This window comes from Geotrypetes seraphini, chromosome 12 (genome assembly GCF_902459505.1).
Source record: "Geotrypetes seraphini chromosome 12, aGeoSer1.1, whole genome shotgun sequence".
NCBI lineage: Eukaryota > Metazoa > Chordata > Amphibia > Gymnophiona > Dermophiidae > Geotrypetes > Geotrypetes seraphini.
Window position 1 is genome coordinate 28729289 of NC_047095.1, and position 275285 is coordinate 29004573.

Genomic DNA, 275285 nt, shown 5'->3' on the forward strand with positions numbered 1-275285 from the left:
TTATCTAATCCTTCTTTAAAACCCTGTAGTGTACTCTGTCCTATCACAACCTCCAGCAGTGCATGCCATGTGTCCACCACCCTCTGAGTGAAAAAGAACTTCCTAGCATTGGTTCTAAACCTGTCCCCTTTCAGCTTCTCCGAGTGCCCCCTTGTACTTGTGGTCCCCATTAGTCTGAAGAATCTATCTCTGTCTACCTTCTCAATACCTCTCATGATCTTGAAAGTCACTATCATGTCTCCTCTGAGTCTCCGCTTTTCCAGGGAGAATAACCCCAGCCTTTCTAACCTGTCTGCATATGAAAGGTTTTCCATGCCTTTTATCATTTTCGTCGCTCTTCTCTGGATCCTCTCAAGCATCGCCATGTCCTTCTTGAGGTACAGCAACCAATACTGGACACAGTACTCCAGGTGTGGGCGCACCATCGCTCGATACAGCGGCATGATGACTTCCTTCGTCCTGGTTGTGATACCCTTCTTAATAATACCCAACATTCTATTTGCTTTCTTTGAGGCTGCTGCACATTGTGCCGTTGATTTCATTGTTGTATCCACTAGCACACCCAAGTCCTTTTCAAGGTTGCTTTCCCCTAGCACCGATCCCCCCATTTTGTAGCTGAACATCGGGTTCTTTTTCCCTATATGCATGACCTTGCATTTCTCTAAATCGCATTTGCCATTTGTTTGCCCACTCTTCCAGTTTGTTTAGGTCCCTTTGTAGGTCTTTGCATTCCTCCGCGGTCCTAACCCTGCTGCAGAGTTTGGTGTCATCTGCAAATTTTATAACTTCACACTTCGTCCCCGTTTCCAAGTCGTTTATAAACACATTGAACAGCAGCGGTCCGAGCACTGACCCCTGTGGAACACCGCTCGTGACCCTCCGCCAGTCCAAGTATTGTCCCTTCACCCCAACCCTTTGTTTTCTGCCTGCCAACCAGTGTTTAATCCATCTGTATATATCCCCTTCCACCCCGTGGTTTTGCAGTTTCCTATGTAGTCGCTCATGGGGTACCTTGTCAAAGGCTTTTTGGAAGTCGAGGTAAATGATGTCTATGGGTTCCCCTTTGTCCATCTTGCTGTTTATTCCTTCAAAGAAGTGCAGTAAGTTTGTTTGGCACGACCTTCCCCTGCAGAAGCCATGTTGGCTCTCTTTCAGTTGTCCGTTTGTTTCTATGTGCTCACAGATGCTGTCCTTTATCAGTGCTTCCATCATCTTGCCCGGAACTGAAGTCAAGCTTACCGGCCTATAGTTCCCGGGGTCACCCCTTGATCCCTTTTTAAAAATAGGTGTGACGTTAGCTATTTTCCAGTCCTCCGGGATCTCCCCAGTTTTCAAGGATAGGTTACAAATTTGTCGGAGTGTTTCCGCTATTTCGTTTCTTAGCTCTTTTAGGACCCTTGGGTGGATTCCATCCGGGCCTGGCGATTTGTCGCTTTTCAGTCTATCTATCTGCTGGAGGACATCCTCATGGCTTATCTCTATATGCGCCAGTTTTTCTTCTCGATCTCCACTTATGATCTCTTCGGGTTCTGGTATATAGGATGTGTCCTCGCTTGTGAAGACCGACGAGAAGAATTTGTTCAACCTGTCAGCTACCTCTTTTTTCTCCTTTACCACTCCCTTTCTGTCTCCATCATCCAACGGTCCTACTTCCTCCCTCGCCGGTTGCCTCCCTTTAACGTATCTGAAGAACGTTTTGAAGTTTTTTTGCTTCCCCAGCCAGCTTCATATTCTCTTTTTGCTTTCCTAACCACTTGGTGACAGTTTTTCTGGTATGTTTTATGTTCCTTCCGGTTTTCCTCGGTTTGGTCCTTTTTCCATTTTCGGAAAGATTTCTTCTTGTCACCTATTGCCTTCTTCACTTCATTTGTTATCCATACCGGGTCCTTTGTTCGATTTTTTTTTTGCATCTTTTCCTAAACCTGGGGATGTACAGGTTTTGTGCTTCTTGCACCGTGTCTTTGAATAGGGACCAAGCTTTCTCTACGGTCTCCATCCGTATTGAGCCGTTTTATAGTTTCTTTCTCACCATTGCTCTCATAGCATCGTAGTTCCCTTTCTTGAAATTGAACGCCGTTGCTGTGGTTCTCTTCACTTTGGATGTTCCTACCTCTAATTTGTACCGGATCATGTCGTGGTCGCTGTTTCCTAGTGGTCCTCCTACCACCACTTCCTTTGCAGGTCCCCCTAGCCCATTGAGGATTAGGTCGAGAGTTGCATCCCCTCGCGTTGATTCCTTGACAAGCTGTTCCATGAAGCAGTCTCTCACAGCCTCCAGGAATTCTGTTTCCCTCGCGCAGTTTGAGTTTCCAAGGCTCCAGTCTATCCCGGGGTAGTTGAAATCCCCCATCACTATCACCCTTCCGCTTTTGCATTCCCGCCTCAATTCTGCTTCCAGCTCTTTGTCGTTCGCTTCCGTTTGTCCAGGAGGGCGATAGTACAGTCCCAATTATATGTCAGCTCCATTTCCTCTTGGTAACTTAACCCATAGTGATTCCAGTCCTTCCGCCCTTGCTGCCGTATCCATTCTGGTCGACTGAATGGTGTCCTTTATGTACAGTGCTATTCCTCCACCCTTCTTGTAAGTCCTGTCTCTCCTGTAGAGTTTGTACCCTGGCAGTACTATGGCCTATGGACTTCTCTTTTAGGAAATTATCCAAACCTTTTTTAAACCCTGCTGAGCTAACTGATTTCACCACATTCTCCAGCAACGAATTTCAGAATTTAATTACACATTGTGTGAAGAAATATTTTCTTCAGTTTGTTTGAAATCTACTACTTAGTAGTTTCATTACATGCCCCTCTAGTCTTAGTATTTTTGAAAAGAGGAAACAAGTGATTCACACATCTAACCTTTCCACTCAACTCAGTATTTTATAGACCTCTATCATATCCCCCTTGAGTCATCTCTTTTCCAAGCTGAAAAAACCTAGCCACTCTAGCATTTCCTCATAGGGAAGTCGTTCCATCCGTTTTAATCATTTTAATTGCCCTTCTCTGTACCTTTTCTAATTCCGCTATATCTTTTTTGTAATACGGCGACCCGAACTGCAACAGAGCAGTGGTTTTCATTCTTTGCCAGGATACCCACAATGTTTATGCATGAGACAGATTTGCATGCAACAGTGCATGAAGATGTACGGTACTTTATCCATATTCATTGCAGATATCCTGGAAGCCTGTCTGGTGTATCCTGAGGACTGGATCAAAAACCGGGAGGTTAGAGCAGCAAGCCGAGAATCAGGGAAGTCGGGACTCAAATTTCACAACAGCTCCTTGTGACCTTGGGCAAGTTGTTGTCTTGGGTGCAAATTTAGTTTCTCCAGGTCAGTGGTTCTCAACCCAGTCCTCGGGACACACTTGACCAATTGGGTTTCAGGATATCCACAATGACTATGCATGAGATAGATTTGCATACCAAGGAGGTACTGAATGCAAACTAACTCAAGTTTATTCATTGAGGATACCTGGAGAATCTAACTCACTGGACGGGGAGTGGGGGGGGGGCTGGGTGGAGAAGCACTGATCTTTTAAAATGTCTGACACTACACTGTTATAAACCATGCCAAGTGTACTATCTAATACAATCAATAATGCTTAAAACAAGAAGTCTGAATCCCTTTTGTGTGCTGGTTTTTTATGACTATTATAGATTTAAACTAGTATTTTAGCCCGTTACATTAATGGGTGCTAGAAGTCTGTCCAACTCCCTTAGTCCCTTGCTCCCCCCCCCCCCCACCTCCTTCCCTTCCTGCGGTCCCGACAAACCTGCCGACTCTAGCAGCGGCTGCAGCACTCTACACATGCTGCTTCGTGGCCTTCTACTGTCCTGATATACTCTGACAGTCCCTGATGACATGATCAGAGACAAGGCAGAGCAAATCAGGGCAATAGAAGGCCCCGAAGCAGCATGTGTAGAGTGCTGCAGATAGGTTTGGAGTCTGGACCGTGGGAAGGGAAGGGGTGGTCGGTCAGATGTCGGGAAGGGATGGGAGACCGTAAAAAACTTACTGTTTTTTGCCGCGAGAGAACAGGGAGTCCAGCGCTGGCGGCCAGTCCTGCCACGAGTGTAGTTAGGTGCTGTAAGGCCAGGGACTTGCGCATGCGCACTCCTGCCGCCTCAGACCTACACCTCACGGATCAGGGAAAACGGAACACGCAGGTAGGAGTGCGCATGTGCGGCTAGGGTTTTATTATATAGGATAGTCTGTGTTTATTTTTAACCAAGGCAAATTGCTTTGGTTGTATGCAGTGCCTTTTTTGTAGAAGAAAAGGTGCCAGTATTCAATAACCACGCCATTCTTCAGGAGTGGGGGTGATCACTGAGGGACCTGCCCCACAGTAGCCAGGCCCAGCATCTAGCCACAGAATCCATGAAAAGGCAACAGAACCCGAGCTCTTATATTAATACTCCCCCCCCCCTTTCACTAAACCGGGCCATTGCAGACCGGGCCATTTTTCCCTGTTCCAGCACAGTGAAGGGGAAGGGAGATCGAGTCGTCCCCCTTCACTGCACCGGAGGAGCAACGCGTTCGGCGGTTTGCCCCGCACCCAGCAGCCACTTCGGCACCTGGCCTGCTTTTCCAGCCCTCTTAAGGGCTTTGCAGACCGGGCCATTTTTCCCTGTTCCAGCACAGTGAAGGGGAAGGGAGATCGAGTCGTCCCCCTTCACTGCACCGGAGGAGCAACGCGTTCGGCGGTTTGCCCCGCCCCCAGCAGCCACTTCGGCACCTGGCCTGCTTTTCCAGCCCTCTTAAGGGCTTTGCAGACCGGGCCATTTTTCCCTGTTCCAGCACAGTGAAGGGGAAGGGAGATCGAGTCGTCCCCCTTCACTGCACCGGAGGAGCAACGCGTTCGGCGGTTTGCCCCGCCCCCAGCAGCCACTTCGGCACCTGGCCTGCTTTTCCAGCCCTCTTAACCCTTTCCGCCCCCCCTCGGCGAATACCTTTTCTTCCAGCGAGACACCACTACCACAGCCCAAACCAGAGACATACCAGAACCAAAGAATCTCCCTCTCCACAAACAAAATGGAACATTACATATTCAAAACCACACTTGCCATCCTAATACTTTCACTACTCATTTCCAACTGGCAAACCACAGGATATCACCTATCACCCATCCCAATTCTGACAACAACCTACAGGCAACCACAACCACCCAGAAAAATCCACAACACAAGAACCCTAACATCCTGCCCACTGACCAGCCAAGACCACATTCCCACCACCTGGGGAAAAAGACCTCCACTAAAGCACAAGACCACTACTCAAAAACAACTCACACCACCAAAAAATATCCTCTACCTTAATTGCAATCCTAATTCCAACACAAAATATACCTCGTTAACCTGTGCCTACATGAATATAAGATCAATTAGCCCAAAAGCAAACCTAATCAAAGACTGGCTTACTGAAGAACAACTAAGCTGTCTCTTCCTAGCCGAAACCTGGCTAACATCAAATTCGGACCCATGCATAACCGAATTCTGCCCCAAAGGGTACAAATTAGAGCTGGTTTGTCGAGAAAACAAACGAGGGGGAGGACTAGCTATTCTAGTACAAAACAACCTCAACCTAAAAGTTCTACACAAACACTCAACCCCTCACTTAGACCTTCTTGCATGCCAACTCTCCGACAACACACTCACAGACACCCTGAACTGTCTATTATGCTACATCACTCCAGGAAAATGGAACACCTCAAAACTTGAACTCGAAGAATTCATATTCCAGAACTCTCTAACCTCCACATACAATTTGCTCCTAGGAGACATCAATCTCCACCTCGAGGACCACACATCCAAACAAGTAGACGATATACTCTCGTACCTCGACGCCCTATCCTACCAGATCCTCAATCCTGAACCCACGCACGAAAAAGGCCACCAACTTGATATAGCAGCATTCACGTCTCATAACCTCCACACCCCAAAAATTCATATCACCAATGGTACCTGGCATCCCTCTCTTTGGTCAGACCACCACAAATACACTTTCACCATCAACTGGCCTCAAAATAACACAAAACCCAAGCCACAAAAAACAACCTTCAAATCTAGACAGAAAATTGAGCCTGCCACATTCTGGGATAAAGTTGACCCTATAATCGCCCCCATCGACCCAACTGACTTCGTAAATCACTGGCGCATCCTAAGTGAAACAACCTTGAACGAGCTAGCCCCTGAAAAAACCAAACATAGAACCTGCAGATCCTCAGACAAGTGGTTTGACTCCGAACTCCTCCTACAAAAAAGGCACTGCAGACAACTTGAAAGATCTTGGAAAAAAAAGAAAAATGATCAAACCAAATCCGCTTGGAGAACCCAAATCAAACTATACAACATCAAACTAAAAGAAAAGCGCAAAACATACTACTCTAAACTAATTGGCACAAACACCTCTGACACAAAAACACTCTTCAACTTAGTAAAACAACTTACGGACACAAACCCATTCCTTGCCACTCAAGGCAATAAACCACCAACAACTTCTCAACTAGCAGAACACTTCAAACACAAGATCACTACAATCAGAAATACCCTCAACAACTCAACCACCAAACTCTACGAGATAATAACCCCCACAACGGAAGAAGCCATATCTGCAGACAGAACATGGACCACATTCCCAACTCTACAATGGTCTGATTTGAACCGACTATACAAAAAATACAGCCACGCCTCATGCGACTTGAACTACTGCCCATCGTATCTGCTAACAAATGCCTCCCTTAAATTCAAAACCAACCTCATGCAATGGATTCAAAGCACTCTCATAGAAGGTCAATTCCCACAAGATCTTGGAGAGATCATAATCACACCCCTACTGAAAGATCAAAAAGGCCCTATAGACGCTCCTACCAACTACAGACCTATCGCTTCGATCCCATTATATGTCAAACTGATTGAAGGACTTGTGGCTCAATACCTCACCAACTACCTATTTGACCATAATATACTTCACTCCTCTCAATCAGGATTTAGATCTCACCACAGCACGGAAACACTACTAGCAACACTACTAGACATAGCCCGACAACACCTCAGTAAAGGACACAGGATTCTAATTATTCAACTGGATCTTTCCGCCGCCTTCGATCTAGTCGATCACACCATATTACTCCAGATACTTGATGCAATCGGGATCTCAGGGGTGGTTTACAATTGGTTCCAAGGATTCCTTAAAACAAGAACGTACAGAGTTAAGACAAACAACACGAAATCTAACTCATGGTCAAATCCATGCGGAGTCCCGCAGGGGTCACCACTATCGCCCATTCTATTCAATCTCTTCATCTCCTCCCTCGGCACCACTCTAGACAACCTAAATGTAACATCATTCAGCTACGCAGATGACATAACTATTCTCCTCCCCTTTGAAATCCAAGATCACACCTCAACAGGACACCTGGAAATAATTCTGGATGAAGTAGAAAAATGGATGACAAACCACAAACTGAAACTAAACTCGGACAAAACCAAATTCCTAATGCTTGAAACGGACAAAAACCCATCCATAACAGACCTAGAAATTAAAGCAACCAAATACCCAATCCAGACCTCACTCAGAATCTTGGGAGTGCTGATAGACAGAAGCTGCACTATGCAGACCCAGATCAACAAAACTACCCAAAAAGCATTCTTCACAATGCGCAACTTAAGAAAAATAAGGAAATTCTTTGACAAAGAACACTACAGGATAATTGTACAATCCCTGGTACTAGGTCTCGTGGACTACTGCAATATCCTTTATCTACCATGCCCCACAAACATGATCAAAAAACTTCAAACCGTTCAGAACACAGCCCTTAGACTAATTTACTCACTCGGAAAATTTGACCACATCACCAATGCCTACCTAGACTCACACTGGCTACCGATTCGAGCCAGAATTCAATTCAAACTATACTGTCTACTCTTCAAAGTAATTAACGGTACTGCACCCACCTACCTAAATGACCGCCTAAACCGTAACCTTCCAACCAGAACAAGAAGAACACTGACATCATTCACATACCCACCACTCAAGGGTACTCACCGCAAAAAGCTTTATGATAGCCTCCTGGCAACACATGCTGCAAAACTCGAACCTTCCATCACCAGATTGTTAACCACAACATCAGACCTCAAGACATTCCATAAAGAAATCAAAACACTGCTGTTCAAAAAATATATACAATCTACCTAACCTCCCTCACCCCATCCCCCAAGAAACCAAAACACTGCCGTCCAAAACATCTTCCGATGTTATTAAGTCTTTACTATCATTCTGTTATTGTCTCTATCCTCAAACTGTATTCTCTATTGTCATGTACCATCCTGGAAATGTCCAGTTCTCTTCTTATGTAATCCGCTTTGAACCGCAAGGTACAAGCGGAATAAAAATCACTAATGTAATGTAATGTAATGTAAACCGCGATAGCAGTTATTAGCACATCGAGCCGCGCTGAATGCTCCACACTGCTCCTGACACTCAGAGCTCCGATGAGCATCGGGAGCAGCTTGGCTCCCTATGCTAATAACTGAAAGGTCGTTTGTGCAGACAAAAAACCAGAGATGTGAATAAAGTACAAAAGTATTTTTATTCAACATATGCAGGATTCCTGTGCAATAAAGGTTCTGCCTCAGAAGTGTCCAAATGAGGAAAAGCAAGTTCCTTTATCCAGGGATCTCTAAGTCCCTCCTTGAGGGCCACAATCCAGTCGGGTTTTCAGGATTTCCCCAATGAATATGCATTGAAAGCAGTGAATGCACATAGATCTCATGCATATTCATTGGGGAAATCCTGAAAACCCAACTGGATTGCGGCCCTCGAGGAGGGACTTTGAGACCCCTGCTTTATACCATTCTCATATACATATTGGATGCTAAAAGGGGGTTTCTATAGGTTAACGATTGACAGTTTTACAACTCATGATTTGTCCTAATACAAAGCATATCATTGGTCATCTGGGTGTCCTTATGAGCCTATAGTAAATACACAACTTATCTATGCATTGTGGTTTCGATTGTACATGTCCAGGAGGGCGAGGTACATTATCACTTTCTTACAGCAGAAACAGCAATGCAACACGTGATTTTCCAGAAAAGTCACCCTACTAAGGAGATGAAACTTATGCACAGCCAGTTTTCTAAAATAATGATCAAATTAAGGAAATGAAACTTATCCTATAATAATGAGCAAGGCCCACATTCCTTCAGGCAAAGTAATTCAGTTATAATCATAATGAGGGTCGCTGACCCCTTCATTCCAATCATAATAGAGGTCGCTGACCCCTTCATAACTATCACAGTTAAGTAAAAGAGGGGTACTTTTGGAACATGGTTTTGTTTTATTATCAAGCAAAGGAAAAGGTTCCAATATTCAGTACCCACAAGTACCCCTTTAAAAAAAAAAAGCCTTGGTTATATGTTAAATTATATTATTATTTAGTGATTATTGAAAATGATCAGGAAAATCACAATCTACAATGATATTTGAGATAATGGTAGTGAGAATCCCTTATACTTACCAAGTAAAACAAGTAATATGAATTATCAGATTACTAGCAATAATAAATGTGCACAACCAAAAGAATAAATTATTTTTCTAGCACCCAAATCAATCCTTATCGGGACAGGAAGAGGATGCTGGGGGAGGAAGAGGCCTTTTCTTTCTCACATGGCCTTTAAATTCATCATGTTAGGCAGACAGTCTTGTCTCAGTATATTAAGACAGGCCTTACAGGTTTTTGAAGCGTGGTGTAACTAAAATTCGGAGAAGGCCTGTGTTGAAAATAACACCCATTAGGATCTGTGCCAAGATTACTTAAACGTATAACAAGCTGTTTCTCTCTCCTTATCATTCTTCTGTCAAAGGCCAGTTAGGCTTGAGGGTTATGTGACCGCTTGGAATTTACAGCAATATGGGAAAGTTAATTTGAAGGTAAAAGCAATAATCCTTGCACTCTGCAAAAGTAAAAAAAAAAAAAAAAAAAAAGCCCAGCCAATTAACTTGAACAGCTAAAGTCATTGCCAAGTTATTAAGTTGTTGGCTTTTATTTTTTGACTGGTTCGAAAATATCCTGGTAGGTGAAAGGTTTGTAATTATTCCTTTTCTGCCATCTAGTGCCTAGAATACAAAACTGCCCACATTCTTAGTCCAGACCCCTTAACAGATGCTCACTCAAATATTTTAGACCGCACACATGTAAGAGCAAAAGGATGAAATGTCATTAGGTCGCCTCTGCCAAAAGCTTCATAAAAGGCTGAATTCAGGCAGCTGGCTAACCATATACCTGGTTAAAAAGCCATTAAAAAAAAAAAATGCTGTTTCAAAGCAGGCAGCAAGCCTAATGCAGAAAAGCAAACCACAAGTCTGAGTCACCCCCTTGCGCCTGATCTCGCAGCCTGTACAAACACCGCACAAGATCAACAGCGTTTCTTCCTAAGTCTAAAATACAATTCTATTTAATTAGATGTGGTTCATGAGGCATAAGAGTACTGGGGGGGGGGGGAGGGGGTGAAACCAGCCTCCTCCTAAATCTTTGCACCTGGTGGTTTTAATTGCACAGTGTAACTCCGCTGCCGTTGCTTTAATAATTTGCAGATCGTCTGAAGTGCACATGCTGCAAAAATGTTATAAAGCATTTTTTGAATAGAGCATAATGAGTCCCAGCCGCCATCGCAAAGCTCTGGCTCTCCTACAGAGGCTCGGGGACCGGGAGCAGCACACGCCCCGCATTTGCCAATGGGTCATGAGGTGAGGAGCTCGCAGAGACCCTCTGCTCAAGGAATGTTAATTTTGTATTGATTTCTTCTCTTGTTTCGGGGTACCTTAATTTTGCCTTAATGATAGCAGAGCCCCAGGACTTATTCAGTCAATTAACATCCTCCATCGGCGTAGGTCGCCATCTCTGATCTTTCTCATCATGTATCGCTGCGCTCAGATGAATTCTTCTACAGTACTTTGCTATTTAAAATAAGTTCATATAAAACATTCTGGGGTTGGCATTTCCTGTGACCCACCCCTTTACCCTCAGACATGGTCGGTCCTGCTCTCTCTTGCAGCAGCCGGCTGGGGGTAATTAGAAAAGAGCGGCAAACTAAGGGGTCCTTTTACTAAGCTATAGTTACAAGTGGCCTTAACACATCCTTGCGTGTGTCATTACTGCAAACTTAAGATCATTTTTACTGTAGCCAAAAATCTCCAATTTTCTGTTTATTTCATTAATGGCCATTAGCATGCTGCCGCCATTTTTCAAGTTTATTCAAATTTGATTAATTGCTTATCATGAACTCTAGGCGATGCACATTAAAAAAAAAATTCATGCCATCTTTAAAAACAGACATAATATATGGGTTGACAAAGACAATAACAGACATACTGAAAACACTGTGGGAGAAGGGTGAAATACAATATATCAAGAAAAGAAGACAAAAAAAGGTTAAAACAAGAAGGGGGAGGTACTTAAGAGATCAAGTCATAAACCTGGAATGAAGTAAAGCTTGCGAGCAAGAGGGGCTGGATAGGATCATAGCTCAAAGGCTTTTGCTAGCAGTAAGGGCTCCTATGTTATGTGCATGCTAACCATATATCACTAGCTGATTAGCCCAGGAATGCCCACTCTTGGCCCCTGCCACCCCTATAAAATAGAGAATGACACGGTGACAAAATTCATCACCGTTCCCATCCCCGCGGATAACCGCGGGAAATAATCCCATGTCATTTTCTAGTGTCTATTTCAACCACAGTCCTTCTACACCAGCATTCTTCAAAGCAAAGTTTGCTGGTCAGTGGTTGAGGCCATTCATACTCTGATTCTTATGTGAGCCAAGGATAATGAAGCCATTGTGACATCACTGATGTGATTGGCTTTTAGGCACTGGTGGAATGAGGCATTATGACATCACAATATCTGCTCTGGATCCCAGAGACTGTCATTCTGTAGTGTCTGTTTCAACCTCAGTCCTTCTACACCAGCATTCTTCAAAGCAAAGCTTGCAGGTCAGTGGTTGTGACCATTCATACTCTGATTCTTCCCTCTCTCCTTAAAGAATGACATGAAGATGGTTTCCCGTGGTTATCTGTGGGGACGGGGACGGGAACGGTGATGAATTTTGTCACCATGTCATTCTCTACTATAAAATTAAAAACAAAACAAGACAAAAACTGTGCAACCAGCACATGCAAATGAGCTCCTCAGACCATTTTTGCTGCATTAGGGGCTCACTAGCATCTAACCTAGCTTAGTAAAAGGACCCCTGCAGTACCAGTAAATCTTCTTTTATGCTGGGAACAGCTCAAGGCCCTACTTGGTGATTATTTGGGGATTCTAGTGTGAGATAATTAGGGTTACCATACAATCGAGTTTCCCTGGACATGGCCGCTTTTTGGGTGATTGTCCGGGTGGTCTTCCTATATCGGGAGGGTTTGGCTCAGTGGTTAAAGCTACAGCCTCAGCACCCTGAGGTTGCGGGTTCAAACCCATGCTGCTCCTTCTGACCCTGGGCATGTCACTTAATCCCCCCATTGCCTCAGGTACATTAGGCAGATTGTGAGCCCACCGGGACAAGGAAAAATGCTTGAATAAATTAATGTAAACCGTTCTGAGCTCCCTTGGGAGAATGGTATAGAAAATTGAATGAATAAATAAATAAATAAATAAATTTGTCCAGGTTTGAAAACCTGCGGTTCCCAACAGTGGTATAGCTAGAGGCCCACCCACGTTTTGGGCTCAGCTTGATCCACCCATCTTTCCCTGAAGTCGGGCATGTCTCCCTTCACCTCCTCTCTAATGCCTTGCACCCTCCCCCTCCCCCAGCAGTCCTCCAATCCTCAGATAGATTGGCAGCAGAGACAATACTTGAGACATCCACTGCTGCCCTTCTCCTCTTCTCTCTGCTACTAAACTTACCGATCCTGTAATGATCGTCGTTACACCGGTTTGACCAGTTTAGCGAAGGATCGGATGCCCGAGGCACAAATCTGTCCACTGCGTGTTTTCCGATCTGATCCATGCAAATTAGTAAAACCCCATGCAAAATAGCCAAGCAATTAATGCACAAACATCACTTAGCTATTTAGTCCTAAAACCTGATTGCTTTAGACCTGTTGGTAACTGTGTTACCGAAAGGTCAGCCTGGTTGGTTTTTTTTTTTCCAATAACAAATATTTTGCATATATTACACACACACAACATATCTGTCCCACTGAAAAAAAGAAAAAAAAAGTCCCAGCAAATGCGGCCCATCCCTGTGGCAAAATGGTAGGATGGATGCCCACTCCCTCCTGTCATCCCAACTCACCTCCCGACTCAACTCCCCGCACAAAGTGGCAGGAGGGATGCCTACTCCCTCCTGCCACTGGAGGCCTCTCGTCCATACCTTTACTTGGGAGTAGGAGGGTTTCTCAGTACCTCCTGCTCCATGGCTGCATCGGCAATTCTGGGCCTTAGACCATTCCCCAGTGCATCATGTGATACACAGGAAGGGGCCTCAGGCTTGAGGCATCTGAGCCAATCAGGGAATTCTATAGGCTGCCTTTGCATCCTGGATACAAGGGGGAGGGGCCTTGATACAGAGGGAGCCTAAGGGAGTCCCTGATTGGCTCAGATGCCTAAGACCCCTCCCAAGGGGAGAGACCTGAGGCATCTGAGCCAATCAGAGCCTTAGGTCCCTCCCAATGCATCAGATGATGCACCATGGAGGGCCTAAGGCCCGCATTGGCTGGCGGAGGAGCAGGAGGGACCAACTGAGCATCCCTATTGCTCATGACTTAAAGGTATTGAAGATGAAGGGGGGCCAATGGAAACAGAAGGGAGTGGGCATCCCTCCTGCCATATTTCAGTTGGGTGGCAGTGGGGGGGAGCATCCGGTGGCAGGAGGGAATGGGCATTCCTCCTGCCATTTTTTCTTGGTTCAGGGGGTGGGGGAGCGGGAACGTGTGGTAGCAGGAGGGAGTGGGCATCCTTCCTGCCAATTTTTTTTTCTTTTTTTGATTCAGGGAGTGGGTGGTGGCTCGGGGGTGCTGGCACAGGAGGCGCATGGCATGGCACGGGGGGTTGCACATCTGTGCCTTTAAAAAACCCCAAAAAACCAGAAGCCTTAACAGCAGTGGCAGGAGGCTGCTGTCCCTGTCACTGCTGTTAAGGCTGTGCGCATGTCTCCATAGGCAACAGAACGGGGAGGGCCACAGGGGCCATGGCATTCCCCTAAATTGCCCCTCCTGTAGGTGATCCAGTGGGAGGGAACCCCCCCACTTCTTGTGAGGCTGGGAGCTTGCTACTGGCCAGCATGCCTCTCTAACGTACCCCTATCAGCATCTACTCCTCCCCCTCCTCCCTCCCGCCTGCTCTCCCGCCCGCCAAATTTAACTTCTTTGTAAAACACTGTGCCACTGACCATGGCATCTTCTCTCCATTGTGGCCAGCCCTAGCGGAAACAGGAAGTTGTCAGAGGGGCGGGTCGCAGTGGAGAGAAGATGCCGAGGCCAACAGCATAGCAGTGCAGCGCTTTTCAAAGAAGTTAAACGTGGCGGATGAGTGAGGAGGGGGAGGAGTAGATGCCAGCAGGGGCATGTTAGAGTGCCGACCAGCAGGTATGGTGGATGATAGATGCCGGTAGGTGTAAAAGGGAGGAGCATATGGGACTGGGGGAAGGGAGAGATATGGACAGAGGAAGTAAGAGATGGAGAGATGGACATGAGGGAAGGCAGAGGGGGGAAGGGAGAAATGAATGTGGAGGGGCAAGATGGGAAGAGGGAGAGAGATTTGGGAAGGGGACAGAAGGGGGAGGGAGAGATGGACAACTCGGGGAAAGCAGAGAAGGAAGAGAAGACATGGAAAGGAAAAGGCAGAGGCAATATGGACTGGGGACTGCGAGACGTGAGAGATGTCATACTTGGGAGCACACCAGGACCTCTGGCCATACTCCGCTGCTGCTGCTGCTGCTGCCGCCTGTGGCTTTATGGAAAAAGAAATGCAGCTGGAAAGAATGAGACTTACTTGGATGTTTTAGAGCCAGCCAGAACACAAGTAAACACTCTTGGGAGGGGGCATGAACTTGGGATATAGGATGGAAGGATGGAGGAAAGAGATGCTGAGTTGGGGGAGGGAATAGAAAGGGAGAATTGTTAAGCATGGGTGTGAGTGAGAGCGAAAGAGATGGTGTACATTGGGAAAGGAAGAAAGAGGAGAATTATTGAACATGGTGATGGGAGAGGAGTGAGGTAGAGAGAGTTAAGAGGGAGAAATGTTGGATGTGGTGGTGGAGGAGAGAAAACAATGGGACAAATGGAAATGGATGCAAGAGAGAGGAATGTTGGACATGTTGATGGAGGGAATGGAGGAAGAGATGTGGCATGGAGCTAGAGAGGGGTGATAGAAGCAGAAATGTTGGGCATGTGGCTGGTGGGCAGGGGTGAAAGATGCTGCACACAGTCTGGGGGATAAGAGAGAGAAATATTGGATGTGTCAGTAGAGGGGGTGGGGGAGAGGCAACCTGGATCCCTCTCTCTCTCTTTCCCCACTCCCTTTGCAGCAAGGGAGGAAATGAGAGAGAGAGAAAGGTAGATGTTGCACATGGGGGAGATAGGAAAAAATGCTGTGCAGTGGTGGGGAGGAGGAAAAGAGTGCACTTTGTGTAGTTTGATTTTATGGTTACCATTGTGTATTATTAATAAGATTATATTGTGTGTACAGTATATGAAAAATGAATGGAAGAAATGGTGTTTATAATTAGTTCTATTATTATGGGGGTGAGGTCTGGGGAGGAGCTTGGGCAGGTCTGGGGCGGGGTCTAGGGCGGAGCTTTTGCCCCCCCCCCCCCAAGAAAAAAAGCATTCCGCTGCCTATGCATGTCTCAATTGCTCACTGAGCGATTGAATCGGTCAGGTTTCCATGCAAATGATTTGCACCTCCGTGCAAATCATTTGCATGCAAACTTGATAGTGCATTGATCACTGTTAGGAGGATCAGCCAGAGAATCGACCAACAGTGATCCAGTCGCTATCTTTGTGAATCTAACCCTAAGACCTCCCATTATGGCCTTAATGTTTTAAACTAAAATTTGTGTTTTGGTTGTTATTCCTTGACCTCCCTAAGAGATGGAACAAAGAACTGAAGGGGATAGAAAATCTGTCCATTTAGTTATTGAGAGCAAACAGGATGAGGATGAGGAAGAGAGGGAGAGAGACACTAAGGGACAATGAGCGATGCTGGACTGTAGGGAGGGGGCAGGGAGAGATGCTGATTCTGGTGAAGAAGAGAGGAGGTTATGAGGAGTGACAGGGACACACAGGGGTGATGGGGACAAACAGTGTAGATTTATTTGTTTGTTTCTCACCTGCCCTTATCCAGGGTGAGTTACATATTAACATACAAAATAGAACATTTACATTTAACGTACAAATCACTTCAAGGACGCACTATAACAAATAACATACTTACATATCAAATTACATATAACATACACGTTGCATCAATGACAAATATCATTTTAGGTCAAAACTGGCCAAACCCAAACATACATCAAAACATAAAATTCCATAAGTCAAACAAGATGCCTCAATGACAGACATTAAACCATATAAAACAAACCAGACCATTGAACACCTCCGTAACCAGCACTCAAGAGTCATCACTCCCTCAGATGGGACATGGGCAGAGAAGAAACATAAAAAATGAAGCAGAAACTTGGAAAAGGCAGAAGATGTATAAGGCTCAGAGATGGGGAAACAGAGCAGAAGATGGATGGGACTCGAGGGTGAGGTTAGAGGAGCAGAGTAGAAAATGACTGGGATTGTATGATTGAGTGGAAGAATGTTGGGGTGGGGGTAGAGCACGGAATTATGGATGGGAGACATGAAGAGGGAATTTTGAAGGAATAGTGAGGACTTGGCAATTGGTAGGTATGAATGGGTTGTGTGGCTGGGTTAGGCGAATGAGTGAGGGTGTGCCATGGGAGGGAGTAAGAGAAAAGCTGAAATGTAATGTGAATGATCTGGAAGACTGGAGAAAGGATGAAAGGCATTGAAAGAGATAGAGGTACTGGGGGAGGGTGTGAGAAAAAGGAATTGAGTCAGAGTAGAAATGGGATTTAAAATGGTAAGAGGCAACTGGAGATAGGATAAAAGATAACAGAATGGACTAGAATCAAGGGAAGTAAGGAGAGACAGGGATAGAGCTGGAGCAGGACAGAGTGAGTACAGAGGATGGAAATAAACTAGAGAGTGAAAGATGAGGGGGAATAAGAGACTGGGGGAGCAATATAAGTACTGGAGAGGGTAATGAGAGGGAGATGGGAAAAATTGGTAGTTAGATGAGGAGACTAAGAAGGCAAGAAAAAGGAGACAGGGTAACATCAAATGGGCAGATATAAGCGCAGTGTGCAGAGAAAAGAACAACGGAGAAAAAAGCTAACAAGAAAGATTGTAAATAGATGTAGAGAAGGAAAGGATGGCAAGTAGAGGAGAGAAAAAATGGAATGGCAAATCTGGAAAAAATATAGGAGAAGACTGACAGGAGGAAACTGGAAAGAGATGGACCAACACAATTCTTCAGATATCAATGGGTAGGCTATGGGTCCGGTACGAGTAGTACGTGTTGGTCCCAGCTGACAAGCATTTGCGGTTTATAAAGTACATTTTTGTGTCCTCTTTTTCTTTTGTCTTTGCAAATATAGTAATCCTAGGGGTAATTGGTTAGTTTCACGGTGTCTCTTTTCTGGCTCAGGTCATGTATAAAGTGAGAGTATTTGGGTGTGTGGGTTACTTGGTATGTGTGCCCAGTTGTGTTTAAGCTATTGTAAATCACCTTGAATACATTTTAAATTGTCTGGCTGTATATAAGCTTTCAATAAGTAAACAGAGGTCGATTCATTTCTTTGGCTCAGTTAATAAGGTAACTATTGCTCAGCTTCGCAGATTTGTGTTCACGAAGGGCTCCTTTTACAAAGATGTGCTAGGGCCTTAACACGTGCAATAGCGCGTGTTAAATTCCCAAGCGCGCTAGCCATGACCGCCTTCTTTTTAGGAGGTGGTAGATTTTCAGCTATCACGCGCTATTGTGCACGGTAACTTTGTGCGTGCACTAAAAACCCTAGCGCACCTTCGTAAAAGGAGCCCAAAATAAAGACTAGAATAGATTCTACAGCATAATTTACGAGAGGCGGGGCCTTGTCAGACAAATCTGATTGGTTTCTTTGACTGGGTGACCAAACAGCTGGATATGGAAGGGCCTTCAACATGGTGCAGCATAGATGGTTGATAAATAAACCGATTGCCTTCGGTATGAGCCCTAAAGTAATGGACTGGATTAAAAGTTGGTTATGTGGAAGGAGACAAAGGATAGTAGTAAATGGAGTTTGCTCCTAGGAAAAGGATGTTAGTGGCATGCTGCAGGAATTTGTCCTTTTTTCCAACTCTTTTTAACATCTTTGTGAGTGATATTGCGGAAGGACTGTCTGGCAATGTTTGTCTTTTTTGCGGATGATACCAAGCTCTGTAATAGGGTAGACACTCCGGAAAGTGTGGATAACATGAGGAGGGAAGAATGGGCCGGTAACTGGCAACTAAGATTTAATACTAAAAAATACAGGGTCATACACTTGGGATGCAAAAACCTAGGAGAACGGTATAGTATAGGAGGCAAAATACTTCAGTGTACAAAAGAAGAGTGGGACTTAGGGGTAATTGTATCTGATGATTTTGAGGTGGCTAAACAGGTAGAAAAGGTGATGGTCATAGCCAGGAGGATGCCTGGGTACATAGGGAGGAGAATGGCCAGTACGAAAAGGGAGGCAATAGTGCCGTTCTATAAGTCTCGGGTGAGGCCCCATTTGAGCACTGTGTGCAATTCTGGAGACCACACCTTTAAAAAGATCTAAATAGGATGGAGCCAGGCCAGAGGGCTGATACAAAATTGGTTAGTGGTCTTTGTCATAAAGCATATTGGACAGACTTAGAAACCTTAATATGTATACTCTGGAAGAAAGACGGGAGAGAGGAGGTAAGAGAGACTTTAAATATTTCCATGGCATTAATGTACAGGAGGTGAGTCTTTTTCCAATGAAGGAGAATCCTGGAAGGAGAGGACATAGGATGAAGTTAAGAGGTGATAGGCTCAGGAGTAATGTAAAAAATAAATAAATAAATATTACTTATAGAAAAGGTGGTAAATGCATGAAACAGTCTTCAGGTGGAGGTGGTGGAGATGAAGACACTTTCTGAATTTAAGATAGAGTGGAAGAGACATGTGGGATCTTTTAGGGAGAGGAGGAGATATTGGATGCTGCAGATGGGAAGACTGGATGGTCCATTTGGTCTTTATCTGTCATCATGTTTTTCTGTTTCTAAAATTTACATATAGAGGAAGAACTGGGCCAAGTGAACTCTTTCAATTACCTTACATTTTTTTCCTAATAACCAGAGCTATTTTAACCACATACTTGGCCCCAGACAAAACTGTAGAAAACCCCTTTTTTCAGGTTAGCCCTACTCTCCTTTCAAGAACAGAAAAACTTGATACTATTATACAGTTTATTTTAAAGTGACGAGTTATGAGCCTGAATGAGTTCATACAAATGTAACTTGCCTTGCACTCTGCTGTGGAAAAGGTGAGTCATTAAATCTAAAACCCAAATCCAAACACAAAGACAGACCCTGCCTACAATAAACGTGCAGCCAAAAACCAAACCAGAGAACCTGAGACACCAAACTCTGCAAGCAAAGCAACACTAGGGGAACAGAAACATCTGTGTTCTTAGACCGTGGGTGGCAATCTCATTTAATGCTGGGCCACAGTGAGATAAAGGGAGGGGGGGGTGGAGCCAGTATGGGGTCCATTTACTAAGATGTGGCAAAAAAATGAGCTTGGTGCACCCTTACACAAGTTTTTGTATTTTCATTATGTGTTAATGGCCATGTGCTAGTGTTGTCATTAGTGTATAGCCAATAACATTTTAACTTATGTGAGCACTTACCACCACTCATTTTGTAGGTGGTAAGGGCTCATGCAGTATTTCTGTAGTGGTCTTCAGTGCCAGATCTATGAGCTAATGGCAGCCTGCAGAGGCCTGGGCAGCCCACACAGCTGTCTGGGGCTCCATTCCACCCCCACCCCCCCCCTAGGATCCAACACTTCTTCACCTTATGGTCTGGCATCTCTGTCCTTCCCTTCCCTCTCCCCTACCTTAGTCTGAAATATCTCTCTCCTCCTTCCCTCCCCCCTCTAGTAGTCCAACATATTTCTCCTTCCTGTAGTCTGGTATCTCTCTCCTCTTCTTCCATCCCTGGTCTGCCATCCCTGTCTTCTCCTCCCCTTCCCTCCGCCAGAGGTCTGATACCTTGTTCTTTTCTCCACAACCCGCAGTCCAGCATCTCTTCAGTTACCCTCCCCCTGTGATCTTCCCCTGCAATTTCCCCCCGCCCACACACACACACACACACACTAATTTGGTGCTTTTTCACCCTTCACCTTCCCAGCAGCTATTTCACTCTTTGGGCCACCAACAGCGTGAATGAAATAAACATGTTGTTTTCGGTGGCCCAGAAGCTCTCTCTGCTACTGCTTCCTGTCCTCGCTTAGGTGGGAATCAGTTGCAGAGGGAAAGCTTCCAGGTCACCGAAGGCAACATGTTTACTTCATTCATGTTGCTGGTGGCCCAAAGAGTGAAAGAGCATCTGCCCGGAAGGAGAATGCTGAATAAGCACCAGATTATTGGGGGTGGGGGGGGTGGAAATCACAGGGGAAGATCACAGCTTCTTTAGCCCTACTGTCCGGTGCCCTTCGAGTGTGTGGTATAGTGGTTAGAGATACAGCCTTGGCACCCTGAGGTTGTGTGTTCAAATCCTGCACTGCTCCTTGTGACCCTGGGCAAGTCACTTAATCCCCATTGCTCCAGGTACATTAGATAAGAGTGGGAGCCCGCTGGGACAGTTAGGGAATTATGCTTGAGTACCTGAATAATTTGTAATCCTTATAGAAGTGTAGCATATGCGGAATATAAATTATTTTTTTTAAAAGAAAAAAATGTGTGGACTCTCCCTAGTGAGTTTACATTACCAGTTTACTTTCCTTTTCATCTTATAAGACTAACCACCACTATTTCACAAACCTCACTAATCTGTCTTGCACCATCATATCCAGCACCATCATATTCAGGACAATTCTCGCTGCCAAATTAGGAGGCACCTACTACTCACTCCTCCCCTCCCTGATGATCCCTGTACATAAATTCCTCTTCCTTCTACTGACCTTCCCCATCCCATCCTAAACCACATAATTCCCCAACACACCACTCACTGTTCAAATTTACCACCTTACCCTCCCCTCTTGTCAACCCTACAGCTATTAACACTTTCTCCCTCTTATTCTCCTCTCTACCTGTATACATCTTGACCACACCGCAGCCCCCAAGACTCTCCCACACTCACTTGTGTTCTCCTACTTCTCTTGCTTTCTGCAGGGGATATCAATTTTAATTCTGGTCCTTCTAATCAGCCCTCAGCCTACTGATGGGGATCACACCGAAATGTAACCAATCTTATTTCTGTTCCTCTCCTCACCCTTCCTCCCTGCCCTTCTCATGCACTCTATTTCTAAAAATCTTACCTTCATCCATGACCTCTTTAGAACACTCCACCTGTTAGCATCAAGACCTAGATCTGCCCCAAAGACTCTGCTTCAGCTGCTGCCCTATGTCATGGAGGGTACCTTTTCTCACACACCCCTCACCCAGTTGGTCATGGAGGTGGTGTTGGACTCTTACTCTCACCATCTTGTAAATATCAACCCCTTCTTCTACCTCAATCTCGCTCTTCTCTTTCCTTTAAAGGCCACTCCATCTGCCTATTTGCTCCTCTACCTCTCAGAGTGCAGTCATTTATTGGGGGTAATGGTGGACAAGACAATGAAATTGTCGGCACAGTGTGCAGTGGCCTCAAAGAAGGCGAATAGAATGCTAGGTATTATCAAGAAAGGTATTACAGCCAGAACGAAAGAGGTTATCCTGCCGTTGTATCGGGTGATGGTGCGCCCGCATCTGGAGTACTGTGTCCAATATTGGTCGCCGTACCTTAGGAAGGATATGGCGTTACTAGGGAGGGTTCAGAAAAGAGTGACGCGATTGATAACAGATATGGAAAACCTTTCATATGCTGAAAGACTAGAGAAACTGGGGCTCTTTTCACTGGAAAAGCAGAGACTTAGAGGGGATATGAAAAAGACTTACAAGATCATGAAGGGCATAGAGAAAGTGAAGAGGGATAGATTCTTCAAATTTTCAAAAACTACAAGAACGAGAGGGCACTCAGAAAAATTAAAAGTGGACAGATTCAGAGCCAATGCTAGGAAGTTCTTCTTCACCCAAAGGGTGGTGGACACCTGGAATGAGCTTCCAAAGGGTGTGATACGACAGAGCACGATATCAGGGTTCAAGAAGGGATTAGATAATTTCCTGAAGGAAAAAGGGATAGAAGGGTATAGATAGAAGAATACTATATAGGTCCTGGACCTGATGGGCCGCTGCATGAGCGGACTGCTGGGCGTGATGGACCTCTGGTCTGACCCAGCAGAGGCAATGCTTATGTTCTTATGACCCTCTAATAGATCCTTTTCCTCTTTCCTCACTCCTGGCTCTCCTTCCTTCTTGAACCCTAATCCTCGACAACTTCAACATCCATGCCAATGATCCCTCTGACTCCTATATATCCAGGTTTCTCATTCTAACATCCTCATACAATTTCCAGCTGTGGTCCACCACCCCTATGCATCAGAAAGGCTATTGCCTTAGCCTCATCTTCTCCTTCAACTGCTCTACCACCAAATTCTGCACTTCGACTCTTCCCCTCTTTGACCATCTGCTATCTTATAACCTTCACAACTCATCAACCTCCCCCCAACCCAGCCAATCACTAACCATACATTTAAAAACCTTCAGGCTATTGACTCTAACATGCTTTCCACCACTGCCCTCCTTTCAACTATGTCACACAAGTCTGTCAATGAAGCTGTCCTCCTCTATCTCCATTCTCTCTTCTGCTATTGATATCCTCACCCCTCCCATTTCATATCCTGTAAGATGTACCAAAACCCAGCACTGGCTGACCCCCATAATCCATTATCTGTGCTCCTGTGCCCAAGCTGCTGAATGTCATTGGCTTAAATCCTGCACACATGTTGATGTCTCAAAAAAGATATAGCGGAATTAGAAAAGGTAAAGGGAAGGGGAACGGAAATTATAAAAGGGGTGGGATGACTTCCCTATGAGGAAAGACTAAAGTGGCTTGGGCTATTCAGCTTGGAGAAGATATGATAGAGGTCTATAAAATACTGAGTGGAGTGGAAAGTATAGATGTGAATCGCTTGTTTACTCTTTCCAAAAAATACTAGGACTAGGGGGCATGTGATGAGGCTCTTATAGATTTCAAACAAACTGGAGAAAATATTTCTTCACTTAATGTGTAATTAAATGCTGGAATTCGTTGTCAGAGAATATGGTGAAATCAGTTAGCTTAGTGGGGTTTAATAAAGGTTTTGATAATTTCCTAAAAAGAAGTCCATAGGTCATTATTGATCGTGATGCATAATAAAGGATTATCAAGTTTATGTATAAAAGGCTTATCTACATAACATCTAATTGATCTGATGAGGGGTAAAGCCTCATAAAATTGTGAATCATTGAAGCAATATGAGGCTTATATCAATTGTAGTCCAATAGTGGGTATCGACAAATAATCCGTAATCCAGATGGCTTTAGAATTGACTGGGTTTAATTTTAAACTATGTTCCTCCATACATAAGGCAATCTTATAAAGACTATCATTAAAAACAGCAAGATGCAGCTGTTTACAGCCTACAGTACATATGTAATCAACGGAATATCATCTTCAAAAAAAGTGAGCTCATGTTAGTAGAGGAGATAAAGCAACGTGAAACTCTACAGGATGAATCTCATGTTTTATAAGTGCTAGAATGTAATACATACAAAGAATTTCAGAGAAAAAAGTAACAAAACCATTGGTAGACTATGAAAGGGATTATAAATAAGACAAGACAGAGAATATTATAATGCCTCTATCGCAACTTCATCTTAAATATTGTGTTTATTTCTTGTTGTCACATCTCAAAAAAAAAACAAACAAAAAAAAACGATATAGCGAAATTGGAAAAGGTTCAAAGAAGAAAAGCAAGACAATGCAATACAGCGTCTTATATACAGCAATTTTCTGCAAGGAATCGATGTAGTTTACAAAATATTTAGAACATGTCCATCTGTTACATTATTCACAGCAGTATTAGTTTTGGAAGAAGGGTAAGGGTAAGAAAGTGTCTGTCTATAGTGAAAATAGGTCTGTCTTTTGTTTATTCCAGAATTCGAGGTAGTTAGGTTTTCTTAGGCTTATTGGCAGTTTGTTCCAAATGAGAGGTCTTTGGTATTTGCTTTCACTGTACTTGTTGAGGAGAAAGGGGATGGAATGCCTCTCCTAAGAGGATAGGATAAAGAGGTGAGGTGTGGCCTAGTGGTAAAGCTGCCTCAGCACCCTGAGTTTGTAAGATTGAATCCCAACACTGCTCTTTGTGACCCTGGGCAAGTCACTTAATCTTCCATTGCCCTGGGTCCAAAATATGTACTTCTAAATACGTAAGCACTTAGACAAAAAAAGAAGACAAACTATTCCACTTGTCAAAAGACAAACACCAAATAGTGGAGCGGGCATATAAATCTTCAAAATAATCAAAACAAAGTTTCTTCAAAATACTTTCACAAATATTTATGATACTGGCTGCAAAATATCATAATAATAATAATGTTAGAAAGTGGAAAGACCTCAGACTCCCCTTCCCAGCTCACAATAGAACAGTTTATGCTGGTCCATTCAATGTGATATTTTGTCAATCAATGATCCACCACCTCCTCCAACCATAAATTAAAGCTGTCTCAAATTCAATTAATGAAAAATCAAAACAGGAACTTGGCTTTCAGTAATAAACTTCTGGTCACTGATCACAATGGGGCCCATTTTGCCCTAAAGTTTCATCAGAAAATAAATCATCTCCATACGGCATTGTTCCAGATAATAGAGCTGTGATATCCACAACAAATACTTGGCAATGCCGGGTAAAGCGTATTTTGTACTGAAAGGCAGCGCAGGCACTCTAAACCTCAAAACTTAAATGCTGCTGTCCTGCTGCACATATCCCGTCCTCAATAATGGGATGGCTTGTGTGGTTAATGCTGAGCTTACAGGAATGCGAGAGAACTCATGGGGATGGGATGGGGATATTGAGATTCCGTGGGGATAAATTTTTAAGAAGCTTAGCAAAACCATTAGGAGGAAGAAACTGAACAAGAATCTGGAAACAATCTACATTCACCATGACAATGCATGACCATACACATCTTTGGCAACAAATCATGCAATCAGCAAATCGGGTTGGTCAGTGGTGCCCTATCCATGATCATACAGCCCAGATCTAGTGCCCTCAGACTTCTACCCGTTCAGTCCAATGAAGGGCAGTCTTCAGGGAAAACAATTGACATAGATTAGGTGAAAGCGACTGTGAAGAAGTGGGTAAAACAGTGCACACCTGATTTTTTTCAGAGGATTTGAGAGTTGGATTCAATGAGGGGGTCAAATGCATCACTTGTGATGGAAACTTTGGGCTAGATTCACTAAGCCCACCGATCGTGCACTGACCCAATTTTCCTCCGACCTGATTCACTAACCTCTGTGCCAATCATCCTCCGATCCGATCCGCGCACGCAAATGAGGGGGGAATGACATACAAAGTAGGATGGACGCGATTCACAAGTCAATTTCAAGAACACTGACTGGGCTGCCCAATCAAAAAACAAGCAATTGCTGAGGTCCAGTTGCATGTGCAAAAACCCTGCTCTCTGCCCCGATTCTGCTTCTCCTACTCTCTGCCCCGACTCCATGGTTAAAACCACGGACTCATGAAAGTTTTCAGCTCTAAAAAAAAAAAAAAAGTTTCCTGCACTTCCTTCGCGGTGAGCATGCGCAGACCATCTACAGGCAAAGAAGATGGTCTACGCATGTTCAAGGATCGCTCTCCAGCAATCCATGCGGTCGGTGGGGGGCGTGCCTCTGATCACCCTCATTTGCATCGCCCCCATTTGTGAATCAGTCGGCCTGCCTCGGATCGGACACGGATCGGGCAGATTAGTGAATCTAGGCCTAGGTCAAGTAGTACCTTTTGTATTGAAGAAGAATTACTCTACCAACATGTACAATTTGAACAACCTACGTCAGATAATAAAAACGTTATGCCCATTTGCATTGCTCAGCACTTGCAAAATAAATATAACTAAACACGTGAATGTCATTACTAGATTGAATAATTAATCTAAGCTGGACATCTTGCTTCTCGCAAAGCTTTGCAAACCTGGTTGTTTCAAGAGAATTATGCTTTTTCTGTGTTTTAAGATATTTATACTTTCTGTATGTTTTGAGTCTTTCAAATTGATCAATTTACAATATTTTACTTATGTGGAATTTAATTATAAGATCACCTAAAAATCATAACTGATGTGGAGTATTTAATTTTTTTTATTTTTTATTTATTTATAAATTTCAAATTAACAAATCAAGATAAATCTGTATTTAATTTTTTTTATGTATATTAATATATTTTGTAATTCGACTCTTTTTATGATCTTGTGCTGTTTAAGGTACCTTAATTTTTTATTGCACACCACTTAAACACATTTCTTGTAATTAGCAGTATGTCAAATAAATTAAAACAAATCCTAGGGAACGGGGAGGGGGGGGGGTCGGAGGACCTTTGGAGTCAATTGAGCAGTTACTTTTTGTTGGCTAGGAGACCCTTCTCAGAGAGCCTGTTTGCACAAGCAGATACTGTCCCCCTCTTTCTGTAACCTCATACACAAAATTTACATGCCTTGTGTACAATTTTGTGCATGTAGGTTACAGAAATCTCATCCGTAAATCAAACTTTAAATCGCTGTTCCTTAAGGGGACTATTCATAAAATCAACATACAATCATATGTCCCAATTCAATAATTTCATATATCCTCAGCTGGCTCTCCAGGTACGATGTTCATACATTGTTTGTATGATCCACTTTCGTCATTGGATCGATATTTTCGCTTTTTTATCATTATTATTATACTTTCTTATTTATTATACTAGCAGTTGTGTGTGATGCCATAATCATTGGCATTGAATAACTGATGTCAACTCGTGCTCTAGTCCTAGTGGCTTGATGAATTGCAGATCTAAAAAGAAATCAGTTTTGTGCTGGTCCCATGTGCCCAGCCATCTGATTGCAGGTCGCCCTCTTTGCCTGGTTCCTTCAATCCTCCCAAACATAATTAATTACTTTGTCCCTATTCTGCAACTTTATTTATTTATTCAATTTCCTATACTGTCGCCCCAGGGGAGCTGAGATACTCAAGCATTTTTCCCTGTCTGTCCCAGCGGGCTCACAATCTATCTAATGTACCTGGAGCAATGGGGGGGGGGGATTAAGTGACTTGCCCAGGGTCACAGGGAACAGTGTGTGTGTGTGGGGGGGGGGAGGGGTTGAACCCTCAACTTCAGGGTGCTGAAGCTCTAGCTTTACCCACTGCACCACACTATTCCTTATCATACACAAAGGCAGGGCAGGAACATGCCTACTATTTATAGACTAGCTTTACAGAATGTTTACACATGCAACTGTTGCATTTAAGAGCGAGCATTTATGCCTGCTATTGACATGACAAAATGTTCCAACTTAAACGTTAGCATGTAAATGCTGACATTTACTAGTATTCTAAAATGGCAACTATGGGGCTCATAATCGAAAGAGAAATACGTCCAAAAAACGGCTTAAGTTGGCACTTGGACGAACATTTCTCAAATATGTCCAAGTGCCGATACTAAAAACGGGTTTTGGACGTATTTCTAAACGACCTAGGCCTTCATAGTGCCGCTGAACGACCAAAGCTAAATGGGGCGTTTCGGGAAGAGTGTCGAGGGCGGGAGTTGGGCAGGACATGGGCCGGCTTAGACTTAGTTGTACAGCACGTATAACCGAAAGTTATACAGCCCACGATTGACGGAACTTGGACGTTGTGACTTAGACCATGTAAAACATGGTCTAAGTCACAAAAACCCACCTAAGTCACCAGATAAGCACTGCAAACACATAATACAGACCCCCCCATACACTACTCCAGTGATCACCGACCCCCCCCCCATAAAAAATATTAATCACAGCTTTAAAATTCAGCCTCCAGACCATCACCACCTGGCCGCCTGGCATAGGAAAGCCTAGTCGTCCAGCACAGAGGCAGCTTAAGTCATCTTGGGGGTGGGTTAGGGACACATAGAGAGGAGGACCCATGCCCATAAGCCCCTGTAATCACTTCATTGATATTGATACATGTGCACTCCCCTATACACCGCAAAACCCTATTTTACTGGCATATAAGTGGCTCCTGCAGCCATAAGGGCTATTGGGGTGGTAGATAAGTGGGTCTAGGGGATTCTGGAGGTGATTTGGGGGGTTCACCGTAACCTATAAGGGAGCTGTAGGGAGGAGAAGACATGGCACTCTTTTTGTGAAGTTCACAGCAGTGCCCTGTAAGGTACCCCACTATTTAGGTGGCATGTCTGGGTGTGCAACCCATCACTTTGCAGACCCCTCCCATGTCCAACAGGGCTTGTTCTAGGCGTTTTGACTTGGATGGAAAGTTGGCCGAAAATGTGGTATAAAGATGGACGATTTAGCGGCTTGGACAATCAGATCGGCAGGACGTATAATTAGATGATTTTCGAAACAAAAAAAAGTTGGACGTATTTTTCGAAAATGTGTCTTAAGCTGTTTTTTACTTTGGACGACTTGCGAGATGGACGTAAATGGACTTAGACGTCCCTTTCAATTATGCCCCTCTATATGCCTAGTTGTCATTATAAAATTTGCATTTAGTGGAGATAAGTCACCTAACGTTAGGCACCAACCTTTGAACTGACACCTGTACTTCTAACTTAGTCAAAAGTGGAAACCAAATTCTGGTACAAGCACACAAACTGAGTTTGCAACACTTCACTACTTTTTCTTATTTTGAAACTATCAAACAAGCTGATGGCCTTGGTAGGCAAGCAAGGTATATGCACACAATGACCTTTATATTTAGAAAAAAAGTGCCTGGTACACCTTAATCCTGTCATTATTACACTAGATGGAGCCATAGCAGTTGCACATAGTAAATGGCTACACTTTTGACATATTGGCATGCATCAATGATTATATTAAGTGATACTTCACTGCTTTATATATTTTATTATATAAATATAGGGGCCAAGATCCGCAATATAGCATGCTGGAAAGTATTACCTCTTAATATTTCAATTTACCTTTATGCAATTTAACTTTGCACCCCACAGTCTACAAAAATTGAGTGCCGACATTCAGAAAGTCAACATCTTGCATTGTTCCCTGTAGTTAATTTAATCTCTTCAGGAATAACTTTTATTATATGATGATTATCTTACTGAAGTAAGCAATCTATGTATTAAATCTTTTTAGTGTTGCAAAATATATAAGAACTTAAGCATAGCCTTACTGGTCCAGTGGCCCATTCTCACGGTGGCCAATCCAGGTCACTAGTATCTGGCCGAAACCCAAGGAGTGGCAATATTCCATGCTCCCGATAAAGGGCAAGCAGTGGGTTCCCCCATGACTCTCTCAATAATAGACTATGGACTTTTCCTCCAGGAACTTGTCCAAACATTTCTTAAAACCAGCTATACTATCTAAAATTGTTCATTTATCAGAAAAGTACAATTTTACCATTTTGCATATTAATCCTGCATTTGAAATACATCATTAAAATGGTTTTCACTTAAATTACTCCCATGTATGATGTCTTTTCTGACTTTATATTTCTGTTTAACCTTATATATGCTATCAGAGCATTTATGTTATGCTTGGTTTAAAAAAAAAAAAAAGACTAAATTATGACAGTTGAACTTATCACCCTTTGCAAAATTCAAATGAAAGATTGAGAGAGGTTTTTAAAAAACCACAACACACCTGGCAGTTGATTAAGGAGCATTTGGACATAGGCTTGGAACCACAAATTTCATTCATAAATATGTGGGAGGCTTCCCTATTTTACATCTCCAAAATTACTGGTTAGTGCGGGGAAAAGACCCTAGCCAGATGCTATACACCAGGGTTCCTGAAGCTTTGAACCATGGTCCCTAAAACAGCCACTAGGTGTCATCACTGCATAATATAATGACTTCATCCTCCTAAGGCACAGGTGTCAAAGTCCCTCCTTGAGGGCCGCAATCCAGTCAAGTTTTCAGGATTTCCCCAATGAATATGCATGAGATCTATTTGCATGTGCTTTCATTGTATACTAATAGACTGGAGAGGATGGGCTGGAGAGGGCTTCAATGGCTGGGAGGTTTAGATGGGATGGAGTGGGTTTTGGCGGAGATTTCAGCGGTTGGAGCCCGGGCACAGTACCGGGTAGAGCTTTGGATTCTTGCCCAGAAATAGCTAAGAAGAAAAAAGATTTAAATTGAATCAGGTTGGGCAGACTGGATGGACCATTCGGGTCTTTATCTGCCGTCATCTACTATGTTACTATGCATATTCATTGGGGAAATCCTGAAAATCCAACTGGATTGCAGCCCTCGAGGAGGGACTTTGACACCCCTGTACTAAGGGCTGTGGGCACTGCTTCTGCAGCACCCACTAATTCGTCAAGGTTAAACAGAAAATCTGATCTAGGCACTAAACTAGACTTCACAATGGCATTGTACAGCTCTGCTAGAACTATCAGACTAGCTCCCATAATGAATCAGGTTTGGTAGTCAGATGAAAAGGTTTCTTATGCATTTATCTAAATGTCATCTTCCACAGGCAGCACCTAATTAAATGTGAACCTACTGCTCCAGTCCTAGAAATGTACCCAGTCACATTGCTTAATTTCTTTCACAAATCCTTTTTTATTTTTATGGTGGCTCCTTTCCATTGAGATACCTGATACAACTGCTCTGGGTATCTTCCAGCTGACAATCAATCAAATGCCTTTCACAAAGCACAGAAGATAAATTTCAACAGAAGGCTGGCAATCAGAATAAAATGCCTCTTCAAATGTGACATAAAATTTTATCAGAGTGCTATAACAATCCCAACTATAGCTTCAACACAACTATGCTGCAAAAATTGGGAAATACAACCAAAGCAACAGAAATCAATATTAAGACAGGACACATAGCATCTTTCCTCCCACTGGGTATTTATTTCATAGTATTTACATCATAAAATCAAGTCAAACACTTTCACAACAGAAAAATTGACAGCATGTGAAGGAAAACAGAGCGAAGAGCTCTCAAACATGGCAAAATGGTTTCGAGATGGGATTATACTGCACAAATGAATCAGATTTATAGCGATGAGGGCAGTGAGCATCTGCAACATGGTCATAAGGAAAAAAGGCACTATATAGCAGATCATAGATTCGATAAAAGAAAAGCAGTTAAGCACAATCTCTGTTTTCCCGTAACTATGCTCACCTTCACAGACTGAGTATTTCCAAGAAATTAGAGCAATTGTGAAAATAAGACTTGTAATGACATGCTAAAATGCATTTTAGACTGAGCTCATGGTCTTGCAAGTTTGACACAGTGCCAAACAGAATATCCTCTAATAATCTCCCACTTGATCTTCAGCAAACATGAATAACCTCCATTCTAAAAGAAAGAAACTGGGAGGTGGATGAATTTTCAGTAGTATGATCATTACCGATACATATGTGAATATGATATGCCTACCCCCCCCCCACCCCCCATGATATAAAAATTACTTGCAAAATTGAAAACATGAGCAAGTCTTCATTTGAAAATGAAAGCTGAACTTTAAAGAAAGACTATCAAAAAACAGGCTTCTGATTTCAAATGGTCATTTTTTTTTCCTTCGTTAAGTTTCAGAATTTTTACAAATTCTTGTTTAGAATTTGTGTGAAAGCATACTTAAATCTCAGTATTATTTCCCTCCTTGATGATTTTATAATTGTCTTTCTCTGAAGGTGTTGCTGGTTGTGCATATGTTTGTAGTTGTGTTCACATGTTACTTAAAGTTTTGTGTGTTCAGTGTAATAAATTAATATAATTTGGGGGCTGGTGTAATAAACTGCTTTCTCTTAGCACTGCAATTTACTTCTGATTTTCTTGTGCTAATCTTAGTCCTGACGTTGATGTAGTAAGAATATTTTGCAAGGGAAAATTAAAATTGAAACCACTGTGGTAAAGGATAGTTTGTAAATCGTATGCAAAAGGCCAAATCTGTAAGTACTCTTAATGTGAAAAGCTATGCCAAATTTTGGCATGCTTTCCTTTGTAGGGCTCAAATCTTTATTCCAGCTCAGGGCAGGAGTAAAGATGGAGCGCAGGAGCAAAGGGTCATCCAAGATGAATTGCAGCACTTAACCACAGATATGGGGAGGTATGGCTTGCATACCTACCCTTGGTGGCCTATAAGGAATAACCCCCCCCCCAAAAAAAAAAAAAAACCCCCAAACAACAAAAACATGGATGAAAATCAAAGACACTAAGAGACATATGTCTAGTGAAACTGAAAGTGGAAGGCAAATGGCTAGAAGTATGAAAAAGGGAGACAAATTTTTTTTTTCAGGTACTGGTATATTAGTGGTACCTTGGTGGCCATGTTAGTCCACTCTTCAAGATAATATGTAGAAATAAAACAAAGGACAAAAAAAAAAAAATAATACTTTTTTTATTGGACTAACAATGTAGTTTATTATTAGCTTTCGAAGATCAGATCACGTATATTAGTGAAAGAAGGAAGACAAAAAATGGAATTGCGAGACTGAAAGAAGCTATGAATCGCTATGCAGAGAGTGAAGAGGAAAAGCAAACATGCTAAACAAATACATCCGTGCTGTGTTCGTGGAAGAAAATCCTGGTGGACTGTGATTGGCTAGCAAAGTAACAAGTGAGAACAGAGTGGATACTGCCAGTGGTGTAGAAAGGGAGGTTGGCGCCCAGCATTACCACGCTGTGTGCCCCCCAAATCTTCCCCGCTGTTTGAGCACCACCCTCAACTCTTCCCCACTGCTTATGCACACCCCCCCCCTCCCCATCCCCACATACTTCTTGAAATGCTCACTAGCGCGATCATCTTCCACCTTCTGTCATGTCCTGGTCTCGGACCAGAAGTATTGTCAGAAGGGAACCAACATTAGCGTGAGCAGCAACTAGATGTTACTGAAGACAGCAACATTTAAAGAGGTATGCGGTGGGGGGGGGGGGAGGGGGCAGAGAGAAGATGTGCCAGCATCCCCAGCGAAGATGGTGCCCAGAGCAGTATGCCTCTCCATTCCACTGGATTCCACACTATTCATGGAGGAAAGTATTTATGAACAACTTGAAAAATTGAACGTGGACAAGGTCTTGGGACTGGATGGGGATCCATCCCAGAATATTGAGAGAGCTCATGAGAGGTTCTGATGGAACCTCTTTGGTTTGAAAAAGCTTTTACACATTATGGAAACTGCAGACTATTAGAGCGTATTTCGATGCCTCTTCATTGTATTGTTCAGAACTCAGCGGTTCGACTTATTTTCAATCTGAAAAAGTATGATTTGTAAACCCTTTTTTCGTGAACTCCACTGGTTGCTGATGGAAGCACGGGTCTGCTATAAGATCTTGACTGGTTTGGCACCTATCTTTTAGATTCATTCATATTTACTAACAATAAATATTCTAGACGTTCACATGCATTATTTATCTTTCCATCGGTTAAAGGGTGTAAATTTAAAAGATACCATCATCACCTCTTGTTATACCAGGCAGCAGCTTGGGATATAGATTAAGTTTCTCTAATCACAACATCTTGCTCTTACCAATTATTTAGGAGACATCTGAAAACATACTTGTTTTCTAGATACTTAGGTGATTAAAACTTTTCATTCTTCTGTATTTTTCTTTTATAAACCACTTAGAACTTAATGGTGACTGCAGTATAGAAGTACTTTTTTATGTTATGTTAAAGATTTGTCCCTGGAGATGGGACAGGTTCTGTGGGATTCGAGAAGAGCTGATGTGGTTCCTTTTCAGAAAAGGGGTCACAGAGATGAAGCAGGAAGCTACAGGCCAGTAAGCCTCACTTTGGTTATTGGAAATATAATTGAAGTGTTACTGAAGGAAAGGATAATGAAATTCCTAGAATCTAATGGCTTACAAGATCCAAGATAACATGACTTTACTAAAGGTAAAATCATGCCAAACAAATCTGATTGAATTCTTTGACTGGGTAACCAGAGAATTATATTTAAGAAATGCGCTAGATATAATTTACTTAAATTTCAGGAAAGCCTTTGATATGGTTCCTCATAGGAGGTTCTTGAACAAACCTGACCGGCTGAAGTTAGGATCAAGTGTCGTGAACTTGATTAGAAACTGATTGATGGACAGACATTAGAGGGTGGTGGTGAATGGAATTTTCTCAGAGGAAGGAAAGGTGAGGAGTGGACTGCCTCAAGGATTGTTGCTGGGGCCAATTTTGTTCAATATGTTTATGAGCAATATTTCCGAAGGGTTAGAAGGTAAAATTTGCCTTTTTGCAGATAATACCAAGATTTGTAAAAAAAAAAAAGTGGACACCCCAGAGGGAGTGGAAAACATGAAAGAGGATCTGCAAAAGTTGGAAAAATGGTCTAATGTCTGGCAACTAAAATTCAATGCACAGTGATGCATTTGGGGAGTAGAAGTCCAAGGGAGATGTATGTGATGAGGTGAGAGGCTTATATGCATGGATGGGGAAAGGGACCTTTGGGTGTTAGTTTCTGAGAAACTGAAGGTGACAAAACAGTGTGACAATGTGGTGGCTGTAGCCCAAAGGATGTTAGGCTGTATAGCGAGAGGCATAACTAGCAAAAGAAAGATGGTGAGGCCCCACTTGGAGTATTGTGTTCAGTTTGAGGAGGCCATATCTGGCTAAGAATATAAAGAGACTTGAAGGAGTCCAAAGGAAGGCAATGAAAACGGTAGGGGGTTTGTGTCAAAAGAAATATGAGAAGAGACTGGAAGGCATGAACATGTCTACTCTGGAGGTGGGATAGGGGTGATATGATACAGACATTTAAATATTTGAAAGGTATTAATATAGAACCAAATCTTTTCCAGAAAAGAGAAATTGGTAAAACCGGAGGTCATAAATTGAAGTTGAGGTGATAAGACTTAAGAGGGAGGGTGGTGGATGCCTGGAATGCCCTCTCGAGGGAGATACTCGAGAGGAAAACTGTGCTGAAGTTCAAAAAAGCGGGGGATGAACATAAAGGATCTCTAATTAGAATACAAATGGGCACTTTCACGGTCTAAATCCCACAAAAAAAAAAAAAAAAAAAAGAGCGTTTGATTAGGCTCGAGTGAGCTTCAACGGCAACTCCAGTTGTTGGAACCTAAGGACAATACCGGGTGGACTTCTAAGATCTATGGCTCAGAAATAACAAAGAAAAAGACATTTTAATGTAATAATGAAATTGTAAAGCAGACTACATGGACTGTTGAGATTTTTGTCCGCTGTCATTCATTATGTTACTATGCCTCTCCTGTGGCTAGATGAGGTTAGGGAACCCCAGACTGGGGTTCTTGGCAATGGGAGGTCCTTAACCAGACAGTGTCTTGTGATGCAGCACTAAGCCCTGTGTACCAATACCACCTGATCTGGGGAGGCGTCCAGCATCATCCTGGAATATGGCAGCACCTAACCTCTAGCAGTACATTGAGATATACTGCTAGATGTCAGTCTGCTAACTAAAAGGAAGCACTTCTTCATCTATAGTCTCTGCCAAATCTTATTTGGCAGACTAACCCCTAGTGGTACTTTGCAACTTCCTGCTAGGGATCAGATCCTGCCATTTTCTGAGACAGCAGAAAAAAACAGGATGCAGTTGGTCTGGGGGAAGAGGATGGATGCTTTCTGACTGAGGCCCTCCCTGCACTCAGTACCTAGGCCCCAGATAGCCTGGGGAAAGAGTGGGGAATTTTTTTTTTTTTTAACTTTTCCCTCCACTTCCTATTCACTGAACAGGTAATAAATGGTTCATGCACTGACAAGAACAGAGAAAGAAATATTTCCACCCCAAACAGTAAAAGTATGCATTGATTTTTCTTTCACTGCATATTCTTTTAATACCAAAGTAACTTGCATATCATAAATTTCTGCATCAGGAACAACAATGTTTTGCAAGCAAGTGAATTACAACACTATGTAGCAGTTCAGTACATGGTACATGACTTATTAGATTACCCCTTTTTGTGCTCTTTGTTGTTGGATAACACTGTGTCTGATCACGTTTCAGATGTGGCATCAGTAGATAATGCCTTCCTGGTGTGTGATATCACTTCCTGTTATAACTAAAAGAATCATCAAAAATTCTGCATTTCTCTGCAATTACATTTTATTCACTGTAGACCAGTTTTGTAGATAAGTGTTTGAAAACGAGAAAATTTATTGCATTAAAAAAAAGTCTACAGTGCTACTAATCAGAATAGACTGATTTCATACCTTTAGGAAAAGACAGCCAACTGTTAAAGCTTCAGAAACTTATAAAATGCTTGTAGTTAAATGTCTGCATAACTAAAATATGCAAAATAGAGAAGCATATGGTCTCAGTCAATAACACCAATTTGCATCACAGGATCAGGCTATTTCCCAAGGCCAAATCAATAAGCAAAACTAAAGTAAGCAAAAAAAAAAAAAAAAAGAATCTATTGTAAACATAGTCTCTTGCATTGTCATTGCCTATCACAGTAATAACAAGAAGGGAAAGATAGAACTGATAAATGAAATGATTGTATGTTTATTTTTGAAAGCAATCAAATTAAATTTTCCTTTATTTCCTACCAGCCAAAATACTGGCAGAACATGAGATTAAAAAGTTAAACACATTTTTCTCTCTTGTAAATATCCAGCAAGTAAGTGATCAGATGTAAACACAAACGTTATGGCACCCCTAGGTACAATGAACTTTAAATTAGTTGTTATGTAGCACTTTTCTTTTTGAAGACTTCTTTGAGCACGGTGCACGAGATGTTATTTGATGGACTTATTACTGTAAATCCAAGGGAAGTGGTTCCACTGTTGCAATTCTTTATCATGGCAGAAAATGCTCCATGCCTCTTAATTTTCGTGCTAGAGAAGACAATGTTCAATCCTAATTGAAAGAATCTGTACTTAGGTTAGTTGTTCAAATGATTACCATGCAGATATTAAAAGTTGATTTCCTAAAGATGTATTTTTTTGGGGGAAAAAAGATACTAAGTAGAAAATTCTGTTGGCACATAGGAAGTGTTAAGCCTTAGAAACCTTTTGAAACACTATAAAGAATAACTTAGAAATGTTTTTTTTCTTTCAGAATCTGGGATCTAAAAATGTATGTTTTAAATTTTTTTTTTTTTTAAATGAAGTACATGTTCTTTAGGAAGGTCTCCTGAGAATTTCATTTGCTTCTTATCTAGCAATTAAGCCACCACATAAAAAATGCTTTATGAAAATTCTGGGATGAAATGCGTAGGTTCTCTGAATAGTCTTGTACATATAATTGGAAAGTCTGATCTCTTCTACTCAAACATGTGTTTGCTATTTTTTATTTTTTTTTAATATAATTAGGATTCATACATTCTAGAGGTATTGCACATTACTGATGATGGCAACTCATGATACTGCAGGACTGGCAGAAGATGACAGTTGGATAAACTGATAACAGCTTCATCACAGCTCTTTCAATAAATTAACAGAGAGGGAAAAAAGTATGTCTCATATTGTACACAGGGAATCAAACTTGAACAAGGACGTGCACTTCAATGAAACTTAACAGTTAAATCAAAAACAGTAACTGTGGCAGTAGATGGGATGTTTTCACTTCATATTTAACAAAAATGGTACAAAACACTTTGAACTGTATAACCTTTTGGTCCAAAAACGTAAAACCTGCAGTATATACAAGCACTGAAACTTTTTGTAAATGCAATCCTTTAACACACATTAAAAAGCACCTTATTAAAAATATTCTACAGACAAAATATAGTAAAACCCTAACTATACTACAGCTCAATAATGCAGTCATAGTATGAAATCATCATCACAATAAACAATTGTAAGTAATAATCAATGGAACAACTCAGATGGAATTTATTGTATTTTTATATGTGCCTAAAAACACTGACAGGCATTGCAATAATATTTTCTAGAATTTTCCCAACCTAGGGAAGGGGAATACTGCCATGATTCTCTAGCTTTTTATAGTATCGGTTGCTTTCAGATTTTTAAAAAAATATGTCCTATTAAACCAGTATAAATATACACCTGCTTAAATGTAGAAGCAACAACAGAGTTTCTCTGCAAAATAAGGCTCAAAAAAGTTGCTTACCTTTAACAGGTGTTCTCTGAATGCAGTAGTTCGTTCACATGTATAGGTAATGTCATCCCATGGGGCTGACGCACCAAAAAATAGATATATATAAGTTTTCCAGCAAAGCTTTTTAGACCCCTCTGGGCATATGTATAAGTTCTTGTGGCATGACTCTGTTCTGTAATTAAGCTAATGAGTTCAACTCAAGAAAGGGAAGACAGAGGATCTGTGATCATGAACTACTGCCCTCCGAGAACATCTGCAACAACTTTCTCTGAAAGCAAGCAGCTCAATAACGTGACAAATATGAGCCTCCCTAGATAATGACTATGGGGTCCTTTTACAAAGCCACGCTAGCGGTTTTATCGCATGCACCAGATTAGCGTGCGCTAGCCAGAAATCTTCCGCCTGCTCAAAAGGAGGCGGTAGCAGCTAGCATGTGCAGCAATCTAGCGCATGCTATTCCACGCGTAAAAGGAGCCCTTTATCTCAACAAAAAAGGGGAAAACCCCCAGCCATGAGGGTCTGGTGGGTTTAAATTTTTCTTTTAAGAGAAAAACAACTTTAAATAATAAAAATGGCTGCTAGGAATTCTGAAGTTCAGCTCTAATCGCCTAAGACAGGGGTAGGGAACTGCGGTCCTCGAGAGCCGTATTCGTTGGGTTTTCAGGATTTCCCCAATGAATATGCATGAGATCTATTTGCATGCACTGCTTTCAATGCATATTCATTGGGGAAATCCTGAAAATCTGATTGGAATACAGCTCTCGGGGCAGTTCCCTACCCCTTGCCTAAGAGAACTGAAGAACAGAGTGCTCAAATCTGCTATTGCCTCAGGACTTTGTCGAAGTAATGTGATCCAACATGGAAGCACATTTCATATCACAGCTTTGCAATGGGCTAACCTAATACCACATGAAGGTATCATAGCATTGAATGTGGCTCCGTGCTTACACCAACAAGCTACAAAAAAAGAAAATCAAGGTTCAAAATCCTGATACTCCTCCATAGTTTGGGAAAACCATTATCACCTTTTATACTGTAAGCTCTTTGGAGAAGATACCTATTGTATTTAATAAAAATGCTGCAAATCATCTTGAGAATTATTTGGAAAGGTGACAAAAACCCCAAAATATAATGGAAGGCCTGACATAAAGTGCAGCCCCCACCAAAATCTTACCACTAAAGGTCAAATAGAAATTGGTCTCTCTTCTATATAATGGTGGTATGTACCTATCACACTGGGGCATACACAGTTTATGTCAAGTCAAGGGTTCAACATAAAAGTATTTAAGTAGCTGGATGGAACAGAAGGCTCTAGGTACTGGCCATCATACCAGAGAGCAAACCTTTACCTTTTACCATCATAAAATCTTCTAGTGGATTCCACTATAAAAGTCAGAAGTACTGAAGAGATTGAATCAAAAAGACTAAAATAATGTACTACTTCATTCTCAATGTTCAAGTCAAGAGGGTAAACTACTAGAGGGTGGTATGAAGTAAAGTTCCTTCCTTCTAATCTTAATATTGCAGAAGATGCTCAAATGGGTTGGTTTCCTTATGGAGAAATCCTATCACACTAGAAACTAAATCTGCCTCAGCCAAGAGCATTCTATGTGAATTAATCCATTAACTTCTTTAATTGCATTACAGTTTTGCCACTAGCCTGCTCAGTAATCTACTTCTAGAGTAGAAAACTAGACACCTGCAGTCATAATGGTCTACAGTTGTTTTTAGCCATTGCAGATACCTGTTCTTACAATCTCAAAATTATTTACCCAACGGATAAGACGCTTTTTGCGTTACTTAAGAGTGAATAAAATATTTGAAATTTGCCACTACCACAAATTTATCCAAATTTTTAAATCACAAGTGGCTTGTGAGACGGGGCATCAAATCCAAACTTTAGTAGAAGTTCTTTAAGGAACGTGCTGATCAAAGTAGCAATTTTATCACCATCAAGAAGATGAAATTGGCCAGCACTATCGATGTAATAACACACAACTCCGTCTGCATCATCATCAAAAGAACAGCAGTAAAGAAGTTTAAAAGTGATACTTATAGGGAAAAATAATGCAAACTGTAATTACATAATACTAGGTTTCATATTAATTGTTACCACCCAGGAAAAGGATCTTGGCATCTTTGTGGCGAGTGTGGCACAGTGGTTAAAGCTACAGCCTCAGAACCCTGAGGTTCTGGGTTCAAACTTATACTGCTCCTTGTGATCCTGGGCAAGTCACATAATCCCCCCATTGCCCCAGGTACATTAGGCAGATTGTGAGCCTGCCAGGACAGACAGGGGAAAATGCTTGAGTACATGAATAAATTCATGTAAACCATTCTGAGCTTTCCTGGCAGAATGTAGAAAAATAAATAAATAAAAATTTGTGGGCCATATTTTGAAATCCTCATTGTATGGTAGCAGTAAACCAAACAAACAGGATGTTAGGTATCATTTTATTCTTCATTCATTTCCCAATACCTTTGTACTGTTCCAAAGTGTGACTCTAATCACATCTCAAAAAAAAGATAGTGAACTAGTTAAGGTCCAGAAAAGAGCAACTAAAAGGATAAAAAGGGGATGAAATGCTTAACAGGACAGAGCTCTTAGGCTACGATTGACTGAAGATACAATAGATGCCTATAAAATCATGGGTAAATGTTAATGGGTTGTTTACGTTTTCAAAAAATATAAAGATTAGGGGAAAGTACAAAAAATTATTAGAGAGCACATTTAAAACAAATCTGAAAAAAATATTATTTCATTCAACATATAAATCAGCTCTGGATTTTGCTGCTGGAAGATGTGGTAAAAGGAGTTAAGTTAACGGGTTTTTTAAATGGTTTGGACAAATTCCTGTAGAAAACCCATTATTAACTAGGTAGACTTGGAGGAAAAAAAGCCACCACTTTTGCCTGGGCATAAGCAACATGACATTTACTATTTGAAATCCTGCCAGGTACTTGAGACCTGGTTTGGCCACAGCTGCGAACAGAATATCGGGCTTAATGGACCTTGACTCTCAACTGACTGTAGCTTGGGTTCTTCTTGAACTGCAGTTTATTTTCCTGCTATCAAAAAAAGAATATAAGAATCACCATACTGGGACAGACCAAAGGTTCATCAAGCCCAATATCCTGTTTCCAACAGTGGCCAAACCAGGTGTCAAGAACTTAGCTAGATTGCAACTAGTAAAACAGATTTTTTGCTCCTTATCCTAGGAATAAGTAGATTTCCCCAAGCCATCGCAATAAAGGCCTATGAACTTCTCTTTTAGGAAATTATTCAAACCTTTCCAAAACCTGCTAAGTTGATTTCACCGCATTCTCCAGGAACAAATTCCAGAGTTGCATTACATGTTGTGTGAATAAATATTTTCTTCAGTTTGTTTTAAATCTACTACTTAGTAGCTTCATCGAATGCCCCCTAGTCCTAGTATTTTTGGAAAGATTAAACAAGTGATTCACATCTACCCTTTCTACTCCACTCAATATAGACCTCTATATCATATCACCCCTGAGCCATCTCTTCTCCAAACTGAAGAGCCCTAGCTGCTTTAGTCTTTCCTCATAGGAAATGCATCCCATCCCTTTTATCATTTCCATTGCCCTTCTCGCTACCTTTTCTAATTCCACTATATCTTGTTTGAGATACAGTGACCAGAATTGCACACAGTATTCAAGGTGTGGCCATCTCATAGAACAATACAAGGGCATTATATCATTTTTATATTTATTTTCCATTCCTTTCCTGATAATTCCTAACATTTTATTTGCTTTCTCACCGTTGCACATTGAGCTGAGGGTTTTAACGTGTCTTCAACGATGACACCTAGATCTTTTTCCTGAGCAGTAACTCCTAACGTGGAACCTTGCATCACCTAGCCATAGTTTGGGTTTCTCTTTCCCACATGCATCACTTTGCACTTGCTCACATTAAACAACATCTACCATTTTGGTGCCCAAGGTCTCCCAAGGTCCAAAACCAAAAGAAGAACCAAATTTTAAAAGCAGACAGATGACCCTTAAAAAAAAGATAGATAAACTAGTAGGTTTGTAGACACTGCTGCAAGAAGGGCCTGCAAAAACAAAACAAAGCAAGAGAGTAAAGAATAAGAATGCAAAATAAAAAAAAATGCGAAGAAGAGAAACTCTGTACAAATAGCAAAACAAAATAATTAAATAAAAAGTGGATGTCATGATCATTAGTAACAAAGGAAAAAGATGAGAAATCCCACAAATCACAGAATTCTAATTCATGACCATTAGGTTCAAGTTTTTACTTGAAAGCTCTGGAAAGTATTCCACGTCAGAGTCTAGAGTCATCAGATGATGTTATCTGAATTTAGTGAATTGCTTTGCCTTCAAAATAACATACAAGCCTGGGAACCAACGGCTATTAATATTCATAAAAGCATACAAACCGTATTTAGGTATAATTGGAAATAAATTATTTCCTCACATTAGTTGAAAGGGAAGGAACTCAATGTTCCTCTAAACACAGCACCCAGTACAGAAATGCCAAGGAGTTTAAAATGTCTATTTGTTATTACTCTATAAACAAGTTACACAGGAAGTACAGATAATACCTTGGTGGTATCATCTCTGGAAATAAACCACAGTGCCCTGGGATCCCCATGTCACAACACTGATAGATCAAAGCAGCAAGAATCCGCTGGTTAGTACCAGTGTATTTCAGATCATGTCTCAAAGCAATAAACAAATGTTTAGGATGGGGTAATTTCCATTGGGTTTAGCATCCCCAATCGTTTGAAAGTTGGCTCCTATGGCTGCTGGGAAATGTTAAATGGAAGCACTCAGGACTGAAAGAAATATTTTTTTCTAGTTGCTGTTTAGTAAGTCCTAGTAGCTGTTTCATTGTGGCAGGAATAATATTAACTGCACTGTGGAACTGGGGAGATTTTATGATGGTGCTTTACTTGGGATCTATTTCTGCGTTTATAAAGTAACTCAAATTAGATGTCTTAAGACCTATTAGTAGAGTGGTGTTTATATTCTGAATTTTGCCATATGCTCTACCATGGATCTCTCCCGTTACATGAAAGCAGTTATTCAGAAAATAAAAAATAAAATGGTTTTATCTATCTATTTAACATTTAAATTAGAACTGCTGTGGGCTTGAACGTTTTTGCAAGTGGAGGTTTCTTCAGAGAAGCAGCATTTACCGTACTCCTCTTGTAAAGATTAGTTAGTGCTGGGGCCTCTGTAGTGTTGATAATCCTGCACTGCACCACAGCCCACTATCTCAGCTGAACAGTGAAATGTCTCAAAGGTACATCAGCACACAGATCTCCAGGGCTGCATGAAACAGCATGACCAAAGACTTTGTCCATTAATCTGTGTACTTTGCTCTTAGTTTGGCTTAGGGTAAATCTTTTCATAGAAAAAGTTTTGTGCAAGAATGTACAGTTCACCATCCTTTTCCCGTACTGCATGTGCTCTGATGAACTGGAACTGCTCCAGTGCAAATTCATAGAACTCGTTCTCCATCTTCCATATCTCAGACTGCTGCAGCCTTGCGGTGGTTTCTTTTGTAGGTGCTTTCTTCTCGGCTGTTTTTCTGAGATGGGATTTCTTTCCTAAAATTAAAAAAAAAGAAAACAATGAGCGACAGATAGCTCCAGGCCGTGCTCTGAGAACACACCAACCGCAAGGACATCCCGGGTCCCCCATGCGACCCCAGAAATTTTTTAAGGTGTAGTACCTATCCCGAGGAGCCTGAGGTGTTCCATAGCCCCACACTCTCATTGGCTAGTGTATTTGTTCTTTTTGATACACTCTAGGTGGGGGGCTGTGGGCTCCTCATTCTTTTTGTTATTATTACTGTCCACGCATACTGTGGTTTTTATATCATTACTATTGCGTTCTCTGCTGGTGATGATGATTGTATTGTTTTGCACTGCTCACAGCCGCTTTTGTTTGCCTTTGTATTCTTTGTATGCCCTGTGTTACTCTGGTTGACCTCAATAAACATGATTTAAAATAAAAAAAAGAAAACACAAACCTTTTTTTATTATCATTACACTGCTATATAAATTTCATTTCTATTTATTCACTCAAGCAGCTCATATGTATAATGAAATAATTTTGTTTTCTTCTCTTTTTCACATGGTTAAATGCATCATTATAGAAAGAGAAGCGGCAGATTAGATTTAGAGGGTCTTTTACTAAACATTTAGCACATTTTTATTCCTATGGGCCCTACTGCAGATAACAGGTATTACATTTTTGGTAAAACACCCCCCTTAATGTGAATATGCATAGCTTAAAGCATACGGGTTAAAAATAAAAGGGGGGGTGGAGAGGTAGGTAAAATATACTATAAACTTGGCAATACTATTGAATATTGGGGGGGAACCCTTTGATTTAATGTTGTTTATTGTAAGCTTCTATACTGCTACTAATGACTGGGGAATCAATTCAGATTGCTTTATGTTAATCCTGTATGTATGTTGGCATGCATAAGGCGTAGAAGAGGGGGAAATCAAGCAGAAATAATAATTTTTTTCCTTTAAACAACATCATTATCATTCCCTACCAGCAGTGGAGGTAGAGAAAACTAAATTCTACAAGTGACATCACTGGCATAAGCTGGGGTGCTTGCTCCCTTGGAATAATCCACTATGCATTAGCCCCAAAAACAGAAGGTCCTTTTTGTAACACACCCATACCCCATAAAACATTGAAGCTGCAATGATAATCAAGCACACAAAACACCACAGTGGCACTCGCTACCCTGCATATATCAGGATATAGCAGTATCACATGAACCCTGTATTGCTGCCAATCAGAATAAGAATCAGGGGTTGGTTTTTTGTTGTTGTTGAAAAGAACTGACAAGGATTCACAGAGCACAACCAGAGCCCCGAGCCAATATCTTCCAAGTGCAGGATTGCAGAACAGTGTCTCTGACTAAAGGAAAGAAAATTATCATAACAGAATTTCTCTTTCATTAGCGTCGGCACAGTTCTGCACAACAGGGATGTAGTGAAGTAAATCTACTGGGCCCCCAGAAATATAGCTCTGCTAAACTCTGAGTGGACTCTGGCCAACCCATCCAATGTGTAGAACTTAGCAAACAAATGGAACGACAACCAAGTCACCACCCTGCAAATTGCCTGAGAGGCCACCGGCCAAGAGGTTGCCTTTCAGCATTGGATGGTTTTTGCATATATAGGCAGACTCAATACCTGCTTTAATCCATCTCATAATCAAGGCCTTAGAGCTGTCTGGCCCTTGTGAGGACCATGGAAAAGCACAAATAGGATCAGAAAGAAGAAACTCATACGGCACCTTAATATACCGGAGGAGTGTCCTCCAGACATCCAGCTTGTGCAGCCCTCTGGTTACCAGGAGACAAACCCTTTGCCACAGAGAAGGGCAAGCAGATGACCTGATTCACATGGAATGGAAACACCACTTTCAGCAGAAAGGAGGGGACAGTATGCAAGGACAGAGAGTCCTCAACAAAGGAAAGATATGGGTCTCAAGACAGTGCCTGCAACTCAGGCACCCTATGAACAGAGGTGACAGCCACTAGAAACACCATCTTGAGAGTAAGGTTTTTGATGAAGGTCAAGCGCAAAGGCCTAGAGAATCAGACTGAGGTCCTATGAAAGGAAGGAAGAAGAAAGACAAACAGATGCGCCATCTCATTCAGGATTCAAGCCACCTCTCTATGCAATGCCAGAAAGGTGCCCTTCACTTTCTCCTCACAACTGAACAAAGCAGCAACCTGAACGCTCAAGGAGCTCAAAACTAGCTCCTGCTCCAGAAATCCCAAAGATCCGAGTCCTCCATTCCCTGCACCAGGTTTCAAAAACAAGCCAAATCCTGACATAAGCAAAGGATGTAGAGGATATTTTGGAATGTAGGAATGCTCTAGTGGTTAGAACCCCTGCCTCAGCACCCTGAAGTTGTGGGTTCAATCCCTATGCTGCTCCTTTTGACCCTAGACAAGTCACTTAACACTCCGTTGCCCCAGGTACTGTAGTTACATTGTAAGCCCACTAGGACAGAGAGGAAGAAATACTTAAGAGTACCTGAATGTAAACTGCCAGCGCATCCACCTTAGGAATACCCAGTACTTCTCGACTTTCTCTGGGTTGAAAGTGTAAAGGTGATCAAGTGTTCATAGCGACATTGCTTTTTTTAAATCTTTGATCCTTTGAACCCTAGCCTCCTGAAGGCGGCCTCCTACTCTGCCATCATCATATAAATGAGAACCTTGTGAAAGTAAAAATGTTTTGGGGCCCTGCAAACCCTTTCAGCAGCAGATCCTTCTGTACAGGGTCTGCAGCTGGAGGCTTAAGCACAGAAAGGTCCCTTGTCACCTCATCGATAAGGTTCCCGTTTCCAAAAGAGAGATGGATCACATATGACCAATTTTTACTTAGTTTTCCTAGTGAGGGGACCTGGGAGTCCAAGAGGGCCTCTAAGGGTGCCAGACACTCCTGAATCTTCAATTCAACTCTGTGCCTCTTAGAGTGTACAATGGGGGCCCCAGAGGCTCCACCATCCAACTGTAGGATGTGTCTGACCAACTGGGCCAAACGCTGGGGCCAAAACATCCAGGGGCTCCATTGGGGTCCCCCCAAAGTCAGAACCAAGGGGAGAAGGAAAGAAGGTCCCCCACTTCCCCAAGTCCTGATGGGGACTAAAACACTTCCTGCCGCAGAGAAGCAGCAGCATGTGAAAATAAAACTGCAGCATTCAAAATAGCTGCTGTGCCTGCCGATGACATCAGGTACTGCGATTCTGATGCCACCAAGACAGTCCCCTCTTTGAATTGTTTCCAAAGTTGGAAACAGCACATGACACTGGGGAAACAGAGCAAGAAGTGAAGAGGATGGGGATCTTCCATTCTTTGGACATGGCCATAGCTATGACACGGACTAAAGCCTTAGTAGGACTAAAAAGTGTGACTTGGGGCAGCGGAGCCAAGCTCTGTGCTCAATCAGGTATGGTCCGAGACTGTGAAAATGGGAGCAGCCATTATGCTTGACCAGGACCAGGAGAGCAGGGAGTTAGGCCAGGGACAGAAGCACAGACAGCACAACCTACCACTAGCTGACGGTAGAGAAAACAATATAGCTTATGAGCTGACACTAAGGAAAGAATAAATATCAGCTTTCCATTTTAATAAGTCTTTATTAGACTTTACTCACCGTATGTATTACATTCTGGGCAATCTTTTTCATAACATATAGGCAAACGTGTTATAAAATATGACCATGAGCTTACTAAAATAAATGTAAGGCTCAAATATGTTCAAATATTAATATTAAAATCATGGAGGATTTAATTGTAGTGTACAAAGATTTAATAAATGGGATTGTGTAGGTAGGGTGGGATTATAGGTATTAAGATAAACTGCCCAGACATCATGGATAGAAAACAAATAAAATAAATTCATTTGTAAGAATTGGAATGTGTAAGCTTTAAAGAAGATGTATCTCTTATTTTTGTATTTTACACAGTACAGGAGAAAATGCAAGTCTGTTTCTTTTATTTTCTTAACATTGCACTATTCACAAAGTTAGGCTTTTGGTGGTGGTGGTGGTGGGTATCCATTTCAGTGTTTCGCTACATGTTTTGTTTTTAATTTGTGGTTCCTTATGTATTAACTGAGGATCTGTCCATGTTCTGCATGTTTGATTGAGGTGAAGGTTTATTTTAGCACTGCAGTCCTACTTGTTCTCTTTAACCAACAAAAGTGTGTTGGTACTGTAGGGTTTGAATCAATATGACTGAAGTTGTCTTTTCAAAGATAGGTTTGTTATGCTATATAGGTTCTGCATGTCTTTTTGGAAAGTATCTGAGGTGACTCCACAGTTTGAAATTTTTTTTCCCCACGGTGAGTTGTAAGGAAAAATACCCAGATTCCACTGTTAAGGAATGTGAAGTAAATTATAAAACTGGAGGTGTAGGTTTAATATTGAGATTCAATCTAATCCTGTAAAGGACCCAGACCACTTCCATACTGAAGAATTAGCTGAACAATGCTACCAAAAATGATGGCTGATATGGACAGGGTTATTTTAAAAAAAAAAAATTTAAATAGCTAATTTATATGTTGGCAAGATTGCAATATGGTGGTGCACATGATGTGCAAAAAAAGTCACAGACTTGTCCCTTCCCCCTCCTTTGTCACCACAAATACTTCTAGCAGCATTGCCATAACTTACCTTGACTGAGTGTATCTGGCCCTGGCCCAGGTTCTGAGACTACCACCCCACCTTGACAACTAAAGTAGAAAACACCTATCACAATACCTGTACGATACAGATCTGTAGCACCCCTAAAAAAACGGGGTAAAGCTGCTTCTAACAACATAATAAAGTCTTCAAGTTCTTCGGTAACTCCCACAAGGAAGTATTCATTAACCAGGTTGTATTTGGCTTGCTCTAAAGCCCATCTGCTTCCTCCATTCCTAAAATAAGATAGAAAAATGACAGCAGGCTTAGAAAATCTAAAGCCAGAAATAGCACCTTTCTAGATAGTTTTACACTTTGCAAAACACTAAAATTTACCAATTTAATGTTTAAGATAAAAGCAACATGCCTTTGAACCACCACCATTTTATAGTAAAACTAGCTAGCAAGGAAATAGAGTTTTTCCATTTGACAAAGTCCTATTAATTACCAATATAGAGCTCTGGTATGATGCAGGGCAAGGATATCAAACTGCAATTTCAGAGGGCTGTAAACCCATCAGGTTTTCAAGAATACCCTAATCATGAACTATGTTTGCATTGCCTCCACTATATGCCAGTATGTCTCACACAGTCGTTTGGAAATCTGTTTGGTTTGTAGCTCTCTAGGTCTGTAAAGAATGACACAGGGACAAAGTCAATGCAGGAAGTATTTCTTTTGGATTGTCAGTGGCATCTGGCATCACTCAGAGAAGTATTCTAAGAGCCATCAGGAAGATTCTTGATGCAGCCGAGAGGAAGGCGAAATGGGGAAACCTTGTCTGATCTGTTCACCATTGAGAGTAATGGTTGGTGGATGTGTTACAGTGAGCTGGCGGCGTCTACTTGATTCTCGGCTAGTCCTGTAACAGCTTTACAAGTTTTCCTCTTCATAGCTCCTGACGAAGGGTATTGAACCTGAAATTGGGCCAGTTGAGCTGAGAACCTGGCTGTATATTATGCCTCGTTTGGAAATTAAGGGGACATTTTGAACAACGCTAGTTAAAATCCTTCAGGCATTTACCGAAGATAAGTTCCAAGTACTTCGCTGGTTTTTTGAGCATTAATCTTGATAAGTCGGTAGCACTGTAATTTCACTTGCACTTTATGAAAATTTAATTTTTTCTTTAATCGCTTTATAATTATGATTTGTGCACTTTTGTAGGCTTGTGATGGTGCACAGCGAGGCTTGAAAAATAGCCCGGCTACAATAGGTTAAGCCTGGAGCACTGGTTCGCCAAAGCACTGTTAGCTTTATCTATTGCACTGAGGCTACATATACATAAAATATTATTATTAAAATTTTTATGATTTAGTAATTGTTGGCAACTTTGCAGTGCTACCCACCTCGCTTGATTTTTATCTGGGGATTTTGGATTGTTACTGCCTGAAGGGGGCAGCAGACTCTTAAAAGAAGGAGGAGGTTTCGAAAGCTGTGATTGACATCTTTCTGCAGTATGCTTGCGAGAATGGATGAATACCCTAAGGTTCAGCATACCATTACTGTTGCACTGGAAATATCTGTTAAATGGCAGAAATGCTCCTTGATAGCAGCAACACCGCTGAAGTATCAGAAAGATGCCTGAGCAACCAGGCATGTAATAGAAGGATTTTGCAGATGGTGGGAGTCTGATCAGTATACAAGACTCTTGTTGCAACATCAAAGGCAGACAAGACACAAATGATGTCATTTAATGGTGCTTTATTTAAATCCAAAAGCAGCTTCTGCAGGTTTTTTTTTAAATTACTGAATTTTGTTGCTAGTTGTCTAAGGTGTTCAGTTTTCAGAAGATAATAATGTTTCATAGATGCAGTTCCATCTAGTTGGAACAGCCTGTTTAAGGCTAGTCGCTAGAGAATGACACAGGGGAAAATTCTGTCCCCGTCCCCACAGGCTCTGTCCTTACCCACCCCACCCCATGGACTCTATCCCCATCCCCAACCTGCAGTTAACTACAGGTCCCCCCTCCCAATCTTTAATCTTCAATTCAACACCCCTTCATGACCCAAAGCTAATTTTTTTAGGCCATCTCTCTAACTTTAATGCTTTTCTTCTGATAGAGAGGTTATATACTTGCAGCAGGAGTCAAAACTTTCTCAAAGCCTTTACTATTCTAATTTCACTAGTTAAAAAAAAAGTCTGCAGAGATGAGATTTTAAGTAAGACTATTTAAGTAAAGGTTGTTGAAACTAGAAGCCCTTGATACCTCATCACCACAATAAAGCAAGTAATCAGACGTCACTATCACCAAAACAGAATGTTTTGGGGGTTTTCAATGCAAAATGAATCAGGGTGGGCTGGTGGATATTCTGCATGTCTTTTTGGAAAGTATCTGAGGTGACTCCACAGTTTGAAATTTTTTTTCCCCACGGTGAGTTGTAAGGAAAAATACCCAGATTCCACTGTTAAGGAATGTGAAGTAAATTACAAAACTGAAGGTGTAGGTTTAATATTGAGATTCAATCTAATCCTGTAAAGGACCCAGACCACTTCCATACAGAAGAATTAGCTGTACAATGATACCAAAAATGATGGCTGATATGGACAGGGTTATTTTTTTAAAAAAAAATTTAAATAGCTAATTTATATGTGGGCAAGATTGCAATATGGTGGTGCACATGATGTGCAAAAAAAAGTCACAGACTTGTCCCTTCCCCCTCCTTTGTCACCACAAATACTTCTAGCAGCATTGCCATACCTTACCTTGACTGAGTGTATCTGGCCCTGGCCCAGGTTCTGAGACTACCACCCCACCTTGACAACTAAAGTAGAAAACACCTATCACAATACCTGTATGATACAGATCTGTAGCACCCCTACAAAATACATTTTCTAGTAATTACTTTTAAAAACAAAAAGGTTGAACAGGGGAATCCTGATAAAAAAGGGGGTGTTTTATCCTTTACAATTTTCCAAGTACAAAAAAGTTTTCTTGATAATTCACTTAAATTAAAACCCTAAGTTCTAGAAAGTGATTATATTGGTTGAAAAGAAATCGCACTTATCTATTTTCCTTTTTAAGATATTCCAATTCTTTTGATGTTCACAAAATGAAAAAAAGATCTGACATTTGATTTTTTTTAATAGCAAAAGGTTTCTAATAATTTTTCAAAATAACAATGTACATTTACTCAAAAAAATACTTACAGTTTGAACATGACAGCTTGGACCAGGTGAGGCACTGGTGCAGAGTGCCAATGATAAAGGGAGCCAAAATTCCCTGCTTCTAAAATTATCGCTAGTGCATTATCTGGTCCAATAGTTAAATCTTCCCTTCCCTCCCCCATCCCCCTTTAGGCATAGCTCCCTCTTCTCCTTTTCCCTTGGTCCAACATCTCTTCTACTCTCTCCCCATTCTCTACTGCAGTCGTTCTCTAACCCCTTCCCTGCCGCTATAAATGGTGCCAAATGGCTAAGCTTTCCTTTCCCCAAGGCTCTGGCATTACATCCTCTCCTCTCTATCCCCTGCCTACGACCTGCAAATTTGCCATGAATTGTTAGTAGAATCAATGAGAGACTGTCTCTGGCCTGCCCCTGAATCTTCCCTCTACCACACCCTGCCACAGAAAATTGTATTAGTGGAGGGGGACATGGCAGAAGGAAGACTCAGGTACACACCAGACAGCCTATTTCTACCACTAACTCAAGGCAAGTTTCAAGGACCACAGGCAAAGGAGGAGAGGTAGAGAGGAGACACAATAGATTGGGGGAGGGAAGGAGAAGATGGAGAAACATCAGACCCATGTGGGGAGAGGGAGGGAAGAGAGAAACAGATACCAAACTAATGGAATGGGGTGCTGCCGATGCTTTGGGAAAGAGGCGGCAAATCAAGTTGGCTTAGGCACCATCTTTTGAGCCAGAACTGAATTTGATCAATATAAATTCAGAGTGGAAAAGGTACAACATCATATTGTTTCTTGTACAGATGATAGAGGATTTCTATAATTATTTTGCCAAGCAATAATTCAAAGTCAGCACTAGAAATATTATATAGAATTCTAAGTTAAATTTCTTGGGAAGGTAATCAAAGTATAAGAACCATGGATCTGTATGCTGCTACACTCATTCCCAGCATTCACTTTCAAAATCTAGCCTACAACTCATTGAGAGTCTTGTTAAACAAAGATTACAGTGACAATATGCAGTTGATTAGGAAAGCAAACCAATGATCTTCCTACCAGCATTCTGAGCTGTGGCCACAGAAGAATGGAATCTGAAGCCAAAGCTTCTCTGGCGCACAATCTGAGCCTCCAGCTGCTACACATTCATCAAAGGTCTGGAACCAAGACAAAGACACACTGTAAGATATCAATTCCTCTCTTGCATTTCAAGCATCTTAATCTAATCAGCTATTAAAAACAAGAGAGAAGAAGGGGAGCAGGTAAACACAATAAGCATATGGAAAAAACAAACCTTTTAATCAACATTTTCAATCGCTAGGGTTAGAAGGTCCTCTGGAGGATGCAGAATTTGCCTGTCCCTTGCTATTGAAAAATGTAATATTTAGCCAGCTCCCGCTGGCAGAATATAGGTAGATGTACTTTGAATAGATTAGAGGGAACATTGCCTTTAGAACATGTTCATTTTAGCAATCATATGAAACTGTAAGAGCAATGTAACATATCTGGCTACCAAAGAATATTGGTACCTCATTTTATTTTACTTATTTGGATCACACCATTTTCGCTGAAGGTGAATTACATTCAGGCAAAGTAGATATTACCCTGGAGGGTTCACAAGTTGTTTTGTACCTGAGGCAATGAAGGATTAAGTGACTTATGCAAGGTTTCAAAGAGCCGCAGTAGGATTTAGAAACATAAAAACAGAGAAAAATGAAGGCAGATAAAGACCATATGGCCTATCTAGTCTGCCTAACCATGCCATCTACCATCTCTTCTTCTCTAACTATGTATACTTTGAAATATTACAGGCATTTAAATACTTCTATGGTATAAATACATAAGAAATGGACCTCTTTAAATTGAAAGGAAGCTCTGAAACAAGGGCTCTCAGAATGAAGGGGAAAGGGGCAAAGACTCAGAAGTAACCTAAGGAAAATAGCGATAGAGACAAGGACTGTAGCTGAATTCAGGAAAGTATGGGACAAGCACAAAGGTTATCTGAGGGAAAGGAAGAAATTGTACAGCTTAATATTTGGTTTGCATGAGCAAGTTCCAACAGGCCATATTATCCTTATCTACCATCATTTACTAAGTTAGGATTACATTCTGCATCTCACCGGTGTGGTAGTCTTTTCCTAGGGGAGCTAAGTAGTACAACCAATACATTTTGAGTCTTTTTGCCATTTGTTTTACTGGAACAAAATATTGTTTTAGCAGGATATTAGTGATTTATAGTAAGTTCTAACTGTGCAAAAGATAAATAGAGCACTTCATGATATAGATTTACCTTTTTATCTCCCTGTTTTCGTCTTCGTAGGCCAGGCCTGTAATCATCTCCAAACCGCAAAAAGTAATAGTAAGAAACAAGCCTTTCAATAGGATCCCTTATGACATTTATATAAATTGGCTTCTTTCTAACGCCAAACCTAAATCAGAGATAGAACAGACATATTCAAAAATGACTCTTAACTACTTGGTGGCAGTTAAGAATTTATTCATATTAAGAATTTTATGGTATTAGCATTACACTTGTTGGTATGTGTAACAGAAAATATATAATGTGCACTAAAGTTGCATTATTAAGAGCATTATGCTTGCCACATACTGTATATACTCAAATATAAACCGATCCAAATAAAAACCAAGGTAACCTTTCCCCTCAAAAAAAAAAAGGGGTGGAGGGGTAGGGGGGTAGGTTGAGTAAAATATTAACCAAGATAAGACATTTGGGTTATCGTGGTGAGCCATCTACAAAACTAGAAGTCCCTGTCATAAGTTTTAACACATTTATTAACCGTTGTCCTTTCCTCTTCTCTCCCAATGACTGATTCGGTTGTCTTTTCCTTCCCCCAAGACTTGTGCTTCTGTCCTTCACAACCCTGACCCCCAATGAACAGCACACTAGTGTTCTCCCCTCCCATCCTTCCCGATGACCATCTGTGCTACTTTTCTCCATCACTATGCCATCGCTGTGTTGCTGTCCTCCCTGCTCCCCTCCCAATGACCGGCGCTTCTGTTCTCCACCACACCCCCATGACTGGTGCTAGTGTCCTCACCCCGGATGACTATTGGAATGCTGTTGTCCATCTCTATGCCCTCCACCACCATATCTGATGACCAGATATGGTCCTAGTGTCCTACTCCCTCTCTTCCCCCCACCCATGACCATGGTTCTAGTGTCCCTTCTCCTCCCTAATGACCATTGGCACGCTGCTGTCCCTCCCTTCCACAACCCAACCTCCAAGTTAACTGACACTGCTATGATACACCAGGGGACCCCCCCCCCCCCCCGACACCACACTTACCTGCGCTGAACAAGTTGCCAGTGATTCTCTATGTTGGGCAGGTATAGGGCCTTAAGTTTCTGTGAATGCTCAAGGTCTACCGGCTTCCGCTGGCTTTGAGATTTTCAAAGAATGCGGGAGCCAGCAGGCATTGAGTATGCACAGAAGCTCAAGGCCCTACACGGAGGATCGCTGGCAGCTTGTTCAGCATGGTAAGTGCAATGTCAGTCAGGGGGGTCGCAGTGAATGACAGCAACAACAGTAATCTTGGAGGAGAGGGTGTGGAAGGAGGGACATCAACATGCAGATGTGAAGCCATTTGCGAGGGGTGGGGGGCAACAGCAAACAAACTGTCAGAAGAGGGGAGAGGGGATGGCAGCGTGCAAATCGGAGGGTAGGGGGAATCAAATTTAAACTGAGATCTCCATTTTGGATCCTTTTTTTTGGCCCAAAAATCTCAGTTTATATTTGAGTATATATGGTACTCCTAATCAGTTTATAAGCATTATGAATCATACACAGACATTGGATAAGCTGGTTTATTTCATTTAATTCTGCATAGTTTGTAGCTCTCCAGTTCATGGATGCCACAAAAGGATAGATGCGAGCAGTATCTCAGTGTATTATGCTGTTCAACTTTCAGAACACTGCAAAAACTTACGGGTGTGCAGCCAAAACGTTGTGTTGCTTTCTATGTTTTTGGGGGGGAATTTTTCTTTCTCCCCCCTCCTTTTTTTCAATTCTTTCATTAAGGGAGTAATTTTTTTAAAATGCTGCACACTACATAGAAACATAGAAGTTGACGGCAGAAAAGGGCCATAGCCCATCGAGTCTGCCCATACCAATGACCCACTCCCTGATTCTTACTCCCCTATAGATCCCACATGAATATCCCATTTTCTCTTAAAATCTGACACGCTGTTGGCCTCATCACCTGCTGAGGCAGCTCATTCCAATGATCGACCACCCTTTCGGTGAAGAAGTACTTTCTAGCATCACCTTGAAATTTCCCTCCCCTGATTTTCAGCGAGTGTCCTCTGGTTACCGTGGGCCCTGTAAGACTGAAGATATCATCTTTCACCTCTATACGCCCCGTGATATATTTAGAGGTCTCAATCATGTCCCCCCTCTCTCTTCGCTCCTCCAGTGAGTACATCCGCAGTTTTTTTAACCTTTCTTCATACGTGAGATTCCTGAGCCCCAAGACCATCCTGGTAGCCATTCGCTGAACCGACTCAACTCTCAACACATCTTTCCGGTAGTGTGGTCTCCAGAATTGAACACAATACTCGAGATGAGGTCTCACCATGGATCTGTACAGTGGCATTATGACTTCAGGTTTTCTGCTGACAAAACCCCTACGGATGCAGCCCATCATTTGTCTTGCCTTGGACGAAGCCTTTTCCACATGATTGGCAGCCTTCATATCATTGCTAATGATCACTCCTAAATCACGTTCCACCGTGGTCCTGGACAAGGTTTCACCATTTAGTGTGTAAGTTCTGTGTGGATTTTTTTTGCCTAGGTGCATTACTTTACATTTTTTAGCATTGAAGCCTAACTGCCAAGTTGATGACCCCTGTTCCAGCTGCCGTAGGTCCTGTGTCATAAAGTCAGGCACACTGCTTTTGCCTACTATGTTGCATAGTTTGGCGGCGTCGGCAAACAGTGATACTTTTCCTCTAAGCCCTTGGGTCAAATCCCCTTTGAATAAATTGAATAGAATCGGCCCTAAGACGGAGCCCTGAGGTACTCCACTCATCACTGCTGATGTTTTGGAGGGGATACCGTTTACCATCACCCTTTGAAGCCTACCATCTAGCCAATCCCTTACCCATTCAGTGAATGTATCCCCTAATCCCATCGATTTTAGTTTGTTCAACAGCCTGCGGTATGGGACGCTATCAAAAGCTTTGCTGAAGTCCAAATATATCACGTCCAGGGACTCCCCGGCATCCAGATGACTTGTCACCCAGTCAAAGAAGTCAATCAGATTAGATTGGCAGGACCTTCCCCTGGTAAATCCGTGTTGGTGTGGATCACGTAAATTTTCTTCGTCTAGAATTTTGTCAAGTTTCTGTTTGATCAGTGTTTCCATGAGTTTGCATACTATGGATGTAAGACTCACCGGTCTGTAATTTTCTGCCTCTGTTCTGCAGCCCTTTTTGTGGAGTGGAATTACGTTAGCTGTTTTCCAGTCTAGGGGTACTTTTCCCTTGCGCATGGAAAGATTGAAGAGCATGGATAGTGGTTCAGCCAGAACTTCACTCAGCTGAGTACCCTGGGGTGTAGATTGTCTGGTCCCATGGCTTTGTCTACTTTGAGTCTTGAAAGTTCGTAACATAGTAACATAGTAGATGACGGCAGATAAAGACCCGAATGGTCCATCCAGTCTGCCCAACCTGATTCAATTTAAATTTTATTTTTTTTTTCTTCTTAGCTACCGGTATTTCTGGGCGAGAATCCAAAGCTTTACCCGGTACTGTGCTTGGGTTCCAACTGCCGAAATCTCTGTTAAGACTTACTCCAGCCCATCTACACCCTCCCAGCCATTGAAGCCCTCCCCTGCCCATCCTCCTCCAAACGGCCATACATAGACGCAGACCGTACAAGTCTGCCCAGTAACTGGCCTAGTTCAATCTTTAATATTATTTTCTGATTCTAAATCTTCTGTGTTCATCCCACGCTTCTTTGAACTCAGTCACAGTTTTACTCTCCACCACCTCTCTCGGGAGCGCATTCCAGGCATCCACCACCCTCTCCGTAAAGTAGAATTTCCTAACATTGCCCCTGAATCTACCACCCCTCAACCTCAAATTATGTCCTCTGGTTTTACCATTTTCCTTTCTCTGGAAAAGATTTTGTTCTACGTTAATACCCTTTAAGTATTTGAACGTCTGAATCATATCTCCCCTGTCTCTCCTTTCCTCTAGGGTATACATATTCAGGGCTTCCAGTCTCTCCTCATACGTCTTCTGGCGCAAGCCTCCTATCATTTTCGTCGCTCGTTTGTGGTAGACGCTACTGGGTGTAAATTCGTAATCATGAAACAGGTCATTTTGGCTGTCTCTTATCTGTAGTTGTGGACCAGCTCCCGGTGCTTCACAGGTGAATACTGAGCAGAAGTATTCATTTAGCAGTTCTGCCTTGGTAGTATCAGAATCTGCGTAGTTTCCATCTGATTGCCTAAGGCGTTCTATCCCATTTTTGTTTCTCTTCCTGTCGCTAATGTACCTGAAAAAGGATTTGTCCCCTTTTTTAATGTTCCGTGCTAGATCTTCCTCTGTTCGAAGTTTGGCTTCCCTGACTGCCTTTTTGACAGCCTTAGATCTGGCCAGATAGTCTTCTTTTGCCTCCCTTTTCCCAAGATGTTTGTAGGTGATAAATGCTTCTTTTTTCTTTTTAATGAGGTCCGAAATTTCCTTGTTGAACCATTGTGGTTTTTTGTTTCTCCGGCGTTTGATCACATATGAACCCCCCCCCCCAAAGGTTTGTGTATTTTGCTCATTTTCATTTGCCAATAATATGAAATGACATGGGACATGATGTTGATATTTCCTATGTCATTTCAAACAAATGTATATCCCTACCAAAAAACTTAAGTTATTTACAGTAAATACTCGTATCTGCTCAGTGGGAAAAGTTTTAAAGGCACATCTGATGAAGGGGACATAGCAATAAAGTCAAATATGGTCAACCTGAAAGGTGCTATTAGATTTAAGGAGGCTTTGTCCCATTTCATTTTTTTTGCAAAGTCTTGGATATTAGCAAGATGAGGCTAGCAGGGAGACATATTTAAACAAATGTCCTTTTCCCTCACTGTATGCTAAAATACTCAATGCAGCTTCTTGTTTTCCAAGCAATTGTATCTAATTAAAGTGATACTGAGATAAAAATTCATCCCCGTCCCTTCCCCATTCCTGCATATTTTCATCCCTGCCCCATGTCTCCCTGCTCAAAGGTGAAACATAATTTTATGCAATTTTATGAGCCTTGAGCATTATAAATAAACATGTTAAGCCCTGGTAAAAACAGAAAGCTGTAACAGCGGCAGAGGAGAGGCTTCTGGGTTACTGGCAGGCAGCCTGTAGCAATTGCTGCTGCTGACTCTGACCCGTTGAAGCCGGCTGGCAGAGAGTGAAAAGAGGGGGATGCAGGGACCCAGCATGCTTTCCCAATGCAGGTGTGTAAAAGTTCTCTGCTGTTGGGTGGGCATGCAGGATGGGCAGCCAGGCCTGCCCATTGCTACACCTTTGCCTCCTTCCTCTGGTTCTGCCTGCCATCCATCCATTTCTCCTCTCCCCTGCCATCTATCTCTCCTGAGTATTTCTCCCTTCTGTGGTGTAACCCCAACTCCCCCACCCTTACCCTACTTATCATCCTTGGTGGTCTAGTGGCTTCTTTGGGGGCAGGAAAGAACCCAATTTTCCTGCCCCTGCTAGAGCCACTGCAGGTCTGAAGATTTTCAAAATGGATTCCAAGATTCATGGGGCAGCCATTTTGAAAATGTTTGTACTGGCAACAGCGGTGGCGCTAGCAGTGGCAGAAAAAAAGTTAGCTTCTTTGGGGGCAGGAAAGGGCCTACTAGACCACTAAGAACATTTTAAAAACTAGGCTTGGGGAAGGTGCCTGGATCCCCATTGTCGTGGTATTACCATGGTAGCAGTTCCTGTTCTCGTGGCACTACCATGGTAACGGTCAGCCACTACCATGGTAATACCAGGCAAAACCAGCAACAGTTTCCTGTTACCATAGGAATTCCCATGGTAATGGTCACTGTGTCACTCTAGTATCTATTATTAGGATGACCCATTGTCAGATGATATCTATTGTCTCTTGGCTCCAGGCAAGAACTGAATTAATTTGCAATCATATTCTGAATTCCTGCAATATATGTTGTTGAAAGAAGAACCTGCAAGGATTGAGCCTAACTACAGATCTTCAATGCTTTTTACAGAGAATGTAAGATCCTGTTCCTCCTTGTTTATTTTTTTTTTTAATGTACCTTCATCGTCCATCTGGAATAGGATTCTCTTTCTCAACATATTTGTGAAAAGTTCCAAGAGCATCAAAGATTGCTCTTAGCTCTATGTTTTGTGCCTTCTTGTCCAAACTCCTTGGACAAGGGCTAGAGCTCCCCTTTCAATATTTGATATATTTGTGGTTACTATTGCTTGGCACCAAGGATGATGGAACATAAGTCTGCAAATTCAGCTGATGCACATGTTCCATTACTGCAGGGAGCAAAGATTCCATTTACTCATTCTTATTTGTTAAGAGTACAGATGGGTCAACATGTTTACAGAAATTGATGCATATGAAGTCACTTGAACAGTAGCTGCCAGATAGCCAAGCAACACCGAAAGGGAACATTATTCTATTTATGAGATTCCTATCAAAGTTTCTGCTCTGATCCAAAAGGAAAACTTTTCCCATCTGGGTATCTATTAGATCTCCAATATACTGGCACTGAAGCAAAATTTGTATTTTTAATTTTGGATAGTTTATTATGAAAGTCAATGAAAAAAAAAGAAAGAAGTTACTCCCAGGACAGCAGGTCAAGTATTCTCGTATCTGGGTAACATCATTCAACAGCGCCCAGTGCACACGCTGCCCAGTGTAAACAGCATCTTCCCACCTGATGCATTAGCGCAGGTTCCTCAGTAGAATAATATAATTGAAGGAATACAACTCTTAAGGGGAGGTGGGAGGGTATGTAAGAATACTTGGCCTGTTGTCCTGAGAGAACACCTGCTATAGGGAGTAACTTTGCTTTCTCCAACGACAAGCAGGATAATAGTATTCTCCCATCTGAGAATCCCTAGCTACCAGGCTCACCAAAGACAACAATGCTAGGACAACAGAGACTCAAAATATCAAGGCCTTGAATTCAATCAACCTGAAACCACATTCAAACTAGTTGTGAAGGTGCATTCTGGAACAGAATATGATTGGACCTAGGAGGGTTGAGTTAGATTCTAGAAATGAAACAAATTCTGCAGTACTATCTGACCAAACCAGTTATGTCAGGTATCTCGCTTTAGGCAGTAGAGAGGTGTGAATGTGTGGACTGAAGACCATGGTCACAGCCTTGCAAATTTCCTCATTAGATGACCTCAAGTGGGCCACTGACGTAGCCATGGTGCTAACAACATGAGCCTTGACATGACCCTCAAAGTTGGTGGAGGAGATGCAATCTGCAGCCAACTGGAAATAGTGTGTCTGCAGATAGCTATCTCCATCTTTTTTGGGTCAAAAGAAACAAAAAGCTGGGAGGACTGTCTATGGGCTTTAGTCCACTCCAGATAGAAGGCTAAGGCTCGTTTGCAGTTTAAGGTCAAATTCAGTATTACAGAAAGGACTATCTTTTGTTCCTACTATGAAATATGATACCTTCCAGACTAGAGTGGATCTTTTTAAGTTTAACAAGAAACTCCAAATTAGCCAGTATTTTTTTGAAATATTGAAACAAATGCTTCCATCACTGATCAGTCAGTTTTGAAGAAAAAATCTAAATGGGCCCCCCACCCCCCAGTCATATTGATCCCCTCATTGTACTTTCAATGAATGTATACTTCGAGACATTGAGCTTCTCAAAAAGAAAAAGCAAAAAAAAAAATGGTTTAATAAAAATTTGACATTAGATGAGATTAAGGATATTATTATTTTATTTAGTTCAATAATTTTTTTTATTATATATGAGAGATATAATCAAATCATAACAGATTACATTATACATAGGAACCAACAATCATCAAAAAAATTAACACAATTAAAACAAAGCACAAATAAAGGTAGCGCACTAACAACTACCAATGGATAATAGCAATAATCAACATATAACTAACAAAATGGATGTACATTAATAAATTTCAGCAAAATAAATCTGCTATGTCACTATATTTTATGAGAGGTTTCCATATCTTATGATATGTGTGCAAACTATCTCTTTTTTCAGCAAAAGCCTTTTCAAATTTAGCTACGAGACATACAGAATTCCACCAAGTAATATATTCAGTGCTCGTAAAATCTTTCCAATGGCTAAGATTAAGGATATTATTATTAAGCCAGCAGACAAAGGGAGAGGGAATAGAGGTTTTAGACAAGAGTATAATACACCAGGGAGGTTCTCTGACCAATCACTGATGTACATTTTTATGCACCTCTTGAGACAGATCCTACTGAGAGATTATTGAATGAGATTAAAGAACAAACAAAGACAACACACGCAGCAAGAATTATTACGTCAAAAGAGAAATAATTTTTGATTACTGAATATCCTTTCATTACATTACATTACAGATTTCTATTCCGCCATTACCTTTCGGTTCAAAGCGGATTACAAAAAGAGTTATGGAAGAAGGGTTACAACGTTAGATCAGAGAAGGTTTCCAAGAGAGGGAAAAGTAGGATCTGGGGTTAGGGAGGGGATGGTAAGAGGGGGGTTAAGCTTTATCATGGTATTAAGCTTTATTAAGGGATTTCTTGAAGAGTATAGTTTTTATTTCCTTTCTGAACATCTTGTAGTCTGGGGTTGTTGTCAATAGGTTGGAGACTTGGTTGTCTATCTTCGCTGCCTGAGTGGCAACTATATATATTCTTCCAAAAGTACATAAATCTGTAACAAATCTGCCTGGTAGATTATTTTGGTAAACGGTTCTGTTTTAGAACCATTATCAGAGTTTGTAGATTTTTTCTTATGCCCCTTTGTCCCAAAGATTACATATTATGTATGCGATTCATCACATATGATTTCTATTTTAGAAGATTTTGATGGAGAACTTGAGGGATTATATCTGGCAACTCTAGATATAAAGTCTTAGTATACCAACATACCACAGATTGATGCAATCAAAATTATAGAAAAAAACCTTACAAAATAGGGACACCAACATGCATTAGCTTCCTTAGCACTTACTCAGAATTACTTCTGTTTTGAAGGGAAGTTCTATTTACAAATTAAAGGTACTGCGAAGGAGCCTCTATGGCTCCTGATTTAACCAATCTGTATGTTGCTAACATTGAAAATAAATTTCTGACCGAGAACGATTTAATTGAGGAGGTACATTGATGATGTATTCATTTTATAGAATGAGGCATTGAGGCCAGGTTGAATCTTTTTCTTACATGGCTTAATTCATATGACTACAACCTAAAATTTAAGATGGAATATAATCTCAATCAAATTACTTTTTTTTTTTTTTTATATTCTCATTTAAAAAGACCATTACAGTTTCCATATGTCAATTTACAGAAAACCTACCGATAAGAACAGTTGCCTACATTATTCGAGTTTCCAACAAGTACAGCTCATAGGAACCCGCTTTATAGCTAATTTTTGAGGCTTAAAAGGTTATGTACTTTGCCATACGAATCTGAAAATCAGGCAATAGCTATGTCATTTAAAACTTACCCAATTGAACACAAAAAGAGATGGATATCAGAAGTCAAAATTCCATCATCAAGAAGATCGTTTAAAGACAGGACTAAGAGCCAAAAAGATACATATTTATCACAGGATATTTGCAATATTATTCAAAAAATTGGCATATTTTGGAGCTACATACGTGTTTTAAAGATAGTAGGCCCATTGTAGCATTTTCCTGTGGAAAGAATTTACGTGATAAACTTGTACCATCAGCACTTCCAATTACCAATACAACTCGCTCCAGTCATACTGGACACTGCCCCTGTGGGTCATGTTTGGTCTGTGATTATTCCTTGCAGATGTCTTCTTTCACCCATCCTAGGACAGGTAGGAATTGCCAACTTAACTTTTCAAACACTTGCAACACAGACTTTTTAAAATCTATCATTGTTTGTCCTTGCAAATTGCTTTACATTAGCAAAACTAAAAGGAAAATAAGGACCCATATTATTGAACACCTTAGATAGTTAGTCACTGGATTGACTTAGAACATACCATCCGGTCCAGGTCATTTATTACTTAACTTGTCAATTTGTCTTAGTACATCTTCCAGATTCACTGAGATTTATTTCAGTTCCTCCACATCATCACCCTTGAACACCATTTCTGGTTCAGGTAGATCTCTTACATCTTCTTCCGTAAAGACCGAAGCAAAGAATTCATTTAGTCTCTCCACTATGGCCTTAGCCTCCCTGAGCGCCCCTTTAGCTCTTTGATCATCCAACAGTCCCACGGATTCCCTCACTGGTTTTCTGCTTCTGATGTATTGTACCTAAAAAAATTGTTATGAATTTTTGCCTCTTTTGCAAGTTTCTCTTCGAATTTTTAGCTTTCTTTATCAATGATTTGCATCCAATTTGGCAGTGCTTGTGTCTCTTCTTATTTTCTTCATTCAGATCCTTTTTCCATTCTTTAAAGGATGGTTGTTCTTGGTTTTTTTTTTGCTCTAATAGCCTCTTTCATTTCACCTTTTAACCATGCCGGCCCTTGTTTCCTCTTCTTTCCACCTTTGCCGATACATGGAATACATCTGGTCTGGGCTTCCACGATGGTATTTTTAAATAACATCCATGCCTGGTTTACAGTCCTAACCTTTGCAACTTATCCTTTTAGCTTCTTTATAACCATTTTCCTCATTTTATCATAGTCGCCCTTTCAAAAAATTAAATGCTTCTGCAGTAGACTTCTTTTACGATGTCACTCCTAGTATCAGCTTGTTACTCGGCAGGGGGAGGAGTACTCAGCACGCTAATCTATAGCACTACAGTCAAGTTTTTTTTTATTGTTAGGCAGCTTATTGTCAGTCCTCCTGATGTTTGGTTCCTGAGGAAAGGGCTTTTGCATCCTGAAACCAAGCCTGGTTGAACCCTGGAGGAGAGCTTTACAACGAGCTTTTCTCTCCCGACTTTATCAGTTCCTGAAGAATTGGATATCTGACTAATTAAACGAAGCACTGCTGTTTTTGACTTTTTCAGGTTGTTTACTTTATTTTTCTCGGCTGGAGATGTGGGGCAGGATTTTCACTATTATTTTTTTAATTATACTGAGTAATTTGCACTATATAAGTTTACTCACTACATTTATTCACACATAGTATGTTCCTGTGAAGGTGTGGGGCTAAGTTGTGATAGTATTTCACTCTGGAAAAAGCCCAGGAAGGTTAAGCGTGGTGATGCATGTCGGTAACAAAAATCTTACACACGAATACAGGATGTCTGGTGCGGTACTCGGAGAGACCCCCCAAGAAAGAGACTTGGGAGTACTGGTCGACAAGTCAATGAAGCTGTGCGGCGGCTGCGAAAAGGGCGAAAAGAATGTTAGGAATGATTAAGAAGGGGATCACAAACAGATCGGAGAAGGTTATCATGCCGCTGTACCGGGCCATAGTACGCCCCCACATGGAATACTGCGTCCAGCGCTGACTGCCATACATGAAGAACACGGTACTACTCGAAAGGGTCCAGAGAAGAGCAACTAAAATGGTTAAGGGGCTGGAGGAATTGCCGTACAGTGAAAGATTAGAGAAACTGGGCCTCTTCTCCCTTGAAAAGAGGAGGCTGAGAAGGGATATGATCGAAACATACAAGATAATGAAGGGAATAGACTTAGTAGATAAGAGACAGGTTGTTCACCTTCTCCAAGGTAGAGAGAATGAGAGGGCACTCTCTAAAGTTAAAAGGGGATAGATTCCGTACAAACATAAGGAAGTTCTTCTTCACCCAGAGAGTAGTAAAAATCTGGAACGCTCTTCCAGAGGCTGTTATAGGGAAAAGCACCCTCCAGGGATTCAAGACAAGGTTAGACAAGTTCCTGCTGAACCAGAACATACGCAGGTAAAGCTAGTCTCAGTTAGGGCATTGGTCTTTGACCTAAGGGCAACCGCGTGAGCGGACTGCTGGGCACGATGGACCACTGGTCTGACCTAGCAATGGCAATTCTTATGTTCTTAACCTCACACTAAGGACATACTTCACTATTATTATATTATTTTGGTGTTAGTGGTACAGTGGAATTCCTTCCCCACACTTTATTGGCAGGTCCTGCTCAGTCAGATTCTCTATCAGGCAATTTTTGATGTTCTTTCTCAGTAGTCTCTTCCATTGGTGTTGTCTGCTCCATGCCAATTCTGTCACTTCCATAGTGCCTTTCAAATTCCCACTTTCCTCTTTGGTGTAAGCCATCAAAGCTTTGCATTAATCTATCACCTCTTCCTCTACCTCGTATGCCTCCTATTCCCCCTCCACAGCCATGTATTGGTCTGTCCTTATCAAACCAGTCAACTAGTTTCTCTATTGAAAATTCCACTGGTCTTTCCAAATCATTGGAAATGAACTCCCTGAATGCAATCCTCCTTTCAGCTCTATCAAGTTTAACTTCTGCACTCCAGTTTTCATTCTCTCCTCCACGGTCCACTCTTTTAAGGGTAATTTTTGATCCGGCAGCGGTGCCTGTGTAGGCGGTTGCTGAGTCTCTGGGACTGGCATCTTCCTCTTTCTGTGAATCCCTCTTGCCAGGCTTATGCTCAGCTCAGTCTCGCTTGGTAGTAGCTGCAACTTTCTGTCGCCAGCAGCGCTGCTTCTCTTCCTCTGCCTCCCGACTTGTCATCCAGCAACTGCTGGAAACAGTTAGCCATGGCACAACCAAGGCCTGCCTGCATAGCAACAGACACAGGGCTGCTCAGCACACCCTTCATGCCACTAGCAGCTAGTCTAGATCAGACTTGTTTAAGCACTGGAAAAGGTTTGCCTCCACCTATGCTCTAAAAAGCCTTTGAAACCATGTTTCCAGCCAAGTGATTCCCTTGGAAAGTTCTGGGTATCAATATTAGTAACATAATTAGTGTTTTGAAAACTGATTACCTAATATTTCAAAACTGTCAAATAGGAACCTATATATTTTGAATTTATAAAAAGTTTTAACTGCATATGGAAAACATAAATCTTAAAACTGGACACTGTGGTAGTGTGGATCCAGGGATAATTTGGTTACACAGGCTTAAAATATCAGAAAAAATACTTTTAACAACTTAATGAAAAGTAAAATCAATATCTATATGGAGTTTTGTGGTGATAAACCAAGGGTTGTGTCAAATCAGCAAAGAAACTGCACATGAAAATCTGCTTAGATCATGAAGGAAAATGTTTCTGAAAAGTCTCAAAGAAAGAGACGCTACAGCAGTTATCCATCTGTGGTCACTAGAGGGCGGTACCACAAACTGAATCAGTATTACATTGTAAACACTAAATGCCTTCCACTGCTGGTTGTTGAACAATCAGTACCGTGAACATTTCACTCATGTGCTGTACAATTTTTAGCTTTGTATACTGGTTTAGGCAGTGAAGTAAGGTAGTTTAGAAATCTTTTAAATATATTCTGTGAACTTTTCTCCAATAATGAAAGGAAGAAAACCTGAACTTTCTTTTGAAAGCATGAAAAATATAATGAACTGTATATAATGTAATCTAATGAAACATACTTTGTAAAATCCAAATAAGAAACATGACCATGGTAAAATCCCGGCTTCATTTCCTTCCAAGAAGTGACATTCTTCACAAATCGCACCTAGAAAATATGAAACGGTTAGTATATCAAAAATGTACTGATATATTTATCTTTTGCTAAAATACTTTATACTGACACTACGGATGAAGCCTACAAGGAAGGGTACTCAGCTAGGAGCAGCAGTAGACTTCTTCAAATTATACCACCAAGAAAGTAACTTTCTCTCCCTCTGCCTTAGTTCTCCCTACTGTAGCAGAACATAAGGTTATCCTTTTCATTTCTACCCCTTCAGAAGCATTCACACAGATGATGGTTTACTATCACACCTCTGGCACCCTAACCACATTGGTTCTGCATTACCGTATATACTCAAATATAAAGGTTGACACGAATATAAACCGAGGGGGTGATTTTATTCAAGTGCCCTGCCTTGCACCCAGCCCTCCTTACCTCCTTCCTTCCTATCCAGCCCCCAGTGCCCAAAACAGGCCTGCCTGAAGTCCTAGTGGTTCAGCAATCCTCTCTGCGTCCTATCTCAGCTGACTCTAAACCACCGCCTCCCTCCAGCTTCTCTGACCCTTGCAGACACCTTACCTTTAAAGCCCTGTGGTCTAGTGGTGAAGCGAGGCAGGAGCAATCTTCTTAAACTCCTGCCCTGTGAGAGCCACAATTAAAAATGCCTGCCTCAAGTTCCCATTGCAGTCTTGTGAGTTCCCGCAAGACTGCAACAGGAACTTGTGGCAGGCATTTTTGATTGCGGCTCTCATGAGGTAGCAGTGTAGGAAGATCGCTCCTGCCTCACTTCACCGCTAAACCACCAGGGCTTTAAAGGTACGGTCTGCAGGAGTCAGGGATGTGGGGTGGTTTAGAGTCAGCCGGGACAGAACACGGGAAGGACTGCTCACTGCTGGACCATCAGGGCTCCAGACAGACCCATAGGAGGCCTGCAACAGGTCTGGGCAGAGGCGGAGGGCGAGCACATACCCAAGGACCTGAATATAAACCTAGACCTCCATCTTAGGCCAATTTTTGGTCCCCTTATTTCAGTTTATATTTGAGTATATAAAGTACCTGTGGAGGAATTTTGAGCAATTGCACAACAGAGAATTTGCACAAAGCGTCCTCCACCTTAACAGAATACCCAGAATTCTACATTTGCTGTGTAGACTTCTGCCCAGGAACCAGTATTAAGAGTTCCCCTGAATCTTCCCCTACAGAAATCGCAGAGCAAGAGGAGCAGTTAAACACTGAACAGACTGCTTCCTCCTCCTCTCTCAGCCTAGACCCAACAGTTCATTAAATCATGGGACTGTATAGAAGCCTGTCCACATAATCAGTTGGGTCTAGTCTGGCAGAGATGGAGAAAACAGCCAGATGTCAGCAATTCATTTTCTCCTCCTCTTGCTGGGGGAAAGAGGAGGGAGAGGCTAAGGAGTCTCTGTGCTGACATGGAGACAAAGACTTTGTCTGAATTCAAGAAAGCGTGGGATAGGCACGTTGAGAGAGGAAGAGATAATGGTTACTGCAGATAAGTAGACTGGATGGGCCATTTGGCCTTTATCTGCCATCATGTTTCTATGGTACAGTCTGATACCAGACACTTTCAATGCAGAGTCAGTGAATGCAATATTAATGCTGATGCTGAGCACCCCTGTTATGCTTGATGTAGATCTAAAAAGTTTTGTCACACTGGATTCTGCAGGCTTTATGTAATCTCTTTGGTATGCAGAGACAGAAGTCACAGCCAATTCCATGGTGCTCAGGACCCAAACATGGATCATCAATTATGGGGGTCAGCGCCTGTAATGGTCCTATTGCATCGAGAACATTTATTAAAACCACTCAGCACCCTGTTTGCCCTGGAGGGGAAAATGGCCAATTCTAAGTCAAAAGGTTCAGTGAACCAAGAAGTTTGAGTAGTGGGGTGTACCAAAAATGGTTGATATTCCTTGGGGAGAAAAGGGGCGTCCAAGACCTCATAGGCTTGAAAACACAAAACTTGAGTAGACATCGAATTTAGGTAAAAAATGAAAAATAATGAAGAAAACAAGCTACAAAGAAAAACAGGAAGGCACCAAAAAAACAAAAGAAAGAAAAAATTATGAAGTGCTAAGGAGAGATTGAAAAGACAACCTCTCTGTTCCACGGAAAATGGTAAACTGCTGTTCCCATGCTAGTGTGGGAGCACTTCCTCAAAGATTTAGAACGAAAGCGCACTATGGCAGTGTCCACACTAGGCTCTGTGGAGAACACTACCCACATGTGAGATTATTATGTCTATCTGTCCTCAAAAAAAGCTGACAGTATAAAAAGTCCTTTGGGAACCCCTACGTTCTGCCAAACGTAATTCATACTTGTAGCACATTAATACCATATTCCACCATTGGTTTATGGGCACTGGGGACTTGCATTTCCAGTGATGAAGCACAGTCTTTATGGCCAACCCCAAGAGAATGTCATGAAGAATAGAATGTGATCGAGAGAGTGGAGGTTCCAGTATGGCAGAACGGAGGATTACCTGGCAGTATGATATAGACATTGGAAATGATAGAATCTGTCCTACTAAATTCCCCACCTCAGTCCAAAAGGCGTGAACCAGGGGACAGTCTCCGTTGCAAACTTACTGTGATTGTACCGCATGACATGTTGATCTTTTACATGATGCTATATATGATTACATTTACATGTACTGCACTGCTAATCTATCACTCATCGGATGCTTTGTTCTGTAGTTCGCTTTTGTTATTATTTTGATGTACTGATTTATACTTTTTCAATAAAAAGATTTGACTTTAAAAAAAAGCTGACAGTGTGCCATGGGGGGGGAGGGGAGGAATCAAGCCTGAAGATGTGCTGTGGGAAAGAGATACAATAGGGGAGGAGAAGAGAAAGAATGAGGTAGGAGTGTGCGCCTGGGCAAAGGAAGAATAAGGAGGAGGGTGTGCCTGGGGTGGGAAAGGAAAAATGAGAGATGGGGCTACCGTATGCAGGAGACAACAGAGGGCAGAAACAATTAAAGGTCTTGCTGGGAGTTAGAGGGAGAGAAAGAACTGGAGACTGAGGAGGGAAAAGGCAGGAGGGTTCAGACCTTATGATGGTTGAATTCTGTGCATTAGCACTACAAATACTGATAGTTTTCTTTCCTTTAGTCCTATGAGATCAACTCAGAACTTGTGGGTTGTGACTGCTGACCAGTGGGATAGAGATAGATAAGGAATGTAACTATCCACCCCTTAACGGTATGGTGCATCCCTGGAACTCTCAGTATATCAGACGACAAAGCAACATATAAACAGTTCAGAAAATGCTGCAGAATCATGAATCACTCAAACTTAGAAAGCATGGTTGATATTATTGTATTTTCACGCATATAACGTGCGCGTTATACATGATTTTTACAAACCATGCATAACCTTGCGCGTTATACGCGTGAGCGCTTTTTACAACTTTTATTTTACATAGTTCCCCCCCGACGTCCGATTCACCCCCCCGCAGGACCGCTCGCACCCCCACCCCGAAGGACCGCACGCACCCCCACAGCCTCCCAACCCCCCCCAACATGTAGAAGCTCCTACCGTTGTCCTGCTGCTTCCTCTTCCGGCGGTCCCGGCCCTTCTGTGAGCCCTGCGTCTGCGCTGCTTCCTCTTCCGGCGGTCCCGCCCTTTCTCTGACGTCAGAGAAAGGGCGGGACCGCTGGAAGAGGAAGCAGCGCAGACGCAGGGCTCACAGAAAGGCCAGGACCGCCGGAAGAGGAAGCAGCAGGACAACGGTAGGAGCTTCTACATGTTGGGGGGGGGGTCGGGAGGCTGTGGGGGTGCGAGCAGTCCTTCGGGGTGGGGGTGCGGGTGCGAGTGCGTGCGAGCAGTCCTTCGGGGTGGGGGTGCGGGTGCGTGCGAGCAGTCCTTCGGGGTGGGGATGCGAGCGGTCCTGCGGGGGAGGGGGGTGAATTGGACATCGGGGGGAGGGCATCAGGCTTTCAGGGTGGGGATAGGACTTCAAGGGGGAGAGGAGAATCGGGGAGGGTGAAAGGAGAGTCAGGGAGGCCAGAGGAGAGTCGGGGCGGGCGAAAGGAGAGTCGGGCGGCGACGGGAGAGTCGGGGCGGCATGCGCAGTATACGGGTGTGCGCAGTATATAAAAATTTATTTACATAAATTACAGTTTCCCGCGCGCTATACCCGTGTGCGCGTTTTACATGGGTACGCGGTATATGAGTGAAAATACGGTAACTCATTCACTAATCTCCAGCAAGTGTAGCCTAATGGCTAATGCAAGGAACTATGATCCTGGGGAACTGGATTCAATTCCCACTGCAGCTCCCTGTGACCCCCTTGTCACTTAATCCTCCATTGCCCCAGGTACAAAAACTTGGATTGTGAACCCACTAGGGACAGAGAAAGCACCTGCATATGATATATACAGCACTATTGAAGGAGGAGCTCATCACAATGTACCTAAAGTGAGAGGCATTGATGCTAAGTGATACACCAGATATTAACTGAAGCAATAGCTATTGCATCCAATGACTAACAAAAACAGGAGACAATGTTATGTTATGTTATGTTATTTATTTCTTATATACCGCTAAATCCGTTAAGTTCTAAGCGGTTTACATAGAAATATACATTAAAGGATACAATAAAATAAGATAAATAAATAAAGAATGGGTACTTTGAAATTCCCTTACTGTCCCGAAGGCTCACAATCTAACTAAAGTACCAAAGACAAACAAATTAGCAAATAGTAGATAGGAAAATAAAGATAGCGGAAATGAGATATAAAGCATCCTAACAAGAATACATTGAACTCTCAATAACATACTGTTAAAAATAAAACGTACATTCGAAAATAATAAAGTATTATAAAGAAACTAATTAATTAGAAAATATTTTTAAGAATTAATCAATTATAAAAATATATAGAGAAAATAAACATTAGAAGTGAGGAAAAAGAAAGGTAAAGGCGGCATATGAATAGAATGGAATGAGAAACAGTTAAACAATAGAATTCTAAGAAAATTTTAAATGAAAACTAAACAAAATTAAATAAAAAGGAATAGATAAAATATGCATAATAGAACAAAAGTCAGGAAGGACTTGATTTCATTTCCATCAGTCATCAATGTCATCATCCCTAGAGCTTTAGCTGTTTCAGCCGGGTAACCGCCATCATCGACCTCTGCACATCAGCCATGGGTTCATTTTTTCAAAGCAGATAGTAGCATTTCTCGATTTTCTGGAATACTGTTCATTATTTTCAACAGCTTACAGATCTTCCAGCTTCTATTCTCTGCTCCTTGGTCTGGATAGTGCAGTTCACTCAACCAGACCTCACCCTTGTTGGTACCGTCACTCACAAACAGTAAATCAAGTTGGCTGTAGGACATCTGACGCTGTAAGACTCCAAGCATGATGAAAAGTCATTCTCCAGACCTCCTGTCCTGCTGGTGTCGCATTGCCAGTAGGAGATCCAATTTGCATAGCTGCAGGGAGATTAGAGTCCACGTCTTTCACCTTATTTATGTCTATATTGAAGGCAGAATAGATAAAGAAACAGCAGATAAATTGCAAAGTAGAAGCATAAAGAACTGTGGAACAGAAAGAATAGGATAGCAATTCTTAAATGAAGCAAGTAATTTAGGGATCTGCAAGTGTGGGCTTCTAGACTGATCTGTTGGGACTACAGGAAAGAAAATAATCAGGTAAGACAATTTTTCCTTCCTTAGCATCCCACAAATCAGTTCAGGACTTATAGGATGTAGCAAAGCAGTTCACAAATAGTGTGAAGAGTTCATGGCTGTAGTTCAACAAGCCTAACCTAAGAAATAGGGGTACTTAATGTAGTGCAGAAAGGACATTAAAGTGTAAAAAAAATAGCACTGAGAGCAAGAGATTCCAGCACCAAGATACTGCAAAGCAGAAGCACACAGAATCAAAGAAGCCAAAGAAAGGCATATTAGGGGTCACAACTTTTCAGCTACTGAATGATATTGCTGCAGGGCTGTCGGGTAAGATTTGCCTCTTTGCAGATGATACCAAAATCTGCAATAGAGTAGACATGCCTGGTGGTGTAAATAACATGAAGAAAGAGCTGGCGAAACTTGAAGAATGGTCTGAAATTTGGCAGCTAAAATTTAATGCTAAGAAATGCAAGGTCATGTATTTGGGCTGCAAAAACTCGAGGGAACTAAATCCTTTAGAATTACTCCACCTTCACTAGATAGAGAAGAACATTTGGCAACTTGTGCTATCAACAAATCCCCTTTAGTTGGGACAAACAGCTCTTGAAAATCAGGAGCCAGCGGATATAACTTTGTTATAATCCTGGCAACATGCAAGGGACCCTCCGGTGTCTCCCAATGCTCTGTTAGCATCACTGTAATGTCTGGATGCAACAGAAAAAAAGGTTGTCTGAGGCTTAGAACTGTTCATGACAGAACGCTGAGTAGAGGAAGTCTGCAGGGTTCAAGCTTCAATACCAGCAAGGACTCTGTGATGACCTTCAGCAAAGTGCCGGCTTAAAAAGACGACACACCATTGGGTTCTCACCCTGGTCCAGGTCCTCACAGACTCCTGATTGGTGGCCCCTGCCTGAGATCCTGAATACTCCAAAACTGAAGAATCTTTTAGAGGGAGTAAAGGTATTGATTTTGACCCTTAGTCACCCAGCCCTTCTCCTACTGGATATCCAGTTCCTGAAGATGAATTGTTAGAGGGGGAAACCATGCTCTGCAAGGGAAAACCCCATGTGCAACAATCGGCATGACCCTAGAAGGCACAGAGAGGCCCCAATAACCCATATTGGTTTCAAACATAAGCCTGACAAAATCAAGGGAAAATCCCTGAACAGAATGCCCTGGGGATACCTTCAGGGACTCCCCTTGTTTTATCATGGGCTCAAAAGTGTCTGCACTTTGAAGAAAATGAGTTGCTGTCCGAGGGCTCTGGGGGGATTTTTTTTCCCCTCAAAATAAGACACCTGGTAACTCCATCGCCCTAGAAGAATCAGAAGGGGCTAAGCTCAAAGCTCCCACCCCACCCCCAAGTGCCCAGTGGCATGTGAAACAAGGACGCTCCTCAACCAGCCAGAGCATATCTGGCATGAATCGGGGGTAAAACAGCCTGAGGAGTCCATCTCTAATGATTTTAATCAAAATCAAGATTTTTTTGAGGCTTTTAAAATCAGATTGAAAAATCTAAGCTGGGTGCAGCAGCAACGTTTTGGTGCAAAAAAAAAAAAAAAAAGCCCTGAAGAGTGAAATATAATTGCAAAAATTGTTGTAAGGAGAACCTAAGCCTCAGAAACAACTAAAAAGGAAATTAAGGACTCCCCTGAATGTCTCCCATAGACTATAATAGGCAGTACTCAGTTCTACTGGTGGTGCGCCTGCTTCAGCTGAAGCAGCAGCTGGAAGATGGGGAAGACTACTGCTTCAGACAAGCATTTAATAATATTCCACATGCCTTGCTTCTTTGGGCTGCTAGCTCCTCACATGCTTCGGGGTGGGGAGAACGGACGATGACACGCAGCCAGCAACCGATAAAGTCCCCAGGACCAACACGGATAACATACAGCCTGCGCTCAAGCTCCTGTAATGAGCAAGCTTCGCTATCAGGGGAACGGTCCCTGAGCCACTAAAAGTGTTAGTGGAGTCTGGCTAAATAGGTGCCCTGAAAAAGGGTTGCCCTCCCAGCTACAGAGCTCTTTTAGTGAGAGTATGTCTCTTCACCCAGGCAGAGTTGCCCCAGGGCACCTGGAAACCTCTTTAGCACTGATAAACCTCTACAAATGAGACCAAAAAGCAAAGCAGATCAGAAAGACACCTTCAACTTTGTGTAAAAGGAGAAAACTAAGGAGCAAGAACACAGTGCAGAGAGATAGGGGAGAAAAGGGCAAAAAAATTCAGAATACGCCTTCTATATAAACTTGCAAGTAGAGATCAAATAACCCACTGGTTCAAGACTCGTAAGCCTTTTGTATTTGAATATGTATCAACTAGTGCAGTATCATGCTAACTTTTTTTTTTTCTCCGGCACACTAACGGAGCAAATGTTTTTCTGTGGCACACCCACAACCCTGCCCCACCCCACACAAACCTCGCATTGTTTTCCCTGAGCTCAGGGCCATGTCTGGAGGGCCTCCGGGCAAAGGCAGACGTCGATGCGATGATGTTGCACACATGCGCACGACATCATCCATGTTGATGCATGCACATGCTCAGAGGCCCTCTAGACATGGTTTCGAGCTCAGGGAAAATGAGATGAGGTTCATGTGGGGACAGAGAGGAGGAGGTGTGCCGATGCCGGAAGTGACACAAAACTAAAAACATTCTTGTTCCCAGGACGCCTTTGGATAACAACTGTCTTTTTAAGGACATCATTTAGATTAAATTGATAATTTTTCCATAACCTATTGTATTTTCCTTTTATGTTGCACTTTTCTTTCACGATTGTAGTTCTTCCCCACTCTCCTATTGTTTGAATTAAGTCCATATGTCTATCAGTGTTTTGTTACGACACTTGGTTTTTACCTAGTATCCCTTGTTTTAACATGTATTTAAATAATTTTAGAGTGTACACCGCTTAGAATACAGATTAAGCGGTTTAAAAAGATTTTTAATAAACTTGAAAACTTGAAACTATACGTCATGTGTTCTTCAATCCCTGGTGGCACACCTGGAATCTGATTAACTGAACTAGTGCCTTATTTATCTATTACCATCATTAGCCAAAATACTACCATGCCTAGCTAAACAAAAAAAAAAAACAACAGGAAAAAAAACCTATGCAGCTCCAACTATAATGCTTGGAGACTAAAAAAAAACCAATTACCTGAACCTGCCTTTTTGAAAATTGATATGGTCGTGTTAAATTTTTAAACCATTGAAAATAGGGCTAATCGGTGCTTTGGATCTAATCATAAGGTAAAGTACAATAATAACTGCAGGACACTCGACTCAGTAAGGTCCCTCCATTTACATCTACATTTTCCATTTACATTTCTATCTGCAAGAGACATTTTCATGGACCTGTGAGATATAGAAAAACTGCACAAGGGTACTGCATATTCTACTATAGTCAAAACCATGCGTCTTCCACTTTGTGTTCAACTACATGTGTTTGAGCATGCATTTAAAAAAAAATTCAACTTGCCTGATCCTGCAATGACATAACAGGATTATTTTTGGTTGTATTGATATGAAGAACATGATACTTATTCTTTGCACACAAATCATAGGCGATGTTTGTAAAAGATGTGCTTGCTGTTTTAGGTACTCTGTTATAAATAATCACCACATCTTCAGCCTCATCTAATGTGCCATCCTGTCGAGGGCCATCCATTGTGTGCCGCTGCTCTATTTCTCGGACCTCGTGTCTTGCAATTGCCCTTTCTGCAAAGGAAATGTACAAACTTACTAGAAATAAAGATAAATATGCTTTATTTCACAGTTCAGAAAGCAACTCTAAATGCCATCATTACTAACATCTCTACAGTGCTATTAAGCATACACAATATTCAGATAAATAAAATAGAGAATACCCATTATCATGTATAGTTGAGACAAGAAAAATATTTTTACTGTTCATTTAAGCATTGAACATGCTTAACATGAGACAGTCAAGATCAGAAAATGTGATTGGATTTTAAGTAGGATGTGAACATGACCAGAAATGGAGCAATATGTACTAACTCAGGAAGGCCATTCCATGCCTGTTTCTCTGGAATGACTGTCTGGATATCCTATCACCACTTTAAACAGTATAACTGGGTGGGAAAAGCTAGGAGAAGAGCAGTGAGCAAACTTTAAAAATATATAAGATGAACAACTCTGTTGGTAAAGTTAATGAAACAAAAAAAAGAGGTTAAAGTGGTTTTCTAAAGCAGTGTTCTTCAACCACCGGTCCATGGACCAGTGCCGGTCCACAGGGCCAGCACGTGCATCAGGACCAAAACAGTGTTCTTCAACCGCCGGTCCACGGTGCGATCGATGCGGCGTTATCTTCGAGGCAGCTCCCTCTTCCTAACTGATTCAGTGCACAAAGCCATGGGCAGCGAGTGGCTCCTACGGGCATCCTGCGCCTGAACCGGAAGCCTTCTCTCTGATGTTGCAACGTCAGAGGGAAGGTTTCCAGATGAGGCACGGGACGTGCAATTAGTACTATTATGGGGGCGGGGTCTGGGGTGGAGATTGGGTAGAGATGGGCAGGGTCTGGCCCACGACTTAGCCCCGTGTTCTTCAACCACCGGTCCACAGAATAATTCTTTTATTTCTGCCGGTCCATAGGTATAAAAAGGTTGAAAAACACTGTTCTAAAGTATCGATTAGAAAATATTTAGTATTTAAACTACAAGAGGTGACAAAGTCAAGCAATAGTACCTGGTGAATCTAACAAACTAGGGAAGTAGGCAGAGCAAAAGCACAAAGATATGAACTGTTATTAATGTAAAACAAGGAGTCCAGGTCACCGATCTTTAAAAAGAAAAATAAAACAACACAAAATCAGTCTGTGACTAGAAGCTGTGCAAAAGTGGGACTAGATGTGATAGGAAAGAATACTTTTGAGACTGACAAGGAAAAAAGCAAAACAGCTCAAGAAATATTCTTGTTCAGTGCTCAGTGAAGTGAGAACAGAGAAAATGGTCACAAGTATGAATGTAAGCAAGAAGACTTTAAATGATTTTCAGAGAACTGTGTTCATCAGTATCTAGCTAGTTAACTAGAAGCATATACAGTGGTACCTCGGAATACGAACACCCCAGAACTCGAACGATTTGGAATCCAAACTTTTTTTTTTCTTCATTTTTGCCCCAGAATCCAAACGCTGCTTTGGAATCCGAACTGCAAGCAGTGCTCAGCCCAAAGCTTCCCCTCTGACGCAGCTTCCTGTTTCCGCCTGGGAGGGAAGCTTTGGGCTGAACACCACTTGCAGCTACCGTTGCCAATCTTGCTGTCTTGCCACTGGGGGTCCCGATCATGCTGCCTCTGCTGCTGGGGGTCCTGATCTTGCTGTTTCTGCCAGGTAGGCCCGATCTTGCAGAGTTTGTGGGACCAAGGAACGGATTAATCCAGTTTCTATTCTTTTCAGTGGTAAAACTTGTCTTGGAACTCAAACATTTTGGAACTCAAAAGGGGTTCTGGAACGGATTAAGTTTGGATTCCAGGGTACCACTGTACTGTCGAGCAAGATGCCGCAATAGGCCTAGATGCAGTAGATTCAATGGTACCAGAGTGGATCCAAAGGACTGGAGACAGCCAGTTGATATGGTTTTTCACAAAAATGGAGGTAAAGAGGTTATTGGGAGCAACAGTTGTGGCTTACTCTGTGCTTCCTATTCAAATACCTGAGACTAATAAGGATGCCGGCCGTTTCTCTTGTGGATCTTGTTCTGTCTGTCCACCTTCACTTACGAATGTGGATTTCATACATCCCTCAACTGGAAAAACGTTATATTACCATTTGTCCATGTTCTTTGATTTTTGCCAGAAAAACTTTGAGAAAAATTAAGACTTTCATAATTGAACATAGAAGTAATATGAGGAGAGGTGAGGTGGTCTCACCATTAGTTCAACATTGTTTGAATTATTCACACATACTTTTCTGATCTTAGGCTTTTTTTCTTAAACTAGCCAGACCTCATTGGTGAGGAGAAAATATTTTGTTACAAATGGAGCAACAAAGTGTTTTTGAAATGAATACATTTTCACCGGCAGGGTTGAATATTGAATTAGATCTGCGTTCCTCTAAAGGTCTTTAAGATAAATTACTTTCAACCTTACAGATAACACTAGATGCAATGATGTTAGATACTGTACTACCATGCATCATGTGTAAATCTCATAAAAAAATTAAAAAAAATCTATGGGTATAATTTTATAAATTGGCATCTTATTTTAGGCCCCAATATAACAACTGGGTGAAATTCAAACAGAAAAAGTTCCCAAAAGACTATGAACTAACAAAAAACAAAATGAAAATGCCTTTAAACCACGAAGGTGCTCAGAACCATTGCATGGTAAGAAAGTGACCAAACCAGGGCAGTAACCCTTGTAAGGACTTTCAAAAAGTCTTATCATAGCACCATCCTCAAGCGGTAGAAAGGTATTTAAATTTTGGTGAGTGTCTTTTTATACTATTTTTTCTTTTTTCTATTAAATGTCCATTTGAAGTGTCCAATACTTAAGTGAAAACTATGATATGATATGATAGTTTTGCCTATTTTGAGGATCATAGTTTTCACTTAAGTATTGGACACTTCAAATGGACATTTAATAGAAAAAAGAAAAAATAGTATAAAAAGACACTCACCAAAATTTAAATACCTTTCTACCGCTTGAGGATGGTGCTATGATAAGACTCTTTGAAAGTCCTTACAAGGGTTGCTGCCCTGGTTTGGTCACTTTCTTACCATGCAATGGTTCTGAGCATCTTCGTGGTTTAAAGGCATTTTCATTTTGTTTTTTGTTCCCTTTTTTGTTTTTGTTAGTTATCTTATTTTAGGCACCACATAGGGGCACGTGTAGTGCCAATTCTATAATAGCTTAAGGGTGTACCTAAGTTCTTACAGAATATTAATGCAATATTGTATTGGTGTGCCATAATTTACATGTGCCTACTTACAACAGGTTAATGGCTGGTATAAGTGGGCTATGGGCATGCCTAAGTGCACCATGAAACATGTGCAGCTGATGGGTACACCCATGACATGCCCATGCTCCATTCAAACATATGCCCCTCTCTCCGACAGTTGCATGCTAAGAGTTCAAGGTGAATAGCACCAAGCAGGTGCATCAATTGCCAATTACTGGCAACAATCACATGTGTAAGAACCACTGTTCTATAAATTAGGCACACTGTTGGCATCCAAATTTAGGTGCCAGCTTATAGAATTATCTTTAATGCAGTGGTCTCAAACTCACGGCTTGGGGGCCACATGCAGCCTGCCAGGTACTATTTTGAGGCCCTCGGTATGTTTATCATAATCACAAAAGTAAAATAAAACTGTTTCTTGATCACATGTCTCTTTAGCTATAAATTACAATATTATTATTAAGACTTAGCTAAAAGGAAAGATTTATAAACTATAAAGAGTTTTACCTCATGCAAAATTGTCATTTCTTTAATAAGACATTAACTATTTTTTTCTGAGGCCCTTCAAGTACCTACAAATCCAAAATGTGGCTCTGCAAAGGGTTTGAGTTTGAGACCATTGCTTTAATGCATTTACAGTTAAAGTATATTGGAAGTACTAGCATTTAGATATTATGCTGAAATACAATCAAGCTGGGGATGACAATGAATGGTTACGAAAAATTGAATTATACAAATGTATTTCAGGTCTAATAAAAACTGGACACATTCCTGACACATATGGTCGGCATTACAGCTGAGAATAATTTGTACGTATCTGGAAAAAAATAAATCACCTTAGACTCTTAAAAGGCCTTCCATGGGGAAGAGGATATTCTTGAATATGATCAAATTTAATGCTGCGTTTCCCTTAATTGTTTTTATCCAACTCTGGTAAAAAGGAATTCTTACTTGTTATGTACAGGAACTGACTGTCTTACTTTGAATACATTCTATATTTTATGATTTTCATGTGGCTGGCCATGGATAACAGAATAAAATATATACTTCAATATATCAAGACTGAAAATAAAATTGGATTCAGAAATAACACGTTTGAAAGGAGTAAAATAGAGATAACTTTCTCATGAAAACAATGTCATCTGATATTTTATCCCTTTCTATAATTTTGTAGTGCTAGCTTGGATAAAAGAAAGCAAACTGTATTGCAGCAGAAGATACTGCCTTAGCATATACTCTATGCCGATGCAGACAAGTCTTCAACCCATAACCTACTCCCCACTGGCCACCAACCCAGCCTGCAGATTACCCGTTTCCCTTAACTGTATCCATGGCATCCTGTTTGTCTGTCTTGTCTGTTTAGATTGTAAGCTCTTTCGAGCAGGGACCGTCTTCTTTGTGACTGTGTACAGCGTTTCGAACATCTGGTAGCGCTATAGAAATAATTAATAGTAGGTAATATGCTTCTTTCTAAGAGACGGAAGAGCACATATTTTGCTTCTATGTTAATTTAAATTGTGAAAGCCTTTTCAAAAATCTAAGATCCCTATTATGTCAAGATTACTCAAGGAAAAAGCATTGCTGCTGCATTCTGAATAACCTGTCTGTAATCCAACAAGTGGTCAAGACTGTGTAATGTAATATTTTACAAATCTATTAATACTAATGGACTCAAATGTAGGCAACATGTGGTCAGGTCAGTCTAAGTCAACACTGGTTCATATTGAAGAAATGGCTCAGCTGTAAGAGGTAAAATTTAATAATGAAAGGGAAGATGGATTTCATGTCTAATTTTAGAGATAGATCATTTGTTTCTCATTTCAATGTAATATAGTATCATAGCAGACAATGGTATACTGCAATGTATATGAACTTGCGTGGTCCATCCAGTCTGCCCAACAAAGCATATGCTTCATGTTATAAAATTTTCATTCTCAACTTTGTTCTGTTTTTGCACTTGCCTTGCTTCCAACTACTGGAGCTGTCTAAGCACCATTTTGTTTTATTTATTTTTTATTTACAACATTTATAGCCCACTCAATTTACCATTCTTGGCAGATAACAACTAAACACACCGTACATAATAAGTCATTAATAAGGCAGACAAAAATCCTTAAAAACAAACTTGTATCTGTGTCTACCAGTTAACGTGCTTAGCAGCCATGCTGCTTTACTACCAATGTCATTTTAACAACTGCCACTACTTTTTCCTCAAAGACTTCCTGAAAGAGTTTCCAATTTCTTCTTAAGTAACAATTGATCTCTCTCTGCTCTGAGGTTAGTAACAAATTCTATAGTTATGGTCCAACTATTGCAAAAATGGAGGATCTATATTCTTCCAGTCTCACAAAGCAAAAGGGTGGAACATCAGACAGACTCACTGAAGTTATCTTAGTGCTTGTGGAGAATGATAAAGATGTAGAGTTGAAGAAATCGTAGTAAGTAGCTCTGTTAAAAGCTTTAAAGATTATCATCAAAATTATACAGTGAATTCTCTTTCTATCTAGGGATCCTAGGAGTTTATCCCACACATTTTTGAATTATCATTTTTTTGTCTCCACCACCTCTCCTGGAAGAGCATTCCAGGCGTCAACCACCCTCTTTGTGAAAAAGTACTTCCTGATGTTTCTCCTAAATCAACAACCCAATAACCTCAATTCATGCCTTCTAGTTCTACTATTTCCATGTCTCTGAAATAAAATTTGTTTGTATATTAATCACCTTTCAAGAATTTAAATGTCTTGTTATATCTCCCCTATCCCTCCTCTCCTCTATGTTATGAGCAATTTCTTAGTGAAAGATAATAAAAAATATTCAAAAACAAACTGAAAGTAAATCTCCTAATCTACCCAGAATCACTGAGTAATCCAAGGTGGTACCTTGGTATATGGCTATTTAGCAACTTCATTTTAAATTCAATTTAAAAAGTGCCAAATATAAATAAAACTGTTATGAAAGATCTGGTTATAAGCTGACTCTTATCCTCTAATTTACATCTAATACAATAATCCTCTAAGCATACCATTGCATACAAAGAGAAGAAAGATAAAAAGTAAAATTGATTCCAAAGATATTAGAAAAAAGGTGAAATTTCTTCCTATTTCTAATTTCTTTTTTTTAAATTCATGCTAGACCAGTTCAGACTTTTGGGTTATGCCCCTCTTACCACCAGATAAAGACAGAACTTGTAATAATCCAGTAACACCACACAAAAAGAGGGGATACCCAATTTAAATCTAGGATCTGGGTGTCATCGTAGACAATACGATGAAATCTTCCGCCCAATGTGCAGCAGTGGAATAGGATGCTAGGAATTATTTAAAAAGGGATGGTTAACAAGATTAAGAATGTTATAATGCCTCTGTATCACTCCATGGTGCGACCTCATTTGGAGTATTTAATTCAATTCTGGTCTCCTTATCTCAAGAAAGATATCGTGGCACTAGAAAAGGTCCAAAGAAGAGCAACCAAGATAGTAAAGGAGATGGAACTCTTCTCATATGAGGAAAGACAAAAATGGTTAGGGCTCTTCAGCTTGGAAAAGAGATGGCTGAGGGGAGACATGATTGAAGTCTACAAAATCCTGAGTACAACGGGTACAAGTGGATCGATTTTTCACTCCATCAGAAATTACAAAGACTAGGGGACACTCGATGAAGCTACAGGGAAATACTTTTAAAACCAATTGGAGGAAATTTTTTTCCTCTCAAAAAATAGTTAAGTTCTGGAATGCGTTGCCAGAGAATGTGGTAAGAACGGATAGCATAACTGGTTTTAAGAAAGGTTTGGACAAGTTCCTGGAGGAAAAGTCCATAGTCTGTTATCGAGAAAGACACAGGGGAAGCCACTGCTTGTACTATATCGGTAGCATGGAATATTGCTACACCTTGGGTTTTGACCAGATACTAGTGAACTGGACTGGTCACCATGAGAACGGGCTACTGGGCTTGATGGACCATTGGTTTGACCCAGAAAGGCTATTCTTATGTTCTTAAAAAGAAATTAATTAAAATACCTAATTAAAAAAGCAAAAGCCTTTCAATAATCATGAATTGTTAACACAACTGTAATCATATTAAGATATACATATAAATTATTAAAACTATACAATAAGGTGGGTTGCCAAAGAGCATAAACAGCGCTGGCAAAGATTAAATAAACTACCTACTATTATTCTGATGTTAATTGTGTTCACCAAATGTCAAATGCTTTACACTCATATATCAGCGTAATATCTGCTTCAGTGGCTTCATAAACATTAGGTATAACAAAGACATCAGGGCAGCACATCTAACAGAGAGGAAGAAAGAAATCACCCAAATCAGGCACACTGTAAGAACATAAGACCATATGAATTGCCATAGTGGGACAGACTGAAGGTCCATCAAGCCCAGCATCTGGTTTCTAACAGTGGCCAACCTAAGTGCCAAGTACCTAGCTAGATCCCAAGTAGTAAAATAGATTTTATGCTGCTTATCTTAGGAATAAACAGTGGATTTACCCAAGCTATCTCAATAATGGCCTATGGACTACTCTTACAGGAAATTATCCAAACCTTTTTTTAAATCCTGCTAAGCTAAATGATTTCACCACATGCTTAGTGGGTGAAAAGGGGACAGTATTTTCTGCAAGCAGCCTAGGACAGTATGCAACAACACAGGGGCCCAAATGCACTAAAGTCAGCAATCATCTAACAATTGTCATTAAACCAATTTTGACTGATTTAACGACAATCAGATTTGCTGACCCGATGCATAAAACAGCTCACTGCATGGTTTTCTGCACAATCACTCACTCATTTTAGCAAAGCCTTTGACAGTGTTCCACACAGACATTAACATCATGGAATAAAATAAAAAACAACAAACAATTGGCAATTCCTATACTAAACTCATATTGCTTTGGAATTGTAGACTGGCCTCTTTAATATCTTGAAAAATGGATCTAACAAGAAAACTCCTCCACATCCATGAAGTCCATGTATGAAAAAATAATTGAAAGCACAAACTGTATACTCCATTCAGCTGATGCAAAAATCCACTCGGTAGATCTATGCGCCCATATGCCTCTGATCAATTTGCTGTGGTGCTAGGTGGAGGCCAATTTGGTACTTTTGCAGTCCATGTATTTAGAGTGGAGAATATGCAAAAGCTTTCCACAGCCAGAATGTTCTTGACCCAGAAGCCTAGGAGCTTAGCTCCCAAACCTTCCAATCCAGTCAGGTGTTATATATCTCAGAGTTTCAGACTTTGTCAAAAGATCAATTTCTAATTCGAGCAATTTCTTCAAATGTGATCATTTTGTATCTAGCATGACAATCCTTGCTCCTACTATTTACATTCACCATAACACGTGCATTATGCCAAAAGGAGCTTCCTTCTGCAGTTCATAAGATACAATATATAGGCCAACCTATCCAGGTGTGCTTGAAAATTCTTTTTGATCAACCTATGGCACCCTTAACAACGGGAAATATTTCTATATCGCTCAACCACATATTTTTTTATCTCCAACTACATTTCATGGTAATTTTAAGCATCTTTTGCCTCTCCATCCAATACACAGACTAATCATTTGGAACTGATACTTCCAAGTCAACCCTGGTGTTCTCCTTTATTTATTTAATTACTTATATACCGCTTATATCCTAAGTGCTTTACATTCAGGTACTTTATCATATTTCCCTATCTGTCCCGGTGGGCTCAAACTATAGTGTACCTGGAGCAAAGAGGGGATTAAGTGACTTGCCCAGGGTCACAAGGAGCAGCAAGGGATTTGAACCCTTGCACTACACACTCCATTTTATTTACCAGTAGGATCTGGAATGTCAAGTTTCAAGTTGTCCCAGGTGATCAAAGCTTCTTAATTTTCTATAATACTCATAAGCAGAATTAAAGATCTCAATATGATGGGAAAGAAGAGATATGATAGCAATATTTAAATGCCCATGTGACAAATGTCTCTTTTTTTTTTTTTTGTAAATCTATTAGTTTTCAATTATTAACAGTGCAATACAGTGAATTTATACATAAATGAACCAAACAAAAGCACTTTAACTATACAAATATTTCAACAACAAACATTTTCACCTCCCTCCCCTTAACTAATGAAAATAAAACCCCACATGTATAATGTCAATAAAATAGATATAATGAATAATAATTATGTTTTCCCATCTCCCTCTAAGCAGGGTAATCTGACCTAAGTGCGCCCTAAAGCAACAGTCCCATCTGGGGTGCCACTTGAGCAGCTAGCCCTGCTCTTAGGTGTGCAGGAATAATGACAATGATGCAAATATTTCCAAATATATATTGGTTTTATTAATTTTCATAACAACTTTCAAAAGGCATTTGCATCATGGGGTCATTACCGAAGCCAAAATATGGCATTTCTAGCAAAGAACCCGACTCACCTCCCACCCACTCTTCCTTCCAGACAGATTTTATAGGACATCAAGCTGCCAAGTGGTATAAATTAATATCTGATTTCTTTGAATAAAAAACCAAAAAATGATCTTCATGACATTTGGAGCATTGAGATAAAACAGTATATTTCTGTGTCTCGATGGCCACAAATTTGTACTTGGAGGATGAAATGTACAATCTATGAGACAAACATGTTTTTTTCTGTTACATACATCTTTTTGGACACCTGTTAGGTTGCACAAGTTAGACTGTTCTAAATCTAATAGATGCTAGTACTGTCATCTAGACATTGGGACACTGGATCATCTGTTTTATTGTCCTTTGATACTTAACTTTTGGAGGTCAATATGGGATACGATTAATAACATTTTGGAATCATCAATTCCACTAACGTACGAGGCAGTCATTTATGGAACATTATTACATGTTAAACCCCCTATGAATCAATATAAAGGCCATCTTTTCCTTATAATGACTGGGATAGCCATCCAGATGATAACCCGAAACTGGAAGAACTATGATTGTTTAAATTTTCCTTTCTGGTGGGTAAATCTTTGCTCCAGTTATAGATTTGAAAGGATGAACGCTGATAGTTTGGGACATGGTAATATATTTCAATTGGTATGGGGCCCATTGACATCTTTTGTTACCTCACTATAATAGGTTTTTGATTGTGAGTCAGTTTTTGTTTATTTTGGTACACATCCAGGGAAGGGTGGAAGGAGAGGGTTATTTCTGTCATAATTTTATTTTTAAATATTTACACTTGGGATGGGTGGGAGTATGGAAGGACATGGCTAATAGGTTAAGGTTATTGTGGATTTCTATGTTTCTGTGCTTCATTAAATTATCATTAGGTGGGTGGGGGGGAGAAATTGGTTGGTTATGTATATTTGAAAGTTAAATGTGCTTATATTGACTAATTATATATGATACATTTATGTACTGCACTATTGAAGATTGGAAAATCTTCAATAGTGTTTAAAAAAAAAAAGAACATTGGCCCTTAATTGACTAAACTATACGCATTAACATATGGTTCAATTTTTTAAACAATATTTTACATGCCATGAAGATGTAACTGGAGACTTTAGAAAAGGGCCGATTCCATGGAATGTAGGAGGGCAGAAACCAAATCATAGTCAATTTAGAATGATTCGAGATTCAGGAAGTCAGAGTGGTAGGATGAAGAGAATGTTCAAGTAATGTGGATACAACAGGGAGGAGAGAAATGGAAGTGAATTAACAGGATAAATAAGGTGCTGTAATTTTTCTCTCTCTTGAAGAGTGGAATGATCTCACCTTGTCTGAAGACAATAAGGAGAACTGGAATGGAAAGGGACAGTAGGAATGTGAAAGATAAAAAAGATTAACTGCAGAGGAGATGAAGCAGTCACCAAATGCTAGTCAGAGCTTGAGCTAACAACTGTACGATTCTTCCACAGAATGCAATTCATATTGCAAAATTATTTACTAAAAACAGATATGCTCTGTTGCTGGTTAGACAGTCTTCCCAATCCTGTGAACTGTTATTTCCCATGCTAATTACTCCCATTTATCTTATGCTAATTATTGTGGAAATCTAGCTCTTACTCTCTAAAGCTGTTATTGACTATCTGAATCTTGTGATTCTGGGCGATTTTAATTTCCATGTTGACAACGCACAAAGGTTTTATGATAAATTTTTCTCTCTCTTTTACAAGATTTGAGCTTTATCCAACATGTCCCTTTTTCTATGCTGTGGCTGTGCACACATTAGATCTAGTTCTATCAAGCTCCTTTTCTGATTTGTTTTAACTTTAGGATTTCAATAGCCTTTCATTCCCTTGGACTGATCATTTATTAATCTCCTTCGCAGTTGCTATATCACATTCTAGTACTCTATCTACCTATCTTAGCTAATAATCCTTGCCTGAACAACAGATGCTCAGGAACTGATCCTTCTTCTCTCTGTCCTTTTCTCCTAACTTTAGCTTTCCATCTTGCTCACCAACTTTCCTCCTGGAATTCTATTTTGGCTAATCCAATTTACAAATTTTTCTCTTACAGGGACCTTGAGACATATTTATCTTCTAAAAGGACTAAAAACAGATACAGCATACGGAAAGACTCTGGAGAAAAAATGATCTTCATCAGCTTCAGCTTACTATAAGCACTGTTAAAATTTTTTGCATACTATTCATCTTTGATCATGTCCTCCTTTAATAAACTGGGAGGGGGGGGAACCTCTTTATTTTAAAAGAGCTTACTTCAGCAGGTTCAACAGATTCAACTTTTAAGCCTATTGCCGAAATGTTAGCACAATACTTTCATTCTAAGTTGTCCTCACTTCTACCAAACTTTAGTTCTCAAGTCACAAAACAAACCCTCTATCTCCAACTGTTCAATCTCACTGAATACTACTTCTTTCACACTTGTCTATCAATAGGATTCTTTTACGATCCCTAGTTTAGCATCATTACCAAAGATGGTAGCTTCTGCTCATGCTACTGCCTGTTCTTTAGATCCATTCCATCTAAACAGTTAACATTACTTTGTCACGGTCTTCCTGCACCTGCATTGATGCAATTTCTAACCATATGGAAAATAGCAATATGCCAGCACTTGAAAATTGCCCAACCCTCAAAAAACCTTCTTTAGATTGTTTATTTCCATCAAATTACTGAAATCTATTCTTCATGTCAAAACTTACTGAAGGAGTGATTTTTCAGCAACTCTCACCTTTTGCAGCGAGTAACACCCTCGTCAATTAGGATTTTATGTGAGTCACAAGTGTGAGACTATTATAACTGCTTTAATCAGCAAACTTCACTATGTGATCAAGAAAGGAGATTATTCTATCTTAGTTTCCTTGGATTTAACCTTTACTTTTGACACAGTTCGTCACTGGTTGCTTCTTACGCTGATATCAGCTTGCACTTTCTCTGTTTCTTTCACCAGACACTGATTCTAATAGCTATACTTTAACAACTGGGGTTCCACAAGGCTCAGTCTTATCTCTTCTGTTAACTTGTTTCTTAGTTCCTTAGTTTTGGTCTTGACACATTCTATTATGCAGACATCTCATCAATCTCAATACTGATCTGTCAGTAATTTCTTCCTGGTTAAATGAGAATCACCTTATTCTCATCTCAGAAAAGGAAAAATTATGTTCTTACCTGAGAATTTTCTTTCCTTTAGTCACAGCAGATGAATCCAGAGACGAGTAGATTAAGTCCATCCACTAGCAGGTAGAGATAAAGAACACCAAAACTGACCTCAGTCATATATAGGATGGTTAGCCAATATTTCAAGCAGCAGGATTAACATGAAAAGCCACTTGACATATAACTCCCTCCTCACAGTCGCTGAATCCACAGGCTGCCTACAAGTTCAACACCTGTGGAGCAAAGATAAGAAAAACCAAAAGAAACACAAAAGAACATCAAGGGTAGGACTCTGGATTAATCTGCTGTGACTAAAGAAAAGAAAATTATCAGGTAAGAACATAATTTTTCCTTCTTTGTCATGAGCAGCAGATGAATCCAAAGACAAATGGGATGTAGCAAAGTAGTCCTTAATAAAGGGGGTGGGGAGAACACTGAATTGAACGTAGAAAGGATATACTAAGCGAAAGAGCTGTAACCAGTGAAAGCTATGAATTCTATCAAAGGAAAGATCAGTCTCTGCCCTCCAAAAGACAAAATCAGCTCCACCCAAAGCCAGGAGTGGACAAGACAATCCTACCAAAGTTCGGAGGTAAATAAACCAAAACCAAGCTGCCACAGGACTTAGAAAAAACAAGACAGACAGGATGAATGGCACGCTAGAAAAGGCAGACATCAGAGAATAAGCCGTGTAAGGGAGCTGTACCAATGATACTCAGGGAGCTGAGCATGGCGGTCCTTAACAGGGCAGTGCTCAACAGCTAGAGAGCAGATCATGATCTACAGAGGAGCCACACCCGGTGTCAAGCGATGGATCAGCACAGCATCTAAAGTGATAGAGCAAACCATAGCAAGCAGCAGGGAAGGCACTGTCAAGTGATTCCATGTACTATAACCAATATCCAGAGATGGAGCCATGCTGACCAGCCCGGAAGGGCCATTGGCCTATCAGAAGAGATGAAACAGTGCCCAACAAACAGTTGGAGCTGTGTTCTACATCCAGAAATGGAGCCATGCCCAACAGGCAGCCGGAGCCGCTCTCAGCACCCAGAGATGGAGCCATGCCAAACAGGCAGGTTGAGCCATTCTATACATCTGGAGATGTAGTTTTGCCAAACAAAAAGATGGAGCCGTACTCCACAGCCAGAGTAGAGCCAAACAGGCATCCGGAGGGGGGCAGAGAGAGAGAAAAGAGAGAGAGGTGTCAAACAGGCAGCCGGAGCCGCCTCTCCCTACATCCATAGATGGAGCAGTGCCAAACAGGCAGCCAGAACCGTGCTCTACATCCAGAGATGAAGCAGTGCCAGACAGGCAGCCAGAGCCACGTTCTGTAGCCAGAGATAGAATGGTGCCAAACAGGCAGCTGGTACCATGCACTACATCTAGAGATTGAGCCATGGCACACATACAGCTGTAACTGTGCTCCACATCTGGAGATGAAGCTGTGCCACGCAGGCACCTGGAGCTGCATTCTACATCCATAGATGGAACTGTACCAGACAAAGCTATGAATCCTATTGAAGGAAAGATTAGTCACCCACCCTCCAAAGGATGAAAGTAGCTCCACCCAAAGCCAGGAGTGGACAAGAAGATATAATCCTGCCAAAGTTCGAAGGCCGTTTAAAAAAAAATACAGCAAAAGTTTTTTTTAAAACATTGTTCATGGATTCCTAAGCCCTGATAACATTCTGGCAGTTAATTTTTCCTACTAGTGTAATGGTAGGAAACTAATAAATATGGCAATTATCACATTTTCATAATACTGCTTTGTGTCTAGAAAAATTTTCAAAACAGATTTGAAGCCTATAAAGGGACTGCATTCTAAAATTCAAAAAGGTACAAAAATAACATTATACTCATGCTTGAACAACTGCACCTGGTGCTCAGTGTTACTAATGGGTGAAAAAAAACCCAGGATTCATGAGGACTCAGCTACAGCTGGGCTTAGATATCACTAAAATCTAATGCAGCAGCTGCCTGAAAATTAGAATTAGTGATCCTGAAAACCTACTACTGTTTCATTAGTGTTTGATATTCATCATGTAATTCAAGATGGGATTTCTTTTGGATCCTTATTTAGAACAGTGCACTATATATGTCAACATCATCTGCTGACTGTACTGTTCTAGGAATATAAAAGTCTAAGAACTTGGCAGCAAAGCACTGAATGAAGGACACGGAAAAAGCATGATGGAACAGTACCAGAGAAAAAGGAATTGTGTGTTACCTATATCAATCTCATTTCCCACATCTGTCTGGACTGTGATTTACTCATCCACTTGTTTATCCTCTACCAAGAGAAATTTAAGATTCTAGTCCTTATGTTTAAGGCTGTTCATCACGGCATGCCTTCGTATCTTGTTGATCTTTCTATAGTAAGCTCCATGGTCAGCCAATATTTTTCATAAAACAGAAGGACAATCTTTAAGCACAAATAGGAAAACTAACAATATGCTTGGATGTTCTCCTAGTTTGTAGACAAACTTTTTTTTTTTTTTTTTTAAGAAAAATCTCCCTGCCTCTCAAAAATATTTTACCCAGTTCTGAGAATAAAGAAAACCTCAAAATGGTGTTATCAACTGATAGGAGTAGATGTGCACACATAAGTACACATATACCATTAGTCTAAACCAGAGCTTCTCAACTTCTTCAAACCAAGTACCCCATGAGACTAACAAATATCAACTGAGTACCCCCCGCCCAAGCTCTACCCCAGACCCACCCAAGCTCCGCCCCAGCCCTCACCCCCATAATAGTACTAATTGTAATGCAATTTCTTCCATTCATTTTTCATATATACACACAATATAATCTTAATACATAATGATAACCACAAAATTAAAAAAACAGAAAGCACACTGTATGCAGAGAAAATGTTAATCATCATTTATATTCGTTCTTTTTTCAAACAGGTCAAGGCAGATAACTAAGTAGCAACATTTTATGCTACCAATCCAGGGCAAGCAGTCTTCCTCCATGTCTATCTAAACAGCAGTTTATGGACTTTGCCTCCAGAAACTTGTCCAAACCTTTTTTACAACTAGCTACATTAACCACTCTTACCACATCCTCTGGCAAAGAATTCCAGAGCTTAACTATTTTCAGAGTGAAAAAATATTTCCTCATATTGGTTTTATTTATTTATTTATATACCACTTATATCCTAAGTGGTTTACATTCAAGTCCTTTACCACATTTCCTTATCTGTCCCGGCAGGCTCAAACTCTATCTACTGTACCTGGGGCAATGAGGGAATTAAGTGACTTGCCTAGGGTCACAAGGAGCAGCGAGGGATTTGAACCCACAACCTCAGGGTGCTAAGGCTGTAGCTTTAAACACTGTACCACAAACTCCCTACAAAGTATTTCCCTGTGATTCGAGTGTCCCCTAGTCTTCGTAAATCTTGATGCAGTAAAACAATTGATCCACTTCTACCCATTTTACACCACTCAGGATTTTGTAGACTTTGATCATATCTCCCCCTCAGCCGTCTCTTTTCCAAGCTGAAGAGCTCTAACCTCTTTAGTCTTTCCTCATATGAGAGGAGTTCCATCCCCTTTATCATCTTGGTCGCTTTTCTTTGAACCTTTTCTAGCGCTGCTACATCTTTCTTGAGATAAGGAGACCAGAATTGAAAGCAATACTCCAGGTGAGGTTGCACCATGCAGCGATACAGAGACATTATAACATTCTTAGTCTTGTTAACCATCCCTTTTATAATAATTCCTAGATTCTTGTTTGCTTTCTTGGCTGCCAACACACATTGGGTGGAAGGTTTCAGCACATTGTCCACAATGACACACAGATCTTTTTCTTGAGCGCTGACCCCCAAGGTAGACCCTAGTGGCCAGTAACTATGATTTAGATTATTCTTCCCAATGTGCATCACTTTGAATTTGTCCACATTAAATTTAATCTTCCATTTGGATGCCCAGTCTTCCAATGTTTGTCTACATGTTCCACATTTTTTATTTTTTTATAATTGTTTCCACTATTTTGCCCAGTACTGAAGTCAGGCATACCAGTCGGTAATTCCCCTGATCTCCTCTAGAGCCCTTTTTAAAAAATCAGAGTAACACTGGCCACCTTCCAATCTTCAGATACTACAGACGATTTTAGCAACAGATCACCAACAACAGATCAGCAATTTCTCTTTTTAGTTCTTTCAGTACCCTGGGATGTATACCATCTGATCCAGGTGATTTATCACTCTAACTTGTCGATTTGGCTTAGTACATCTTCCAGGTTCACTGAGATTTATTTCAATTCCTCCGCCTCATCACCCTTGAAAACCATTTCTGGTTCCGGAAGATTTCTTACATCTTCTTCTGTAAAGACTGAAGCAAAGAATTCATTCAGTCTCTCCATTATGGCCTTATCCTCCCTGAGCATACCTTTTACTCCTCGATCATCCAACAGTTCCATGGATTCCCTCATGCTTTTGATGTACCTATAAAAATTGTTCCTATGAGTTTTTGTTTCTTTGGCAAGTTGTTCTTCATATTCTTGTTTAGCTTTCTTTATCAATGTTTTGCCTCTAACTTGCCAGTGCTATGTCTCTTCTTATTTTCTTCAATGGGGTCCATTTTCCATTCTTTAAAGGATGATTTCTTGGCTGTAATAGCCTCTTTTACTTCACATTTTAACCACGTCAGCTCTCGCTTTCTCTTCTTTCCACCTTTTTTAATATGTGGAATACATCTGGCCTGGGCTTCCACAATGGTATGTTTAAACATCCAAGCCTGGTTTACACTTCTGACCTTTGCCACAAACCCTTTTAGCTTCTTTTTAACTATTTTCCTCATTTTATCATAGTCATCCTTGCCAAAATTAAATGCCACTACAGTAGATTTCTTTAGTGACATCACTCCAGTTATCAGCTCAAATTTGATCATGTTATGATCACTGTTTCCCAGCAGACCCATCACAGTTATCTCCCATACTATGTCCCCCTCTTGTCAGTTCATGGGCCAATTGCTCCAAGCAGTAGGCATTTATGATATCTAGGAATTTTACTTCCCTAGCACTTCCCGATGTAACATTTATCCAGTCAATGTTGGGGTAATTGAAATCAACCATACAAAGTATATGCCCTATTAGGCATACAAGGAGCTCCCTTCCTAAGATACAGCCCCTCCCCCCAAAAAAAGTTTACAAAAACCTACACAACAAAAAAACTAATGCACATACAAAAAAATGAAGTGGAGAAAAGCCTCAGTTGAGCTTAGGTAAAAATACTCCACTCCATATGAAATCCAAGACTGCTGTCCTGAAGAATATTTTTATATCCAGCATGGTTTATTATGTGGGGCACAATTACAATTGGAAGAACAGACTCCTGAAGTCCAAGTACGAGCACAGAAATGCTAGATGTAGCACAAAAATCCCAAACTCAAATCAAAGACAGTAAGAAATAGCCTCTTAGTTTGAGCGGGTGCCCCCTTGTGACTGAGGGTCCCTTGGGAAGGAATATATCGTTTTCCACCTCGACACGACCTGTGACGTACTTAAAAGTCTCAATCATGTCACCCCTTTCCCTGCGCTCCTCTAGAGAGTACAGCTGCAATTTGCCCAGTCTTTCCTCGTATGAGAGACCCTTGAGTCCAGAGACCTTCCTAGTGGCCATTCGCTGGACCGACTCAGCTCGAAGCACATCTTTACGGTAATGTGGCCTCCAGAATTGCACACAGTACTCTAGATGAGGTCTCACCATGGTTCTATATAGTGGCATTATGACTTCAGGTTTGCGGCTGACGAAGCTTCTATTGATACATCCCATCAAAGGTCCCAGTTCGTCCCAGAACATTTCAGCATCAATTTTCCCTTTAGATTTGATTTTTTTTTTGGTCCTGGATTGGTTAATCTATATGTATAGTGATCTAACCATATTAATGGTGACTACATATATAGTGATCTAACCATATTAATGGTAACTACTCAATAAAGGACAGCAGTTTTGGATCATTTGCCATGACCATGTTTAGTGAGTGGCCTATTTTGTGAGTAGGACCAGTTGTGTTAAGTTCCTTAGCATCCTCAGGATTGTTTACTAATAAATGGTAGGTTGAAATCATGAGCAGTGTCAGCAAAGAACATATCAATGCTGCATTAGCTACAAATTCCAGTACTTTTGGTGTACAATTAGAGAATGATGTGGGGAAAAAAATGTTCCCACAGACTCTGTCCCCATCCCCACCCTATCCCCGCAAATGCTATGGGGCTCATAATCGAAAGAGAAAAACGTCCAAAACCGGCCTAAGTCGGCACTTGGATGAACATTTCTCAAAAACGTCCGAGCGCCAAAAATAAAAACGGGTTTTAGACGCATTTCTAAACAACCTAGGCCTTCATAGTGCCTCTCAACGTCCAAAGCTAAATGGGGCATTTCGGGAGGCGTGTCGAGGGCGGGACGTGGGCTGGCTTAGACTTAGTCGTACAGCATGTATAACCGAAAGTTATATAGCCCAGGATCAACGGAACTTGGACATTGTGACTTAGACCATGTAAAACATGGTCTAAGTCACAAAAAACCACCTAAAGTCACCAGATAAGCACTGCAAACACAACACAGACCCCCACACACTACCTCAGTGATCACCCCCATAAAAATGTTATTCACAACTTTAAATTTCAGCCTCCAAACCATCATCACCTGGCCGCCTGGCATAGGAAAGCCTAGTCGTCCAGCCCAGAGGCAGCTTAAGTCATCTTGGGGGTGGGTTAGGGACCCATAGAGAGGAGGACCCCTGTAATCACTGCATTGATACTTAAACATGTGAACTGCCCTATACACTCCCAAAACCCTTTTTTACTGGCATATAAGTGGCTCCTGCAGCCATAAGGGCTATTGGGGTGGTAGATAAGTGGGTTTAGGGGATTCTGGAGATGGTTTAGGGGCTCACCGTCACCTATAAGGGAGCTGTAGTGAGGAGAAGCCATGGTACCCTTTTTGTGAAGTTCTCAGCAGTGCCCTGTAAGGTACCCCACTATTTAGGTGGCATGTCTGGGTGTGCAGTCCATCACTTTGCAGACCCCTCCCACGTCCAACAGGGCTGTTCTAGGCGTTTTGGACTTGGACGGAAAGTTGGATGGAAATGTGGTATAAAGATGGGCGATTTAGTGGCTTCGACGATCAGATCAGCATGACGTATAATTAGACGATTTTCAAAAGTAAAAAAAAGTTGGACGTATCTTTCAAAAATGTGTCTTAGATTCTTTTTAACTTTGGATGACTTGCGAGATGGACGTAAACAGACTTAGACGTCCCTTTCGATTATGCCCCTCCAGCTGATTACATTACATTACATTGGTGTCTTCTATCCCACCAATATCTTTCAGTTCTAGGGACTAGGCGGTTTACAACAAGAGTTGGCCTGGACATTTCCAGCGAGAATAAATGGTTAATAGATGTAGCATATTCTGATTCTTCCCTCTCTCTTTAAAGAATCCCATCCACATAAGTCTTGAATAGCTATTTTATACTGAAATCATTTTATTAAAGTATATCACAACTACAGAAAAAGGATCAACAAAGCCCATCTACCCTCACAATATCCACTCCACTATCAGGAAAACTGAATGCTTCATAGAAAATTCATCCTAACAAAATACCTCGGTCACACACACACAGAACACAAATGCCAAATACATAACTGACCAAAAATGATAAACATATATTAACCTAAAATCCTAAGAAGCCACAACTTCCAAATAGTATAACACCAAAGAAATAAATAATAATAATAATTTATTCTTGTATACCACCAAAGCTATAATAGTTTGAGGCGATTTACAATGAGAAATACTGGACAATCAGTGAAAAAAATACAATACAAATCATCAGAAATACATACAAGATAAAAGGATAAAAAATTAAAACAATAAATCATTAGGTTACAAATCGAACAAACAACTGCGTTTTTACTAATTTTCTAAAAATATAATAAGATGGAGCATGCGTAATATTACCCAGCCAGTCATTCATTTTTCCTGCCCGAAATGCAAGAGTTCTATCCAGAAATCTTTTAAAGCGACAAGCATTTACTGTTGGGTAAGCAAACATATGGATTCTGCGTGTAGGCCTATTAAAACAGTCTAGAAAAAATTGAGAGACCAAGTACGCAGGAGCCATACCACATATTAATTTAAAACAGATACGGGAAAATTTAAACAAAACTCTTGCCTCCATCGGTAACCAATGTAGTTTTTGATAATAGGGTGTAATATGTTTCCATTTTTTCAAACCAAAAAAATCAGCCGAACTGCTGAATTTTGAATAACTTGAATTCTTTTCAGGGTTTTCTTATAGTTATTCCCCTTACGACCCTGACTTCTGAGACAAAGAATCAACTATCATCCATTCTAAAGCAAATCGAATTATGGATGACCGAATTCAAACTGAAACTTAACTCAGACAAAACCAAATTTTTCCTGGCAAGCCCGAATGACAAAATTAAAGACTCATCGATCTTCTTGAATGGTCAGGTCTTCCCTATTGAGCATTCCATAAAAATTTTGGGAGTGACTCTGGACCATCACCTTACTCTAAATGTTCACAGATTTATTGTTTAGAAAATTCTTCTCGATACTCTGAAAGCTCAAAACCATCAGAAAATACTTTGATGCAGCATCATTCCGCTTATTGGTTCAATCTTCCATCTTAAACATGCTCGATTATTGCAACATCATCTACTTGGGTTCCTTAAAAAAAAACATTCTAAGACTTAGAGTTATTAAAAATTTGGCAGTGCGACTGATTTTTTGGCTGAAGAAATGGGAACACATTAGTCCCTATTACCAAAAACTTCATTGGCTGCCCCTGGAAGCACGAGTTCTGTTTAAATTTTTCTGTCTTTGTTATAAATCAGTATTTGGTCTGGACCCCACATACCTGGTTTCTCAATTTAATCTGAATAGTTATATTAGGCCCACACACAGAATTCATCTGTTCACCTATCCGACAATTAAGGCCTGCCACTACAAAAGATTCCTGGACAGAACTCTCGCCTTCCAGGCAGGCAAATGGAACGATTGGCTGGGTAACTATCACGCAGTCCTCGCCCTACCTCAATTTTAAAAAAATCAGTAAAAACGAATTCGTTTAATCGATTTGTAACCTAAGAATCTTATAACTTTCCACTTCTTCCACTCTTGTATTCGATGACTTTGTATTGTGACCACTTTGCCATTTGTCCAGCACCTTTCGTTGTAAACTGCCTCGAAACATCATAACTTATATTCGATAACTCTTTATTGTAACCACTTCACTGATTGTCCAGCTCATCTTGTTGTAAACCGCCTCAAACTATCATGGCTTTGGCAGTATATAAGAATAAAATTATTATTATTATTATTATTATATGTACCCAAATAAATAATATTGCAATAGTCAAGCATACTTAAGATTGAAGACTGAACTAGCAGACAAAATGATACTACATCAAAATACTTTTTAATGGTTCTGAGTTTCCATAAGACCGAGAAACATTTTCTGACTAACAAATCTGTATGTTCTTCTAAGGTGAGATAACGGTCCAATGTCACTCCCAAAATTTTTATGGAATAGTCTATAGGAAAATCCTGACCATTTAAAAATATTGACGTATCTTTAATTTTGTCATTAGGGCTCGCCAGAAAGAATTTCATTTTTTCAGAGTTAAGTCTCAATTTAAATTCAGTCATCCACAATTCAATCTGGTTTAAAATAAAGGATAAATTATTTTTTATCTTAGGAGTCAGGTTAATAAGGGGAACAACTATAGTGATATCATCCGCATAGATATAGAATTTCACTTTTAAACTTTGCAATAGATTCCCCAATGATGCAAGATAAATGTTGAACAATGTCGGAGATAGCGGAGAACCCTGAGGAACTCCACAGGAATTTACCCAACGATTCATTTACCCAACCATTCATTTCCTCCTATACTGTACAAAATATAAATATCACACATGCCAGGGATGGTGTTAGGCCAAAGAGTGCAATTAGAGCAACTGCCCCTGGCTAGAGAAAACCTAAGCCTGCTGGAAGCTGAAGATTAGAGCGCCTGCCACATGATCCACCCCCTCTAGGACCAGCTGGACCTCCTCCACGGCCGAACTTAGCCATAAGCTGATGTGGCAAGCACATGCCACAAACGTGGCTGCCACTTTGATCCCCAAAGCTAGCATTTCAAATTGCATCTTAAGAACGTCAACCTTGCGATCTTGTGCATCCTTTAACATCACTCTTCCCTCACAAGGGAGGGAGGTACGTTCAGTTACTTGAGCGACTATGGATTCCACCTTCAGCTGACTTAACAACTGCTGAAATTCCAGAGCCATAGAGTAAAGTCTGGACATAGTTTTGGCCACAGTTAGGGAGCCTTCCAAAGTCGCCCACTGTTCAGTGACTAGCAAGGTGACATCTAGATGTGAGGGAAAAAAGGTGGTCTGAGCATTCATGCTGCTCTTGACCGTGCACTGTGAGATGGATAGCTGCTGAGGCTCCAACTTCAACTCCCTGAGCACAACCATAATGACAAATGGGATAGTAACTGAATTGAACAGTCGTTGCATCGACTGATCGTCTCCCTGGTTGAGAGCAACGACCACCTCTTGACGCCTGGTCTCTGACAAGGAACTAGAATCCTGTAGGAAGGAAACTGGGCCCTGGGACAATAAAGTCTGGAGCCTGATCTCCAGTCCTGCTCCGCTTGGTTATCCAGGCTGGGAGCCAGCCTCTTGCGCATCAGAGACCTCCTAAAGAGGCATCTCTCACTGGTCCGATACCGGCACAGCCCCAGGCAGCACAGTGCATCCCAGGCCGGTCAAATAAGCTTTTCACAAAAGATTCACAAATTTCAGCTTATCAAAGCTGGAAGACTGCAACCTCTTTCAAATCGGTTTGGATTTCTGTTCATATACACAAAATAAAAGTCTCCTCTAAACACAAATGGATATACATCTCCATAATGCATTTTTTCAGCTAGGTCACCATTCCTTTTTTATTTATTACTGCATAGTCTTTCTGTATTCAACTAAAGAGCAACTACTTGGTGGTTTTGACAAATGCTGTCTGGAGTCTGGATAAAAGCCAAACATATCTAAATCCTGTACTGTGGAACTTAAGGGCCAAAGAATCTACATGTAATCAATCACATTTTACACCAGAAATATGTTATTTGGACATCCTAAGTTTAAGATGAGATTTCCATTTATACTGTGAACAAGTTGCTGCCAGCGGGGGAAGAATGCCAAATGGCATTTTAGCCATATTTTGACAGCAATCTGTCTGCTTTCTCCATTTGCTGGTCAATACCAGTTTGAAAATTATACTATAGTTCTAGTTAAAAGCTTTAAAGAAAAAATCAATATGCACAATTATGGGGGTAATGCATACGTACCTTCTCTAACAAAGATGTATATAATTGTTTATCAAGTTAAGTCATTTCTAATACAGTCCACATTGTTTCACAATCATATATGAACATTTAACTACATTTTATGACAATTAAATAATAATGGAAACCAGTCAAATTAATATTTACAAAAGGAGCTCACTATGAGGAAGGGCATGTTACTAGTGGTAGGTTGCAAGATTCAGTTCTTGGTTCTGTTCTTTTTAAAATTTTTGTTAGTGATATTGCTGACAGGCTGTCTGGTAAGATTTGCCTCTTTGTGGCTGATAATAAAATCTGCAATAGGGTAGACACCAATGATGGTGTGGAGAACATGAAGGACATGGTGAAGCTTGAAGAATGGTCTGAAATTTGGCAGCAAGTTTAATAAGAAAAACAGTGGAACCTTGGTTTGCGAGCATAATTCGTTCCAGAAGAATGCTCGTAAACCAAAGTGCTCGTATATCAAAGCGAGTTTCTTCATAGGAAGTAAGATTGATTGGTTCCCTCCCCACCCCCACCCACTGGCGCTGCTCGCTTCCACCCTACCCCACCCCAGCACATCCCAAAAAAGATCCCCCCCCACCCCACAGGACACTGGTGTGCTTACACCCCACCCCCGAGAACCGGAATTGCCCCCCCCCTGAGAACCGGAATCGCCTCCCTGCCGGAATCGCCCCCCTCCCACCCAAGTATCAGCATCACCCACCCAAACCCTTACTCCGATCTGGCACCAGCACGCAGCACCAACTCACAGGATGTGCTGGTGCCTGAAGATCCTGCCTCTTGCCGCTAGGCATCTGCGCATGCTCAAGGCCTTCTGGCTCCCACTCTCTCCGAGATCCTCGGGGGGGCGGGATGATGGTGGTTCTCGGAGGGGGGGCTCACAAATCGAGTCAATGCTCGGTTTGCAAGGCACGATTTGAGTGTTTTGCTCATCTTGCAAAACACTCGCAAACCGAGGTTTGACTGTACAGGGTAATGCATTTGAGTTATCAAACATTATCACAATTGCATGTTTCTTTTGTGTTAAGGCACAATAACTACTGATGTACATTTGTACAGAGACATTACATACGCTTAATTTTTATTATTCACTCATTACCATATGCTGCTTTGACATGAACAAATGATATTCATAAATCATTTGATGAAGTGTATTTTATGGAGAGATCAGCACAGATTATCTTTGAGGACTCCTGAGGAAGGGGCAGATTATTGAAACATAGACCGTGTTGGGTCCTAGATTATAATATTGCAATATACATTTGAGACTGTTTTAATAAATTTTATATTGGGTCATCCAGATATTGTGGTTGGTTCCTACTCCTCTTGGGTTCAGCCCAAAATTAAACCCAATGCAACAGTTCTGTTTCTTTACTGAGCTGATAAAGAGAGAATAACTTAAATCCTAGTTCAACAAGAAGTATCACCTACAACTTATCTGACTGGTGTACCAAATCTACTAATATAACTTCTTTTCTATAAATGAATGTGAAATGAGCTGTATACTCAGTTGATCTTTGGGCTGTTAATCTTATAATCATGAAACCATGCAATTAGAATTGTGAATGCAGAGATTATCACAGTTTTTGATTAGGTTATACAATAAAAGTTATGTACGTATATGTACTGTTGGAGAATGAAGATGTAATGTTAATAGCTTGAACTTTTTAATTTTTTCTTACATGCATACCTCTCTGACTGTAACCTCTATAATGCACATAGAAGAACAGGTCAAATATTAGTCAAGACGATACTTAGGCCTCTGAGTTGGGGCTAAGTACAGGGGTATGGGATATTTGCTTGCTCTAAGAAGAAGGATGACAGAAGACAGAAACAGAGCTTACTCAAGAATGCTAAAAACAAATAGGCTTTCTTTGAAGTCACTACAAGCTGCTTTTCCACTTTTTTCTGCGATTCTCAGACTTTACCTATAATGAGCAATTACTTCAGACTACTTTTCCTGTCTTTTCTAATCTTGGTTCTATGATTTTTCTGCTTTTATAATCTGATACTGTTTTTTATATTTTTATATATATATATATATATATAACTGAAAACTTTGTACTTATATAGGCTTCATGCATTCTAATTCTCTTTAAGAGTCAAATATTTTTTTTATTTTCTTATGCTGTCCTCTCTTACAATCTGGCATCGCCACTAATTAGGGCCTGTATTCCTTTGCTGTGAGCTTTTTCTGCCGATAAGACACAGATTATATGAAGCCTGTTTCTTTGGGCCTAATTCTACTCCTTACAAATTCACATTAATTCTGTTCTCTCTCATTTGTTATTTTATTTTTTCCGATAAGGCATCACGTGATCAGATTATGGAGAGGGTGAGATGGACACCTGGACCATAAAGAGATGCAATAGCTGAAAACCAATTATAGTCTTCCAATTAAACTTTTGCCTTCCAATTAATAATTGGTCAGCAACATGTGAACAATAATATTTTTCTTTTTATTGATATCCTCCTGACTATATATTTCCTTGCCAATGATTTTCCATCATCCAATTAAAAAGGCTTGTTATTTCTAAAAGATATGACATACTCTAGTTGAGAAAGAAACTCTTGAAAGACATGAAAAGCACAAAGTTTTGACCTCTAGGTCATACAAACTAATGAATATGCAACATAATACTATAAGGACTAGGCTCTGGATCCAGAAAATTAGACTCTGTTCCTATTCAGGGTTTCAGGGAGTATTTTACCCAACCAGGAGGACAGACTCCTAAATGTTCTCCTTGTCTGTCTCTTTGTTAGTGCTTTTATAGAAGTGTGTATTATTTTGTGCTAGCTTTCTTTAGTGGTTTGTGTGGAAATTTGGGCTATAAGAATATTGTTTTAGTGTGTAACCTTTTTTTGTGTGTGTATGAGAATATAAGAACAAACAAAGATAAGAAGAGAATTATATATGTGCACATATGTGGTGTGTATCTTTGGGATTGGGGGAGCTAAGATCAATGTGAGGGGCTTTGGAACACTTCTGAATCAGTTATGGTTCTGGGGTAGTCAAAAGAATTCACAGCAGATTAATTATTCATATCCAATATCTGTCAAAAGTGACTGGCCTTTTAGAGTAGTCAGATGTACAGTATATTTTTGTCTTTCCTTTGGAAAAAAATTATGGCCTCATTTTAGCGTTTTGCCTCATTTTACTTGCTCATTAAACCCAGGAGAGACGAAATGAGGTCACATGTCAAGTTTCTTTTATCACCACCAGTTTTCTTCATCTTTTCTGTAGTGGTTCTATCAGGTTGAATAATGAACAATATTTTCATCTTATTATAATTTCCTTTTTTCAGGGGTGGGGAATGAAGCTGGCATTTTATCTTGAATTAGTTTCATTCTGTTGCACAAACTACTTGAATGAGTAATCTTTATCTGAGGCTAGCTTATTAAGCTTAATTCATATGCTATCCATTAATGTCCACGCTGGCCTGTATCTAATTGGCAGAACATCCTCCCACTTTCTCCTACAAAAGAAACATGAACAAGGGGCAGGTCCATTTTGATCAGAGTGAGGTGGAGAAGGAGGGAGACAGAACTGTTAACAAAAAAAAAAAAGTTTTCTATTATGTTGCTTCAGGCATATGAATCAATGATTTTGTGCAGCAGGTTTTTCTTCTAACTTTTAGATAAGAACTGCCGCTGCTGGGTCAGACCCGGGGTCCATCCCTGCAGTCCGCTCACACGGTGGCCCTCTGGTCAAAGACCAGCGCCCTGAGACTAGCCCTACCTGCGTACGTTCTGATTCAGCAGGAACTTGTCTTGAATCCCTGGAGGGTGTTTTTCCCTATGACGGACTCCAGCAGAGCGTTCCAGTTTTCTACCACTCTCTGGGTGAAGAAGAACTTCCTTATGTTTGTACGGAATCTATCTCCTTTCAATTTTAGAGGGTGCCCTCTCATTCTCCCTACCTTGGAGAGGGTGAACAACCTGCCCTTATCTACTAAGGGCTCCTTTTATCAAGCCGTGCTAGCGGGGTTAACGCGCGCGACTTTTCATCACGCGCTAATCCCTGCGCTGGCCAAAAATTACTGCCTGCTCAAGAGGAGGCGATAGCGGCTAGCGCGGCCAGTGGTTTAACACGCGCTATTACGTGCGTTAAACCACTAGTGCGGCTTGATAAAAGGAGCCTTAAGTCTATTCCCTTCAGTGCCTTGAATGTTTCGATCATGTCCCCTCTCAATCTCCTCTGTTCGAGGGAGAAGAGGCCCAGTTTCTCTAATCTTGACGTTTTTGCAAAGATTTTGAAAAAGGCCACTTTGCAAAACTACAGGGTTTTTTTCCAGGGAAATATTTTGGATACAGCCCAATTTGGTTTTAAGCCAAGACATTCAGAAACACTAACTAGCATTGAACCAGGCCTTTCTTGTGATATACAATGTTGACACTCACCCCCCCATCGTACAGCAATTAATAAGAGCCTACTGGTGCCACACTCCACTTGTACTGTTTTCTACTTGTTTATGCTGAATTCTGTTCGTTCCAAATTCTCGGTTCTGCTCACCTTGCTCGTGTCATGCTCAACACGAGCAAGGCGAGAACAGAGAATCTGGAACAATGCTCAACACGAGCAAGGCGAGAACAGAGAATCTGGAACAAACAGAATACGGCATGAGCCCTTTTAAGTAGAAAACAATGTGAGTAGAGCACGGTATTAGTGCCTCAGTTCAAAGCGAGTACAGAAAAAGCTGGTGAAACAGACATAGGTAGATTCTGTTAGAAAGAGCTGGAAACAATTACTCATCTTGTAGCTGGCTGCAAAGTTTTAATGGAAGAAAAATTGTATGCATAAAATCACGATAGCTCAAAATAGGAGTGGAGGAAAAATTATACACAATTTAATTCACAATATGTAGACACAAAAGGAGTGGAGTCCAAATAAAGACTGGTGAGCTCCAGATGTTTCGCAAACAACCTTCCTTTATTTCTTAATATCACAACACACACTAAAGGCCTGCATCAGGAGTCTTGAAGTTTGATGTAAAAGTGCACATTGCTACTGGAGGAGTTTTTCACAGTGATTTTCTTTTTGTATTCCGTTTTACCTATTTTTGAAGTGAACATCGGGTGTTAATCTGTTCACTTTTACATCAAACCTCAAGACTCCTGATGCAGGCCTTTAGGCCGAAACATGTACATGTCGAGTCTGTGTTGTGATATTAAGAAATAAAGGAAGATTGTTTGCGAAACATCTGGAGCTCACCAGTCTTTATTTGGACTCTTCCACTCCTTTTGTGTCTACATATTGTGATTGTGGATTTGATTCTCCTGTTTGACTCCACACAATTAAATTCAACATAACTCTCCAATGATTAATGAACCGGACGTCAGGATGTTAATGCAAATGAAAGGAAAAGCCTCAGCTATTGGCGAGTCATAAGACCCTACCTCCTCCACATTAATGGCATAAAAAAACTTTTGTGTATATAGCATAAACTGGCAAAAAAGTTAATATTTTTTCAAAAATTCTAACGTTGAATCACTAAATTCAATGTTATACATCAAGGTTCAATTTGGCAAGGCCAAAGTCTGTATTGTGGCATATCACCACTTCCTCAGGACCCACAAACCTTGCACCAGCATCAACTGTTCAGCAGTATCTTCTCATTTTTACAGCTTGAACAGTGTGGTTTCACTGCACAAATGTTTTTAATTTCAGCACCGTTTCTGCAGTGTCCCCTGAAGAAGGTGTCTTCTATATGCTGAAACTGGGATCCTTGTTGGGACTAATGTTTTTTTTATTTATACTTTATCATTGATTGCTAATAAGACTTTATCATTGGTTGAAAAGACACCTTCCTTGCCTTTTCTTGTTGTTCTGCTTATATTTCAAGGTGAGGTGTTCTTCTGCCTGGTTCTTATCTGTGCAAGTTAGGTTTTCTCCTGTTTCATATGGCACGTATACTAGGGGCCACATATATCATGGTTCATTTCTCCGTTCCTTATTTTACTTGGAAAAATTTTTTATATATTTTGATTTCCAAGTTTCTAACGAGCCATTGTCAGAGGATAGTTTTGGGGGTTTTTTAAAGTTCAACTATTTTCCTTCTAGATACACTTTCATGGGTTCAGATCCCATTTTTAGTAGTGTTCTGTCCTTACTAAGCTCCTCTTGAGGAGACTTAAAAAAAAACAAAAAACAATTAAGAACACTAAACCAAATTGGTGGTTTTTACAAGGATATTAAACACTTTCCTTGTTTGATCTTTCAGGAAAATTCATATTTACTGGCATACTTAGACATTAATGCAGTCAGTGATTTATGTAACTGGGGAGTGTGTGGTACAGTGGTTAGAGCTACAGCCCCAGCACCCTGGGGTTGTGGGTTCAAATCCCGCACTGCTCCTTGTGACCCTGGGCAAGTCACTTAATCTCATAGTGCTCCAGGTACATTAGATAGAGTGTGAGCCTGCTGGAACAGATAGGGAAAAATACTTGAGTAGCTGAATAATTTGTAATCTGCATAGAATTGTAGGATATGTGGAATATAAATAAACTAGGAGTTATGGTATGGACAGTAATTATTTCATCAAGAAAATAAGAGCGCTTCAAAACAGTCTGCAGTATAATTTGTCACTTCTCTGATGCTGTTAAAAGAGCAAATGATTGCTTTGTACATCGTCTTGAAAAATTTATTTGAAAAAAGCAAGGTGTAGGCAATACATTAAGTTGGTCCTTTATTGAGCGAAAAATACAGTAATTTAATAAGCTATTTATGAACTGTAGATACTATGCAATAAATTTGCATATAATGAGGCAGTGTATCCAAATCAAGTTTATGCATATTCATTGTGGAGAGTGTGGCGCAGTGGTTAAAGCTATAGCCTCAGCACCCTGGGGTTGTGGGTACAAACCCACATTGCTCCTTGTAACCCTGGGCAAGTCACTTAATTCCCCCATTGTCTCAGGTACATTAGACAGATTGTGAGCCCACTAGGACAGACAGGGAAAATGCTTGAGTACCTGAATAAACTTATGTAAATCGTTCTGAGCTCTCCTGGGAAAACGGTATAGAAAATTGAACAAATAAATAAATAAATAAATATCCTGAAAACCTGATTGGCGAGGGGGTACTCCAGGGCCAAGCTGAGAAACACTGGCATACGTGACCTGTATGAAAGTGAGAGGATAAAGGTCCAATGTTTAACTGTTCGGCCCAATATGTTGCTTTAACGGGAGACTATTGGTCTTCTTGTGCAAATACTAACTACCTTGGCATGATGGTCTATCTAATTAATAAGAACTGGAAATTGTACTACGGTATATCTTTTTACAATTTTACTGGCATACATACATCAGAGAATTTTGATTTGTTCCATAACATTGTTGCTGAAGAATGGCACTGTTATGCTAAAGTCTGCAGCATTGGAACCGACAATGCCAGGGATATTGTTAAGGCTGCATCCTCACTGTCATTCAGGAATTTTCCATTAACTGCCCGTACTTTGCAACAATGGAAACTGCAGGAGTCGATGGCGTGCTTGCAAAATGTAGAAAGACTATAGGGCACTTTAAGCACAGTCCTGCAAATTTTGTAGACCTTAAAAACAAGCTAGACCAAACTTGAAAATACAAAGTGTTTTGTCAGGTAGTTCCCACCCACTGGAATTTGACTGTGCTAATGATCAAAAAAGGTTCTTTGAAGCTAAGGAAGCTGTCACTGCTACACTTTGTGCTTCAAAATCCAAAATTTTGCAATTAACAGATGGAGGAGACTGGGAGAAGCTGACCAAAATAGCAAGTGCTAAAGCCTTGCAAATTACGAGAGAAATGTTTGGGGGTAAGCACTATGTTTCATGCTCAGTCTTATTGCCAACAATCTGCCATTTACAGAGAAAACTTGCAATTAAAGATGAAGGGCCATCATATATATCTAGATTCAAGAATAAATTCCTCTCAGATATGATGGGATGGTTTGAAAACTATGACCACAATTGGCTATAAATCGCTTCTGCATTCGATCCTTGCTTCAAAAGATTAGCCTTTGTTCTTCAAGATGAACAACAAGTCTGTTTGGGATGCCAAACAAGACCTGATTAATTCTTCACTGGCAACTTCATCTGCTTCTTCAGCAACATCTTCATCCAGATCTTTATCAGACTCTGTCGAATATTCAATGTTAACATTTTAACTTACCCAATGACTCCGATGATAAATCTCCTTCCACTGATGCCACTTATTCCCTATTCATCATCTGCCATAGATTGGTGGGTAGATAATTCAGCAGTATATCCCAACCTTGGACTGATTGCTAGATGTTACTTGTGTACACCTGCTACTACTGCACCATATGAACGTCTCTTTTCTGTTGCAGGTTTTATAAAAGACAAGAGGAGGTCTTCTCTTGCACCAGACAATATTAATAGATTAGTTTCTTTAAGCAACTGGCTACAACATTTTGATTATACAGGAACTTGTTTTGAAGTTTGAGATATCTGCACTAATAGATAGGAGGGACAGGAGAGATATGATTCAGACGTTCAAATACTTGAAGGATATTAACGTAGAACAAAATCTTTTCCAGAGAAAGGAAAATGGTAAAACCAGAGGACATAATTTGAGGTTGAGGGGTGGTAGATTCAAGAGCAATGTTAGGAAATTCTACTTTACAGAGAGGGTGGTGGATGCCTGGAATGCGCTCCCGAGAGAGGTAGTGGAGAGGAAAACAGTGACTGAGTTCAAAGAAGCGTGGGATGAACATAGAGGATCTAGAATCAGAAAACAATATTAAATATTGAACTAAGGCCAGTACTAGGCAGACTTGCACGGTCTATGTCTGTATATGGCCAGTTGGGGGAGGATGGGCTGGAGAGGGCTTCAATGGCTGGGAGGGTGTAGATGGGCTGGAGTAGGTTTTGACAGAGATTTTGGCAGTTGGAACACAAGCACAGTACCGGGTAGAGCTTTGGATTTTTGCCCAAAATAGCTAAAAAAAAAAATTTAATAATTTAAATTGAATCAGGTTGAGCAGACTAGATGGACCATTTGGGTCTTTATCTGCTGTCATCTACTATGTTACATGTCTGTGAGCTACAAGCACTAGTATTTGCACCATGGAGAGGCAGAGATCTGACAGCTTATAATGACCTTTCATTCTATTTAGGTAGAACATGTGTGCCTTTTTGGGATCTAGGGTACATGTCCATTCTTCAAAGATGCAGAACGCAGTTTCTCGTTCTTATCTACAAGATGGACCATCTTTAAGCAATTGGCTAGGCCTTTTTGGGGGAGTTTCAAATTTTCTTTAAGGTAAAATGTAGAAATGAAACAAAAAGGAAAACAATACTTTTTTTATTGGACTGACTTAATGTATAGTTTATTAGCTTCAGAAGGTAACCCCTTCTTCCTCAGATCAGAAATAAGCAAATATTGGCAAAATCAGTATATATAAGGGAAACATGAAAGCATTTCAGTGGTAGTTAGAGACAAAGAGGTAACAAAACAATTTGAAAGTTCAAACTGTTATGCTTATTTCTAATCAAACTATATTAAGTTAGTCCAATAAAAAGGCATTTTTTTTCCTTTATGTTTTTGTTTTATTTCTACATATTACCAATAATTCATAATGTCTGCCCTACTTAGTCAAATATATTTCTGAGATAGCCATGTTTTTATTGCCTTCCTATTCATATCAGTGTAAAAGCTGACAAATCTGAACAAAAGGAGTGTACAATTTTTGAATAAGGCAAATATGTAAAGGGAAGTGCTGAGGACACATACAGTTCCAGTGATGGAAAGCCACAAAGGAATACACTAAAAAAAGAACACATCAGCAAATGGCTGATAGCCCACACTCTGAGCACTTGGATGCGAGCCTCAAACATATGCCAATGATGTAAAGCTCCTGTAGGCTTTCAGGAGATTATGACAGTTACCAAGTAGTCTTTACTCCTCTATAGGAAGTGCTCAAGAGCCAAGCTTCAAGGGAGATGGTCTTCCATGAAGATCAGCAACTGCCTCAGACAACCCAAGATCCTCAGCAACAGTCAAACTAGAACCATATACCATGGATGGTGAGGTCAGTCTGGAGCTACTAGGAGAGTAATATGTGCTTCAGAATCCTGAACACCCAGCCAATAAGAAGTCATGGAGAAAAGATATACAGATACTCCTTTCACAGCCAGGGTTGCACTCTGGCTGCACCTTTTTCTTTTCTGCAACTGAAGAGTGGAGCTTGAAAGTAATGTAATGTAATGTAAAGTAATTTATTTCTTATATACCGCTAAACTCCGTTAGGATTCTAAGCGGTTTACAGAAAAATAGACAATAGGGTGCATTAAAAATATAAGTAAAATAGGTACTTAGAAATTCCCTTACTGTCCCGAAGGCTCACAATCTAACTAAAGTATCTGGAAAAATGACAATTAGTAGAGTAATGAAGAAATAAAATAGAGAATAGATGAGAAAAATAAGAAAATAAACATTCTAATAAGACTACAATGATCTAAAGGACTTTGAAAGGTTGAAAAAAAGAGGGGAGATAAGAATAGATGCAGAGGGAGAACCGTTGAAGCAATAGAATTCTGGGGAAATTTAAATGAAATTTGAATGATAAAATAAAACAAAATAAGTGGTAAAACAATAAGTGAGATTAAAAAATATATCATAAACTAAAAAGAATTGAAAATAAAATCAAAACAGTCAAAACTGAAGTCCAGCTTGAACGGGCCCCCGAGCCAACCGTTGGTCCGATGGCCGGACTGCAGCCCTCCTCCATTGGCTCTCCCCTGCTGGCATGGGGGAGGAGCGAAGACAGTGTCGGGTGCCCCGCTGGAACGGGCCCCCGAGCCGACCGTTGGTCCGATGGCCGAACTGCAGCCCTCCTCCGTCGGCTCTCCCCTGCTGGAATGGGGGAGGAGCGAAGACAGTGTCGAGTGCTCCGCTGGAACGGGCCCCCGAGCCGACCGTTGGTCCGATGGCCGGACTGCAGCCCTCCTCCGTCGGCTCTCCCCTGCTGGAATGGAGGAGGAGTGAAGACAATGTCGGGTGCCCTGCTGGAACGGGCCCCCGAGCCGACCATTGGTCCGATGGCCGGACTGCAGCCCTCCTCCGTTGGCTCTCCCCTGCTGGAATGGGGGAGGAGCGAAGACAATGTCGAGTGCCCCGCTGGAACGGGCCCCCGAGCCAACCGTTGGTCCGATGGCCGGACTGCAGCCCTCCTCCGTCGGCTCTCCCCTGCTGGAATGGTGTTAGATGGTGTTACAGGGTTTGGTTTTGGTCTTTTACTTTTCCCATCTGTAGCAAATACAGTATCCAATGTAAGTTGTTTTCTTGAAGCCATCTGAAATCACTTTAGTTAAACTGAAGGGATTAAATAGTTATAAAATCTTTAGTGAGAATGTCCAGGGAGAGGAGCTCTGCACTCAAACTGCCATCCTCCTCACCTCCAAGTCAGATGAGATGCCATCAGATCTAAGACTGGAGCACTGCAGCACACTATCACCAAGCGAAAAGCTGAGGAACTTAGTTTCCACTGCACTCCTGGTGCCTACCTGCTTGTCACATAAGCTACTAAAATGGCATTGTCTGTCATCACCCAAACTGCCTTCCCTTACAACAGGAGAAGAAACTGCACCAGAGCCAAATCAATGGCAACTGATAAGTAATAATGCCTCCAGATCTGACCTGGCATCAGCTGTGAAAAACTACCCAGTCCAGCAGTTCCATGGGCAAACCCCCCATCCCGGGGTGATGACAGGAGAAGTCCTACTGACCCCTGCAAGCTGCTGTCAGTGGAAGCCAGAATTTGAATTTCTAGGATTTGGAAAAACAGAAAGAGATAATAGAGCATGCTGAAAGGACCTCATGTGTGGTCTTACCCACAAGCCCACCTGGTGCCCAAAAGCTGCAAATAGTCCCAGGCTCTCCAGGTAAAGAGCTTGTGTAACTTCTCTTCAGTGAGGAAGACTCCTGCCAACCTTCCCCCAAATGGACCTCCAAATACTTGAGGGCATGCAAGGGAATAAAGCTGCTACTACCATAATTCACCATTCAGCTGAGATGGCCCACAGACCACCCTGAAAATGTCTGTCCATGAAGTCGCCTAGGAGTTGACCAGGATTACCAATTATCCTAAAAAGAAATCAACTCTTTATCTCAACTTACTGTAAAAGGATAGCTGCCAGCCTGCCACCACCATCATGAGCTTGAAGCCTGGAACACAGAATCACAGAAGACCTTGTGCCCATCCCTGAGGCATTGTGGAAATAAGCTTTGGACAGATCAAGGAAAGACAAATACTCCCTTAGCCTGACCATCTAAAGCACTGAAAACAATGTCTATATGCAGAAATGTGGGACTCAGAAACGGCATTAATTCCCTTAAGATCCCAAATGAGATAGAACATGTCTCCTTTTCTTGGGACCACAAAGAAACTGATTAGCACCCACAGCCCTGTTCCTATATGGGAACTAGTTTGATACACTGGAGTGATTGCTCCAGTTTCAGGCTATCATCCCTAGCTTTCCTCTTAAATGCTGAACTACAGGAAGACATAATAAAGGTGTCTGAAATTGGCTCTGCAATCTGAAGAGCACAGCCCTGCTAAACCAACTCTAGAATCATAGAAACATGATGGCAGACAAAGACCAAATGGCCATTCAGCCTGCTCATCCGCAGTAACCATTATCTCTTCCTCTAAGACAGGGGTGTCCAATCTTTTGGCTTCCCTGGGCCGCACTGGCCGAAAAAAATGTTTCTGGGGCCGCACAAATGCTGCAGCAAGACAGAGGAGGGAGCCGGCAAAACGGTAAACACCCGGGGGCAGCAGAGGAAAACACTGCATCGCCCTCGATCGGGGCCACACAAAATACTTCATGGGGCCGCATGCAGTCCTCAGGCTGCAGGTTGGACACCCCTGCTCTAAGAGATCCCATGTGACTATCCCATGCTTTCTTGAAATCAGACAGTCTGTCTCCACCACCTCTACAAGGAGACTGTTCCACACATCTACCACCCTTTCTGAGAGCTTGCCAAGTAGAAGGATGAACCTCCTCACCTGCGCAACCAAAAGCAGCCCCATTCCCGTAGTGGAAGCAATTTTTGTTTTACTGGCGATTCTCAGAAAAATAGCATGCCTACCTGTCAAAAAAAGAAAAAGCAGCCCCTGTTCTCCCTGCCTGAACCGGCAAGCAGGGAGAGCAGGGGCTGCTTTTTTTTTTTTTTAATGGATGCAGCTATTGTGCGAGCACAGTATACAGACAAGAGCTGCGCCTATAAACGCTCCTCCCATCCCCAACCACACAAGCCTGGTGCTCTACTGGGCCATCCCTTCTCCAACGCCCCCTGTACCTTTTGTTTAGAAGACCGGCATGAGGGTTGCTCACTCTCTCCAGCCAGCAAGCATTCTTCTTCAAAATAGCAGGCCTTCCCCTTCCTGGTGTATCTTGGGATGCAACAGGGAAGGCCCTAAGGCCCTAATTGGCCCAGGCACCTAATACCACTCCTAAGGGAGAAGCATTAGATGCCTGGGTCAATCAAGGACTTAAGCCCCTCCTCCCAGTGCATCTGAGGCTGCACCGGGAAGGGGCCTAAGGTCCTGATTGGTCCAGGCACCTAAAGCCCCTCCCATAGGAGGTCTTAGGCACTTGGGCCAATCAGGACCTTAGTCCCCTCCCCGGTGCATGGACCCCCAGGGCAAAGGAACTTAACACTTACTTGAAAATTCTACCTTCTTGTCTTGGGAGTCCATCGGACAATCCATCCTCCTCCAGAACATTTATTCATTTATAATATTTATATACCACTTATAGCCTAAGTGGTTTACATTCAGGTACTCAAGCATTTTCCCCTATCTATTCCAGTAGACTCACACTCTACCTAATGTACTTGGGGCAATGGAGGATTAAGTGACTTGCCTAGAGTCATGAGGAGTAGCGCGAGATCTGAACCTACAACCTCAGTGTGCCAAGGCTGTAACTATAACCACTGCACCACTCCACTGTCAACAAAGATTCTACCTTTGGAATGCAGAGTAGCTTGTCTAAGTCAACATGCAGAAAAATACAACCTATTATTATTTTCACGCTCCTGAGCACTAACTCAGAAACCTCCAATTCTGCCAAGACAATTAAAAAATTGCCCATGACATTATGACTGGATTAACAAAATTCATTTACCCCAAAAAATGTAAATAGTGCATGAATATAGTCTCATGCTACATAATTGAAAATTATAAGAACAATTATAAGAATAATAATGTATGGTATCAGAAACAGGAAACTATCAGATTTTTCCTCAAAACAGTATTTTATTTTTTTAACATCCAGTTTAATTTTTTTTTTTTTTTTTAAATCATCAATTTTTATCCATCCTGATCAGAAACCAAAATTACAGTATATAGGAGCTATAAGAAAATGATGCTATGTCAGAGTTCAATTTTATTTTATCTTCTTTGAAGTATAGGTCCAGTGAATGGCATGGATAATGTGGTTCATTTTAGGGATACTTTTGAGCAGCTATATTGTATCATGGACATGGAAATCAAAAATGTTCAATATTTGGCTTTCTAGGGTCTGATTGAATAGGATGGGCTGATCCAGTTGCTTCAGTTATATCTCTTCATTGCTATACTATAATTATCATTAAATGTCAATGTTTATCTCTTCATTGCTATACTGTAATTATCATTAAATGTTAATGTTTTTGTCAGTTTTTCCTTTTTGTTTTAAGCAATCCTGGGTTCCCTTAAAAGTTAAATGGCATATGAACTGTGTGGCCTTTTCATTCTGTTCGTTCTCTTACTGTGAACCACAGGTGGCAATGGTACTATGATATTTCCAATCCCAGTTCATCACTTTTGTTTATGTAGAAAATTCACATCTGAATTTTATGCTTCAGCAAAAACCTGAAGGTGCTTTCATAGATATTATATATTAGTGGTCTATGTATATCCTACACAGTTGTGCATATATTCCCTTTTGGCAAATGTTCATATCTTTCCTTTTGGCTTGTTTAGATTCATTCTTTTGAGATGACAGCTAATTAAGATGTTTAATAATTTATTTATAGAACATTCATTATGTATTGCAAAATATAAAAGAAAATTCAATTGAAGTGAGCCTGGGAGACCCTAATGTTCACTGAAACAGTTTATCTTCTGAATGGCAAATGTTAGGCATATTGCGTAAATTCAAAAAATATTTTATAATTGTTGAGTTTGTAACATACCAGAGGAATTATACGAGACAAATAGCGTCTGCTATGGTCTTACCAACATTTATTCTATTAGCCCACAAATCTTCATAGTTGAAGAGGAGTATGTTAATCTGTCAGTAACCAAGTCAGACACAGGTCTAAAAGGTTTGCAGACATTTCATTTTTGAATTTCCTGTCTCTTTACAGATTTTTCATTTGTTCATAGCACATTCTATTGCTCAATAATATGGATTATTGCTCCTTTGTGCAGAATGAGAACAGCAGGCTGTATTAGTGTGAAGTGTTTATTATTATTACGGCGATTTATTTTTTAATCTATTTTGGGATTTATTTTCCCTCTTAGGGTTTGTCCTTGAGAGTTTTATAAGTTTTTGAAACTTGTTTCCTCACGTTTGCATTGGATGCTTGAAAATACCTCTGATAATGTATGTAGGATTGAGTATTATAGGACTAAGAGTGTTAAGCACAAAGAATATTACAAGAAATGGATCCACATTACCTTTGTTTAGTTAGTATGGGGTTTCAGTTCTGTTGCAAACAAATGGCACAATTGAGTTCCTATAAGACAAAGGCTTAGATGATATTTTTTTTCAAACATAAAATTGGTTAACCAAAAAGTATGTTTTCCCTAAGCATTTGTGTCCCTCAGGATTTCATTACTTATGCCATAGTAAGAAAGTGGGTGACACCTCTTAAGAACCATTCTTTTGTGGGATTTCCAGTATATGTTCTAGGGATTTACTGTTTTGTCCAAGGACAAACAGGGGTGTAAACTCCTTACCTAAGGGCAATGTCATCAAAAGACTTTGCTGCAGAAATCAGGACTCCAACAATTTTTCTCTAAAGACTTTGGGTATGCTTACTTAGCATATTTGCCTGTTCCCACCTGCCACTGTCTTTTCCAAGGGGCCAATCAGATATTTAATGTCACAGTCACCTCAAAGCTTGAAATGTAGCTGTGGTATATTAATGTAATATTCTTTACTGGTTATTTTCTTTTTAACAGAGCATTTAATTATTAGATTTTTCCTTTTGTAGGGATTTCAAATTCTGAAAACAAAATGGGGGTGGGGGGTGGAATGTTAACTTGAATATAAACCGATGGTTTATATTCAAGTGTTGGTACTGGGGCAGAAGAAACTCCTCCTCCCTTCCCTGAGATGTCCTGTCTGCTGGCTCTGTAGTTAGACACAGTCGGCCAGTCTATCCCCCTTCCCAGACCCACCACAGGCCTCCAATACTGCCCTGGTGGTCCAGTGATGCAGGGAGCCAGAACTACCAGTCGATCCCTCCTTCCCTCCTGGTGACTTTTTCTCTGCAACTAACCAGTCTGCTCCCTCCCCTCTCCTCACGGTTCACCTTCAAGGCTACCTTAGGTCCCTGGTGGTCCAACGGCGAGGCTGGGCAGCAGTGATCCTTCTACACTCCTGCCTGGCAGTCTCCGTAGTGACAAGTTCCTGCGGCAATCTCAAAGACTTGGACCACTGGACCACTAGGGCAGTACTGGAGGCCCATGGAGAGTCTCGCAGTGGGTTCTGAGGGGGGGCTGGGGGGGGAGATAGTTAGAAGAGACTCAAATATAAACTAAGACCCCCATTTTTGGAACATTTATTTTGGCCCAAAAATCTTGGTTTATATTCAAGTATATATGGCATACAGAAATGAAATATGACAAAAGACAAATAAGACTGTCTAGTCTTCCCAAATCCCTTTGTTGCTGTTATAGTTGAGACTTAATTGATCTCTCTCTTTATCCCATTCTTTCCTGAATTCTGTTAACTCTATGAAGCTATATGCTTAAGTTCACTACATTTAATTTGAAGAAAGTCTTTATGTTGCTTTTCAGTATATCTGTTTTGAGCCTTTATCCTGGCTCCTTTTAGAACTTGTGAAAGAAAAATTCTTGCCTTTTGTGAAATTCATGTCAACTTGAAAATGAAATAAACAGTTAGTAACACGTTGAGAAGAAAAATAAGAGTTGCTATTCATTAATACCAGTTTCTTTTAAATGACCTAAATATGCTCAGCATTTGGTAGGTTGAGAGTATATTGATTTCCCTGGCACTGTTCTTTTCTAGTTCAAGATAAATCAAGAGTAGGGAGATGACTTGTTCAAAGAATGAGGCTACTCAGATGTGTTTGTAGCTAATACAGTAAACAGTGTGGCAGAAATGCAGTAGTCAAGTAGATCGGAAACACACAGGGCCAGATGCACAAAACATAGTCTCTGCGGGTCACTGTGGCCGACTCTGGAACAGCGACAGATGTTCCAACAAGTTTGCATGCAAATGATCTGTGTGGAGGATCGCCATAATCCCGTATGATTAGTCACTGTGAGAATGAATAACATGCACAGAACTGGTTTGGGGAAGCTCAAACAACCGAGTGGCAGGGGAAGCCCCAAAGCAGCATCCTGCCACTCAACTATTGGGGCTTATTGCCCCATTAAAAATAAAATAAAAATGGGAGCCGCTGCCCCTCCATGACTCCCAGAACCAAACTAGAGGGAAGGATGCCCACTCCTTCCTGCCAACACGACCCCCTCCCCCGGCTGGTCAATACAAATCGGCAGGAGGGTTGCCTGCTCCCTCCTGCCTCTCAAAATACTGTAATTTGAATAACCTCTGCCCCCCCCCTTTTTTTTTAACCAAAACAATCTTCTCAAGCTACATAAAGTCCCTCAGTATTAAGGTGCCCCAAAAGGCAACTCCAATTTGATATCCAGGTAGTTAAGGCCCAAGGGTTAGCTGTGTTGAACTAGGTCCAGCACCTACTGAACCAACATTATTCAGGCCCACTCCTTCTAAAACCCTGATGCACTTGCCCACTGGTAACACTGGCAGGGACCTGCTGACCCTAACTGCAACTTCCTAGACATTCCTGACTCCATTGTCATACTGGGACAGACTGAAGGTCCATCAAGTCTAGAATCCTGTTTCCAATAGTGGCCAATCCAGGTCACAAGTACCAGAAGAGTAAAACATATTTTATACAGCTTATCCTAGGGAAAAAAAAAAGCATTGTATTCCCCAAATCCATCCTACAAGTAATAATGGTTTAAGAACTTTTATTTTAGGAAATTATCCAAATCTTCCTTAAACCCTGCTAAGCTAACTGCTTTTACAACATTCTTTGCAACAATTTGCAGAGTTTAATTACCAGTGCAAACAGGACACCCGATTCATGTCTCTGGTCAGGTCAGCAGCTTGGATCCCACAAATGTTTTCAGGCTTTGAGAGATGGAGCTACTACATCTCAAATTTTCCACAGCTTGGACACTCAGAACTACACAATAGATACTACCATCTAATTTACTAAGGAGTCATTCATGAGGAACTTTATCAAATGCCTCTTGAAAATCCACATACGTGATGTCCACGTTTTTCACCCTTTCAAAGAAACATATTGGTGACACTAGATTTCTCTTGACTAAATCTATGCCCATGTATAATGCTCTGTAGTTTTGATTTTTATAACAGTTTCTACCATTTTGCCCAGCACAGACATCAGGGTCAAAGATAAATTACATATTTCTAATAGCCCTGCAATTTATTTTTCAATTCCATCAGTACTCTGGTATGTATACGATCCAGTTGAGGCAATTTGCTACTCTTTAGTTAATTAAAGTTCACTATTACATTTTCCAGGTTTACAGAGATTTGTTTCAGTTTCTCTATCTTGTCAGAAGTACTGAATACCACTTCTGGCACTGGTATCTCCCCCACATCATCCTCAATGAAGACCGAAGCAAGGAATTCATTTAGTCTCTCCGCTATGGCCTTGTCTTCACCCGAGTGCTCCTTTTAGTCAACTAGCGGTCCAACTGATTCTTTTGCTGCTTTCTTGCTTCCAGTATACATTTAAAAAAAAATTTATTGTGTGTTTTTGCTTCCAATGCAGTCTCCCTTTGCCTTGGACTTGTCATTCCTTATGCCATTTCCTATTTTCCGTAGGATCTTTTCCCCATTTTTTGAAGGATATTTTTTCAACTCCAATAGCTTCCTTCACCTTACTTTTAATCATACTAGCTGTTATCTGGCCTCTATTCCACCTTTAATAGGTCCAATTCTTATTTCTTATTTCAAAATTAAATGAAAACATATGAACAATGAAATGTGTTCACTCATTTAGTGTATGTAGTGCAACCTATTTGTAAAAAAAAATGCAAAAAGGAACATTAAAGTTCTCAAACTGGTCAGCCCTCCCTCCTCCAAATGAAATGCAGCCCATATATATACCTCTAGAACACTTATAGCAATGGCACAATCCCAACAATCAAAACTTTATGTCATTGCTAATTTTGGCCCAGCCAGCATGAAATGAAGAAGCCCAACACTGAAGCATGGGAAACATGAGTGTGTAATTCTTTTAAGATGCTGGCTCTAGAAGTTAAGAAAGCCTCATTAAGAAAACTAATTTTTCAGCCTGTTATGCTACCAAACAGGATGTACTTTAAAGGAAAGCTTTACCCTTCCAACAAACCCAAGTGGCACCAACCTGTGAAGCAGATTGATGCATACAGTTTTCCATTGAAGAATGAGTAAGCTGTTATGGTTCAGAATTAAAGTGTTACTTCCTCCTCCTCCTCTGCAGCTTCATCCTTTGCAGTTCACTTTAATACCCATTTAACATAATACAATCCTAGATTGTTTCAGCTATAACGACACCATTAGATTAATAGAAATTTCAGCTGCCAGAAGATTTAGAGTTTGCAACTAGATATACTTTCTAGCCTGTAAATGATGCCACACAATGCAGCAGTTTATTCTAATACAAATACAAGATCATATTTATTAAAAAGCATAAGGCTGTACGAGGACATAAAAACTCAGTGTTAACTATAGGCATAGATATAGGGGTTAAGGCATTTTAACAGAACAACTAGGATGCAGCACCCATTTCTACCACAAGATCATTTCCTTATTTGGATTTAGTACAAATCTTTTTCCATTGAAATGTCAATATTTGTAGCCCTGAGCTAGGTATCATGGCCAGCAGAGGAAGGAGGAGATTAATATTTCAATCATACCCCTCCATCACACAAAAAAAACATCCACAACCCACACTAGCATGTTTTGCAATTACCAGAAGGCAATGGGGTACCTCTCAAGTCTTTATTTAAAAAAAAAAAAAAAAATCAAACAAGAAATTAGAAGTTTATCTTCTTTTCTTTAGAGTGACACTGTTCTGAACAAATGGTTATTATCCCTTCCTATTGGTAAGTGGAGGTAGAGAAATTCTGGAATGTCCGTCAGTGACCTCATCAGTATAAGATGAGGTGTTCTTTAGAACAATCCAGTTATGTATCTGTCCCTTTCTGTAATGCACCAGCCCTATTAAAAAATTCTAAGATGAACTGAAAATGAAAACAGAGTACACCCAGAGCTCCAGGCCGAGGTCTTCCAATGGCGGGATTTCAGAACAGCATCACTGGCTAAAGAAAAGAAAATTATCAGGCAAAATAATTTCTCCTTTCTTAGCTTCAGTTTCCACCACTCTAAACAATGAAATGTATCGAAGTAGATCTATCAAACAGGGGCAGACAAAGCCCTTGAATGAGCTGTCAAAGTCCGAGTGGACTCTGGCCAGCACATCCGATCTATAGTGCTTAGCAAAGGAATGGAGCGATAACCAAGCCTCCAACCTGTAAAGCTCTTCAGGCAATACTTCCTGGGCTTCTTGCCGATATAGGCGGACTCAATAGCCGCCTTAATCCCCCTTGCAATGCAGGCTTTTGAAGCTGCCTGGCCCTTCTGAGGGCCATGGAATAGAACAAAAAGGTGGTCCGAGTAAGGCCAGGTCAAGGAACTTTGGCGCCCTGAGTCAACTTTTGCACTGGTGCTTCCCCCACCCCTCACACATGTGATTTAGTTATCTCCCGATTGAAACACCTGCTAAACCCCACCCATAAACCAAGAACACAGAGGACTTCCTGGAGTGAAGCAGGGTAGAAAGCACTGCAAATAAAAACCTCACTTTTCTCCAATTGTTGCCTCTTAATGGCCATACCTTAAGTCAAAAGCAGTGCCGTATAGAAGCTAAGTAAATGAATTAGTTACTGTACTTGAGAAAGTTTTGTCGTTTTTACACTTCCCCCTTCGCATTCGCAGTGATAGGGGAATGGCAAGACAGCGAATAAAGAAAAACCGCAAATAACTTTTCTATGTCATTCGCAATTTTTCTGTTTAAAAAAAAAACAAACCCAAAAAAACCGTGAATAACCTGACCTGTTCCAGTGAAGAAAGTGCAGCTGGGAGCAGCGATTTCCTGTGATGTAAATTTGGGGGTGGGGCCTTTGATTTAAAAAAAAAAAAAAAATTGCAAATAACTGACACTTCAGACTGTGAAACCGCGAATATGGAGGGGTAAGTGTACTTGTAAAGAAGTACAGGATAACATGTTAAAATTAGTCAAATTATTACTAAGTGACTGTTTTTACCTAATGATATCTGATGCTTGCAGTTAAAAGTAAAAAGTAGAAGCAAGATGTAAATGACAATTCCTTAGTAAATTTAAATGAAGAAACCTCATCATGCAAACAGTAGATCGTTTCATCTTAAATTTTGCTGTTCAGTGAATATAGCCTATAAGAACAGTGGAGCTGCCTATGTTTGTTGAACTGGTCTTCAGCCAAAAAGAACAGTGATCAGATGGGTCACTTTGAAGTGGAGATAAAGCTAAATCTGGTTGCGATTTTTGGTGGACAGACATATCTCTACCACAACAGACTGCTGGTCATCCAATGTAACGGGGGAGGGGGGAGGGGGGACTGTACCCTGAATTTATAGTCTTTAGACAGAAGTCTGCTTGTCAGGCACCAAGACTGCATGGTTCTCACACATGAGATTCTTGCATTAATTTTTTAAGATATTCAGAGTTTGCTGTCAGATGAAATATTGTTAGAACAAATAATGATTTCAATTTTGATTTCAATTTTGCCTTCTCTAACTGGCTAGCATGATCGTAACAACAAAGATGAAAATGCAAGTGATAGTTATACAGCATTACTAATGCAAATGATAATGACAATGATGGGTACTTCTATAAGGCTCTCACTGTTGTACAGGCAGTCCCCGGGTTAAGAATGAGTTCCGTTTTTTTAAACCACTCTTAAGTTGAATTTGTATGTAACTCGGATCCTGACAGTCTATAAAAGCATTAAAGAACATTAAACATTAAAGAAGCAGTCCTCAAAATAAAGTACTGTAATTTAAATAGAAAGAAAAGATAGGTTTACACTTACTTTCACTCTTCATCCATCCCACTGTTCTCTCGACCACCACATCCAACATTTCTCCCTCATCTCTCTTCCCCATACATCTGTAGCTCACACTATGTCCAATATTTCTCTCTCCCTCCCTATGCCCAACAATTCTTCATTTCCTCATGTGCACATCTCTCTCCCTCTCACTCACACACCCGTGCACAATTCACCCTTTCTATTCCTCCACCTCAGCATCTTTCCCACACTCCCTCCATTCTTCCATCCTATGTCCCATGTTCGTGCTCCCCTCCCTCCAGTTCTTTCCCTCTCAGACACCGATCCCAGATTCCTTTCTATTCCCCCATCTCAGCATCTTTCCCTCACTCCCTCCATTCTTCCATCCTATGTACCAAGTTCATGCTTCCCTCTCTCCCTCCATCATTCAGCTAGTTTGAATTCCTCTTGCCCATATGCGTCACTTTGTACTTGTTTACATTAAAGTCATCAGACCTGTAGTAATCTATATTTCATATGTAATCATTGTTGTTATTAATTTTCCTATATGATTAAATGCAGCCCTCTCTGGGAAAACATAGTAAATGGTAGCAGATAAAGAGAAAGACCTGAATGGTCTATGTACTCTGCCCAACACTACTAAATTGGGAAAGAAATCAGTGAAGTACTGTACTTGGTATCTTTTAAAAATGCAAACTCAACATATAAAAGCTAAACCTGTAGGTTTCTCAATACATTTTTATTTTTACATTTTTGTGATATTGCAGAAAAGCTGTTAGGAAAATGTTTACCTCTTTGTGGATGATACCAATATTCGTAATAAGGTAGACGTCCTGGAAAGTGTAAAGTGTAGATTGAGACATTTAGCAAAGCATGAAAATTTATTCAAGAACATAAGGACATAACATAAGAATAGCCTTACTGGGTCAGACCAGTGGTCCATCATGCCCGTTCTCACGGTGGCTAATCCAGGTCCCTAGTACCTGGCCAAATCCCAAAGAGTAGCAACATTTCATGCTTTCGATCCAGGGCAAGCAGTGGCTTCCCCCAAATCTCTCTCAATAACAGACTATGGACTTTTCCTCCAGGAAATTGTCCAAAACTTTCTTAAAACCAGCTATGCTATCCACTCTTACCACAACCTCTGGCAATGCGTTCCAGAGCTTAACTATTCTCTGAGTGAAAAAATATTTCTTCCTATTGGTTTTAACAGTATTTACCTGTAACTTTATTGAGTGTCCCCTCATCTTTGTAATGTTTGACAGAGTGACAAATCGATCCACTTGTACTCATTCCACTCCACTCAGGATTTTGTAGACTTCAATCACGTCTCCCTACAGTTGTCTCTTTTCCAAGCTGAAGAGCCCTAAACTTTTTAGACTTTCCTCATACGAGAGGAGTTCCTTCACCTTTATCATCTTGGTCGCTCTTCTTTTAACCTTTTTGAGTATCGCTATATCTTTCTTGAGATAAGGAGACCAGAATTGAACACAATGCTCCAGATGAGGTCGCACCATGGAGCGATACAGAGGCATTATAACATTCTTAGTCTTGTTAACCATCACTTTTTAAATAATTTCTAGCATCTTGTTTTCTTTTTTGGCCTTGGAAGGTTTCATCATACTGTCTACAAAGACACCCAGATTCTTTTCTTGGGAGCTAACCCCCAAGGTGGACCTTAGCATCCAGTAACTCTAATTTGTGTTATTCTTACCAATGTGCATCACTTACCAATCTGCCACTTGGATGCCCAGTCTTCCAATTTCCTAAGGTCTGCTTGCAATTTTTCACAATCCACATGCGTTTTAACAACTTTGAACAGTTTAGTGTCATCTGCAAATTTAATCACCCCACTCGTTGTTCCAATTTCCAGATCATTTATAAATAAGTTAAATAGCACTGGTCCCAGTACAGATCTCTGCAGCACTCTACTGTTTAGAATTTGGCAGCTGAAATTAAGTGCTAAAAAAAAAAAAAAAATGCAGGGTCATGCAATTAGGTTGCAAAACCCAAAAGTAATACAGCAGAGTTTATCAAACCACAGCTACTAGGTCATCATGTCAACTAAATAAAAAAAAGACCCAGTACTTAGGTTTTGCAGCCCGAATACACAGGCAGCTCTGTTGGAGTTGCAGGAAGGTATGTTTAAGGCAGAGAAGAGAGAAATCTGGAGAGAGTGATTAAGGTATTTACTTACACTGCTATATGGGGGAGGGGGGGGAGAGGGAGAGTTTCAGAGAAGCTATGTTGTTGCAGAAGGCAGTAGTGCATGGTCATAGATCAGTGCACATTCCTCCTGTCGAACTGTGTCCTACTATTTAAAACCATGCTGTTGTAGGGAGTCCAGCATGGTTCAAATAACTGGGCCTAGGTCAACAGGAGGAGGATGAGTGCCACCTTATCTTCATGTAATTGGGGGGTAGGGGTGGAATTTACTGCTAGTGTGTCCTCAGCCTTCCCTGACAAAGAAAATTGCCTTTCACTGTGGAATTACAGAAATATGCATGATGAAGGAAAGAGGAGCTAGGAGAGGATATCTGCAGGTAGGCGAAAGAGGAGTGAAATAGGTGAGATAGGGGCATATGCCTAAAGAAGACAACCTTGGATACAGATAGAACCTGGGGCTTTGTTGGGAGTTAGTCAACAGGTGGGGGGAAGGGGAGGGGGTCTGAGATGAGAGACCATACAGTAGAATAGAGAGAAAAAGAAAACAGGTAAACAGACAGAACAAGAGAAGGCTGGAAAGAAAGTGTTCCAACTAAGCTGGGGTGAAAGCTGAGCAGGACTGAACCTGAAGAGTGGTGTTGCTTTAGATGACTTAGCCCCAGGAGACAACAAAATGGAGGCAAAATTTCAGATCTGGTTAAACCTTATGATGGAGGGATTGATTTTGAGCACAAATTTTGAAGAGAGATCTTCCCCTTCCCCCAAGTACCTCATACAGTAAATCTATTTCACCTTCCTGAGTGAAAGTCACTGGGGGCACTAAAGACAGAAAGGGGCACTGGGGGCACTAAAGACAGAAAGGGGCACTAAGGACATGGGAAAGAGGTACTGGAGCACTAAAGACATGGGAAGGAGGCACTGGGGGCACTAAAGACAGGAAAGGGCACTAAGGACATGGGAAGGAGGCACTGGGGGCACTAAAGACAGGAAGGGACACTAAGGACATGGGAAGGAGGCACTGGGGGCACTAAGGACATAGGAAGGAAAGAGGGAGGGAATAGAAAGGGACAATTCTTGGGCCCAAGTGCAGAAAGAAAGAAAGGATACACAGACAAAAGGAAACGCAACCAGAGACTCATGAAATCAATCACCAGACAGCAAAGGTAGGAAAAATGATTTTATTTTCAATTTAGTGATCAAAATGTGTCAGTTTTGAGAATTTATATCTGCTGTCTATATTTTGCACTATATTTGTCTATTTTTCTATAGTTACTGAGGTGACTGAGCTTGCGGAGATGGTGCGGAAACAGGGTTTTAAAATTTTAGTCCTAGTAGTTTGCCGGTCCACAAAATAATTATTTTATTTCTGACGGTCCATGGGTGTAAAAAGGTTGAAAAACACTGATGTAGAGTATGCCAGCTTTCTTTTTCGCCCAGCCGCACGCGCGGCTGCTCCAGTTGTTCAATCTTCTCCTCTCTTGCAACTTCCTTTTTCCGGTTGCATCAGAGGAGAATATTGACCAAATGAGCAGCCGCGCGTGTGGCTGGGCGAAAAAGAAAGCCGGCATACTCTACATCTAAGGTAAGGTGGAGGGAGGGAGATGGTGGAACGCTGCAATCGGTCAGGTGTCTGTTGTTTTTGTATCACTGCCTGCCTGCGCTCACGTTCCAGATCCTTCTGCATTTTTAGTGTGTACAATTGACCTGATTCGAGCTATAGGTGAACATGGGGGACACGTCATTGCAAGGGAGGACAAGTCAATTGATTTATTTTATGTTCTGTTTTTACTACAGGGCAGAGGCACTGAAACAGATTCTCAGTGCAGTAGTAGTAGTGGCAAGATTCTCTTCTGTCTTCATGGTGTTTGCAAGTACTGAGGCTTATATGGATGCTGCGGGGATGGTGACGGGGCAGTGAATGGGATGGCAGTGGCAGTGACGGGGCGGTGAAAGGGATGGCGGTGACGGGGATGGTGGGCCGGAGACGGTGCAGTGACATGGACAGATTTTTTTTCCCCGTGTTATTCTCTACTCAGGACTAAAAGATGAATCCCGGTTCAGAATAGATGCTATACCTGTTGAAGTGGGTATTATTCCCAGAATCATCCTGGATTGTTGGTAAGCTACAGTTAAATACCCAGGAATCCAAAGCGCCTGCAGTGGGGACTGACCTTTCACCTGGCAATCTTGAACTTTCTTTTCTATTTAGGCGTAACAACCATTAAAACTCACACAGAAATAGAGGTGATAGAGCTCACTCTGCAGGTATCCTATACTACTTTCATCTTGACTCTGTGCCCCAGTTATCTATTTATAGACTATTGAGTCTCCAGCAAGGACCACAGACCCTGTACTCAATGATCTTCAGAAAGGTTGTACCAACTCTTTAGATTGATCAGCTGTCATTACTACCAAGGGCTGGAGGCTCCAAGTTCATATATTTGATCAAGCTGCCAATGCTACATCACCAAAGCAAACATTCCTCGACTTCTCCTACAGAGGAAACAACACATAATGCATGCCCTCAAATGGCCATCTCAAAAGAAAGGCCTGTTGCAGAAGGCCTATGTGCGCCCTTGCCCAGGGCACCATCTCTGGGCACACTGCCATTAAGCTAAGTACCTGCAAGCAATTCCATGCCATTAGAATCTGTACCATAAATCTATGTAACTTGAGGTTCTGGACCTAGTCAGGATGACCTTTCCTACATCCTTGCTAAACAGGGTTCCAAGGTACTCTAGGGCAGTATTTCTCAACATACGGTACCCTTAGGGGTAAGTGGACCGTTTGTTGAGGGTACATGGCCTGGCCGCCGGAGAATATTCCTTGCCTGTCTTTCCTCGAAGCTGCTGCTGCCTGCCTCCCTCCTGCTGAAGTAGCTGCCAGGGATCCCTGCCCCCCCCCCCTCCAAAGCCGATCCACAGGGCTTCCCTCTGATGACAGAGCTGACATCAGAGGGAAGCCTTCCAGGCCAGTAGGGGGAGGGAGGGGATCTCAGTTACCTCCTTATTCGAGCCGCACTCACTCCTTCTGCTTTCAGCGGTACTTGCGGGAGATGCGCAGGCAGCAATTAACACACTGCAAGTAGCTGATCCGGAAGCCTTCTCTCTGATGTCAGAGTTGACGTCAGAGGGAAGACTTGTGGGTCAGCCATGTGCAGTGTGTTAATCGCTGCCTGCGCATCCCCCCAAGTGCCGCTGAAGGCAGAATGAGCAAGTGCGGCTCGAACAAGTAAGAGGACAAGATCTTTCTGGGACAAAGGGGGAAAGGAGCGCACTGGGACATTGTAGGGGCACAATCTCGGGACACAGAAGGAAGGGAGAGGCATAAATATGGGACACAGAAGGGAGCGAGGAAGGGGGCATGAACATGTCCTGAGGAGCTGGTTTCCTAGTTGGAGAGATTGGCCACCAGTGACTGTTGCCTACGTGGAAGCAGACACCTTAAATGTCTCCAACATTGAAGCTACTTCTACATCCTCTACTATGCTACAGACAGAGAATATTGACTGGCTTCTCACCTGCACCAGTCTTTTCAAGGGAAGCAAGAATATTTTTTTTTTTGCCTCCATCAGCTGGGAGAAAAGGCAATGTATTCATCTGAACTGACCCAGCATACACAGAAAGGAAACTGAAAATGTGGAGAGCACAGCATAATATGAGACCATTTCAATAAATAATAATAATAATAATAACTTTATAATAATAATAACTTATTCTTCTATATCGCCACAATCTTGCGACTTCTAGGCGGTTTACAATCAAGAGTGCTGGACATTCAGCAAAATACAATAAGTAGATATTCAGAGGAAATATAGAGATCAGAGACCTCAGGAGGCAATAGTATAGAAATAAAATTTGCTGAGCAAAAATGTAATATGTACATTTTAGTAGGTAATGTCCGACAGGACCTGTTGGGGATAAATAGCAACATAAAGTTACGATAAGATGAAGATAACAGATTATATTTACAGGGCCGCCATCAGGGCAGTACTACCAGTCCTGCATTCAGGGGCCCGGAGCTGACAGGGGGCCCGGGCTCCCCCAGGGTCCTAGGCAGTGTTCTAAGGCAGGGGCACCAGTAGCTCGCCAAGGCAAAGTGAGTCGATCACCCAGGACTCACTTTGTCTTGGCCATCTAATCTATCGGGCCGATCAGTCTTCCTCTCCCCGACGTCAATTCTGCCGTCGGAGAGGAAGTTCGGGCCAGCCAATCGCTGCCTGGCTGGGCGGAACTTCCTCTCCGACGGCAGAATTGACGTCGGGGAGAGGAAGACTGATCAGCCCGAAGCAGGGAGAGCATGCGTCGGCTTTGGGGGCCTGTTATCCATTGGTGGGTCCTGTTCCCCGATGGCAGTGGCAGTGGCTTGGGCAGCGGCAGGGAGAAAGAAAGAAAGGGGGCAGGCAGGGAAACAGAAGGAAAGAAGAGAAACAGAAAAAAAGAAAGGGGGCATGAAGAGAGGAAGAAAAAGTTGGGGGAGGGAATGAGGTGTGGAGGAGAGGAAGCATACAGGCTGAAAGAAGGGAAGAAAGATTGGATGAACAGTCAGAAGAAGAAAGTGCAACCAGAGACTCATGAAATCACCAGACAAGGTAGGAAAAATAATTTTATTTTAAATTTAGCAAAGTGGAGGCAGTATTACCACAGTTTTCAAAGGAATTTGCCCAAATAACATCCAGAAGGGAGATAAATCCATCTTCAGGTATATCAGTGATAGAAGAAAAAACTCAGGCGGGATTGTACGTCTTAGGAAACCAGACGGAGACTATGTGGAAAAGGATTCGGAAAAAGCCCAACTATTAAATGAATACTTCTGCTCAGTCTTCACCCGAGAAGCGCTAGGGCTCGGCCCTCAGCTACAGACAAGGGTTGGCTCAGTTGACCCGTTTAGTAACTTTGAGTTTACGCCCAGCAGTGTCTACGGTGAGCTGTCAAGGCTCAAGGTTAGCAAGGCAATGGGGCCGGACAACCTGCACCCCAGGGTGCTTAGGGAGCTGAGTGATGTCTTGGCGGAGCCACTGTCTGCGCTCTTCAACCTCTCCCTTAGTACAGGCAGCGTCCCGTTGGACTGGAGGACGGCTAACGTCATTCCACTCCACAAGAAAGGCTCAAAGATGGAGACAGCAAACTACAGACCAGTGAGTCTAACATCGATAGTGAGCAAACTAATGGAAACTCTAATCAAACACCAATTAGATAAGATCCTGGATGAGGAGAATCTACGGGATCCCCGACAACATGGATTTACTAAGGGGAGATCCTGCCAATCCAACCTGATCAGCTTCTTTGACTGGGTAACGGGGAAGCTGGATATTGGGGAGTCCCTGGACATCGTGTACCTGGACTTTAGCAAAGCATTCGATAGCGTACCACACCGCAGGTTACTGAGCAAGATGAGTTCTATAGGATTAGGTGACACATTGATGAAATGGGTTGGGAGCTGGCTTGGAGGTAGGCTCCAAAGGGTGGTGGTGAACGGCACCCCCTCCGAAATGACGGAGGTGATTAGTGGAGTACCACAGGGCTCAGTCTTGGGCCCAATCCTATTCAACATCTTTATAAGAGACTTGGAAGAAGGGCTTCGAGGTAAAATAACATTATTCGCCGATGACGCCAAACTGAGTAATGTAGTGGGCAAATGCACAACAGACGAAGATTCAGTGCCCGACAACATGATGCACGACCTACTCCTACTGGAGCGATGGTCTAGGACATGGCAACTCAACTTCAATGCCAAAAAATGCAAAGTTATGCACCTGGGCAGCCAGAATCCATGCAAGTCTTATACCCTTAATGGCGAGATCCTAGCAAAAACGGTAGCAGAACGAGACTTGGGGGTAATCGTCAGTGAGGACATGAAGTCTGCCAATCAAGTGGAGCAGGCTTCGTCCAAGGCAAGACAAATCATGGGCTGCATACGAAGGGGTTTCGTCAGTCGTAAGGCGGAAGTCATTATGCCATTGTATAGATCCATAGTGAGGCCCCACCTGGAATACTGTGTGCAATTCTGGAGGCCGCATTATCGCAAGGATGTGCTGAGACTGGAGTCGGTGCAAAGAATGGCCACCCGGATGGTCTCGGGACTCAAGGATCTACCATACGAAAAACGGCTTGACAAATTACAGCTATACTCGCTCGAGGAGCGCAGAGAGAGGGGGGACATGATCGAGACGTTAAAGTATCTTACGGGCCGCATCGAGGCGGAGGAAGATATCTTCTTTTTCAAGGGTCCCACGACAACAAGAGGGCATCCGTTGAAAATCAGGGGCGGGAAACTACGAGGTGACACCAGGAAATTCTTTTTCACTGAAAGAGTGGTTGATCGCTGGAATAGTCTTCCACTACAGGTGATTGAGGCCAGCAGCGTGCCTGATTTTAAGGCCAAATGGGATCGGCACATGGGATCTATTCACAGGGCAAAGGTAGGGGAGGGACATTAAGGTGGGCAGACTAGATGGGCCGTGGGCCCTTATCTGCCGTCTATTTCTATGTTTCTATGTAAATAACTTAATAGTTAACTGGGTAAATTCCCAGAGATGAAAACTTCCCTTCACTTACTATGCACAGTTCTGAATTTATATCTGCTGTCTATATTTTACAATATGGTCCCCTTTTACTAAACCGCAATAGTGGTTTTTAGCGCAGGGAGCCTATGAGCGTCAAGAGCAGTGCTGGGCATTCAGCGCAGCTCCCTGCGCTAAAAACTGCTATTGTGGTTTAATAAAAAGGATGGAGGGTATATTTGTCTATTTTTGTCTGGTTGTTACTGAGGTGACAATGCATAGAGTCATCTGCCTTGACCTCTTTGAAAAAAACCCAGAATAGGAATGATAATTAACATTTTCTCAGCGTATAGTGTGCTTTGTGTTTTTGAATTTTATTGTTGGTAGATCATTTTGACTTGGTCATTTTAAAGTATCTCACAAGCTCAAAAAGTTTGGGCACCTCTGAGCTAGAGCGTTGAAATTGTGTATTTCTATTTTATCCCCCCTTTTACAAAACTGTGGAGCATTTTTTAGCGCCAGCCGTGGTGGTAGCAGCTCTGATGCTCAGAATTCTATGAGCATCAGGGCTGTTACCACTGTGGCTAAAATCCACACTACAGTTTTGTAAAAGAGTGAGGGGTTAGTTTGTGATGACATATTCCATACTAGGTGAAGGTGTTTTCTGTGTTCTGTGTGTTCGAAAGACATGGTTTTCTGTTAGGATTGACGGTGTAAGATTGATCTGTGCTGGTCTGGCTTGTTTAGTTTTACAATGGGTGTATTGATGTACTGCTCACTGCAATATGTAAGATGCTGCCTTTTCCTAGGTACTCATGTGTGACGTGTGGTTTGTTACTAAAAATCATGTTTTTCTTACAGATGGGGGGGGGGGGGTGCCAAAAAATGATGGGCCCCGGGTGTTACATATGCTACGTACGCCACTGTATGTAAAGATACCAGAAAGCTGGCGTAGCAAAAACTTTAAGTAAATTGTTATTCTTCTAAGTTTTGAGTATTTAACCCTCCCACAATCTCACGGGCACTCGTTTCAAGTTTATTGAGATTTTGATTTAACAGCAATATCAAATATTTTCAATGCGTATAACAAAAATAAATTTGGGGAAATAAATAAAACCATTTGAACAATAAACATACAAACATATTCATAGATGATTAAAATTACATAAGGAGTACAAGGATAAACTACATTTGTTTAAAAATGCATTCTCCGCACCTGCTCATAAATTTGTTGACTGGAAGGATCCAGCAATGTGGCCAAATGCCATTCAGGTCAAAGACAGAGAAAGAATTGTGCAATTTGGATTAATGATGGAAGATGATTTAAAGCAAATGGCACAGTCTATGAGTAAAGATCTTGACGGACGTTCTTTTTATGAATATTTCCTCTATGCCAAATCACCCAATGGACGTGAGAAGATTTTAAGGGACTGGCTTAGGTGAGGGGGGGTGTCGGGGGGGGGGGGGGAAGGGGTGCGTGGGGGGCCCAATAGGATTGCTCAGTAAGGGGTCCAGAAATTTCTGATGGAGGCCCTGTATATTTATAACAGTGCTGTAAGTTCAGGTGGAATAGGGAGGGGGGAGGGAGAGGGCCCATGCATCAAAAAGTTATTTAAAAAACAGCTTTAAAAGTGTCAAAATACAGTCAACGCAGTGGCTCTGTAACAGTACACTGCTATGTACTGCCAATGCAAAAGACGTAGCATAACATAACTTTATTCTACAACTAGTCTTTAAGCCCGTTACATTAACGGGTGCTAGAATATATGTGTGTGTGTGTGTATATATTTCTTTCTTTCTCTCACTCTCTCTCTCTTCTTAGCCTGTTTCTGTATTTCTTTCTTTCTGTCTTTCTTTTTCCTCAGCTGTCCACCACCACCCCTTGCCTGCTCCCCCTGTCCATTCTCCCTTCCTTTTTCTTCCCCTGTGTCCACCACCACCCCTTCACTGGTCCCCTTATCCAGCAGCAGCCCTTCTCCCTTTGTTTTAACTCCCCCCTTGTCCAGCAGCATCTCTTTCCTGCTCCCCCTGTCCAGCAGTAGGCCTCCCTTCCTTTTTTTGCCCCTCCCCCGTCCATCAGCACCTCTTCCCCTGTCCAGCAGTACCTCTTTTCTGTTCCCCCTGTCCAGCAGTAGGCCTCCCTTCCTTTTTTGCCCCCCCCCGTCCATCAGCACCTCTTCCCCTGTCCAGCAGTACCTCTTTTCTGTTCCCCCTGTCCAGCAGTAGGCCTCATTTCCTTTTTTTGCACACACACACACCCCCGTCCATCAGCACCTCTTCCCCTGTCCAGCAGTACCTCTTTTCTGTTCCCCCTGTCCAGCAGTAGGCCTCCCTTCCTTTTTTTTGCCCCCCCCCAGTCCATCAGCACCTCTTCCCATGTCCAGCAGCAATCCTTACCTCCACCGACATCTGCCTAAAGCCGCGGCGGCCTGCAGGCACCGACAGCCTCTGCGGCCTGATCCCACTCCCTCCTCGTCGTCGCTTGCCGTGCCGTCCACCCCCCCACCCCCCCGGGAAGCTTCGTTTCCGGCTTTGGCAGCCTCCTGTCTGTGGGCCACCCGCCCGCCCATGTTTCACTTGAAAGCCAACGCTGCAGCTCCTCTCTCAATCTCTGCCTGGTGCGGTTCAAGAGAGGAGCTGCGGCGGGCGGGTGAGGAGGGTGCGAAGATCCTGGCAGGTGCGCCTGTGCCCCCCTCCCCCTCCGAATCAGCGGTACTCTGACGGTGAGTGACGGCGAGGGGGGAGTGTCTCCGTGTTCTGGCCTGCCTCCGTGTTCGAAAATCGAATTCGGCATGGAGGCACACCTCACGCCACCAGGAATCACGCTCTTTGAAAAGCGCATGCGCGCTTAGCCTTTTATTATTATTGATACCGCCACAATCAGATGATTTCTGGGCGGTTTACACTGAAGAGAGCTGGACAATCAGCAAAGTACAAAATACAAATAGCAAGAGTACATTAACTTCCTATGAGTAGTCGGAGTAGAATTATTGTTATTAATATAACTTCTATTTAGGAAATGAATTTATCAAACAGTACAGTCTTTGACGCATGATCCAAGATGGCCGCGGATGCAAGCCGCTGAAGTAGGTCGCCGAACAGACGCTACAGCTGAAGATTCTGAGCTCTATTGAGCTGTTTTGTTTAGTTTTTCTTGCCTCAAAATGCCGAAAAGAAGGGGAAAGAGCTCCGGTGGGGCCTCCCTGCGCTCCGGAACACCTACCTCCGGCAACATAGAAGCGCTGTTTCGGCGAATTCAGGGCACCATGATGACGTCGGGACTGCAGTTAGAGACGCCCCGTGGGAACGGAACGGAGGTGTCTCACCGAAGTCTTGAGACCACTTTGAGCCCCGACGTAAGACCTCCTCCTCTGCACCCCCGTGCAACCAGCTCCCCAGGAGTCGAGAGCTCACCGGAAGTCGGGATGAGCTCTCCCCTAGAGGCTGCGCGGAGCTGTGTTGAGGAAGCCGATTCAGGCTCACAGGGTTTGCAGGAGAGCCTGAATATGGTCGGGAGTGCTGTGACAACTGAAACTGGACCTACTCAAGCAGAGGGAAGTGGAGGAGAGCGGTCGAATGGTGAGCACAAACTTTTGATTACTCATTTACAAATTCCTACCATAGTTAAGCCCCAAGAAGTCACTTTAGATGCCTTGTGGGACCTGGTGGCAAATATGGCGAAAACAATTAATGTCCAACAAGTGCAAGTGGAGGGGAAAATGAAAGACCAAGAAAAAGAAATTACCTTAATAAAGCAAGATATTGCTGACTCAAATACATCTTTAGACAGTATCAAAAATGAATTAAAATCTTCCAAACAGCTTCAAGAGACTTTAATTAAGGACAATGTAAACTTAAGAAGGAAGATTGAAACATTTGAAAATATTTCAAGAGGCAACAATATCAGACTGATTAATTTTCCACGAATTACAACAATTACTCCGCGAGAGATGTTAAAACGATACCTGACGGAAATATTAGAAGTTCCTGAGGGTTCATTACCTCCATTTACACAGGTGTACTACCTTCCCAAGAAAAATCAAATTCAGCAACAGGAAGATAGCCATGGACCACTAGATGTATCGGCATTACTGGAATTATCAGATAAAGAAATGGCTACTCCTGCAACATTAGTGGCAACTTTAGCTTTAACATTGGATAAGAATTGGATTTTGAGACTTTTCTTTAAAAATAAAGCAAAAGAATTTATGGGACTCAAAATACAAATGTTCCCAGATTTAGCCAGGGACACACAACGGCGAAGAAAAGAGTTTCTTATGTTAAAACCGGGAATTATAGCTCTTGGAGCAACTTTTTTCCTGCGATATCCATGTAAATGCGTTATACAATATAATTCCCAAAAATATGTTTTCTTTGAGCCTTACCAGTTGACAACTTTCCTTTCTCTTTCTCGGCTAGAGAAGGAAAAGAATGGAGGAGTATAGAATATTTAAGATGTCCTTACCAGCTGACTTGCATTATTTTCTTTAATAATATTTCTTTGCTTTTTTCCGTTTATAATTACATTTTGGATCTTTTGTGGACTTGAGCTGATTTAAGTTAATTGGTATCCCTGAATTTATAATATTGTTGTGGTTTTATTTTCTTGACTTAAAGCTTTCTGTACAAGTAAATCTTGAATTGTATTTTGAAAATTGAATAAATAATTAAAAAAAAAAAAAAACAGTGCAGTCTTTAATTTCTGTTCCTAAGCCCGACTTCTGCTCCTCTGTCCAGTGACGGCTGGAAATCAACAAATGCAGAATACTATTTTTGTAGCAAGAGGGGGGAGTAAGAGGAATTTTTATTCTCAACCACTATTTACAGTAGATGTGGCTCCAGAGGGAGTTGCAATCCTTGCCAAAAAAGCTGTTACTGAAATGACAGCGAGAAAAATAAACAAATAAGTAGGTTGAGTAGTATCACAGCCCAGTATTGGCCAGTTCTGCTTGCCCTGGAAGACTGAAAGGAACCAGAGGAAAATGCCAAGTACAAAACAAGAATCCAAAATACACTTGACAAAACGGCAACTAACGCTACAACAGAAATGTTTTGTTTTCCACTCCGAATAAAAATAAAACGCACACTGCACTGTATTTAGCACTATATATCTAAAGGACAAGCAGGTACACAACATCTTCTGCACACAAGGGAAAAGATTAGAGGGAATTTGTTGCAGAGTGTTATATTTATGTGCAGCATGCCTCTAGGGAGCATTTCATCAGTCAGCCAAGTCTGTGAAGATGAAATTTATGCTTAAAAGTACAGGTAGGCTACAAAGACTATTCGAGACATGTCAGTATAGATCATTTTGTGGAAACAAAAACAAAACATAACAGGTCAATTATTTGTATCAGCCACTTTATGTTCCTCCATGCTCCCTATTACGATGCATCATTTGTAGCCTGCTGACTGTTCTGCTGTGCTAACGTGCATATTTCTCATACTGCATTATGATGTTCCTATTAAGATTCAAATTGCCCATCTCCAAATCTACCTCAGCATACACTGCCTTGGGTGAATCTTTATATAAGGGGAATTAATAAATCCCAAAAAATTATCAGTTTTTCAGCACTAATTAAGCCTTTTCATTAAAATCGGTACATTAGATTGATTGATTAAATATTTTGAAGGAGAAACTATCGACAGAACTGTGTTTTTATACATTAAAATTAGAAAAGAATCCTATCAACATTATCTGGGTTTTAAAAAAGAGATTTATTACTGTCACTTTGGATCAAAGAACTCATCACATCATGTGGATGTGATCCGATTATACCTGAAACAACAGCTCAATCACCACACTCTAGTCTAGTTTGTAAAGAGGCAAAATTTGAATCGATGAAAAATTGCTAGGTATCAGATTACAAAAAAAAAAAAAAAAAATGCAACTGCTGCATATCCAGGACCAGAAGATCAAGTCCCAGTTCCATTACAATCAAGCCTGAGGCGGGGCACCTTGACAGGGCTGCTTCAAGGGGATTATGGTGCTCTAAGCCAACTTTTACATCTGCACCTCCCCCCCCCCCCCCCACCTCCTCCTGCAGGGCCACATTTTGGATTTGTAGGTACTTGGAAGGCCTCAGAAAAAAAATAGTTAATGTCTTATTAAAGAAATGACAATTTTGCACGAGGTAAAATTCTTTATAAATCTTTCCTTTTGGCTAAGTCTTAATAATAATATTGTCATTTATAGCTAAAGAGATATATGATCAAGAAACTGTTTTATTTTACTTTTGTGAATATGATAAACATACCGAGGGCCTCAAAATAGTACCTGGCAGGCTGCATGTAGCCCCCGGGCCACAAGTTTGAGACCACTGCTCTATAGCAAGAGGGGAAGAAAAAAAAGGAGATATGCCATACAGGCACCCCTAGTCATAAGGTTGAGCCAGCTCTGCACCTTGCTAAACCATGAGGGAACGAACCTTCCCTGAGCAATGGTCTTGTCCTTCCTTTTATAAGTATTCTTAACCACAGGTTTATTAGCCACACGCGACAGATTCATTTGAATATACTTTCCTGGAACGTACATATAGCACTAAAATAATCGTGGCACACTTCTTTCAAAACTGTGAGAGCATGCACAGCACTCTCAGTGCCTCAAACAGCCACAGCCAAGTAGTGTTATTCTGCAATCTGCCTATCATCTCTCTCACTCATAGCTCTACATCCTGACTTTCCCAGGACATATGCCTGATTTCTTTCATTTTTCCCCGAAACCCTTGTCACTGATTCAACCGTGACCAGGGATTGTTCTTGCACACACCTAATGAGACGACCAGCAAACAAAAAACTGTTTTGGTCTGCATATGTCGAATGTTCTCGCAAACCCGTTATGCACTGTTGTTCTAGGCTACCCATCTAGATACATCAGTATATCGCAAACTGTGTGCTGCAGCACAATAGTGTGCCGTGAGACACCAGCAAGGAGGTGAGGGACTGGCTCACTGCATGTCCTGCAGGCAATCAACCAGTGCCTCTCTGCCTCACTGGTGCCTCAACATGCCTTTCCTCTTCCAGCACCCCACCACCACCACCACTAGTGACTCGGGACCCCGTCTGGAGGGCCTCCGCATATACACGGACGTCAACAAGACGATGTCACACGTGCGCATGATGTCATCACATCAACATCCACATATTTCCGGATGCCCTCCAGCCATGGCCCTGAATTTAGTGTGCCGCAGCTCCGCAGAGTTTGAAAGACACTGAGCCTCATCCTCCCTACCTTTATTTTTATTTCTAAATTTATAATTTGCATTATGGCCATGGTAATCCCAATCAGTGAAAAATTAAGGACCTTATATTCAGCCTACTGCAGTAAGAAGCTTGTAAGCCATTCACAGCTGTGGGTTCAGATATTCATTGCCAAGGCATGTCTAGCTTCTGGCACTAAACATCTGGGTTATTGCAGCAACTCGGATATTAACCAGATACCAGCTGATACTCAGACTGGTGCCCAGTTAACTTTTTGCTATTCTAACTTTGTTCATTTATTTAGCCATAAGAGCATAAGAATAGCCTTACTAGGTCAGACCAATGGTCCATCAAGCCCAGTAGCTTGTTCTCACGGTGGCCAATTCAGGTGCCTAGTACCTGACCAAAACTCAAGAAGTAGCAACATTCCATGCTACCGATCCAGGGCAAGCAGTGGCTTGCCCCCATGTCTCTCTCAATAACAGATTATGGACTTTACTCCAGGAAAATGTCCAAATCTTTCTTAAAACCAGCTATGCTACAGGTTAAATGTCCAAATCTTTTTTAAAACCAGCTATGCTACCACAACCTCTGGCAACGTATTCCAGAGCTTAACTATTCTCTGAGTGAAAAAATACTTCCTCCTATTGGTTTTAAATGTATTTCCCTAGTTTTTGATTAACCTAGCTCAGTGGGGTTTAAATTGGCAGAAGCCTCTACTACCCAGTTAAAATCATTTGAATATTGTAAGCCTATTAAACGGATTGGTTGCTGCTACAGTACTCAAAAAGACCCAACCAGATGCGTAGTTAAAAGCTTTCCATTACTAGTTTGATTCCTACCCATGCCAGACAATCTTTGATTTAAAGGCTTTTAAGCCATTAGGAAGATAGGAGTGAGATTTTTCACCACAGGGCTTAACTGGGAATTTTCATTAGCATGTGATTAATCACTAGTACTAGATTAATTCTAGGTTCATTGACATATAAACATAAAATAGCCTAATATAATCTATATATATATATATATATAAAATCGGAGGTATGTGTGTGTGTATGTATGTGTGTATGTGCCGCGATCACGCAAAAACGGCTTGACCGATTTGAACGAAACTTGGTATGCAGATCCCTCACTACCTGGGATGATATGTTCTGGGGGTCTCGCGGCCCACCTGCACACGTGGGCGGAGCTACAAACAGAAAATCAGATTTCACCCATTCATGTCAATGGAAAAAATGTAAAAAGCTGCCAACGCAAAAACGGCTTGCCCGATTTGAACGAAACTTGCTATGCTGATCCCTCACTACCTGGGGTGATATGTTCTGTGGGTCTCGCGGCCCACCTGCACATGTGGGCAGAGCTACAAATAGAAAATCTGATTTCACCCATTCAAGTCAATGGAAAAAATGTAAAAAGCTGTGGGACCGATTTGAACAAAACTTGGTATGCAGATCCCTCACTACCTGGGGTGATATGTTCTGGGGGTCTTGCTGCCCACCTGCACACGTGGGCGGAGCTACAAACAGAAAATCAGATTTCACCCATTCAAGTCAATGGAAAAAATGTAAAAAGCTGTGGGACCGATTTGAACGAAACTTGGTATGCAGATCCCTGACTACCTGGGGTGATATGTTCTGGGGGTCTTGCGGCCCACCTGCACACGTGGGCGGAGCTACAAACAGAAAATCTGATTTCACCCATTCAATTCAATGGAAAAAATGTAAAAAGCTGTGGGACCGATTTGAACGAAACTTGGTATGCAGATCCCTCACTACCTGGGGTGATATGTTCTGGGGGTCTCGCGGCCCACCTGCACACATGGGCGGAGCTACAAACAGAAAATCAGATTTCACCCATTCAAGTCAATGGAAAAAAATGTAAAAAGCTGTGGGACCGATTTGAACGAAACTTGGTATGCAGATCCCTCACTACCTGGGGTGATATGTTCTGGGGGTCTCGCGGCCCACCTGCACACGTGGGCGGAGCTACAAACAGAAAATCTGATTTCACCCATTCAAGTCAATGGTAAAAATGTAAAAAGCTGTGGGACCGATTTGAACGAAACTTGATATGCAGATCCCTCACTACCTGGGGTGATATGTTCTGGGGGTCTCGCGGCCCACCTGCACACGTGGGCGGAGCTACAAACAGAAAATCAGATTTCACCCATTCAAGTCAATGAAAAAAATGTAAAAAGCTGTGGGACCGATTTGAACGAAACTTGGTATGCAGATCCCTCACTACCTGGGGTGATATGTTCTGGGGGTCTCGCGGCCCACCTGCACAAATGGGCGGAGCTACAAACAGAAAATCTGATTTCACCCATTCAAGTCAATGGGAAAAATGTAAAAAGCTGTGGGACCGATTTGAACGAAACTTGATATGCAGATCCCTCACTACCTGGGGTGATATGTTCTGGGGGTCTCGCGGCCCACCTGCACACGTGGGCGGAGTTACAAACAGAAAATCAGATTTCACCCATTCATGTCAATGGAAAAAATGTAAAGAGCTGTCATTCTCACAGTAATTCAAAAACGGCTTGACCGATTTGAACGAAACTTGGTATGCAGATCCCTCACTACCTGGGGTGATATGTTCTGGGGGTCTCGCGGCCCACCTGCACACGTGGGCGGAGCTACAAACAGAAAATCAGATTTCACCCATTCATGTCAATGGAAAAAAATGTAAAAAGCTGCCATTCTCACAGTAATTCCAACTACCTGGGGTGATATGTCCTGGGGTCTCGCGGCCCACCTGCACACGTGGGTGGAGCTACAAACAGAACATCAGATTTCACCCATTCATGTCAATGGAAAAAATGTAAACAGCTGCCATTCTCACAGTAAATCTAAAACGGCTTGACCGATTTGAACGAAACTTGGTATGCAGATCCCTCACTAACTGGGGTGATATGTTCTGGGGGTCTCTTCACCCAAGAATTTATATGTTCTTGCTCCTGGAGGTGAAACTAAAAATGTTGTTTATAATCAAGTTTTGTGTTAGTTGTATTGTATTCATTTTGTCAAATATTTCACATTATAATTTGAATATTGTACTTTTTATAAAGCTGTAAAAAAATAATTTCATTCACCACTATAAAGTATCTTTATTTGAATCCATTTACAGTGTTATTGTTATAATTAATTACCCGTGCAACGCCGGGGCATCAGCTAATACCTTATAAATTTAAGGAACAATTATTTAATGTTGCTAAGACAACAAGGATACTTCAACTAAACAACTCATCAATATTGAGATGCAAAACAGCAATCCAGCAGCAATATAGGAGCTATCCAGTCTTTTGCACTGAGTGACAGATTTACAAGTTATCTCCCAGATAGTGAGATTATGTGTGCGCACTAGGGTGGTCCATGGTAGTATGCCTAAAAAAAAAAAAATCACAATTTGAATATTTTCAGCAAATGGCCTTTTTTTTCTTTTTTGTCATTTTGAGATATCCATCTACTTCAAAAATGAGCACCATAGTGTGCTTGGATTTCCAAATGGCATGGACAAACAGACTGGATAGGCCATATGGTCTTTATTTGCCTTTGGCTTTATCTGTTTGATAAAGTCCCTCAGAAAGGCTCCTTAAGAGAATTATTAAAAAGATTATGGGACTAGATGGTAATGCTCTTTTGCACACTACAAATTGGCCAAAAGAAAGTAGATAAAGTGGGCTAAATTAACTATCTCCATGGAAGAGTGCATCAGTAATGTTATCTAATCCAGTATTTCTGTCACGCTATGGTAAAATTATGTCTTTACCTGATAATTTTCTTTCCTTTAGTCACAGCAGTGGGATTACGTCCATCAACCAGCAAGTGGGGATAGAGAGCACTGAGTTGGCCTCAGCTATATCTTGGATGCATAGCCTCCTGGCCAACCAGTATAGGTCTTCTGAAAGCAGTTGAAATAAAGCACATAAAAGGCATGAAACACATGAGACATAAACATATGCAACTCCTTTCCCTCACATGTGCTACCCAAACCACTGATGCTTTAAAATTTGAGAATGCCATTTCATTTGAAATGCATACTCAAACCGCACCTGAGAGAGACAAACCCCGCAACAGGGTGGGGCTATGGATTCATCTGCTGTTGATGACAGGGAAGGTAAAATTATGTCCTTACCTGATGATTTTCTTTCCTATAGTCACTGCAGATGAATCCAGAGACTAGTGGGATGTACCAAAGCAGTCCAAACGTAGGAAGGGAAATAAACAAGCGAACGTGAAATCCCCCCGCCCCCAAATCCTGCCCTGCAGCACACATCCAAGGAGATATGAAATTCCAGAGAGTATGTATCGCATGATCATATAGAGGCTAACCCCCATAGCACATGTGAGCAGGAGCAATCCTCACCTGACAGTACCACACTGTGGAATTCACAGCTACAGTGCCCCTCCACAAATAGTATGAGTGCAAAGCAGCATCCTAGCATGACTCCCCATCTAACTGAAGCCCTCTCAAAGCACAAAGTCCATAGGGCACCCAAAGGAGGCAAACTGCTGACCAAAGTCAAGAAGAATGCCAGAGGAGAGGTAAGACATCCCCTTGTCGCCAGACACTATTCTGTACCCAGGCCACAAAGTCTCAAGTGGCTTTCCTAGTCCCAAGGAGATACAGTGACAACCTCAGGCACTGAGGTAGCTGATCCAACCTCTAGTCCACTCCTCCACATGTATGAACCAAGAAGGAGTGGAAAGAATAAACTCTGAGCAAGAGAGAAAGAGCTGCAAAATAGCCCGCAACTAACCTAGCCACCATTGTCAGCCGGTCAGGATTAAACAAGGTACACTAGGCTATAAGCAAAATGGCGCCAAGGCCAACCCACTGCCCATGCGGCAGCGACTGGGGCCGGTTGGTCAGTGGCAGCAAAGGCAGCACTACCAGAGGTGGTGTCTCTCCTCCGAGAGGAGAAAGATTGACGGTGGCAGTGACGGCAGCTGCAGCGACGACACCCCCCTCCCCTGAGCCACGGTGGGAGGGAAGGGCCTTGGTTGACCACCCTCAGGGCCTCCTACCACCCGCTGCTGCTCGACCTAGCTGTAACCAGTGGACTCCAGCAAAGCACAGCCGCCATGACACCATACTCAACCATACCATCACAGCCAACCCGGAACAGTGCATGGAGCGGAAAGCATCATCGCAAAACCCCTCCAGTGTCACTAATGGCAACATTCCACTCCAAAACACAAACACACACACATACACCCTGCCCAAAGACAGGGAGGGAGAAAACGGAGTAACCAACTGCACTCCCGAAAGACGGGGAGGATGAAAAATCAACTTCCAAACATGACTGTGCGCGACTAAAGCCGAAATAGCCTCAGCTTCCCTACACAGGAAAGAAGTAAAAAAAAAAAAACTTCCTCCTACGGGTGCCTCCTACAGCGACCTCTGTAGCTCCACGCCCACAGAATGAGTGAGCTTATGGGATTCAGGTATCCAGGTTCTTCAGGGGGGAGGGTGGGGAAGGGACCTGGGAGAGCCCAGGTGTTGCCCCCCCCCCCTAAAGTTGGCAACATACAGCCAACATCCTGCAGCTGAACTGAGGCCTGAGCCATGGGAATATCTCTCATCTGAGGCCTAAGCCAACGTGAATATTCCTCTTTTCTGATTCAAGAAACTGAAGCCAGTAGCTGCAGCCAAGCCTAGCTCGAAATCCACCGCTGAATCCAGGAGCTGTGAGGAACCCATCCATCAGCCTGCTGGAGATAGAGTATACTGGTTGGCCAGGAGGCTGTACATTCAAGATACAGTGGAACCTCAGTTTGCAAGCGTTTTGCAAGACGAGCAAAACACTCAGCAAAGTTTTGTCTTGCAAACCGAGCACTGCCCCGATAAACGAGCTCTCAGCAATGGTGGGTACCTGCCTGTGGGTGCTGCAGCACTTTCAGCGTGGTGACTTCCTTCCCTCGGGGTCCCCGTGCAGCTGCCCTCCCGTTTCGGCCAATGCCTCTGCCGTCCGTTAGCGCCTCCCGGCTCCCGATCCAAGCCGGCCGCCATCCTGTGCGAGCATGCGCACGACCGCTCCTCTCCTGAGCCAAGCCAGTCGCTGCCCTGACAACACGCTCACCACATACAAGCATTAGATATTAGTAGCGTTGTATCATTAGAGTCACAATTAACTGGGATGAGTAAAAGAATGTCATCTGCATAAGAGAATATGTGTTGTCGACTTTGATACAGTCTAGTGAGCTCATCTATAATGCTCTCCAATATCCCTCTGCCCTCTGCCTCGCTCCCGTTCACTACAGGAGATGTGAAGCGCCTCTGCTCCAGCTTGCAGCCACAGCTCTGGCTATTCGAAGGTTTAATATTCGAGTCCCGAGGCCCCGTGCACATATAGTAACATAGTAAATGACAGCAGTTAAAGACCTGAATGGTATGTCCAGTTAGCCCCTACAGCCACACTCATTATCAACTCATGATTAAATTGTCTTCTTTAGTCTTTCTGGGACAGACTGCAGAAATCCTCCCAGCACTGACCTCACATTCCAAGTTACTGGAGTTTTTGTCAAATCCCTCTCCAGCCCAATTGACAATAAGGAGTTATCAAACAACTCAAACTCCACCCGATTCCAAATTACCACTTAAGTTTAGGCCAAAGACTTATAGTAACTGCTATTAAGTAATTTTAACATACACCATAAGATAAAATATTATAACATAATTTTGTAGTTTATCTCTGCTTATATATTGGTGTTGGGTTCAATATGGCTGAAAGACATTTAGGCTCGCTCTGCAACTGGGAAGTAGCAGCCATGCTTGATGTAATATTGCTTCTAAAGTGACAAGATGGTGGGTATTAACTTGCTCATGCCTCTTGCTCTCTCTTTCTCCGAGGCCTTGCCTCCAATTCCACCTCCTGCCATACAATTCCCAGCAAAGATGCTCCTGGGAGTCATATAACTAGGGGAGCATAACTGCTGATGCTATCTTTTATCAACTTGGAACACTCTGACCCTAGGCTTTTTCTTTAACTGTCTGGAACTAAAAGGTTTCCAAATTAACAGATCTCACAGCTGTTGCCACTGGATACTTAAAAGCAAGCATAGACAAAATCTTAGCAAAATAGAAATATTTTGCAAGTGAAGCATAAAAAAAGGGTTTTAGTGCACAATCTTTAGTAAAGTAAGCAAACCCAAAAAAATTTAGCAATAGTGAAGGTGTTATATTTGTAATAATCACTAATGAACTCTAATCCTGTACTGTGAAAAAAAACTTAACTTGCCATCCTGTTCTTTTAATTCAGAATAGGTTAAAAAAAAAATAAAAAAAAATATATATATATATATATATATATATATATACACACACATATACAACCCCCTCCCACCACCCAAAAAAAAAAATCCCACCTTATTTAGAATGGGTAACAATTATCAGGAGGGCCTGAGTTTACCACATGGTAGACTGTATTCTGTATTTGATGTGGGAATCAACTGTTCCTTAATCACTGACTATTTGAATTAAAGACAATATATTTTAATTCTGAAAATCCAGAACTAAAATTGTTCAAAGTAACATAACATGGTACAAGAAGACAATAAATCATTTATAACTCACCAAAATAAAAACAAAACCACACATACAATACACTAAAATACATACCACTTTTAAGAACATTAAAATAGTCATACTGGGTCCATCTAGCCCAGTATCCTGTTCCCACAGAAGCCAATCCAGGTCATAGATACCTGGCAGAAACCCAAATAGTAGCAAATTCCACGCTACCAATCCTAGGGCAAACAGTGTCTCAATAGCAGACTATGTTTTCTTCCAGGAACTTGTCCAAACCTTTTTTAAACCCAGTTACATCAACTACTGTTACCTCATCCTCTGGCAACACGTTCCAGAGCTTAACTGAGCTTGAAAAATTTTACACATTTTCCCCAAATAGTGTGGTATTCCTTTCAGCTTTAAAAGGAACAGCAACAGACAGAAACAACACACAATTAGAAGAGCAAGTTAAGTTGCTATTAATAAAGAAACAACTGTCTGTAGGGACCTACCAACCAAAAATGAGGCAGTTTTTAAAGAAAAAGTAGTAATCCTGTTCATCAATATAAATAGCACCTTAATAAATATACTTTTTAAAAGAAACTTCTTGATGAGAAAGCACTGTCTCTTAGAAAAATAGCCCTTTAATAAGCTGCAGATGCTAACAGCTTTCTAAAATTTCTCTGTTTTTAACACAATAATTAAGCATGCATAGGTAAATAAATACTTATAATGATGAAGTTTACTTAATAAGAGACAAACACAGATCTAAAAAGTCAGATGCAGCCTTTCAACCTCCAAACTAAGTGTAGTTTATGAATCAAGATGATTGTCTCAAAAATAAACAAAATTTCCATGCCTTCAGTTCACCTACTATATATGCTCAAATATAAACTGGTATTTTGGGGCCAAAAATATGGCCCACAAATTATGGTCTTGGTTTATATTCGAGTCATCCAGCTGTGCACTCCCCACCCCCACTTCCCTCCCTTCCTCAGGCCTGCTTTGAGCCCTAGTGATCCAGCGGTGAGCTGGCTCCACAACACATCACCTCCCTCCTGCCTCCCACACCTGAAAAGGCCTACCTTGCAAACCCTGGTGGTCCAGCGATAAACCAGTGCAGTAGTAATCTTCTTATGCTCCTGCCATATGCAGAGCCACTAAAGGAAATGACTGCCCCGGTAATTCACTGGACTATCAGGGTATGCAAGGTAGGCCTTTTCAGGTACAGGAGGGAAGTGGATTGATGCGGAGCCAGCCAGAAAGGAAAGGACACGAGAGGGATTGCTCCTGTCCCGGCTCACCACAGGCCTGCTACGGGTCAGGGAGGTAGCGGTGGGTGTAAAGGCAGCCAGGTCAGAACATGGGATGGGTCACGCCTGTCCCGGCTCACCACTTGACCACTAGGGCTCAAGGCAGGCCCAAAGGAGACCTGCAACGGGTCAAGAAGGGGGCGAGGGGTGCAGAGCTGGCCGGGACAGGACACAGAAGGGGTCACTCCTGTCCTGGCTCACTGCTGGACCACTAGGACTCAAGGCAGGCCCAGGGGAGACCTCTAACCTGAGACAGGACAAAGAGGGATTGCAACTGTCCTGGCTCACCACTGGACTATCATTACCTATACCTGAATATAAACCCTCAGTTTATACTTGAGAGTCAACATTTTTTTGGAGAAAACAAAAGGTTACCTCAGTTTATATTTGGATCGGTCTATATTCGAGTATATGCAGTAATTCCACTGAGAGAGAGGAATCATTAGTCCACACTACCTCAGTTTTCTGAAAGTTCAGCACAAACTTATTCTGTAACTGCCAGCTCTTCACATTTAGGATTTTTCAAGAAGGGACACACTGGGATCATCAAGAAATAGTCAAAACCCCACTTTTTAAACCTCCCCCAATTCCTCTCACAGGCTGTCAAGCCTGCGTACTCACTGTGACTTGACAGGATCTGTGCTGCAGCCTGCTTTCAGCTCTCTCACAGTAGCTGGATGAGAAAACTCACTGCCATAATGCTGGGAATTAGTCTGTAAAACTGATCTTTGGGCCGTCAGTCAGACGCCTATGTATGACTACACCTCCACCCCTGAGGCCCAACAGATGCGCACTGAGATGGGCGGAGGCACAAAGACACAGCCGGCACCCTGCGAGACACCACCGAGCCTTCTAAGAGTGTCTAACAGCCTGCACTTGACCCCTGCTTAACAATAAGCAAGACCACATCAGGGACAGCCCTAAGCTACAGCGAAAACTATGCAGGCTGGCTAACAGGTACCCAGTAGGATCAACCTGTCAGCTACAGATCAAAGTCTGTGAATTCTCAAGCAGGAAGAGCTTCAAATTCGCTCCAAGCACAAAATTATCCAAAAAAGGGATGAAGTTACATCGAATTAAGAACAAAATGGGGAGAGCAGAACAAATACTCCTGCAGGCTTGCATGCAGAAGGAAAGAACTGAAGGTGGAGCTAGAGTGACCAGTGAAGTACAAAAGAGGCAGAGTGAAAAATCTGGAGTGGATTCCTTCTGCAGCAGCACATGGCTATGGAGAAATAACTCTACTGTCTAATGTCTCACCTATTGCACATTTAATGGTAAATTGAGCATGTATTGGGAGTGCAAGCATGTATTGGGCTGGAATCACGCTGCTGACTTCTCCGCTCCTGAGGCAGTATGAGGAGGAAGGGGATGACTCAGGCAGCAGATTTCTTTGGCTGATGGGGCTTCAAGTACTCCACCAGCAATTAAATACATACTGCAACTTTGGAGGGGGCCTGGGCCTGGAAGATATTGGGGCTCCTCCAGGCCACCTCCAAACCGCAGTATGTATTCAGTTGCTGATGGGGTACCTGAAGCCCCATCAGCCAAAGAAATCTGCTGTCTGAGTCACCCACTTCCTCATCATACTGCCTCAGGAGAGGAGAAGTCAGCAGCGTGCCTCCAGTCACCAATACTTGCACTCAAGGAGTGCCAGCATCAACAGATGGGGGCACTTTGCTGACTTCCTCAAACTTGAGGCAACTTTGGAAATGAATCTGACTGGCAGGGCTTCGGCATCCCCATCAGCAAAGATAGGATACCTAATGTGGGGAGGATTGAGAGGAAATGTGCAACTCCCCCAAAGGACTACCGGTTATGCCATGTGATTAAAATTTTAAATCAAAATGCAACCCTACCACTAACACACAAACATTCAATTTTGCTTTCTTAGTGAACACTGAGCAGAGGGTTTCAATGCATCATCGCCTATGCACCTAGATCAGGGGTGTCCAATGTCGGTCCTCGAGGGCCACAATCCAGTTGGGTTTTCAGGATTTCCCCAATGAATATGCATGAGATCTATTAGCATACAATGAAAGCAGTGCATGCAAATAAACCTCATGTATATTCATTGGGGAAATCCTGAAAATCCGACTGGACTGCGGCCCTCGAGGACCGACATTGGACACCCCTGACCTAGATCCTTTTCCAGGGCGGCGACTCCTAATGTTGAACCTTGCATCAGGTAGTTACCGTAGTTATTAAGTTTGAGTTCCTCTTTTCTACATGCATCACTTTCTCACATTAAATGTCATCTCCTTTCTGATGTCCACTCTCCCAAGGTCCTCTTGCAATTTTTTTTTAAATCCTCTTGCAATTTAACAACTTTGAACAACTCACTAGTTATTCCCAACTCTAGATCTCTGATAAATATGTTGAAAAGCAGCGGTTGCAGTTCAGACCCCTGGGGAACCCCATTATCCACCCTTTTCTATGGAGAATACTGACCATTGAACCTTACTCACTGTTTTCTATCCATTTTTGAACCAGTTCTTAATGTACAATAGGACATTACTTTCTATCACATGACTCTCTAATTAGTTTTTCATGAGATACTTTTGTGAAATGCCTATTAAAAATCCAGATACAGACTATTGATTGATTCACCTTTATCCACATGTTTATTTATCCCTTGGAAGAAATGTAGTAGATTGGTGAGGCAAGATTTCCCTCAACTTTGTGAGAATGGTCCATGCTTATGTATATGTTCTGCAAATTTTGTTCTTCAAAGAAGGTTTGGATAGGTTCCTAGAGGATAAAGGAATTGAGGGGTACAGATAGGAGTAGAGGTAGGTTATAGGGATAGTTTGGGACCACTGCTCAGGCAATGGGCCTGATGGGCCGCCGTGGGAGCGGACTGCTGGGCGAGATGGACCTCTGGTCTGCCTCAGCGGAGGCAACTTCTTATGTTCTCTATTGTTTTGCCTGACATTGATGTCAGGCACACTGTATAATTTCCTGTTACCACTGGACCACTTTTTACATTGGTCACCCTTCAATCTTCCAGTACCATGCTGGATTTTTAAAAATAAATTACCACATTATTAGCAATAGCTCTGCAGGTTTATTTTTCAATTCTATCAGTCCTCTGGGATGTATACCATCCAGTCCAAGCAATTTGTTACTCTTTGTCAAACTGCCCCAAGTTTAAATATTTCATACTGATGTGGGACCCAAACAGAAAACAGAGCCAACCATCTTTTCTAATAAAATGTCTCTATTGTGCAAAAGTCTAAATGGCATGAAAGATTAGTTATATAAATAATCTTTACAAGGTAAATCCAGATCTGTTATGTAGCATGATACAAATGTTTTGGGCACTTATTATGCTTGAGATTTATAGAACTGAGACCAAATAAGACACTGGTAGTTTTAATTTATATTTCTTGCATTAGAAATCAGGAGGCTGGTTTCAAAATTAGCACATTTCTACAGTGTGCTCACCAAAGCAACACTTGAACTGCTGGGATAAACAGAGGATATCTAATTTAAAAAAAAAACAAAACCAAAAAATGTAAATTAAAGAACTAATGCCAGTACTGGGCAGACTTGAACGGTCTGTGTCCCATATGTGGTGGTTTGGTGTAGGATGGGCTGGGGAGGGCATCAATGGGAATTCCAGTAACTTGGAACATGAGGATGTTACTAGCCAGACTTTATGGTAGATGTCCTGCAAACAGGATGGTTGGATAGGCTGGAATGTGCTTGGATGGCAACTTTACATTTGGAACCTAGGGCAATACCAAGTGGACTTTGCAGTCTATGACCCAGAAATATCAAAGAAGAGAAAAGTTAATTTAATCATGCATTTTTAATGGGTATAAAACCAAAAGGAAGGATTGACAAGCAATAGATAATGGAGGGCTTGAATTCATCTGGAATCGTTTGCAAAGATCATAACTTATATTTTTTTGAAGTTTAAATAAATGTGCTGCATGATCACATGATTCCTTTTAGCCAGATAAGATTTACTGCAAACACTGTCAGTTGTTTTGTATGATTATATCATGCAACTGAGCCTGTAAAACAAAGATGAATATAAAATAATGAACTACTATTTTCTGGAATAAACAGCATAAAATCTTTTTTTACATTGTTGCTAGGTACTTGTAACCCAAATTTGCCACTGTTGGTAACAGGATGGCTTGATGGACCTTGGGTCTGTCCCAGCATGACAAAGCTTATGTTCTTGTGGGTTTTTTTAAATATTTTTATTTAGAAATTATTGAACACAACAAAACCACAACATTCAGAAACAGAGCCCAAGTAGAAAACAAGTGATAAGAAAGTCTAACGCGTTGTTCTTCATGCAGACCATACCTACCCCCCACCCTCAGCACTTCAGTGTCAAAAGCTCAGGAGAGCACTTCGGGCTCTATGGAATAAATTGTCCCAAATAGGCGCCCAAATAGCTCGAAATCTCCTCCAACACCCAGGGCCCCCATGTTTAACATCCAGATATTCATATTTTGACAAAAGAAACACCTCATTTCTTCACATGGTAACAGTGGGGGCTTCAGCCTGCCTCTACAATAAAAGAATACATTTCCTAGCCAACAGGGAAGCTTTTAGTAACAGTTGAGCATGACCCCTAGACAGTCCCAAAGAAGAAAATTGTGGAAAAAAAAACATAACGTCAGCCTTCAGAAGAATTTTGCGCCGTAATATCGTCTGCAGAGAAAGACAAAGGACAAAACTTACGTTCTTATTTTTTCTAAGCTTTAATATTGAAAAACTCATATTTAAAACTTATTTTCAAGTCATTTAATATCCTGGGGGCTGAAATGTTCTATAATGACTTCAATAAAAGAAGTAAAAAAATCAACAACCCCGTAACTCGAGCATGAACTGTATAATACATACAAAGCACTATTTACTGGGTATCAGATTAATTTTGTATTGCAATTCTGCCATTTAACCAAAAGATAAATCTTACTAACAATTTATTTTTAAAAAGGTTATTTCTTATTTAGCACCTGCAAGCTATCAAAGTGGTGTACATTCAGGTACAGCAGATATTTTTCTGTCCTCAAAGGGATGACAATCAGTTTGTACCTGAGGCAATGATTAAGCAACTTCCCCAAGATCACAAGATGCTACAGTGGGATATGAATATGGATCCCCTAGTTCTCAGCTCACTACTCTAACCAACCGGCATTAAGATCTTTAAACTATTCTGAGATTTAATATTGGATTTTTTTTTTTAACTTTACACTCAAAAGAAGGGCAAATTTATTTCCGCAAAAAAAAAAAAAAAGTTACACATTTCTTCTACATATTTTGCACATATACAAGATGGTGTTACACCTGCCAGCTTACTCACCATTTCATCAGTGCCACAATCTGCCTAACATCAGGAATAACTTTTAGCTATGCTCTAATCTTAAAGTATTCAAAGGAAACTGAAAACTAAACATGCATGTGTACAGCAATGTGGAAACGGGGAGAAATGCCAACAGTACTAAAATACAGGCATACCTGGACATGTCCTTCAGGTCTAGAGAAAAAAAACAAAACATAAAAAAAACAAGTTCTGAAAACACTAAGCAGCACAATTATGACCTTTAAATGGTAATATTATGTAATTTCTGCACTAAAGCAAGTATTACATGTTGAAAAGCAAAGTTACTCACCTGTAGCAGGTGTTCTCCGAGGCCAGAAGGCCCAGTATACTCGCATGTGGGTGACATCATCTGATATAGCGCCATGCAGATGTTGCCTAGCACACATAGCTTGAGGAAAGTTCAGGCAGCGTCCCACTGAGCATGTGCAGGTGCCTTCCTGCCTGACATGCAAGCATGTGTACCTCAGTCTGATGGCCTAGCTGAGGACGACAACTCCAAGGGGAGACGGGATGGTATATAAGAATACTGGGCCTGCTACCCTCAGAAAACACCAGCTACAAATAAGTAACTTTGCTTTCTTCAACGACAAGCAAATCTAACGTATTCTCACATATGAGAATCCTTAGCTACCAGGCTCATAAACAGCAAGGTCAGGACAATAGGGGCTCAAAATGTTGAGGCCTCAAAGTCAATTAACCTGAAAATATAGCTAGTTGTAAAGGTGCAGCCTAGAACAGAAGCATGGGGGGAGGGGGATTCTAGACACCAAAGTCTGTAGGACTGTCTCACCAAACCAGCTGTCACATTAAGGCATCCTGCTCTAGGCAGTAGTAAAAGATTAACATGTGGACTTAAGATCATATTCTAGCTTTGCAATCTTCTCAATGGAGGCTGATCTCAAAAGGTCTAGCAATGTAGCCATGGCTTTGACATTATGAGCCATGACAGGTCCCTCAGGAGTCTGCATACCCTTTACTTATGCCCAGGCTGAACTGAGCTATCTGCTAGTCAACTGGAAAGAGTGTATTTACCAATGGCTACTCCCGTCCTGTTAGGATCAAAAGAACCAAGAGCTGGGTAGACTCTCTAAGGGCTTTAGTAAGCTCCAAATAGAAGACCAAGGCTCACTTGGAGTCCAAGGTGTGTAGTGTACTTTCACCAGGATAAGAATAAGGTTTTGTGAAACATGTTGGTAGAACAATTGACTGGTTAAGATGTAAATCCAACACCACCTCAAAAAAAGAACTTTGGGTGATACAAAAAACTACTGTTGTGATGAAACTGTGTGCCTAAAGCCCACTGACTCTGAAAGCTAAAGTGACTGCCACCAAAAATACAGCTTTCCAGGTCGGATACTTCAGATGATAGGAACCCAATGACTCAAACAAGAGCTTTCATCAGCTAGATGAGAATGACATCACTAGGGGCTTTGTCAATAGCAAATCCATCATGAATCAAACTAGAGGCTATACAGAGATGGGCCTGCCCCCACACAAATATGGCAAGCACACCGATTGCACAGAGGTGTACCTTACGAAGTTGGTTTTCAAACCAGACTCGAAAGAGATGAAATTGAGGCAGCCATTTTTATAGTGGATCTGCACGGGACAGGAACATAGGAAGATCACTCCTGCCCTGCTTTACCACAAGACCATCAGGACTTTAAAAGGTAAGCTGTGGAGGGATCCGGGAGGGAGTTGGAGTGGGGGCCCTAAAGTTATTTATGATTTTTTAATGGGTATTCATGAGGGAGCTGTGCCCCTAACCAATCTGAAAAGGGAGACCTGTACTTTGAGGCAGTTACCAGAGATAGGAGATGTAGTAATCAATCACTGAGCAGGAAAGAAGAGAGACATATCCACGAGTGTTCAGTAACTAACCCCCTCTTCTACAAAGCCGTGCTAGCGGCTGCTGCGCAGCAACACCCCGAAGCCCTTTAAATCTCCATGGGCTTTGGGGCCGTTGCTGCTAGCATGACTTTGTAGAAGAGGGGGTAAAATCACTGTTCTTTTTCCTCAGCAAAGAACCTCCTTTCTGCTTCATAATTATTGTGAAAATAAGTAAACCCTGTAGTGATATAGAAAAATGAAGGAGTCGGGGCACTTTTATGTGAAATCTGTTTTTATTAAGCAACAACCAGATCACAAAGACACAGCAGGGCAAAAACATTTCAAATATAGAAAACAGAGCTCCCTACTTTTAGTGCTGCATTTACTGACTTCATATCCAGGATTGGTCTCCAATTGTCCAAGTCTTTTGGGCATGACAAAAGTATATAGATAATCTGCCCAAGCCCAATTCTTCTGTTGGTATGGGCTCTGTAGCCTGAATATCTATTAGCCTTCTCAATGTTGCGTGCACTTTGACTGCAGTAACTGCACCTACACTATGGAATTCTCTTCCACAACATTTACGGGACGAACAAAATTTAAATAAATTCAAGACCGGCTTAAAGACTTTCTTATTTCAAGATGCCTTCTGTTGAATCTAAATCTCTCTCCTTCTTCTCTTTAATCTCTCTCTTTTTTGTTTCCCACTCTCCCTCTTTCTGACTATTACAGAGAATAAGTATATGCTCCAACAATGTTACCCTAATCCTCACGTTCTATCCCCTCCCCATTTCTCCTTCTTTACTAAATTATGTAACTTCTCCCTTCCTCCCATTATCTCCCTCACTCTCCAGTTTGTCTAGTCTACGTCATATATGTTCACATTATTTTATAACATTTTATAACATTTTTAGCCTTTAACAAAACACTGTTAACCGGCCAGACATTTGCTTGATGGTCGGGATATTAAAAAACTAATAAACTTGGAAACTAAACTGCTTTCTCCGGCTGACCGACCGATCGGGGACTCCACAAATAAGTTCCTTAGGGGAAAAAATAATTTGAATTTGTATACTTACTCGAATGATGTCTAATACCTAGAGGTCTGAGCATTATCTGGACCAAAGCCTCCCAGAAAGCAGTCAACCTCCTACTTATCAATGGAGGTGTGGGTACAGAACTGGCATCATTTGACCTTTTTGGAGGCTGCTGTGAAAGCGGAACCCATTAGGCCAAGCCCATCTGGAACTTCTATATCTGTCGTAATATGATCTCTGAGCAGAGGAGCCTGCCAAGAGCTGACAAAATCGCTGAGAATTTCAAAAATTACCACAACCTCTCTCAAGGTCAGGGGTCTACTGTCTGGTAAAGACTTAGCCGATGATCCAACACACTGGCCATGAGATCATCCAATCCTTTGCCAAAGACCATTTGGCCTTTAAAAGGTAGGCTGCTCAAATTGGCCTTGGAAGCCGAATCTCCTGACCACTGCCAAATCTACTACTATTTATCACTTATATAGTGCTGAAAGGCGTACAAAGCGTTGTACATTTTGAGATTTATAGACAGTCCCTGCTTGGAAGAGCTTACAATCTAATTTGGACAGACAGACACAATATATAGGGTTTGGGATGCAGAAACCAAGGTGAAATGAGTAAGGAGTTGAAAGCACTCTCAAAGAGGTGGGCTTTTAATTGGGCCTTGAACACTATCAGAAACAGAGCCCACCTTACTGATTCGGGCAGCTTATGCCAAGCATACAGCGCAGCAAGGTAGAAAGGATGGAGTCTGGAGTTGGCAGTTGAAGAGAAGGGCACAGATAGGAGTGACTTACCAGCTGAGCGGAGCTCATGGGGCGAGGGAATCATAGGGGGAGATAAGTGATGAGACATGAGGGGCAACTGAGCGAGTGCATTTGGAAGTTAGTAAGAGGAGTTTGAATTGTAGTCTGAAATGGATGGGAAGCCAATGAAGTGACTTTAGGAGAGGGGTAACAAGAGTATAGCGGCTCTCCCGGAATATGAGTCATGCAGCTGAATTCTGGATGGATTGGAGGGGAGCGAGATGGCCAAGCGGAAGGCCTGAGAGTAGCGAATTGCGGTAGTCTAAGTGTGAGGTGATGAGGGCATGGTCAAGTGTTTTGATAGTGTGCTCAGAGAGGAAGGGTTGGATTTTGGTAATATTATAGAGGAAGAAGTAGCAAGTTTTAGCGATATGTTGTATCTAGGCAGTGAAGGAGAAAGAGGAGTCAAAGATGACCCCAAGATTACGAGCAGTCAAAATAGTACGGATGAGAATGTTGTCCACAGAGACTGAGGATGAAGGAAGCAGAGAGGTGGGTTTAGGGGGGGGGGGGAGAAGATGAGCAGCTCTGTTTTAGCCATATTCAATTTTAGATGGTGGCTAGACATCCAGGTGGCAATGTTGGACAGGTAGGCCGAGACTCTGGTTTGGGTTTCCATAAAGATATTTGGTGAAGAGAGGTAGATCTGGGAGTCATCAGCATAGAGGTGAAACTGGAAGCCGTAGGAGGAGATCAGCACTCCAAGTGAGCAAGTGTAGATTGAGAAAAGGAGCAGTTCCAGGACTGAGCCTTGAGGTACACCAATCGATATTGGGAAGGTTGTGGAGGAGGAACCACCATTGCACACACTAAAAGTGTGATGGGAGAGAAGAAGAAAATCAGAAAAGGGCAGAACCCTGGCATCCCAACAAGGACAGTGTATCAAGGTCTTTGGAAACTTTAATACGGGCAGTTTCCATGGAATGCAGCGGATCCAGAATAGCATGGGATGAGAGGAAGTCCAGGCAAGGGCAGTGAACAGCATGTTCAAGTAACTTGGATAAGAAGGGGAGGAGGGAGGTGGGGCGATAGTTGGAGAGACACATGGGGGTCCAGTGAGGGTTTCTTGAGCAGGGGTGTGACAACGGCACATTTGAAGGCATCAGGGACAGTTGCAGTGGAGAGCAATAGATTGAGGAGGGGTGACAAAGGACGAGAGAGCACAGAGTAGGTGAGTGGGAATCTAATCAGATCAGAGGAGCCACCTTGGCAATTAATAATTGGGGATAAACGTCACTGTCATCCAACAAAGGAATTTGATGTAACTTGGTATAGTAGGTACATGCAATATAGGAAGCCGCTGCTGCCGCCTTCAGACCCAAAGCTAAGGCCTCAAGCTGCCTTTTGAGGACTAAATCCACCTTGTGATCCAGTGCATCCTTTAAATATCATTCCCCCTTCAATGGGGAGCGAAGGAATCTACCTTAGGCTGGACAAAGATCTGCTGAAAGTTAGGAGCCATTGGATACATTTTTGCCATGGTCTTGGCAACCCACAAGGGCCCCTCCAGGGCTTCCCAATGCTCTGTCAGAACTGTGGTAATATAAGGATGCTAGTGAAAGAATGTAGCTTGACCCTTAGAAACACTGAGCTTCTGGGGTCTGCAGGGGGTTCTAGCTTTAGATCCCACAAATGATTCTGTAATAATCTCCAGCAAATCCACCAGTTTAAAAAGATAGCGCACCATCAGGTCCTACCCCTGATCCTACCCCTGGCTGGTGCCTTCTGCCTGAGACCCTGAATCCTCAGACACTGAAGATTCATGGTGGGGGGGACGGGGGATCAAAGAAATCAAATCCAAGCCTCAAATCTTCCCAGTCCTTTTCCTAATGAACCTCTAATCACATGCATGGCCCTGCAAAGGGGGAATTACGTTCTTTGAGGGTACAATCTCCTGCACAAGCCCTGGCGTGCTCTCAGATGGTGCCGACAGACCCTCTATAAATTTAGACAGGCTTCAAACAACAAACTCTCAAAATCAGAGGTAAATCCCTGTCTAGGGTGGCCCAAGGACCTCTGCAGGGATTGTCTTTTTTTCCTCAAGGGCCCAGGGACATTTTCACAATAGCGTATTGCCGCAGAAGCCAAGTCACTATTTCCAGGCTCACTTCTTACTTCTTGAATCAGTCATGCTCAATCTACTGGAAACACAAAAGGTCTGAGAAGAAGCTTATCACATCAGAAGTACCCCAGGTTCGTTGCTATCACCAACACTTTTCAACATATATTTGGCACCTCTGGCTAAATAATTAGAAACCTAGGACAAAGTTCCATGTCTTAACCAATGACATTCAATTACTAGTCTTTGTAAGGAAAAAAAAAAAAAATCAGAAAGAAGCAATCACTAACCTAAACGCCAAAATGAAAGCGCTGTGCAATTGGCTAAGAACAACCTAATGGTAAATGCAGAAAAAAAAAACACGGTCATGTGGATATTCCACAGCAATTCCATCTTGAGACCACCACCACAAATGGGAGGCAAACCACTTCAACTCAAATCCAAACTTATCACATTGGGGGTACAATGCAATTCTGAGCTCAGCTACAAACCACAGATAAATCATATGGTAAAGACATGCTTCTTCCATCTTCTTCCATCTACGCCAGATGAAACCAGTTTCGACCACAGCGAATCGTACCAAGTTAATTCATGCCTTCATCACCAGTTACCTTGACTATTGCAACACACTATTTCTGGGCCTAAGCAAAGCCAATCTGTCTTGACTACAACTAATTCAAAACACAGCAGCAAGGTTCCAGATAGGGGGAAAGAAAAATGACCACCCCAATACCATTTGAATTACACTGGTGCCCATGACAAAGCACACCAAATTCAAACTACTCTGCCTGGTCTGACTGTGTCTGAATTCAAGAGGACCTGGGATAGGCACATGGGATCTTTCAGAGAGAGAAAGATATAATGGTTATTGTGGATGGGCAGACTAGACGGGCCATTTGGCCTTTATCTTCCATCATGTTTCTATGGCTTTAAGGTTTAGCACCTTTTACGCTCTGAGTACTTAAGTAAAAAGCTAATCAAACATCTCCCGGGAAGGGCTCTGAGATTACAATAGGATCAATTCAAATTGCCAAGACTTATGGATATCAAACTAGAGTCAATAAAAAAAGAGAGCCTTTGGAACTCCTTCTCAGTCGGATTTTGCAAAAGCTCGTCTTACTATACCTTTTGCAAACAACTGAAAGCGCTATTTCAACAACAGTACGGACCTCTCTAAGAATGCACCCAATGCAGACGTGAGAATCAGCTTTTTTACCCCTTTTTCTTCTTCTTTTCTCGTACTCTGGCCTATGTAAACATATCCATGTCACTTGTACCTACTACAAAACAAGGAGGTTGACCCAGTGACTCCACAGAAAAATGATCAATCCAAAAGACGCTGTGGAGAATTGATGTTCCTGATATAGACTTTATTATTGTTGATTCAACTTGATAATCCACAAAGAACCAAAGGACCCAACATGGTCCGTGTTTCAACAAAGTTGTCTTACTTAGGGGTCCCATGGAGGTCCATTCAAAAAACTTGTAGAATACCTAATCAATCTGTGTGCTTCACGTGAAACTATTACTATAAACTCCTCAACGTTTGCCAAAAGGTGCTTAAAAAGATACAAAAAGAGAGGCAAAAGTGTCAATAAGGACTCTATGAGTGGGTCTATCAGCCAATCACTTCTAGCAAACCATACCACAATAATAACAAATGTCAATTTAGAGATAGGGACGCTCTCAGTGTGAGGTTATTAGCGACGGGAGAACAAACTCCAGCGCTTCCACTTACAAAAGCGAAGGTGAATCACCCCGCCTGCACACCATCATCGGGCGTCCCTAGTGTGCAAAATCAATAGTGCAGAATTAATATAATAAATAAGTCACAAACTGTGGACTAATGAGAAAGTGAACAAACTGAAAACCCACTCATAGAGTCCTCCCCAGCCTGATCCCCAAGTTGTAAAATGAAACCACAGCCAACTTAGCTTTTAAGACGAGCCAAATGAAGTCAATGAAAATTACAGGAGACCAGAATAGTCATTGGATCAACCGGTTTCGGGTGGAACCCTTCATCAGGATCATATGGCTGGAGCAGAACCGGCTGGGAGGGAAGCAGGAGAGCCCGCAAAGGCAACTGAACGGGCTTAAAAGCAGATCCAAAATGACATCAAACACTTTCAACCAATGAAACACGAGAAAAGAAAAATAAAAAAAAAGGAAAAAAAAAGATTAAAAAAAAAAAAACAGGGGAGGAGTCACCAAAAGATCAAACAATAGTATTCCACTCCATACATTCATTGAGACCCCCGGAATGACCGTGCCAAGCTGGAAAATCCAATATTGTTCTCTCAATTGGAGCTGTGTCATTCTGTCCCCTCTATAGGTGTCAGGAATCTGTTCCAACACCATCCATGTTAAGTGTTGAACTCATGGCCCAATTGTAAACAATGGGGAACCATTGGAGCTGCCTCAACAGCCTGATGGAGTCTACTCTTGTGTTCCGTCAACCTGGTTTTGATCATTCTGCATGTGCGTCCTACGTAAGATAACCCACAGGGGCAGCTGATGACATACACAACCCACCGTGATTCACAAGTGGTGTGACTCCTTAACTGGAATTCCCTGTGGGTGTGAGGATCATGCCAACAAGACGCAGTGATAGTATTAGCACACATGGAACAACGTCCACAAGGTAGATGAGAACCAGAACTGCTCTTGATAACATGAGTAGACAACAGATTTTTTAGATTCCTGGGGCGTGAGAATGCAATGAGAGGGGGTTCCTGAAAGATAGAGTGGAAACTCAAAACCTGCCAATGTTGTCTAATGAGGGCAGCCACTTGTTGAGCCCTGGGGGAGTATGTGACCACACATACTTGACGTTCTGGATCAGAACGCTGAACATGATGAAGCAATAATTCAGGATTAGCATGCCGGGCGCGTAAATAAGCCCGTCTAATAGTCCACTCCGGGTATCCTCTTTCCAAAAAACGTTGAGATAAATCTCTGGCCTGGATTTTGAATTCAGCCAGAGAAGAACAAATCCGGCGAATTCTCAAAAATTGACCTTGACTTTGTAAGTGGAAGCGCTGGAGTTTGTTCTCCCGTCGCTAATAACCTCACACTGAGAGCGTCCCTATCTCTAAATTGACATTTGTTATTAGTGTGGTATGGTTTGCTAGAAGTGATTGGCTGATAGACCCACTCATAGAGTCCTTATTGTCATGTGAAACTATGGCAGCACACGGATTGATTGCCATCTCTCTCTCCTACTTCTGTGTCACCATCAGCCTCTATCCTGATGTTTTTTGTGTCATCTACTAGAATTTGAGCTCAGAGATGGAGAAAGAGAAATTCCAAAAGGTTCTTGATGTGAAAGCCTGGCTGGCTCAAGGGTTGAGTGCTGGGTTAGTAACAGGAGGCTGAGGGTTCAAGTCCCACCAAAGGAGTAGAGGCTGTCACTGCTCCAAGTTTTGAACAGACCTCCTTAGGATGCCTTTATGATTCTTTGTGGATTATCAAGTTAAATCAACAATAATAAAAACTATATCAGGAAGATCAATTCTCCACAGTGTCTTTTGTTTTGCATTGATTTGTACCTGTTCAAGAGAATAAACTAAAATATTGTAATAGTTTCCACCTGTAGTTCTATTTCCTGCACCTTCAGTTAACAGGATACTATATTGTAACTTTTGTTTGTAGCATTGTAAATCACTTAATAGACCAGTGCAATCGGTATATCAAATGTAATAAATCCAATCCAATAGTCTCCTGGTAGAGGTGGTGAAGACAAAGACTATGTCTAAATTCAAGAAAGCGTGGGACAGTAACATGGGGTCTCTTAGAGAGAGGAGGAGATAATAGTGGATGCTATGGATGGGCAGACTTGATGGGCCCGCTTCGCCTTTATCTATTGTAATGTTTCTATATTTCTATGTAATTAAACTCTGGAATTCATTGCCAAAAAATGTGGTACATTTAGTTAGCTTTGCAATGTTTTTAAAAGGTTTGGGGAGGTGTGGTTTTTTTTTTAGGGTTTTTAGGAAAATTTCATAAGTCATTATCAAGATGAATGGGAAAATCCATTGTTTTTGTTTTATTTTTTTGAATAAGCAGAATAAAATCTGTTTTTCTCTTTTGGTATATTGCCATGTTTTTGTGACCTGGATTGGGCACTGTTGACAACAGAATACTGGGCTTGATGGATTTATCCCAGTATGGCAATGCTCATCATCTTCTTATACAGTATATAATGATGAAATCACTGAATCATGTAATTGTCTTGTACATCTGTCAAGTGTTTTTGTTGTTTTTTTTTTTGTCTTCTACATAACTCTGTTGTGTTATGAAACCAAAAAGAAGGACTGCAGTTTTTGTCTTTCATTTAAGTCTCTTTAGAAACATGATGGCAAATACAGGTCAAATGGTCCAGTCTGCCCATCCACTATCTCCTCCTCTCCCTAAGAGATCCCACATGCTTGTCCCATGCTTTCTTGAATTCAGTCTCCCAGTAGAGGTGATAAGAGACAATTTCACGCATCTAACAACCTTTCTATATAAAAGTCCTTAGACCCTTAGATTACTCATGAATCTTCTTAACTTCATCCCACTCCCTTTCACTCTGGAGTTTCCTTTCAATTGAGAAACTCGCCTCGTGCATATTCTGGGTTTGCCATTTGATATAGCCTTTTTATACTGGACTTTGTACATGGCCATGAAGTTGTTCTTGCAAATGCAGTTTTATCAAATTATAATACAAGTATAATAATAAAATACAAATGGGAAAAAAAGTTACAAATTCAGTGAATAGATGATCCAACCCATATCTAATTTCAGTTTCATAATCTATGCTAATTCACTATAGGTCATAGATCTGGAAAAACTGTAAGTAGATGAAGGTGAATTCCAGATTCCAAAATATTACACAATAGGAGCTATTGGCAAACCACAGGACTCTATTACTCATTAAAACAATTACAGTACAGTTTAAAAATATCACATCTGTAGACCTCAAAATAGATGTCACATTAACCACAGTAGGCAGCAATGTTTGTATACAGGACAGTTATAAAAATGTGGACTAAACTAGCTGGTGGACAGATTTCTGCCAGCAGCCTCATGGAACCCAGAGATTCAGACTGAAATGAGACCAATATTCAAACTATAGCCAACTTTCTGAATAGCAAATGTAGTCTGCCCAAAATTTATCCTAATCCACATATGTGTTCACATACAAAATCCATTGGATGTGCCAATACTATTATTATAAATAGTGGAACACTGCATATATAACTGAAAAAATAAACTACATTAAATAAATATTTTTCAAAATGAGAGGCACAGTGAATTTAGAATGCTAGCTGCTCAATCATTGAAAATACATGCTTCACATATATGCCCCTTTAGCTTTTACTGCTTTAAAAAGACTAGATGAAATGCTAGTCCATTTCAATATCAAAATTAAGTTACAAGGAATGGAATTTAACTTAATAGTTTATAGATTATATAAGAAAACAAAACATTAAATGTAGTACATAAAGAGTGTACAATCCAACAAACAAATCAAAAGGAACACCATTATAAAACAGAAAATATCATGAAGAACTGTTGTAAAATGCAGAACAATTGTAAAATGCAGATACAGACTATCATTAAGAGGCAAAATGACTATGAGGCCATGAGACAGTCAAGAGAATTCAATGAGAAAATAAGATATGAAGCATTTTTGGTCACTGTTTGTAACCTTATAACAGTGATTCAAAGATAAATAATGATCAGCAGAGTTGTGTGGCTAGCAGATTGTTAGACAGCTCTCTCACACAGATTTCTAATCTGGAAATTAATGGGCCACACAGATAATTGAATATCCAGCAATATTCTATTACTAACACTTTATTTCATACATATTGCAATAAACTTCCATCAGCTCACTCTGTTTTGTGGAAATTAAAGCCTGTAAATATTTTTGCTTATCTACAAAGCTTGTAGCATTTAAGCCTGACTCACCAGCTAACCAGGTTCACAGTGTGTTACAGTAACATTGGAATTCATGTTAACATCTTGAAAATTATTCCTTGCCAAGAACTTTTCTTATTTCAAAAGCCATGAAAGTGAAATGTGGATTACTGTATATAACAAAAAGATAATACACTGTTCAAATATGAGCCTACATCTTGAAAGTTTATAAAATATACACTCCTAACGTTAAATCGTGTTTTTTTTGGACCAGTGGATTTTTCTTTTTCTTCAAGCTCTATTAAATCATATTGACATTATTGAACCATAAGTCTTCATTCAAACTACCCAAGAATTTCCTACCTCTTTAATTAATCCACTCTTCCACTATATCTGTCTGATCACAGCAGCAACAGTTCTAAGGCTAGGACCCATGCACACAACAACTTCTGAACTCGGTACCACAGGATCTAAATACAACCACTAGGTCATATCTTAAAGCAGTGAAAGAGTGCATTTTCTGGAGTTAGCTTGGAGCAGGTATGATTGTTTTGGTAAGTGCAAGTGGTATAGTGGAGGGATTTTTATTGTAGTCAGCAAATTGTTCTGTACAGATTATATTACATAATAACATAAGAATTGCTATACTGAGACAGACCAAAGGTCCATCATGCCAAGTATCATGTTTCCAACAATGGCCAACCAAGGTCCCAAGTACCTAGCTAGATCCCAACTAGTAAAACAGATTTTATGCTGCTTATCCTAGAAATAAGCAGTGAATTTCACCAAGCCATCTCTAGAAACAGGCATAGGGCCCGCAAACTAGAAGTCGGCAGTCATCAGACCGATCCTGAAAAACCCTTGCTAGACCCGTCTCTAACCTACCCTTTGTCTCCAAGATCCTGGAAAACAACAGTATTAAACCAATTACACTCCTTCATCGACAAACAAGGAGCCCTATCCGCCTTCCATCTGGATTCAGGAAATTCCACAGTCCTTCTCGACATCATTGACGATTGCTGGAAACTCATGGATAAGGGAATTAATGTCCTTCTGGTACTGCTGGATCTCAGTGTGGCGTTTGACACTATTGACCATCCTCACCTCACTGAATGTCTCTCTGAAATTGGAATCCAAGATGTTGTGCTACAATGGTTCACCTCTTCTCTGAACAGATCCCAAAGTGTTCTGCTCAATGGACATGCTATCGAAAACAAAACCAATCAAATATGGTGTTCTGCAGGGGGCTCTGCTATCCCCCCTACTATTCAATCTCTATGTTAGACCCATCTTAGACATAGCCCACAAATATCAAATACAGATTAATTTCTTCATGGATGACATTCAACTGTACATACCACTAGGAGAAGCCCATGATGCCCAGATTGGGAAATTTCTAAACTGCCTCTCGGAAATCAAACACTGGATGTCTATAATCAAACTACAACTAAACACCTCCAAGACAGAACTCCTTTGGATCCACAAAGAACACTGTACCCATGCCAGTTCCTCGCTGTGCTGGAAGTCGACTACTTTAACTGCAAAAGACCAAGTGCACAGCCTAGGAATAAACCTTGACAGCAACCTATCTCTTTCCAACTATATTGTCCAGGTGGTATCTTCCTCATATTACTACCTTTTCAGAGTCCAACTTCGCCCAACTACTCTACCGCTTGGATTGCTCATGGCGAAGAACATACATCGTCACCAGTGTGTTCAAAACAAAGCGATCAGGCTTCTAAAAAAACCTCTGTGTCCCCAACCCTGACTCCTGGGCCCTAGCATCGGCTCACTGGCTGGCTGTAGCCAAACATTGTGTCTTCAAGGGCATGATTCTAGCGTTCAAATCCTTGCATGACATGGCGCTGGGCTACGTAATAGCAAAGCTTCCTCTGTATGTACTGAACCAGTCTCTCCACTCCCAGTCTGAAATACGCCTCAAAACACTGCAACTGCAAACCACCAAACAACGTTCCTACTCCCATTACATACCAAGCCACTGGAGTTAACTGCCCCTGAAGATCAGATCCCTTGACGGACTCCTCAACTTTAAGTAAGTGCAATAAAAATATTCCTCTTCACCTAACCTCCTGCCCTTGACCAATGGATTACAAAGAAATGTAAATTGGTACCAGAACCTGGTATGCGTCACATATGGAAAGCTCAGAGAACTGACGGCAAAGGCACGCAGGAAGCAGTGTGGGGCCAGGCTGGAGATTGAAAAGATCTCTCCTACCCTGCACAGATGGCTGCGATTTGAGGAGCAGCAAGTCCAGCGAGGGAGGTAAGGGGGGGGATGATTTTTTTTAATTGTATAGGCCGCCCCAGTTAGTGGTAGATAAGCCGCAGCTAATACAATGGGCGGCTTATCTACCAGTTTTAAAACATGTATAGGCATTTTTTGCGGCCTTTACACGGGGAAATAAGTACTTTGTATGTTTAACCTGTAACCTGTTCTGAGCTCTTCAGGGAAAACGGGATATAAAACTAAATAAATAATGGCCTACGGACTTCTCTTTTAGGAAATTATCCGAGTCTCTTTTAAACCCCACTAAGCTAACTAACTGATTTCACCACATTCTCTGACAACATTAATGTTATTCACAAATTTCAAACTTCATTAAACCAATCCCTTTTCTCTTTCTTGAGCTCAACCCCAAAAAGCATTGTTGCATATTATTTTTTTCAGACAGACACCAAGAAAGCAGAGCAGAACCAGAATGTAAACCTGTTCTAGCTCTCTTCTAGAAATGAGCAGAGTCAATGGTGTAAATCTGTTCCAGTTCTCCTGTGGCAACAGAGCAGAGTCACCAAGGCATGAATTATTTCTGACTCTCCTTACCCAGATGAAGCAGAATATAGTAGACGTGGATTACTTCTGGTCCTCTAGACCCTGAGGAAGAGGAGCAGAGCCTGATATGGCAGAGTTTCTTACTCAAAATGGACAGAATTTTTTTTTTATTTGGCTCGATTTCTGTCCATTTTGACATCATCAGAGACGCGGCAGAGCAAATCAGGGCAGTAGAAGGGCCCGAAGCAGCGTGTGAAGACTGCTGCACATGCTGCTGGAATCGCCAGGTTCATAGTTGGGACCGCGGGAAGGGAAGGGAAAGGGGGGGCGGCAAAGGACTCGGGTCCTGGACGGCGGGGTAAGCGCAAGAGCCGGGGTGGAAAGTTGCTGGGCTCCTCGGGTCTGTCGCGGAGGCTGGGCCGGCTCCGTTTCTCAGTTCATCCCGGGGGAGGGGGGGCAGGAGGCGCTCTTTGTGCCCCAGTCCTTCGGAGGGTGCGTGTGAGTAGCCGGGAGGCCAAGGCGGTGACAGGGGCTGCGGTGGCCGTCTCCAAGTGACACCAACTCTCACTTCTCCTTTTCTGTCACTCCCGGACCGCTGCCCCGTGCCCTCTGACGACTATGGTATACTTTTATTTTCTCCCTCTGTGGCTGCCTCTAAATGTCACACCGCCGAACGCGCCTGTTGCGTGTCTAGCGCACCTTCGGATACGTAGTAAGTGTGCATGTGCACTCTTGCCAGCACATCCCGACAGATCAGATCTCAGGGAACACGCAGTGAGAGTGCGCATGCGCGCTTAGCGTTTTATTATTATAGATTTCAAGAAGGAAAAATTATGTTCTTACCTGTTAATTTTCTTTCCCTTAGACGCAGCAGATGAATCCAGAGACCAATGGGATAGCTCACATCTACCAGCAGGCGGAGATAGAGAAACTGATTAACAGGTGGTCCTATTGGCTGGCACTCCTCCTGTCTCATCAGTATAGCTCCTTGCCCAAGCACACGTAACCAGCAATAGGCATAGCATGTAAAAAACTTCTTTCCCATAACAAATCTCAAAATGCAATAATACAGAAAACAACCTGCCATAATAATAAACTGCGAAAGTTGCAAAAGAAAAAACCGAGAGACAATATCCAGAAAGGGTGGGGCTCTGGATTCATCTGCTGCGTCTAAGGGAAAGAAAATTAACAGGTAAGAACATAATTTTTCCTTCCCTAGCAACAGCAGCAGATGAATCCAGAGACCAATGGGATGTAGCAAAGCAATCCTCAATCTGGGTGGGAAGCAAACGCCGTCTCCGCAACAACCGAAGCACAAAACGCCCCTACCGCATGCGCCCCCACATCCAAGCAGAAATGGGGAGAGAAAGCACGCTCGGAAGACCAATTAGCCGCGAGACAAATCTCCTCCAAGGAAAAAAACCTCTGGGCCGAGCCCAAGAAGTAGCCATCGCTCCAGCGGAATGGTCATGAAGTTCTTTCGCCAACCGCTTCCCTGCCAGCAAGCAAGCATAAAGAATGTCCTCCTGTACCCATTGAGCGATGGAGGCTTCGGACGCCACCAAACGTTTGAGGCATCCCTTGAAGAATGCAAAAAGGAGATATAAACAACTAAAAGTCGTAAGAAACCGAGCTCACAGAGAACGCTACGTACATATCAAAAAATGCAGTGAATAAAAGCACTGCTCTCAATTTCCCCTCCCAGGAAGAAGGAAGGAAAATCGAGCTTGACATAAAAGAAAGGATGACACCCCCCTAGAAAGAAATAATGGTACCATCCGAAATGATACCCCATATTTCGGAAATCAGAAATAGGAATCCCCGTTGAACAAGGCCTGCAACATAGAAAACTGCAGAGCTGAAGCCATGGCCACAAGAAACCCCAGGTGCAACGGCACAGCCCTTTAGAGTCCCAAAAGACAAGGATGAAATGAAGCCTTCGGTATACTGAGAAGATTGTACTCCAAACCGGGCTTTCTAAGAGGCGCATGAATATACCGCACTCTGTTTAGGACCTGAACTACATGAAGCTGAGAAGTAAGCGAAGAGCAATATACCTAGCCCTTGTAACAAGCTAAGAATGGCACTAGAAGCTGAAGGGAATTGAACGCTAAGCCCTCGGCAATACACTTGTGCCAAAAAGGAACTCTGGAGTGGTTCAAACGTTAAGAAGCACCCAAGAAAGGAAAAACCTCCAAAAGGAAGCAGAAGCCACAGGAGAAGACGTCCGTAGCACCTGGTTAAGAGAAGAAACAACCTGCTTCGCATAATCCTTACACGTCAGCCAAGATTTTTCAAAAAACTAGGTCGTAATACTAAAGTAGTACAAATATCCATGTTGAACGGACCCTAGGCGAGCAAAGCCGGAGATACCAGGAAACTTCTTAGTCCGGCTGTCGAAAGACTCATCAAATCCGCAATGTAAGGATGGCGCCGCCAATCCAGAGATTCTACAAATACTGTGCCCGGAAAGCGAGTTCGAGGTGGCAAATCCAAGTCATCGGAAAACACTGAAAAAGAGAAGGCAGAAGCGAGAAAGGAGCCATGCAGCTACCCCCTCTAACTCCCACTCCCTGGGCCCGCCGAAGAAGCTAGGAAGCTTAGAATTGAGAGATGAGATCTAGGTCAAGCAGATCTCACTTCCATAAAAAGAGCTAGAACGCTTGAGCCACAAATCTCAATATCCAGGATGCAGAAGATTACACTATTACTAACATGCACACTTTCCAGAGCGTACACAGCGCTGTACACTGTAACATACAAGAAATGGGCCATGCTCAGATTCCGCGGAGAGAAAGTCTATCCAAACTCTTATCCTGATCCATAAAAGGATCTGCCAACAGAAGACGAAGATGAGAGTCCACCCATTGAAGCAGAACAACTTCACCTGCCAATGAGTACAACACTTACTGCCCAAGCAGTAGAGAAATACCCCCATCCTAATACTGACCAAAAGGACCCTCAGCGGCAATCCGGAAGAATGATCTGAAGCTCCAGAAAGGTAGCCTGACCCTGCTCAAGAGCAGAAGAATGAACAAGTACTGAGTCGCCTCTGAAGACCAGACTCCAGGAGCTGAGGATGGAAGCCACGGAGCCCCACAACCCGACAGCCCGGGATGGTCGGTGGTCATGAGATAGTCCAGCAAAGACCGAGGCATGCCTTGAAAAGAGAAATCGCGCGGAGCCACCAAATCATACAGAGTGATGCAGGAGGAGCATACCAAATAATTGGTGCCCTGAGATACCGGGAACCACCGGAACAAAAGCGACTGCTGTAGCGTAAGAAGGAGAAAGCAAGCCGAAGTCCCCAGTGGAGTCAGCAATATGGATCCCAGAAACTGTACAGAATCCCATACTCTTGGTCATGGTAAGCGAAGAAGAATACCAATCTGAGACCGAGACCCCACGCCCAAGTCTCCGGAAAGAAACACATGTCTCTCCTATATGAATAAAAACATCACCCCGATATACCTATAAATAGTACAGGAGAAAAGAGTGCTGTGCAAATTCAAAGATGCACGTGTAAAGAACTGAGGAAAAGATATCACCCTTTTCATGTCAGTCAAATGGCCCGACTGGAAGTCGTCCGAATCAAGCAGGCAGTCAAGAAGAAATTAGATGAATCTCCTGGTAGCGCCAAAACGGTACCACCGCCCACATCACCTAAAACGTTCGTGAAGCCTTGGGTAGGCAAAATGGCATGTGCCAAAACCGAAAGCGCCGCTCCAAGAGAGGCAGGCAAACCAAGTGCCGATTCGGAGTCCATAGAGAAAATGTAAATATACTCCCAGGTTGTCTGCAGAAATGTGTAACCCCGAGAAACTAATTCAGCAGAATGGGATCCAGCCTGCCCAAGGCCCCCTATCTCGGGCACCATGCGGTAAGTGGAACAACGTCTCTTAGTTCCCGAAGAACTACAAGAACCGTCCTGAGGACCAGTAACACTGAAAAGGGAAACACAAAACATAGAGACTCCAAGAACGAACTGGAAAACCTGAGGAGAATGCAAAGATGCAAGCATCCTGAAAAATCTTCACAGCCCTCTGACCTGACATTATAGTTTCTTCTCCCTCATGAGAAGAGTCATTGGAAGAAGTCAAGATCCCCTCAGAATGAAGTGCAGAAGGTCAGGGAATAGCAGAATAAGACTGTAGGATCTGCAAGAAGATTCTCCTAGGAAAAATCAAGGTTCACAATGTAAAGAGGAATATACTGGAACCATGAAAACAGTACTAACCCCATGCAACATGAGCGAAATACGTATGTCCTTTAAAGTGAATACGTACTAGACTCAATCAAGATGCTGCATCTACCGCCCCGTGGAAAACAACAGCATCCTTACAGGTATCAGACAAAGCTCACATCGTTAATGAGAGCTTCAGGGGTGAGGCTAACAGCCACATAGTGCGTGAACCTCCATGGGTTTGATAGAATAGGTAACTGGCTCCTGGTTAAAAGGAGCTGTACAGCCTTTTCTGTCTGGTTGGGGGGGCCCGTCTAGCATGTGCCATGAGAAAATGGTGACAGGAGAAACCAGCATGATAAGCTGAATCTGAAGTCCAGGCCCCCTCAGAAATAGAGAAAGAGAGTCCTGGCCGCAGGAATATGCGCAGTGTCATTATGCCCATAGAGACAGCCCGAACTTGGAAACTGCTTGTACAACCTTTAGGCATAAATATCCTGTGCCACTACTAGACACATGTAGCTCAGCACAGAGGCCCAAACAAGGACAGTTACCAATAGACAAAAGCTCAATCTGCAGGGACCCCAAGAGAGACAATGAGATACCTGTGTGAAATACAGGGCACTATCTTACTGCTGATCTCACTGTGCCGTGAGTTGCCGTATGTCGCCCCAGTCTGGAGACAAACCGAGACTGGGTGACCTAGCACAGGTCAGAGTCTCTCTGGTAAACCCCTTGAGTGCTAACCCCAGAGTCCGATTAAACAAGCAGCTTCCTTCAAGGGAGTACAGCAGGAACACAGACATAGACATATAAAGCTGCCCAAGCTTGTCCCAAAGCTGGTGAAACACATACAACTTGTCTGAACCGGAAAGAAGAGAAGCCCCGGCATACCCTGACCAAAGTCAGCTGGAAACAAACTACCGGAACGCTGCAGCTCTCCCGCCATCGCCAGAGACCCATGCGGACGCCTGATTCTCGCTGACACGTGGCCGCTGCATCAACGCTCCTAGAAACATAGTCGGATTCAAGCCCCGCAAAATTTACCCTGCCGCGGCTTGCATAGAAAGAAAATCAGACTCGGGGAATAACCAGAAGAACAGCCCACAGCACCGGAAAAAACATATCCCATCTCATGTGCGCTGCTATAAACCGGCACCTGCACAATCAGCTGCACCAAACACTGATGAAAGAGAGCCTCAGAATAAACAGGACTACTGCTGCACTGAAACCCAACAAAGAGAACAAGTACGAGCATGAAATCGCATCGCTACTGCTGCGCTGTAACCAACAAGGAAACAAAGCGCGTGCATGCAAAGGGCGGGAAGTCCCGGCACCCTCCATGGATTTCTAGTCATAAAACTTAGCCTAAATAAAATATCCATACCTTAAATGTATGATGACCGAACCCACAGTACTAAAACTCCCAAACAGAACCTGAAGTTCAAACAACTGTAAAAGCCAGACATACTCACAGCTTGTTGTTAGGGCCGGCTGAAGCCAGTTTGCAGCAAAAGCATGGCAGAATGTAACAACTGTGGTCTCTTTTTTTTTTTTTACAGAGAAGGGAAAGAAGAAAAAATTTGAGACCCAGTCAGACCCTCTAGCAATGGAGGGAGGGTGAGGCAGGGACAAGGGGGGGCCCAAGTGTAACCTCTAAAGCCGGCACCGTTCAGCCGGACACCCCTGTCTCACTGAAGAGAAAAATCTCAACAGGAGAAATAGCACTGCCAGCTCACTGAAGAGAAACCTCAACAGGAGAAACAGAATGGCAGTCTCACTGAAGAGAAACCTCAACAGGAGAAAATAAAGTTCCAGCCACAGCCAGAATTCAGGAGCTAGTTGAATAGCGACCTTTTCCTGCTGGGAGATAGAGATTACTGATGAGACAGGAGGAGTGCCAGCCAATAGGACCACCTGTTAATCAGTTTCTCTATCTCCGCCTGCTGGTAGATGTGAGCTATCCCATTGGTCTCTGGATTCATCTGCTGCTGTTGCTAGGGAAATAAAACTGGACTAGATCCTCCATCAGTTCACCTACCAGAGCTAAAGGAGAATAAGAGTAAGAGCACATAAAGATGCTTATAACTATTAGAACTCAGCAGAACCACGATTGATTTTTTAAAACCTTACATACCACTTTAGACTAAAGCAGTATACAATCGACACACAAAATTTAAAATATACATCAAACAATCAACTCTTCCAAATCCTAATGCATTGAGTACCTCAGTTTCACATAAAAGATGACACATACAAAAAAAAAATTTTTTTAAAGCATCCCTGGGCTTACACAATTGCATTTGCCCACCCAAACCATTCCACAGCTTGACACCCATGACAGAGAACATCGACAACCCTATATGAACATGTGATATAGTGTTTACTCTGTCAGTGATCAGTTCCATTGCATTTTTTGACCTTAACTCGCTAGCCAGATAGTACTGTTTCAACATGTCCCAGAACCACTCTAGGGCCCTATGATTTGCAGCATTGTTTTCCCCTCCTAATGTACTCTTCCTTTTCCCCCCTCTTTCCTTTATATACATTGTATTTCTTCCACTCTCTCTCATTTGTTTCTGTAAAAAGTCCTACCATGTATGTACTATGTTCATTCGTATTGTCAATTATTTTTAAATATTTTATTGTATACCGCCTAGTTGTTTTTTTTAGAGAAAGCGGTTTATCAAAACCTAATAAACTTGAAACTCTGTGGGTGAAACAGTACTTACAGGTTTTCCTTAGAGAAATACAGTTCACAACCCTTCCTATCAAACAATTCCTCTTTATCTCTTTATTCATCTATAAAATTAAGACCAGGAAAAAATTAAAAATGAAATAAGAGTCTGAATATTTTGTATTATATATTTTTAAATATTCATGCATTTTTACCAGAGAGTTAGCAAGAAAAACTCTCAGAAAAATATAAAGTGTACAGGAAATCAAATAAAAGAAAGTTTCTGTTGCGAAGTAGGGAATTAGAAGGATGGCTTAAATATAGGATGAAGGTTTGGTCAGGGAAAACAAAGGATGGGGTTTATATTCAATTTTGGTATTATGCTTGTTGCCTCTTCCCGCTGATCTCCCAATGGACTATATTTCATTTACTATATTTCTTAGGCAATATGTAATTAAATAATGATCAATAAATAAAAAGGATTATGCTATGTATAGATATATAGATATTCATTTTATTACAGCAACTATAATGATTTCCTGGAAAGAGATTACAATGGCAGCAAATATGCCATGTACCTGAGAATGTAGCAATCAAGCTAAGAATAGAAAACTAATGTGCCCCAAAACCATTAGAGAAATCCTCTCCCATCATTTGTAGCTGGCAGTGTCCTTAGAGATATCCAAGTGTTCTTAGAGATGGCATCTAGCTGGTGATGAATAAGATCTTTCTTCCAAAGCTCAAGCTGGGTACACAGTGGGCCTGTCCAAATAGCTGGATGGTATCAGAAGTGCAAGACTATCAACTGCAAATTTAAAGCACTAATGACCTAGCCATAGCGTGGAAACATCGGCTGAGCCATTTTCATAGCTTTCCAATATAGTTAAAAAAAGATTGCCAGCACCATTGTCTCAGCAGTGCTACAGAACCATTAGCTTTATTTGATAAGTAAGTTTTGATAAATAATCAGCGGTACTGTTTTGAGAGGTAGCTGACGGATTTCTATCACTGTAGGTATTGGGTGAAATATTATAAAAACAAAACTTAACAAATATAAAAAAGAGTGTCTAAAATAAAACAAAGGCAATTAAGACGATTCGCTGTCTGGGTATGTTTATTTCCAAACCCAGATAGCTGTGGACACAAGGTCTTTCAGCCTGAAAATAAATTAAACCTCATAATATTACATATGTAGGGTTTTTTTGTTAAAGAACTCTCTTGCATACATCTATTTTTAAGGGATTTTTGTCATAGACTTTGTATACGGAGGATTAGGGTGATATCAGAAATAAGCCAGACATCCTCACACAGTACAGTATGCCAGATTCTCTCAGTCTGCTAGAAGTCAAAAATAATTGACTATTAAAGCCTTCCCCATACTGCACTTTGTACAGAGAGGTACAGTCCATAGGCATTACCAACAATTCAGTCACTTTATACTACTACGAGAGGTGTTCAATAATTTAGTTACCCAAGTATGAAAGAAAGTAGCAAGTATGTTGAAACAAGTCTGTGCATGTTGTGAGATGTCTCAAGGTTACTCATGCACAGTTGCAGCTCGGTGCAAGTCTAACATTCCAAGAGACAAGATGTCAGGAGAGTCCTTATATGAATCAAGTAAGAAACTGCTAGATTTGGAACCCTGTTCAATGATAAAATTTCTGACAAAAGAAGGGAAAAAGTCAAAGGAGATCCATGAACACATGACTGCAGTTTATAGTTAGTCTGCCCATCATCCTACAAAGTAAAATTTTGGAGCAAGCAGTTTAAGTGGGATAGAGAGTTCCATTGAAAAAGACCCTCACCCTGGATGGCCTGTGGAAGCAACTTTCCCAGAAATGTACTAGAAAGTTGAGGATTTAATTTTGTCAGACAGACAAGTTAAGGTTCCTGAATAGCTGAAGAAATTAGCATCTCGGAAGGTACAGTTTGGAAAAGAATTGGGCATGTCCAAGGTTAGTAGTGCAGGATGGGTTCCAAGAACGCCAACGCCATGTCAGAAGGCCAAGAGGTTCCAGTGCTGTCAGGAGAACTTAGAAATGCTCTGTTAAGGCAAAGTGAATTTTTTTTCATCGTTTGGTGACTGGAGATGAGACTTGGGTCTATCATGGAGATCCTGAGTCCAAAATGGAGTCAATGCAGTGGAAGCAGAACTCATCCCCCACCCAAAAAAAGTTCAAGACAGAAAAATCTGCAGACAAAGTCATAGCAACTGTCTTCTGGGATGATGAAGGACTTTGGCTTCTGGAGTTCAAGACACATAAGACAACCATAACCGGGGAGATGCCAATGCAATAATTGCTTTGCTGGAGTCAATCAAGTAAAAATGATAAGGAAAACTCACAGCAAGCGTGCTGCTTGTTCATTGCAATGCACTGGTGCATGTCACGATAATCATAGGCTGCTATCCGAAAAAGTGTGGGTTTCAGCAGCTGAACCCTCTACCCTACTCCCTCAGATTATTTCCTGTTCCAAGTTTTGAAGAAATCTCTCCGTGGACAGTGATTTTCAAGTGAAGAAGACATCAAGGAAGCTGTGATGACCTGGTTTGAAGGTCAAACAGAAGAATTATTTTCAAAGGAGTTAAAGTCATTGCAGGAAAAGTGGATGAAATGTATGGCGCTATCAGGGGAACTATATTGAAAAATAAAAGAAATTTTTTGAAAACTCTTTTCTTTCCTACTGGAGGTAGATAAATTATTGAATGCCCCTCATACTATTCATTTCTATAGTGCTATTAGGCTTATGCGGCACTGCACACATTATTAGGTCCTTATACAAAGCATGCTAAATGTTGAGCCACCCATTCTATTCTTATGGGTGGCTCAGCATTTAACATGCACTGTTCAGCAGTGCAGCTTTGTAAAAGCTCAACTATATGCAGGTGCTTTCTCTGTCCCTAATAGGCTCACAGTCTTCAGTGGTTTTCATGCCTGGAGCAATGGACAGTCAAGTGACTTGCCCAAGGTCACCAGGGGCTACACCAGGAGTTTCTTCATGAGTTAACACCGCTATTACCCAAAAGAAATATGAAAATATTTGACCAACATACACAGGCATCTGATTTACTTACCACTCTTGGTTCTCTAGTATACATGACTAACTGCCACATACAGAAAACTCAGGAAAGAGTGGATTCAGAAAAGAAATTTCACATCTAACAAGATTATAATAAGCCAACTTTAGAAGGCTACAGTCAGATTTTTTAAAAAAATGTATTGCTCAATCTATATCAGTGAACGATTTTTGGAAATATTTTAGTAAACTAGACCTAGGCTGCTGCTTTCTTTACTTAATATATATATATATATATATAAAATGTTTTTTTTCTGTTTATAATGAATACTTTTTATTTTTAGCTTTACAATGTGATAATACATAGTCTAAACTGAACAATCAAGTTTTATGGGGTTGTTTTTTCTTTTTTTTTGCATAAACCTAAATGTGTTTCTCATTCTATGTCAGTGAATGATTTTTGGAAATATTTTGGTAAACTAGAACTAGGCTGCTGCTTTCTTTTTAATACCAGTGTAATAGTGTTGAGATATATATATATATATATACATACATACATATATATATATATATATATATATATATATAGGCAAACTACTACATGAACAACACTGACTATAGTGTCCACAGGGACTGAAGTGTGTATACATTTTTGGGTCCTTCTGTACAAGTATATACATACACACACCTCGACCCACCAGTGACTTCCAATTAAAACTTTATAAAATTTGTTCATTATTGAAAAAGTTCAGCAACTTTTAAGTAAAAAAAACAAAACAACCCACACGCACATTCACACTTCATACATGAAGCTAGTTAATGGAAAAATAAGGACTGATTCTCCAGTAACTGTGCCCTTTAATACTGTTAAAATTTAAAACAGATGTAGTAGTGGATAATGATGCGAGCTAAATATATAACAATGTGCAAGAAGATAGGAAACATGACACTGTAGAAGGATCTTTTATTAAAGATTAGTGCATGTTGTCTGCCAAAAGATCTATTTTATTCTCATGGGCCCAGCTGCAGATAACTTGTGCTAATCTTTAGAAAAAGACTCCCTTTATGTACCCTCATCCAAAGTTAAGGTCCAGAGTTATGAAATTCAGTTTAAAAAAAAAAAAAACCTGAAAAAGAAGGTAAGACTTCTTGCAAGTTGAAAAATGTCTAGTGTAATTTGCTAAGTGAACTAAAACTTCCAAGCAGATGACAGGAAAAGCCACATAAATTGTCAACTGGTCATAGAATACTCTCCAAAAAGCTATAAAAACTGAAAATTGATTTTACCATTTCTCAACAAAAATTACTATATCTAAAGTTACCCAAAGAAATTATAAAGATACATTTTATAACATGGACATCTCAAATGAACATACGAGTTGCTGTAGCTTTATGAGAGCAAAACATTGAAAAATCACATCAAACTAATGTAATTCTTAAGTAATTTAACTTTTTTTTTTTTTTTACAACAATCATTTTACATAACCTCTCATTAGAAAGCCACCATGAAACCATCAACCAATGTTTAGATGTTATCTTAAACTAACACCCCCTTTTTACAAAACTGTAGCGCTGGCCGCAGCAGTAACAGCTCCAATACTGATAGGAATTCTATGAGCGTCAGAGTTGTCACCGCCACGGCCAGCGCTACAAACCACACTACGGTTTTGTAAAGGGGGAGGGGGAAAATGTTTTTGGTTACATGAACGAGAGCTGACAGGCTGCTTAAATCTTTTGAATAAACCTCGATTATAAAATATTTGCCAAAATTTTAGTATCAAGACTCGAAAAAGATATATCAACACCAATACATTCTGACCAAGCTGGTTCTGATAATACAGGACTTTTTTTTGTCATTTAATGCACTCTGCCCGATCAAAATCTGAACCTTTACTGGCAATTGCCATAGATACTAAGAAGGCTTTTGGCCGGTGAGAGTGGAAATACAGTGGTACCTCGGTTTACGAGTGCACCGGTTTGCGAGTGTTTTGCAAGATGAGCAAAACATTTGCAAAATCAGCGCCTCGAAAACCGAGTGCGCCTCGATTTGCGAGCACCCCTCGCGAACCGGCACCCTCCCCCCCGTGATCCGGCACCCCCCCGGCCGCCATCGGGCACCCCCTCCCGCCGCGACCTAAGGTCCCCCCAACCCACCCGAACCCTCTTCTTACTTTGGTATAGCCTCCGCACTGGCACCAGCATGTCCTGTGCGTTGGTGCCGGTGCCTGAAGATCTGCCTCCTATGCTGGGCCTTGAGCATGTGCGCATGCTCAAGGCCTGAGAGTTCACGTCGAACGTGAACTCTCACGTCAAAAGTCTGATTTTCCATAAACCTAGTCAAACTTTTATATACATTCCCCTCTGCCAGCATAGTTGCAAATGGAGAACTTTCTAGCCTTTTTACCCTTTATAGAAGTATCAATCAAGGCAGCTCCATGTCCCCCTTACTCTTAATCTAGCTTTAGAGACGCTCTTGTCTGCTATTAGAAACTCTTCCAGTACTAAAGATATTCAAATTATCAGCCTATGCTGCGGCTATTTTACTTTATGTATTTCAACCATAAATCTCTTTAATGGAACTTGTTAAGACGATCACTCTTCATTCCCAAATTTCTGGATATAAAGTAAATTGGGATAACACAGAATTATTGCCTTTAAACACTTTGGGGAAAATTCTGTATAGAATGCCAGTCTCAGCAACTGCCTAAGAAGCAGCTGAGACTTGCAGACTGGCGTCCTATACAGAATTGCATTGCCCTAACAGACAGGCACCTAACCCTGCCAGTTAAAGAACCGCATTGCCATCAGCTGATCGTAGCAAGGGAATCCCCCTGCTGCGATCAGCTGGTTGCGGTAGGTACACCCATCCCCGCAAAGTCCCCCGACAGGAGGGATATACACTCCCTCTCACCAGAAACCCCCCCCCCCCTCCCTCCCGCTACCAAATCCCCCGGCAGAAGGGATGCCCACTCCCTCCTACTGGAACACTGGAACCCCTCTCCTGCAAAGTCCCCTGGAAGAAGGGTTGCCCACTCCGTCCAGCTAGACCCCCCCAGCATAAGGGATGCCCACTCCTTCCTGCCGGACCCCCCCCCCCCAAAGTCCCCTGGCAGGAGGGATGCCCAGTCCCTCCCACCGGAAACCCCCAGAACTTCCAACCCCCCCCCCCCAAACCGGCTAATCAGAGCCTTAGACCCCTCCCCGGTGCATCCCAGAATGCACCGGGAATGGGAATGTCCATCATTTTGGTGTGGCGAGCCTGCCAGCCGGAGGGTATAAGAATCCCTCTGGCCAAACTTTCTACATAGAGGTATGGGGGAAGCTTTGGGATGTGGGGGTCTAGAAGATTGAGGGGAGTGGGAGGTCTGGAGGGGGATGTCACCATTTGGGAGGGTTCAGAAGTTCTAGGGGGTTCCAGCAGAACAGAGTGAGCATCCCTCCTGCCGGGGGGGGGGTTTCACAGGGGGTTTCCCTGCCACAACCACTCAGCTGATCACAGCTCAGCATCCCCATCTATTTGAAATGTAGGACCAGCATTTTGTTGGACTACATTTCAGGCATATGTTGCAGCCCTAGGGAGATGCCCTAAGGCCACTTAAGTTCAACCAAGGCCACTTTTGGGTGAAACAACGCCCATGCCCAGCCTTGGGTGAGCTCAAGTGTCCCGACGAATTTCCCTCAACCGTGACAAACACCTAAAGTGTAGGTGGCCTGCCAAGGGGTTTTTTGTTTTTTAGAAAACATAGAAACATAGAGAAGCATAGAGTATGACAGCAGAAAAGGGCCGACGGCTCAACAAGTCTGCCCACTCAAGAACCCTCCCTCCCAACTAGAGTGCCTACTCAAGAACCCTTCCTCCCTAGAATATCAATCGTTTGAGCATAACTCTGTAGTACTCCCACCTGTTTGTCCCATCGACTTTTGAAGTCAAGCACACTACTGGCCTCGTCACCATGAAATCTTCCTCCCTTAAGTTTTAGTGGATACCCTTTTGTCGCTGTGGGACCCTTTAGAAAAAAGATTTCCTCCTCCACTTTGATGTGACCCTTGATGTATTTGAATGTTTCTATCATGTCCCCCCTTTCTCTGCGTTCCTCGAGAGAATATAAGCGCAGTCTGATCAGACGTTCTTCATATGGGATGGCTTTAAATCCTGAGACCATCCTAGTGGCCATTCTCTGTATCGACTCCATTCTCTTCACATCCTTTTGATAGTGTGGCCTCCAAAATTGGACACAGTACTCCAGGTGAGGTCTTACCATGGATCTGTATAATGGTAGTATGACTTCCGGCTTTCGGCTGATAAATCTCCTTCTGACGCAACCCAGCATTTGTCTGGCCTTTGCTGAAGCTTTCTCCACCTGATTAGCAGCTTTCATATCTTCCCGGATGAGAACTCCCAAGTCCCTTTCTGCAGTAGTTCTTGTTAAGTTTTCACCATTCAAGGTGTATGTTCTGCATGGATTTCTGCTCCCAAGGTGCATTACTTTACATTTCTTGACATTAAAGTTTAGTTGCCAAGTACTGGACCATTTTTCCAATACAAGCAGGTCCTGCTCCATAGTGTTGGGCCTGGTTGCACTGTCAGGTTCTGTTGCCCTGCCCACAATGTTGCATAGTTTAGCGTCATCGGCAAATGTAATTTTGCCTCAAAGTCCCTGAGTCAGATCCTCTACAAAGATATTAAATAGTATCGGGCCCAAGACTGAGCCCTGTGGTACTCCACTGGTCACTTTCGACGTTTTTGAGGGGATACGGTTTACCATTACTCTTTGAAGCCTGCCGCTAAGCCAGTCTTGCACCCAAGCTATCAGTGTTTCTCCTAGTCCTAACGAGTTAATCTTGTTTAATAACCTACGGTGTGGAACACTATCAAAAGCCTTACTGAAGTCCAAATACACTATGTCCAGGGACTCACCCCCATCCAGTTTTTTTGTTACCCAGTCAAAGAAGCTTATCATATTGGATTGACAAGACCTTCCCTTTGTAAAGCCATGCTGGTGGGGATCTCTTAATCTTTCATCATCCAGAAACGTGTCTAATCTGTTCTTAATCAACTTTTCCATGAGTTTACTCGCTATTGATTCGAGACTCACCGGTCTATAATTTTCAGCCTCTTACCTACCACCCTTTTTGTGGAACGGGATAACGTTGGCAGTTTTCCAGTCCATGGGTACTTTTCCCTTGCTTAGGAAAAGATTGAAAAGCAGGTGTCCTTATTGGCTGGTTAGACAGTGGTAGGACGTCTACTGCCATCTACATTTGGGATACTGCTTATAGAATCTGCCCCTTTATGTCTTCCATTCAGTACACCTTAGCCCTTTACATGGGTAAATAGCATTAAATATCTTGGTTTACATTTTGATGACTATGAAATTTAATATGTCTAAAACTACAGATAAAGTGAGAACAACTAAAAATTCTTGGTCTTCGCGTTAGGATTTTTTATCGCTGGCCGATACGGTAAAAGCTCCAATGCCCATAGAATTCCTATGAGCGTCAGAGCTTTTATTGCAGCAGCCAGCAACAAAAAACCCTAATGCAGCTTGGCAAAAGGGGGCCTTAACATGGTGGAATAGATTAGACTCACTGAAAATGACCATAGTCTCAAAAATTCTATATACTGTTTCCGCTTAAATTTTACAGAGCCGTAGAAAAACTGGATGACCAAATTTTTAGGTACTCCAAGAATATCCTTAATTAAATTTAAAAAAACTTAAAATCCATGGTAGAGGTTAACTTTCCTGACCTTCTTCCATATCATAAGGCAGGGAGCATTATGGATTCTTTCTACAATTAATGATTCAGCTCAAAGATGGTTACAACTAGAACAATCATTAATATTTCCTATACCCTTATCTAAAACTCCTGATATGAACCTACCATCATATCTATATAATCCTATCCTTAAGGATACTTTCAAGGCTCTTAAAGATATAGATTATATTCTTCATATTCCATGGTCTAATTACACATATTATTCTATATGGTATAATCTTAATATATTAATAAACATGAAGAAAATTTTCTGGCATACTGTATACAGTTCTCTCGTAATATATGGGACTTAAATGACCTACTTGTTAGAAATTCTACTAATACTACAATTTTACCATGGAAGTCTTTCACAGATTTACAATCTTCCATGTAATCTTCCAGGTAATTGTAACCATTTATAAAATTGGTTCCCTCCCTATTTTAAAAACACAAAATTTAATCTTTAAAAACCTAGTGGATCTGCCTTTATTATTTGTTTACTGTAAACACTTTTTTTTTGTTTTTTTAAACTGCAGGTCATACTGCTTCTCATTTTTTTTTTTTTTTCAAGTAAACTTTATTGCCAACAAAAAGTAGCAAACAACAAAAGCAAACATCAATTTTCCAATGGTATATCCCCCCCCCAACCACCCCAACCCACCCTTCCCTCCAAGCAAGGACAAAAGAATAAGGGTTAGCAATAGCCAAACAAACTAACAGAAATTACTGTGCTCTCCAACTTAAATAAGGATCCCAAATCTTAGAATAAATACTAAATGTATTGTATCGTAAAGCTGTTAATTTAGACATCAGCTGAAGGTAATCTAACCGACGACACAAATCACCCATCTCAGGCATAGTCGGAGATCTCCAATAAGAAGCTAAAGCCAATCGAGCTGTCATAAACACACATGCAGCAAATTTCCGCTCATACTTCAAGAAACCAGGCACACCCACATTCAATAAACAACATTCAATACACACCACACAATGCTTCTGCAAAATACGCACTAATAAACTACCCACCAAATGCCAAAAATCTTTAACCAAGGGACAACCCCACCAAATATGCAAAAAATCCCCTCGCTCCCCACAATTTCTCCAACAACCCTCTGTACCCCTCCCCAATATCCGATATAACCTAACCGGAGTCAAATACCACATATAATAAATCTTATACTCATTCTCTACATAATTAATAGATAGAGTCGGAGAAAAAAGACTCTTATATACCACCTCCCAATTAAGGGACCCACTACCCTGGAGAAGCACTCGCTCCCACTCCACACGATAAGGATCCCAAGGATCCTCTCTATACAATAAAGCCCGATAAACTCTCGAAACCCCCCCCAGGACCCGAACCACCTTGAAAAGCCAACTCCAGCCGTGTAGCTCCTAAAGAGATCTCCCAGAAAGCTTCTTTCAAAAGAAAAGATCGTAATCTAGTATATAAAAAAGAATCTCTCGCCTCCAAATCATACTTTGCTTGCAACTCTTCAAAAGAAACAAACTGCATATCATCCCAAATCTGTCCCAAAAACCGTAAACCCAAATGAACCCAACACCTCGTGATCACCCCTTCTCGCAATGCTGAAAAACCTGGCAAAACCGATAGAGCCATCTGAGCAAAAAAACACCGCTCTGGAAACATCTTCTTCCTAAGTTTATTGCTTCTCATTTTTATAAGCTACTGAAATCTAAAACTTCCAAACGTTTAATAGGTCTGCAAACTTACCTCCCCCCCCTTTTTTGAAAAACCATAGCGCGTTTTTTGGCACCAGCCACAACGATAACAGCTCCGATATAAAATTCCTATGAGCCATCAGAGCTGTTACTGGCGCTAAAAACTGCGCTACTGTTTGGTAAATGGGAAGAAGATTTACAATATATTTTTTCTGAAAAAGACTGGGATACTTTTTGGAATATTACATTTTCCTCCTCAAGAAATTCATCTACCACCCAATCTATGTATTACATAGCTCAGTCTTGCTGGACACCAATTAAATAAAATTGTATTAATTCATCAGTAACTGCTGGTCTTGCAATTCTGTTGTAGGTAATATGAAACAAATATTGTTTGACTGTAGTTGTATTCCATTCTTTCTGGAAGGACATTTGGTGTACTATTTGCAAGATTTTAAAATTTATCAACTACTTTAGCACATCACATTATTTTATGTTCTTTATGCTTTTAACATATGTTAAATCAACAACAACGTTCATTGCTGGACTCTCATCCATTGTTTAAAAAAAAAATATCTTAAATTCATGGAAAGATTTGTCTAAAGTTTATTATTTGCAATGTTGGACCTCTACATGTACAATATATAGATATGAAACGTACAATATATAGATATGAAACGTACATTGATTAAAAAAAAAAAAAATCAATCGCTAACAATTTCTCAAATTACTGAAAAATTGTCTTTTGTCCTCTTACATCACTTCTGATGTCTCATCCACAATGGCCACAGTTTAATATCATTTGTATTCTATTTAAAATTTGATACCAGGATTGTTCTGCAATACAAGTTTCTCATTGTTATCTTATAACTGTCATTTGTATCAAAATAGGTTTTTTTCAATAAAAATAGAAAGATTTTTTTAAAAAAACTTTTAATATAAAAATCTAGGGTCATGATATTAAACATAATTTCTTAATCTATGCAACAGCAAAAACAAAAATGCTTATGGAAAACAACTCTGCATCAGCTGTATTGCTTTTATGATGATTTCTTTGCAGCTGCAGTACAGTTACAAACACTACCAACCAATTTAACTAAACCTTTTACAAACGCCTAATGTGTCCCTTTCACATCTAAATGCAGCACCAAAGGAGACTGGAGTACTGAAAAAAAACAAGCTTGGATTAGTGGACAAATAGAGCGCAGCTCGGAAGTTTATGATGAATTCTTTGACCCCATTTACGTTACTATGCCGACATGGGAGCCTATGTTTTTTACATGTTTTGGAAGCACTTTCCATTCCCTGGCCTCCCAAAGCATGTTAGCAGCGCGGGTCCTCCTCACCAGCTCACACCAGGAGCGTCGCTCCAATAAGGCAATATTACGGCGTAAAGCAAAATGCTTTAACGAAATAAGAATTACATGGTGGGAGCAAAAAAAATATTCAGCTAAATATTAGCCCAATAGCAAACACCTGAATCCGCGTCATGGTAATATGTGGGAAGGACAGAGAGGTAAAGTACCAGCCAGACTCTGCAGAAGCATCACTAGTACTTTGGAGAGTAAAAACTGCGTTCCACAGTAGAAAGGCCTCTTTGGATACTAGGGGGATGTTTTATTTCATCCAAACGGAATTACTAAAAAAATAAATACATAAAAAAAATACAAAATTAGAGAAGGAAAAAGCATAAAAGTGACGTCAGAAGGAATAATTTAAAAAAAAAAAAGAGAGAGAGATAGAGCAGGCACAGTTCAGTCCCATGGTTTTGCATGGCTAAATAAATGAGCCGAGGCCATGGATACATCAACTGTGTACAGCAGTGATGAAAAGCATACTATTATAGATTTATATTTCGTTGCTTTTTTTTTTTTTTTTTTTGGGGGGGTGGGGGACATCCTCCTCTCTCACCCACAAACCCAAACGGATTTCAGATCCCCCGCCATAGCCGAATACAAACCGAATGCAACTAGAACCGGCTTCCCCGGGTTCGTTCGTTCCCTTTTCTTACCAAGCTTGCTCCGGGAATCCTCCAACTTCTGGATCTGGTTCTCCAGGAAAAGCATCGCCAGCCCGAACGCCAGCACCGCCAGCAGCTGCAACTTCGGCGGCATTATAATCCTTAGGAGCCCCATCAAATTGACCTATCACGACATGCCGTTGACACACGGATAAATAACACTGTGGGGGGGGGGGTAACAGGCAGTGGAAAAGCAGCACCATACACCACCGCCGCACAGTTAAGAGAAGGCGGCGGCAGCAGCAACAACAAAAAAAAAAAAAAAAAAAGAGAGAGAGAGAGAGACAACAGAGAAAGTATTGCGACTCCAAAAGGAACGCTTCTAACCACGATTCCAGCACACAGCTCGAGCTCTACAGCTAGCTCTGCTCAGCCGCCGAGCGTCCCTGCGTCACAACGCGTCCGCCAAATCCCGCCTTCCCTAGCCCGCTGCTCAGCAACGGGGACCCTGCCCTTTGCTTCTCGCAATCATTGGCCTCCAACACGGTCGTGTTCTGGTCGTCAACTAACCATTCAACAAAGGCAGTGTCAATCAGGCTTGGGCCACAGGTAATTGGCTCTCATCTTGCGGTGCCTGTCTTTATCCCAGAGATTTAGTGGTCTAAGGACCATGTAAACGTGGTGACTTGTTTAAACGCCTGATTAAACTAAACTTGGTTTATCTGGCATGCTCGCAGGCTTCAGTTCATTAGAAAAGCTAGAACCTGAAAAAATAAAAACCATACATAACTGAAAAATACTTTGCGTACATCACAAAATTATATGGCTAATTTCTGTTATTATAAAAGAAAAAAAAAAACTAGAAATAAAGGTCAGTGAGAAAAAAAAACAAAAAAGTATTGTCTGGTATGTTTTATTCGATAACTGTAATGTATTTCACATAGGCCAAAACAAGTCTGGTTGTTGTTTGTTGTCCTGTTTAGCTGTTAGTGGCCTTTATTGTCATGCACTGAAGTGCAATTGATACGGCAACCAAGCTATTAAATAAAAAGTGCATGCATATTGTTCCTTTTATTTATGTTGAGTATATTAATGCCATATTCGTCTCTAGATAACCAGTAAAATGTTAAAAGAAACGCTCTCCCTCAGTTAGCTTCAGGCGGCGTGTAGAAAGCTCGCGGAAGGGTCCTTCCTGGGTTTGGTCCGCAGCAATGGCGGTGACCGGAGAGAAGTGGTTATGGTGGGTCTGTGCTGTTTTTCAGGCGGTAAGCAAGACGAAGGTTGCAGTTCTTGTGTTTTTTCTGTGAATGCAAATGTGATGAGAGGTAGCCGGAGATTCTGAGCCTTGGCGGTCTCACTCTAGTTCCCTTGCTGGGCTCCGGTGGCTGACGTGGCTCTACGTGCTGGACCGTAACTTTTCTCATGTAGCTTTCTCTTTTTCTCTGTAACGATTGGTAGGAATCGGACGGAGATTAAAAACAAAAAAGTCTTATCCTTCGGGCTGACGGAGCTTTAGGAAGAAGTTTAAAGTACTAAAGTATTTTCCATAGGCATTTCGAATAACAACATATATGCCGCCATTACAATAATTGTTCAAGATGCAAGTTGCAAAGTAATGCATTTCATAAGATTAATTCCTTAACGTTAGCAGCAGATGAATCCAGAGACTAGTTATATACTGTACTCTTATCTCCAGCTGGCGGATGAATGTGCTGTTATGAGCTCCTGTTTTCTGCTGCTTTGCTCCTGGGAATTAGTGGTAAATAGTTTCATGCTGTACCGTGCACACTTTTTGAAGCTACTGATATGTATCAGTATCTATGAGACTGGGCGTCAAAATGGCAGATGACGTTTAAAAGTGAGTGTGAGCAAGTGCAAAGTGAAGCATGTGGGAAAGAGGAACCCGAGCTATGGCCAGGATTCACTAAGCAAACCGATCGATTTGCGAGCTCTTTGCGACCAAATTTCCCTCCTACACTATTCACTAAGGCCTATAGCGATATGATCCCAATCCTCCCATGCAAATTAGTAAAGCCCCCATACAAAATAACCAAGCATTGATTCACTAACAATTGCTTGGCTATTTTGAGTCGGGTTTTACTACTGACAAACCCGACTGCTGCCTGGACCCTCCTGCTCCTAGACCAGGTCAGTCTTTGGGAGAGGCCTAAGGGGAGAGCCCAGGGAGGAGCCTGAGGTGCTTCAGCCAATCAGTGCCTTAGGCCCCTCCCCTTGCATCAGATGATGCACTGGGGCAGAGCTTAAGGCTGCTATTGGGCAGGGGGCGGCCAGAGCAGGAGGGTTCGGGCACCCCTCCTGCTCCTGAAGATGAGGGAGCCTTTTTGCAAGGAGCAGAAGGGACCGGGCACCCCTCCTGCTGCCAACTATTTTAAAGGTACCGGGGTGGGTGGGCCGGGGCTGGGCCAGGCCCAACCGCTTAGGCCGACCAGGGGTGGGCCTGGGGTGGGAGGCCTAGGAGCAGGAGGGACTGAGCACCCCTCCTGCTCCCAACTTTTTGGTGCCACGGGTGGGCCTTGCCAGTCGGGGGGCGAGGGCCGTGCTGGTCACAGGGAGGGAGGGAGAGATCGAACTGAGCATGGCAGGCAGAAGAGATCGGGGCCTGGTGGGGGGTGTCAGGCAGGGCTGGTGTGTCGGGCCAGTGCTCGATCTCTCTTCCCTGCTTACCAGACTCTCCTCTCTGCTGCCGTTCCCCGCAGTACAAGCCTGCTTTAAAACCATGGGCTTGCACTGCAGGGAATGGCGGCAGAGAGCAGGAGAGTCTGGGAACAGGCAAGAGAGATCTGGTTTGAGCCCTGAAAGTCGTGACAGGAGGCTGCTTCTCCTATCACTACTGTCAGGGTGTGCACATGAGCGGGGATCGCTCTGGCCGTGGTTAGGGGGCGTGTTAACGATCGTCCCCATTTGCATGCAGGCCTTTACTGAATTCGTCGGCCGGAATGCAAACGGAAACGGATCGTGCACGGTTTGGAGGTTTAGTGAATCGTTGCCTTTAGCTACATGATGCTGGGTTGTATGGGCTAGATTCACTAAGCAAACCAATCGTGTATCGATCGGTTTGCAAGCCCTTTGTGACCCAATTTCCATCCGACCCGATTCACTAACCTGTGTACCGATCCGATCCCAATCCGTGCATGCAAATGAAGGGAAACGGCATGTTCTTAGGGTGGGATTTTAAAGCTGAACCTAACCAAAGAAAATCATATCTTTGTACTATTTTGTCATTGAGGTCAGAATCACAGCTTTATAGTTTCTGTGTGATAGTGTTCATCACCATGTAATCCTTGATGTACAGATGGTCCCTGGGTTACGAACGGGTTCTGTTTTTTTAAACTGTCCTTAAGTTGAATTTGTATGCAACTCAGATCTTAGTATTCTTCCCACCTTCTCCACCTCCTTGGAGTCCCTCTTGCATTCCTTTCCATCCATCCATCCCACTGTTCCCTCTCCACCACACATCCAACATTATATTCCCGCTGATCTCTCTCTTTCCCCATGCATCTCTACTTCACTCCTCTCCCACCACCATGTCCAATAATTGTCTCTCCCTCCCTATGCCCAACAATACTCCTCTTTCTTCATCTCTTCATCTCCCCATCTGCACCATCTCTTTCCCTCTCACTCAGACACCCAACTCCCCTTTCTATTCTCTCCCACACCTAAGCATCACTTTCCCTCACTCCCTCCATTCTTCCATCCTATTGCTCAAGCTCCCCTCCCTCCTGCCATTCTGTGACCCAAGTTCATGCCTCACCTCCTTCCTTCCGAGCTTTGTCCAAAGTTTGTGCTTCCTGCCTCCCGAGTCCCAACGCACCCCTCTCCCTCCTTGCTGTGTCCCAATGCACCCCTCTCTCTCCCTCCTTCTCCCCTCCTTTCTGTGCCCCAGGTACGTTCCTCCCTCTGGTGGGTGTTTACCTTCTTCTGGCCGGCTCCATTCTCCTTCCAGCCGCAGTCGGTTCTCTGCACAAAGCTGCAGGCAGCGGCTCCTACGTGCGTCCTGCGGCTGAGCCAGAAGCCTTTCCTCTGGCATCGAAGGAAGCTACTCCCACGTCAGAGGGAAGGTTTCCGGCTCAGCCGCGGGACACGTGTAGGAGCCGCTGCCTACGGCTTTATTCAGAGAAACAACTGTGACTGGAAGGAGGAGGGAGCCGGCCAGAAGGTAAACACCCCCCAGAGGGAGACACATACTTGGGGCACAGAATGGAGGGAGGAAGGAAGAGGGGCGCGTTGAGATACTGAAGGTAGAGCAGGACCCCCATTCGTAAGTACAAGTCTGACGTAAATCCGATGTTCATAAAACAGGGATTGCCTGTACTTGATTGAGTTGGTTTTCAGGATTCTGTTTGTTATTGGCTTGCTTCTTACCTCTACTACTGTATATTTCTGTATCCTCCAGTGTAGTTCTTTTCAACCCTCTTCTTGGTGCATACCTAGCCAATCAGATTTTCAAGAGTATTACTAAGCATTACATAGGTTTACAATATAGGCAAATATATCTCATGAATATTCATTATGGTGATGCTGAAAACCTGACTAGCTGGGTTTCTCTAAGGACAGCAGGACAGAACAGGAAGGCACTCGTGCACGTGGTGCTGCCAAAGGCTTCTTAAAGTAACTGAATGCTGGATAGTTTCTGCACCAGACTCTATCAGAGTCCATATACTGTCCTTGGAGAACGCCTACTACAGGTGAGTAACTTTGCTATAATCACAGCAGAGAATTGAGAACTCTGAATTTAAGTGTTACATCAGAAAATTCACCAAGAATTTGGTCATAAGTCTCACAATACTTGTTTAACATCTCAGATTTAATGATTTGATATTCCACTCTCCCTTTGAGAATATAAAGGTGACTCACAGTAGTATAATATAAACAACTAAATAATACATAATGATAAGGGAATAGTATAAGTTAAAATATATTTTTACTATGGTTTTGTATATATTTATTACTATTTATAATTTCTGTAACGCTGCTAGATATATACATCGCTGTACATTAAAACATTCAAGAGACAGTCACTGTTCAGTAGAGCTTACAATCTATTCAAACAGACAAACTGGACAAGTGAAGGGTTAGGGAGTTTCTCAGGCATGGGAGCTTTACAAATGAGTGGGGGTTAGGAGTTAAAAGGAACCTCGTAAAAGTGGGCTTTTAGCCTGAATTTGAATACTGCCAGGGACAGAGCTTGACGTACTGATTCAATCAGCCTGTTCCAGGTATATGGTGCAGCAGGAAAGAAGAAACTTAGGACTAGATGCACTAAAGTCAGCGATCGTCTCTAAACCTGTTTTCACAGCTTCAGCGACGATTGCTTTTACTGTCCCGATGCACAAAACAGCTTACCGCGTGTTATTTCTCTCAATCGCCCATTTTTCGATCCAGCCATGCAAATTAGCTAAAACCCCATGCAACGTAGCCAAGTTAATGATGCACTAACATCACTTGGCTATTCAAAAAAATAAAAAAGGTGGGGGTTAGCTATCGGAAAAACTGACAGGTCTACCTATTTAGGTTTGTTTGTTTTTTACATTTTTTTTAATCTCAAAGATTATGTTGCGTGTGGGAGGGGCCTTAGGCGACCGAGCTAATCGGGGCCTTAGGCTCCTTCCTTTGTATCCCATATGATACACATGGAGGGGCCTAAGGTCTGACATCTGAGCAAATCAGGGCCTTAGGCTCCTCCCCATGCATCAGATGAGATACACAGGGAGGCGCCTAAGGGCCTGATTGGCTCAGATGCCTTTGGGCGGGTCCTTAGGTTCCTCCCCCTGCATCACATGGATGGTGCACCAGGGAAGGAAAAGCCCGCCATTTTCCACGGGTGGGCCTTGGAGATGGAGCGACTGTGCTTCCCTCCAGCTCCCAACATTTAGCAAAGATACCGGGGAGGGTTACGGGGGGGTTCAGGGGAGCATCTGGTGACAGGAGGGCATGGGCATCCTTCCTGCCTTTTTTTTTTTCTTGGGAGGGGGGTGCTGGGGTTCAGGACCGGGTGGAGGAATGGCGCAGGGGTATTTGGCTATGCAGGAGAGTAGGCATCCCTCCTATCATTTTCACTGCTGTGGGTAGAGTCGTGTGGGGGAGTCTTTTTTTATGGGGTAGATTGTGCGTGTAGCACACACACAATATCTGTGCCATTAAAAAAAAAAAGAACAGTAGTGACAGGAGGCTGCTTTCCCTGTCACTGCTGTTAGGGCACTGCGCATGTGTCGATCGTTCACTGAGTTATTGATCTGTCCGGTTTGCGTGCAAATTATTTGCATGCAGACTTGGTAACGCATCAATCGCTGGTCCACAATCAGCCAGAGAATCGGCCAACAGTGATCATAAGAACATAAGAATTGCTGCTGCTGGGTCAGATCAGTGGTCCATCGTGCCCAGCAGTATGCTTCTGTGGCGGCCCTTAGGTCAAAGACCAGTGCCCTAACTGAGTCTAGCCTTACCTGCGTACATTCTGGTTTAGCAGGAACTTGTCTAACTTTGTCTTGAATCCCTGGAGGGTGTTTTCCCCTATAACAGCCTCCAGAAGAGCGTTCCAGTTTTCCACCACTCTCTGGGTGAAGAAGAACTTCCTTACGTTTGTACGGAATCTATCCCCTTTTAACTTTAGAGAGTGCCCTCTTGTTCTCCCTACCTTAGAAAGGGTGAACAACCTGTCTTTATCTACTAAGTCTATTCCCTTCATTATCTTGAATGCTTTGATCATGTCCCCTCTGTCTCCTCTTTTCAAGGGAGAAGAGGCCGTTTCTCTAACCTCACACTGTACGGCAACTCCTCCAGCCCCTTAACCACTTTAGTCGCTCTTCTCTGGACCCTTTTCAGTAGTACTGTCCTTCTTCTGACCAACTTTAGTGCATCTAGCCCTTAGTCTGGAGTTGGCAGTAGAGGAGAAGGGTACATACAAGAGAAACCCAATGAACAGAGGACCCGGGGAGGAGTACAGGGCACAAGTACATGTGCATCATCTTCAGTCTGCCCTCATGTCTCTCTGGGTTTTGATTTCTTAGGACTTCTACTCCCTTCCTTTGGTGGGGGAGGAGTCCTGTTAGACCCTCCAAATTGAGTGGTAGTTGCTACCAATGTGAATCTCCTGAGCTGGGGATCCCACTGAGCTAAGTGGTGCAGGGGAGTAGGTCTCCGCTGGAAGCCTCATTGTCAATTTAACCACTTGGGAACTCAGGCACTTGGGATCAATGGCTTTGCTTGAGTTCCTCACCGATTCAAGGGAAGGTAATTCAAGTGATAGTGGACATCAACCACAAGCAAATGGACATCAACAACAAGCAAAGCAGCATTTAGGAGCCAGGCAGTGGCTTTGAGGTAGCAGTCTTTTACTGTTGGATGAAAGTGAATCTGCAGGCCTTCTCAGCAGTCTGTATTGCTGGAAAGGACAATTTCCAGGTGGACCTTCTCAGTCGTTTCTTGTTGGATTCAACAGAGTGGGAGCTAGGGCAGGTGGCCTTTCAGCTCATTAAGAACTGGTGGGGGGCAGCCAGTGTTTGATCTGATGGCTACAGGCAGCAATATCAAAGTAGAGAGCTGCTTCTGTGCGCTAAATGCTAACGCGTGCTAATACGGCCATTATATACTATGGATGTGCTAGCATGCGCTAAAACAACTACCGCACCTTAGAAAAGAACTACTAAGACTTTTTTGAATGAAAGCTTTATGAGGGCTTTTTCTTTGATAATTTGTGTGAAGAGAAAGTTGGGAAATAAAATCATCATGGTTAATGCAAAAAATATGTCGTAAAATCTATTCATAGCTACTGTTTACTGACAGCTGCTGCTGAAGCATTCATAGGAAATGCATTGTTGGATCCAGTCATAGCAAATTCTCATATTTCAGGGTTCTGTAATGAGATAAATGCATTGTGTAAAAAAAAAAAGTTGTCCCACTCATAAATCATAATTTTCAAAGAACACTAATGTCCTGGGCTCTCAACTTCAGGCATTGTAATTCCCCATTAGTCACATTCTTGTCCCTTGGGTAATGGTGCTATGTGCATATGCAGGCTTAGCCTTTAAATATATTACCTTTCAGATATCTGCATATGGAGCAGAGCTGTCATCTGAAGCATGCAAAGATGTGGGCTTTTCCAGTAATTTGCTATGCAGTTCATGTGACCTTCTTGGAGAATTTAGTCTGAATCAACTTGATCCACACTGCAGGAAGTGCTGTCAAGAGGAAGCCCAAATTGAACCCAAAAAGGTATGTGTCATCAGACTTCTACAACTGCTGTCTTTTTGTCATCGTTTTTTTTATATGATTTTCAGCATTAGGTTTAGCTATGAGATATTCTTTTACATAAAACTCTCATAAATCTCAGAGAAACATTTTGTCTTCAGCTGTATATGACTATATTGACAAATAGTAGGATTTGTCACCTTTAATTGTGTGCTACTTCTTTCAATACCATATCGAATCCTATCCAGAAATTCTAGTGCAGTGAAAAACCCACAAATCTTTCAATAAAATATTGACACTCCCAATATTCACTTTCGACAAGCCCTTCCAGCATCTTAATTGAGAAGAATCTCTTGCCCTGAAAATATAGTGAATAAAAATGCCTAACTGTTCCACAAGACTGTTTTGATAGTGCAACAGCAGTTTTTTGAAAGAAATTCCCTCTGTTTTACACGTTGAAAAAGCATTTCTATCAATTAATTGGCTAAAAGTCAGCTCTGAGCATGTATTTAATATTTAATTGGCTACCTTCATCAAAATAATACAAACACCAACAAATTATATTTCAAATATCGTTGTCATTTGAAAGTAAATTTGGAAAAATTGCAGAAGGAAATCATTGACACCCCCCCTTTTTTTACTAAACCTGGCAGTAGAGAATGACACAGGGACAAATTTGTCCCTGTCCCCATGAGATCTATCTCTCATCCCATAGAATGACACAGGGACAAATTTGTCCCTGCCCCCATGAGATCTATCTCTCATCCCGTACTCGCGAGTTCTGTCTCTGTCAGTGACCCATCCCGACAAGATCTGTCCTTGTCTGCACAAGCTTTGAACACTTTAGCACAGTTGAGGACAGAGCTTGTAGGGATGAAGATGGATCCCTCAAACGGGGACAAATTTGTCCCCGTACCATTTTCTAGCCTGTCAGTTCGGGCCAGTGAGATAAATGCTCTAACACGTGATACTCGGCTGCACAGCTTTGTAAAAGGGAGCCTGAATTAACTGGTCGAGAAGTCAGGAAAGCAAAGATACAAATGGAAGAAAAAATGGCTGACATGGTAAAACGGGGAAACAAAACATTTTTTAGATATATCAGTGATAGGAAGAAGTACAAAAGTGGCATTGTGAGACTCAAAAGTGAAGGGGAGGAATATGTAGTAGCTGATTAAAGAAAAGGTTGAATTGCTTAACAAATATTTCTGTTCTGTGTTCACGGCTGAAGATCCGGGAGCGAGACCACAGAAGACAAATGTGAATAGAGATGGTGGCGTGATAGACACCGATCGATTTTCAGAGGGTTCTGTTCGTGAGGAGCTAGCTAAATTAAAGGTAGACAAAGCGATGGGGCTGGATGTTGTAGATCCGAGGGTGCTGAAGATGGTTCGTAATGGTAGCTCCGCTGATTGACCCTTTCAATGTTTCTCTAGAGTTGAGAGTGGTACTAGAGGATTGGAGAAGGGCGGATGTGGTCCCTCTACACAAAAGTGGAAGTAAGGAAAGAAGTAGGGAATTACAGGCCAGTAAGTTTGACATCTGTGGTAATCAAATTAATGGAAATGCTTTTAAAACAGAGGGATTACAGGACCGGAGGCAACATGGATTCACTAGAGGTAGGTCTTGTCAGACAAATCTGATCAATTGCTTTAACTGGATTACCAGAGAATTGGATAGAGGGACTGCTCTAGATGTGGTTTATTTAGATTTTAGCAAAGCCTTTGACAGTGTACCACATAGATGGCTAATAAATAAACTGAGTGCTCTTGGGATGGGCCCCAAAGTGACGGGCTGAGTCAGGAACTGGTTAAGTAGAAGACAACAGAGGGTAGCCCCATTTATTTTTGGCAGGTACTATAGGCCTTCTTTTTGTAACCCCCTGAATTTTGATTTAATTCAATTAACTCCATTTATTGCCCATAGTAAAGGGCTATGAATTTCAACTTTTAATTGTAACCTGATACTCAATCTTAACTGTAAGCATGACTGTTGTGCAGATGCTGGGATTTCCTACTACAGTTGTTGACATCCCTAATGCCTGCCAACCCAAAGATTAGAAGATGGATTTGGGAATCAAACCTTGGCCTCATTATGCCCTACCATATTGAAGACCAACTTCTTATTTAAATGTTTTGTTATATAGGAGGTTACATGAGAGTACTGTAAATAATTTAGTAGGCACAAGCAGCTTCCAACTCCCACCCACCCACTCCTGGCCTGATCTCTGATATATAGGCCCTTGAATCAATTAGAAGGCTAAAAGATTGTCTAATCTCTATTCTAGTGCAATAGGCGAGTCATTCTGGATGGGCAGGTAATATCCCCATGCTCACGAACTTTGCAGAAGGAATCTACTCCAGCTTTTGAATCTCTCGTCTTTCACTAGAGGGCTTTGCTGCTTCCTTCAGTTTTTCCTTTTGCACGCAAGCCAGCAGGTATCTTTCTGATTTGTATATTCTTTATTTTTTTTTTGTTCTCTTTCATGAATTTTTAAGGCTTTCGGTGCTCAGAGCTTTCCTTGTCAAGGATTCAGCTCTGCCTGTATGGAGAAGAAGCAGACTGAGGTCTGCAGCTGACAGGCCAGTCTTTCTGTGGTACCAGTTGGCCGGCCTGCAGAAACTTTTTCTGGAGCTCAGGGTCTATTCCACTTGTAGCCTACTGCATCACAGGGGCTTGAGCGTAGGCCATCAGGCATCCATAGGGGGCTCGGCAGATTTCCACAGGGTGCCATTTTGCATCCTCAGGGGTTTGAAGTTCAGTCAAGACACTGGTCCGACTAGTAGCCTGAAGATTTCAGCATTAGATGAGCGGTTTGTTTGAGGCAGTGATTTTTTTTCGCCCAGATCCAGCTGCCTTAGGACCTAAGGCAGGCTGCAGCACATTTCCAGCACAGGTCACAGTGAGTAAGGCTGTTTCAACCTATGATGAAAATCAAAGAGGATGTTCTTTAAAACCATTTTCCCTTGTCAGCAGTAGCAGATTAATCCAGATGAGTGGGTTGTGTCCACCTACCAGAAGGTAAAGATAGAGAGCGCAAAGTTGAGCTCTGCCATATATACAATGTCTGCTCACTGATACTTCAGTATTCGCTATCTCCGCAGACGGATGGATGGTCTCTCCTGCTCTTGGTGTCATCTTTTGCTGCCATAGCTTGAGAGCACTGGCTCTGTCCAATCTGGCTTAGCTCCTGTTGTGACTTTGCTGTCTCAGATGAGCGAGGGGATAAGGTTGCCTGGGTGCCTATTCAAAGGCATAGCTAGTGGTGCAGTTCCCTGCCCATCCCCTAAGTCCTATATAACTTAGTTTGTCTCTCCTTTCTCTCTCCTCACATATTGAAAAAAAAAATCTCTTCAAAGAGGTTAAGGCTAAACCCAGAGGGAGTGCTGGGGCAGGAGATCTTTTGAGGAAGGACATAAGCAATGTATCTGGGATTATTCACAGTGAGTATATTTTACCTGCTGTTGCTATTTGGCTTCTTGGTCCCTTGATTCACCAATGTTCCATGTTCCTCCCGGGTCCTGCCTTGAGGAAGAGAAATTGGGTTTACTTTAAATACTATGCTGCCATAGACAGGAGACTCGAACTGGCCAGCCAACCAGCCGGCAGTGCTAACGTGTAAGACAAAGCACTGCCGGCAAGGAAGATAGGAGTGCAGAAGGGGGGCTGTGGGGGAGGAAATGAGGAGAAACCGAAGGACACAATTTGGGGGGAGCCATGACCCCGTGTCCCCCTGTGCCGATGACTATGCCTGCAGCTGCCTGCACCCTGGTGCTGTGCGGCTCTGCCTGGCCCAGAAAGCCATGCTCTGTGGTACAGCTCATAGCCGCCCGCCTCAGATTGGTGGGGGATTAGCTGCAGGAACTGACAATCGGCTTCTCAAAGTGACTCCCTTGGCTCTCTAGCAGGAGGAAGCTCTGCTCTACAGCTGCCTCCTGTGCACCATTACTCCGATCACAGTCGTGTTGCTGCTGCGGGAGAGAAGGAGCTGAGATCTGACCACTGAATCAGTGAAGCCGATTTAAAACAAAAACAAATTGATTCGAATTGAGAAAAAGGCAGCTGTAGTAAATCCCCCCCCCCCTCCCCGCAGTCCTCTCACAAACCATCCCCACCCCTCCCTGCATAACCCCTTCTATGGGCCACCAAGGGCAGCGTGTTTACATTGTTCACACTGCTGGTGGACTGAAGAGTGAAAGAGCAGCTACCAGGAAGGAGAAGCATTGAATTCCGGGGGGGGGGGGGCGGTGGAGGCATAGAAACCTGGACTACAGTGCCACCCAGAAAGCCTCTGCAGGCTGCCATTGACTCACAGGCCTTGTAATGAAGTGTTTTTCAACCGCTGTTCCGCGGCACACTAGTGTGCCGCGAGATGTTGCCTGGTGTGCCGCAGGGCCCGGAGCTTACAGGGGGCCCGAGGCAGGGGCGCCAGTAGCTCGCCAAGGCAAAGTGAGTCGATCACCCAGGACTCACTTTGTCTTGGCGATCTAATCCACAGTTCTTCAACCGCCGGTCCGCAGGAAATTTTTGCCGGTCCGCGCAGGACCGGCAAGATTGACTCATTTGAACTTCCTGCCGGTCCGCGCAGGACCGGCAAGATCAGCATCGGAAGCGTGCGCTGGGCCGGAGAGATCTTGGGGAGCCTCCGACAGTGGCTTTCTCCCCTCTCTGCAGCTCTCCTTTACTTCCCAGCGCAGCGATTCACGAAGGCAGCCTCGGGGCTTTTGCTGAGTCGCGGCTGCCTCTGATGATGCAACTTCCTCTTTCCTCAGAGGCGGCGCGACACAACAAAGGACCCGAGGCTGCCTTCGTGAATCTCTGCGCTGGGAAGTAAGAAGAGCTGCTGGGAGGGGAGAAAACCACTATCAGTCTGGGAAGCTGCTGGGCAGGGGAAAAAAGGGACAGCTGCTACTGGAAAGGGAGAAGGAGAGATGCTTCTGGGATGGGAGGAGGGAAAGGAATCTGGGAAGCTGCTGGGCCAGGAAAAAAAAGGACAGCTGCTACTGGAGAAGGAGAAGGAGAGATGCTTCTGGGAGGGGAGGAGGGAAAGGAATCTGGGAAGCTGCTGGGCAAGGAAAAAAAGGGACAGCTGCTACTGGATAAGGAGAAGAAGGAGAGATGCTTCTGGGAGGGGAGGAGGGAAAGGAATCTGGGAAGCTGCTGGGCCAGGAAAAAAAAGGACAGCTGCTACTGGAGAAGGAGAAGGAGAGATGCTTCTGGGAGGGGAGGAGGGAAAGGAATCTGGGAAGCTGCTGGGCAAGGAAAAAAAGGGACAGCTGCTACTGGATAAGGAGAAGAAGGAGAGATGCTTCTGGGAGGGGAGGAGGGAAAGGAATCTGGGAAGCTGCTGGGCTAGGAAAAAAAGGGACAGCTGCTACTGGAGAGGGAGAAGGAGACGGAGAGATGCTTCTGGGAGGGGAGGAGGGAAAGGAATCTGGGAAGCTGCTGGGCAAGATAAAAAAAGGGACAGCTGCTACTGGAGAGGGAGAAGAAGGAGAGATGCTTCTGGGAGGGGAGGAGGGAAAGGAATCTGGGAAGCTGCTGGGCAAGGAAAAAAAAAGGGACAGCTGCTACTGGAGAGGGAGATGGAGAGATGCTGCTGGGAGGGGAGGAAGGGAAGAGAGTTACTGCTGGACAGGAGGCTGGGAGAAAGAAAGAAAGGGGGCAGGCAGGGAAACAGAAGGAAAGAAGAGAAACAGAAAAAAAGAAAGAAAGGTCAGGGAGAGAGGAAGAAAAAGTTGGGGGAGGGAATGAGGTGTGGAGGAGAGAAAGCATACAGGCTGATAGAAGGGAAGAAAGATTGGATGCACAGTCAGAAGAAGAAAGTGCAACCAGAAATCACCAGACAAGGTAGGAAAAATGATTTTATTTTAAATTTAGCAAAGTGGAGGCAGTATTACCACAGTTTTCAAAGGAATTTGCCCAAATAACTTAATAGTTAACTGGGTAAATTCCCAGAGATGAAAACTTCCCTTCACTTACTATGCACAGTTCTGAATTTATATCTGCTGTCTATATTTTACAATATGGTCACCTTTTACTAAACCGCAATAGTGGTTTTTAGCGCAGGGAGCCTATGAGCGTCAAGAGCAGTGCTGGGCATTCAGCGCAGCTCCCTGCGCTAAAAACTGCTATTGTGGTTTAATAAAAAGGATGGAGGGTATATTTGTCTATTTTTGTATGCTATAAAAACCAAATACAGAGAGAGACTGAGAGCTGTTGACGAAGAGCTACGTGTGTGTCTTTCTTCCATTCCAGCCAGAATATCAGCTTTGTGTTCAGCCAAACAGGCCCAGGTTTCGCACTGAATAAAGTATTTTATAATTTTTATAATTTTTATTTCATAATAAAGTAATTATAAAATACTTTCTTTGTGTTTATTTGATTCCTATTCAAGAGAATTACTTTATATATAGTCAATATAGGCAGAGAGTTAAATTTTTTTAACATTTTCTAATGGTGGTGTGCCTCGTGATTTTTTTCATGAAACAAGTGTGCCTTTGCCCAAAAAAGGTTGAAAAACACTGCTCTAGGGTATACATGTTCAGGTCTTCAAGTCTCTTCTCGTATTTCTTGTAGAAACCCCATTCCTTAGCACGATACAGCCTTCAAATTTTAATCTAATACACCAAGTAGGATTTTTCTAAAGACTTATACAGAGGCATTAATGCCTCTTTCTCCTGGTTATGCCTCTTCTGTGTAGACTTGCATCCTTCTGGCTGAACTTTATCAAATTGGCTAACACACTGCATAGCACATTGTAAATATCAGATGCCTTTAAGGCATATCAGATCAGAGCTGTGACAACCTTTATCACCCATATCTGTGTCCTTACACTTCAGATGTTTTTTGCTGCAATATGATCTTCCATTCATTCCTTTACATCCTGTTATTATCTGGAAAGCATGTCTGAGGCAGCACATTTGAATAGACAGTTCCTCAAAACCTGTTCAGTTTACATTCTGCCCTCCCAAATTTGTCTACCCTAGTTTACCCTCATAATCTGGAACCTAATCTTTTTGTTTCTTGCAGCCTATCTGTTTCAAAGGTACCTGCCAATTCCGTCTAATTATGGTTCAGTGGGTTTCAGTCTAGTGTGAAGGCAGCAGACTGAATGTGTGGCTCTATTTAAAAGAAGAATCTGTATAAAATGTTTTTTGTTGATTTGCTGAGATACTTTATTTTGCATTCGTTTCATGGCAATGGCGTATTGAAAAGGTGCTGACATACTGGTAGGGTTCAGTGCGCCTCTTGATTACACTTCTTTCCTAACTTAGTATGTTGTCTCATTAAAGGAAATCTAAAACAAATTAGGATTGCATTTAGTTAGCTCATTAAATATCTATTTGATAAAGCCAAAGAGAATAGGTCAGGATGGTCAGTCCTAGTTTTCTCTGTAGAATGAAAGCAATGCTTGTGCCTTAGGTTAGATGGGAAGTATCTGAATAGTAATGGGGTCAATAAATTGAGATTAGCTAAAATAGCAAAGTTTCAGACTGAAATGGCAATTTAGAGATTGGATCGATAACATATTTACTAGGGCAAAAAATGTTAAGTTCTTTTTCAGAAATCCCCGTTTTTACATGGGTTTTCTTTGTTTCACATATAAAAAATAAATAAATCTTTTAACATGATTTAAAGCAATGATCTCAAACTCGCGGCCCGCCAGGTATTATTTTGAGGCCCTCGGTATGTTTATCATAATCACAAAAGTAAAATAAAACCGTTTCTTGATCATATGTCTCTTTAGCTATAAATGACAATATTATTATTAAGACTTAGCCAAAAGGAAAGATTTATAAACTATAAAGAGTTTTACCTCATGCAAAATTGTCGTTTCTTTAATAAGACAATTAACTATTTTTTCTGAGGCCCACCAAGTACCTACAAATCCAAAATCTGGCCCTGCAAAGAGTTAGAGTTTTGAGACCACTGATTTAAATCTTTATAGCATATGCAAATTAGCTTAGCTTGTGTTAAATCCATTTTACACGCACTGTATAATTTTTTTTTTTTTTTTTCAAAAAGATTTTATTGAGAATTTTATGTCAAAGTACAAACCATACACTGAAGAAACTTGTGGTTACCCAATTGTTAAATCAAAGATTCACAACCACTGGTAAAAAAGAAATGGCATTGAAGGTATTTCTTCTATAAGGGTTTCAAGCCTCAGATAGTGGAGCTGTTTACCCACTTCGGGTTTTCTTGTGAAAAAATTCCTTTTCACCTGCTCTTGTTTACATCACTGGCTTGAACCCAACCTATCTACCTCTCACTAAATATATATTTTTTCATCTTTATTGAATCTTATTTTTATGTACCGTATTTGCCGGCGTATAAGACGACTGGGCGTATAAGACGACCCCCAACTTTTAGTTAAAATATAGAGTTTTGTTATATACTCGCCGTATAAGAGTACCCCTTCTTCCGCACACCTTCTCTACCGCCCCGGGTGCAGCACAGCCGGCCAGGTCCCCTTACTTTTGTGGCACTTCCCCGACCGACCGATAACAGCCCGGGTCCGACAAACCTCCCTGCCCTTAACCGCGAATCTAAATTACCTTCTTACAGCTGCTGTAAGAAGGTAATTTAGATTCGCGGCTACAGGGCAGGGAGGATTGTCGGACCCGGGCTGTTATCGGTCGGTCGGGGAAGTGCCACAAAAGTAAGGGAACCTGGCCGGCTGTGCTGCAACCGGGGCGGGGGCGGCCGCCCCTCTCCCTTGGTAGCCACTCGAACCGCGAGGCTACTCTCCTTCTCCTTATCTGCCCTGCCTGCAGCACAGAGCCGAACGGAAGTCTTCCCGACGTCAGCGCTGACGTCGGAGGGAGGGAGGGCTTTGTTTAAGCCCTCCCTCCCCTCCGACGTCAGCGCTGACGTCGGGAAGACTTCCGTTCGGCTCTGTGCTGCAAGCAGAGAAGGTAGGGAGAAGAAGAGCCGCGTACATCCAGAAGACTGAGCATCCAGCCCCGCAGGAGCCCCGCGACCCTCGGAGGCGTCCCCATGGGATCCCCGCAACCCTAGGGGGCGTCCCCACGGGATCCCCGCGACCCTAGGGGCGTCCCCGTGCAGCTCTCTAAACAGTACCCGGCGTATAAGACGACCCCCGACTTTGGGGAGGATTTTAAGGTACTGAAAAGTCGTCTTATACGCCGGCAAATACGGTAATAATTTTTTTTTTTTCTTAACTCTCTGGTTTATTATTTAAGAACTCTTTATAAACTCTTTACTGAAGACCGTTAACCTAGCAGCTCATTTCAGATAACAGAATTATTAGGTTTTTTGGGTTTTTTTTTATATACCGCCTATCAAGGTTATCTAAGCGGTTTAACAATCAGGTATTCAAGCATTAATGCAAAAAAGTTCAATAAAAAATCATTAGTACTTATCTTAAAAAGTGCACTGGTGCTTTAAAGTGCTTATTGTCTGTAATGCTTTGAAGTGCTTTATTTCATGCTCTGTGTAACTTAAGCTGTTACTCGTTTTACTATCCTTAATCCATCCGATGCAGCCTGTGTTTCGCGGGGCAAACAGCACTCCCGATGAATCAGAGAAAAGTTTAAGCAACGCTGAAAAACAAAGCAAGCAAAAATTAACTTAACACTCTACTTCCAATTGAAGATTACCTTTTTTTTAAAAAAACTTCATAGCGACAACCTTTAACTTCAGGAAAGGGAAATGATAAGGAAGAAACTTAGGAACACTTCCAAAAAATGGCAAACGGTAGAACATGCCTGGTCTTTTTTCAAGAACATGGTGAGTGAAACACAAAACCTGTATATCCCCAGATTCAGAAAGGGGTGCAAAAAGAGTCGAACCAAAGACCCGGTGTAGATAACTAATATAATGAAGGAAATGATAGGCAATAAGAAAAATTCATTCAGAAAATGGAAAAGGGACAAAACCGACGGGAACTGGAAAGAGCACAGGAAGTATCAAAAAGAATGTCACCGTGTGGTTCGAAAAGACAAAAGAGAGTTCGAAGAGAGGCTAGCCAGGGAAGCACGAAATTTCAAACCGTTCTTTAGATATGTTAAAGGGAAGCAGCCAGCTAGGGAGGAGGTGAGACCGCTGGACAACGGAGACAGGAAGGGAGTGGTGAAGAAGGAGAGAGAAGTGGAAGAAAGGCTTAACATGTTTTTTTCATCTGTATTTACAAATGAAGACACAACCAACATAACGGAACCTGAGCAAATCTTCAATGGAGATCAAGCAGAAAAATTAACATCCATGGAAGTGAGCCTCGAAGACGTACGCAGGCAGATAGAAAAATTAAAAACTGACAAATCCCCGGGTTAAAACCACAGGCTCACAAAGTTAAAAAAAAAAAAAAAGGTTGCTGCTCTATAAGCATTCACAGACCATTGCGTATGCATCGGGATCGCTATTCAGCGATCTGTGCAGTCGGTTGGGGGGCTTGATTGCGATCATCCCCATTTGCAAGAAGACACATCGTGAATCAGCCCCTCGGCCACGGATCGGACCCGGATCAGTAGGGGAGTTTAGTGAGTCTGGCCCTTGGAGACTGTTTATGAATGCTCTATAATCAACTGTGTATCCAGAAGAAAAATTTGTGTACCGGTACTTATTTATTATGATTTATTTACCACATTTGTTGAAGAAATTCACCCTAGGTGGTATACAGCAAGAATAAACCAATTATAAACAATAGACAATTACAGCAGTAAAAGTATTCAAATTTTCAGCACACATTAAGGCATAGCATGTCAAGGTAATACACCTTTAAACACCTTAGTAGTTTAAGGTATTGGCAGAGATGGAACAGGATGGACTAACAAGAGTTAGAAAATAAAGGTGACTAACAAGGGTAGTTTGCTTGTGGAGTCAGAAAAGATGCATGAACGTGGACAACCCTATGGTTCAGCATACCATCCCTATCTATATATGATCAAGGTAAGAACCTAATCTCTTTTTTACGAGGTGCTCAGTGTTTTCATGAGCAACTAGACTGGATGGGCCATTCAGTCTTTATCTGCCATCATGTTTCTATGTTTCTTCCAGCTGGCTTTAAAGGGATTCAGTTAGATGGGCAATTCAGGATTGCTACCCATCCTCCTGGTCTTGGTTGATGTGGCATAGTGCATGATTGATGATAAATGTACTTGTGAACAAATCAAAAAGTTGCCATTGTCCTGGTTCCTTTGCAGATTTTTTTGTGCAAACTTCCAAACTGGGGAATGGAGAAAACATCACTAACAGAGGCTTTGCACAAGCATCTGCTTCATAGAATTAGTACAAACCTATTACTCTGTCAAGTCCTAAATTTAATTTGTGTGTATGAGAAAAAGTAAATTTTCATTAGATCTTATGACCGGTTTGTATGAGTTTCTAAATTCACGTTCAGTTAGTAAAAAGTTAATAATGAAATCTAAAATCCAAATCCAAGGTATGGTGTCTCTAAGATGAAAATGGACAAGAGATTACCGTGAATGCTTTATCAGATACTCTTTGAATTCTAATTTTTTTATAGCTCTATTGGAAAAATAAATCATTCTTCTACATTCCTTCTTTCTATGTCAGTGTCTCTGAATTGCTCACTTGCTGGAAATTTTAATGTGACTGCTCCTGCAAGAAAGCAAGCAAACCAATTCTGACTCATTTTAGCATGTGGCGATTGATTTTGATAAAATGGATTAGGTTTAATGTGAGAGCAGATCAGAATTTTAAAACGAAAGGAAAAAGGGGTATTTTTTTTCCACATTCTTCTAATGCAATAAACAGCATCTGAAAAATTATGGGAGATTTGCAAATAAGTGAGTAGGTAATATTAAATTGATCATTCACCTTGTTATGTAGATGGTTTGTTTTAAAGCATTCATATGAAATGCAATAATGCAGATAATTATAAAAATTGCATGTATTAATAGTTATTCTGTTTCTTCATTCAACGTAAACTCTGGAATTCATTGCCAGAGAATGTGATAAAAGCAATTAGCTTATTAGGGTTTAATAAAGATTTGGATAATTTCCTAAAACAGAAATCCATAAGTCATTATTATGATGGTCTTGGGGAAATCCACTGCTTATTCCTAGGATAATCAGCTTTATAATCTGTTTTATTCCTTTGGAGTATTTAGGATCTGGGTTGGACACAGGGTACTGGGCCTGTGGCAACATTCCAGAGAGCTTGCTTCAAATTAAGTGCTTTTCTTTAAAAACATTTCCTTAACCTTACCATTTTTGTTTCAACTTTGCAATGCCTCATACCAAGCACAAGGGAACCAATTGATGATTCAGGGTGGGGCCCTGCAGAGGGAATGGATGAAGGAGCATCTGGCCTTCAAGGGCATGATGTGTCTCCACCCACACCACCGCCATGGCTCAACCATGCCCATGCTTGGCAGATTCGAGGAAAGGGGCGGAGAGCTCAACCATATCGGAAAGCACTTTGTCTGGGCTCTAGGTTGGGGGAGTCCCTCCTCTTGACGACACGTGAAAGAGAAGAACGCAGGGGAGTTTGGAAATATAACTCCACCTAAGGTGGTGACTATGGAGACCCTTTGACAAGCTATTAGGAAGCTTGATACGACTGTTGGAAAAACTGCTCAAGATAAATTGAAATCATCTCTGAAACTATTGAAAAAGTTCAGCAAGATTGTACTGAGAAAATTAAGCAAATATAAACTGAAACGGCTAATCTTTAAAGACTATGTTATTAAAGATCAGAAGTTTTATTAAAAGAAAAATTGAACAACTGGAGAATATTCAAAGAAGATTGAACTTGAGGTGCTTAATTGCCCTAAAATATTAGGTATGGCTCCTGTTGATGTATTTATGAAGTTTCTTATGGAAAATTTAAAATTTCCCCCAGAAGCTATTCCTCCATGTATTATTAAAGTATAATACTTTCATAATGCTTTTAACAGTACAGGAGTCATTCCTTTGAATGAACTACCACCATCTGGAATGCAAGTTCAAAACCAGCTTCAGAAAAATGAATTGAATGATTTATCAACTATATTAGAGGACTCGTCTGTTGTTCTTGATCGAGCTACTTTAATAATTACCGTAATTTTGTTTTTGAGCAAATTTTAAATGCTATTATGAGGATCTATTTAAAGAATTAAGAGACTTTATTTTGTGGACAAAGTGTCCGAATACATCCTGATGTGACAGTAAACACAGGAAAAGAGAAAACTAAGAAATTGGGTACTACCTTTTTATTGGCCTATTCTTTCAAGTACAGTATGTGATTAAATACATAGGATTGAAATACATTTTTTTCCAAACTGAACACCTTGCATCTTTTATAGATTTAAAGGGATTAACCCAATGGTATTTAACTTGAAACTGAATGATATAAAAGTCTAGTAGTAAATCATATAGCTTTAAAATATTTCTTTATTTTCACTCCTTTATTCCCTAGGCCCTCCCCCTGATATTGTTTAGAGGTTTAAAGAAGAGGTTGAGTTCTCTTTAAATATCTTTTTCTTTTCTTTGCTAAATAATTCCTGTAATCTGATTGTTTGTATAAGATAACTTTTTCTTTTGTCTAAGTAAGTAATGTAACTTGTAGTAATAAATGCAATTTATAAATAAAAAAAGAAACAGGATACTGGGCTTGATGGACCTTCAGTCTGTCCCAGTATGACAACTCTTATGTTATTGCTTACCATGAAGAGTTTACCAGGAAGTACTAGCTCTATTGAAAACAGACAATAAGATGTTTTATATTCTTTGTGTTGGTATTTAAAGATTTGTATTTCATTTCAGAGTTTGGGATTTAGAAGTTTCAAGTAATCAGGTTCTTACATTCCTGCTATTGATTGAAAGATATTGTATTCCTCACCCATATCTCCAATAAAATTTAAAAATAGAAAGCTTGGTCAACATCTTTGCAGAATTTCTTTATCCTAATTTGGTTTTAGTATGATGTCAGCAACAGCACAAGTTAACAAATACAGAATTGTGTGCTTTTAAATGATGCACATTTCTGCTGCACATCACAGATATCAACTTTGTCTTGAGTTACAAAACTTCTATTATGTCCATTTATATTTGAAAAATGTATAGAGCAACTGTTTGTCTCAGTGTGAATCTGACCTTTTTCTGTAGCTGCACAATTGGGCTATAATTATGGTAAAATTATAACCTCAGAAAGTATACACATGAGGAAATTACCGTATTTATCGGTCTATAGGACACACTTTTTTTCCCCTTAAAATATGGTGTACATCTTATGCGCCGGTAATCAAAATTATGAGTTGAAATTTCAGTCAGTCTAAAACTTCTGGTCATGTTGTTTCTGCTCTCTTGGACGCCTCGAGGTCTCACAAATACGCACTGTACACATGTGTCATGTTGTTTCGGTTCTATCTTGGACGCTGCGAGGTCTCACAAGTACGCACTGTAAACGCACGTAATGTTGTTTCTGTTCTATCTTGGACGCTGCGAGGTCTCACAAGTACGCACTGTAAACGCACGTAATGTTGTTTCTGCTCTCTTGGACGCCTCGAGGTCTCACAAATACGCACTGTACACATGTGTCATGTTGTTTCTGTTCTATCTTGGACGCTGCGAGGTCTCACAAGTATGCACTGTAAATGCGTGTAATGTTGTTTCTGTTCTATCTTGGACGCTGCGAGGTCTCGCAAATACGTACTGTAAACCCGCGTAATGTTGTTTCTGCTCTCTCTCGGACCTAAAAGATACCAAACTACAGTGTTCCCTAGTTTGTAGACATAAATAACTATAAAAGTAATGAATAAATGTAGAAAATTATTTTTTTTTCTTATACATGTGTATTAAAAAAGGGGGTTTGTCTTATAAGCTGCTGCGTCCTATACACTAGCAAATACGGTACTTGTTTTCTGCATATAAAACCTAGCTGTAATAATTCATGGCTTTTCAGTGACAAAATGTCCCCAAAATATAGATTTCAGTAATAGTTATAAACGTCTGCATTATCACAGATCACATGCAATATGACTCAATATCCATTCATGTATTTATTCAAAAGCTGATTGAGGTTTTGAAGACAAAAACAAAAGTTAACAGAATCCACTATTACCCTAGCAACAGCAGCAGATGAATCCAGAGACCAATGGGATAGCTCACATCTACCAGCAGGCGGAGATAGAGAAGCTGATTAACAGGTGGTCCTATTGGCTGGCACTCCTCCTGTCTCATCAGTAATCTCTATCTCCCAGCAGGAAAAGGTCGCTATTCAACTAGCTCCTGAATTCTGGCTGTGGCTGGAACTTTATTTTCTCCTGTTGAGGTTTCTCTCTTCAGTGAGACAGGGGTGTCCGGCTGAACGGTGCCGGCTTTAGAGGTTACACTTGGGCCCCCTCTTGTCCCTGCCTCACCCTCCCTCCATTGCTAGAGGGTCTGACTGGGTCTCAAATTTTTTCTTCTTTCCCTTCTCTGTAAAAAAAAAAAAAAAAGAGACCACAGTTGTTACATTCTGCCATGCTTTTGCTGCAAACTGGCTTCAGCCGGCCCTAACAACAAGCTGTGAGTATGTCTGGCTTTTACAGTTGTTTGAACTTCAGGTTCTGTTTGGGAGTCTTAGTACTGTGGGTTCGGTCATCATACATTTAAGGTATGGATATTTTATTGAGGCTAAGTTTTATGACTAGAAATCCATGGAGGGAGCCGGGACTTCCCGCCCTTTGCATGCACGCGCTTTGTTTCCTTAAGAACATAACATAAGAACATAAGCAGTGCCTCTGCCGGGTCAGACCAGAGATCCATCCCGCCCAGCAGTCCGCCCCCGCGGCGGCCCAACAGGTCATGACCTGCCTTAATCACCAGAAGGGGCCCCCTTGCCCTCTAGGTTTCTCATCGAAGTCCTATCTTCCCATCAATGTCCTAACCCTCCGGCCTTGCACCTGGTTACAGCGCAGCAGTAGCGATGCGATTTCATGCTCGTACTTGTTCTCTTTGTTGGGTTTCAGTGCAGCAGTAGTCCTGTTTATTCTAAGGCTCTCTTTCATCAGTGTTTGGTGCAGCTGATTGTGCAGGTGCCGGTTTATAGCAGTGCGCATGAGATGGGATATGTTTTTTCCGGCGCTGTGGGCCGTTCTTCTTGTTATTCCCCGAGTCTGATTTTCTTTCTATGCAAGCCGCGGCAGGGTAAATTTTGCGGGGCTCGAATCCGACTATGTTTCTAGGAGCGTTGATGCAGCAGCCACGTGTCAGCGAGAATCAGGCGTGCACATGGGTCTCCGGCGATGGCGGGAGAGCTGCAGCGTTCCGGTAGTTTGTTTCCAGCTGACTTTGGTCAGGGTATGCAGGGGCTTCTCTCCTTTCCGGTTCAGACAAGTTGTATGTGTTTCACCTGCTTTGGGACAAGCTTGGGCAGCTTTATATGTCTATGTCTGTGTTCCTGCTGTACTCCCTTGAAGGAAGCTGCTTGTTTAATCGGACTCTGGGGTTAGCACTCAAGGGGTTTACCAGAGAGACTCTGACCTGTGCTAGGTCACCCAGTCTCGGTTTGTCTCCAGACTGGGGCAACATACGGCAACTCACGGCACAGTGAGATCAGCAGTAAGATAGTGCCCTGTATTTCACACAGGTATCTCATTGTCTCTCTTGGGGTCCCTGCAGATTGAGCCTTTGTCTATTGGTAACTGTCCTTGTTTGGGCCTCTGTGCTGAGCTGCATGTGTCTAGTAGTGGCACAGGATATTTATGCCTAAAGGTAGTACAAGCAGTTTCCAAGTTCGGGCTGTCTCTATGGGCATAATGACACTGCGCATATTCCTGCGGCCAGGACTCTCTTTCTCTATTTCTGAGGGGGCCTGGACTTCAGATTTCCATGCTTATCACGCTGGTTTCTCCTGTCACCATTTTCTCATGGCACATGCTAGACGGGCCCCCCAACCAAACAGAAAAGGCTGTACAGCTCCTTTTAACCAGGAGCCAGTTACCTATTCTATCAAACCCATGGAGGATCACGCACTATGTGGCTGTTAGCTTCATCCCTGAAGCTCTCATTAACGATGTGAGCTTTGTCTGATACCTGTAAGGATGCTGTTGTTTTCCATGGGGCGGTAGATGCAGCATCTTGATTGAGTCTAGTACGTATTCACTTTAAAGGACATACGTATTTCGCTCATGTTGCATGGGGTTAGTACTGTTTTCATGGTTCCAGTATATTCCTCTTTACATTGCGAAACTTGATTTTTCCTAGGAGAATCTTCTTGCAGATCCTACAGTCTTATTCTGCCATTCCCTGACCTTCTGCACTTCATTCTGAGGGGATCTTGACTTCTTCAGGCTTTCTCATGAGGGAGAAGACACTATAATGTCAGGTCAGAGGGCTGTGAAGATTTTTCAGGATGCTTGTATCTTTGCATTCTCCTCAGGTTTTCCAGTTCGTTCTTGGAGTCTCTATGTTTTGTGTTTCCCTTTTCAGTGTTACTGGTCCTCAGGACGGTTCTTGTAGTTCTTCGGGAACTAAGAGACGTTGTTCCACTTACCGCATGGTGCCCGAGATAGGGGGCATTGGGCAGGCTGGATCCCATTCTGCTGAATTAGTTTCTCGGGGTTACACATTTCTGCAGACAACCTGGGAGTATATTTACATTTTCTCTATGGACTCCGAATCGGCACTTGGTTTGCCTGCCTCTCTTGGAGCGGCGCTTTCGGTTTTGGCACATGCCATTTTGCCTACCCAAGACTTCACGAACGTTTTAGGTGATGTGGGCGGTGGTACCGTTTTGGCACTACCAGGCGATTCATCTAATTTCTTCTTGACTACCTGCTTGATTCGGACGACTTTCAGTCGGGCCATTTGACTGACATGAAAAGGGTGATATCTTTTCCTCAGTTCTTTACACGTGCATCTTTGAATTTGCACAGCACTCTTTTCTCCTGTACTATTTATAGGTATATCGGGTGATGTTTTTATTCATATAGGAGAGACATGTGTTTCTTTCCGGAGACTTTGGCGTGGAGTCTCAGTCTCAGATTGGTATTCTTCTTCGCTTACCATGACCAAGAGTATGGGATTCTGTACAGTTTCTGGGATCCATATTGCTGACTCCACTGGGGACTTCGGCTTGCTTTCCCCTTCTTACGCTACAGCAGTCGCTTTTGTTACGGTGGTTCCCGGTATCTCAGGGCACCAATTATTTGGTATGCTCCTCCTGCATCGCTCTGTTTGATTTGGTGGCTCCGCGCGATTTCTCTTTTCAAGGCATGCCTCTGTCTTTGCTGGACTATCTCATGACCACCGACCATCCCGGGCTGTCGGGTTGTGGGGCTCCGTGGCTTCCATCCTCAGCTCCTGGAGTCTGGTCTTCAGAGGCGACTCAGTACTTGTTCATTCTTCTGCTCTTGAGCAGGGTCAGGCTACCTTTCTGGAACTTCAGATCATTCTTCCGGATTGCCGCTGAGGGTCCTTTTGGTCAGTATTAGGATGGGGGTATTTCTCTACTGCTTGGGCAGTAAGTGTTGTACTCATTGGCAGGTGAAGTTGTTCTGCTTCAATGGGTGGACTCTCATCTTCGTCTTCTGTTGGCAGATCCTTTTATGGATCAGGATAAGAGTTTGGATAGACTTTCTCTCCGCGGAATCTGAGCATGGCCCATTTCTTGTATGTTACAGTGTACAGCGCTGTGTACGCTCTGGAAAGTGTGCATGTTAGTAATAGTGTAATCTTCTGCATCCTGGATATTGAGATTTGTGGCTCAAGCGTTCTAGCTCTTTTTATGGAAGTGAGATCTGCTTGACCTAGACCTCATGGCCTCGTCTCTCAATTCTAAGCTTCCTAGCTTCTTCGGCGGGCCCAGGGAATGGGAGTTAGAGGGGGTAGCTGCATGGCTCCTTTCTCGCTTCTGCCTTCTCTTTTTCAGTGTTTTCCGATGGCTTGGATTTGCCACCTCGAGCTCGCTTTCCGGGCACAGTATTTGTAGAATCTCTGGATTGGCGGCGCCATCCTTACTTTGCGGATTTGATGAGTCTTTCGACAGCCGGACTAAGAAGTTTCCTGGTATCTCCGGCTTTGCTCGCCTAGGGTCCGTTCAACATGGATATTTGTACTACTTTAGTATTACAACCTAGTTTTTTGAAAAATCTTGGCTGACGTGTAAGAATTATGCGAAGCAGGTTGTTTCTTCTCTTATCCAGGTGCTACGGACGTCTTCTCTGTGGCTTCTGCTTCCTTTTGGAGGTTTTTCCTTTCTTGGGTGCTTCTTAACGTTTGAACCACTCCAGAGTTCCTTTTTGGCACATGTGTATTGCCGAGGGCTTAGCGTTCAATTCCCTTCAGCTTCTAGTGCCATTCTTAGCTTGTTACAAGGGCTAGGTATATTGCTCTTCGCTTACTTCTCAGCTTCATGTAGTTCAGGTCCTAAACAGAGTGCGGTATATTCATGCGCCTCTTAGAAAGCCCGGTTTGGAGTACAATCTTCACGTACTTCTTCTCAGTATACCGAAGGCTTCATTTCATCCTTGTCTTTTGGGACTCTAAAGGGCTGTGCCGTTTAACATGGGGTTTCTTGTGGCCATGGCTTCAGCTCTGCAGTTTTCTATGTTGCAGGCCTTGTTCAACGGGGATTCCTATTTCTGATTTCCGAAATATGGGGTATTAGTTCGGATGGTACCATTATTTCTTTCTAGGGAGGTGTCATCCTTTCTTTTATGTCATGCTCGCTTTTCCTTCCTTCTTCCTGGGAGGGGAAATTGGGAGCAGTGCTTTTATTCACTGCATTTTTTTATATGTACGTAGCGTTCTCTGTGAGCTCGGTTTCTTATGACTTTTAGTTGTTTATATCTCCTTTTTGCATTCTTCAAGGGATGCCTCAAACGTTTGGTGGCGTCCGAAGCCTCCATCGCTCAATGGGTCCAGGAGGACATTCTTTATGCTTGCTTGCTGGCAGGGAAGCGGTTGGCGAAAGAACTTCATGACCATTCTGCTGGAGCGATGGCTACTTCTTGGGCTCGGCCCAGAGGTTTTTTTCCTTGGAGGAGATTTGTCTCGCGGGTAATTGGTCTTCCGAGCGTGCTTTCTCTCCCCATTTCTGCTTGGATGTGGGGGTGAATGCGGTAGGGGCGTTTTGTGCTTCGGTTGTTGCGGAGACGGCGTTTGCTTCCCACCCAGATTGAGGATTGCTTTGCTACATCCCATTGGTCTCTGGATTCATCGGCTGCTGTTGCTAGGGAAGGAAAAATTATGTTCTTACCTGTTAATTTTCTTTCCCTTAGACACAGCAGATGAATCCAGAGCCCCACCCTTTCTGGATATTGTCTCTCGGTTTTTTCTTTTGCAACTTTCGCAGTTTGTTATTATGGCAGGTTGTTTTCTGTATTATTGCATTTTGAGATTTGTTATGGGAAAGAAGTTTTTTACATGCTATGCCTATTGCTGTTACGTGTGCTTGGGCAAGGAGCTATACTGATGAGACAGGAGGAGTGCCAGCCAATAGGACCACCTGTTAATCAGTTTCTCTATCTCCGCCTGCTGGTAGATGTGAGCTATCCCATTGGTCTCTGGATTCATCTGCTGCGTCTAAGGGAAAGAAAATTAACAGGTAAGAACATAATTTTTCCTTTAGTGATGGCTTGGCTGCTTAATACAAGAACTACAAAAATTTTGTCAACCTGTGCAATCATAAAAACAATGAAACAAGCCATGGAAAATCACTTTGGGGGTCTTTTACTAAGGCGCGCAAGCCGATTTAGCGCACGCTAAATGCTAACACATGATCATGTGACACTACTTCTGAAAAAAAAGCACATTGGCTACCAATCTCTTATAGAATCACTTACAAAATTGCATTATTAACCTTTAAAATCCGGCTATCAAATGCATCATTGTTTCTTGACCGTCTTCTTACACCGTATACTCCATTTAGGACACTCAGATCAACAGAACAGCATATTTTGACTATCCCCTCCTTAAGTCATAGGCACTGGAAGATCTACTATTTTCTCAGTCATAGCTCCTCAGCTCTGGAATAACTTACTAAATTATCTGCGTAGGGAAACCTTGTTAAAAAAATTCAAAGGCTTTTTAAAAAGCCTTCTGTATAAGGATGCATTTGAGGCATAGACAAGACAACCAATCTACGTTTAAAACCTCGTATCTTATATCTTAGATTTCTGATTTTAATCATTTCACTTATAGGACTTAGGGGTCCTTTTATCAAGGCGCGGTAGGGGTTTAATGCACGGAATACCATGCGTTAAACTGCCTGCCAAGCTAGTCGCTAACGCCTCCATTGATGAGGCGTTAGTTTTTTTGGCTTGCCGCAGGGGTTAGCGCGTTATGAAATGTCCAACGCATTATCCCCCATAGCGCGCCTTGATAAAAGGAGCCCTTAATTTTCCTTTCTTTCTTTCTTTTCTTTTTTGCTTATCTTTCACTTTTTGCCCCCCCCCCGATGCGTTACCCATAAATGTTCTCTTTCTGCTTTAACGATTGTAGTTCATCCCCCTTTCCTTTTGTATCTGTACTGAATTTTATATATATGCATTATTTTGTAATAAATTACCGTATGGTTGTGCCCTTATCTGTAATATGCTTTGAAATATTTGACATTGTGTGCACATCAAATTTTAATAAAACTTGAAACTTGGATGCTTTAGTATTTAGCGCGCGCTAAATCGGCTCACGTGCCTTAGTACAAGACTCCCCTATTGACAGAATTGGTGGAACGACAGAAAGATTGGCAGCTAAAGCAAGCCTTCAAAGACTAAATATTGACACCAAAAGACCTGTTCAATTTCTGTGACAAGAACATATATGGAATTAAATACATATTTGTTTGCAAAGAAGAAATCGATGGAAAACAAGAAATTTCAAGGAGAAAGGTGGCAAGAAAGCGGCACAATAGCTGGAACTAGAAAACATCATCAATTTGTGAGCAGTGTCAAATGATACTAGTAGAATCTCAGTTATCCAGCATCCATGGAAATTGGTGGATGCCGGATAACTTTTTCTGGTTGCCTGCGAGTTACTGTATAAGGTCTTTTTTTCCACTTTTTATATTTTATAACAATTTTGCTGTGAAAGAAGTATGTTACCTCTGCAGAGACAAATTCACGGTTTTGAGAAATCTGAATGTAAGCATCTGTGATAATATCTTCTAGACCAGGGGTGGCCAACCTTTTGGCTTCCCTGGGCCGCATTGTCCGGAAAAAATGTTTCTGGGGCCGCACAAATGTGCAAACATTGCCGCAAGACAGAGGAGGGAGACAGCAAGACGGTAAACACCCGGGGGCAGCAGAGGAAAACACTGCATTGCCCTCGACCGGGGCCGCACAAAATACTTCAATGGGCCGCAGGTTGGACACCCCTGTTCTAGACAGAAACATTGCCCGTGACATGAATGAATTAAAGGAATTCATTTACCAAAAAATGTAAACATTGCATGAATATATAGCTTCATACTACATTATTTAAAAATATCCTTATTTTATGATGAATAGTGTTTGGATTATAATGTATCTTAAATAGAAAACTATCTTTAGATAGATTTTTTTTTTTTTCCTCAAAATGCATTTTTTTAATCCAATTTAAATTAAAAAAAAGAAGATATTTTTTTCTCCACTTCCCTTTTAAATGTTCAGTAACATTTCAAGGTAAACAGTACATTTTTTATTTATTTATTTATAAGTTTTCAATATTTACAAACCAAGTAAACAAATACTTATACAGAAAGTGAATTAATCAGAATATTATTTCGTACAATGTAAATCATATCTTAATACCATTTACAAAGAAAATTTAAAAATTAAGAAAAAATTGATTGTCACTCAAGTCCTCAACCTGGGATTCCAAGTTAAACATAGACGAACAATAAAGGAAAATATACTATAATACAGGATAACTACAGATAGTGTTGAGGTAGGAGCATCTCTATAACTATTGAGCACTTGATTTTCCTTCATCTAGCCGGGACATTGCCAAAAAAGCACTTAATTGTTGGGGTTCAAAGAAAACGTATTTAACTGAACGATGGCAAATAATACACTTGCAAGGATGTCTCAAATAAAATGTTGCCCTAAGGGAAGTGACTCCTGGTCTCAGGAGAAGAAATTTTCTACGACACTTTTGAGTTTCCCTTGAAAGATCAGGAAACATTTGAATTTTACACACCCAAGAAATTATTTCTGTTTATTTTTGAAGAAAAGCCTCAATAACCACATTTTATCAATCAAGAGTGCTACTGTTAATATCTCTGTCTGATGTTTCCAAAATTTCCTATACATTTAATGGTGCTCGATCAGTTACTTTAATCTGTAGTTGATTCCCTCCTTTATTAGGCAAATAATACACTTGGGAAAAAGGTGGCAATGTTTCCTCTGGAATTTGTAGAATTTCCACCAGGTATCTCCTAAGCATCTCCCTAGGAGTTACTATCTTTAATCTTGGGAAGTTAATTAATCTCAGATTATTATTCCTTGCATTGTTCTCCAATGTTTCTAACTTCTTCCTAAGATTCACTTGATCTTTAAGAAGGGACTGTTGTACTTGCTTAGTTAATGATAGTTCCTAGTCAAGCTTCTGAACAGAAGATTTTGAAACTGTCAGATCCTCTTTTAACGTCTTAAGCTCTTTAGTATGTTGAATCAATTTTGCTTCAACATATTGGAAATTGGGGCTAATAGTCTTTGTGAAGTTTGTAATTAAATCCCATAAGGTCTCAAGAGTCACTTGAGCTGGTTTATCCAGAATTAGAAGCCTTTGCTGAGTATAGAAATGCTCACCGTCTGTAGAAGCTGATTCTTGTCTTTGTTCCAGATGATTTTCTTCACCTCCGGTAGCTGACTCTCTCCGGTTTCTCCTACAGAGGCACCCTGAACCAGGGGCTCTGTTTCCAAACTCTCCAATGGTGGCCTTCTCACCTCTGGGAAGAGTTCCTCCCCCATCTCTGGAGTTTCCTCTACTCCTGGAGAGCTGGTAACTTGGGGTTGCGGGGGTGGGGCTCTTACGTCGGGGCTAAGCGTGGTATCTGGCCCAGGAGAAGCAACTCTGGTTTCGTCAAGTCCAGGTGCCCTCAGCGGGCTAGCTTCCGGCGTCGTAACTATTGCTCCCTGCATCCTCCGCAAACACTCTTCGATGTTGCCAAAGGTCAAGACGGGACACCACGAGGCGCTAGCGGCACTCCTGCCTTGCCTCTTCGGCATCTTAAAGGTAGGCTACTAGAGCCGCAGTAATGCACAGAAGAAAAAGTTCTGAGTGGCGCGGTTCGGAAGCGATCCTCTCAGTACTTCTGTACCACGGCCATCTTGGAATCAGCAGTACATTTTTTTTATCTTCTACACTTGGAGAATTTTATTTCACATTCTGGATTCTGAAATAGTTCTAAGAATATAAAGTTTGAGTTCATAAGTATATGAAGCCTAAGATGTTTCGAGTATCTTATTTAGATCTTGATTGTATTTCCAGGTTTGGGTGGATCTTGTTCCAACTTTGGGTGGTCCTCTATTTTAAGGGAAGATTAAAAATGATTTGAATTTATTGTTGTATTTTGCAATGTCTCATTCATTATTTATTTAATGTGTATTATTTGTCATGACTTTTTATAATTTGTGGTACGATATATGTACACTGCTTAGATTTAAGCGGTTTATAAATTTTAAAAATAAATAAATTTCCTTTGTGTAATTTTCTTTTAAGATTTTTCTTTCTTCACCCTTGATGTGGACTGATGTTTTTGTTGGGGTTTTTTTTACCTTTATGAATAAAAATGTAGTATGGATTATTTTATCAAGTTCTTTGTAATGGTATGTTTCAGAAATGCAATTAAAGCAATTTTTTTAAAATATTGATTTTTATGCACCCTGACACAGACGCAAAGATAATGTTCACAAACCCAACAAACCCTGTTTTATACTTTTAACAGAATGCTCAAACAAATGAGCACCACAGCCTTCTCATCTGTCTAGATATCCCACAATCCCTCCCTCTATCCTCTCTCTCCTTGTGATGTTGCTTCTCCATACACCAATGTCCCACAAACATTTTGGTGCCACAGCCGGGAAGGCATCTGGTAGTGCACAGACACTGACATGCACATGCATGACATCGTCACGTCAATGTCCACTCATAGCGGATGCCCTCCGGCTGTGACCCAGAACCTGTCACTTTGCTGGTGGGGGATCCAGGTGGAGGGGAAGTGCGGAGAGAGAAGGAGAGACATTGGCAAAGTGGAGAGTCATCGGCACATCCTGTAAGCGTCGCCTCTCCTCCTTGCCGGCATCTCAGGGTACACCTAAAATCTGCTGTGGCATACAGTTTGCGAAACACTACCACACACCATAGGGAGGTTTGTGCAGATGAGGACAGCGCTTGCAGGGATGGGACAGGACGGGGATGGAGATAGAAATAGATCTCGCAAGAATGGGGACAAATTTGTCCCCGTGTCATTCTCTAGTTCTCAACTCATGGCAGCAGAAGAGAACCTAAATGGCAGTGATAAAGATGAGTTCCAATGGGGTTCTCAACCACATGAAAGATTGAGATGTTGATATTTTTGGTGTGTGAGACCTGAAATAATATGTTGAATTCTTGTGATTAAATCTTGAGATATATTGGTTTTGCTGCAGGATAGTAAGCAAAAGTATGCATACCTAGATGAAATAATTAGTGTGCTCATATGAAAGGTTTTGTAAAGGCAGTATTGGCTGAATGAAGTAGCAATCTATAAAGTATTGCTAAAATCAGCCCACAGTATATACAGTTTATGAGGATTGAAAGGTAGCAAATGTAATGCCAGGAAGCTATTGACTAGTGAATCTGACATTTTTCCATGCAAAATGGTAGAGGCTATTATGAAAAATAAATTATGCAGCTTAATGGGGCAGAGACAAAATGGATTAGCAAAGGGGAAGGGATTGTCTTGCAAATTTATTATTTTTTTGAAGGTGTTGATAAACATGGATAAGGATGAATTGTTGATTTATAGTATGTCTGGATTTTTAGAACACCAGCTATCTTGCCATGTATAACTCCAAATGCAAAGAACTAAACTTTGATATATAAACACTGGGGATATCTCAGAACACTAGAATGTTAGAATGGCCGCAGAATGGAATGGTATAAGCCAATAGTTGCAGCACTAGCCCCGTCCTGAAGAAGAAGGCGAAACGCATTGTTGGGAACAGTGCGGCCACACAGTTGATATATATAAGATAAGTGCATTATCAATTAGTGAATTTTTGAAAATGGAATGCTTTAATAATAAGATGAAGTTTTTATAAGCATAAAAGATGAAGAAATATTTATAATATTAACTAGTGTTTAAGCCCGTTACATTAACGGGTGCTAGAATATATGCCTGTCTGTCTTTCTTTATTTATGTCTCTCTCCCTGCTCCTGTCTCTTTCTTCCTTTCTTTCTGTCTCTCTCCCTCCTGCTATTTTTTTCTCTCTCTGCCTGCCACCCTTTGTCTGTCTTTCTTTCTGTCTCTCTGGTCCCCTGTCTGTCTGTCTCTCTCCCTGGCCTCCTTTGTCTGTCTATTTCTTTCTGTCTCTCCCCCCCCCCCCCCACACACTTTCCTTTGCAGAAGCAGCAGCGGTATTTCCCTTCCCCTCCAGGTCCCTGGGAAGTAGTAGCAGCATTTTCCCCCACCCCCCCATTTCCTTTCTCTCCCCCAACCCCCACTTTCCTTTGCAGAAGCAGCAGCGGTATTTCCCTTCCCCTCCAGGTCCCCTTGCTGCCACAAATGCAGGACTCTACTTTTTGGCGATCATGGTGGCTGATCCTCCTCTAAAGAGCAGCCTGCAATGGTGGCCGGCTTTAGTGAACCTCGCAGGCCGCTCTCCAACTCGGTAACACGTTCCCTCTGACGCGATCCCATGCGTCAGAGGGAACGTGCTACCGAGGTTGGAGAGCGGCCTGCGAGGTTCGCTAAAGCCGGCCACCATCGCAGACTGCTCTGAAGAGGAGGATCAGCAGCAGCAGCAGTGGCGAGTGAGGGCGGGAGGTGTGTTCCCTGCCGAGGACACGGGCAGGGAGAGAGCTTGCCTGGCTTCCATGTTGAGTGAGGGCGGGAGGAGGGGAGTGGCCAGAATGTTCCCTGCCGCCAGGTTGGCGGCCACAGATCACACATCACAGCAGCAGGGAACACGAAATCCTAAGTGCGCATGTGCGCTTAGGCTTTTATTATATAGGATATGTTTAAAGAAGATTTTCATGACAAGTTACGAGTTGAACTATAAAATATAAAAATAAAAAAATATTAGGTTTGATATACACAGGGTGAACTCAGTGAGGAGTGCTGCTACGCTGATATCTTTCAGAGTAGCGTTCTGAGATATCCCCAGTGTTTATATATCAAAGTTTAGTTCTTTGCATTTGGAGTTATACATGGCAAGATAGCTGGTTTGCTTTGGACTGTTATTGAATACTTGCCACAAAGCAATTGATTTCTATTGGATTTTTAGAAGGCACTTGATAAAAGTCCATCATGAGACTTTTTCGTAAATCAGAAAGCTCTGGGTTACAAGCTGTCAGCATAAAAGAAAACATAATATAAATATACACACACAATCTGCAGGGGCAGAACAGTCTATACTACTACATTGTTTACTGAAAAGGAGTGGTTGCAAATCCAGCCATTCCCTAACTGCATATGCTTATGATTTCTATTCACTATGAGATGCTCTGAAAGATACCGCTTTTATATACCAAACTGCCTTATCTAAGAGTTATCAATTGTTCTGTAAAGTATTTAAACTTTTCCTCTTAGTGCAGGTTGTACTCAAGTTGGTGACTATGTATTGCAAATGATTCGGTTTGTTTATATGTTTAATGATATGAGCAAAATGGACATGTTTTCTCGGGGAGATTCCCCGTACCCCTCCCTATTCTATTTCCTTTCCAAGGCTGACTGACTGTCTGCTTTGATACGAACTGAGGAATTGAAGGACAGCCCAGGAGGATGGTGAAGCGGAGAAAAAGAATACAAATGAAGCTCCCTACAAGAGTTCTTGCGAGAAGAGGTTGAGAACCCAATCGTTCATGAATGGGAGTGTCTGTCTACCAGAAAGAAGCTTAACGAGATAAGAACCTAATCTTTCCATAAAGGAAGTTTGACCACAAAACTCAAGCTTACAGAGAGTCCAATCATGGTGCAGACATGGGTGATGCAGTGCTTGAGGGAACTCTGCAAAAGAAAAACATCCTGAGGCATAAAATCTTGGGTACAGGGATGTATTTTCCAGGCACTATGGCACCCAGGATTTGTTGAGCCCTGCTAATAATTTTGTCTGTTTGTAGAGAAAATTAAAAACTCACAATCTTGTTTACTATTTTTGTATCAGTTTTTGAGCTCTAGAACATTATCTCTTACAGCTAAACATTTCAGAATTGTTAATAGGTGTAGAACAGTGGTCCTTAACCCTGTCCTGGGTGGCCCCCCAGCCCAGTCGGGTTTTCAGGATGTCCCTAATGAATATGCATGAAAGATTTGCATAAAATGGAGGAGATATGTGTGCAAATAGGTCTCATTCATATTCATTAGGGATATCCTGAAAACCTGACTGGCTGGGGGTCCCCCAGGACAAGGTTGAGAACCATTGGTGTAGAATGACTAGAAGTCATTACTATTACTACTACTTATCATTTATATAACGCTGAAATGCGTACGTAGCACTGATGTAAAAAGATAGTCCCTGCTCAGAAGAGCTTAGAATCTGTTTTGGACAGACAGGACAAATAGGGGTTAGGGAGTTTTTTTACAGAGAGAATGATAAGATGGCCTTAGGCAATTTTACGGTGAGTTGAGTTGAAAGCAGCCTAGAAAATAGGGGGTTTAGTTTGGATTTGAACACTGCTATAGACAGAGCCTGATATAATGACTCAGGCAGTCTGGTCCATGCATGCAGTGCAGCAAGATAGAAGGGTGATGAAATCTGGAGTTGGTAGTGGAGGAGAAGGTTATGGATAGGAGGGATTTACCTGATGAATGGAGTTCACAGGGGGGAGTATAAGGGGGTGATATAACGCTATTCCTCCACCAATTCCATCTTTTATCTGTTCTCTTTTCTAATTTCTTGTAAACCGTGCCAAGCTCTACTATTATAGAGAAGATGCAGTACCGTATTTTCACATAGATAACGCGCACCCGTGTAAAACGCGCACACGGGTATAGCACGCGAAAAACACAAATTTATGTACAGAAATTTTTATATATCGCGCACACCCGTATACCGCGCATGCTGCCCGACTCTCCTTTCGCCCGCCCCGACTCTCCTCTGGCCAACCCGACTCTCCTTTCGCCCGCCCCGACTCTCCTCTCCCCCTTGAAGTCCTGTCCCCACCCTGAAAGCCTGATGCCCCCCCCACGTCCGATTCACCCCCCCCCCCGCAGGACCGCTCGCACCCCCACCCCGAAGGACCGCTCGCACGCACTCCCACCCGCACCCCCACCCTGAAGGACCGCTCGCACCCCCACAGCCTCCCGACCCCCCATCATGTAGAAGCTCCTACCGGTGTCTTGCTGCTTCCTCTTGGCGGTCTCGACTCCCCGACACGATCGGGGAAAGAGGGAGCTCAAGCCCTCTTGCCCCAGCCAACCGCGGCACCCCCGACAGGATCGGGGCAAGAGGGAGCTCAAGCCCTCTTGCTCCCCCGACTCCCCGACACGATCGAGGCAAAAGGGAGCCCAAGCCCGCTTGCCCCGCCGACTCCCCAACTCCCCTACAATATCGGGCCAGGAGGGAGGCCAAGTCCTCCTGGCCCTGGCGCCCCCCCCCCCCAGTTGTTCGGGCCAGGAGGGAGCCCAAACCCTCCTGGCCACGGCGACCCCCTACCCCCACTACATTACGGGCAGGAGGGATCCCAGGCCCTCCTGCCCTCGACGCAAACCCCCTCCCCCCAACGACCCCCCCCCCAAGAACCTCCGACCGCCCCCCCAGCCGACCCGCGACCCCCCTGGCCGACCCCCACGACACCCCCACCCCCCTTCCCCGTACCTTTGTGTAGTTGGCCGGACAGACGGGAGCCAAACCCGCCTGTCCGGCAGGCAGCCAACGACGGAATGAGGCCAGATTGGCCCATCCGTCCCAAAGCTCCGCCTACTGGTGGGGCCTAAGGCGCCTGGACCAATCAGAATAGGCCCGGGAGCCTTAGGTCCCTCCTGGGGGCGGGGCCTTGGGCACATGGTCGGGTTGGGCCCATGTGCCTCAGGCCCCACCCCCAGGTGGGACCTAAGGCTCCCGGGCCTATTCTGATTGGCCCAGGCGCCTTAGGCCCCACCAGTAGGCGGAGCTTTGGGACGGATGGGCCAATCCGGCCTCATTCCGTCGTTGGCTGCCTGCCGGACAGGCGAGTTTGACTCTCGTCTGTCCGGCCAACTACACAAAGGTACGGGGAAGGGGGGTGGGGGTGTCGTGGGGGTCGGCCAGGGGGGTCGTGGGTCGGCTGGGGGGGGCGGTCGGAGGTTCTTGGGGGGGGCGATCATTGGGGGAGGGGGGGTTTGCGTCGAGGGCAGGAGGGCCTGGGATCCCTCCTGCCCGTAATGTAGTGGGGGTAGGGGGTCGCCGTGGCCAGGAGGGTTTGGGCTCCCTCCTGGCCCGAACAACTAGCGGGGGGGGTCGCCAGGGCCAGGAGGACTTGGGCTCCCTCCTGGCCCGATATTGTCGGGGAGTTGGGGAGTCGGCGGGGCAAGAGGGCTTGGGCTCCCTTTTGCCCCGATCGTGTCGGGGAGTCGGGGGGGCAAGGGAGCTTGCCCCGATCGTGTCGGGGTGCCGCGGTTGGCTGGGGCAAGAGGGCTTGAGCTCCCTCTTACCCCGATCGTGTCGGGGGTGCCGCGGTTGGCTTGGGCAAGAGGGCTTGAGCTCCTTCTTGCCCCGATCGTGTCGGGTGTCGGGACCGCCAAGAAGAAGCAGCAGGATACCGGTAGGGGGGGTTGGGAGGCTGTGGGGGTGCGAGTGGTCCTTCAGGGTGCGGGTGGGAGTGCGTGCGAGCGGTCCTTCGGGGTGGGGGTGAGAGCGGTCCTGCGGGGGGGGGGTGAATCGGACGTCCGGGGGGGGGAACTATGTAAAAAAAATTTTGTACAACGCACTCACGCGTATAACGTGCAAGGGTATGCGCGGTACGTAAAAACCACCTATAACGCGCGCGTTATATGTGAAAAAATACGGTATATAAGCCTAAGGTTTAGTTTAGTGATAAGTGAGGAGAAATATTGAGGGGGCTGCAGAATGAATGCACTTGTATGTCAGTACTATGTATTGGAATATCCCAAGATTCAAAGGGGAGATGTTCACACAGTGGGGTAAGTACCCATTGAAAGAGGTACAGCTGATCAATTAATAGATGCCATGATTCTGCAGTATTCATTTATTTTGCATTAGAAATAAGAGATCTTACTTGGTATGTTGCAGAAATATGCAGCTGCTATCCTTGAGGTATGTGGATGAAAATTGGGGAGGTTCCCTCAAGTCCAAGGTGAGTAAAAATTTGTTTTTTCCTTACTAATTAAAAATACATCCACCAGTAAATAAAAACTAATTCCCTATTAAGTTTTTGTTTTGTTTTCTGTTAATTTCCTAAGAATTAATATGTACACAAAGTACAAATGACTGCAAGTAATTTTGTGTGTTTGATACAGTTCTATGGAAAATGGTTTAGGAGCCTCAGCTAACAGCTCTATAGTGGTCATTTTCCCAGAGCACAATAATGAGGCTTTTGAGTTTCATATATGGATGGTCTTAGGGACAAATGGACTAACCCTCAATTTTGCCAATTTGTGGCTTTTTGGACCTAGTGCATTAGGATATCAGTGGGCAAGTGAACTAATTTACTAGGCTATCCCTACTAGCCACAAGGACAATTGGGCCAACCATCTCGGGTATAAAAAAAATGTATTGGCCCATCCATATGTAGTCTGATTTAGTTTTCTTGACAGAGAAAATTCACCTGTGCACATTTAAAATACTACATGGTAATGCCCCATCTTGTATGCTGAGCCTAACTCATTTATTAACTGGTAGAATCTCGCAATCAAATTTTTACATTTCCAATAGTTAGAAAGATCAAATCAAAAAAACAATTGGCATCATCTTTTTCACACTAAGCTCCATTAGTGTGGAATGCTTTGCCTGTATCCAGTGACGTAGCTACCATTGAGCGATCCTTGCCCAGGGCCTCTATTATCAAATGCCTCTATTATCAATACAATTGCCTCCCGCACCAATTCATGCACTCCACTAAGAACTAGGTCTAGAATTGCTTCACCTTTTGGTTCCTGAACCATCTGCTTCATAAAGCAGTCCTTGATTTTATCATCAAGGAATTTTATCTCCCTAGCATGCCCTGATGTTATATTTACTCAGTCAATGTCAGGATAGTTGAAATCACCCATCATTATTGTGTTACCCAGTTTGTTAGCCTCCCTAATTTCTGATAACATTTCAGCATCTGTCTGTTCATCCTGGTCAAGCGGACGATAGTACACTCCTATCACTATCATTTTCCCCTTTACAGATGGAATTTCTACCATAGGGATTCTAAGGTGTGTTTTCAGCTCCTGTAGAATTTTCTATCCATTCAATTCAAGGACCTCCTTAAAATATAACGCTACGCCTCCACCAATTCGATCCACCCTATTTCTGTGATATAGTTTGTACCCTGGTATGACAGTGTCCCATTCATTATCTTTTTTTCTACCAGATCTCAGAGATGCCTATTACATGATCTATCTTTTTATTTAATATAATATATTCTAACTCCTTCCATCTTGTTTCTTAAGCTTCTGACATTTGCATACAGACATTTCAAACAATGTTTGTCATACCTATTTTCAATTTTCTCAGCAGTTGGCATTGACAATTTGCAGTCTTTAAATTCAGCCTGCTCTGTATTTAAGGAAACCTGATCTACGGTAACCTGTATTGCAATTTCACTTTTGGGATGCTCTGTCTTCCATTTTATGGTGATAATCTTTTAAAGATACCTTGCTCCAAACCAAAGTGATATAAAATAAAATCCCAGGACGGGAGGGTAATCGTGCTATAGCTATGTATGAAAGATGCACCAGGAAAAGACCAAAAAATGTTATTTGTTTTTAAACCATGGGAAGATATGTAATATATAAATCATTCCACCCTTGCTACATTCAGGGATAATTTTCTTCATGGCTGTTTTAGGGTAAGAGTATTGGCCTGAAACCAGATAATCATTGCGTAATGTGGATGACTTGGTCAAGGAGAAGACAGCTTCTGAACTTCACTCTGTAACATTTAAATTTTCATCCTGTAACAGATATTTAACCAAAGTCCTTTTTTAATGAGAAATGCAATTATATTACTTGAATTTTGAATGATAAGAATGTAAATTGGTTTAAAAAAATTAACTATATAAACTACTGAAATTGAAACAATTAACCAAACAGTATATGCTTGAAGTGCTCCTTTGGTTTGGCTATCAGTAATCCCTCCTCAAAAAGTTTGTATGCTTTTAAAGGCTGGCAAGTAGCAGCTCAGCCTTCCCCAGGGTGGAGAGCTGTGCAGCAAGCCAGAAAGGGGACACTAGAATTTAGCCAAGGACTAACTACAGCAGGTCCCAGCTTGTACCAGTAAACATTAAGAGGCAGCCACCTTCAAAAATGGTGTCAGTCATGCTATGGCACTGTTTGCAGACTTCGCGGCTCCCATTAAAGGTAGGCGCCGGTAATGTAGGCCAGGGTTTTAACGGCCTAGATTACCGGTGCCTGCCTTTGATGGAGAATGGCGGTTAAGGTCATATCCAACCCAAACTACACATACTTTGACCTTAGGCGCCTCTATAGATGCGATTCTGGTGCCTTTTTTTGGGCACCTATGGGCACCTACATTTTTATAATGAGATTTAATGGATTTTTAATTGGCACAATCAATTAGTGCTCCAATTAAAACAAGTTAGGCAATGGCAGGGTATCTATCACCGCCTAATTTATGGCACCATTTGCAGAATCTGTCCCTAAATGCCTAAACAGTTAGAATGTATTTCTCATTTAATCATTTAAACGTGTAATATTTTACAATCTTCTATAAGCCCAGGATCTTATTGCTAAAACTAACAAGGCAATGCTTATTGTCGTTGTTGCCATGTAGAACAGATACCTTTACAGGTGATCCATGGGATCAGAACCAGTGTTTCTGAGACAAATGAATCAACCTGTGTTTCTGCTTCCAGGAGACAATTTCAAATCAATACAGATTAATTTGTGTTTCCTTGTGGTTTCTCAGTTACCTAGAGTTGGATTTACAAAAGTGGGGGAAAAAAACTCAGAAATAATAAAATATTCATGCTTTATGCCCTTTTATGATTGCTGCCTTTGGCCTTCCTTTGCAACAGTCTGGGAAATACTTATATATGGGTAACATTCTTTAATACCATTCTGACTACCAAACTTTTCCTGCCTTGATTTTTTCTTCTCCAACTGCTCTATCACAAATTTCTCCTCTCTGACCATCATCTTAAAGCCTTCAAAATCCAGGGGTGTGCTCTCTTGCCACTGCTTTTTGCTTTAGCGATGGAGCCTTTTGCTCAGGCTGTTCATGAGGGGGAGACTATTAAAGGGATCTCTAGTGGTGGTATTGAGCATAAAATGCTCTTCTTCGCGGATGACATTCTGCCTTTCAGAAATCAAAAACTGGGTGTCCGTCAATAAATTACAACTAAATGCCTCCAAGACGGAACTCCTTTGGATCCGCATAGAATGCTGCCACTGTGCCCATCCCTCGCTGCGCTGAGACTCGACTACTATAACTGCGAAAGACCAAGTGCACAGCCTAGGAATACTCCTTCACTCTGACCATATCTCTCAGGTGGTATCTTCCTCTTTTTACTACCTGCGACAACTCTAATAAGGAACTACTTTTCAGAATCTGACTTCGCCCAACTACTCTATGCCTTAGTACTCTCCCGTATGGATTACTGCAATGCACTATTCAATGGTCTCACAGCAAAAAATGTATGACGGCTCCAGTGTGTTCAAAACATGGTGATCAGGCTTCTAAAAAAGCCTCCATACCCACGACCCAGGCTCTGGCATCGGCTCACTGGCTGTCCACAGCCAAACATTGTGTCTTCAAGAGCCTGATGCTAGCTTTCAAATCCTTGCATGACATGGTGCTAGGCTATGTGACAGCGAAACTTCCTCCGTTTGTGCCTAACTGGTCCTTCCGTTCCCAGGATGAAATATACCTCAAAATGTCCCCTGGTCATGCCCTTCAACTGCAAACCACCAAACTACAGTCCTACTCCCACTTCATACCGAGCCACTGGAATCGACTGCCACCATAGATCAGATCCCTTGAAGGACTCCTCAACTTTAGAAAAGCAATAAAAACATACCTCATTACCTAACTCCTGCCCTTGACCCATGGACTACAAAGAAATGTATAATGGTACCAGAACCAGTATGTGTCAAGTAAGGAAAACTTACATTGTAAAATCTTGCACTGTAACTATGGCAAATCTAACCTGTAAACTGTCCACATGTGTCAAATTAGGATAAAACCTGTACTGTAAGGATAACTATGGCAAATTGTAACTGGTAAACTGTATATTATGTACAGAGACGTGCAAAAGTTTTGCATCACCTCTGAGTAATACATTATTCTGTCTTTCTTGCTGGATCACAGTAATATTTCTGACACCTACTGCTGCATATTATATACTGACGTGTTCAGAATTTTATGCTCTTATCACCTGCGCATTTTAAATTGATTTAGGACTTCGAGATTTAAGACTTGTAAGGCATAAACTGCGGAATGTCAAAATGTCAATATTTCACGTCAAAACCAGATCGAAACAATCGGATCATTCTGTTTTCAACCAATGGCATTTGTTTTGAGGAACCGATCACAGCGCAGCATTCACGTGCATATAGGACGAAACGGGAAAATCAGTTTTCATAACTGTCTGCTACTCCAGGAACAGCATAATCGCAACATGGGAAAAGTTAGAAATCTTTCAAAAGAAGAACGTGTGGCGGTGGTTGTACTTAATGAAGAAGGCTATTCAAGCCAGAAAATTGCAGCCAGGGTGAAGTGCAATCAAAGTACAGTCATACACTTGCTCAGTAAGAAAAAAGAGACAGGAAATGTGACTGACAGAGCTCGAAGTTGAAGACCACGCAGATCCACTGTGCAAGAGGACAAGGTTGTTCGCCAGATCTCAGTGGCAGATCATAAACTCACATCACCAGAATTGTCAGCCAAGTGGCAAGAAATGTGTTCAATGAACGTATCTGCCGCAACAGTACGTCAGCGGTGCCTGGAGTTTGGCCTACGTGGCTTTAGAGCAAGAAAGAAGCCGTTGGTAACAGCGATGCAAAGAAAGCGACGGGTTGAGTGGGCCAGAAAGTACAGCATGTGGACTCTAGAGGTGTGGGAAAATGTTCTCTTCAGCGATAAGTACTTTCTGTGTGTTAGGAAGCCAGTGCAACACATTTGTAAGACGATTTAAGAATGAGGCTTTCAAACCACAGTGCCTGGTCTTGACTATAAAGCATCTGATAAAAATCATGGTCTGGGGCTTTGTGTCAGCCAATGACATTGGACGCTTTCAGGTGATTGATGGCATGATGAACGATAAGTATCTCTCCACTTTGCTAAACATAATGGTTCCATCTGCAAGGAATCTCTTCCAGGGTGACTTCCACTTCCAGGATGACAATGCACCCTGTCATCAGGCAAAGATGATGACAAAGTGGATGACATCGAGTCATATTCAGTGACTGGAATGGTCAGGGCAGTCACCAGATCTCAATCCAATTGAGAATTTGTAGAATAATCTTGCTGTCAAGGTGTTCAGAAAATACCCAAAAATAAAGGTCGAGGTGATTGAAGCACTGATTAATGCTTGGCACCATGTTGTACAGCCAGATGAACTTCGAAAATTGGTTCACTCTATGCCTCAACGCTGCAAGCTTGTTATCAAGAACAAAGGCTGGCCCATACGTTATTAGAATAGCAGAAAACAACCAGCTCTTTTCAGGGCTATCTCCTCTTAAAGGGGGTAACAGTTAAAATACAAATAAACTTAGTATGTATTGAAATAGCTAATATAATCCATTTACGAATATCAACATTTTTTGACATTCTGCAGTTTATGCATTACAAGTCTTGGGGCTAGATTCACTAAGGGCACGGATCCTATCCGTGTCCGGGGGGCTGATTCATACAAATGAGAGCGATCGGAATCATACCCCCAACCAAGCACGCATGCGACCTTTTTTTTTTTTTTCCTACTCTTTTTGTACTTTTTAACTTTTGCGAGTCCGTGGTTTAAACCCACGGGTTAAAACCATGGGCTCCCACTGCGGGCGAAGGCCGGGGCAGAAGCAGGGCATCGCTCGGGGCAGAGAGAGCAAGAGAGAGCAGGAGAAGAGAGCTGGAAAGTCGGGGCACACAGCAGGAGATGCAGTCGGAAAGCAGTGAACAACTGGTCCCCAGCAGTCGCTTGTTTGCTGATCGGCCAGCCCAGTCAGTGTTGCAGTTTTTGGTTAGTGAATCGTTGCCTGCCTACATTTGAATGCTGTTCCCCCTCATTTGCATGTGTGGATTGGAGGATGACCAAGACAGAGGTTAGTGAATCGGGTCGGAGGAATATCGGGTCGCAAAGGGGTTGCAAACCGATCGGTACACAATTGGTTTGCTTAATGAATCTAGCCCTTAAATCTGAAGTCCTAAATCAATCTAAAATGCACAGGATGATAAGAGCATAAAATTCTGAACACATTAGTATATAATATGTAGCAGCAATAGGCATCAGAAATATTGCTGTGATCCAGCAAGAAATATGGAACAATGTATTACTCGGAGGTGATACAAAACTTTTGCATAGCTCTGTATATTAATTTCAGACCCTTAGTATGTGCCAAGTTAGGATAAAAACTTGCATTGTAATCTTGTACTGAAATTATGTTTATTTAACCTGTTCTGAGCTCTTTGGAGGACAACGGGACAAAAATGAAATAAATATATAAAATATTGCACTAGAAGGGAAGATTAGGTACTTACCTTCATAATCTTCTTTCTAGTAAATAGGCACATCATTCTGGAAGCCTGCCCTGTCAGATGTTCATTAGCCTGCTTGCTGTCTCAGACATGTTTGTATTACTGGATAGTTTTTTTTCTGTCCTCTGTCCGGCAAGGTCAAGGATAGGAGAGAACATTTCCTTTTGAAAATGTTGTACAGGGTATTTTTCAGAACTCCAAGACTGTTAGTACAAGTTGCACCCAGGTAGGTGGCTTGTTCATTCCACCTCATCATATGTAATAAATGGTTCATGATTATTTAGTATAAATGTTATGATATGAGCAGAACAGACATGTTTCTCAGGGAGAGTCCCCTGTTTCCATCTCTAGGGCTGACCATCTCGTGTGTAGAGAGTAAAACTGAGGAGTTACAGGACAGCCCAGAGTGAAAGGAGGCGGAGCAGAAAAATGTAAATGAGATTCTCTACACCAGATCTTGCTATCAGAGTTACACAACCCACAGGTTAATATGCCTATTTACTAGAAAAAGGATTATCAAGGTAAGAACTTAATCTTCCCTTCTTTTTACCACTTTTCAACCCTGAAGAAGGTGCCAGTGTGGTGATTATGTACATGTGTAGAGGCTCAGATTCTTGCCTTCCAGTGGACCAAGCCAGACAAAATTTAAGGTGTCGTTTTACTTAAATGCCATCAATCTGTTAAAGACTAAAACATTTTTAGTACAGTAGTTGAAAGGAGCTGCCCTTTTCCAGAAACTTATCATGCACAAACTTTGAGAGCTGTACTTCTGATCTGAAACACAAAAGGTTAAACTGTCAAATAGGATTTTATATCCTCCATACCATCTTTGCTTTAGAATTTCAGTTATTTGTGATATCCATATCATGTTACTTTTAATTTCAAAAGTACATATGCATAAAGCTCTGAAGAAAAAATAAAACAAGTTATTTGTTTTCTTTCATGTATATAGCTTTCGTCAAGAGTGACAAACCTAAAATGTTCAAGGGGCTACAAATCAAGGTGAGTAATTGATTTTTTTTCCTGATATTTCATAAAATATTCTTTTTCTCAACAAATGATATGCAGCATCCTATCCCCCACCTCCCCTTTTTATAAACTAAGATAGCGGTTTTTAGCGCAGGCCGGCGTGCTGAATGCTCTGTGCTGCTCCCAATGCTCATAGAAACTCTATGAGTGTTGGGAACAGCGCAGAACATTCAGCGTTCCAGCCTGTGCTAAAAACCACTATCACAGTGTTTTGGTGGGGAGTGCCAGAAGCAGAGAGTGGGCATCCCTCCTGCCAGGGATTGTTTTGGGGGTGCTGGCAAGAGGGAGTGGGCATCCCTCCTGCTGCAGACAGTGTTTGGGGGGGTTCAGAACTGGTGGTGGGAGGGAGGGAGTGGGTATCTCTACTGCTGGCTGATTTGCAGTGGGGTTCGGGGGGTTCCCTGTCAGCCACTCAGCTGATCGCGGCAGGGAGATTTCCTTGTTGCAGTCATTTTAGCGGCCACGTTTTTTTGAATGTAGGCTTGCATTTCAATAGCCTACATTTCAGACACTTATCGCAGCCCTAGGAAGATGCCTAAGGCTGCTTAAGCTCGCCTAAGGCCACTTCCGGGTGAAACCACGCCCAGCCTTGGGCAAGCTTAAACATCCCTAGGCACCTCCCTGCACCCATGACAGTGTAATAATAATAATAACTTTATTCTTATATACCGCCAACAATCTTGCGACTTCTAGGCGGTAGGCTGTCTGTGTTGGGTTTTGTTTTTAGAAAACATGCATCCCGGTTGGCTGTTGAAATGTGTGGCAGCTTCAGTATTTTCATAGATATTCAAAGTTAACCTTTTGGTAGGAAGTATATTATAAATATGCAAAATCTCTGCTTGTAGTTTGTTTTGACAGAATCTGTTTCAGCTCTTAAATTGTTCAAAATCTTTTGTTATTCATTATGGTATAGCAATAGCTTATCAAGTTTTTCAAATATAAAGATGTTCTTTTTCTGAATCAAAAAATAAGAATGTATCTAGATGTGTCCAGGGTAACACATAAAAAGAAGAAACAATTTTTACTTTTGAAACCTCAGGTGTTAAAAATGGGTGCTACCTTTGTATTAAGATTCTCATGTAATTGTTTGGTGAATTTCAAGGGAGCTAGATACATAGGGCTCCTTTTATCAAGGCGCGCTACGGGAATTAGCGCGTCGGACATTTCATCACGCGCTAAAATCTTACGCCTCATCAATGGAGGCGTTAGGTACTAGCACGGCAGGCAGTTTAGCGCGCAGTATTCTGTGCGTTAAACCGCTACCGCGCCTTTGTAAAAGGACCCCATATTTTTTGACTCCACACAGTTATCGAGATTCATTTTGGAAAAGGAGGTGACTATTACAAGTACCCCTGACAATAGCCAGGAATAAAGCTCGTAGTTAATAACTTGGGTCCATTTCAGATTGCCTGACTTTTTCCTTTAAAAAGTGGATGGAGTAAAACAATCTTCGATTTTATTGACACTCCTCCGCCAATGATTGTGGACTAATTAACTGTTGTTTTTTCCTTGTTATATTATTCCTTATATGTAATTGGATATATGCTGGAAACTGTTTAATTTCATTATGATTGTTATTATCATAAAAATTGAAAATCAATAAAGATTAAATTACAAAAAAAAGAAAGAAAAAATTGTTTTGAACTGACTCCATTAGCCTTCACATACAACTATAGCATACTGAATGATTGTATATAAAAGTTTAATGGAAGGTGTTTGAAAAAAAAAGGTTTTAATGAAGACAGGACGTTGTTTTGAAATTTTTAATGTCTGGATTATTCCTTGGGTTTGTGAGATTGCATTGGGTGGTTATGGGTTGGGGTTTAGTTATGTTATATTGTTTTATATTTTTGTAATATTATGTTTGATATACAGTAGCTTGCCCAGAATATTATTGCTTGGCCTGAGGCCTGCACCAGAATGAGGGGAAAGCCGACAGTTGCCCGGGAGCGGATGGTTTGGTGTGACGTATCCTTGGAGGGATACTATTGAAACAAGATATTTAGGGAGTCCCGGTACAGAGGTTCCAATAATGGTGAAAGAAAGCCAGGAAGGTTTAAGAGGAAGGCAGAGTAAAAGACTCAAATTTTCCCTGTCTTCTCAGCAGCCTGTAGTTGCAAGGAAAAAACACAATTTAAAGTGTTTGTATGCAAATGCCAGAAGCCTAAAAAATAAAATAGGAGAGTTAGAGTATATAGCAGGGGTGCCCAACGCGTCGATCGCGATCGACCAGTAGCTCAGGAAGGCAACTCGAGTCGATCGCACTCGTGTTGCCGTCCTGATCTACGGGCCGATCAGCCTTCCTCTCCAGTGTTCTCCCTAGGGCCTTTTAGCTGGGCGGTCCGCCCAGCTGTCATCTGCCGCTGCTGAACATTAAACCCCCCCCCAAAAAAAAAACGGCTTGGAGATTTCAGCCCCTAGCGAACTTATGCTCCGGGCTCTAACGTGTGCGTGCCGGCTTCTCTTCTCTTCCCTCCGAAACCGGAAGTTATGTCCGGGGAGGGGGGGGGGTGGAGAATGGAAGCCGGCACGCACATGTTGAGAGCCCTGAAGCAAGCGTTCGCTACGGGCTAATGCGGGAGACAGGTTAGTGAAGCATTTGTTCTTCTTCCTGCCGGGTCCTGCCTACTTTCTGTTTCCGCGAAGGCAGGACCCGGCAGCATTTCCCCCAATAGGTTGATCACGATCTTGGGCTGATCAGCCTTCCTCTTCCCGACGGCAGAATTGACGTCGGGGAGAGGAATGCTGGTTGGCTGAAGCAGGGAGAGCTTGGGGCCTGTTATTGGTGGCGTTTGGGTCCTGGTCCCCGATGGTAATGGCAGTGGCAGTGGCTTGGGGGAGGGCAGGGAGAAAGAAGGAAAGAAGAGAAACAGAAAAAAAAGAAAGGGAGGCAGAGAGAAAGAAAGGGCAGGGAAGAGGAAGGAAAAGTTGGGGGGAAGGAATGAGGTCTGGAGGAGAAGAAGCATACAGGCTAAAAGAAGGGAAGAAAGATTGTATGCACAGTCAGAAGAAGAAAGTGCAACCAGAGACTCATGAAATCACCAGACAAGGTAGGGAAAATGATTTTATTTTAAATTTAGTGATCAAAATGTGTCTGAATTTATATCTGCTGTCTATATTTTACACTAAGGTCCCTTTTTACTAAACCGCAATAGAGGTTTTTAGCGCAGGGAGCCTATGAGTGTTGAGAGCAGCGCTGGGCATTCAGCGCAGCTCCCTGCGCTAAAAACTGCTATCGTGGTTTAGTAAAAAGGGAGGGGGTATATTTGTCTATTTTTGTATGGTTGTTACTGAGGTGATAGTGCTTAGAGTCATCTGCTTTGACCTCTTTGAAAAACCCTGGAATAGGAATGATGATTAACATTTTCTATGCATACAGTGTGCTTTGTGGGTTTTTTTATTTTATTGTTGGTAGATCATTTTGACTTGGTCATTTAAAAAGTAGCTCGCAAGCCCAAAAAGTGTGGGCACCCCTGGTATATAGCATTGAATGAGATAGCTATAATAGGCATCTCGGAGACCTGGTGGAAGGAGGACAATCAATGGGACACTGTGTTACCTGGGTACAAATTATATCGCAAGGATAGAGTGGATCAAATTGGAGGGGGGGGTTGCGCTATATGTTAAAGAGAGAATTGAATCAAATAAAATAAACATTCTGCATGACATAGATAGCAGTGTGGAATCCTTATGGATAGAAATTCCATGTGTGAAGGGAAGAAATATAAAGGTTGGGTTATACTACCCCCAGGACAAAATGGGCTGGAGAAATGGGCAACACTATATTAAGGGATGATTTCAATTACCCCAACATTGACTGGTTAAATGTTACATCGGAGAGTGCTAGGGAGGTAAAATTCCTAGATGTCATAAATGACTGCTTCTTGGAGCAACTGGTCCAGGAACCGATAAGAGGGGGTGCTATTTTAGATTTGATCCTTAGTGGAATGCAAGACATAGTACGAGAGTTAACTGTGTTGGATCCGCTGGGAAATAGTGATCATAACGTGATCGAGTTTGAGCTGAATAACGTCGCAAAAGAAATCTACTGTAGGGGCATTTAATTTTCAAAAGGGTGACTATGATAAAATGAGGAAAATGGTTAAAAAGAAGCTAAAAGGATCAGTTGCAAATGTTAGGACTGTAAACCAGGTGTGAATGTTATTTAAAAATAACATTGTGGAAGCCAAGACCAGATGTATTCCACGTATCAGCAAAGGTGGAAAGAAGAAGAAATGAGAGCCGGCGTGGTTAAAAGGTGAAGTGAAAGTGGCTATTAAAGCCAAAAAAACATCCTTTAAAGAATGGAAAAAGGATCCGAATGAAGAAAATAAGAAGAAACACAAGCACTGGCAAATTAGATGCAAAGCATTGATAAAAAACAGCTAAGAAAGAATATGAAGAGAAACTTGCAAAAGAGGCAAAAACTCATAGCAATTTTTTTTAAGGTACATCAGAAGCAGAAAACCTGTGAGGGAATCTGTGGGACCGATGGATGACCAAGGAGCGAAAGGGGTGCTCAGGGAGGATAAGGCCATAGCGGAAAGACTGAATGAATTCTTTGCTTCGGACTTTACGGAAGAAGATGTAAGAGATCTACCTGAACCAGAAATGGTCTTCAAGGGTGATGATGCGGAGGAACTGAAAGATATCTCGGTGAATCTGGAAGATGTACTTAGCTAATTGAAAGGTTAAAAAGTGATAAATCGCCAGGACCGGATGCTATACATCCCAGGGTACTAAAAGAACTCAGACATGAAATTGCTAACCTGCTGTTAGTGATCTGTAATCTGTCGCTACAATCGTCTGTAGTACCTGAAGATTGGAGGGTGACCAATGTTACGCCGATTTTTAAAAAGGGCTCTAGGGAAGATCCGGGAAATTACAGACTGGTAAGTCTCACTTCGGTGCCAGCCAAAATGGTAGAAATGATTATAAAAATAAAATTGTGGAACACGTAGACAAACATGATTTAATGAGACGGAGTCAGCATGGGTTCAGCCGAGGGAGATCTTGCATCACCAATTTGCTTGACTTCTTTGAAAGTGTGAATAAACATGTGGATAAAGGTGAGCCGGTTGATATAGTGTATTTAGATTTTCAGAAAGCTTTTGATAAAGTTCCTCACAAGAGGCTTCTGGGAAAATTAAAGAGTCATGGGATAAGTGGCAAGGTTCAGTTGTGGATTAGGAATTGGTTATTGGATAGAAAACAGAGGGTAGGGTTAAATGGTCATTTTTCTCAATGGAGGAGAGTAAACAGTGGAGTGCCGAAGGGGTCTGTACTGGGACCGGTGCTATTTAACTTATTTATAAATGATCTAGAAATTGGAATGACGAGTGTGGTGATTAAATTTGCAGATGGCACTAAACTGTTCAAAGTTGTTAACATGCATGCGGATTGTGAAAAATTGTAGGTGGACCTTAGGAAATTGGAAGACTGGGCATCCAAGTGGCAGATGAAATTTAATGTGGACAAATGCAAAGTGATGCACATTAGGAAGAATAACCTGAATCACAGTTACCGGATGCTAGGGTCCACCTTGGGGGTTAGCGCCTAAGAAAAGGATCTGGGTATCATTGTAGACAATACGATGAAACCTTATGCCCAATGTGTGGTGGCGGCCAAAAAAGCAAACAGGATGCTGGGAATTATTAAAAAAGGGATGGTTAACAAAACTAAGAATGTTATAATGCCCCTGTATCGCTCCATGGTGCGACCTCATTTGGAGTATTGCGTTCAATTCTGGTCTCCTTATCTCAAGAAAGATATAGTGGCGCTAGAAAAGGTTCAAAGAAGAGCGACCAAGATGGTAAAGGGGATGGAACTCCTCGTATGAGGAAAGACTAAAACAGTTAGGGTTCTTCAGCTTGGAAAAGAGACGGCCAAGGGAAGATATGATTGAAGTCCACAAAATCCTTAGTGGAGTAGAACGGGTACAAGTGGATCGATATTTTGCTCCGTCAAAAATTACAAAGACTAGGGGGGACACTCGATTAAGTTAAACGGAAATACTTTTAAAACCAATAGGAGGAAGTTTTTTTTCACTCGGAGAATAGTTAAACTCTGGAACGCATTGCCAAAGGATGTGGTAAGAGCAGATAGCGTAGCTTGTTTTAAGAAAGGTTTGGACAAGTTTCTGGAGGAAAAGTCTATAGTCTGTTATTGAGAGAGACAAGGGGGAAGCCACGCTTGCCCTGTATTGGTAGCATGGAACATTGCAACATCTTGGGTTTTGGCCAGATACTATTGACCTGGATTGGCCATCGTGAGAACGGGCTACTGGGCTTAATGGACCATTGGTCTGACCCAGTAAGGCTATTCTTATGTTCTTATGCCAATGAGGATCTGAAGATCTCCAGCAGAGGTCCATTGAGTCTTACTCTCTCAGCTCCTCCCTCACCATCTCCCATTTCTTTCTCATCCCTTCATTAAGCCAAACAATCTTCCTCCATTCCTTCACCCAGCCTTCTAGTCGGTCATCTCAAACAAGCCAGTTCTTCATATAGCCATATTCTGCCAGTTATCTTCCCCCCCCCCTCCTTTTTCTCTAACTTCAGCTGGTCACCTAATGGTAGTAGACTAGGAATCATGCAGGAGATTCTTTCACCCCAGTACAGCAATTTGGCTTTGGGTCAAGGCAGATGCAAACACAGAGCAATTTGCTTAGTGTTTCTTAACCTTTTCCTATCGTAATAAATTTTACATTACGCTGGTTCCAATCGTAATTATTGTAGCAAAGTTTTGTATTATTCACTGTTATCATTTACAGCTATTGTAAACATAATGTAAATAAGTCATAAGTCTGTAAATTCAAATATTTTTTTCTGGCTCTTTATTAGTCCATACAGACTGTTTATCCACGATGGCAACAACATTTTTGGAATGTCCCGTCATCCGGGACACACGATAGGAAAAGGTTAAGCTGTTTCCTACAAGGACTGCAGCAACTGCTGGTGTTGCACTTCTCGACTGGAGCTCTACAGTCCTGAAACAGCAGTGGATGTGCCCAGTGATCTATGCTTCTGGGCAAATCATGCAAGTCATGCCCTACTTTGAGTTGAATATCAAGACAATTGGTGAATTTAACTCATAAGGTGCACATCACATAATTATATATAAGTTTGATCCTGACTTGAGTTAGAACATAATATAAGAATAGCCATACTGGGTCAGACTAATGGTCCATCTAGGCCAGTATCCACAGTGGCCAATCCAGGTCACAAGTACCTGGCAAAAACCCAAATAGTCACAACATTCCATGCTACCATCCCAGGACAAGCATTGGCTTCCCCTCATGTCTGTCTCAATAACAGACTATAGACTTTTTCTCCAGGAACTTGTCCAAACCTTTTTAAAACCCATCTACATTAACTGCTGTTGTTGCATCCTCTGGCAACGCATTCCAGAACTTAACTATTTTCTGAGTAAAAAAATATTTCCCCCTATTGATTTTAAAAGTATTTCACCGTAACTTCAAATGTTCCCTTGTCTTTGCAATTTTGATGGAATAAAAAAGATGATTCAATTGTACCCATTCTATACCACTCAGAATTTTGTAGACTTCAATCTTATCTCCCCTCAGCCGTCTCTCTTCCAAGCTAAAGAGCCCTAATCTCTTTAGTCTTTCTTTGTTCGAGAGAAGTTCTACACCTTTTATCATCTTGGTCGCTCTTCTTTGAACCTTTTCTAATTACACTCTATCTTTTTTCAAATATGGCAACCAGAATTGAATGCAATACTCAAGATGAGGTTGCATCATGAAGCGATACAGAGGCATCATAATATTTATCATCCTTGGTAGTTTCTGCTTTTTTTGCTTGTGAGAAGAAGGTCTGAACCAAAAGTTTCTGCTGACTATTCACAGTGATTAGCTATAGATGTGGCTTGTATGGGACAGCTATGACATATAATGTGAACAGAAGAACATTGCTGCAGTATTTGGTACTTTTGCAGGGATTTGAAGAAGAAAATGGTAAAACTACTGGAGGCCATTCTTGATGAATGTCTTTCTAATGAAAGTCAAGGGAGGGGGAAATAACACAACAAGCATTGTAGCAGTGAACTGATAGAAATAAAGCACTGCTCCTTGTGACCCTGGGTAAGTCACTTAATCCTCCATTGCTCCAGGTATGTTATGTTAAATAGATTGTTAGCCCACCAGGACAGATAGGGAAAATGCTTGAGGACCTGATTGTAAACCACTTAGACAACCTTGATAGGTGGAATATAAATACTTAAAATAAATTAAAAAAATAAATATCCATATATACAAATCATAGGAATGATTCCTTGTGAAATGTAAATATCAGATCCTTCCCAAAGGATCCAATATTAAAATGTAATAATTGGTATATACTGTATTTCATATGGGTAACATTTGTTATAATAAGTGGTTGACAGGTCTATCACTGCTGCAAAATGTGTGATCATTTCTTTTCTTGCAGTATGTGCGTGGCTCTGATCCTGTACTAAAGCTGCTGGACGACAGTGGGGACGTTTCTGAAGAACTGAGCATTCTCAAATGGAATACTGATAGTGTGGAAGAATTCTTAAGTGAAAAATTAGAACGCATATAAAATCTTCTTGTTAGCAATTTTTTATATATACATTATGTTTTCACTCAGGTGCAGTGTGTTGTGCTATTTGCAGCTGTTTAATGAATTGTATCAAATTTCTTAGAATAATTATGTTTTCAGTTGCATGAAAAAAAATTTCACATAATATCCAAAATAGAAAAACATGATAAACAAAACATGGCAGAATATATTGTAGTCAACTTTAAATTTTTTGTCCAGAGATGCCCCCAGATGTGTTTTCAACCAATCATTAAGATGACTGCCATGTTTTACCATGCTGTTTATTGTATGCTGTGGCAGAAAATTATCAAATGATATGCACTTGGGCCATACACACAGATTTCTCTTGCGCTTATATGTCTTTTGTACTATTCCATTTTCTTTTTAGAGAGAACGATTTACAGTTTTTAGTGAGATCTAAATTAGGAATATGTCTAGAGCTTTGTTGTGATGGAAAGACTGTGTAGTAACTGAACTGTATTCAGTAGGTACACCTTAGTGAAGACCACACAGAAAACCTTTAAAAGGTATGTGTATGTCTGATGTCATTTGTACCAACACTGAGTGTTTTGCTACTGTATCAAGTATGAACTGAGAGAGAAGTAAACGGTTTGAAAGGGCCTGAAACTGAAATAAAGACTTTTCTCAAAAATGTGTCTGGTTTGAAAATGTTTTCAGTTGCACTTATTTAGATAAATTTTTCAAAAGTATATATTGTTCCATAATTAATTTATTCTAGGGCTGCACATTAATCACTCCTATGCTGTAAATAGCATGTTATTTATTAGTTGTGATTTAAAAAATTAATTATAGCTAATAAAATTTCTCTCACTCAAACACACTCTCACTGCACATTCTGTTACATCCCTTCCGGATTCCATATGCTAGGTGTTCAATCCCAACCCGCAATCCATGGGTTGCAAAAATCCAACACTTTAATGAGCAATCGCTAGGCACAGTTCCCTATCCCTCCTGTCAAATGATTTTGCTGCTCTCCCTTTCCGCCGATCAGCGACGGCAGGATTCCCCAAAGCTGCCGCGGCTTTAGAGCTTCCCCTGTTGGCTCAGCAAGGAAACCTTTTGTGCATCAGGGCCTTAAGTCCTCAAATGCTGTGACAAACACTGAACTAGGCCTATGTAAACAAAGCTTTCAGAGCGGTGCACCATACATATGTATGTATGTATATATGTAGAGTTTCCCATGTCAGCATCATTGTGTGTAGCAATCTCAGTTCCAGTTTTTCAACAGATCCTACCAAAGGCCTCCTTTTACTAAGCCACACAGTCAAGTGCCATCCAGCATAGATTCCTATGGGTTTCGGAGCATTTACTGCTTAGTAAAAGGAAGGGAAAGATTTTCCTCTCTTGTCTTTTTTTTTTTTTTTTCTCAGAATGTATTTGCTCTTAAAGTCTTTTTAGTGATCTCTTAGGGCCCTTTTATTAATCTTGCCAGATGCAGCAAAAAAATGCCTTAGGGTGGGACACACTAAAGCATTCAGCATTAGTTTTGCTGTGTGCATACTGATTTCTAAAAAATTGGACGGGGTGTATTGGGCCAGAGAACGAGTGTGCCATTACCATTATGCCTCTGTATTAGCCCCTAGTTTAACTGCAGCTTTATTATTGTGAACAGTTATGGATGCAGTTGAACTAGAAAAGTTTCAGTGAAGGGCAACAAAAATGATAGAGAAAACCCTACTTTATGAAGAAAGGCTAAACAGGTTAGGGCTCTTCAGCTTTAAGAAATGACGACTGGGAGGGGATATGATGGAAATTTATAAGATCTTGAGTGAGGTGGAATGTTAAAATAGAGAATGGTTGTTTAACTTTTCAAATATAGTATAGTCTCGATTATCCAAAGTAAATGGAACCGACCTGCTGTTGGATACGTGAAAAACAATGCTAACTCCTTGAAAACTGCATGGAAGACATAGTTCATGAATAAAGAACGCCGTAGGAGATCTGTAGTTAAAATATTTTATTTATTTAGAGCCTCTTTTACAAAGCCCGATATTGCAGGCCAATGTGATAAATGCTCTGGCACCAGCATAGAGCTTGAATGGGCAGTGGAGCATTTGCCGTGAACTGCTCTATAAAAAGGAGCTTTAAGTATTTATACGCTGCTTATAGCCTAAGTGGTTACATTCAGGTGCTCAAGTATTTCTCCCTATCTGTCTCAGTTGGCTCACAATCTGACTAATGTATCCGGGGCAATGGAGTGTTAAGTGACTTGCCCAAAGTCACAAGCACAGCCTTAACCATTAGAACAAAAAGTCTCTGAAGGTAACAGGAGCTTTTAGTAAACAAAATGTTTTATTCAAATGAGATATCCAAATGTCCATGTATCAAGAGTTACACAAATCATTAATTGCTCCTACAGATGGTAATATGTGTCGAACCCAACAAGGTCTGTGCTTTGGCGTCTTTGCCTTCATCAGGGGTCCTTTAGATAGAAAAATAAATCCAGTTACATTTAAACTGAGAAAAGATGTGATGAATGAAAAGTGCTCTGTAAGAGGACATTTTCCACATTTAAGAGACAGAGTTCTTGGTGTTCATTCATTTGGTCACACCATTTGTCCACTTGTAGAGCACTTTTCATTCATCACATCTTTTCTCAGTTTAAATGTAACTGGATTTATTTTTCCAGCTAAAGGACCCCTGATGAAGGCAAAGACACCAAAACATGAACCGTGTTGGGTCTGACACATGGACTTTTGATGATTATTTTGGATATCTCATTTGAATAAAACTTTTTTTTACTAACAGCTTATGTTACAGCCAGAGCCATTGTGTTCCAGTCTGTTTTGTTTTGGGTTTACCAGCTTTGTTGGGACATAGGTCCTTTTTTCCTGTTGCAGCTACCCTAACCATTAGGCCACACTAATCAGCAGCAAAAAAAAAAAGAAAGAAAATAAATTGTATAGTTATGATTGTCTGCTGTACAAAAAAACACAATTTGAGCACAAATATGGAGCAGTATATTTCACAATACAAAGTAGCAATGGTACAGAGACAGTGTGAACAAAAAAGACCTTAGCAAGGAACCATATACACTTCTCCCTCCGTATTTGCGGTTTTAGCATTCGCGGTTTCGATTATTCGTGGTTTTTAGCTTGCTGGCTTCTCCCTGGCTTCTTCCCCCCCCCCCCCCCCCAAATTTCATCAGCTTGCATTGAGAAATCGCTGATTCTAAGCGTTTACAGAGAAAATCGCTGATTCCCAGCCCTTTGTTCACCATGTTTTGCCTCTCCTTCAGAAATAGGCCAGGTCTCCCACCATGTTATTCGCGGTTTCACCATATTCATGATGGTTTTTGATTTAAAAAAAACAGCAAATAACATATAAAAAAGTTATTCGCGGTTTTTCCGTATTTGTGCTTCTCTATCACAGCGAATACGGAGGGAGAAGTATATAGCTACTGCATGTTCAGCCTTGCTTGTCTTCTACAGTAGGCATTGTGAACAGAAATATAGAACTGAGCAGGACATTCCAAAATGTAAAACAACAATTGTACAGAGCATGATTGGAACCCATTTCTCAATCTCACTGCTTTTGCCCTCTCGAGTCAATAACAGTACAAAGCAGACATCAAGACCCCAGAACTGAAACCACAGACTCTCCACACTCCAAGTTCACAGGCAAACAAATTTAAGATTGAGAGTAAAAAGAAAGAAAGCATCGTATATGTAAACAAATAGTACAGTCGGCTCCACCTAAGCACACGTTTCGGTTATCCGCACCCTACCAACACGGTCCCCTTTTTTTTACATTAAAGTCAATGGAAGTAAACTCCAGATATTTGCAATTCAGATAAGCACACAATCCGCTTATGCGCGCTGATGTCATAGGTCCAACCTCTATTCTTTCACGTTACGTTCACTTCGGTTAAATGCAGTCACGTTCTGGGAATGGCTAGGCTTCACACAGCAGCTTAAGCGCTGGGACCGCCGGGAAAGTGAGTACTCCGCTTCCACTCAAGCTGTAGGGCATAGCTTTCCTGTACTTTAGGCTCCAGCAGCCCATGTGCCGTATTTAAACCGAGCTGGCTTAGCTACAGCCTCCCACTCCTATTAAGCGCACACTCTGTTTAAGTGCACATGGCGACCCAGTCCAAAGGGCGTGCACTTAAATGGAGTCGACTGTACTGCATAAAATTCACAGTGCACAAGAATCTTATCACGGTTCCTTTGCTGCAAAAGCATGGTCTCAGATCAAAAATGGTCTTCCCTGGCAGGCAAAGTAGACTTTTGGGTCAAATAGTGCTGCTGTTGCAGAGAAGCAGAATGTCAAATCCAAATATTGCTGCTTTGCTGAGAAAGCAGAGCCTCGGCGCAAAACATCTTTAATATTCATGGTTCTTTAGCACTTCCTTTACCTTCAATGCTCAGATAAGCATTGTTAAAAGCAATATCTCAGATTAAAAATGGCTCCTTCCCAAAAATGATGGTTCCCTTGTAGAGAAGCACGGTCTTGGATCAAAAACGATTCACTCATCAAAAAAGTGGAGGCCCAGGTCCAAAAACCACAACACATACAGAACTGGAAAACAGGGTGAGAACCTGTGCACTTCATAATGGCAATGCAATGCCGTCACTGGAGGATCTGTCAGATAAGCTGGATAGTCATAAGAACATAAGCAGTGCCTCCGCCGGGTCAGACCATAGGTCCATCCTGCCCGGCAGTCCACTCCCGCGGCGGCCCAAACAGGTCACGACCTGTCTGAATCACCAGAAGGGGCTCCCTTGCCACCTTGGTTTCTCATTGAAGTCCTATCTTCCCATCATAGTCCTAACCCTCCGGTCTTGCACATGCACGACCTGTCAGGTTAGCAAAGGTCAGATAATCAAGACTGTACTATAACACAAAAACAAGAGGGCACTGCAAGAAACTGCAGCTCAGCAAAATGAAAAAAATGTATTTATTTTTTCACACAATGCCTATTTAAGCAATGGAATTTGTTACTGGAGAATATGGTCAAGCAGGATTTGAAAGTGGGTTAGACAAGTTACTGGAGGAAACATCCATTAAAATAATTAGCTCAGGTAGTTTCATCAGAAGGAAGGACTCTGGCAGAGGGAAAGCCCAAGAGCAGGCGCATAGGGCTGAGAAGGCAGTGGGATGGGTGCTTTTCTGCGCTATGCGCCTGCTCTTGGGCTTTCGCTCCTTTCCAGTAAACATGATACCTATTGGAAAGGAGCGATAGCCTTGAAGCATGATAATCACAAGTGGGAGCCTCAATCCTGACGAAAATTAGTTTGAAACACGTGTGTGTCGGTAGAGGCACTCCTGAAAATTTACTACATTGACTAAGATAAGTAAAAGTCTATATGACAAATTGTTCAATACTTTATAAGAAAATTACAAAAAATATGTATAGTATCGATCCTATGACGATCGGGTAATTGTGATCTGACTCGCAATACTAAATGGGCTTTGGAGCCCTCTGAGGATCATTACAAGGATATAATGAAAAATTAGTAGGACTGGCTTTTTGGCTATTGATGTCAGCCTATGAATAGCCAGTGAAATAGAAACTAATTATTAGTGAAAATACAACATCTATGTGCACATACGAGATGAAAGTTTGAATAAAGAACATAAGCAGGCCTGGAAAAACTTGTAACCATCTTCTTTTCTACACAACAGGCAAGAAGGATGTTTACAAATAACTGCTGAGTTTCGTTCAAGGTATGGAATGGTTTTGCAGATTTGTCACTATTTCTCAGCTGGAGAGTTGTTCCGTAAAAATCTTGGGAAGCGTCGCTCACAACCAGGCTATTCACAAGGGAAAGTTGCAACCATTATTGTTTGGCTTGTCTGATAATTCATCTGGATTCTGCTCCCGCAGCCTTTGGAAATCATTAGCCCAGACCAATACAAAGGGAAAGATGCTTGTCTACCCATGGCATCTACAGTAAGTGCAATTAGGACATAATTAGGACGAAGCCCAGTTTCAGCCTTGCTTGGCTCCAGCTCCCAAAGTATGGTAGGATGGCCTTGCATTTTAATCACATAGATGTAAATCATGGCTGCAGCCTGGCTTTTTGTTTCTTGCATAAAATCTTTGGTACTGCTAGTATGAAATTCAATTCCAAACAACAGTATCAGAGTGTGCTAATATGATGGTTTTTATTGTAATCAGATGTCACTCTAATTTAATTTTTTTTATAGTGTATGAGTATAAATAGACTGGGGACCAATTAATTTGTTATTAAGGGGATTTGTGGCTGCTATAAAGATATTATACAAGTACTAAAGAAGACAAAAATTCAGTTTGTTAAAAGCCAAGCTTGCTTTATGGAGGTTTGCTATAAACAGAGAACTCTGGGATTTAATTATACTGGACAGATTTATTGATGGGCCAAATAGGGGGTTTTATTAGGAGATCTTTATAACTGTGGGAGCATTAAACAAAACAAGGGGGCATCCTCTCAAGCAAAGGGGAAATTGAATCTGTCTGCAGAGAAAGGTATTTACTCAACAGGCAGAGAAACAGGGGAGGAGTTATCAATGTATCAATCTGTGGGGTTTTTTAAAATTTAATTTTAATCAAATCATTAAAATTAAATTTAAAAAAACATTGATTTTATAACACACAGCTAGCACACATAATTAATTTATAAGGTAGGGTGGGAGGAGTGAGCATATATGATTTAAAAAATGGATCACAGGATGCAGACCTGGACCTATGACCCGAGTTCCTAAGTCTTATGATATGCTCAGCTCCCTTAATAGCATTTGGTGTTTAAAGAGATTTTTACAGAAAAATCAAAATGTAGTAGGATAAAAATCTTTTTTGGATGATAAGATGAAGTTGTAAAACCAGAAATTGCTCTGGGCAATTATAAAAATCTTTTTGGATTAATGAGATTATGATACCTCTATAATCATCCTATTACCCTCTTTGTTCTCTTGCAATCTCCTGAAAAGGGTGGGATGTTCATCCGAGAGCCTACATCTTATATTTTGCTCACAGGTCCGGCATATCTACCTTTCTCTTCCTTCTCTTTCCCCCAGCCCGGCCTTGCATTGCTTCATCCCCGTGTCTCTCTGGCTTCTCCACGGTGCTATGGCAGCTGATTGGCAGCAACAGAGGCAGACCTTAAAACTGGTTTACTTCAGACAGTGGTCCCTTCTCTCTGGCACCTCTTGCCTCTCTGATACAACTTCCTGTGGGTGGGATGTGGCAGAGGAAAGGTTCGGCCACAGACAGCCAGTTTTCAGCGCAGCCTCTGCCACTGCAATCCATCTGCCACAGCACTGGGGAGAAGCCGGAGAGACGGGGGAGGGGAATGGAGAGCAGCAAAGATGCTGGGGATGCAGAGGGGGAGAGAAAAAGGAAAATAGAGACAGGGACAGAGATACAGGGGAGAGATGCTGGACATGATGGATAGGGACACAAGAAAGAGGACATAGAGAGACAGCCTGGAGAGAGTTAAGAAAAAAAGCAGAAGAGAGACCCTGTGACCTATTAGTGTCCACTGTAGTCAAATAGGTGGGAAAATAGTATGCTCCAATAGCAATTGGCACATGCTAATGACCAAGATAATTTGCTATTTTGCATGCACTAATTGCAGTCAGTATGCACTAGTCACCCATCCCACATGGCATTTGCAAGCATGGCGTGTTCTGTGGCCCTCTAACACAAGTGCACACAAAGTCAATGAAAACAACTCCTAGCAGAGCACTACCAAATAGGAAAATGTTCCATTTGTCATTCTTCTTGAATGAAACAGTGTTTCCTTGTATCTTCCTTTTGTTTGTCCAATTGACTATGACACACTATTCCACATACAGTATTTTATTAGCTCTTTTCCCATGTCTGCGTTTCTTCCTTTTTCTCCTATACAGTATTTAGAATTCTCTTGCTGGGGGCATACAGGAATTGTTTGCAGGGAGGACTGAAAAGAGAAGGCTATGTGGGTTTGTTTGTTTTTTAAATCAGTTAAGTTGGCACATTTTTGTGTATATTGCACTATTGAAGGACTACAGGTGAGCAGTATAGAAGTATTTCAAATAAATATTGGTGTTTTTCAAGTGCCCTGGGATAGGATGTCATATAAATGCAGACTATATGACATTAAAATAATAGTAACCCTTACCGGTAGTATTCACTGAACAATTTTAATGGAACACAAATGCACATCTGGCTCATGGTTGGTAGACGAACAATTACATGGTCAAAGCAGTGGCATAGCCATGGGTGGGCACAGGCCCACCTACTTTGGACTCAGGCCCACTCAGCAGTGGTACAGCAGTGATGTGGCTTCAGGGATCCCCAAACTCTGTCAGCTGAAGTCTCCCAACTTCTCTCCCTCCAGGAGTTTGGGGGTCACTTAACTCCATACCCCTACTTCCCCCCGGTATCTTTAAATACTTTAGGTCAGTGGTTCTCAATCTGCAGTATGCGTACCCTAGGGGGTACGTGGGCCGCCTGTTGAGGATAAGTGGCCAACTGTCACCCGGGATCTCTCCCTGCCTGCTGAAGCCGCTGCTGATTTTTTGCCCCCCGGTCCACCACATACAAACCCCCCCCACCGCCTCCACCCAACAGCTCCTTGCTGCCACAACTCCAGGCAAGAAAGGGCCAGGTGCTTGCAGTGATTGGCTGGCCTATACATTCTCTTCAATGTCAGAATTGATGTCAGGGGGAAGGCTTGCGGGCCGGTGGCATGCAATTGCTGCATGCACCTGGTCCTTCCTTGGCCAGAGTTGTGGCAACGGCAGCAGGGGATGATTGAATGGAGCTGTTGGGTGGGGGTGGAGGGTATGTGTGTGTGGATGTGGTGGACGGGGGGGAAGAATCGATGGTGGCTTCAGCAGGGGGCAAACAGACTTTGGCTCGAGTCAGCTTCGGAGGAGGGAGGAAGTGGGTAGGACAAAGGCTAGAAGGCAGTGAGGGGGAGGGGGCACAAACTCAGGACACAGAAAGAAGGGAGTACTGACTTGGGACATAGGAGGGAGGGAATAGAAAGGGACAATTGTTGGGCCTGAGTGTGTGAGTGAGAGGGAATGAGATGGTGCACATGGGGAAAGGAAGAGGAAAATTGGGAATAGAGGAGTGAGGTAGAGATGTATGGGGAATAGAAGGAGAGGGAGAAATGTTGGATATGGTGATGGAGAGGGAACAGAGAGATAGATTGAAGGGGAGGAATGTTGGGCATAGTGATGGAGGAAGGGATATGGTATGGTGTTGCAGAGGGGTGATAGAAGGAGAAATGGGCAGTGGTGAAAAATGATCTGGGGGATGAAAGAAGAAGAAAGGTTGAACTCCTGGAGGAACAGAGATGTTGGCTGGGGAATGGAATGAGGTCTGGAGGAGAGGAAGCATGCAGGAGGCAGAAAGAAATATTGGATGCACAGTCAGAAGGAAGTGCAACCAGAGACTCATGAAATCACCAGACAGCGAAGGTAGGAAAATGACTTTATTTTCAAATTAGTGATCAAATTGTGTCAGTTTTGAGAATTTATATCTGCTGTCTATATTTTACATTATAGTTGTCTATTTTTCTATAGTTGTTACTGAGGTGACATTGCATATTTTAAAGTTATCTGCCTTAATCTCTTTGAAAAAACCCCAATTATAAATGATAATTAAGATTTTCTCTATGTACAGTGTGCTTTGTGTTTTTTTTATTTTGTGGTTACCATTATGTATTAATAAGATTATATTGTGTGTATATGGAAAATGGATGGAAGAAATTGCATTACAATTAGTATTATTATTATGGGGGTGGAGTCAGGTGTAGAGTTTGGGCAGGTCTGGGGTGGAGCTTGGGCGGGGATACTCAGTTTGTATTTGTTATGCTTAGGGCAGTGGTCTCAAACTCGTGACCTGGGGGCCACATGCAGCCCGCCAGGTACTATTTTGAGGCCCTCGGTATGTTTATCATAATCACAAAAGTAAAATAAAACCGTTTCTTGATCATATGTCTCTTTAGCTATAAATGACAATATTATTATTAAGACTTAGCTAAAAGGAAAGATTTATAAACTATAAAGAGTTTTACCTCATGCAAAATTGTCATTTCTTTAATAAGACATTAACTATTTTTTTCTGAGGCCCTCCAAGTACCTACATATCCAAAATGTGGCCCTGCAAAGGGTTTGAGTTTGAGACCACTGGCTTAGGGGGTACTTGGCTTGAAAAGGTTGAGAAACACTGCTTTAGGTCATCGCCAGCAGCAACTAATTGCCCCTGCGTGTGCCAGCCCAAGCCTTCCCTCAACGCAGTGTTTCTCAACTCGGTCCTGGAGTACCCCTTTGCCAGTCAGGTTTTCAGGCTATCCACAATAAATATGAATGAAAAAGATTTGCATATAATGGAGGCAGTGTATGCAAATCAGGTTTATGCATATTCATTGTGGATATCCTGAAAACCTGACTGGCAAGGAGGTACTGCAGGACCAAGTTGAGAAACACTGCTCTAATGTAACTTGCTGTTTATGGAATTAGGAAGCTGCATCAGAGGGGAGGTGTTGATGTTGCTTCCAGCAAAGCCCTAAAGGATTTAAAGGAACAGGGGGGTGGGGTTGAGGGAGTGAAGTGAACCCTGATGTTTGGGTTGTTGGTTGATATGCCTACCTACTTTGGGCCCGGGGGAGGGGTTAAAGACCCCATCACTTTCAATTAACAGAATATGATTGTAAAGGTCAAGCATATGGAATGACACAGGAACTTCTTGTCACTGTCCCCACAGACTGTCTCCATCCCTGCAGGCTTCATCTGCATCCCTGCCCTGTCTCCACAGATTCTGTCCTCATTTGCACAAGCCTTAAAACACTTATGATTTTATAGTATTTTTAAATCTTCATATTAAGGCATAAAAAGGGACGATAGTCTATATGACTGTTTATAAATCACAAATAGAGCCTTCCATTTCAATCTGGTTTAGCTACAGTCTTCCCAAAGATTCTGCTGCCTATGTTTTACATCTATCTGGGAAGGTAATTGGACTGTCTTTCAGACATGGGTGGAGAAAGGAACCTAAACTGTGCAGTGGATGAACAGGAAAATATGTGTCTATTAAATTCTATTCATGTGACGAATGAATCTGTTGCAGTAACAGTAAGATGCTTGAGCAGCTGGGAACACGATGGAAGGATGTTGCAGATGGTAAGAGTCTGATCAGCAGACAAGACTCTTGTTGCTACATCAAAGGCAGACAAGACACAAATGATGTCATTTAACAGTAGTTCATGTAAATCCCAAAGCAGCTTCTGCAGTTTTGTTTTTTTTAATCATTGAATTCAGTTGCCAATTGTTTCAGTTTTAACAAATTGATACTAGTTTCAAGTTTAATTAGCGAATGACACAGGGACAAAGTCTGTCCCTGTCCCCGCGGGCTCTGTTTCTGTCTCTGTCCATGCCTCGTGGTTAACCATGGGTGCCCGTCCCCGTGTCATTCTCTAGTCAAGCATATTGGTAAGTCCTAAACTGAACTTGCTCAATTGCAGACATTTCTAATCATTAAGTAGGAGCCATTGGTAGAAGAAAAGATGACTAACAACAAATAGGGTTACCAAATGGCTCCAAAAAAAGGAGGATGGATTGAGACATCCAGGTTTTACTTCCATTGAAAGCAATAGAAGTAAAGCCCGGATGTCTCAATCCGTCCTCCTGTTTCTGGAGCCATATGGTAACCCTAACAACAAAAATAAAAAAATACTCGACAGAAAAAGTACATTCTCTCTTCTGTCTTTTTCACCTTCAAAATCATGTCATCACTTAACAGCTTCTGTGTCTGACAGTCATGGAGCCTGTAAACCCTGTTCCTATCTGACTGGTATCTTTGTATCTCTGTGTTGGCAGATTTACTGTAAGCTGCTCAATACACACAGACAGATTTATATATATCTGGCTTTTAAAAAAATTGTTTTGTTTTGGTAAGTATATATGGCTTAGATGAGTTTAACACTGGCTTGCAGGGGCTTGTGAAAGAAAAAGGAAATGTAGACATTTTTCTATTCCTGTTCTGTACCGCACAGACTGTTAAAAGTGCCCTGTTACTATAGATAAAGCTACAGGCTGTGGAGCTTCTTTTGGTCTTCTACAGTTACCTGGAGAAATTTGAGTTCATGTTAATATTATATCAAAACTGAGGAACCCTTGTCCACGCTCTCATCACATTGCACTTAGACTACTGCAACGTACTTCTCTCAGGCCTCCAGCGCACCCATCTCTCACCTTTCCAATCCGTTCAAAATTCTGCTGCACGACTCATATTCTGTGAGAGCCGCTATTCTCACATTACCCCTCTCCTCAAGTCACTTCATTGGCTCCCTATCCATTTCCAAATACAGTTTAAACTCCTCTTGCTGACCTACAAGTGCATTCGCTCTGAAGCCCTCCGATATCTCTCTTCACTTATTTCCCCCTATGCTCCTCCCCGTGATCTCTGTTCATCGGGCAAGCCCCTCTTATCTGTACCCTTCTCTTCCGCTGCCAACTCCAGACTCCATCCCTTCTTTTTTGCAGCACTGTATGCCTGGAACAGGCTGCCTGAATCAATATGTCACGCTCCCTCCCTAGCAGTATTCAAATCCAAGCCAAAAGCCCACTTTTTTGAAACTGTTTTCAACTCTTAACTCCCACTCACTGCTGTCAGATACCAAGACCCACTGTATCATTTCCTCTACCATAATCTCCCCAACCCTGTAATGCCCTGTCTAAATTAGATTGTAAGCTCTTCTGAGCAGGGACTGTCTATTGTATGTTAAAATGTACAGCGCTGCGTACGCCTTTCAGCGCTATAGAAATAATAAAAAGTAGTAGGAAAAAAGGAAGAAATGCAAGGAAGAGCTTGTGAAATACAGTAAGGGGGAATTCTATAAATGGCACTTAAAAAATCGGTGCTGGAAACCCCCCCAGCACTAAGCACTATTCGATAAAGGTTGCTCTAGATTGACTGCCCTTTCTAGAACAGCATTTGGGGCCTGATTCTATAAACATAATAATCAAAAAGAGGAATTGGGGTAATAAAGCAATATAGTTGATATAATACTAGCAATGAAAGTTTTTCTGCCTATGGATGGTGGTATGGCTTTTCCCCACCTAGATAACTGAGGCTTTTTCTTTCGTTTGCTTTTAGGATGGTATTATATTATATAGCTATAAGCCTGGAGTTCATATTGTGTGGGGAGTCTTTTTTTTTTTTTATACGTTGCTGATTCTATAAACAGCACCTAAGCACACCTACATTGTAGGTGGCACAGCTTAAAGAATCACACCTGTACGTTCAGAAGTTTAATTGCCCTGAACGCCACTACATCTACCTTTAAGCCCTATTCTCAAAAAAAAAAAAAATCACCCAAGTCCCAAACGTCCAAAACAAGACCTTTTAGGCCTGAGAAGGACCAGTCCTTCGCCTAAAAGCACGATTCTCTAACCGGCGTCTGTCATTAGCGCCAGTTAGAGAATCGTGGAACCGTCCATCCCCACAATGATCGCGGCAGGAGGGATGTCCATTCCCTCCTACCTGGCATTCACCGCAACCCCCCACCCCCGCATTGATCATGGCAAGAGAGATGTCCAATATTCCTGCCGTGATCCCCTCCAACCCTCCCACAATGTTTCCTGACATCCTGCAAACCCATGCCAATGTTCCCTGGCAGGAGGGATGCCCAATCCTACTCCTACTCAGGGCAACCAGGCTGAAGGCGTATTACACTTAACACAATTTATTAAAAGGTTTTACTGTGTATCAGGTTGATATTTTATGTAGCATACTATGACCTAATCCTCCAAATTCTAAAAGAAGTGCTAAACATTGTATGCAGAATTGAATAATAATTAAATAATGAACTAGTGCTAATTAGAAGTTGCATGTATAAATATAGATGTGAGCCAAAAAAAAAGGGGCGCAGAAATGGGCAGGTCATAGGCCAATCAGGGAGCGTTACTTTCAGTTACGTGCATAATTATGGAATACAGGCATCCATACCTAAAGCTATGGGCACGCATATGCACTACATTTTCCTTGGTGCAAATGACCACGCCTAAATTTAGTCATGGTTCCTGGGCCTAGGTGCTATTCTGTAAACTGCACCTAGCTTTAAGTGTGGCATATAGAATAGCACTTTTTTGGCACCAATTTTGAACATCGTATATAGAATTGAGCTCACGGCGAACAGTTATTTTAATATTTGTTTTTGATTAAATTCTCCATTGCCTGTGTTCAGATTGTTCTTGCTGTACACAGCCTTGGGTGAATTTTTTTTTTTTTTTAAGAAGGCAGTAAATAAATCCTAATAAATAAATAAAATCTTAATTTACAGCAGCTCATGTGTTGGGCCTGAGCAACTTAATGTTCCTGTTTTTATTACTAATAATACACAGGCAATAATACACCTCAGGACATATTTTATTTGGTCATTGAAACTTCCTTTTTGGTACAGGATCACATAACTTTGAGACATAATTAGTCCCAAGCAGTAGAGCTCAACTTGACTTTTGTAATAGATATACCGTAGATCATATGTATGTTTTACTTTTCCTGTTTATATTAATAGCAGCTAACTCAGCACCCCTACTGTTCAAGCTATTTCTTGAACCACTGCCTGCAGGCTGCAAGTAGCACATAACATGTGACGACTGCTGATGGGAAATGTTATAATTTAGTTTAATGTGACTGTGAACTTTGTGAGTTATGATTTCCTGGGTCAATATCCATGACTTTTTCTTACATGCAACATATAGAATATGCTAGGAAACAGAGAAATAGTATTTCAGAATACTTTAAACGGAAAGGATTCATGTTTATGTAAAATAACCAGTTGGTGCAGTGTTTTGGGGTTGTTGTTTTTCTAGACTGGCTTAAAACATACTTCTTTATACAAGCATTTAGTTGCAGTGTCTCAGCAAGTTTATCTAATCCATCTACTACATAGTTACTACTCAATTCTTTTTCTTTTTTTTAATTTTATATGAAGCATGAGTTAGAAAAACTGCACAGAAATAGGGATTTTGGGAATCCTGCAGAACCCACAAGATTCATAAGAACCTAAGAATAGCCTTACTGGGTCAGACCAATGGTCCATCAAGCCCAGTAGCCCGTACTCACAGTGGCTAATCCAGGTCACTAGTACCTGGCCAAAACCCAAAGAGCAGCAACATTCCATGCTACCGATACAGTGCAAGCAGTGGCTTCCCTCATGTCTTTCTTAATAACAAACTATGGACTTTTCCTCCAGGAAATTGTCCAAACCTTTCTTAAAACCAGCTACGCTATCCACTCTTACCACAACCTCTGGCAACGTGTTTCAAAGCTTAACTATTCTCTGAGTGAAAAAATATTTCCTTCTATTGGTTTTAAAAGTATTTCCCTGCAACTTCATCGAGTGTCCCCTAGTCTTTGAAATTTTTGATGGAGTGAAAAATTGATCCAGTTATCATTGGATTCCAGTGGGGGTGAAAGAGGTTGCCATGGGATTCCTGCGGGAGAGTACTCAAAATCTCTGGTGACTCCAAAACAAGGCTTGGAATACACAAGAGATGCAATTGGATCACCAGAATGAGACTTGGAACATAAGGAGCAAGGCTGTTGGAGTTCAAGAATGAGGCTTGGAATGCCCAGCAAAGCAGCTGGAACATCAGACTGAGGCTTGAAACACTCACTGGTTGAATAGTGAATACCATCCAAAAAACCACGGGAGGCTATTGAGGTTGAGAGGAAACAGAGGGCTGCAAGCAAATAAATAATAGTGTCAACTCCTGCAGGTATGGGTGGGGATAGAGGAGATTAATTGTGGGGAAGGAATGAATCTTAATAAATACAGGTGGGGATGGCTAAGATTCCATTGGGGATGGGTGAGATTTCTGTCCTCATGCAACTCTCTAGTACAAGTATGTTCTTTAAATCCTGATTTTTGGCATTCTTTTCCATTGTAATGTTTTTAGTCTTGTTATTGTATGAGGTCTGACAATTAAGTTTGTGAACTCATCTTAGAAAAAGTGCTACATACCTCATTGCTGAATATCATTACGGTCAACTTCAAAGTACTCCCCTTGGGAAGCTATGCACTGACTCCAGCACCTAGTCCACCCTTCAAAGCAATTATGGAACTCTTTCTGGAATGGCCATCAGAGCTGTCATCATCCTAAATGTCCTGAATGTCAGCAAAATGTCTTATTTTCAATATTTCCTTTATCTTCAGGTAAAGAAAAAAGTCATTTGGGGCCAGATCAGGTGAGGAGGGTGTTTCAATAGTTATTTGTTTTCTGGATAAAAGCTCCCTCACAGACAGTGCTGTGTGAGCTGGTGCATTGTCGTGATGCAAGAGCCATGAGTTGTTGGCGAAAAGTTCAGGTTGTTTTCATCTAACTTTTACATGCAACCTTTTCAACACTTCCAAATAGTAAACTTGGTTAACTGTTTGTCCAGTTGATATAAATTCATAATGAACAATCCCTCTGATATCAAACATGGTTAGCAACATTGTTTTTGACTCAATTTGGACTAGCGGAACTTTTTTGGTTGTGGAGAATTGGTTGATTCCGTTATACACTTTGACACTTTTCAACACCAGTGCTAACACGGCCCAAAACATCGTCTTGCCTCTCCAAAAGGTCTTGGCAAACTTGTACTCTCCTTTACTTTTGTTCATTAGTGAGCTCCTTCGAGACTATTTTTGCACACACCTTTCTCATGCCAAGATTGTCTGCAACCTGCTATTTTTAGATCTCCCTCACAATGGCTGTCATGACTGCAATAGTTGTCAAACAGAAGCAAAAAATCCAACAGAACTGCAGTGATATGTCGAACAACGAACAAAGGAAAACACTGCAGGATTGATTTGTACAACACGTCAAGTCTTTAATCAACAAACATAGATATGAACATAAAACAGTTTGTATCCAGAATATGGGCCAGAATGTTGATGAACCAGGACCCGACACGGTCTGTGTTTCAAATAAATGCTCCTTCTTCAGGGGTCCTAAAATAGTATCACATCCTGGGGTACCATATGGATAACAACTTGAAAAGACAGTTGTGTGAATAACTAGGTAAACTGGGTAGGCTCCTTTACAGTGCAGGATCGAAAGCGAAAGTGCCTACAATGACACCCAGATATTTTTCTTGTGTGCTGATTCCTAGATCTAGTAACTATGATTTGGCTTATTCTTTTCAATGTGCATCACCTTGCATTTGTCCACATTAAATTTCATCTGCCATTTGGATACCCAGTCTTCCAATTTCCTAAGGTCTTCCTGCAACTTTTCACAGCCCGCATCTGTTTTAACAACTTTGAATAGTTCTGTGTCTTCTGAAAATTTGCCCTCTCTTTTACAAAGCCACGCTAGCAGTTGCTGTGCGGCAAAAGCCCCAAAGCTCTTTAAATCCCTATGGACTTTAGGGCAATTACCACAATAGCAGCCACTAGCGTGGCTTTGTAAAAGGGCAGGGGGTTAATTACCTCACTTGTCATTCTGATTTCCAGATCATTTATAAATATGTTCAATAGCGCCAGTCCCAGTACAGATCCCTGCGACACTCCATTATTCACCCTCCTCCATTGAGAATGGTCATTTAACCCTACCCTCTGTTCTCTGTCCAAGAAACCAACTCCTAATCCACAACACATAGCATAATATCCAAACACATAATTCAGCTGATAAAGAGCCTATATGAAAATCAAGAAGCTGCAGTGAGAACTGAATATGGCAACACTGACTGATTTCCAATAAAACGTTGTGTCAGGCAAGGATGCATCCTGTCACTTTACTTGTTCAATCAGTACAGTGAAACCATCTTCAGAAAAGCAAATTTGGAAGAAGAGTGTTGGTCTCAACGTTGGTGCATAAATAACCTTTGCTATGCAGATGATACAACGCTCATCACCAGCAGCAAAAAGACATGCTGTAGCTACTGAGAAAAGTCAACGCCGAAAGTCTTAACATGCGATTAGAACTGAGCATAAACAATATAGAGATCATGAACACAGAAAATGATGAAGATTTTGAGTTTGAAGGTGATAGAATAGAAGTTGTAAAGGATTTCAATCTCCTGGGCTCTTTTGTAAACAAAGAAGCAACCAGCAGGGATGAAATACCCCACAGAATAGCACTTGACTGTTTTTCAATGAAGACTTTCCACAAAGTATTCAAAAGCAAGGAGGTAACACTCCAAATAAAGATCAGACTTGTCCATACACTCATTTTCTCAGTGGTCAGGTATGGATGTGAAAGCTGGACACTACAGAAACAAGACAGAAAGAAGATTGACTCATTTGAGCTTTGGTGCTGGGAAAGGATTTTACGGTTGCTATGGACTGCCAGAAGAACTAACAAATCAATTCTGGAAGAGATCAAACCAGCTATGTCACTCAAAGCCCAAATGATGAAGTTACGACTGTCTTATTTTGGTCACACCATCAGAAGAGAGAGATCACTGGAGAAGGACATCATGTTTGGGAAGATCGAAGGAACCAGGCAAAGAGGGCGACCTGCAGTTAGATGGCTGGACCCATTGAAAACAACCGTGGGGATAATTATGGAGAATAACGGGAATAGTGCCCTTGGACTGGAAAACAGCTAACGTTGTTCCTCTGCACAAAAAGGGTTGCAGGACAGAGGCTGCGAATTACAGACTGGTGAGTCTCACATCGGTAGTGAGTAAACTCATGGAAACACTCATCAAACGCAAATTAGACATGATACTAGACGAGGAGGAACTACGCGATCCCCACCAATATGGATTCACCAAGGGTAGGTCCTGTCAGTCCAATCTCATCAGTTTCTTTGACTGGGTAACAAGGAAACTAGATATGGGAGAATCCCTGGACATCGTGTACTTGGACTTCAGCAAAGCCTTTGATAGCGTCCCCCACCGCAGGCTATTGGGCAAGATGAAATCGATGGGATTAGGTGAAACACTTACAGCATGGGTCCACGATTGGCTGAGTGGAAGACTTCAGAGGGTGGTGGTTAATGGTACCATCTCTAAAACGTCGGAGGTGACCAGTGGGGTGCCGCAGGGCTCGGTCTTGGGCCCGATCCTTTTCAACATATTCGTAAGAGACATGACTCAGGGGCTTCAAGGTAAAATAGCATTATTCGTCGATGATGCCAAACATTGTGAGTAACGGCAGTCTGTCCGATAGCATGACGCAAGACCTGGTTTTATTGGAACTTTGGTCCTCGACCTGGCAGCTTAGCTTCAACGCTAACAAATGCAAGGTCATGTACCTGGGCAACAATAATCCGTGCAGAACGTACACATTAAATGGTGAAACCTTAGCAAGGACTACAGCAGAACGGGATTTGGGGGTGATCATCAGTGAAGACGTGAAAACGGCCAATCAAGTGGAGAAGGCCTCATCCAGGGCTAGGCAAATGCTGGGTTGTATCCGGAGAAGCTTTGTTAGTCGAAAGCCCGACGTCCTAATGCCCTTGTACAGAACCATGGTGAGGCCTCATCTGGAGTACTGCGTACAATTCTGGAGGCCACATTACCGTAAAGATGTACTGAGTGTCGAGTCAGTACAGCGAATGGCCACCAGGATGGTCTTGGGGCTCAAAGATCTATCATACGAAGAAAGGCTGAACGAATTGCGGCTATACTCTCTCGAAGAACGCAGGGAGAGAGGAGACATGATTGAGACGTTTAAGTATGTAACTGGTCGTATCAAGGTAGAAGATGATATTTTCCTTCTTAAAGGACCCTCGGCCACAAGAGGACACCTGCTGAAAATAAAGGGCGGGAAGTTTCATGGCGACACCAGGAAATACTTCTTCACCGAAAGAGTGGTTGACAGCTGGAATAAGCTCCCAGTGCAGGTGATCTAGGCCAGCAGCGTGCCGGATTTTAAGAACAGATGGGATGCTCATGTCGGATCTACGAGGGAAAAGGTCATCAGAGAGCGATTAAATAGGGGGGTGGGTCAGTGGTGTGGGCAGACTCGATGGGCCTCGGCCTTTTTCTCCGTCACTTTCTATGTTTCTATGACTAGCACATAACCGATTTCTTTTTAGATCCACAATTCATCAAGTCGCTAGGATTCAAACATGAGTCGATGGCACCTAACGACAACAATCTACAACAGAACATTGCCTCCTATCGCATGAATCTTTAATTCTCTCATGAGGAACTTTGTCAAAAGCTTTCTGAAAATCTAAATACACTAGATCAATTGGCTCATCTTTATCTACATGTGTATCCATGCCTTCAAAGAAATGAAGCAAATTGGTGAGGCAAGAATTCCATGCTGACTTGGCCCATTAAACTATGTTTGTCTATATGTTTTGGAATTTTATCCTTTATAATAGTTTCTACTATTTTGCCTGGCACCAAAGTCAGGCTTAATGGTAATTTCACAGATCACTACAGAACCATTTTTAAAAATCTGCGTTACATTGGCTACCCTCCAATCTTCAAGTACTATGGATGATTTTAATGACAGGTTACAGGTCACTAACAGCTGATCAGCACTTTCATATTTGAGTACCCAAGGGTACATGCCATGTAATTTGTCGATTTGGCTCAGTGCATCTTCCAGGTTCACTGAGATTTCTTTCAGTTCCTCTGTACTGTCACCCTTGAAAACCATTTCTGGTACAGGTAGATCTCTTATATCTTCTTCTGTAGATCCCAAAGCAAAGAATCCATTCAGTTTCTTCACTCTGGACTTGTCCTCCTTTTGCTCCTTCATAATCTAACAGTCCCACAGGCTTTCTGCTTATGATATACCTGAAAAAGTTGTTACTGTGATAGTTTGCCTGTGTGGCAAGTTTCCATTCATATTTTCTTGTAACCTTCTTTATCAATGCTTTGCATCTAACTTGCCAGTGCTTATATTGCTTATTATTTTATTCAATTAGATCCTTTTTCCCATTCTTTGAAGGATGTTGTTTTGTCTCTAATAACCTCTTTCATTTCACCTTTTAACTAAGGGGCCCTCGGCCACAAGAGGGCATCCGCTAAAAATCAGAGGAGGGAAATTTCATGGCGACACCAGGAAGTATTTCTTCACCGAAAGGGTGGTTGATCATTGGAATGAACTTCCACTGCAGGTGATTGTGGCCAGCAGCGTGCAAGATTTTAAAAGTAAATGGGATAAGCATGTGGGATCTCTAGGAGGGTAAAGTCGAGGGGGTGGGTCATTAAAGTGGGCAGACTTGATGGGCTATGGCCCTTTTCTGATGTTATTTTCTATGTTTCTATGCTGGCTGTCATTTGCTTTTCTTTCCATCTTTGTCAATATGTGGAATACATCTTATCTGGGCTTTCCTATTTCTGTAAACGTTTTGGCTTGTTAGACATTTATAGATATGTTAAATAGAATGTCAACACAATACAACTGACATATCTTATACATTAGAGCATTCAATTAACATAGATATGATGCTCATAATGTTAGTATGCTAAAATGATCGCTCTATAACTAAAAAACACAAACCAAAAGGCAGTGAAGTCAAGAGTTCTGAGAGTGGTTGAGATGATAATTGACTGACCTGGATGAAACAACACAAAACGTGAAATACTAAGTTATATTACCCACGCCTAGGGGTGTCTGGATGATCGTGTCACCCCCTCTGTTCAGTAACATCTATGGACACACTTTTCAGCTAAGTGTATGGTTATTTAGGGAGTTGGCTGGGGGGTTCTCAGAGTTGTTTTTGATGATTGACTTCACCTGTTTGATTATTAGTTTTCACTGTGGTATTTTCACTATTCTGTTCAGCAGACGTGAGGTATCCTATGATGGTGTGCAGGCAGAGGTTTGTTTACCTTTGCTCTGTTGTGTAAGTGCTGGAGATTTTCTCCCTTCACTGGCCTCTCATGCTGCGGATACCCCTTTTCATTAACAAATTTAGTAATATAACTTAGTATTTCACGTTTTGTGTTGTTTCATCCAGGTCGGTCAATTATCATCTCAACCACTCTCAGAACTCTTGACTTTACTGTCTTTTGGTTTGTGTCTTGTAAAGTTTTGTTGGCAGTTTTCTGTTGGAGATCTTGTATTCGCTCTATAACTAAAACAAGTGTATATAAATTTAAAAAAACTATTAGTTTATGGTAAATGACCTTCTGAGTTGTGCATTTAAAGTGTCTTGACCATACAGTCAGCCCTTAAAGGATTGCATTCTTCTTCATTAGGTCATTAAAGTATATTTTTAAAGATTTTTTTTAAGACGTATGACTTAAATTCATAAATTCAAAAGTGAATTAACTTATCTTATTTATGAAGATCCAGAGTTTAATTGTGCCTGAAGACCATGTTTTCTCTAAACTTAATTTTGCCACAGAAGAAAAAGTACAAGCTTCAAGAAACAAAGACCCTCATGATTCAGCTTACGGGCGAAACATGAATTCATGTTGAGAAAACTCTATCTCCAGGCAAAATTAAGTTTAAAACTTTTGGCTGAACAATACATTTGTGGACACTAAGACACCCCTTTTATCAAGCCACATTAGGGTTTTTTATCGCCAGCCACTGTGGTAAAAGCTCCAATGCACATAGAATTCCTATGAGCGTTGGAGCTTATACCTCAGTGGTTGGCAATGAAAAACCCTAACAAGGCTTGATAAAATGGAGCCTAAATTTTAAAACAAGCCATTTATCCAGTAAATTCCTGAATTGATTGGATAAATAGCTTATATCAACCCTAGTATTAAGCAGTGGAATTTGTTGCCAGAGAATGCAATCAAGAGTAGTAGTATTCTGTAGAACAGGATCATAGTAGGGGTTCATTCTTTCTTATGTCTGGAAGTGAACATGGAATACATCTCCATCTTAAAATTTGGTAGGCATTTCTTACTGAGCCAGATTGGTCACTATGCGATATAGCATGCTGTCACAGTAGACCGTTGGTCTAATCCATCATGGCAGGTCTTTATAATATTTATTATTTTATATAGATATACAATATATCTGTATATTGATATATATGTTTCAAAGCAATTGCAAAGAATAAGTCTTGCTACCCATAGAATTACAAGGAAACATAAACCTCGATTTTTTGAGAAAGATCTCAAGCCTTCACCAAGAAGAAAGAGGACCAATAGGGCGGAAAAAAAATTTGGCATTCTTATATTTATCCCAGGACAAGCAGGCAGCTATTCTTGACTGATGGGTGACGGCACCGACGGAGCCCCGGTACGGACAATTTTAGAGTGATTGCACTCTAAGAACTTTTTAGAAAGTTCCAGCTCGGCCGCACCGCGCACGCGCGAGTGCCTTCCCGCCCGACAGAGGCGCGCGGTCCCTCAGTTTCTTAGTTTCCGCGGAGCTAAGAAGACGCGTTTTCAACGGCTGTTGAAAATTTTTTCCTGACTTGCCTTCCCGCTCGCGTAAACGTTTGGCTAATTTGCCTTTTTTCTTTCTTTTATTTTGTTAAAAAAAAAAAAAAAATCTTTCAATTTTTTCCTTCAATTTCGGTTTTCCCCGGCGGGGCCTTCTGCCACCATCGAAGCCTCGGCCTTCGATTTGGCGGAAGCCGTTTTTCCTTTCATGCCCCCTCAACCGGGTTTTAAAAAGTGCCAGCGGTGTGCTAGGCCTATATCTCTCACGGACCCACACAACTGGTGTTTACAGTGTTTGGGTCCTGAGCATCAGGCCTCCTCTTGCACCCGCTGTGCTACTTTGAAAAAACGAACTTTAAAAAATCGCTTAATTCAACAGCGATTGTTGTTCGGTGCCGAGATGTCCGACCCCGTTCCTTCGACTCCGGCTTCGGCACCGATTCAGTCGGCACCCTCGTCTTCGACGCCGCGTGATTCCACACCGGCATCCCAACAGTCAGGTAAGCCGGCTAAGAAGCCTTCCCCGCTGGAACGTCTTCCGGCCTCGAGTGCAGTGAGCCCAATCCTGCCGCCGGTTCGACGCCAGCGGAAGCGCTCCGCCCCTATAGAGGTGAATCCCTCGACATCGGGCTCCTCATCTCCGGGGCGTCGAGCGGCACCGCAGGTACCGCAGAAGAAAAAAGCGGTACCGGTGCCATCCCTCGATGACCGCATTACGGCCATCCTCCAGGTGCAGCTGAAGGAACAATTAGAACGACTCCTTCCTGCTATCATGACACCGAACCTTCCGGTGCCAGTTCGCACCGAGCCATCGGTACCGGTTGTTGAACAACCTGTATCGGTACCGATTGTGGAACCCGTTTTAACCACTTCCACTGTTTCGGTACCGCTTCACCTAACCTCATCGGTATCGATGCCAGTCCTTGCACCGGAGCCGAGAGCTCATCATCAATCGGTGCAGACTTCGGCACCGGTGCGTCCGATAACTTCTCCGGACACGGTATCGATGAGGTCGGGTAAGTCGATACGCAAAACCCGACACATGCAAACGTCGACACCTGAGTCTCGGGACCATTCTTCCCATGTAAGGGACCCTGATCTGTGGGGAGACTCAGAGGAAACCTTTCTTTCTGAAGGAGAATGTTCCTCAGAGGAGGAGGATTCGGCTGTCCCTGACCCATCCTCCAAACAGGCCACTTCCTCTTTCTCTAGTTTTTTGAAAGAGATGTGTGAGTCCTTGTCCATTCCTTTGGAGGCTGAATCCAAAAAGTCTAAAGCTTTTTTGGATGCCCTTGATTTTGATCAGCCTCCAAAGGAATTTTTGAAACTTCCCCTTCATGACATCCTGAGGGAAACTTTCTATAAGAATTTAGAGACTCCTTTAACTGTCCCAGGGGCCCCACGTAAACTGGATTCTCTATATAAGGTAATTCCCATTCCTGGGTTCGACAAACCTCAACTACCACATGAATCCTTATTTGTCGAATCCACCCTTAAAAAGACTTCAGGAGCCAGTGTATATGCATCTGTCCCTCCTGGCAGAGAAGGAAGGGCCATGGATAAATTTGGTAAGAGGCTCTACCAAAATGCTATGTTAGCTAACAGGGCTAGTAATTATGCTTTTCATTTTTCTTTTTATTTAAAGCATCTCCTTACCACCATGGCTTCTTTCGAGAAATATCTTCCTTCACGAAAGCATTCCACTTTTCACACATGCTTGTCGTCTCTTCTCCAATTGCGTAAGTTTATGGTGAGATCCATATATGACACTTTTGAACTTACATCCAGAGCGACAGCAATGTCAGTAGCTATGCGTCGTTTGGCCTGGCTTCGGGTATCCGAGCTTGATGTTAACCATCAAGATCGGTTAGCCAATGCCCCATGTCTAGGGGATGAGCTCTTTGGGGATTCCATGGACTCAACCACACAAAAGCTCTCTGCTCATGAGACGCGCTGGGATACCCTGCTCAAAAATAAAAAGAAGCCTCCTCCGCCAAGACCATACAGGCAGCAATCGGCCTATCAACGCCGTTTCACAGCCCGTCCATTGCCTACCACTGCTCAACAACCTAGGCGTCAGAGACAACAGCAACGTCAGCCTCCCAGACAACAGCAACAGCAACAAGCTGTAAAACAACCTCCTCAGCAAAAGTCACAGCCCTTTTGACTTCATTCTCCGCAGTATAGCCAGTATCCCTATTCCTGCTCTCCTGCCTCAACCAATAGGAGGTCGACTTTCTCTGTTCCTCAGCCGGTGGGAGGTAATCACTTCGGACCAATGGGTCCTCAACATCATCCGCCACGGCTACTCTCTCAACTTTCTGACTCTTCCACCTCAAAGCCTGCCAAAAGAGTCTGCTTTGAACAGTCCTCAATCAGCCCTCCTTATTCAGGAGGTCCAATCCCTCCTCCTTCTGAACGCTATAGAGGAAGTTCCTCTAGATCAAAAGGGGCAGGGATTCTACTCCCGCTACTTTCTAGTTCCCAAAAAGACAGGAGATCTCAGACCCATCCTGGATCTTCGCGATCTCAACATTCATCTCGTAAAAGAAAAATTCAAGATGCTTTCTTTAGCCATCCTTTATCCCCTTCTAAATCAAAACGACTGGCTATGCTCCCTCGATCTCAAAGAGGCTTACACTCACATACCGATCAATGTAACCTCAAGACCATATCTCCGATTCATGATCAATCATTGTCATTACCAGTACAAGGTGCTACCCTTCGGTCTTGCCTCATCTCCAAGGGTATTCACCAAATGTCTCATTGTGGTGGCGGCTTTTCTACGCTCTCACCACCTGCATGTATTTCCTTACCTGGACGATTGGTTGATCAAAGACACTTCTGCCCAAGCGGTCCTTCTGGCCACCAACCAAACCATCCAGTTTCTACAACTTCTGGGATTCGAGATCAATCTACCCAAATCCCATATCATTCCCACTCAGAGACTTCAATTCATTGGAGCGATCTTAGATACACTCCTCATGAGAGCTTTCCTGCCATCCAATCGTCTTCAGACCCTTCAGTCTCTATGTCACCAGGTACTTCCTCTGCCGTCCATCTCAGCAAGGCAAATGATGGTTCTCTTGGGACACATGGCATCCACAGTTCATGTCACACCTCATGCCCGTCTTCACCTGCGCACTCCTCAATGGACCCTTGCGACCCAGTGGTCCCAAGCATCGGACCCTTGCTCACGACACATATCTGTGACATCATCTCTTCGTCAGTCTCTGCAATGGTGGTTGGTATCCTCAAATCTATCCAGAGGTCTTCTGTTCCATCAGCCTCCTCATCAACTAGTCATCACCACCGACGCCTCCCTGTATGCATGGGGAGCTCACTTGAACGAGTTCCAGACTCAAGGTCTTTGGTCAGCCCAGGAGAGGAAACATCAAATCAATTTCCTGGAACTCAGAGCGATGTTTTACGCCCTCAAGGCCTTCCAACACCTTCTCTTTCCTCAGGTCCTTCTGTTGTGCACAGACAATCAGGTTGCGATGTACTACATCAACAAACAGGGTGGGACAGGCTCTCGCCTTTTATGCCAGGAAGCCCAGAAGATCTGGACTTGGGCCATAGATCATCATCTCTTCCTGAAAGCTATATACATTCAAGGGAAACAGAATTCCTTAGCAGACAAACTCAGCAGAATTCTCCAACCTCACGAGTGGACACTCGATCCCGTAACTCTGCACTCTATCTTCAATCAATGGGGCACTCCTCAGATAGACCTCTTTGCAGCTCCTCACAATCATCAGCTGCCCCTATTCTGCTCCAGACTTTACTCTCCACACCGTCTAACAGCAGATGCTTTTCTCCTCGACTGGTCGAATCTGTTCCTGTACGCCTTCCCTCCTCTTCCTCTCATGTTGAGAACCTTGTTCAAGCTCAAGAGGGAACGAGCCACCATGATTCTGATTGCTCCGAGGTGGCCCAGGCAACATTGGTTCTCCCTTCTACTTCAACTCAGTTCCAGGGAACCTTTTCTTCTTCCTCTGTTTCCTTCGCTGCTTACGCAACAGCAGGGAACCCTTCTGCATCCCAACCTCCAGTCTCTACACCTGATGGCTTGGTATCTCTCGGGCTGAATTCGACTGATACTCTTTTATCTCAGCCCGTTCGTTCCATTCTGGATGCCTCCAGGAAACCAGCCACTCTTCAATGTTACCATCAAAAGTGGACGAGGTTTTCTTCCTGGTGTCTTCTTCATCATCTTGATCCCACTTCCCTAGCGGTGGAGACGTTATTGGATTATCTTCTTTCTTTGTCTGATTCTGGCCTGAAGTCCTCTTCCATCAGGGTCCACCTCAGTGCCATTGCAGCCTTTCATGAGCCAGTCCATGGAAAACTTCTTTCAGCTCATCCCCTGGTATCCAGGTTCATGCGTGGGCTTTTCAATGTGAAACCACCTCTTAAAGCCCCTCCGGTTATTTGGGATCTCAATGTGGTTCTTTCAGCTTTAATGAAGCCTCCATTTGAACCTTTAGCTACTTCTCCTTTCAAATTTCTCACTTGGAAGGTACTTTTCCTTATTGCTCTTACCTCTGCCAGGAGAGTCAGTGAGCTTCATGCACTGGTTGCAGATCCACCTTTTACGGTCTTTCATCATGACAAGGTGGTTTTGCGTACACATCCAAAGTTTCTCCCCAAGGTTGTCTCGGAATTTCATCTCAACCAATCCATTGTTCTACCGGTTTTCTTTCCCAAGCCTCATTCCCATTCTGGGGAACAAGCTCTGCATACTTTGGATTGTAAAAGGGCTCTTGCTTACTATCTGGAGCGTACGAAACCCCACAGATCAGTTCCCCAACTTTTTCTGTCCTTTGATCCGAACAAATTGGGACGTCCTGTTTCCAAACGCACGTTGTCTAATTGGCTAGCAGCGTGCATTTCTTTTTGCTATGCTCAGTCCGGACTGACACTGGAAGGTTCTGTCACGGCCCATAGAGTCAGAGCAATGGCAGCATCTGTAGCTTTCCTCCGTTCCACTCCTATTGAGGAAATCTGCAAAGCTGCTACTTGGTCCTCAGTTCACACTTTTACATCTCATTATTGTCTGGATGCATTCTCCAGAAGGGATGGTCACTTCGGCCAATCGGTATTACAAAATTTGTTTTCTTAAATGGCCAACCTTCCCTCCATCCCTCTTTTTGTTAGCTTAGAGGTCACCCATCAGTCAAGAATAGCTGCCTGCTTGTCCTGGGATAAAGCACAGTTACTTACCGTAACAGGTGTTATCCAGGGACAGCAGGCAGATATTCTTGCGTCCCACCCACCTCCCCGGGTTGGCTTCTTAGCTGGCTTATACTAACTGAGGGACCGCGCGCCTCTGTCGGGCGGGAAGGCACTCGCGCGTGCGCGGTGCGGCCGAGCTGGAACTTTCTAAAAAGTTCTTAGAGTGCAATCACTCTAAAATTGTCCGTACCGGGGCTCCGTCGGTGCCGTCACCCATCAGTCAAGAATATCTGCCTGCTGTCCCTGGATAACACCTGTTACGGTAAGTAACTGTGCTTTCTAGGCAGTAGAAAATCCTGATAAACTGTACATCTTCTGTGGCAAATAATAGTTTACTACTGTCATAAAGTTATGCAAATGATTATACTTTAAATATTTGTAATTAAACATCGTACATCGTATAAGAAAAAAATACATATGTATGTATTATTTTACGTAGCATGCATCTATTTTAAAAAATTCTTTTCACTGTATACTTCATTGCAATAAAAGAAGGAATTTAAGATAAAAACATTTAAAGCTAAAATGAACAGAGGATTCCTGGGGTAAGGCTTTATATGCTGCCCTCTTGTGGAAGCATAACTTACAACAGTTGCGATTAGAAAGGCAACAAGGTTTACTGATATTTAATACTAATGTTAAATTAAGAGCAATTTTTGAGAGGCATTGAGGTCTGTTTATTGAATTAATGACAATAAAATTATGTCCGATCATGGATTTAAATTGTAAGTAAAGAAACTGAGACTTTTATCTTTAAAAATATTTAAATCAATTATTTGGCTATACAAACTAGAACATAATTGGAAACACACTGGTATTTTCTGCATTAAGAGCCTGTCTAGCAGATGCTGTTTGTACATTGTTGCAGTAGTTATTAAATCCTGGATTAAGATTTATCTCTCTCCCCCCCAGTTTGTGTTTTTTAGTAAACTAGTAAGGAACATTCATGATATATTTGCAAGCATTTAACATGCAAACCGTATTAAGTCAGATATTCTACGAACCTGGAAAACAGATTTGTATGGGTGAATTTTCAAGATCAGATTAAAGAGCCACTGCTGTAAAATATGAAATGTCAGTGTCACATATGTTACAATCATCTAAACACCCTACATCTGTGCTCCCTTGCATCCACTAAGGAGAGAGAGCAGATTTGTCCGACTCTAATATGTTGACTGAATACCTGCTGACAAATGCAGCCACGACTTGAGACTACTTGGCCTTAAAATAGCATGAATGTCTCAAGAAGCAGAGTAGAATTTTTAGTATCAATTCTTACAAAGCACAAGATATTCAGTGACAATTTACAGCAAATATGCTCTCTGTAATCCAGCTCTGCATTAGCAAGTAGAAATATCTCATGATGTCTCTTTATTACAGAGAAACTGTCTGCATGCACGCTGTACCAGTTCAAAAAGCTGCTGGAGCAGAACTAAACCCACTGTTAAATACTGAATCAGAGCTCTTAGCTCTACGGTCCCGAGGTTTAATTTTCCAAAGCTATCCTACCCAGAAAATGGCTTCACTGCACCGTTTTAGCAAGGCAGACACATTTCTTGAGTTTGTTGGCTCAGAGCTATTCTGTGTTAGCTGATCCTAATTCAACTCCAGCCATGCTGGAGTGAATAAGTCTAAGAATCAGGCCAGTCTACAAAATAAAACAATGCTCTGTGTGCTCTAAAACAGTGCTTCCCAACCCTGTCCTGGAGGACCACCAGGCCAATCGGGTTTTCAGGCTAGCCCTAATGAATAGGCATGGAGCAGATTTGCATGCCTGTCACTTCCATTACATGCAAATCTCTCTCATGCATATTCATTAGGGCTAGCCTGAAAACCCGATTGGCCTGGTGGTCCTCCAAGACAGGGTTGGGAACCACTGCTCTAAAAAATATGGGATTGAGTCAAAACAATTCTCACAACTCCTGATCCTTGTTTGCAATGATTTACTTAATGAACCGATTTCTAGGAGCAGCTACAATTTTCAGAGCCAGCTGTGAATTTTATTGTCCATCTAAACCACAGAATAGCATGCAAAATGCTTGATTGAACAGGCAATAGTGGGAAATGATCATTACTGTTGAAGTCTTTTGCAACATTTCATGTATAAACCAGAGGTCTTTATTTCAAGTTTAATATACAGTATATAAGAACATAAGAATTGCTGCTGCTGGGTCAGACAAGCGGTCCATTGTGCCCAGCAGTTCGCTCCCGTGGCGGCCCTTAGGTCAAAGACCAGTGCCCTAGCTGAGACTAGCCTTACCTGTGTATGTTCTGGTTCAGCAGGAACTTGCCTAACTTTGTCTTGAATCCCTGGAGGGTGTTTTCCCCTATAACAGCCTCCGGAAGAGCGTTCCAGTTTTCCACCACTCTCTGGGTAAAGAAGAACTTCCTTACATTTGTATGGAATCTATCCCCTTTTAACTTTAGAGAGTGTCCTCTCGTTCTCTCCACCTTGGAGAGAGTGAACAACCTGTCTTTATCTACTAAGTCTATTCCCTTCATTATCATGAGTGTTTTGATCATGTCCCCTCTCGGTCTCCTCTTTTCAAGGGAGAAGAGGCCCAGTTTCTCTAAGCCGTGATAGTGGTTATTAGTGCAGGGAGCTGCACGGAATGCTCCGCGCTGCTCCTGACGCTCATAGGAACTCTATGAGCGTTCAGAGCAGCGCAGAGCATTCAGCGTGGCTCCCTGCACTAAAAACTGCAATCGCAGTTTAGTGAAACGGGGAGGTTACTGAGCAGTTTACAAAATATTCTAAACAAATTGAAGAAAACAGAAAGGAAGTTACAATATTAAGAACAGATTCGAAATGAGGAATAGAAAAATGCAAAGGGCCTGATTCTATAAACAATGCCTAACTCAGTAGGTGCCTAGGAAAATGGCACCTACCGCGTGTCATTCAAAGTTATAGAATCACACCTAGCGCAACCTAACTCTAGTGCAACCTAACTCTAGTTAGGCACTGGTAGGTATCTGTAACTTAGGTGCTGCTATATAAGACCAGGGGTTTCTTGGCCTAAAATATGGGCACCTAAGAGCGCCTAATGCATTTCACACCCAAATTGAGCCCCTATCCAAACCTACTTTTCAGGTAGGCTTGGCTAGGCACCACTGTATAGATGCCTTCATTGCAGCTACTGAGTTAGGTGCCTGCCTGAAAATGTTTTAAATTTATTTTATTTAAAATATTTATAACCCGCATATCACAAAATCTAGGCAGGTTACAGAATATACATGCATAAATTAAAACCAACATATCCTATATAATAAAACGCTAGCCACGCATGCGCACTCAACTGCGTGCTTCCGTTTTCCCTGATCTGTGAGATGTAGGTCCGTGGCCTTGCAGGAGTGCGCATGCACGAGTCCCCAGCCTCCAGCACCTACCACTCACTGCCAGCGCTGGACTTCCTGCTTTCCATGTCGGCTCCTCTCACCAGCCGCACCAGCGTCTGAGAAGGCTTCCAACGCTGGCGGGATCGAGAGGAGCCGTGGTGACACCTCGCGGGAAGGGAAGCCCAAAACACTCCAGCCACGAAGGGATGCCACGGTACCGACTCAAAACCAGCTGATTCCAGCAGCGTGTGCAGCACTCTACACACGCTGCTTCGGGGCCTTTTACTGCCCTGATTTGCTCTGCCGTGTCTCTGATGATGTCATCAGGGACGTGCCAAAGTAAATACTGCGGGCTAAAATACTAGTACAGTATAAAACATTGAACTCCAAATACAACAAAACAATCTCCAGATACAACAAATTTGTTAAAATTTAAAAATAAATAAATAAATAAGCCAAAGCCATATAACAACTACCACAAATTCTCATGATACATTTCCAAAAGGTTCTTTAAAAAGAAAAGTTTTCAATATCTTACGAAAGGACAGAAACAGTGGGATTGAACAAATATCACCAGGTAATTTATTCCACAGCTGTGGAC

At 42.0% G+C, this 275285-nt stretch overlaps 2 protein-coding genes across 2 annotated transcripts; one reads left to right on the plus strand and one right to left on the minus strand.

The window, feature by feature from the left end:
• Window positions 1-42235: 42235 nt before the first annotated feature.
• Window positions 42236-187695, minus strand: HS2ST1 (heparan sulfate 2-O-sulfotransferase 1). The gene is made up of 7 exons (XM_033916565.1): window positions 187173-187695; window positions 76606-76844; window positions 67430-67515; window positions 54029-54167; window positions 52798-52895; window positions 48701-48858; window positions 42236-44005 (listed from the first exon to the last, which is right to left on the minus strand). The coding sequence occupies exons 1-7, from the start codon at window positions 187294-187296 to the stop codon at window positions 43779-43781; spliced, it is 1071 nt and encodes a 356-aa protein (XP_033772456.1). The 5' UTR covers window positions 187297-187695; the 3' UTR covers window positions 42236-43778.
• A 537-nt stretch (window positions 187696-188232) lies between these two features.
• Window positions 188233-243519, plus strand: SELENOF (selenoprotein F). Its single transcript, XM_033916567.1, has 5 exons — window positions 188233-188386; window positions 195186-195353; window positions 226634-226697; window positions 234210-234259; window positions 242734-243519. The coding sequence occupies exons 1-5, from the start codon at window positions 188333-188335 to the stop codon at window positions 242863-242865; spliced, it is 468 nt and encodes a 155-aa protein (XP_033772458.1). The 5' UTR covers window positions 188233-188332; the 3' UTR covers window positions 242866-243519.
• Window positions 243520-275285: the final 31766 nt, after the last annotated feature.

Coding starts and splice junctions, on each gene's coding strand:
- HS2ST1 (XM_033916565.1), bottom strand. CDS start 187,296: ATGGGGCTCCTAAGGATTATAATGCCGCCGAAGTTGCAGCTGCTGGCG. Junction 76,845..187,172: donor GGATTCCCGGAGCAAGCTTG/GTAAGAAAAGGG, acceptor TTTCCTTTGCAG/AAAGGGCAATTGCAAGACAC. Junction 67,516..76,605: donor TTATGTCATTGCAGGATCAG/GCAAGTTGAATT, acceptor CATATTTTCTAG/GTGCGATTTGTGAAGAATGT.